Source organism: Hypanus sabinus, chromosome 16, assembly GCF_030144855.1.
Source record: "Hypanus sabinus isolate sHypSab1 chromosome 16, sHypSab1.hap1, whole genome shotgun sequence".
Taxonomy (NCBI): domain Eukaryota; kingdom Metazoa; phylum Chordata; class Chondrichthyes; order Myliobatiformes; family Dasyatidae; genus Hypanus; species Hypanus sabinus.
This window is the reverse complement of record NC_082721.1, coordinates 3,686,629-3,974,986: the sequence shown is the minus strand read 5'-3', so window position 1 is coordinate 3,974,986 and position 288,358 is coordinate 3,686,629. Positions and strand designations below refer to the sequence as shown.

General features: G+C 39.8%; 2 protein-coding genes across 2 annotated transcripts; both read left to right on the top strand.

Annotated features, from left to right (window-relative positions):
- The first annotated feature begins 45,798 nt into the window (after positions 1-45,798).
- On the top strand, positions 45,799-232,240 carry LOC132406568 (mucin-3B-like). Its single transcript, XM_059992390.1, has 247 exons — positions 45,799-45,955; positions 46,534-46,692; positions 50,852-51,010; positions 51,485-51,649; positions 52,067-52,225; positions 52,700-52,864; positions 53,284-53,442; positions 53,917-54,081; positions 54,499-54,657; positions 55,132-55,296; positions 55,716-55,874; positions 56,349-56,513; positions 56,931-57,089; positions 57,565-57,729; positions 58,149-58,307; positions 58,782-58,946; positions 59,365-59,523; positions 59,998-60,162; positions 60,582-60,740; positions 61,215-61,379; positions 61,797-61,955; positions 62,430-62,594; positions 63,014-63,172; positions 63,647-63,811; positions 64,229-64,387; positions 64,863-65,027; positions 65,447-65,605; positions 66,080-66,244; positions 66,664-66,822; positions 67,298-67,462; positions 67,881-68,039; positions 68,515-68,679; positions 69,099-69,257; positions 69,732-69,896; positions 70,316-70,474; positions 70,949-71,113; positions 71,533-71,691; positions 72,167-72,331; positions 72,750-72,908; positions 73,383-73,547; positions 73,965-74,123; positions 74,599-74,763; positions 75,183-75,341; positions 75,817-75,981; positions 76,400-76,558; positions 77,033-77,197; positions 77,617-77,775; positions 78,249-78,413; positions 78,834-78,992; positions 79,468-79,632; positions 80,051-80,209; positions 80,684-80,848; positions 81,269-81,427; positions 81,902-82,066; positions 82,487-82,645; positions 83,119-83,283; positions 83,704-83,862; positions 84,337-84,501; positions 84,921-85,079; positions 85,555-85,719; positions 86,137-86,295; positions 86,770-86,928; positions 87,354-87,512; positions 87,987-88,151; positions 88,572-88,730; positions 89,205-89,369; positions 89,785-89,943; positions 90,419-90,583; positions 91,003-91,161; positions 91,637-91,801; positions 92,221-92,379; positions 92,854-93,018; positions 93,439-93,597; positions 94,073-94,237; positions 94,658-94,816; positions 95,291-95,455; positions 95,875-96,033; positions 96,508-96,672; positions 97,093-97,251; positions 97,727-97,891; positions 98,311-98,469; positions 98,945-99,109; positions 99,529-99,687; positions 100,163-100,327; positions 100,747-100,905; positions 101,380-101,544; positions 101,964-102,122; positions 102,597-102,761; positions 103,182-103,340; positions 103,815-103,979; positions 104,395-104,553; positions 105,029-105,193; positions 105,613-105,771; positions 106,246-106,410; positions 106,829-106,987; positions 107,462-107,626; positions 108,042-108,200; positions 108,676-108,840; positions 109,260-109,418; positions 109,893-110,057; positions 110,473-110,631; positions 111,107-111,271; positions 111,687-111,845; positions 112,321-112,485; positions 112,905-113,063; positions 113,538-113,702; positions 114,122-114,280; positions 114,755-114,919; positions 115,339-115,497; positions 115,972-116,136; positions 116,555-116,713; positions 117,188-117,352; positions 117,771-117,929; positions 118,404-118,568; positions 118,988-119,146; positions 119,622-119,786; positions 120,205-120,363; positions 120,838-121,002; positions 121,420-121,578; positions 122,052-122,210; positions 122,632-122,790; positions 123,289-123,453; positions 123,867-124,025; positions 124,499-124,657; positions 125,077-125,220; positions 125,865-126,023; positions 126,751-126,909; positions 129,853-129,984; positions 130,672-130,830; positions 131,405-131,533; positions 133,060-133,220; positions 133,307-133,374; positions 136,418-136,587; positions 139,968-140,122; positions 140,208-140,275; positions 140,426-140,595; positions 142,097-142,245; positions 142,331-142,398; positions 142,549-142,718; positions 144,220-144,368; positions 144,454-144,521; positions 144,672-144,841; positions 146,343-146,491; positions 146,577-146,644; positions 146,795-146,964; positions 148,466-148,614; positions 148,700-148,767; positions 148,918-149,087; positions 150,589-150,737; positions 150,823-150,890; positions 151,041-151,210; positions 152,712-152,860; positions 152,946-153,013; positions 153,164-153,333; positions 154,836-154,984; positions 155,070-155,137; positions 155,288-155,457; positions 156,960-157,108; positions 157,194-157,261; positions 157,412-157,581; positions 159,083-159,231; positions 159,317-159,384; positions 159,535-159,704; positions 161,206-161,354; positions 161,440-161,507; positions 161,658-161,827; positions 163,328-163,476; positions 163,562-163,629; positions 163,780-163,949; positions 165,452-165,600; positions 165,686-165,753; positions 165,904-166,073; positions 167,576-167,724; positions 167,810-167,877; positions 168,028-168,197; positions 169,699-169,847; positions 169,933-170,000; positions 170,151-170,320; positions 171,822-171,970; positions 172,056-172,123; positions 172,274-172,443; positions 173,945-174,093; positions 174,179-174,246; positions 174,397-174,566; positions 176,068-176,216; positions 176,302-176,369; positions 176,520-176,689; positions 178,192-178,340; positions 178,426-178,493; positions 178,644-178,813; positions 180,316-180,464; positions 180,550-180,617; positions 180,768-180,937; positions 182,440-182,588; positions 182,674-182,741; positions 182,892-183,061; positions 184,564-184,712; positions 184,798-184,865; positions 185,016-185,185; positions 186,688-186,836; positions 186,922-186,989; positions 187,140-187,309; positions 188,812-188,960; positions 189,046-189,113; positions 189,264-189,433; positions 190,936-191,084; positions 191,170-191,237; positions 191,388-191,557; positions 193,060-193,208; positions 193,294-193,361; positions 193,512-193,681; positions 195,184-195,332; positions 195,418-195,485; positions 195,636-195,805; positions 197,308-197,456; positions 197,542-197,609; positions 197,760-197,929; positions 199,432-199,580; positions 199,666-199,733; positions 199,884-200,053; positions 201,556-201,704; positions 201,790-201,857; positions 202,008-202,177; positions 203,680-203,828; positions 203,914-203,981; positions 204,132-204,301; positions 205,804-205,952; positions 206,038-206,105; positions 206,256-206,425; positions 207,928-208,076; positions 208,162-208,229; positions 208,380-208,549; positions 210,052-210,200; positions 210,286-210,353; positions 210,504-210,673; positions 212,175-212,323; positions 212,409-212,476; positions 212,627-212,796; positions 214,721-214,875; positions 214,961-215,028; positions 215,180-215,349; positions 216,999-217,147; positions 217,230-217,297; positions 217,449-217,618; positions 228,482-228,636; positions 228,723-228,790; positions 232,054-232,240. The coding sequence occupies exons 1-247, from the start codon at positions 45,799-45,801 to the stop codon at positions 232,238-232,240; spliced, it is 36,084 nt and encodes a 12,027-aa protein (XP_059848373.1).
- LOC132405958 (mucin-16-like) lies at positions 228,450-265,855 on the top strand. Its single transcript, XM_059990994.1, has 24 exons — positions 228,450-228,636; positions 228,723-228,790; positions 232,054-232,223; positions 232,366-232,398; positions 234,269-234,405; positions 234,493-234,560; positions 235,117-235,286; positions 235,454-235,480; positions 239,296-239,426; positions 239,514-239,581; positions 240,735-240,904; positions 241,321-241,347; positions 243,149-243,282; positions 243,373-243,440; positions 244,951-245,120; positions 245,220-245,246; positions 248,716-248,876; positions 248,961-249,028; positions 250,444-250,613; positions 251,309-251,484; positions 252,008-252,075; positions 256,728-256,888; positions 260,021-260,133; positions 263,708-265,855. The coding sequence occupies exons 4-24, from the start codon at positions 232,380-232,382 to the stop codon at positions 263,798-263,800; spliced, it is 2,226 nt and encodes a 741-aa protein (XP_059846977.1). The 5' UTR covers positions 228,450-228,636; positions 228,723-228,790; positions 232,054-232,223; positions 232,366-232,379; the 3' UTR covers positions 263,801-265,855.
- Positions 265,856-288,358: the final 22,503 nt, after the last annotated feature.

Here is a 288,358-nt window from a genome sequence, read left to right as displayed (position 1 = left end):
CCCTTCAGCTCATGATGCTGAGCTGAACATGTATTGTATGCCTTCTTAACCACAGAGTCAACCTGCGCAGCTGTTTTGAGTGTCCTATGGACACAGACCACATGATCCCTCTGATCCTCCACACTGCCAAGATTCTTACCATTAATACTATATTCTGCCACTACATTTGACCTGCCAAAATGAACCACCTCACAATTATCTGGGTTAAACTTCATCTGCCACTCTCAGCTCAGTTTTGCATCCTATCAATGTCCCACTGTAACCTCTGACAGCCCTCCACACTATCCACAACACCCCAACCTAAATTTACTAACCCATCCCTCCACTTCCCCATCCAGATCATTTATACAAATCATGAAGAGAAGGGATCCCATAACAGATCCCTGAGGCACACCACTGGTCACCGACCTCCATGCAGAATATGACCTGTCTACTATGCCTTCTGTGGGCAAGCCAGTTCTGGATCCACAAAGCAAGGCCCCCTTGGATCCCATGCCTCCTCACTTTCTCAATAAGCCTTGCATGGGGAACCTTATCAAATGCGTTGCTGAAATCCGTATACACTGCATCTACGGCTCTACCTTCGTCAATGTGTTTAGTCATATCTCAAAAAATTCAGTCAGGTTCAGTTCAACCTGCCTTTGACAAAGCCATGCTGACTATTCCTAATCATATTATGCCTCTGCAAATGTTCATAAACCTTGCCTTTCAGGACCTTCTCCATAAGTTTACCAACCACTGAAGTAAGATTCACTCATTCATATACACAACCCTTTATATTTAATTGGTTGGCAGGGTGGAGATACGTCTCTACCAAAGGCGATCCTTCCCTCTGCTAGCCTGCAGGTCACCCTTGGGAAAGGTGTGGCCCCTGTTTAGCCCCCGATCAGGATCACCTGAACAGTGATCATTCCTTCCAAATCCTCTCCACATCCACCATGCCCAAGTCTGAGATATTGCTCCTTCAACCTGCATTTGACCTCATCATAGCAGGAGAAGAGATTGTGGACAGACAAGGCAGTGTGGGAAAGGGAAGTTGAATTGAAATGTAATGGTCACCTGGAAATCCTGCAGAGGATGGCATAAAGGTGCTTGACAAAGTGGTCCCCCAATCTATGTCAGATTTCACCGATGTAAAGGAGGACATACTGATTTTGGCTTCCTGAGAACAAGCTGTTGGGTGGAAGCACAACCCTCACTAACGTGAGATATTCGTCACACTCCACACCCAGACTTATGCTGTCAAAAGAACGTACTTATGACATTTAGAGATATTTTAAAACACTCACACAAAAGCAATTAGAACATTTGTAAAAAAACAAATACAACTTGATCCTTCAGAAGTGTTCCCCTTCATTACTTCACTGCTGCTCCTACTTCTCTTCCAATACAATAATCATATGAGTTTTTATCCCCTCCAAATCCTAGGCATTCACTCACCATCCATTACCCCATCCCCAATGTTCCATCAGCAACAGGCCCCAGACTCCTGACTTCCCGAAACACAGGTCATGCTCTCTTCTCCCTACTACCATCGGGCAGGAGGTATAGGGGCCTTAGGTCCCACACCACCATGTTCAGAAATAAATATCCCCCTACAATCATTAAGCTCTTGAACTGGCATGTATAACTGTACCCAGCTCAACTCTGAACTTATTCCACAACCTACAGACTCACTTTCAAATTCTCTACAACTCATGCACTCAGTAGAAATGATTTTTTATTATTTGCACAGTTCCTCTTATTTTGTACATTGGTTGTTTGTTAGTCGTCGTTTATGTATAATTTTTTTCATCCATTCAGTTGTATTTCCTTATTTTCCTGCAAATGCCTGCGAGAAAATGAATCTCAAGGTTGGATATGGTGCGTTTACATAGTTCGTTGGTCGTTGATGTAAAGGATGCATGTTGTTATATGTTTTGATGTTTCAATGTGCTTTTGACAAAAAAAGCTGATCTTTACCCTGGTGACTCTATTCTGATGTGAGCTAATGTTCTTAGAGAGATGTGTTTGGCAGATTTGATTTGGTGATCCATAGACATAGTGCATCATAGTTTCATTGATGAGTGCATGGACCATCCACCCATACCTTACAATGGGTTATTTTTATTTGTTAAAATATCTACTGTTAATCAGAGAAACATCAGCATGCCATTGAAAGTATCCTGACTGGTATCATGATCTGGTACAGCAATTTGAAAGTGCAGTCAGAAATGGCAAGTTGTGGACTCTGCCCAATACAACACAGGCACAATCCTCCCCACCTTTAGTAGTATATATCAGAGGTGTTGCCTTAAGAAGGCAACAGCCATCAGTAAAGTTACCCACCATCCAGTCCATGCCACTTTCTCACAGCTGCCATCAGGTTCAAGAACAGCTATTTCCTTTCAACTTGAACCAACCAGCACAACCCTAATCACTACAGTTCAGAAATACTATGACCACTTTGATAATTTTGCATTAAAATGGACATTGTTTTTGTTCTGTTTGTGTTCTTTCCTGTAAAATTTGCTTATGTTTTTCTTCTATGATGCTATGTGCCTGAGAAGCTGCTGCAAGTTTTGCATTGTACTTGTGCACACATGTACAGCACTTGTGCATATGATAATAAACTCGACTTTGACTTTGAAATCAGACTAACATCTTCCAACTACTTCTTACTTAAGCCCATCACCCCTACTGGGGCAGAAGCCGCTGACAGCAGCTTTCCAGGGCCCTCTGTCCTAAGCCAGTCTTTCACATTATCCCCTCATGTAGCCTATCTTCTTGGTGCGTCCTTCCTCTCCCAGGGATGAGGTCTTCGCAGCTTCTGTTGGTGCTTGTATAGCTCTAGGTTTTTACGGGATATGGTTGATTGCTCCATATCCAGCCCTCCTTTCACAGCCAGGCTTGGGACCATCTATGGCGCAGTCATCTTCCATGCTATAGAGTAGAATTATTTTGTTTATCTTCATTCAACAATGCATTTCAGGTTGATTCAGGTAAAGGCACACACTCAACAATTCAGGAGCAGCTCCTTCCCCTCTGCCATTCAATTAATGAACCCATGAGCACTACCTCACTACTTTCCTCTTTCTATTTTTGCACAACATTTAATTTGACTATTTAAAATACAGTATATATGCTTACTGTAATTCACAGTTTATTTTCTATTATTACGCATTGCATTACACTGCTGCTGTAAAGACAACACATTTCATGACATATGCCAGCGATATTAAACCTGATTCTGATTCTGAAAATATATTGGGAACTTGCTGAACTTAAACGTAATCACTGTGCAATACTCAAGAAATTGTGAAGAGTGATTCAAAATTCCAAACCAATGACAATTAAGAAATAAAACTATTGTTCATGACATATGGTGGGGTGGAGCACTTTGACCTATACATGATCTATACCAATTATGTGGTCATATAAATATTTTGCAAGTATGTAGAAAAACATATCATTTTAATGAGCAAAATAAGGCGTGGTCATTGAAAATGTCACACATACCAACATACTTCTTATGTCATAATGTATTTGCTACCTCAGTACGTGAACAGAAAAAGATAAATAAAATCATAAAACATGGTCTAAATCTCTATGTTGTCTTGGTTTCCTTTCAGATACAATGGCATTGATCATGGTTGTATCTACAATAACCCATAAAATAGAGTATTCCAGGACTTGGCAAAGGAATATTGATGAATATTGATAATAAATTCTTTAATATGAATTTTCAAATATTAGCTTTATTTGTCACATGGACATTGAAGCATACAGTGAAATGTGTCATTTGCATCACCATCCAAGGATGTTTTGGGAGCAGCCCACAAGTGTCGCATGCTTCTGACACCAATGTAGCAAACCTACAACTTATAAACCTAACCCATACGTCTTTATTTGGAATGTGGGGAGAAACCCATCTGGTCACAGGGAGAATGTACGAAATCTTTACAGACAACAACAGAACTAAACCCTAATGCTCCAATCGCTGGTGTTATAAAGCATTATGCTAAATGCTGTGTTACCATGCTGTCCATTTCAATAGCTTTTCAAAACATAATATAAAACATTTGCTCTTTATAAATAAGCTATAGCATCATAGTCACAATGTACAGAGAGAGGCCGTTTGGACAACATATCCATGCCAACCAGGGGGTACGGTTCCATGTTAATTCCATCTTCCAGTGCTTAGACCAGAGCCTTCGGTACCTTGGCAATTCAACAAAGGGGAGAGGGGAGGGGAGGGGAGAGGGAGAGAGAGAGTAGGGGGAAAGTCTTATTCCATGCTGTACCTCAATAAATAAATAAATGAATATCCACTCAATCAACTCAGATTTATGTGACAATAATCTAATGATAATTTAGTTAATAACCCTTGCAACGATGACTCTCTTTCTGAAGGGTTATTATTTCATATTCAAGCCCTTTGTGGATTATTCCAGATCAGGAGAACTTTTATAACATTCCCAGCCTGAGGACAAGGCTAACCCCACAGACAGTTCAGATGGTTAGACTGCCTCTTTCTCTGGGAAAGTGTACACCCTAATTATTACCACTTCCAGAGACAGTCGGTATTTAAGTGTAGACGGATGGCAAATTGTCTTCATTAGTATAAGTCTGAGATATCACCACACCTTACAGAAAAGAGGTTTAATAATAGGTCCACAATAACTGGACAATTATGTAAGAGGAAAAGAAGATTTATTGAATCAGTAATGTAATTAGCTGTTAGTGACTACTGGCGACCTCAGTTCTTAGTTCATAAAAGTACAATCATAGAAGCACAATCTCTCACTCTTACAAAATATTAACAAGCAACATAAATCTGCAGAATCGCTGATGTTTTTAGAGTAGCCAGCATTGAGGAAAGCATTGCTCAAAAAGGCAGCATCCATCACTAAAGACCCCCACCATTAAGGACATGCTCTCTTCTCTTTGCTACCATTAGGTAAGAGGTACAGGAGCCTTAAGACACACACTCAACTCTTCTTCCCCATTGCTATTAGATTTCTGAATGAACAATGCACCCATGAACATGCCCTATATATATATTTTTCTTTTTTCCCTCTTTTTTTGCACAATTTATTTAAATATACATATTTCTTATTCAGGCAAAGGAGGTGTAAGACACTCCTTCCCTCTGCTAGCCTGCAGGTCACCCCTTGGGCAAGGTGTGACACCTGCTTTGCACCTTGATCATGGTCACATGAAGCCAAGGGAGCAGGGATGGATGGTCATTTGAACAGCTGATGTACGTCACGTCCTGGTTATGCAACAACTGGCGCCAGGCAATTTCTGAAGAGTATTGGCAATGGGTGGGATCACGCATCTTGCAAAGACACTGCTCAGAAGGCAATGGCAAACCACTTCTGTAGAAAAATTTGCCAAGGACGATCATGGTCTTGGACCTTCATTGCCTATGTCATAATGCACAGCACATAATAATGATGATATATCTTACTGAAAATTTTACAGTACAGTGCAAAACTCTGTCCTAAATGACCTACCCCTTATTCTTAAACCATGCCCTCTGGTACTGGACTCTCCCAGCATCTGGAACATATTTCCTGCCTCTATCTTGTTCAATCCCTTAATAGTCATATATGTTGCAATCAGATCCCCTCTCAATCTCCTTAATTCCAGCGTGTTCAAGCCCAATCTCTCTAACCTCTCTGCGTAAGACAGTCCAGACATCCCAGGAATTAACCTCATGTTAACTTCCCCTGTTCCCAAGTCACCTCTTGCTAAGGACTGAATCTCATTCCTCACCAACAGGGCCACCCCACCCCCTCTTCCCATATTTCTGTCTCTACGATAGCACGTATACCCTGGTACACTCAATCCCATTTTCATCTGAACCTCATTTCCCTGTTTCCCATAACAATTTCTCCCAATTCATTCTTCAAGGGGCCAACATTGTTCTTAACTATCTTCTTTCTCTTCACATAGCTAAAAAAGCTTTTGCTATCCCCTTTTATATTCCTGGCTAGACTGAGCTCATACCTGATTTTTTCTCTCCGTATTGCTTTTTTAGTTAAGATCTGCTGTTCCTTAAAACTTTCCCAATCATCTGTATTCCCACTCATCTTAGCCCTGTCATACTTCTTTTTCTTTAATGCAATACAACCTCTGACTTCCTTTGTCAACCACTGTGGCCCCTTCCCCCTCTTTGAATCCTTCCTTCTCATTGGAATGAACTGCTTTTGCATCTTTTGTATTATGCCCAAGAATATCTGCCACTGCTGATCCACTGTCTTTCCTGCCAGGGCATCCGCCCATTTAACTTTGGCCAGCTCTTCCCTCATGGCTCTGTAGTCTCCTTTATTTAATTGCAACACTGACACCTCTGATCTGCCCTTATCCCTCTCAAATTGTAGATAAAAACTTATCATGTTATGATCACTACTTCCTAATGGCTCCTTTACTTCAAGATCACTTATCAATTCCTGTTCATTACACATCACCAAGTCCAAAATAGCCTCGTTCCTGGTTGGCTCAAGCACAAGCTGTTCCAAAAATACATCCCTTAGACTCTCCACAAACTCCCTATCCTGGAGTCCAGCACCTACCTGATTCTCCCAGTTCACCTGCATGTTGAAATCTCCCATAACGACTGCATTACCTTTAGCACATGCCAATGTTAACTCCCTAATCAACTTGTACCCAATATCCACGCTACTGTTTGGGGGCCTGTACACAACACCCATTAGGGTCTTTTTACCCTTACTGTTCCTCAGCTCAATCCACACAGACTCTACTTCCCCTGTTCCCAAGTCACCTCTTGCTAAGGACTGAATCTCATTCCTCACCAACAGGGCCACCCCATCCCCTCTTCCCATATTTCTGTCTCTACGATAGCACGTATACCCTGGTACACTCAATTCCCAGGCCTGATCCCCTTGCAGCCATGTCTCCGTTATCCCAACAATATCGTAGTTCCCCATTTTCATCTGAGCTTCAAGCTCATCTGTCTTATTTCTGACACTACGCGCATTCAAGTATAGAATTCTTAGCCCATTCCTCCTCTCTTTGCTTAAAACACTGTCTACTGTACCTAACCCAGCTCCTTGAATTTCCAACGGGCTAATTGCACCCTGAATTTTGATGACCTTCTCAAGATCACCCAAACCTTCTTCACATTTAACCCCATGCTCCTTCTGACCAACCCTCTGGATCTGGATCCCTGCCCCCTGCACATCGAGTTTAAACCCCCCCGAGCAGCACTGGCAAACACTCCTGCAAGAATGTTAGTACCCCTCCGGTTCAGATGTAGACCGTCCCTTCGAAACAGATCCCAATGTCCCTGGAACAAAGACCAATTATCCAAAAACCTGAACCCTTCCTTCCTGCACCAGGCTCTCAGCCTCGTATTAATGTGCATAATCATTCTATTTTTCGCCTCACTCGCACGTGGTACAGGTAGCAATCCCGAGATTGTCACCCTGGAGGTCCTGCCTTTCAGCTTCACTCCTAACTCCCTGAACTCTCTAAGCAGGATCCCCTCACTCACCTTACCTACATCGTTGGGTGAAATTGTTATGGGAAACAGAAATGGCAGAAGAATTTAATGCGTACTTTAGATCTGTCTTCACCAGGGAGGACACAAGCAATCTCCCAGATGTATGGATGGGCCAGGGTCATAAGATATCAGAGGAATTGAGACAGATTGACATTAGGAAAGAAACTGTGATGAGTAGACTGGTAGGACTGAAGGCTAATAAATCCCCGGGTCCAGATGGTCTGCATCCAAGGGTTCTAAAAGAGGTGGCTCAGGAAATTGCGGATGCATTGGTAATCATTTTCCAATGTTCCTTAGATTCAGGATCAGTTCCTGAAGATTGGAGAGTGGCTAATGTTATCCCACTTTTCAAGAAGGGAGGGAAGGAGAAAATGGAGAACTATCGCCCTGTTAGCCTAACGTCAGTTGTGGGGAAGATGCTTGAGTCCATTATTAAGGACGAAATAGTGGCACATCTTGATGGCAGAAATAGGATTAGGCCGAGCCAGCATGGATTTACCAAGGGCAAATCATGCTTGACTAATCTGTTGGAGTTTTTTGAGGGTGTAACAAGGATGTTAGATGAGGGTAAGCCAGTGGATGTTGTGTACCTAGATTTTCAGAAGGCATTCGATAAGGTGCCACATAGGAGATTGGTGAGTAAAATCAGAGCTCATAGCATTGGGGGCAGGGTTTCAACATGGATAGAAAACTGGTTGGCAGATAGAAAGCAAAGGGTAGCAGTGAATGGGTGTTTCTCGGACTGGCTGGAGGTGACTAGTGGGGTACCACAGGGCTCTGTATTGGGACCACAGCTCTTTACGATTTATGTCAATGATTTAGATGAGGGCATTGAAAACTATATCAGCAAGTTTGCTGATGATACTAAACTGGGTGGCAGTGTGACATGCGAAGAGGACGTTAGGAGAATACAGGGAGACTTGGATAGGCTGGGTGAGTGGGCAGATACTTGGCAGATGTCATTCAATGTGAATAAATGTGAAGTTATCCACTTTGGAAGCAGGAACAAGAGGGCAGAGTATTGTCTGAACGGTGTAGAGTTAGGTAAGGGAGAAATGCAAAGAGACCTAGGAGTCCTAGTACACCAGTCAATGAAGGTGAATGAGCAAGTGCAACAGGCAGTGAAGAGGGCAAATGGAATGTTGGCCTTTGTTACAAGGGGAATTGAGTACAAGAGCAAGGATGTCCTTTTGCATTTGTACAGGGCCCTGGTGAGACCACACCTGGAATATTGTGTACAGTTTTGGTCTCCAGGGTTAAGGAAGGACATCCTGGCTGTAGAGGAAGTGCAGCGTAGATTCATGAGGTTAATTCCTGGGATGTCTGGACTGTCTTACGCAGAGAGGTTAGAGAGACTGGGCTTGTACACGCTGGAATTGAGGAGATTGAGAGGGGATCTGATTGAAATGTTTAAGATAATTAAAGGATTTGATAGGATTGAGGCAGGAAATATGTTCCAGATGTTGGGAGAGTCCAGTACCAGAGGGCATGGATTGAGAATAAGAGGTCAGTTATTTAAAACAGAACTGAGGAAGAGCTTCTTCTCCCAGAGAGTTGTGGAGGTGTGGAATGCACTGCCTCGGAAGACGGTGGAGGCCAATTCTCTAGATGCTTTCAAGAAGGAGCTAGATAGATATCTGATGGATAGGGGAATCAAGGGATATGGGGACAAGGCAGGGACTGGGTATTGATAGTGAATGATCAGCCATGATCTCAGAATGGCGGTGCAGACTCGAGGGGCCGAATGGTCTTCTTCTGCACCTATTGTCTATTGTCTATTGTCTAATTCATTCTTCAAGGGCCCAACATTGTTCTTAACTATCTTCTTTCTCTTCACATACCTAAAAAAGCTTATGCTATCCTTTATATTCCTGGCTAGCTTGCGTTCGTACCTCATTTTTTCTCCCTGTATTGCCTTTTTAGTTAAGTTCTGTTGTTCCTTAAAAATTTCCCAATCATCTGTCTTCCCACTCACCTTAGCTCTGTCATACTTCTTTTTATTAATGCTATGCAATCTCTGATTTCCTTTGTCAACCACTGTGGCCCCTTTCCCCCCTTTGAATCCTTCCTTCTCCGGAGGATGAACCGATTTTGCACTTTGTGCATTATTCCCAAGAATACCTGCCATTGCTGTTCCACTGTCTTTTCTGCTAGGATATCCATCCATTTAACTTTGGCCAGCTCCTCCCTCATGGCTCCATAGTTTCCCCTGTTCAACTGCAACACTGACACCTCCGATCTGCCCTTATCCTTCGCAAATTGCAGATAAAAACTTATCATATTATGGTCACTACCTCCTAATAGCTCCTTTACTTCAAGATCACTTATCAAATCCTGTTCACTACACAACACTAAATCCAGAATAGCCTTGTCCCTGGTCGGCTCTCGTACAAGCTGTTCCAAGGATGCATCCCGTAGGCACTCTACAAACTCCCTATCCTGGGGTCCAGCACCAACTACCGAGACATTACCCTTGCCACATGCCAATGTTAACTCCCTATTCAACTTGCACCCAATATCCATGCTACTGTTTGGGGACCTGTAGACAACACCCATTAGGGTCTTTTTGCCCTTACTGTTCCTCAGTTCTATCCACACAGACTCTACTTCTCCTGATCCTATGTCCCCCCCTTGCAAAGGACTGAATCTCATTCCTCACCAACAGGGCCACCCCACCCCCTCTGCCCACATTTCTGTCCCTACAATAGCACGTTGTTGATTGGTATATGGGAGTATGAGTAATACACATAAAATGCTGGAGGAACTCTGCAGGCCAGGCAGCATCTATGGTAAAAAGTAAAGTCGACATTTCAGGCCAAAACCTTTCAGTAAGACTCCTAAATATGAAACTGCAAGGTGAGAATTTCAATTTAGTCCAGGCAAAAAGTGTAGTGTCCACTTTTATCAGAAAAGTGAGCCGAGGGGACAGAGAAATTCCAGCATTAGGTGAAACTTGGAGGGAGAGGGATGAAACAAAGAACTTGGATGTTGATTAGATGTTGATTATGCCGATGATACTAAGGTAGGAGGTGTTGTGGATAATGAGGTGGGTTTTCAAAGCTTGCAGGGAGATTTATGCCAGTTAGAAGAATGGGCTGAAAGTTGGCAGATGGAGTTTAATGCTGAGAAGTGTGAGGTTCTACATTTTGGCAGGAATAATCCAAATAGAACATACAGGGTAATTGGTAGGGCATTGGGGAATGCAGTGGAACAGAGAGATCTAGGAATAACAGTGCATAGTTCCCTGAAGGTGGAGTCTCATGTAGATAGGGTGGTGAAGAAGGCTTTTGGAACGCTGGCTTTTATAAATCAGAGCATTGAGTACAGAAGTTGGGATGTAATGTTAAAATTGTACAAGGCATTGGTAAGGCCAAATTTGGAATATGGTGTACAGTTCTGGTCACCAAATTATAGGAAAGATATCAATAAATTAGAGAGAGTGCAGAGACGATTTACTAGGATGCTACCTGGGTTTCAGCACTTAAGTTACAGAGAAAGGTTGAACAAGTTAGGTCTCTATTCATTGGAGCGTAGAAGGTTGAAGGGGGATTTGATCAAGGTATTTAAAATTTTGAGAGGGATAGATAGAGTTGACGTGAACAGGCTGTTTCCATTGAGAGTAGGGGAGATTCAAACGAGAGGACATGATTTGAGAGTTAGGGGGCAAAAGTTTAAGGGAAACACGAGGGGGGGATTTCTTTACTCAGAGAATGATAGCTGTGTGGAATAAGCTTCCTGTAGAAGTAGTAGAGGCCAGTTCAGTTGTGTCATTTAAGGTAAAATTGGATAGGTATATGGACAGGAAAGGAGTGGAGGGTTATGGGCTGAGTGCGGGTAGGTGGGACTAGGTGAGATTAAGAGTTCAGCATGGACTAGGAGGGCTGAGATGGCCCGTTTCCGTGCTGTGATTGTTATATGGTTATATGGTGTTATATGAAAGAGACAGAAGACAACATGAAAGAGGGACAAGGGGATGGAAATGGTGAAGGGGGGTTGGTGGAGGCATTACTGAAAGTTTGAGAAAACGATATTCATGCCATCAGCCTGGAGGCTATCCAAACGGAATATAAGGTGTTGTTCCTCCAACCAAAGTGTGGCTTTATCCCGGCAGTGGAAGAGGCCATGGATGGACATATCGGAATGGGAATAGGAAGTGGAATTAAAATGGGTGGCCCCTGGGAGATCCTGCATGTTCTGGCGGACAGAGTGCAGATGCTCCACGAAGCGATCTCCCAATCTACATCGGATTTCACCGGCATACAAGAAGCCACACTGGGAGCTCTGAACACAGTGCAGTATATGACCCCAACAGACTCACAGGTGAAGTGTCACCTCACCTGGAAGGACTGTTTGGGGCCCTGAATGGTAGTGAGGGAGGAGGTGTAGGGGCAGGTGAAGCATTTATTCTGCTTGCAAGGATCAGTGCCAGGAGGGAGACCAGTGAGGAGTGACAAATGGAAAAGGGAGTCATGTAGGGAGCGATCCCTGCAGAAAGAAGAAAGTCGGGGTAAGGGAACAATGAGTTTGGTGGTGGGATCCAGTTGGAGGAGGTGAAAGTTTCCGAGAATTATGTGCTGGATGCAGAGGCCGGTGGGGTGGTAGGTGAGAACAAAAGGAACCCTATCCCTGGTAGTGTGGCAGGAGGATGGAGTAAGAGCAGACACGAGACAGGCCCAAAATGTCGACTATATTTTTTTCCACAGATACTGCCTGGCCTTCAGCATTCTGTGTGTGTTGCTCCAGCATCTGCAGATGTTCTTGTGTCTGTGATATGGGAGTATGATGCTTCTGTGGCAGTGACATGGCTGTGAGGCAGCTGAGCAATCCAGGATAAAGCATTTCCTAGTGTAACAGCAGCAGATGCAATAGCAGAAATTGTACCGCAGTATTAAATAAGGAATCCACCACTGTGGTAATGGTTTAAGACAAATCAGTCATTGCGGCGAGTGAGATACAGTCATGCAACAAGGCAGCTGCTGTGGAGAAAGAACCAGAGTTAAGAGCAACACACACAAGATATTGGGGGAACTCAGTAAGTTAGGCAGCCTCTGTGAAGAGGAAGAAAAGGACGATGTTTCAGCCAAGACCCTTAATCAGGAGTCATACTGTGATAATGAGGGAGAGTATTCTAGAGGGACCTTTAAATTAGGCTTTGAATATACTGCTTAGATACAAACAGGGGTGATCACTTTAGTGGGAAAATTGTACACCCAAACAGTCAGCTGGAGTTGGTGAGGCAGAAATGCAAACAAAATGCAGAGAGATTTATAAGTAATACAGAAAATGTAGAACAGTACAGCACTGAATAGACCTTCTGCTGCTTTTGTTGCCAATTTGTACTGAACAACCATGACCTCCTTATTCATGAGTCCATTGAAAGGCCTCTTAACCTCCACCGAACTGCCTGTTTCCAATCCTACCCGATAACCTATACCCAGTACCTGCCACCCTCTGCATAAAAACTTGCCCCTTACAATATCTTTAAGTTTCCCCCCCTCCCCGCCCCCTAACCTTAAAAGTATGTCCTCGAGTTTTTGACTTTTCTACCCCTGGAAAGGATTATGACCGCTAACTAGAGGAAACAAGCTTGGACAATTAAATGACGACTCAGCCTGGGAAGCCCACGGTCTTTGAAAGAATATCTTCATCAGGGCCCCTCACCATACAGAACAGGCTCTCTTCTCACTGCTGCCATCAGCAACAAGGTACTGAGGCCTCTGGACTCACACCACTAAGTTCAGGACAGCCTCAGCCTCAGCCTCAGGCTCTTGAACCAAAAGGGATAAGTTCACTCAACTTTGCTTGTTTTCTTTATTATATTTGCACATCTTGTCTATTTTTGCACGTTGGTGTTTTTCTTCTGTGCGGCTTTTTCACTCATTTTATTTTATTTCTTTGTATTTACTGTGAAAACCTACAAGAAATGAATCCCAGGGTTGTATTTGGTGACACACATGTACTTTGAAAATGAATTTACTTTGAACTTGGAGCTGACACTTGTGTGACGGGAAGTTATAGAAAAGAATTCTCAGGGGCAGGATTAACCTGGACTTAGAATTTATCAAAAATTGTCTGTATGACATTGTTATCAGGAGATCCTGGCTGAGTGTTTTCATTGAATGTTTGAAAGACGTAGCAAAATGTATTGTGAGAGTAATATAATTGATGAAGTCCTCATGGACTTCAGTAAAGCCTTTTATAACATTTCACTTAGGAGTCATAGAACTCAGAAATCTACAGCACATTACAGGCCCTTTGGCCCATAATGTTGTGTTGACCCTGTAACCTACTCTAGAAACTGCCTAGAATTTCACTAGTGCATAGCCCTCTATTTTTCTAAACTCCATGTACTTATTTAAGAGTCTCTTAAATAAGCGACTGGGCTTGTATACACTGGAATTTAGAAGGATGAGAGGGGATCTGATTGAAACATATCAAATTATTAAGGGATTGGACACGCTAGAGGCAGGAAACATGTTCCCGATGTTGGGGGAGTCCAAAATCAGAGGTTACAGTTTAAGAATAAGGGGTAGGCCATTTAGAACGGAGTTGAAGAAAAACTTTTTCAACCAGAGAGTTGTGGATTTGTGGAATGCTCTGCCTCAGAAGATGGTGGAGGCCATTTCTCTGGATGTTTTCAAGAAAGAGTTAGATAGTGCTCTTAAAGATAGCAGAATCAAGGGATATGGGGCAGGAACGGGATACTGATTGTGGATCAAAAGCCGTGATCACATTGAATGGCTGTGCTGGCTCGAAGAGCCAATTGGCCTACTCCTGTACCTATTATCTATTAAAAGACCCTATTGAGTCCGCTTCCACAACTACCACCGGCAGTGCATTCTACACGCCCACCATTCTCTGTGTGAAAAACTTAACCCTGATATCCCCTCGATACCTATTTCCAAGCCACTTAAAATTATGCCCCCTCATGTTAGGCATTTCAGCCCAGGGAAATAGCCTCTGACTATCCACAAGATCCATGCCCTTCATCATCTTAAACACCTCTATCAGGAAACCTCTCATCCTCTGTCACTCCAAGTAGAAAAGGCCAAGTTCACTCAAACTATTCTCATAAATGTACACCAATCCAGGCAACATCCTTGTAAATCTCCTCTGCACTCTCTCTATAGTATCCACATCCTTCCTGTAGAGAGGTGACCATAACTGAGCATAATACTGCAAGTGGGGTCTGACCAGGGTCTTATACAGCTGTAACATTACCTCACAGCTGCTGAACTCAGTTCCACAGTTGATGAATGCCAGCACACAATACACCTTCTTAATAACGCTGTCAATCTGTGCAGCAGCTTTGAGCGTCCTATGGACACAGACCCTAAGATCTCTCAGATCCTCCACACTGCCAAGAGTCTTACCATTAATATTATATTCTGTCTTCAGATTTGACCTACCAAAATGAACCATTTCACACTTATTGGAGTTGAAGTCCATTGCCACTTCTCAGCCCAGTTCTGCATCCTATCGATGTCCCGCTGTAACCTCTGACAACCCTCCACACTATCCACAACAGCCCCAACCTTTGTGTCATCAGCAAACTTACGAACCATCCAGGTCATTTATAAAAATCACAAAGAGGAGGGGTCCTAGTACTGATCCCTGTGGAACACCACTGGTCACCGACTTCCATGCAGAATACAAACCATCTGCCAACACCTTTTGCCTTCTGTGGGCAAGCCAGTTCTGGATCCACAAAGCAAGGTTTCCTTGGATCCCATGCGTCCTTACTTTCAGAAGGAGCCTTGCATGGGGAACCTTATCAAATGCCTTTCTGAAATCCATATACACTACATCCACCACTCTACCTTCATAAATGTGTCTTGTAGAGTCATAGAGCAAAACAACACATAAACAGGCTGTTTGCCCTATTGATCTGTTCCTCCTTGCTAGTCTATGTATCTGTCTAAATCCCTTTAAATGCTGCAGTAATGTTCGTCTCAACCACTTCCTCTGGAATTCATTCCAGGCACGCTCTGTGTAATTACCCTCTGTGTAAAGAAGTTACATCTTGGACATCTTTCAAATCTCTCTCCTCTTATCTTGTATCTTCTCAGCAAATCTATATAATTGTTACTGTAGCAGGATCAACGAAAGATCATGCAGAGCATAGAAGACAACAAACTGTGCAAATGCTAATATAAATAAATAGCAATAAATAATAAAAGAAAGAATCCTTGAAGTGAGATCATTGGTTGTCAGAATGACTCAATGGATGTGTGTAGTTATTCCCTTTTGTTCAAGAGTCCTATGGCGAGGGGTAGTAACTATTCTTGAACCTGCTGGTGTGAATCCAGTGGGTCTTGTACCTTCTACCTGATGGCAGCAGTGAGGAAAGTGCATGGCCTGGGTGGTGAAGATCTTTGATGATGGCTGCTGCCTTCCTATGGCACTGTTACATGTAGAATTGCTCAATGGTGATGGAGGTTTTACCCTTGATGTACTGGGTCAAATCCACTACCTTTTGAAGGGTTTTCTGTTCCATGATGCAGACAGAAAATAATACTCTCCACTACTCAATTATAGAAGTTTGTCAACGTTTGTGATGCCATGTTGTATGTCCACAGACTGCTCAGGAAGTAGCGGTGCTGTTATACCTTCTTTGCCGTTATATTTATATGATGGGTCCAGGACTGCTCCTCTAAGATAGTGACACTCAGGAATTTTAAGTTACTGACCCTGTCCAGCTCACATCCTCCGATGAGGACTGGCTCAAGGACCTCTAATTTCCCTCTCCTGAAGGCTACAATCAGTTCCTTGGTCTTGCTGACATTGAGTGTGAGGTTGTTGTTAGAACACGACTCAGCCAAATTTTCAATCACCCTCCTGTATGCTGATGCATCTCCACCTTTGATTTGGCCCACAACAGTGGTGTCATCAGCAAAGTTGAATATGGTTTTGGAGCTATGCTTAGGTGACTTATCCACCTAAAGACTTTTGAGTTTGACTAACATTTTTTCCTATGTAATAACAATGATACTCACTGCTGCTCCCTGACACTCACGAACCTCTGGCACACTGCTAGTGTCTTGCACAGTGACGCCTGATGCAAAGTACCCATTAAGTTCATCTGACATTTCTTTGTTCCCCCAGTACTACCTATCAGCATCTTTTTCCTGTGGTCCAATATCAACTCTCACCTCCCTTTTAGTAGCCTGCTTTATATTATTGGCTAGTTTGCCTCATATATCATCTCTTCCCTTCTTATAGCTTTTTTGGTTGCCTTTTGTTGGATTGTAAAAGCTTCCCATTCGTCCAATTTCCCACTCACTGTTGCTATCTTATATGCCCTTTCCTTGGCTTTTATGCAGTTTTTAACTTCTCATGTCAGCCATACTTGCCTACTACTGCCATTTGAGAACAACAACTGTGGGACATCTCAATCCTGTGCTTTAAGAATTATTCCCAGAAACTTCAGCCACCTCTGCTCTGCCATCATCCTCACCAGTACCTCGTCTCCTACACCTGGTCAAGCTCCTTTCTCATGCCTCTGGAATTCCCTTTATTTCATTGCAATACTGATACAAGTGAGTTATGCTCCTCCATCTCAAACTGCTGAATGAATTGAATCATGTTATGATCACTGTCTCCTATGGGTTCCTCTACATTACATTCCTGATAAGATCTGGTTTATTACACAACAGCCAGTCTAAGATGACCTTTCCCCAAGCAGGTTCAAGGACAAGCTTCTCTAAAAACCCATCTCGTTGGCATTCAACAAATTCCTGCTCTTGCAATCCGACACCAACCTGATTTTCTCAATCCCCTTGCATATTGAAGTGCCCCATTACAATTGTGTCATTACCCTTATTACATGCCTTTTCCAGCTCCCTTTGCGAACTCAACTGGACATCTTGGCTACTACTTGGAGGCCTAAATATGATTCCAGTAATGTTATTTTACCCTTGCAATTTCTTAACTCCACACAGAAAGATTCACCATTCTCTGACCCAATGTCACCTCTTTTGAAAGATGTTATTCCATCTTTTGCCAACAGAGCCACACCACCACCTACGCCTTCCTGTCTGCCTTTTCGATACAAAGTATATCCTTTGATGTTAAGCTCCCAACTATGGTCTTCTTCAACACATTATACCAAACGATCTCTAATTGCACCATGAGTTCATCCACCTTATTCTGAATGTTCCACACACTTAAATACAGTACCTTCAGTTCCACCCTTTTGAATTTTGCCTCTGTGGTATAATTTACCTATTTGCTCTGCTTGCATTTGTACCCAGTCATTGGCTTGTCCTTCCTTATATTCATGTTACACCTATCATTTACTTGTAAACCTGCTGGCTCATCTTCAGTTCTATCATACTGATTCCCATGCCCTGCCATATTAGTTTAGACCACTCCCAGCAGCTCCAGCAAACCATTTCATCACCATAGATGTGATTACAACTGGACGATAGTCGTTGAGGCAGCTCACCCTCTTCTTTTTGGGCATTGATATAATTATTACCCTTTTGAAGCAGTTGGGTGCGAAACTCCCACTGCAGCAGTGAGAGATTAAAGACAAAGGCGTACGGTGCACTGGCCTTCATCAATCGTGGAATTGAATTTAGGAGCCAAGAGGTAATGTTGCATCTATTTAGGACCCTGGTCAGACCCCACTTGGAGTACTGTGCTCAGTTCTGGCCACCTCACTACAAGAAGGATGTGGATACTCTCGAAAGAGTGCAGAGGAGATTTACAAGGATGTTGCCTGGATTGGGGAGCATGCCTTATGAGAGTAGGTTGAGTAAACTCGGCCTTTTCTCCTTAGAGCAATGGAGGATGAAAGGTGACCTGATAGAGGTGTATAAGATGATGAGAGGCATTGATCATGTGGATAGTCAGAGGCTTTTCCCCAGGGCTGAAATGGTTGCCACAGGAGGACACAGGTTTAAGTTGCTAGGGAGTAGGTACAGAGCAGATGTCAGGGGTAAGTTTTCTACTCAGAGAGTGGTGAGTGCGTGGAATGGGCTGCCGGCAATGGCGGTGGAGGCGGATACAATAGGGTCTTTTAAGAGACTTTTAGATAGGTATATGGAGCTTAGTAAAATAGAGGGCTATATGTAAGCCTAGTCATTTCTAAGGTAGGGAAATGCTCGCCACAACTTTGTGGGCCGAAGGGCCTGTATTGTGCAGTAGGTTTCTATGTTTCTATGTCCTTAAACATTCCCACCAGTTGGTTGGCACAGATGAGAGCTCTACTAGGTAAACAATCAGAGCCTGACACCCTGTGAAAGCTGCTCTGGCGTTGGCCTCTGAGACAGATAACAGTGTCACCAGATGTTGTGGGGATTTGCACAAGTGTAATTTAAATGCATGCTTTGAAAGGGAGATAAAAAGTACTTAGCTCAGCTACGAGTGAAGCATAACAGCTGTTCATGATGTTAGGAGATAATAACCGCAAACCCCGCCAGAGCTGTTGTCCATCCAATTCCAACTGTAACTTCAATCAGAATTGTTTTCCCAATCTTAAGGTAGACTTCTGTGGGCTGTACTGGAAGGTGGAGAATCACAGGTGTTCAGCACAGCTTTGTGGGCCAAAGGGCCTGTATTGTGCTGTAGGTTTGCTATGTTTCTATGTTTCTAAATCAATATGCATGATATAAGACTGGAGGCTACCTGGACAGAATATTAAGTGTTGTTGCTCCAACCTAAGAGAGGCTTCATCATGGTAAAAATAGCAGAAGAGGAGGCCATGGGCCAATGGGGATCAGATTTGAAATGGTTGGCTACTGGGAAATCCTGTTTTATTTTTTGTGGATGGAGTTAATTTTAGTTCAAAGAACAGTTGTGACCTGAGACAAAACCTCTCTTTCCACAATGTTGCCTCATCTGCTGAGTGTTTACTGCATTTTCAGTTTTTATTTAGTAGGTTAGAGTGATGACACAGTTTGGTATTGAAACCAAGTATCCTAGGATTGGTTCTGTGGTGGCTCCATTAATCAGGATCAGGACTTGCATATTGAGAGGAATTTGTGAGGGGAGATATGAGAAAGATTCTGCACAGTCAGAGCCCCTGGCCCATCACAGCCATTTCCTTATGGTCTCACCCCTTCTCCTCCTGGACACAACAGCTTAGAGATCCCTGGCTCTCCCCTTCCACCTTAACAACCAACACATTCAACAGATCATCCTCTATGATCTCTACCACCTCCAGCTAGATACCACCACTCAGCACTGGTGGTGGTAGGGACATTTAAGGAACTCTTAGATAGGCACATGGATGAGCGTTATGTAGGAGAGATGAGTTACATTGCTTTAGAGTAGGTTCAAAGGTCAGCACAATATCATGGGCTGAAGGGCCTGTACTATACTGTATTATGTTCTAACACATTATCCCCTCCCTCTTCAGATATCTGCAGGAACCATTCCCTTCCCTACTGCTTAATCCAATCTCCATGTCCGCAAGCCCATGCCCTCATTTCCATGACCACAGCAGGAAATGTGATACCTGTTCTTTTATCTTTTTTTTCCCACCTTACAGGGAACAGAATATTCCTTGCAGGTTGAACAGGAATTCTTCCAACTCAGTGTATAGCTCCATGCTTGTGACATGCTCTTCTCTACATTGCAGAAAAAAACCACATGCACTTTGTGGAGTACAGTAGTTCAGTCCACAGGGGATGCCCATTAGTTTCAAGTTGCTATCACTTTAATTTTCCACTGTGTCCTCCAATTTCTTCTCACAGTCCAAAAGCATAACATTAGGGTCACTAAGTTGTAGGTTTGCAAATGTTGCCATTGTTCCTTAAAGTTGTTATAGCTGGAGGTGGTATTGGGGACAAGCTACCACTACCTATTAAATGCTCCCAATGGTGTGTATCACAAATAGCCTCTGACAACCAAGTGCATCTCCTGGCCTTCACATGTAGCTTAGCTACTAAGCCTGGTGGAACCATTTTTACTGAAAGGAGGAGGGGCCAAGGCAGGATACTGGTGCCTTAAGACCAGTCACTTCGGGCAGATGGGGTTAATCAGCCATGGTTGGCAGCTCACCTGGGAGAAGGAAAACTCTGATCTCAAACCACTGCTGCCTTGCGGCTACACTCACTCATGCAGAAGGCTTCAGGAGCAAACCGTGAGGGAAAATTCCAGAGCTGGAGTCCCTAAGGCAGTCCTACATTGTTGACTGGCAACTCCTGTGATGGTGCTTGTACCAAACTGTATCAGTCTCTGCCGGTCCTTTAGGTTCATCAGATGCCTGGGGAGGAAGGCAGCAGCTTCCTCTCCATATTGTACTACCCAGGCTTGCATATCCGGACAGCTAGGATGCAATACCCATAATCAACCTCACCTCACCTCATGTCTGCACCATGGTGACACTTGTGGGCTTCCCAGCACAGCTCTCACTGATTTGATATTTTGATGTACGTATGACAAATAAGGTTAATCATTATCTTTGACCTTTATCTTTATCCTCCTGCACTGTTCCGGGGTGGACGACAGGGGAACAGCAACTTCAGACTCAATATAGAATTAGGCAATTTCAGGAAGCACACATTTTCTGCTTTAACCAGAACTAGACAATTCAGCTGTAACTTAGACAGATACACAGGGCAGCTATATTAAAAGTTGGAGTCATCCCTGGAGGAGAAATAGAAACCGCGCTTTCTGACTCACAGCTAGACTTTGCAATCCTGATTCACTTGACAGCAATTCAACCCTGCTGCAATAGAGATAAACATTCTTTTGTTGCTTGATACTAAAGATCAATCTGGTTGTTCCTACGTTTCCTCTATCACTGGGTATAATAGTCAAAGGGAGGAGAAAATCTGTTATGCAACATGCAGCTGTGACCTGTGTAATTGTGGTTAGGATAGTAGTTTTGCATTCCTTGTGAGAATCTCATGGACCTTCTTTTTGTGATCAATTACAGATCAATTTGCTGTTTAGAATTCCTGCCATCCAGGTAACTAAGTATGAAAAGTCCAAGTGGGATTGTTCTGTCTTCTTGTTGTTTTTAAAAAATTCTTTTACAGTGTTAATGATGTTCCACAAATAGTCACTACAAATAAATGGGAGGCATTAAATTTTTAACATCATAGACAACAATGTTGAAGGGGTTGCCTGGGGTATGGATTATGATTGTGATCTTTTGACTCTTTTCTTTGGAAGTTCTATTTGGGAAGTCATTGCTGACTTCTTTGGCCAGTATTCCTCAGATCCCTCAGAAGAAGTCTGGAAACCACTTTCTTGAATTTCTGCAGTCCACGTGGAAAAAGTATTTTGACCACATTGTTATAAAGTCATAGAATACTACAGCCCATCTATTCCATGCTGAACTTTTATTCTGCTTAGTTCCGTCAACCCGCACCCAGATAATAGCCCTCCATATCCCCTCTCCCATCAATGTACCTATACAAACTTCTCTTAAATGTTGATATTGAATCTACATCCACCACTTTCACTGGCAGCTTATCCCACACTCGCACCACCCTCTGACTGTAGAAGAACCTCTCTGGTTGCTCTTAAGCATTTCATCTTTCACCCATAACACATGACGTCTAATTCTCTGACCCAACTTCAGTGGAAAAAATCTGCTTGTATTTACCCTTCTAAACCCCTCATCATGTTGAATACCTCTATAAGTCTGCCCTTGTTCTCCTACGCTCCAAGGAATAAAGTCCTAACCTATTCATCCTTTTCCTATAACTCAAGTCCTCAAGTCCCAACAACATTCTTGTAAATTTTCTCTACACTCTTTCAATCCTTTTGATATCTTTCCTGTAGATAGGTGACCAGAACTGCACACAACACTCCAAATTAGGCATTACAAATGTCTTAGACATTAATACCATAAGATATAGGAGCAGAATTAGGCCACCTGGCCCATTGAGTACGCTCTGCCATTTCATCATGGCTGATCCATTTCCCTCTCAGCTCCAGTCTCCTGCCTCCCTTACCCCACGTGCTTCATGCCCTGACCAACAAGAATCGATCACCCTCTACTTTAAGTATACGTAAAACCTGGCCTCCACAGCTGCCTGTGGCAACAAATTCAACAGATCATTAGTCTATAACTAAAGAAATTCCTCCTCATCTCCATTCTAAAAGGATGCCCCTCTATTCTGAGGCGGTATCCTCTGGTCTTAGACTTTCCCACCATTGGAAAAATACACTCCACATCCATTCTATCAAGGCCTTTCACCATTTGATAGGTTTCAATTATGTGCCCCCTCATTCTTCTGAATTCTAGTGAATATAGACCGACAGCCATCAAATGCTCTTCATATGATAAGCCTTTCAATCCTGGAGTCATTTATGTAAACCTCCTCTGAACCCTCTCCAGTTTCAGCACATCCTTTCTGAGATAAGAGGCATAAAACAGCTCATGATACTCCATGTGAGGCCTCTCTGTTGCTTAATAAAGTCTCAACATTACATCCTTGCTTTTATATTCTAGTCTCCTTGAAATGAATGCAAAAATTACATTTACCCTCCTCACCACAAACTCAACCTGCAAATTAGCCTTTAGGGAATCCAGCACAAGGAAGCCCCCCAAGACCTTTTATGCCTCAGATTTTTGAAATTTCTATCCATTTAGAAAATAGTCGACCCTTTCATTTCTTCTATATACAATTCCCAACTCTGTATTCCATCTGCAACTTCTTTGCCCATTCTCTTAATCTAAGTCCTTCTGTAGCCTCTCTATTTCTTCAAAACTACCTGCCCCTACAACTATCTTCATATCATCTGCAAACTTTGCAACAAAACCATCAATTCAATCATCCAAGTCATTGACATATAATGTAAAAAGAATCAGCACCAACACAGTCCCCTGTGGAACTCCACTAGTCACCGGCAGTCAGCCAGAAAAGGCTCCCTTCATTCCCACTCTTTGCCTCCAGATAATCTGCCTCTGTTTTATGCATGCTAGAATCGTTCCTGAAATACCATGGGCTTGTAGCTTGTTAAGCAGCATCATGTGTGGCACCTTGTCAAAGACTTTCTGCAAATGCAAGTACAAAACATCAACTGATTCTCTTTTGTCTATCCTGCTTGTTATTTCCTCAAAGAATTCCAACAAGTTTATCAGGCGAGATTTTCTCTTGAGGAAACCATGCTGACTACGGCCTATTTTATCATGTGTCTCCATGTATGCTGAGACCTAATCCTTAATAATGGACTTCAATATCTTCCTAACCACTGAGATCAGATTAAATAGGCTATTGTTTCCTTTCTTCTGCCTCTTTCCCTTCTTGAAGAGTGGAGTGACATTTGCAATTTTCCATTTTTCTGGAACCATTCCAGAATCTACTGATTCTTGAAATATCATTGATAATACCCTCACAAACTCTTCAGCCATCTTTTGCAGAACTCAGAGGTATACACCATCTAGTGCAGGTGATTTATCTACCTTCAGACATTTTAGTTCCCCAAGAACCTTCTGTCTATTTATGGTAACTTCACACACTTCATGCCCACTGAAACCTGAAACTTCCACCATACTGCTAGTGTCTTCCATTGTGAAGACCGATGCAAAAAACTTATTCAGTTCATCCACCATTTTGTCGTCCCCCATTACCACCTCTCCAGCATCATTTTCAAGCATGTCAATATCCAATCTCACCTCTCTTTTACACTTTATGTATCTGAAGAAACTTTTGGTATCCTCTTTAATATTATTGGCTAGCTTATTTTTGTATCCCATCTTTACTTTCTTCATGACTTTTTAGTTGCCTTATGTTGGTTTTAGAAAGCTTCCCAACCTTCTAACTTCCCATTAATTTTTGCTTTGTTATATGCCCTCTTTTATGTTGGCTTTGACTTCTCTTGTTAGGCACGGTAATGCCATCTTTCCTTTAGAATACTTCTTCCTCTGTAGAAGGGAAATATCCAGTGCCTTCTGAATTTCTTCCAGAAATTCCAGCCATTGCTGCTCCGCCATCATCCCTGCCAGTGTTCTTTTCCAGTTAATTCTGGCCAACTCCTCTCTCATGCCTCTGTAATCCCCGTAACTCCACTGTAATTCTGATATATCTGACTTCAGCTTCTCCTTCTGAAATTTCATTGTGAATTCAATCATATTATGATCACTCATGCTGAAAAGTTCTTTTACTTTAAGGTCTCTTGTCAATTTTGGTTCATTGCACAACACCCAGTCCAGAATAGCTGATCCCCTATTGGGCTCAACCACGAGCTGCTCTAAAAAGTCGTCTAGTAAGCACACCAGAAATTCCCCCTCATAGAATCCAGCACCAACCTGATTTTCCCAATCCACCTGCATATTAAACTCACCCGTGACTATTGTAACATTACCCTTTTGGAAAGCACTTTCTATCTCTTGTTGTACTTTGTCGGTCACACACTTACTATTGTATGAAGGTTGGTATACAACTCCCATCAATGTCTTTTTTTACCCTTGAATTTCCTTAGGTCTATCCACAATGATTCAACACCATCTGACCCTATGTCATCCTTTTCTAATGATATCAGTTTTTTCTTACCAACAGAGCAATGCCACCCCTTCTGCTTTTTTGCCATCCTTTTGATGCAATGTGTATCCTTGGACATTAAGCTTCCAGCTATAGTCTTTCAGCAATATTCAGTTATGCCTGCAACATTATACCTGCCAATCTGCAACTGTACTGTAAGTTCATCTACTTTATTCCGTATACTGCACGAATCCAGATACACCTTCAGTCCTGTACTCACCCTTTTTGATTTTGTCCCATCATGCTCAAGCTTGTGATTCCTATCTTCGTTTGAGCTTTTCCCAACATCCACCTCCACAACCTCTCCACTAACTGTTCTGGCACTCTGGTTCCCTTCCCACTGCAAGTCAGTTTAAAACACACTGTGCAGCATTAACAAACCTACCAAATAGGATATTAGTCCCCTTGAAGTTCAGGTACAAACCATTTCTTCTATACAATGCCCACCTTCCATTCTACATCAACTCCTTAGCCACGTTTTAACTGTTTTATCTTCCTAGTTCTAGTTTCACTAGCTCATGGCATGAGTTGCAGTCCTGAGTTCACAGCACCTAACTCCCTGAACTCCTGCCCTATGCAGTTACTTGTCATTTGTCCTACCCATGTCATTGAGTTTGATCATAATATGATCACTTGCCCCCCAGAGTTTTTTTATCTTAATCTCTGATCAATTCTGGTTCATTGCACAACACCCAATCCAGAATAACTGGTCCCCTAGTGGGATCAACCGTTAACTGCTCTAAAAAGCCACCTCACAGGCATTCCAAATGTTTCCCCTCATGGGATCCAGAACCAATTTGATTTTCTGTTTTTCCCAATCTACCTCCATATTGAAATCCCCCGACTAATGTAATATTGCCCTTTTGTCATGATTTTCTATCTCCCATTTTAATTTGTAGACCAAATGGGGGTCTGTAAATAGCTCCCATCAAGAGTTACCTTTGCAGTTCCTTAACTCTATTCACAATGATTCAACACCTTCCAACCCTATGTTATTGCTTTCTAATGATTTGGTTTAATTTTTTACCAACAGAGCAACTCTGACCCTTCTGTTTTCCTGTCCGTTGAAGGGTCTTGGCTCAAAACGTCGACTATACTCTTTTTCATTGATGCTGCTTGGCCTGCTGAGTTCCTCCAACATTATGTGTGCCTTGCAGCTATAATCTTCTTTCAGCCATGATTCAGTGATGCCTCCAACATCATACATGCCAATCTGTAACTGTGCTAAGAGTTAATCTACCTTATTCCATATACTGTACGCATTCAAATATAACACCTTCGGTTCTGTATTCACCCTTTTGATTTTGTCTGCCCTTTTACTGTTGACAACCTCTCCTTGCTAGGACTCTCACTACACATTGTCTTTGTAAACTAACTACCTCATCCTCAGCACCATCACTCCAGTTCCCACCCCACTGTCAAATTATACCACTTAACTTTAAAATCTCAACTCAGTATTTTCATTTATGAGGGCCCATGTGGCTATTGTTCTCCTTGCAACTATGTACCTGTGATGCCATTTTCTGGATCTGTTTTACCAGTTCCCTCTGTTCTACGGCACTCCTTCACCATATAAGTCCAACACTGGTTTGTCCTGCCAAAATGTTGTCTGCTTTTGTTGATGGATTGTTGAGTAGAGAGAACCAGACTCTTAACCATAATTGACCTTCAGGTCAGAGAAATGTGTGAACATGGGGAGTGGGCAATATTCACACCTTGTCCTTTTCTTTATTCTTCTATGTGATGGAGTTGTGGGTGTGGGAATTACAACAAAAGAAGGGTGGAGCAGTCTCTGTGCGTAGAGTCACCTGGAGCTAACTGGTATTACAGGTTCTTATGATGTCTTAAAGGATTATTGTGAGTAAACCCAGTTAACAACTGCTTAAGTGCTCTTGTACATAGCAACTATCTCTTCTTTTTAAAGTATTACCCAGAATCAGCAACAAAAAATTGCGTTCTTATTCTATTTATATACGATTAGGAGAATGGGCAAAGAAGTGGCAGATGGAATACAGTGCTGGGAAGTGTATGGTCATGCACTTTGGTAGACTAAGCAGAACTATAGACTATTTTCTAAAATGAGAGAAAATTCAAAAATCTGAGGTGCAAAAGGACTTGGAAACCCTCGTGCAGAATTCTCTAAAGGTTAATTTGCAGGTTGAGTTAGTGGTGAGAAAGACAAATGCAATGTTAGCATTCATTTCAAAAGGATTAGAATATAAAAGCAAGGATGTAATTTGAGGCTTTCCAAGGCACTGGCAAGGCCTTACCTGGAGTATTGTGAGCAGCTTTTGGCCCCTTATCTAAGGACGGATGTGCTAACATTGGAGAGGGTTCCAAGGAGGGTCAAAAATGATTCCAAGATTTAAAGGCTTATTATATAAGGAGTGCTTGACAGCTCTCGGTCTGTACTCTTGGGAATTCAGAAGAATGTGTCAGGAGTGATTTCATTGAAACCTCCCGACTGCTGAAAGCCCTCAATAATTGCATGTGGAGAGGACGTTTCCTATGGCGGAGGAGTCTAGGAGCAGAAGGCACAACCTCAGAATAGAAGGATGCCCATTTAGAATGGAAAATTAGGAGGAATTGCTTTAATCAGAGAGTGGTGAATCTGTGGAATTCATTGCCACAAACTGCAATGGAGGCTAAGTCACTGAGTATATTTAAGATAGAGGTTGATAGATTCTTGATTAGTTATGGCATGGTTACAAGGAGAAGGCAGCAGATTGAGCTGAGAGGGAAATAGATAAGACATGACCAAATGGTGGGGCAGACTCGATGGACCAAACAGCCTAGTTCTATTCCTATATCTTATGGTCTATTATGTAATTCATTTTTAGTTCAATATTATTGAATTGTAATTCAATATTAGTTTCAATATAATTATGGAGAAGGATAGGACTGGACCCAGGGTTGAGAATTTTGATTGGAGAAAGGCTAACTTTGAGGAGGTGCGACAGGATTTAGAAGGAGTGGATTGGAACAATGTGTTTTATGGGAAGGATGTAATAGAGAAATGGCGGTCATTTAAAGGTGAAATTTTGAGGGTATAGAATCTTTACGTTCCAGTTAGGTTGAAAGGAAAGGTTAAAAGTTTGAGAGAGTCATGGTTTTTAAGGGATATTGGAAACTTGGTTCGGAAAAAGAGGGAGATCTACTATAAATATAGGCAGCATGGAGTAACTGAGGTGCTCGAGGAATATAAAGAATGTAAACAGAATCTTAAGAAAGAAATTAGAAAAGCTAAAAGAAGATATGAGGTTGCTTTGGCAAGTAAGGTGAAAATAAATCTAAAGGGTCTACTGTTATATTAATAGCAAAAGGATAGTGAGGGATAAAATTGGTCCCTTAGAGAACTGGAGTGGACAGCTATGTGCGGAGCCAAAAGAGATGGGGGAGATTTTGAACAATTTCTTGTCTTCAGTATTCACTAAGGAGAAAGATATTGAATTGCATAAGGGAAACAAGTAGGGTTAGTTATGGAAACTATAATGATTAAAAAAGAGGAAGTACTGGAGCTTTTAAAGAATATAAAAGTGGATAAGAATCCAGGTCCTGACAGGATATTCCCTAGGACTTGAGGGAAGTTAGTGTAGAAATAGCAGGGGCTCTGACAGAAATATTTCAAATGTCATTAGAAACGGGGATGGTGCCGGAGGATTGGTGTATTGCTAATGTGGTTCCATTGTTTAAAAAGGGTTCTAAGAGTAAACCTAGCAATTATAGGCCTGTAAGTTTGACATCAGTGGTGGGTAAATTAATGGAAAGTATTCTTAGGGATTGTATATATAATTATCTGGATAGACAGGGTCTGATTAGGAACAGTCAACATGGAATTGTGCGTGGAAGGTTGATGAGGGTAAAGCAGTGGATGTTGTCTATATGGACTTCAGTAAGGCCTTTGACAAGGTTCCACACAGAAGGTTAGTTAGGAAGGTTCAATTGTTAGGTATTAATATTGAAGTAGTAAAACGGATTCAACAGTGGCTAGATGGGAGATGCCAGAGAGTAGTGGTGGATAACTGTTTGTCAGGTTGGAGACTGGTGACTAGTGGTGTGCCTCAGGGATCTGTACTGGGTCCAATGTTGTTTGTCATATACATTAATGAGCTGGATGATGGGATGGTAAATTGGATCAGTAAGTTTGCAGATGATACTAAGATAGGTAGTGTTGTGGATAATGAAGTAGGTTTTCAAAGCTTGCAGAGAGATTTAGGCCAGTTAGATGAGTGGGCTGAAAGATGGCAGATGGAGTTTAATGCTGATAAGTGTGAGCTGTTAGATTTTGGTAGGACTAATCAAAATAGGACATACATGGTAAATGGTAGGGCATTGATGAATGCAGTAAAACAGAGTGGTCTAGAAATAATGGTCCATAGTTCCCTGAAGGTGGAATCTCATGTGGATAGGGTGGTGAAGTAAGCTTTTGGTCTGCTGGCCTTTATAGATCAGAGCAATGAGTATAGGAGTTGGGATGTAATGTTTAAATTGTCCAAGGCACTGGTAAGGCCAAATTTGGAGTATTGTGTACAGTTCTGGTCACCGAATTATAGGAAAGTTGTCAACAAAATAGAAAGAGTACAGAGAAGATTTACTAGAATGTTACCTGGGTTTCAGCACCTAAGTTACAGAGAAAGGTTGAACAAGTTAGGTCTTTATTCTTAGGAGCGTAGAAGGTTGAGGGGGGACTTGATAGAGGTATTTAAAATTATGAGGGGGATAGATAGGGTTGACGTGGATAGGCTTTTTCCATTGAGAGTAGGGGAGATTCAAACAAGAGGACATGAGTTAAGAGTTAAGGGGTGAAAGTTTAGGGGTAACATGAGGGGAAACTTCTTTACTCAGAGAGTGGTAGCTGTGTGGAATGAGCTTCCAGTAGAAGTGGTAGAGGCAGGTTTGGTTTTGTCATTTTAAAAAAAAATTGGATAGGTATATGGACAGGAAAGGAATGGAGGGTTATGGGCTGAGTGCAGGTAGGTGGGATTAGGTGAGAGTAAGCATTCGGCACAGACTAGAAGGGCCAAGATGGCCTGTTTCCATACTGTAATTGTTATATGGTTATATGGTAATTAATTTTGCATTATGGAAGTATATATCCAAAGTGCAATATTCAGAATCTCATATAATATTAAAAAGGAACATAAGTTGAAGATTGTCACAATGTTATGTAATGATAGAGTTCAGTGATAGTTGGAGCAGTCCCAAGAGGTGTGAGGAGACAGGGTGAGCTTTTTAATTGCTACAGCTTATGTGGGATGTGCACATCAGCAACTCCATTTTTGAAACCATCACCAATCTTAACTTTGCAGGTATTTTTAATCACCTTACATGTAAGCCAGAACACTGGCATTTCCTGACCAAATAACCTTCAAGTAATTAGTATTTCTAAACAAGAAAAATAAAAAAAAAATGAACTCTGCCAGAACATGGAAGAAACCTGGACCCCTTGGCAAAAGTTCTTTTTCTTTTCCTCTAATCCAAATATTTTGTTGAAGCAACATTTACAAAATGCTGGAGGAACTCTGCAGGTCAGGCAGCATCTACAGTTCATTCATCATAGTAGCAGCCTGGCCTGCTGAGTTTCTCCAGCATTTTGTGTGTGTTGCTGCAGAATTTAGCATTTGTATTTTGTTTATTGCTTTTTTTACATACAACATATGGACTTTGACTACCAAGATCCCTCTGTTCCTCTGCACTGCTAAAAATCCTGTCATTAACCCTATACTCTACCTTCATGTTTGATCTACAACCATCAGCCTCTGAGTGTGGGTTAACTTCACTCACCTCAACACTAAACAGAATCCACAACCTATTCACTTCTAAGGAATACAACTCATGCTCTCAGAACTATTTATTTACTCTTATTATTTGCATGATTTGTCATTTTTGCACATTGTTTGTCTATCTTTATTTATGTATAGTTTTCCATTCTATTATTTCTTTATTTTCCTTTAAATGCCTGCAAGAAAATGAATCTCAAGGTAGTATCTGGTGACATATACATACTTTGATAATAAATCAATTTTGTCTTTGACTACAAAATGAATCACTTCACACATTTATCATTTGAACTCCCATCTGCCACTCTCTGTCCAGCTCTTCATCCCATTGTATATCCCACGACAACCTGTGGCAACCCACTACACTATCCAGAACATCACCAACCTTCATGTCATCTGCAAACTTACTAACCCATACAATCACTTACTCATCCAAGCCATTCATTAAAAGTCACAAAGAGCAGGGGTGCCAGAACAGATCCCTGGCAAATGCCACCAATCAGTGATGTAGTGGTGGGCAAACTAAGGAAGAGGATTCTTAGGGACAGGTTATTTTTAATCTTTAGAAACAAAAGCACATTTTGCAAAGATTGAGTAAAGCACAATATAAATTAATATCTAATTTTAATTAGCATTGTCAAATAATTGCTTAACAACATGTTTCATTCCAATTACAATTACCACATTTTCAGAATTTACATTAATTTGTTTGATTAAAATAAAACAGTAATGATTAAAAATTGGGGAAATTTCAAATGGACTTGTAGGCTTGGAGGTCCCCTTACATTATCACATGTGGTTTATGCACTGTGCTTTCAGCAGGAATTCTAAATGCCTTCACTGCTGTGAAACCTCCTCTGCTGCAGTGAGTGAACAAAGCGAACACAAGTGCAGGACACATCCTCAGCATTGAGGATATCTTTAAAAGGCCAAATCTCCTTAAAAATGCGTCATTCATCATTAAGGACTTCCATCACCTTGGATATGCCCACTTCTCATTGCTAAAGGAAACTGAAGACAGACATTCCCCATTTTAGGAACAGCTTCTTCTCCTTGACCATCAGACTTTTAAATGGACAATGAACTCATTATATTACCTCACTAATATTTTCCTTTATTTTTACTTTCTTTGAGCACCACTTATTTAATTTATTTATAATATATATATGTATTTCTTATTGTAATTTACAGTTATTATTATTATGCATTGCAATGTGCTGCTGCTTCAGAACAACGAATCTCATGACATATGTCGGTGATATTAAACCTGACTGATTCTGCTTCTGACAGTAGTCACACAAAATGTTGGAGGAACTCAGCAGGTTAGGCAGCATCTGTGGAGGAATGTTTTGTGTAAAGACACTTCATCACAACTGGAAAGGAAGGGGCAGAAGCCAGAATAAGAAGATGGGGTGGTGAGAAACAAGCAGGTGATTGATGAAGCCAGGTGAGGGTAAAGTGGTGGAGGGGTGGAGAAAGTGGATGAATTAAGAAGTTGGGAGCTGAAGAAGGAAGCTGATGGGAGTGTTACGAATGAGGAGCAACTCTAATGGGCAGAAGGGTACAGAATCGCCAATGCCCCCCCCCCCTTTTGGAGAATCCCAAATCCCTACTATTCCGATGCTGTTATCAAAGGAAATGAGAGAGATAAACAGCTCATAGAAATTTATGAGAGAGGGGCACAGCACAGGTTGGAATGTCTTCTATTGACAAAGAGAGAGATTACTGCTATTGTCTCTTGGAGAAGGAATCGTGTATTGAGTACTGTTCTATTCATTGAAACCCCTCAGGGGGCAACCAGAGTGGTCTGGTTGAGGGATTGCATCATCCCAACCTGATTGACACCTGAGACCCCGTGAGTGGGGATAAAAGTAGGATCTGGGGAACACCCCTCAGACGCACCAGGAGAGACATTACGAGACCGATGGGGGCTTGTGTGTGTGTCCACCCATGCCTGGGTGATGAGTCCTCCACGGAACGGTCTAGCTAAAGGACGGAGACAGATCAAGATCGTAAAAGGAAAGTCAGCAAGTTACTCTCTCTCTCTCCAATAATTGCAACACAGTGAACAACAACTACTGCAGCCTGTATGTACTGAACTGAACTTTATATTTCCATCGGACAATTCATTAACAATAGAGCTTATTTCTTATTGATTATTATTATACCCGCACTTTTAGGTTTAGTATTGATGACGTATATGATCTGTATATTTGCATTGATATTATTTTTGTGTATTTTTACTAATAAATACTAAAAATGGTATCATCAGACTTCAACGGATACTCCTATCTTTGCTGGTAAGACACCCAGTTACGGGGTTCGTAACAGGAGAGAAGAGTGGACAATGGGAAAGAGAAGGAGGAAAAGCACCAGAGGGAGGTGATGGGTAGATGAAGTGAAGGGGTGAGAGGGGAGTCAGAATGGGCACCGGACAAAAAGAGAAGGGAAAGGTGGGAGAAATTACCAGAAGTTAGAGAAATTGATGTTCATGCTGTCTGGTTGGAGCCTATCCAGATGGAAGATGTGGTGTTGCTCCTCCAGCTTTCATCATGGTGATAAAGGAGGCCATGGACTGAAATGTCTGAAAGTTGCTGCCTGAGTTTCAGAAGAGGCAAGGGTCTCAGCTGGAGGAGCAACTTCCCTGACATCACAGAGGACCACTCCTTCCATCTGCATGTGAAAGCAGTTGCCATGTGGAAGTTTGTATGTGTGTACAGAACAGTCAATAATCCCATAGAAGATTAGTGCCAATGTTATAACAGCTGCGTAATTCCATTCTCTGCCCCATCCACTTCCTATTGGCCAGTAGACTTGGGGAGGTGTGGTAGTGTGGCAGTGTTTTCAATGCTTTCACAAGCAAGACAACTTCAACAACAACTTTTTCTTCTTCTTTTTCTTCTCTTTCTTCTCCTTCTCCTCCTTTTCCTTCTCCCCCCTCCCTGTAGGGTGCCAATAGTCATTTGCCAGAGTCCTCAGTCCTAGGCCAGTCTTTCATATTATTCCCAGGTGTAGCCCATTTTCTTGGTGTATCCTTCCTCTCTCGGGGATAAAGTCTTTGGAACTTCTGCTGGTGTTTCTATAGCTCTAGGTGTTTACATTGTGGGGTTGCTGACCTCAATGCCCAACCTTCCTCCTTTCACAGTCGCAACAAAGTGGACTTCTCTGCATTCCACTTGTGAAATATTGGACCCGCTACAGCAGTTCTTCTGTATCCCACATCCGGCACTCACCGTTACTGCCCTTCCCCCTCCCACCCTACCTCCCCACTTCACCATCCATCTCCTAGTCACATCCATAATGGGAAATAGGAACAAGCACACCAAATATTTGATAATCAATACTGAAGCAGAAATGAAAATCACATAAAACACCTCAGCGAATGAAGAGCTTTCAAAGAAACCATCAGCGTCATCAGCCCAAGCATAGGAAAGTGGAGCTGAACTGGTCAGAATAAAAATGTTGCACACAAAATTACTTATGAATCTCTATACAAAGCTAAATTGCATGTCTAACATAATTCAGACAATGAAGACAGTGTCTTGTTTGTTTTCAAGTTCACGTTTATTGTCATTTGACTGTACATATACAGTACAGTATAGTTTAGTCAGCTATTTGATTACTAATTAAATCGGTTCAGCACAACATTGTGGGCCGAAGGGTCTGTTGTTGTGCTTTACTGCTCTATGTTAAGACTAGTTCACCTTGGAAAACGTCAGCCTCTTCAGTCTGTACACACACAGGCCGACTTCCTATTATGTGTTCCTGGGTGTAATGATCAATAAACCAATTGTTTGGAATCAAATGACCTTTACTTTACTTTACTATATTGTCACCAAACAATTGATACTAGAGCATACAATCATCACAGCAATATTTGATTCTGGGCTTCGCGCTCCCTGAAGTACAAATCGAAGTAAATATAATAAGGATTTAAATTATAAATCATAATTAGAAAATAGAAAAGGGAAAGTAAGGTAGTGCAAGTCAGGTCCGGATATTTGGAAGGTACGGCCCAGATCCGGGTCAGGATCCGTTCAGCAGTCTTATCACAGTTGGAAAGAAGCTGTTCCCAAATCTGGCCGTACGAATCTTCAAGCTCCTGAACCTTCTCCTGGAGGGAAAAGGGACAAAAAGTGTGTTGGCTGGGTGGGTCGTGTCCTTGATTATCCTGGCAGCACTGCTCCGACAGCGTGTAGTGTAAAGTGACCTTGCCTGGTGTTTCAGGGCTGGATGTGTTACCACCTGACCCTGGCACTTCTTCTCTGCCACCTGTCCCAAACCACTGTCCTGGCACTACGCCCTCGTCATTCTCAACACCCTTTGCTCCTGCCAGATTTCAGAAAAAGCAAGAAAAAGCTTGTGAACCCTTTGCAATTTCCTGGTTTTTTGCATTAATTACTTATTAAATGTGGTCTGATCGTCATCTAATTTATATTTGTGTGCTGTAGCACTTACTTCTTATTCGCAGTTATTTTGTAAATAACACTATTCTTTGCATTTCTGGTTAGATGCTAACTTCATTTCATTGGCTTTGTACCTGTACTCGGCACAACGACAATAAAGTTGAATCTAATCTAATCTAATCTAAACCACAATAATTGACAAACAAAATCTGTCTAAACTAATAATATACAAACAATTGTATTTCTCATCAATACTAAGTATACCGATTAAACAATCACAGTCCAGCTTTTTGAGAAGAGCAGCTCTGTCAATAACCTGACCTTGTTTGTCAATTATTGTGATTTAGATTAGATTAGATCAATTGGAACTCTTGACTCCAAATAGCTCTGGGGTGTAATGACTTCCAAGAGTCAAGAGTTCCAATTGATGAGATTAAATTAGAGGTGTGGGGTGTAGAGGCAACCAGCCCTATAAAAATGACACACAAGGTCAGGTTATTGACAGAGCTGCTCTTCTCAAAAAGATCTGATTATGTGAAGCATACCTTGATCAAAACAATTTTCAGAGGACTTCAGTAGAAGAATTGTACAGATGAATGAAGTAAAAAAAAGGCTACAAAAACATTTGTAAAGACCTGTGTGTTCATCAGACCACAGTAAGTGAAATTGTCTACACATGGAGGAAACTCGGTACTGTTGCTTCTCTCCCGAGGAGTGGGCATCCTGCAAGGATTACACCAAGAGCACAACATGCAATGCTGAACGAGATGAAAGAGAACTCAAGGCTAACAGCAAGGTACCTGCAGAAATCTTTAGAACTTGCTAAAGTCTCTGTTCATGTGTCCACTTTAAGAAAAACCTGAACAAAAATGGTATTCATGAAAGGGCAGCATAGAGGAAACCACTGCTCTCCAAAAATAAAACATTGCTACATATCTCAAGTTTGGAAAAAGTCACCTGGATGTTCCACAGCACTTCTGGGGCAATGTTCTGTGGACAGATGAGACAAAAGTTGGACTTTCTGGTGGAAAAGCACACTGCTATGTTGAGAGAGAAAAAGGAACTGTACACCAACACCAAAACCTCATCTCAACTGGTGGAAGGAGCATCATGGTTTGGCAGCTGCTCTGCTTCCTCAGGGCCTGGATAGTTTGCATTTGCAGAGGGAACAATGAATTCAAAATTGTATCAAGACATTTTACAAGCAAATGTCAGGGCAGTGGTCCCTCATATGAAGGTTAATTGGATGATGCAACAAGACAATGATCCAAAATTCAAGAGTAAATCAACAACTGAATGGGTTAAAAAAGAAAATTTGTATTTTGGAATGGCCAAGTCAGAGTCCAGACCTTAATCCAATTATAATGCTGTGACATGACCTGAAGAGGGCTGTATGTTGTATGGGTGCTCCATGGTCCAGAGGAACCTTGTTTAGTTTGGTTGCAGACAATACTGTGCAAATGTAGGCACATACAGAATATCACACACAGCACATAAAGGCTAATTAGTGGGTAGTTAGCAGATTGGGAAACTTTTAAAAGCCAACAGACTTCTACAAAGTCATTAAGAAGGAAAAGATAGGATAGCAAAAGTAAGCTAGCCAATAATATTAAATAGTATACCAACAGTTTTTTCAGATACATAAAGTGTAAAAGAGAAGCAAAAGTGGATATTGGACCACTAGAAAACAATGCTGGAGATGTTGTAATGGAGGACAAGGAAATGGTGGATGAAGTGAATAAGTATTTTAAATCAGTCTTCACTGTGGAAGGCATTAGCAGTATGGTAGAAGTTCTAGGTGTCAGGGATCATGAAGTATGAGGTTACCATAACTGGAGAAAAGGTTCTTGGGAAACTGAAAGATTCTAAGGTAGGTAAGTCACCTGGGCCAGATGGTGTACACCTCAGAGTTCTGAAAGGGGCAGCTGAAGAGATTGAGGAGGCATTAATAATGATCTTTCAAGAATCACTAGATTCTGGAATGGTTCCAGAAAACTAGAAAATTGCAAATGTCACCACACCCTTCAATAAGGGAGAGAGGCAGAAGAAAGGAAACTATAGGCAAGTTAGTCAGACCTCAGTAGATGGGAAGATGCTGGAGTCGATTGTTAAGGATGAGGACTCAAGACTGTTTGAAGGCACATGACAAAATTGACCGTAGTCAGCATGGTTTTCTCAAGGGAAAATCTTGCCTAACAAATCTCTTGGAATTCTTTGAAGAAGTAACAAGTAGGATAGACAAAGGAGAATCAGAGAATACTTGGATTTTCAGAAGGTCAGATGATAATGAATACATTCCAAATGAAATCTCTTATATTCAAGTGATTTGAGAGCTGCTGTGTGTATTGTCTTTTGCTGAATGTCTTCATGAGGTAATAACTCAGCTATATGCCCATCCTGCACAGCACTGAGAAATATTCAGTGGGTTGTCAGAAATGGTTACAATAGAAATCAGTCAGGATTTGCTTATTTTCACATTTGGACATACTGTCTGCAGCCTAATCAACCTTACAAAGCTTTCCTCACAAATGTCTGGGCAGTGATGTCCACTCCAGCAGAGGTTAGATTGCCTGATAAATTGTACTTGCATAATCATGCAATGTGTGTGACTCCTTCACCATCACCCATCGGTTCATCATGTCCCACCTGTAGGACAGGCACACCTGAGGGGCCAGGACAGTGGTGTACCGGAGGAATGGAATAGCTCCAGAAGTCCTCGACATTGCTGTCAGACTGCTGACACCATATTAAACACAAACCACCGATCATCCTCACTCAGCTGATAGAATATAGAACACTATGGCACAGTACAGACCCCTCTGCTCATGAGGTCGTGCTGACCTCTCAGCCTGATTTGGGATCAGTCCAAGGGTGGGAATAAACAGTCTATTTATTTCCCCTCATAGACTAATGGTAAAGTCTCTGGAGGGGAATAGATGTAGATGCAACCTGAACTGCCGAGTTCCTCCAGTACTTTGTGTGTTGCTCCATATTTCCAACATCTGCTGAATCTCTTGTGCTCAGGATGTCTCCTATATCCATTACATATACAACCTAACGAAACAACGCTCTTCTGGGCCTTAGTGCACCACAACACATATCACACACAGCACATAGACCAAAATATTATACTATAAATAAGTTAATAAAACACAATTCAAAATGCATGTGGTAAAGTATGCACATTTAAATAGTTAACAGTAAACTGCTCGTTGTCCGAGTGATGAGAGCTCGTTGGTGGCAGGGCATTTATTCGTCTCACAGACTGAAGGAAGAAGCTGTTGCCCAGTTTGTCAGTCCTAGTTCTAATGCTAATGTACCTCTTGCCTGATGGTAGTGGGTCAAAAAGATTGTGGTGGGGATCCTGAGCAATGCATTGGGCCCTTTGTTTGCAATACTCCTGATAAGTGTTATAAATAGGGGGAGGAAGACCCTGGTGAACCTCTCAGCTATTTTTACCATCCTCTTGACGATCTTGCGGACCGATGCCATACCACACAATGATGCAGCCAGACAGGACACTCTCACTGGTACTGCTGTGCATTAATTTACGCTTTTCCTGTGAATGCTGTTTATCTTATGCTGTATACCTGTGATGCTGCAGCAAGTTAAATTTTTCATTGCACTTATTGCACACATGAACATGTGCTATGATCATAAAGCTGACTTTTACTGTGTTGTATGTTCTATGTCTGACTCACTGAGATTTTCCACTATTTTCTGTTTTTATTTCAGAATCTGCAAAGTTTTAGTTTTCTTTTACTGCATCTTTAGAGATATCTCTGTGTTATTTTCCAGGGTTTTTTAAGAGACTCCTGGAGAGGTACATGGACCTGAGAAAATTAGAGGGCTATGGGTAACCCGAGGTAATTTCTGAGGTAAGTACATGTTCGGCACAGCTTTGTGGGCTGAAGGGTCTGTATCGTGCAGTAGGGTTTCTATGTTTCTATACGAAGTGTGAGCCACACATACAATTGTACTCAAAATTATTTGGGTGGGGAAGTTGTTTCATTCGTCATTCCAGTGATTACATACTTATTCTGTGCTTACAAAAGGAAGGTGTGGTACATGGGCGTCAGGTACAGCTAGACATTTGAAACAAGAAAGGTTTAAAATACTCCTGATCATTTTGTCTTGAGACAGCGCAGATCTGATACCTACAACTTTCTGACTTCTGCTTTGAGGAACATGGATCATAAAAAGTTGACATTAATGCTTCTTTTCTGGCATGTAATTATATGCTGCATCAACCCTTCGGGTAAGAATTTATAGGAACAGAATTTCATGATTCTGGCAGAGTGCAGTGTTGTTATTACAGTTCTGTTAAAAAAATTATTTTAAGAAAAAAACACTATAATGTAAATGTAAAAGAAAGAGTAACTATCTTACCTAAACTTTAGTCTTATTACCTTTTACCCTTAAGCTTTATAATTGAAAAGAGGGTGATAGAGATTTTTTTGTTTAAGAAATGTGGGCAATATCTATTTATTTACCTCACTACCTCACTTTTTTTATCATTTTTGTTTTTGCACTATTCTTAATTCAACTATTTAATATACGTACGTATGTTTACTGTAATTACTATATTGTTATGTATTGCATTGTACTGCTGCCACAAAGGTAACAGATTTCACCACATATGCTGGCGATGTTAAACCTGATTCTAATTCTGATTATTTGTCAGGGACACGGTTTTAGACCATCTGGCATTTTTAATGATAGCAGCAAAATCTATTGGAAAACTGACCATGCAATAGAATTATGTCAAAAACATTAGGAGCTCCAAAACAGATGAAACTGCTGAAAATTTAGATCAGTACCTTCATTTGAAGTCTGTACTCAAAAGTTCACTATTTCCATTTTGTATTAATGTTTGGATAGGTACGTGGATGGCAATGAGAGGCCGTCAGTTGATGGAAATAGGCAGTTTAAATGCTTTGGCATGGACCAGATGGGGTGAAAGACCTATTTTAGTGCTGTGCTTTTCTATGGCTCTATAACAGAAAATATTGACTGAATATTATCAGCATTCAGTTTAAACCATTAAACCAGACGTTAACTTTTAAAAACAGAACCTTGTAACAAATTAAGATATAGAAACATAGAAAACCTTCAGCACAATACAGGCCTTTCGGCCCACAAATTTGTGCCGAATATGTCCCTACTTTAGAAATTACTATAATTACCTATAGCCCTCTATTTTACTAAGCTCCATGTACCTATCCAAAAGTCTCTTAAAAAACCCTATCATATCCGCCTCCACCACCATTGCCAGCAGCCCATTGCACACACTCACCACTCTCTGCGTAAAAAAACTTAGCCCTGATATCTCCTCTGTACCTACTCCCAAGCACCTTAAACCTATGCCCTCTTGTGGCAGCCATTTCAGCCCTGGGAAAAAGCCTCTGACTATCCACACAGTAGAAAAGGCTGAGTTCACTCAACCTATTCTCATAAGGCATGTTCCCCAATCCAGGCAACAGCCTTGTGAATCTCCTCTGCACCCTTTCTATGGCTTCCACATCCTTCCTGTAGTAAGGCGACCAGAACTGAGCACAGTACTCCAAGTGGGGTCTGACCAGGGTCCTATATAGCTGCAACATTATCTCTCAGCTCTTAGATTCAGTTCCACGATTGATAAAGGCCAATACACCGTATGCCTTCTTAACCACAGAGTCAACCTGCACAGCAGCTTTGAGTGTCCTATGGATCGGACCCCAAGATCCCTCTGATCCTCCACATTGCCAAGAGTCATATGTGATAGAGAAATAAATAAGCTTGACAGAATGGAGGTGTAACCTGAATGCATTTAATCTATTCCATAGGGATATTGTGTTTAAATGTATAATTTGTCTTTCATTATTTACATCAGTGTGATCAAAAGTACAAAAGCTTAATAAAATCAATTAAACCAGATTTGTTGAGGTAAAGATTTCTTATTTAGTTGGGCGAGTTTGGGGTTAGCTTGAAGGTCAAATTAGTAGCAAGGATAAAGTGAAGATGGGATCCACAGATTATTGTGATACTTCCAGCTGATATGCACCATAATTCGAACTCATACTTGAGCAATTAGTTAGACAGCTGGCAAACATCAATAAATTAGGCTAGATCTTTCCTGTAGTTATGAATACTTATGTTAAACTAGTGGGGGAAGGGGTGTACATCAAAGGAGGTGTAAGGAGCTCCTTCCCTCCGCTAGCCTGCAGGTCACCCTTGGGCAAGGAGTAGCTCCTGCTTAGCCCCCCCCCCCCCCCGATCAGGGTGAAGTGAAACCATTAGAGCAGCTGGTGGATGATCGTATAAGCAGCTGGTGCATATCACTAGTGTTGGTTATGCGGTCACTGACACCAAGCAGTCAATCTCTGAAGAGTATTGATAATGTCTGGGGGGTCACCCGTGTTGTAAGGACACTGCCGAGAGGAAGGCAAAGGCAGACCACTTCTGTAGAAAAATTTGCCAAGAACCATCATGGGTTATGGAAAGACCATGATTGTCCACATCACAGCACATAATGATGATGATGAGTTTAGTCCCGCAATAAAATTAAAGTCATATCAAGATGTATGTTTAGCTTACAAGGTTAACTACAAACAAGTAGAGAGAAATCTGATTGCTTTTGAGGGATGTTCATTCTGTGTCTAAAGTGGTGTATATCAAAATCAGTTATAAATCTGGCTCTTAACAATGGGGCTGTTAAGTTTGCCAAAATAAGAATATTGTTTTAGGAAGCAACAGTTTGTCATCTGTGCAGTTTTCTATTTAAGGACGATGCAAATGAAAATGCAGTACTAATTACTGAAACCTTTCTGGTTCTTCAGGTATTTGTATTCTTGTATATCTGCAGCAGTTTATCATGTAGTGAGTTAACAGGGTTTTTGGGAAGGATCACTTCACTGCATTTGCACAAAAATTTTGCAAGACTATGTTGTAACGCAGGAATATGCAAGTGTTTTTGTACAGCCCAGAGGAGAATTCAGTTTCTATCAAAACTTTTCTGCAGTGACTAGGTTTCAGACCCTTTTGACCTTTTATACAATGCTTATATAACGTGCTTGAGGACTTAACTAAGGGCAACAAAAAACTTTCTTCTCACGCAATGACTAACTCTCTATTTGGAAACCAACCAAAGAAATGACACTGAACGTTGTGAAGCCTAGATTAAAGACTTTCTCTGCCATGGTAAACTAAAGCAAACCTTCTCACATAGGTCATGAGAAAATAAGTCTACTGCTCTGGTTATATCTGCACATGAAATTTAACGTAGATCGTCATGGATTACTGCGCGAGAGATCCTCAAAAGGCAATCCCTCAGAAAGGCAGCATCCATTATTAAAGGCCCCCACCATCCAGGACATGTCCTCTTCTCATTACTACCATCAGGGATGAGGGATACAAGCCTGAAGGAACACATTTAATGTTATAGGAACAGTTTCTTCCACTCTGCCATCAGGTTTCTGAAAAGTTAATGAACCTATGAACACTACCTCATTGTTTTTGCACTACTTATTTAATTGATACATTTTTTTCTTAATACAATGTATAGTATATTTTATGTATTGGACTGTATTGCTGCCACAAAACAGCAAATTTCAAGACATATATCATGATAATAAACCTGATTCTGATTTTGATTCCGAAGAGGTATTGTTACATGCACTGACAGCTACTGGCTCCATGAAATTAAGGCCCTCATCTTTTTTTTAGTAAAACTGGGTAAAATATTCTACAAGATTCAAGAAGTTGTGACTGTGTTCCTATGGATAACAAAGCTGAAGGAAAAATTCAGGAGAAGTGTTCAAAATTGAAAGGAACTTTCAAAGATGGGTGGAGATATTGAACCAACCAGATGTAGTTCAGTAAGCAAAGAAACATGACTCGTGCTCACTCCGAGGAGAATTGATGGAGATAATTTTATATAATAAGTTGTTATCATCTAAATTCACCTATGAGAATGGTGGAGCCAGATCAATTTTCAATCAAAATAGGAATAAGATATTAAATTGAAAGGGAAACTCAGAAAGTCTTGAGGAAACTGGGGAGTGTAGTTGAAATAATTAGATATTTTTTCAGAGATATGCTGCAGAAATGTAGAGTGAATGAGCGTGGATGTGCACTCACTTTCATAAACTTCACCTCTGAATGTTATTGGCTTATTTTTATTGTTTGCACAATTTGTTTTTTGTGCACATTGGGTGTATGACAGCCTTCTTTTTAATGGGTTCGAGTGCATTTCTTTGTTTTGTGGTTGTCCGTAAGGAGACAAATCTCTAGGTTGTGCAGAGAACAATACGTATCATAAATGTCCTTTGAACTTTGAAGCATCTCCTTTTGAATTGACTTGAATTTAATAGCGAGGGATGATTGTTTATTAAATACTGGGGCTAATTTTAATGCCTTTGTCAAAAGTAAAAGTTGCCTTGTCTCTCTGATAAAAACAAAAGCCAACTCAACATAGTTTTAGGAAAAGGAATCAAGAATATTAAGGAGAAAGGATAAATTCAGAAAGAGACCACTTAAAACCCAAAAGATTAAAGGAGATTTACAAGCCTGATGTTTTACACAGAGAGTGGTGCGTGTCTGGATCTTGCTGCCAGGGGGAGTTAGTGGAAGCAGATACAAGAGCAATGTTTAAGAGGCACTTACACAGACACATAAACAGCCAGATAATTAAAGATATAGATCAAATCAGGGTTTCAACATAAAATGTCAGGAATTTCTTTCCTTCATCAGATGCTGCTCAAACCTTTGAAATTTTTAAACAAATTCCAGTATCTGCTGGCCTTTTCTGTCTTCCAGAGGATATAGTCTATGTCAGGGTTCCCAGACCGGTGCCCACGAACCCCTTGGTTAATGGTAGGGGTCCATGCCAGAAAGAAATTGCAAATCCCTGGCACATGTGCAGGCAGATGGGATTAGTTTGGACTGACATCCTGGCTGGTACTGACATGATGGGCCAAAGGGCCTGCTTTTTTGCTCTACTATCTGATGTTCTTTGTCCTGATGGGCAATATTTCCACCGACCGACAATTAACACTATTCCCATGTCAGCAAATTTAGGAACCAACATCAAGTTAACCTAACATCAGTAGTGGACAGGTAATTAAATTTTAATTTAAATAAATAATAGAAACATATCAAGTTCAAAGTAAATTTATTATCAAAGAAAAGTACAGACATGTCACCATACCACCTTGAGATTCATATTCTTGCTGGCATTTATAGGAAAATTTTAAAATACAATAGAATTTATGAAAATCTATAATCAACAGGACTGACAAACAAACATTATGCAAAACAAGAGAAATTGTTGAAATAATAATAAAAATAATTTAAAAATTGAAAATAACTAATACTGAGAATGAGCTGTAGAGTCCTTGAAAATGGGTCTATATTTTTCTTGAACATTATCATTTTATTGACATATAATCTCTCTCTCTCTCTCTATATATATATATATATATACATACATATATATATATGTGAATATATATAAATGTATATATATATATATATATACATATATAAACTATTGCATGTTTTTATATTTGTATCTATTGTTTGTATTTTTGTATTATTATTGTGTTCGTTATCTTTTGTGATTTTTGTGTTGCATCGGAGTTGGAGTATCAATTTTTTTTATACTCCTTACACTTATTTACAGGAAATGACATTAATTTTTACAGAATTATAGAGTTAAGAAATCCTTTGACATATAGGAATGGAAATGAATGTCAAGTGAAGAACAAAGTGCACAAAGTGTTTGAGAAAAGTGATAAAGAACACAGAAATTAGGAGACCAGATACACCAATCTGACAAGCTGAGAACATTGTTAGACAGGGATATTGAGGTGATACAATGAGAGTGCAAAAAACCTCAGGAAGGTGAGCATTTGCAGAATATTAGAAAAACCATTCTGTAACTTTCACATGAAGTAAATGCAACAATAATATGTACAATTCTTTTATAAGCAATAATGAAAAAGAGTTTCAGTCACATTTAATTCTCTGTGCTCTTTAAATGGTCAAGCACTTCTATAGATCAATAACTTCTATAGCTGTACCATCCTGAGAGGCTATACGATTGTCTGGTATGAGGGAACTACTGAACGGGACGAAAGAAGCTGCAGAGGGCTGTAAATTTAGTCGGCTCTATCTTGGGTACTAGCCTACAAAGTACCCAGGACATCTTTAAGGAGTGGTGTTTCAGAAAGGCAACATCCATTATTAAAGACCCCCAGCACCCAGGGCATACCCTTTTCTCACTGTTACCTTCAGGTAGGAGGTAAGGAATCCTGAAGGCACACACTCAGCTATTCAGGAACAGCTTCTTCCCCTCTGCCATCCGATTCCTAAATGGAGTTTGATCCCATGAACACAATCTCACTTTTTTAAATGTATATGATTTCTATTTTTGCATGATTTTTAATCTATTCACTATACATATACTGTAATAGATTTATTTATTTCCACCTCCTCTTCTTCTTCTTCATTATGTTTTGGATTGAACGGCTGCTGCTAAGTTAACAAATTTCATGACACATGCTGGTCATAATAAACCTGATTCTGGTTTATTTTATTGGGCTTTGTACAAATTATGTCGCAGAATCACAACACTGTAGCTGCCGCACCATGCGTTGACTCTTCAATGAAGACACATGTTAACATCAAATCTCCAATCTTTACAAGCCACAGAATCATCCACAAGTGCACAGACGACTATATCAGGAACACCCATATCAACAACAGAAAAGACTACTGGCAGCATGAGTATGTCAACATTTGAAAGTACAACTGGGAGAACCACATCCACTGGTGAGTGTTCGCTGATATACTCAAGCTCAATAATTACTCTAGATTTTGCATCATTTCAAGCCCAAATAGTTCATCAGCAATACAGAAGGAGGTATCAATCAGGTTACCATCGGTGCAATGCACAAAACAATGGGGGAGGAGTTCCGTAGGTTTGTGTGTGTTGCAGCTGTATTGCATCTGATTTCCAGCATTTGAAGATTTCTTGTTTGTGATTAGATTACAAGTGGTAACTGTATTAAAAATGTGTTAACATTATATTTAAGTAGTAATTCTCAGCCAAGCAGAATTCAACAATACAGTTACAGGAAACACATCCTGCAGATTTCTTAACAAATTAAATGGAAATTCTACAACTTTTAATAATATATTGTGGTATCAGTAAGGTATTAATCAGGGACAGGAAGCAAAATATTTCCCACTATCATTGCCTGCATTACTGCAATGGTCAAATATCATTCAAATATATTTATCAAGGTATTTTCTTGCTTCCTAACTCTCACAATGCATTTCCATGCAATGTCTGAATTTACTCTCTCAATGACTCAACATATCTTAAAATAACATTTATCTTCTTCTAGAAACAATGGAATTGTCAACAAGTAGAGTGAATAGCAGTACAACAGCAAGTAGCACATCAGTTCCGGACTCTACAACATCAGAAGCATCCACTGCAACCACAAGTGCATTCACAACTGAAAGTTCATCCAGCACAGCGACAATTCCATCCACAACCATCGGTGAGTCATCTCAGACAGAACATTGGCAAATAAATTCTGCATATTTCACTTCAATAAGAAGGATCGACTTACATGCAATACTATATTAATACTTCAGTACTTTTCCTGAAAAAAACATCCAGACAGTAGACTTTCTAGTGTGCATCAAGAAAAATAAAATTAATAAATAACTATCTCCAGTAAATTAGGATTATTTGAGATGATATAGTATATCAAGTCTTAAGTAGTATTTATTAACACAAAAAATGAAAATGACTTTCAACCATAATGTTTCCTTCTGTTCTTCAAATGGTCATAAGGATTGAATTCAATCTCTGTACAAATTCTTTCCCTGTCTAACAACATTCTCAGCTGGTCAGAATTCTACGATACAAACAGGGGAAATACGTACTTCTATATTTATCATCATATCAATGTGAAATGGTGCACTCTTTTTTTGGAATAATCTGGATTCAAAAGATATGCATCATGAACAGGAAGAAAATATTTTGCACAAACTTAGCACATACAAATGCAATGATCAAAGGGTAATGCAGAGATATATATCAATTTATATTCCCGCTTCAAACTCTCACAATGCAGTTTCATGCAACATCCTCATTTACTCTCACAATGATTTGACTCGTGAAAATAACGGAACTGTTGACAAGTACAGTGACAAGCAGTACAACACCAAGTAGCACGTCAGTTCCAGCCTCAACAACATCAGAAGCATCCACAGCAACCACAAGTGCATTCACAACTGAAACTTCATCGAGCACAGTGCCAATTCCATCCACAACATTTGGTTAGTGCTCTCAGACAGAACAGCTGCAAATAATTTCAGCATATCTCACATCCATAGTATTGATCCATTTACATGCAATTGCATCACAAATTATTAGTACATTTCCTTAAATATGCTTGCAGACGGAATCTGTTCTAGTCTGCATCAAATAAAATTGAAATTTACAAAATAATCACGTCTATCAAATGTGAACACATTTAGAGGGTAAAACATGTTGCCACTACGATTTAATAAAAGACAAAAATAAAATGAGTTACATTCACATTATTTCCCTCAGTTCTTTACAATCTTCACGCGGATATATTTTATCACCCTCAGTACAAATAATATCGATACATTGCAACACTGTTGAAGCTGCATCACACAATTATGCTTCAATGACTGCACATCTCATCATCAAATCTGCATTATTCCAGAAACAACAAAATCTTCCACAACTGTAGAGACAAGCAGTATCATAACGACTACAACAGGAACTCCCCTTTCGACAGCAACAGAAATCACTACAGGCAGCACAAGGTCATCCACATTTGAAAGTACAACTGCGAGCACCACAGCTCCAACCACATCCACTGGTGAGTGTGCCCTGTTACACCCAAGCTCAGTAATTCCTGTAGGTATCATATGACTTGAATCACAAATAATTCATCATCAATAATATCAGGAGCTAAATATTGGGTTCAGTATCTAACTCCATCAAATAGGTGTTAAAATAATATTTGCTACCTTCCAGTAGTAATTCTCAACTTATCAGAATTCTTGGTAACCTTCATGACAAAGGCATCCATCCTGATTGTCATCATAATAAACCAAAAGGACAAACCAGTCTGTTGTGCATTGTAGTGTCCATAGTGTTCCTTCAGATTCAGGAATTAAACTGTCCCCCATTACCACTCTGTGTATAACTGTAATATTCAAAGACTCATGGCATCTCCCATCCAGCCACTGTTGAATCCATTTTACTACTTCAATATTAATACCTAACGACTGAACCTTCCTAACTAACTTTCTGTGCGAAACCTTGTCAAAGTCCACATAGACAACATCCACTGCTTTACCCTCATCAACTTTCCTCGTAACCTCTTCAAAAAATTCAATAAGATTTGTCAAACATGACCTTCCACGCACAAATCCGTGCTGACTGTTCCTAATCAGACACTGTATATCCAGATAATTATATATACCATCTCTAAGAATACTTTCCATTAATTTACCCACCACTGACGTCAAACTGACAGGCCTATAATTGCTAGGTTTACTCTTAGAACCCTTTTTAAACAATGGAATTACATGAGCAATATGCCAATCTTCTGGCACCATCCCTGTTTCTAATGACATTTGAAATATTTCTGCCTGAGCCAGTGCTATTTCTACACTAACCTCCCTCAAGGTCCTAGCGAACATCCTTTCAGGGCCTGGAGATTTATCCACTTTGATATTCCTTAAAAGTGCCAGTACTTCCTCTTCTTTAATTGTTGTAGTTTCCATAACTTCCCTACTTGTTTCCCTTACCTTACGCAATTCAATATCCTTCTCCTTAGTGACTACCGAAGAAAAAAAATTGTTCAAAATCTCCCCCATCTTCTTTTGGCTCCACACATAGTTGTCCACTATGTTTCTCTAAGGGACCAATTTTATCCCTCACATTCTTTTGCTATAAATATAACTGTAGAAACCTTTTGGATTTATTTTCACCTTACTTGCCAAAGCAACCTCGTATCTTCTTTTAGCTTTAGTAATTTCTTTCTTAAGATTATTCTTACATTCTTTATATTTCTCGAGCACCTCATTTACTCCATGCTGCCTATAGTTATTGTAGTTATCTCTCTTTTCCCTAACCAAGTTTCCAATATCCCTTGAAAGCCATGGCTCTCTCAAACTTTTAACCTTTCCTTTCAACCTAACAGGAATATAAAGACTCTGTACCCTCAAAATTTCACCTTTAAATGACTGCCATTTCTCTATTACATCCTTCCCATAAAACAAATTGTCCCAATCCACTCCTTCTAAATCCTTTCACATTGCCTCAAAGTTAGCCTTTCTCCAATCAAAAATCTCAACCCTGGGCCCAGTCCTATCCTTCTCCATAATTATATTGAAACTAAAGGCATTGTGATCAATGGATCCGAAGTGCTCCCCAACACATACCTCCATAACCTGACCTATTTCATTCCCTAACAAAAGATCCAACACTGCCTCTTCTCCAGTTGGTTCCTCTATGTATTGCTGCAAAAAACTATCCTGCACACGTTTTACAAACACCAAACCATCCATCCCTTTTACAGTATGGGCTTTCCAGTTTATGGGTGGAAAATTAAAATCTCCCACAATCACAACCCTGTGCTTACTACAAACATTTGCTATCTCCTTGCAAATTTGCTTCTCCAATTCTCGCTCCCCATTAGGTGGTCTATAATACACCCCTATAAGTGTTACTACACCTTTCCCATTCCTCAATTCCACCCAAAAAGTCTCCCTAGACGAGCCCTCTAATCTATCCTGCCAAAGCACCGCTGTAATATTTTCGCTGACAAGCAATGCAACACCTCCCCCTCTTGGCCCTCAGAATCTATCCCACCTGAAGCAACAAAATCCAGGAATATTTAGTTGCCAATAACACCCCTCCTGCAAACATGTTTCACTAAAAGCTACAACATTGTCTTTCAAGGTATCAATCCATGCTGTAAGCTCATCCACCTTTCTTACAATGCTCCTAGCACTAAAATAAATGCATTTAAGAAATTCTCCACCTATTCCTCTATGTTTATCTCTAACAGTACAAAGAACTTAACGGTCTTCTTACTCTTCCTTCTCCCATACAACTTTTCCTGCACTCTGGATCCCCTCCAACCTCATAACTAGTTAAATTCACAGAAGACTCTCCAGCAAACCTACCTGCAAGAATACTAGTCCCCCTCCAGTTCAAGGGTAAACCGTTCTGCTGGAACAGGTCCCAACTTCAATGGAAAACTGCCATATTATTTATAAATCTGAAGCCCTCCATCCTGCACGATGTCTTCAGCTACGTCTTCATCTGCACTATGTTATTATTTCGAAACCCACCTACATGTGGCACTGGTAGCAATCCTGGGTATGCTAATCTGGAGGTAATGTCCTTTAAATTGGCACTAGCCCCTAAACTCACCTTTCAGGAACTCCTCACTATTCCTACCCACGTCATTGGTCCCAAAATGAACCACACATCCAGCTGTGTTCCTGTGTTATTCCTCTAAGTTCCATAAATCGTCACGTGGATATAAATAATCGCTCTCTGTACACATAATCGCAATGCAACACAACAATGTTGAAACTGCATCACACAATTATCCTTCAATGACTGCACATCTCATCATCAAATCTGCATTCTTTTAGAAACAACAGAATCATCCACATTTGCAGAGACAAGCAGTATCGTAATGACGACTGCAGAAAGTACGCCATCATCAACAACAGAAATCACTACAGGCAGCACGAGTGCATCCACATTTGAAAGTACAACAGAGACCACCACAGCTCCAACCACATCACTTGGTGAGTGTGCTGTGATACACTCAAATTCTGTAATTCCTCTAGTTATCCTTCGAATTGCATCTCAAATAATTCATCATCAATAATTTCAAGAGCTAAGAATTGGGATCCATATGTACCTTCAACAATCGTGTGTTAACTTCACAATTACTACCTTCCAGTTTAAATTTGAAGCTTATCAGAATTCTCTGTTACATTCATGACATAGGCAACCTGTAGTTTTCTCAACACATTATACCAATAGATCAAAACCTTTCTATTATATATTGCGTTGTCGAAAGTTTTCCTTCACATTCTGGAAATAATCTGACACTCATTAGTACTCCGTGTATAACTGCAATATTCAACGACTCATGTCAAATAGGTATCATTTTTATATTCCTGCATCCAAACTCTCACAATGCTGTAGTATACAATGACCAAATCTACTCTGTCAATGGTTCAACTCATTTTCAAATAATCTCATTTCTCTTAAAGAAACAACGGAATTGACGACAAGTGCAGTGGCAAGCAGTACAACACCAAGTAGCACGTCAGTTGCAGCCTCGACAACATCAGAAGCATCCACAGCAACCACAAGTGCATTCACAACTGAAACTTCATCGAGCACAATGCCAATTCCTTCCACAACCATCGGTGAGGGTAATTAAAAAAGAGGAGCTGCAAATTAATTCCACATATGTAACATCATTATCATTGATGCATTTAAATGCAATTCCATCTCAAATATTACATACATTTTCTTAAATATGCATGCAGACAGAAACCCTTCTGGCCTGCTTCGATACAAATTGAAAGTTACAAAAAAATGATATGTCAGGGAAATGATATCAAATTTAGAGGCAAAAGTAAAATCATGTTGATATTACAGATAACAAACTTACAAAACGAAATGGTTTTCATTCACATTATTTCAATCTCTTCTCGATGTCGTCACGCAAATTTTCTTTCTCACTCTCTGTACGAATAATCTCTAAGAATGTCAATACTGTTGAAGCTGCATCACAGAATTATGCTTCAATGACTGCACATCTCATCATCAAATCTGCATTCTTTTAGAAACAACAGAATCAAGCACATTTGCAGAGACAAGCAGTATCGTAATGACGACAGCAGAAAGTACGCCATCATCAACAACAGAAATCACTACAGGCAGCACCAGTGCAACCACATTTGAAAGTACAACAGAGACCACCACAGCTCCAACCACATCACTTGGTGAGTGTGCCCTGATACACTCTAATTATGTAATTCCTCCAGTTATCCTTCGAATTGCATCTCAAGTATTTCATCATCAATAATTTCAAGAGCAAAGAATTGCGCTCCATATGTACCTTCATCAATCATGTCTTAATTTCACAATTACTACCTTCCAGTTTAAATAAGAAGCTTCTCAGAATTCTCTGTTACATTCATGACATAGACATCCTGCTGTTTTCTCAACATATTAGACCAATAGATCAAACCATACAGTTATATATTGCATTGTCAATAGTTTTCCTTCACATTCAGGAAAAAATCTGTCGCCCGTTACCTCTTTGTGTATAACTGTAATATTCAAAGACACATTTCGAAATCTTCATCATTTTTATATTCCTGCATCCAAACTCTCACAATGCTGTAGTATACAATGACCAAATCTACTCTGTCAATGGTTCAACTCATTTTCAAATAATCTCATTTCTCTTAAAGAAACAACGGAATTGACGACAAGTGCAGTGGCAAGCAGTACAACACCAAGTAGCACGTCAGCTGCAGCCTCGACAACATCAGAAGCATCCACCGCAACCACAAGTGCATTCACAACTGAAACTTCATCGAGCACAATGCCAATTCCTTCCACAACCATCGGTGAGGGTAATTAAAAAAGAGGAGCTGCAAATTAATTCCACATATGTAACATCATTATCATTGATGCATTTAAATGCAATTCCATCTCAAATATTACATACATTTTCTTAAATATGCGTGCAGACAGAAAACCTTCTGGCCTTCTTTGAAACAATTTGAAAGTTACAAAAAAAATGATATGTCTGGGAAATGGTATCAAATTTAGAGGCAAAAGTAAAATCATGTTGATATTACAATTAACAAACTTACAAAACGAAATGGTTTTCATTCACATTATTTCAATCTCTTCTCGATGTCGTCACACAAAATTTTCTTTCTCACTCTCTGTACAAATAATCTCTAAGAATTTCAATACTGTTGAAGCTGCATCACAGAATTATGCTTCAATGACTGCACATCTCATCATCAAATCTGCATTCTTTTAGAAACAACAGAATCAAGCACAATTGCAGAGACAAGCAGTATCGTAATGACGACAGCAGAAAGTACGCCATCATCAACAACAGAAATCACTACAGGCAGCACTGGTGCATCCACATTTGAAAGTACAACAGAGACCACCACAGCTCCAACCACATCACTTGGTGAGTGTGCACTGTTACACTCTAATTCTGTAATTCCTCCAGTTATCCTTCGAATTGCATCTCAAGTATTTCATCATCAATAATTTCAGGAGCAAAGAATTGCACTCCATATGTACCTTCATCAATCAAGTCCTAATTTCACAATTACTACCTTCCAGTTTAAATAAGAAGCTTCTCAGAATTCTCTGTTACATTCATGACTTAGACATCTTGCTATTTTTTCAACATATTAGACCAATACATCAAACCATACAGTTATATATTGCATTGTCAATAGTTTTCCTTCACATTCAGGAAAAAATCTGTCGCCCGTTACCTCTTTGTGTATAACTGTAATATTCAAAGACACATTTCGAAATCTTCATCATTTTTATATTCCTGCATCCAAACTCTCACAATGCTGTAGTATACAATGACCAAATCTACTCTGTCAATGGTTCAACTCATTTTCAAATAATCTCATTTCTCTTAAAGAAACAACGGAATTGACGACAAGTGCAGTGGCAAGCAGTACAACACCAAGTAGCACGTCAGTTGCAGCCTCGACAACATCAGAAGCATCCACAGCAACCACAAGTGCATTCACAACTGAAACTTCATCGAGCACAATGCCAATTCCTTCCACAACCATCGGTGAGGGTAATTAAAAAAGAGGAGCTGCAAATTAATTCCACATATGTAACATCATTATCATTGATGCATTTAAATGCAATTCCATCTCAAATATTACATAAATTTTCTTAAATATGCATGCAGACAGAAACCCTTCTGGCCTGCTTCGATACAAATTGAAAGTTACAAAAAAATGATATGTCAGGGAAATGATATCAAATTTAGAGGCAAAAGTAAAATCATGTTGATATTACAGATAACAAACTTACAAAACGAAATGGTTTTCATTCACATTATTTCAATCTCTTCTCGATGTCGTCACGCAAATTTTCTTTCTCACTCTCTGTACGAATAATCTCTAAGAATGTCAATACTGTTGAAGCTGCATCACAGAATTATGCTTCAATGACTGCACATCTCATCATCAAATCTGCATTCTTTTAGAAACAACAGAATCAAGCACATTTGCAGAGACAAGCAGTATCGTAATGACGACAGCAGAAAGTACGCCATCATCAACAACAGAAATCACTACAGGCAGCACCAGTGCAACCACATTTGAAAGTACAACAGAGACCACCACAGCTCCAACCACATCACTTGGTGAGTGTGCCCTGATACACTCTAATTATGTAATTCCTCCAGTTATCCTTTGAATTGCATCTCAAGTATTTCATCATCAATAATTTCAAGAGCAAAGAATTGCGCTCCATATGTACCTTCATCAATCATGTCTTAATTTCACAATTACTACCTTCCAGTTTAAATAAGAAGCTTCTCAGAATTCTCTGTTACATTCATGACATAGACATCCTGCTGTTTTCTCAACATATTAGACCAATAGATCAAACCATACAGTTATATATTGCATTGTCAATAGTTTTCCTTCACATTCAGGAAAAAATCTGTCGCCCGTTACCTCTTTGTGTATAACTGTAATATTCAAAGACACATTTCGAAATCTTCATCATTTTTATATTCCTGCATCCAAACTCTCACAATGCTGTAGTATACAATGACCAAATCTACTCTGTCAATGGTTCAACTCATTTTCAAATAATCTCATTTCTCTTAAAGAAACAACGGAATTGACGACAAGTGCAGTGGCAAGCAGTACAACACCAAGTAGCACGTCAGTTGCAGCCTCGACAACATCAGAAGCATCCACCGCAACCACAAGTGCATTCACAACTGAAACTTCATCGAGCACAATGCCAATTCCTTCCACAACCATCGGTGAGGGTAATTAAAAAAGAGGAGCTGCAAATTAATTCCACATATGTAACATCATTATCATTGATGCATTTAAATGCAATTCCATCTCAAATATTACATACATTTTCTTAAATATGCGTGCAGACAGAAAACCTTCTGGCCTTCTTTGAAACAATTTGAAAGTTACAAAAAAAATGATATGTCTGGGAAATGGTATCAAATTTAGAGGCAAAAGTAAAATCATGTTGATATTACAATTAACAAACTTACAAAACGAAATGGTTTTCATTCACATTATTTCAATCTCTTCTCGATGTCGTCACACAAAATTTTCTTTCTCACTCTCTGTACAAATAATCTCTAAGAATTTCAATACTGTTGAAGCTGCATCACAGAATTATGCTTCAATGACTGCACATCTCATCATCAAATCTGCATTCTTTTAGAAACAACAGAATCAAGCACAATTGCAGAGACAAGCAGTATCGTAATGACGACAGCAGAAAGTACGCCATCATCAACAACAGAAATCACTACAGGCAGCACTGGTGCATCCACATTTGAAAGTACAACAGAGACCACCACAGCTCCAACCACATCACTTGGTGAGTGTGCACTGTTACACTCTAATTCTGTAATTCCTCCAGTTATCCTTCGAATTGCATCTCAAGTATTTCATCATCAATAATTTCAGGAGCAAAGAATTGCACTCCATATGTACCTTCATCAATCAAGTCCTAATTTCACAATTACTACCTTCCAGTTTAAATAAGAAGCTTCTCAGAATTCTCTGTTACATTCATGACTTAGACATCTTGCTATTTTTTCAACATATTAGACCAATACATCAAACCATACAGTTATATATTGCATTGTCAATAGTTTTCCTTCACATTCAGGAAAAAATCTGTCGCCCGTTACCTCTTTGTGTATAACTGTAATATTCAAAGACACATTTCGAAATCTTCATCATTTTTATATTCCTGCATCCAAACTCTCACAATGCTGTAGTATACAATGACCAAATCTACTCTGTCAATGGTTCAACTCATTTTCAAATAATCTCATTTCTCTTAAAGAAACAACGGAATTGACGACAAGTGCAGTGGCAAGCAGTACAACACCAAGTAGCACGTCAGTTGCAGCCTCGACAACATCAGAAGCATCCACAGCAACCACAAGTGCATTCACAACTGAAACTTCATCGAGCACAATGCCAATTCCTTCCACAACCATTGGTGAGGGTAATTAAAAAAGAGGAGCTGCAACTTAATTCCACATATGTAACATCATTATCATTGATGCATTTAAATGCAATTCCATCTCAAATATTACATACATTTTCTTAAATATGCATGCAGACAGAAACCCTTCTGGCCTGCTTCAATACAAATTGAAAGTTACAAAAAAATGATATGTCAGGGAAATGGTATCAAATTTAGAGGCAAAAGTAAAATCATGTTGATATTACAAATAACAAACTTACAAAACGAAATGGTTTTCATTCACATTATTTCAATCTCTTCTCGATGTCGTCACGCAAATTTTCTTTCTCACTCTCTGTACGAATAATCTCTAAGAATGTCAATACTGTTGAAGCTGCATCACAGAATTATGCTTCAATGACTGCACATCTCATCATCAAATCTGCATTCTTTTAGAAACAACAGAATCAAGCACAATTGCAGAGACAAGCAGTATCGTAATGACGACAGCAGAAAGTACGCCATCATCAACAACAGAAATCACTACAGGCAGCACCAGTGAAACCACATTTGAAAGTACAACAGAGACCACCACAGCTCCAACCACATCACTTGGTGAGTGTGCCCTGATACACTCTAATTCTGTAATTCCTCCAGTTATCCTTCGAATTGCATCTCAAGTATTTCATCATCAATAATTTCAGGAGCAAAGAATTGCGCTCCATATGTACCTTCATCAATCATGTCTTAATTTCACAATTACTACCTTCCAGTTTAAATAAGAAGCTTCTCAGAATTCTCTGTTACATTCATGACATAGACATCCTGCTGTTTTCTCAACATATTAGACCAATAGATCAAACCATTCTGTTATATAATGCATTGTCAATAGTTTTCCTTCACATTCAGGAAAAAAATCTGTCGCCCGTTACCTCTTTGTGTATAACTGTAATATTCAAAGACACATTTCGAAATCTTCATCATTTTTATATTCCTGCATCCAAACTCTCACAATGTTGCAGTATACAATGACCAAATCTACTCTGTCAATGGTTCAACTCATTTTCATATAATCTCATTTCTCTTAAAGAAACAACGGAACTGACCACAAGTGCAGTGGCAAGCAGTACAACACCAAGTAGCACGTCAGTTGCAGCCTCGACAACATCAGAAGCATCCACAGCAACCACAAGTGCATTCACAACTGAAGCTTCATCGAGCACAGTGCCAATTCCTTCCACAACCATCGGTGAGGGTACTTAAAAACGAGGAGCTGCAAATTAATTCCACATATGTAACATCTTTATCATTGATACATTTAAATGCAATTCCATCTCAAATATTACATACATTTTCTTAAATATGCATGCAGACAGAAACCCTTCTGGCCTGCTTCGATACAATTTGAAAGTTACCAAAAAAAATGATATGTCTGGGACACGGTATCAAATTTTGAGGCAAAAGTAAAATCATGTTGATATTACAATCAACAAACTTACAAAACGAAATGGTTTTCATTCACATTATTTCATTCTCTTCTCGATATCGTCACGCAAATTTTCTTTCTCACTCTCTGTACCAATAATGTCTAAGAATGTCAATACTGTTGAAGCTGCATCACAGAATTATGCTTCAATGACTGCACATCTCATCATCAAATCTGCATTCTTTTAGAAACAACAGAATCAAGCACATTTGCAGAGACAAGCAGTATCGTAATGACGACAGCAGAAAGTACGCCATCATCAACAACAGAAATCACTACAGGCAGCACCAGTGCATCCACATTTGAAAGTACAACAGAGACCACCACAGCTCCAACCACATCACTTGGTGAGTGTGCCCTGATACACTCTAATTCTGTAATTCCTCCAGTTATCCTTCGAATTGCATCTCAAGTATTTCATCATCAATAATTTCAGGAGCAAAGAATTGCGCTCCATATGTACCTTCATCAATCATGTCTTAATTTCACAATTACTACCTTCCAGTTTAAATAAGAAGCTTCTCAGAATTCTCTGTTACATTCATGACATAGACATCCTGCTGTTTTCTCAACATATTAGACCAATAGATCAAACCATACAGTTATATATTGCATTGTCAATAGTTTTCCTTCACATTCAGGAAAAAATCTGTCGCCCGTTACCTCTTTGTGTATAACTGTAATATTCAAAGACACATTTCGAAATCTTCATCATTTTTATATTCCTGCATCCAAACTCTCACGATACTGTAGTATACAATGACCAAATCTACTCTGTCAATGGTTCAACTCATTTTCATATAATCTCATTTCTCTTAAAGAAACAACGGAACTGACGACAAGTGCAGTGGCAAGCAGTACAACACCAAGTAGCACGTCAGTTGCAGCCTCGACAACATCAGAAGCATCCACAGCAACCACAAGTGCATTCACAACTGAAACTTCATCGAGCACAGTGCCAATTCCTTCCACAACCATCGGTGAGGGTACTTAAAAACGAGGAGCTGCAAATTAATTCCACATATGTAACATCTTTATCATTGATGCATTTAAATGCAATTCCATCTCAAATATTACATACATTTTCTTAAATATGCATGCAGACAGAAACCCTTCTGGCCTGCTTCGATACAAATTGAAAGTTACAAAAAAAATGATATGTCTGGGAAATGGTATCAAATTTAGAGGCAAAAGTAAAATCATGTTGATATTACAAATAACAAACTTACAAAACGAAATTGTTTTCATTCACACTATTTCAATCTCTTCTCGATGTCGTCACGCAAATTTTCTTTCTCACTCTCTGTACGAATAATCTCTAAGAATGTCAATACTGTTGAAGCTGCATCACAGAATTATGCTTCAATGACTGCACATCTCATCATCAAATCTGCATTCTTTTAGAAACAACAGAATCAAGCACATTTGCAGAGACAAGCAGTATCGTAATGACGACAGCAGAAAGTACGCCATCATCAACAACAGAAATCACTACAGGCAGCACCAGTGCAACCACATTTGAAAGTACAACAGAGACCACCACAGCTCCAACCACATCACTTGGTGAGTGTGCCCTGATACACTCTAATTCTGTAATTCCTCCAGTTATCCTTCGAATTGCATCTCAAGTATTTCATCATCAATAATTTCAGGAGCAAAGAATTGCACTCCATATGTACCTTCATCAATCATGTCCTAATTTCACAATTACTACCTTCCAGTTTAAATAAGAAGCTTCTCAGAATTCTCTGTTACATTCATGACTTAGACATCTTGCTGTTTTCTCAACATATTAGACCAATACATCAAACCATACAGTTATATATTGCATTGTCAATAGTTTTCCTTCACATTCAGGAAAAAATCTGTCGCCCGTTACCTCTTTGTGTATAACTGTAATATTCAAAGACACATTTCGAAATCTTCATCATTTTTATATTCCTGCATCCAAACTCTCACAATGCTGTAGTATACAATGACCAAATCTACTCTGTCAATGGTTCAACTCATTTTCAAATAATCTCATTTCTCTTAAAGAAACAACGGAATTGACGACAAGTGCAGTGGCAAGCAGTACAACACCAAGTAGCACGTCAGCTGCAGCCTCGACAACATCAGAAGCATCCACCGCAACCACAAGTGCATTCACAACTGAAACTTCATCGAGCACAATGCCAATTCCTTCCACAACCATCGGTGAGGGTAATTAAAAAAGAGGAGCTGCAAATTAATTCCACATATGTAACATCATTATCATTGATGCATTTAAATGCAATTCCATCTCAAATATTACATACATTTTCTTAAATATGCGTGCAGACAGAAAACCTTCTGGCCTTCTTTGAAACAATTTGAAAGTTACAAAAAAAATGATATGTCTGGGAAATGGTATCAAATTTAGAGGCAAAAGTAAAATCATGTTGATATTACAATTAACAAACTTACAAAACGAAATGGTTTTCATTCACATTATTTCAATCTCTTCTCGATGTCGTCACACAAAATTTTCTTTCTCACTCTCTGTACAAATAATCTCTAAGAATTTCAATACTGTTGAAGCTGCATCACAGAATTATGCTTCAATGACTGCACATCTCATCATCAAATCTGCATTCTTTTAGAAACAACAGAATCAAGCACAATTGCAGAGACAAGCAGTATCGTAATGACGACAGCAGAAAGTACGCCATCATCAACAACAGAAATCACTACAGGCAGCACTGGTGCATCCACATTTGAAAGTACAACAGAGACCACCACAGCTCCAACCACATCACTTGGTGAGTGTGCACTGTTACACTCTAATTCTGTAATTCCTCCAGTTATCCTTCGAATTGCATCTCAAGTATTTCATCATCAATAATTTCAGGAGCAAAGAATTGCACTCCATATGTACCTTCATCAATCAAGTCCTAATTTCACAATTACTACCTTCCAGTTTAAATAAGAAGCTTCTCAGAATTCTCTGTTACATTCATGACTTAGACATCTTGCTATTTTTTCAACATATTAGACCAATACATCAAACCATACAGTTATATATTGCATTGTCAATAGTTTTCCTTCACATTCAGGAAAAAATCTGTCGCCCGTTACCTCTTTGTGTATAACTGTAATATTCAAAGACACATTTCGAAATCTTCATCATTTTTATATTCCTGCATCCAAACTCTCACAATGCTGTAGTATACAATGACCAAATCTACTCTGTCAATGGTTCAACTCATTTTCAAATAATCTCATTTCTCTTAAAGAAACAACGGAATTGACGACAAGTGCAGTGGCAAGCAGTACAACACCAAGTAGCACGTCAGTTGCAGCCTCGACAACATCAGAAGCATCCACAGCAACCACAAGTGCATTCACAACTGAAACTTCATCGAGCACAATGCCAATTCCTTCCACAACCATCGGTGAGGGTAATTAAAAAAGAGGAGCTGCAAATTAATTCCACATATGTAACATCATTATCATTGATGCATTTAAATGCAATTCCATCTCAAATATTACATACATTTTCTTAAATATGCATGCAGACAGAAACCCTTCTGGCCTGCTTCGATACAAATTGAAAGTTACAAAAAAATGATATGTCAGGGAAATGATATCAAATTTAGAGGCAAAAGTAAAATCATGTTGATATTACAGATAACAAACTTACAAAACGAAATGGTTTTCATTCACATTATTTCAATCTCTTCTCGATGTCGTCACGCAAATTTTCTTTCTCACTCTCTGTACGAATAATCTCTAAGAATGTCAATACTGTTGAAGCTGCATCACAGAATTATGCTTCAATGACTGCACATCTCATCATCAAATCTGCATTCTTTTAGAAACAACAGAATCAAGCACATTTGCAGAGACAAGCAGTATCGTAATGACGACAGCAGAAAGTACGCCATCATCAACAACAGAAATCACTACAGGCAGCACCAGTGCAACCACATTTGAAAGTACAACAGAGACCACCACAGCTCCAACCACATCACTTGGTGAGTGTGCCCTGATACACTCTAATTATGTAATTCCTCCAGTTATCCTTCGAATTGCATCTCAAGTATTTCATCATCAATAATTTCAAGAGCAAAGAATTGCGCTCCATATGTACCTTCATCAATCATGTCTTAATTTCACAATTACTACCTTCCAGTTTAAATAAGAAGCTTCTCAGAATTCTCTGTTACATTCATGACATAGACATCCTGCTGTTTTCTCAACATATTAGACCAATAGATCAAACCATACAGTTATATATTGCATTGTCAATAGTTTTCCTTCACATTCAGGAAAAAATCTGTCGCCCGTTACCTCTTTGTGTATAACTGTAATATTCAAAGACACATTTCGAAATCTTCATCATTTTTATATTCCTGCATCCAAACTCTCACAATGCTGTAGTATACAATGACCAAATCTACTCTGTCAATGGTTCAACTCATTTTCAAATAATCTCATTTCTCTTAAAGAAACAACGGAATTGACGACAAGTGCAGTGGCAAGCAGTACAACACCAAGTAGCACGTCAGTTGCAGCCTCGACAACATCAGAAGCATCCACCGCAACCACAAGTGCATTCACAACTGAAACTTCATCGAGCACAATGCCAATTCCTTCCACAACCATCGGTGAGGGTAATTAAAAAAGAGGAGCTGCAAATTAATTCCACATATGTAACATCATTATCATTGATGCATTTAAATGCAATTCCATCTCAAATATTACATACATTTTCTTAAATATGCGTGCAGACAGAAAACCTTCTGGCCTTCTTTGAAACAATTTGAAAGTTACAAAAAAAATGATATGTCTGGGAAATGGTATCAAATTTAGAGGCAAAAGTAAAATCATGTTGATATTACAATTAACAAACTTACAAAACGAAATGGTTTTCATTCACATTATTTCAATCTCTTCTCGATGTCGTCACACAAAATTTTCTTTCTCACTCTCTGTACAAATAATCTCTAAGAATTTCAATACTGTTGAAGCTGCATCACAGAATTATGCTTCAATGACTGCACATCTCATCATCAAATCTGCATTCTTTTAGAAACAACAGAATCAAGCACAATTGCAGAGACAAGCAGTATCGTAATGACGACAGCAGAAAGTACGCCATCATCAACAACAGAAATCACTACAGGCAGCACTGGTGCATCCACATTTGAAAGTACAACAGAGACCACCACAGCTCCAACCACATCACTTGGTGAGTGTGCACTGTTACACTCTAATTCTGTAATTCCTCCAGTTATCCTTCGAATTGCATCTCAAGTATTTCATCATCAATAATTTCAGGAGCAAAGAATTGCACTCCATATGTACCTTCATCAATCAAGTCCTAATTTCACAATTACTACCTTCCAGTTTAAATAAGAAGCTTCTCAGAATTCTCTGTTACATTCATGACTTAGACATCTTGCTATTTTTTCAACATATTAGACCAATACATCAAACCATACAGTTATATATTGCATTGTCAATAGTTTTCCTTCACATTCAGGAAAAAATCTGTCGCCCGTTACCTCTTTGTGTATAACTGTAATATTCAAAGACACATTTCGAAATCTTCATCATTTTTATATTCCTGCATCCAAACTCTCACAATGCTGTAGTATACAATGACCAAATCTACTCTGTCAATGGTTCAACTCATTTTCAAATAATCTCATTTCTCTTAAAGAAACAACGGAATTGACGACAAGTGCAGTGGCAAGCAGTACAACACCAAGTAGCACGTCAGTTGCAGCCTCGACAACATCAGAAGCATCCACAGCAACCACAAGTGCATTCACAACTGAAACTTCATCGAGCACAATGCCAATTCCTTCCACAACCATTGGTGAGGGTAATTAAAAAAGAGGAGCTGCAACTTAATTCCACATATGTAACATCATTATCATTGATGCATTTAAATGCAATTCCATCTCAAATATTACATACATTTTCTTAAATATGCATGCAGACAGAAACCCTTCTGGCCTGCTTCAATACAAATTGAAAGTTACAAAAAAATGATATGTCAGGGAAATGGTATCAAATTTAGAGGCAAAAGTAAAATCATGTTGATATTACAAATAACAAACTTACAAAACGAAATGGTTTTCATTCACATTATTTCAATCTCTTCTCGATGTCGTCACGCAAATTTTCTTTCTCACTCTCTGTACGAATAATCTCTAAGAATGTCAATACTGTTGAAGCTGCATCACAGAATTATGCTTCAATGACTGCACATCTCATCATCAAATCTGCATTCTTTTAGAAACAACAGAATCAAGCACAATTGCAGAGACAAGCAGTATCGTAATGACGACAGCAGAAAGTACGCCATCATCAACAACAGAAATCACTACAGGCAGCACCAGTGAAACCACATTTGAAAGTACAACAGAGACCACCACAGCTCCAACCACATCACTTGGTGAGTGTGCCCTGATACACTCTAATTCTGTAATTCCTCCAGTTATCCTTCGAATTGCATCTCAAGTATTTCATCATCAATAATTTCAGGAGCAAAGAATTGCGCTCCATATGTACCTTCATCAATCATGTCTTAATTTCACAATTACTACCTTCCAGTTTAAATAAGAAGCTTCTCAGAATTCTCTGTTACATTCATGACATAGACATCCTGCTGTTTTCTCAACATATTAGACCAATAGATCAAACCATTCTGTTATATAATGCATTGTCAATAGTTTTCCTTCACATTCAGGAAAAAAATCTGTCGCCCGTTACCTCTTTGTGTATAACTGTAATATTCAAAGACACATTTCGAAATCTTCATCATTTTTATATTCCTGCATCCAAACTCTCACAATGTTGCAGTATACAATGACCAAATCTACTCTGTCAATGGTTCAACTCATTTTCATATAATCTCATTTCTCTTAAAGAAACAACGGAACTGACCACAAGTGCAGTGGCAAGCAGTACAACACCAAGTAGCACGTCAGTTGCAGCCTCGACAACATCAGAAGCATCCACAGCAACCACAAGTGCATTCACAACTGAAGCTTCATCGAGCACAGTGCCAATTCCTTCCACAACCATCGGTGAGGGTACTTAAAAACGAGGAGCTGCAAATTAATTCCACATATGTAACATCTTTATCATTGATACATTTAAATGCAATTCCATCTCAAATATTACATACATTTTCTTAAATATGCATGCAGACAGAAACCCTTCTGGCCTGCTTCGATACAATTTGAAAGTTACCAAAAAAAATGATATGTCTGGGACACGGTATCAAATTTTGAGGCAAAAGTAAAATCATGTTGATATTACAATCAACAAACTTACAAAACGAAATGGTTTTCATTCACATTATTTCATTCTCTTCTCGATATCGTCACGCAAATTTTCTTTCTCACTCTCTGTACCAATAATGTCTAAGAATGTCAATACTGTTGAAGCTGCATCACAGAATTATGCTTCAATGACTGCACATCTCATCATCAAATCTGCATTCTTTTAGAAACAACAGAATCAAGCACATTTGCAGAGACAAGCAGTATCGTAATGACGACAGCAGAAAGTACGCCATCATCAACAACAGAAATCACTACAGGCAGCACCAGTGCATCCACATTTGAAAGTACAACAGAGACCACCACAGCTCCAACCACATCACTTGGTGAGTGTGCCCTGATACACTCTAATTCTGTAATTCCTCCAGTTATCCTTCGAATTGCATCTCAAGTATTTCATCATCAATAATTTCAGGAGCAAAGAATTGCGCTCCATATGTACCTTCATCAATCATGTCTTAATTTCACAATTACTACCTTCCAGTTTAAATAAGAAGCTTCTCAGAATTCTCTGTTACATTCATGACATAGACATCCTGCTGTTTTCTCAACATATTAGACCAATAGATCAAACCATACAGTTATATATTGCATTGTCAATAGTTTTCCTTCACATTCAGGAAAAAATCTGTCGCCCGTTACCTCTTTGTGTATAACTGTAATATTCAAAGACACATTTCGAAATCTTCATCATTTTTATATTCCTGCATCCAAACTCTCACGATACTGTAGTATACAATGACCAAATCTACTCTGTCAATGGTTCAACTCATTTTCATATAATCTCATTTCTCTTAAAGAAACAACGGAACTGACGACAAGTGCAGTGGCAAGCAGTACAACACCAAGTAGCACGTCAGTTGCAGCCTCGACAACATCAGAAGCATCCACAGCAACCACAAGTGCATTCACAACTGAAACTTCATCGAGCACAGTGCCAATTCCTTCCACAACCATCGGTGAGGGTACTTAAAAACGAGGAGCTGCAAATTAATTCCACATATGTAACATCTTTATCATTGATACATTTAAATGCAATTCCATCTCAAATATTACATACATTTTCTTAAATATGCATGCAGACAGAAACCCTTCTGGCCTGCTTCGATACAAATTGAAAGTTACCAAAAAAAATGATATGTCTGGGACACGGTATCAAATTTTGAGGCAAAAGTAAAATCATGTTGATATTACAATCAACAAACTTACAAAACGAAATGGTTTTCATTCACATTATTTCATTCTCTTCTCGATATCGTCACGCAAATTTTCTTTCTCACTCTCTGTACCAATAATCTCTAAGAATGTCAATACTGTTGAAGCTGCATCACAGAATTATGCTTCAATGACTGCACATCTCATCATCAAATCTGCATTCTTTTAGAAACAACAGAATCAAGCACATTTGCAGAGACAAGCAGTATCGTAATGACGACAGCAGAAAGTACGCCATCATCAACAACAGAAATCACTACAGGCAGCACCAGTGCATCCACATTTGAAAGTACAACAGAGACCACCACAGCTCCAACCACATCACTTGGTGAGTGTGCCCTGATACACTCTAATTCTGTAATTCCTCCAGTTATCCTTCGAATTGCATCTCAAGTATTTCATCATCAATAATTTCAGGAGCAAAGAATTGCACTCCATATATACCTTCATCAATCATCTCTGAATTTCACAATTACTACCTTCCAGTTTAAATAAGAAGCTTCTCAGAATTCTCTGTTACATTCATGACTTAGACATCTTGCTGTTTTCTCAACATATTAGACCAATAGATCAAACCATTCTGTTATATAATGCATTGTCAATAGTTTTCCTTCACATTCAGGAAAAAAATCTGTCGCCCGTTACCTCTTTGTGTATAACTGTAATATTCAAAGACACATTTCGAAATCTTCATCATTTTTATATTCCTGCATCCAAACTCTCACAATGCTGCAGTATACAATGACCAAATCTACTCTGTCAATGGTTCAACTCATTTTCATATAATCTCATTTCTCTTAAAGAAACAACGGAACTGACCACAAGTGCAGTGGCAAGCAGTACAACACCAAGCAGCACGTCAGTTGCAGCCTCGACAACATCAGAAGCATCCACAGCAACCACAAGTGCATTCACAACTGAAACTTCATCGAGCACAGTGCCAATTCCTTCCACAACCATCGGTGAGGGTACTTAAAAACGAGGAGCTGCAAATTAATTCCACATATGTAACATCTTTATCATTGATACATTTAAATGCAATTCCATCTCAAATATTACATACATTTTCTTAAATATGCATGCAGACAGAAACCCTTCTGGCCTGCTTCGATACAAATTGAAAGTTACAAAAAAAATGATATGTCTGGGAAATGGTATCAAATTTAGAGGCAAAAGTAAAATCATGTTGATATTACAAATAACAAACTTACAAAACGAAATGGTTTTCATTCACATTATTTCAATCTCTTCTCGATGTCGTCACGCAAATTTTCTTTCTCACTCTCTGTACGAATAATCTCTAAGAATGTCAATACTGTTCAAGCTGCATCACAGAATTATGCTTCAATGACTGCACATCTCATCATCAAATCTGCATTCTTTTAGAAACAACAGAATCAAGCACATTTGCAGAGACAAGCAGTATCGTAATGACGACAGCAGAAAGTACGCCATCATCAACAACAGAAATCACTACAGGCAGCACCAGTGCAACCACATTTGAAAGTACAACAGAGACCACCACAGCTCCAACCACATCACTTGGTGAGTGTGCCCTGATACACTCTAATTCTGTAATTCCTCCAGTTATCCTTCGAATTGCATCTCAAGTATTTCATCATCAATAATTTCAGGAGCAAAGAATTGCGCTCCATATGTACCTTCATCAATCATGTCTTAATTTCACAATTACTACCTTCCAGTTTAAATAAGAAGCTTCTCAGAATTCTCTGTTACATTCATGACATAGACATCCTGCTGTTTTCTCAACATATTAGACCAATAGATCAAACCATTCTGTTATATAATGCATTGTCAATAGTTTTCCTTCACATTCAGGAAAAAAATCTGTCGCCCGTTACCTCTTTGTGTATAACTGTAATATTCAAAGACACATTTCGAAATCTTCATCATTTTTATATTCCTGCATCCAAACTCTCACAATGTTGCAGTATACAATGACCAAATCTACTCTGTCAATGGTTCAACTCATTTTCATATAATCTCATTTCTCTTAAAGAAACAACGGAACTGACCACAAGTGCAGTGGCAAGCAGTACAACACCAAGTAGCACGTCAGTTGCAGCCTCGACAACATCAGAAGCATCCACAGCAACCACAAGTGCATTCACAACTGAAGCTTCATCGAGTACAGTGCCAATTCCTTCCACAACCATCGGTGAGGGTACTTAAAAACGAGGAGCTGCAAATTAATTCCACATATGTAACATCTTTAGCATTGATACATTTAAATGCAATTCCATCTCAAATATTACATACATTTTCTTAAATATGCATGCAGACAGAAACCCTTCTGGCCTGCTTCGATACAAATTGAACGTTACCAAAAAAAATGATATGTCTGGGACACGGTATCAAATTTTGAGGCAAAAGTAAAATCATGTTGATATTACAATTAACAAACTTACAAAACGAAATGGTTTTCATTCACATTATTTCATTCTCTTCTCGATATCGTCACGCAAATTTTCTTTCTCACTCTCTGTACCAATAATGTCTAAGAATGTCAATACTGTTGAAGCTGCATCACAGAATTATGCTTCAATGACTGCACATCTCATCATCAAATCTGCATTCTTTTAGAAACAACAGAATCAAGCACATTTGCAGAGACAAGCAGTATCGTAATGACGACAGCAGAAAGTACGCCATCATCAACAACAGAAATCACTACAGGCAGCACCAGTGCATCCACATTTGAAAGTACAACAGAGACCACCACAGCTCCAACCACATCACTTGGTGAGTGTGCCCTGATACACTCTAATTCTGTAATTCCTCCAGTTATCCTTCGAATTGCATCTCAAGTATTTCATCATCAATAATTTCAGGAGCAAAGAATTGCACTCCATATATACCTTCATCAATCATCTCTGAATTTCACAATTACTACCTTCCAGTTTAAATAAGAAGCTTCTCAGAATTCTCTGTTACATTCATGACATAGACATCCTGCTGTTTTCTCAACATATTAGACCAATAGATCAAACCATACAGTTATATATTGCATTGTCAATAGTTTTCCTTCACATTCAGGAAAAAATCTGTCGCCCGTTACTTCTTTGTGTATAACTGTAATATTCAAAGACACATTTCGAAATCTTCATCATTTTTATATTCCTGCATCCAAACTCTCACAATACTGTAGTATACAATGACCAAATCTACTCTGTCAATGGTTCAACTCATTTTCATATAATCTCATTTCTCTTAAAGAAACAACGGAACTGACGACAAGTGCAGTGGCAAGCAATACAACACCAAGTAGCACGTCAGTTGCAGCCTCGACAACATCAGAAGCATCCACAGCAACCACAAGTTCATTCACAACTGAAACTTCATCGAGCACAGTGCCAATTCCTTCCACAACCATCGGTGAGGGTACTTAAAAAAAGAGGAGCTGCAAATTAATTCCACATATGTAACATCATTATCATTGATGCATTTAAATGCAATTCCATCTCAAATATTACATACATTTTCTTAAATATGCGTCCAGACAGAAACCCTTCTGGCCTTCTTTGAAACAATTTGAAAGTTACAAAAAAAATGATATGTCTGGGAAATGGTATCAAATTTAGAGGCAAAAGTAAAATCATGTTGATATTACAAATAACAAACTTACAAAACGAAATGGTTTTCATTCACACTATTTCAATCTCTTCTCGATGTCGTCACGCAAATATTCTTTCTCACTCTCTGTACGAATAATCTCTAAGAATGTCAATACTGTTGAAGCTGCATCACAGAATTATGCTTCAATGACTGCACATCTCATCATCAAATCTGCATTCTTTTAGAAACAACAGAATCAAGCACATTTGCAGAGACAAGCAGTATCGTAATGACGACAGCAGAAAGTACGCCATCATCAACAACAGAAATCACTACAGGCAGCACCAGTGCAACCACATTTGAAAGTACAACAGAGACCACCACAGCTCCAACCACATCACTTGGTGAGTGTGCCCTGATACACTCTAATTCTGTAATTCCTCCAGTTATCCTTCGAATTGCATCTCAAGTATTTCATCATCAATAATTTCAGGAGCAAAGAATTGCACTCCATATGTACCTTCATCAATCATGTCCTAATTTCACAATTACTACCTTCCAGTTTAAATAAGAAGCTTCTCAGAATTCTCTGTTACATTCATGACTTAGACATCTTGCTGTTTTCTCAACATATTAGACCAATACATCAAACCATACAGTTATATATTGCATTGTCAATAGTTTTCCTTCACATTCAGGAAAAAATCTGTCGCCCGTTACCTCTTTGTGTATAACTGTAATATTCAAAGACACATTTCGAAATCTTCATCATTTTTATATTCCTGCATCCAAACTCTCACAATGCTGTAGTATACAATGACCAAATCTACTCTGTCAATGGTTCAACTCATTTTCAAATAATCTCATTTCTCTTAAAGAAACAACGGAATTGACGACAAGTGCAGTGGCAAGCAGTACAACACCAAGTAGCACGTCAGTTGCAGCCTCGACAACATCAGAAGCATCCACAGCAACCACAAGTGCATTCACAACTGAAGCTTCATCGAGCACAGTGCCAATTCCTTCCACAACCATCGGTGAGGGTACTTAAAAACGAGGAGCTGCAAATTAATTCCACATATGTAACATCTTTATCATTGATACATTTAAATGCAATTCCATCTCAAATATTACATACATTTTCTTAAATATGCATGCAGACAGAAACCCTTCTGGCCTGCTTCGATACAAATTGAAAGTTACCAAAAAAAATGATATGTCTGGGACACGGTATCAAATTTTGAGGCAAAAGTAAAATCATGTTGATATTACAATCAACAAACTTACAAAACGAAATGGTTTTCATTCACATTATTTCATTCTCTTCTCGATATCGTCACGCAAATTTTCTTTCTCACTCTCTGTACCAATAATGTCTAAGAATGTCAATACTGTTGAAGCTGCATCACAGAATTATGCTTCAATGACTGCACATCTCATCATCAAATCTGCATTCTTTTAGAAACAACAGAATCAAGCACATTTGCAGAGACAAGCAGTATCGTAATGACGACAGCAGAAAGTACGCCATCATCAACAACAGAAATCACTACAGGCAGCACCAGTGCAACCACATTTGAAAGTACAACAGAGACCACCACAGCTCCAACCACATCACTTGGTGAGTGTGCCCTGATACACTCTAATTCTGTAATTCCTCCAGTTATCCTTCGAATTGCATCTCAAGTATTTCATCATCAATAATTTCAGGAGAAAAGAATTGCGCTCCATATGTACCTTCATCAATCATGTCTTAATTTCACAATTACTACCTTCCAGTTTAAATAAGAAGCTTCTCAGAATTCTCTGTTACATTCATGACATAGACATCCTGCTGTTTTCTCAACATATTAGACCAATAGATCAAACCATTCTGTTATATAATGCATTGTCAATAGTTTTCCTTCACATTCAGGAAAAAAATCTGTCGCCCGTTACCTCTTTGTGTATAACTGTAATATTCAAAGACACATTTCGAAATCTTCATCATTTTTATATTCCTGCATCCAAACTCTCACAATGCTGCAGTATACAATGACCAAATCTACTCTGTCAATGGTTCAACTCATTTTCATATAATCTCATTTCTCTTAAAGAAACAACGGAACTGACCACAAGTGCAGTGGCAAGCAGTACAACACCAAGTAGCACGTCAGTTGCAGCCTCGACAACATCAGAAGCATCCACAGCAACCACAAGTGCATTCACAACTGAAGCTTCATCGAGCACAGTGCCAATTCCTTCCACAACCATCGGTGAGGGTACTTAAAAACGAGGAGCTGCAAATTAATTCCACATATGTAACATCTTTATCATTGATACATTTAAATGCAATTCCATCTCAAATATTACATACATTTTCTTAAATATGCATGCAGACAGAAACCCTTCTGGCCTGCTTCGATACAAATTGAAAGTTACAAAAAAAATGATATGTCTGGGAAATGGTATCAAATTTAGAGGCAAAAGTAAAATCATGTTGATATTACAAATAACAAACTTACAAAACGAAATGGTTTTCATTCACATTATTTCAATCTCTTCTCGATGTCGTCACGCAAATTTTCTTTCTCACTCTCTGTACGAATAATCTCTAAGAATGTCAATACTGTTCAAGCTGCATCACAGAATTATGCTTCAATGACTGCACATCTCATCATCAAATCTGCATTCTTTTAGAAACAACAGAATCAAGCACATTTGCAGAGACAAGCAGTATCGTAATGACGACAGCAGAAAGTACGCCATCATCAACAACAGAAATCACTACAGGCAGCACCAGTGCAACCACATTTGAAAGTACAACAGAGACCACCACAGCTCCAACCACATCACTTGGTGAGTGTGCCCTGATACACTCTAATTCTGTAATTCCTCCAGTTATCCTTCGAATTGCATCTCAAGTATTTCATCATCAATAATTTCAGGAGAAAAGAATTGTGCTCCATATGTACCTTCATCAATCATGTCTTAATTTCACAATTACTACCTTCCAGTTTAAATAAGAAGCTTCTCAGAATTCTCTGTTACATTCATGACATAGACATCCTGCTGTTTTCTCAACATATTAGACCAATAGATCAAACCATACAGTTATATATTGCATTGTCAATAGTTTTCCTTCACATTCAGGAAAAAATCTGTCGCCCGTTACCTCTTTGTGTATAACTGTAATATTCAAACACACATTTCGAAATCTTCATCATTTTTATATTCCTGCATCCAAACTCTCACAATACTGTAGTATACAATGACCAAATCTACTCTGTCAATGGTTCAACTCATTTTCATATAATCTCATTTCTCTTAAAGAAACAACGGAACTGACGACAAGTGCAGTGGCAAGCAGTACAACACCAAGTAGCACGTCAGTTGCAGCCTCGACAACATCAGAAGCATCCACAGCAACCACAAGTGCATTCACAACTGAAACTTCATCGAGCACAGTGCCAATTCCTTCCACAACCATCGGTGAGGGTACTTAAAAACGAGGAGCTGCAAATTAATTCCACATATGTAACATCTTTATCATTGATGCATTTAAATGCAATTCCATCTCAAATATTACATACATTTTCTTAAATATGCATGCAGACAGAAACCCTTCTGGCCTGCTTCGATACAAATTGAAAGTTACAAAAAAATGATATGTCAGGGAAATGGTATCACATTTAGAGGCAAAAGTAAAATCATGTTGATATTACAAATAACAAACTTACAAAACGAAATGGTTTTCATTCACATTATTTCAATCTCTTCTCGATGTCGTCACGCAAATTTTCTTTCTCACTCTCTGTACGAATAATCTCTAAGAATGTCAATACTGTTCAAGCTGCATCACAGAATTATGCTTCAATGACTGCACATCTCATCATCAAATCTGCATTCTTTTAGAAACAACAGAATCAAGCACATTTGCAGAGACAAGCAGTATCGTAATGACGACAGCAGAAAGTACGCCATCATCAACAACAGAAATCACTACAGGCAGCACCAGTGCAACCACATTTGAAAGTACAACAGAGACCACCACAGCTCCAACCACATCACTTGGTGAGTGTGCCCTGATACACTCTAATTCTGTAATTCCTCCAGTTATCCTTCGAATTGCATCTCAAGTATTTCATCATCAATAATTTCAGGAGCAAAGAATTGCGCTCCATATGTACCTTCATCAATCATGTCTTAATTTCACAATTACTACCTTCCAGTTTAAATAAGAAGCTTCTCAGAATTCTCTGTTACATTCATGACATAGACATCCTGCTGTTTTCTCAACATATTAGACCAATAGATCAAACCATTCTGTTATATAATGCATTGTCAATAGTTTTCCTTCACATTCAGGAAAAAAATCTGTCGCCCGTTACCTCTTTGTGTATAACTGTAATATTCAAAGACACATTTCGAAATCTTCATCATTTTTATATTCCTGCATCCAAACTCTCACAATGTTGCAGTATACAATGACCAAATCTACTCTGTCAATGGTTCAACTCATTTTCATATAATCTCATTTCTCTTAAAGAAACAACGGAACTGACCACAAGTGCAGTGGCAAGCAGTACAACACCAAGTAGCACGTCAGTTGCAGCCTCGACAACATCAGAAGCATCCACAGCAACCACAAGTGCATTCACAACTGAAGCTTCATCGAGTACAGTGCCAATTCCTTCCACAACCATCGGTGAGGGTACTTAAAAACGAGGAGCTGCAAATTAATTCCACATATGTAACATCTTTATCATTGATACATTTAAATGCAATTCCATCTCAAATATTACATACATTTTCTTAAATATGCATGCAGACAGAAACCCTTCTGGCCTGCTTCGATACAAATTGAACGTTACCAAAAAAAATGATATGTCTGGGACACGGTATCAAATTTTGAGGCAAAAGTAAAATCATGTTGATATTACAATTAACAAACTTACAAAACGAAATGGTTTTCATTCACATTATTTCATTCTCTTCTCGATATCGTCACGCAAATTTTCTTTCTCACTCTCTGTACCAATAATGTCTAAGAATGTCAATACTGTTGAAGCTGCATCACAGAATTATGCTTCAATGACTGCACATCTCATCATCAAATCTGCATTCTTTTAGAAACAACAGAATCAAGCACATTTGCAGAGACAAGCAGTATCGTAATGATGACAGCAGAAAGTACGCCATCATCAACAACAGAAATCAGTACAGGCAGCACCAGTGCATCCACATTTGAAAGTACAACAGAGACCACCACAGCTCCAACCACATCACTTGGTGAGTGTGCCCTGATACACTCTAATTCTGTAATTCCTCCAGTTATCCTTCGAATTGCATCTCAAGTATTTCATCATCAATAATTTCAGGAGCAAAGAATTGCGCTCCATATATACCTTCATCAATCATCTCTGAATTTCACAATTACTACCTTCCAGTTTAAATAAGAAGCTTCTCAGAATTCTCTGTTACATTCATGACTTAGACATCTTGCTGTTTTCTCAACATATTAGACCAATAGATCAAACCATTCTGTTATATAATGCATTGTCAATAGTTTTCCTTCACATTCAGGAAAAAAATCTGTCGCCCGTTACCTCTTTGTGTATAACTGTAATATTCAAAGACACATTTCGAAATCTTCATCATTTTTATATTCCTGCATCCAAACTCTCACAATGCTGCAGTATACAATGACCAAATCTACTCTGTCAATGGTTCAACTCATTTTCATATAATCTCATTTCTCTTAAAGAAACAACGGAACTGACCACAAGTGCAGTGGCAAGCAGTACAACACCAAGCAGCACGTCAGTTGCAGCCTCGACAACATCAGAAGCATCCACAGCAACCACAAGTGCATTCACAACTGAAGCTTCATCGAGCACAGTGCCAATTCCTTCCACAACCATCGGTGAGGGTACTTAAAAACGAGGAGCTGCAAATTAATTCCACATATGTAACATCTTTATCATTGATACATTTAAATGCAATTCCATCTCAAATATTACATACATTTTCTTAAATATGCATGCAGACAGAAACCCTTCTGGCCTGCTTCGATACAAATTGAAAGTTACAAAAAAAATGATATGTCTGGGAAATGGTATCAAATTTAGAGGCAAAAGTAAAATCATGTTGATATTACAAATAACAAACTTACAAAACGAAATGGTTTTCATTCACATTATTTCAATCTCTTCTCGATGTCGTCACGCAAATTTTCTTTCTCACTCTCTGTACGAATAATCTCTAAGAATGTCAATACTGTTGAAGCTGCATCACAGAATTATGCTTCAATGACTGCACATCTCATCATCAAATCTGCATTCTTTTAGAAACAACAGAATCAAGCACATTTGCAGAGACAAGCAGTATCGTAATGACGACAGCAGAAAGTACGCCATCATCAACAACAGAAATCACTACAGGCAGCACCAGTGCAACCACATTTGAAAGTACAACAGAGACCACCACAGCTCCAACCACATCACTTGGTGAGTGTGCCCTGATACACTCTAATTCTGTAATTCCTCCAGTTATCCTTCGAATTGCATCTCAAGTATTTCATCATCAATAATTTCAGGAGAAAAGAATTGCGCTCCATATGTACCTTCATCAATCATGTCTTAATTTCACAATTACTACCTTCCAGTTTAAATAAGAAGCTTCTCAGAATTCTCTGTTACATTCATGACATAGACATCCTGCTGTTTTCTCAACATATTAGACCAATAGATCAAACCATACAGTTATATATTGCATTGTCAATAGTTTTCCTTCACATTCAGGAAAAAATCTGTCGCCCGTTACTTCTTTGTGTATAACTGTAATATTCAAAGACACATTTCGAAATCTTCATCATTTTTATATTCCTGCATCCAAACTCTCACAATACTGTAGTATACAATGACCAAATCTACTCTGTCAATGGTTCAACTCATTTTCATATAATCTCATTTCTCTTAAAGAAACAACGGAACTGACGACAAGTGCAGTGGCAAGCAATACAACACCAAGTAGCACGTCAGTTGCAGCCTCGACAACATCAGAAGCATCCACAGCAACCACAAGTTCATTCACAACTGAAACTTCATCGAGCACAGTGCCAATTCCTTCCACAACCATCGGTGAGGGTACTTAAAAAAAGAGGAGCTGCAAATTAATTCCACATATGTAACATCATTATCATTGATGCATTTAAATGCAATTCCATCTCAAATATTACATACATTTTCTTAAATATGCGTCCAGACAGAAACCCTTCTGGCCTTCTTTGAAACAATTTGAAAGTTACAAAAAAAATGATATGTCTGGGAAATGGTATCAAATTTAGAGGCAAAAGTAAAATCACGTTGATATTACAATTAACAAACTTACAAAACGAAATGGTTTTCATTCACATTATTTCAATCTCTTCTCGATGTCGTCACGCAAATTTTCTTTCTCACTCTCTGTACGAATAATCTCTAAGAATGTCAATACTGTTGAAGCTGCATCACAGAATTATGCTTCAATGACTGCACATCTCATCATCAAATCTGCATTCTTTTAGAAACAACAGAATCAAGCACATTTGCAGAGACAAGCAGTATCGTAATGACGACAGCAGAAAGTACGCCATCATCAACAACAGAAATCACTACAGGCAGCACCAGTGCAACCACATTTGAAAGTACAACAGAGACCACCACAGCTCCAACCACATCACTTGGTGAGTGTGCCCTGATACACTCTAATTCTGTAATTCCTCCAGTTATCCTTCGAATTGCATCTCAAGTATTTCATCATCAATAATTTCAGGAGAAAAGAATTGCGCTCCATATGTACCTTCATCAATCATGTCTTAATTTCACAATTACTACCTTCCAGTTTAAATAAGAAGCTTCTCAGAATTCTCTGTTACATTCATGACATAGACATCCTGCTGTTTTCTCAACATATTAGACCAATAGATCAAACCATACAGTTATATATTGCATTGTCAATAGTTTTCCTTCACATTCAGGAAAAAATCTGTCCCCGTTACTTCTTTGTGTATAACTGTAATATTCAAAGACACATTTCGAAATCTTCATCATTTTTATATTCCTGCATCCAAACTCTCACAATACTGTAGTATACAATGACCAAATCTACTCTGTCAATGGTTCAACTCATTTTCATATAATCTCATTTCTCTTAAAGAAACAACGGAACTGACCACAAGTGCAGTGGCAAGCAGTACAACACCAAGTAGCACGTCAGTTGCAGCCTCGACAACATCAGAAGCATCCACAGCAACCACAAGTTCATTCACAACTGAAACTTCATCGAGCACAGTGCCAATTCCTTCCACAACCATCGGTGAGGGTACTTAAAAAAAGAGGAGCTGCAAATTAATTCCACATATGTAACATCATTATCATTGATGCATTTAAATGCAATTCCATCTCAAATATTACATACATTTTCTTAAATATGCGTCCAGACAGAAACCCTTCTGGCCTTCTTTGAAACAATTTGAAAGTTACAAAAAAAATGATATGTCTGGGAAATGGTATCAAATTTAGAGGCAAAAGTAAAATTACGTTGATATTACAATTAACAAACTTACAAAACGAAATGGTTTTCATTCACATTATTTCAATCTCTTCTCGATGTCGTCACACAAAATTTTCTTTCTCACTCTCTGTACAAATAATCTCTAAGAATGTCAATACTGTTGAAGCTGCATCACAGAATTATGCTTCAATGACTGCACATCTCATCATCAAATCTGCATTCTTTTAGAAACAACAGAATCAAGCACATTTGCAGAGACAAGCAGTATCGTAATGACGACAGCAGAAAGTACGCCATCATCAACAACAGAAATCACTACAGGCAGCACCAGTGCAACCACATTTGAAAGTACAACAGAGACCACCACAGCTCCAACCACATCACTTGGTGAGTGTGCCCTGATACACTCTAATTCTGTAATTCCTCCAGTTGTCCTTCGAATTGCATCTCAAGTATTTCATCATCAATAATTTCAGGAGCAAAGAATTGCGCTCCATATGTACCTTCATCAATCAATGTCTTAATTTCACAATTACTACCTTCCAGTTTAAATAAGAAGCTTCTCAGAATTCTCTGTTACATTCATGACATAGACATCCTGCTGTTTTCTCAACATATTAGACCAATAGATCAAACCATACAGTTATATATTGCATTGTCAATAGTTTTCCTTCACATTCAGGAAAAAATCTGTCGCCCGTTACCTCTTTGTGTATAACTGTAATATTCAAAGACACATTTCGAAATCTTCATCATTTTTATATTCCTGCATCCAAACTCTCACAATACTGTAGTATACAATGACCAAATCTACTCTGTCAATGGTTCAACTCATTTTCATATAATCTCATTTCTCTTAAAGAAACAACGGAACTGACGACAAGTGCAGTGGCAAGCAATACAACACCAAGTAGCACGTCAGTTGCAGCCTCGACAACATCAGAAGCATCCACAGCAACCACAAGTGCATTCACAACTGAAACTTCATCGAGCACAGTGCCAATTCCTTCCACAACCATCGGTGAGGGTACTTAAAAACGAGGAGCTGCAAATTAATTCCACATATGTAACATCTTTATCATTGATGCATTTAAATGCAATTCCATCTCAAATATTACATACATTTTCTTAAATATGCATGCAGACAGAAACCCTTCTGGCCTGCTTCGATACAAATTGAAAGTTACAAAAAAAATGATATGTCTGGGAAATGGTATCAAATTTAGAGGCAAAAGTAAAATCATGTTGATATTACAAATAACAAACTTACAAAACGAAATGGTTTTCATTCACATTATTTCAATCTCTTCTCGATGTCGTCACGCAAATTTTCTTTCTCACTCTCTGTACGAATAATCTCTAAGAATGTCAATACTGTTGAAGCTGCATCACAGAATTATGCTTCAATGACTGCACATCTCATCATCAAATCTGCATTCTTTTAGAAACAACAGAATCAAGCACATTTGCAGAGACAAGCAGTATCGTAATGACGACAGCAGAAAGTACGCCATCATCAACAACAGAAATCACTACAGGCAGCACCAGTGCAACCACATTTGAAAGTACAACAGAGACCACCACAGCTCCAACCACATCACTTGGTGAGTGTGCCCTGATACACTCTAATTCTGTAATTCCTCCAGTTATCCTTCGAATTGCATCTCAAGTATTTCATCATCAATAATTTCAGGAGCAAAGAATTGCACTCCATATATACCTTCATCAATCATCTCTGAATTTCACAATTACTACCTTCCAGTTTAAATAAGAAGCTTCTCAGAATTCTCTGTTACATTCATGACTTAGACATCTTGCTGTTTTCTCAACATATTAGACCAATAGATCAAACCATACAGTTATATATTGCATTGTCAATAGTTTTCCTTCACATTCAGGAAAAAATCTGTCGCCCGTTACCTCTTTGTGTAAAACTGTAATATTCAAAGACACATTTCGAAATCTTCATCATTTTTATATTCCTGCATCCAAACTCTCACACTACTGTAGTATACAATGACCAAATCTACTCTGTCAATGGTTCAACTCATTTTCATATAATCTCATTTCTCTTAAAGAAACAACGGAACTGACGACAAGTGCAGTGGCAAGCAGTACAACACCAAGTAGCACGTCAGTTGCAGCCTCGACAACATCAGAAGCATCCACAGCAACCACAAGTGCATTCATAACTGAAACTTCATCGAGCACAGTGCCAATTCCTTCCACAACCATCGGTGAGGGTACTTAAAAAAAGAGGAGCTGCAAATTAATTCCACATATGTAACATCATTATCATTGATGCATTTAAATGCAATTCCATCTCAAATATTACATACATTTTCTTAAATATGCGTGCAGACAGAAACCCTTCTGGCCTTCTTTGAAACAATTTGAAAGTTACAAAAAAAATGATATGTCTGGGAAATGGTATCAAATTTAGAGGCAAAAGTAAAATCACGTTGATATTACAATTAACAAACTTACAAAACGAAATGGTTTTCATTCACATTATTTCAATCTCTTCTCGATGTCGTCACACAAAATTTTCTTTCTCACTCTCTGTACAAATAATCTCTAAGAATGTCAATACTGTTGAAGCTGCATCACAGAATTATGCTTCAATGACTGCACATCTCATCATCAAATCTGCATTCTTTTAGAAACAACAGAATCAAGCACATTTGCAGAGACAAGCAGTATCGTAATGACGACAGCAGAAAGTACGCCATCATCAACAACAGAAATCACTACAGGCAGCACCAGTGCAACCACATTTGAAAGTACAACAGAGACCACCACAGCTCCAACCACATCACTTGGTGAGTGTGCCCTGATACACTCTAATTCTGTAATTCCTCCAGTTATCCTTCGAATTGCATCTCAAGTATTTCATCATCAATAATTTCAGGAGCAAAGAATTGCACTCCATATATACCTTCATCAATCATCTCTGAATTTCACAATTACTACCTTCCAGTTTAAATAAGAAGCTTCTCAGAATTCTCTGTTACATTCATGACTTAGACATCTTGCTGTTTTCTCAACATATTAGACCAATAGATCAAACCATACAGTTATATATTGCATTGTCAATAGTTTTCCTTCACATTCAGGAAAAAATCTGTCGCCCGTTACCTCTTTGTGTAAAACTGTAATATTCAAAGACACATTTCGAAATCTTCATCATTTTTATATTCCTGCATCCAAACTCTCACAATACTGTAGTATACAATGACCAAATCTACTCTGTCAATGGTTCAACTCATTTTCATATAATCTCATTTCTCTTAAAGAAACAACGGAACTGACGACAAGTGCAGTGGCAAGCAGTACAACACCAAGTAGCACGTCAGTTGCAGCCTCGACAACATCAGAAGCATCCACAGCAACCACAAGTGCATTCATAACTGAAACTTCATCGAGCACAGTGCCAATTCCTTCCACAACCATCGGTGAGGGTACTTAAAAAAAGAGGAGCTGCAAATTAATTCCACATATGTAACATCATTATCATTGATGCATTTAAATGCAATTCCATCTCAAATATTACATACATTTTCTTAAATATGCGTGCAGACAGAAACCCTTCTGGCCTTCTTTGAAACAATTTGAAAGTTACAAAAAAAATGATATGTCTGGGAAATGGTATCAAATTTAGAGGCAAAAGTAAAATCACGTTGATATTACAATTAACAAACTTACAAAACGAAATGGTTTTCATTCACATTATTTCAATCTCTTCTCGATGTCGTCACACAAAATTTTCTTTCTCACTCTCTGTACAAATAATCTCTAAGAATGTCAATACTGTTGAAGCTGCATCACAGAATTATGCTTCAATGACTGCACATCTCATCATCAAATCTGCATTCTTTTAGAAACAACAGAATCAAGCACATTTGCAGAGACAAGCAGTATCGTAATGACGACAGCAGAAAGTATGCCATCATCAACAACAGAAATCACTACAGGCAGCACCAGTGCAACCACATTTGAAAGTACAACAGAGACCACCACAGCTCCAACCACATCACTTGGTGAGTGTGCCCTGATACACTCTAATTCTGTAATTCCTCCAGTTATCCTTCGAATTGCATCTCAATATTTCATCATCAATAATTTCAGGAGCAAAGAATTGCGCTCCATATGTACCATCATCAATCATGTCTTAATTTCACAATTACTACCTTCCAGTTTAAATAAGAAGCTTCTCAGAATTCTCTGTTACATTCATGACATAGACATCCTGCTGTTTTCTCAACATATTAGACCAATAGATCAAACCATACAGTTATATATTGCATTGTCAATAGTTTTCCTTCACATTCAGGAAAAAATCTGTCGCCCGTTACCTCTTTGTGTATAACTGTAATATTCAAAGACACATTTCGAAATCTTCATCATTTTTATATTCCTGCATCCAAACTCTCACAATACTGTAGTATACAATGACCAAATCTACTCTGTCAATGGTTCAACTCATTTTCATATAATCTCATTTCTCTTAAAGAAACAACGGAACTGACGACAAGTGCAGTGGCAAGCAGTACAACACCAAGTAGCACGTCAGTTGCAGCCTCGACAACATCAGAAGCATCCACAGCAACCACAAGTGCATTCATAACTGAAACTGCATCGAGCACAGTGCCAATTCCTTCCACAACCATCGGTGAGGGTACTTAAAAAAAGAGGAGCTGCAAATTAATTCCACATATGTAACATCATTATCATTGATGCATTTAAATGCAATTCCATCTCAAATATTACATACATTTTCTTAAATATGCATGCAGACAGAAACCCTTCTGGCCTGCTTCGATATAAATTGAAAGTTACAAAAAAAAATGATATGTCTGGGACACGGTATCAAATTTTGAGGCAAAAGTAAAATCATGTTGATATTACAATTAACAAACTTACAAAACGAAATGGTTTTCATTCACATTATTTCATTCTCTTCTCGATATCGTCACGCAAATTTTCTTTCTCACTCTCTGTACCAATAATGTCTAAGAATGTCAATACTGTTGAAGCTGCATCACAGAATTATGCTTCAATGACTGCACATCTCATCATCAAATCTGCATTCTTTTAGAAACAACAGAATCAAGCACATTTGCAGAGACAAGCAGTATCGTAATGACGACAGCAGAAAGTACGCCATCATCAACAACAGAAATCACTACAGGCAGCACCAGTGCATCCACATTTGAAAGTACAACAGAGACCACCACAGCTCCAACCACATCACTTGGTGAGTGTGCCCTGATACACTCTAATTCTGTAATTCCTCCAGTTATCCTTCGAATTGCATCTCAAGTATTTCATCATCAATAATTTCAGGAGCAAAGAATTGCGCTCCATATGTACCTTCATCAATCATGTCTTAATTTCACAATTACTACCTTCCAGTTTAAATAAGAAGCTTCTCAGAATTCTCTGTTACATTCATGACATAGACATCCTGCTGTTTTCTCAACATATTAGACCAATAGATCAAACCATACAGTTATATATTGCATTGTCAATAGTTTTCCTTCACATTCAGGAAAAAATCTGTCGCCCGTTACCTCTTTGTGTATAACTGTAATATTCAAAGACACATTTCGAAATCTTCATCATTTTTATATTCCTGCATCCAAACTCTCACAATACTGTAGTATATAATGACCAAATCTACTCTGTCAATGGTTCAACTCATTTTCATATAATCTCATTTCTCTTAAAGAAACAACGGAACTGACGACAAGTGCAGTGGCAAGCAGTACAACACCAAGTAGCACGTCAGTTGCAGCCTCGACAACATCAGAAGCATCCACAGCAACCACAAGTGCATTCACAACTGAAACTTCATCGAGCACAGTGCCAATTCCTTCCACAACCATCGGTGAGGGTACTTAAAAACGAGGAGCTGCATATTAATTCCACATATGTAACATCATTATCATTGATGCATTTAAATGCAATTCCATCTCAAATATTACATACATTTTCTTAAATATGCATGCAGACAGAAACCCTTCTGGCCTGCTTCGATATAAATTGAAAGTTACAAAAAAAAATGATATGTCTGGGACACGGTATCAAATTTTGAGGCAAAAGTAAAATCATGTTGATATTACAATTAACAAACTTACAAAACGAAATGGTTTTCATTCACATTATTTCATTCTCTTCTCGATATCGTCACGCAAATTTTCTTTCTCACTCTCTGTACCAATAATGTCTAAGAATGTCAATACTGTTGAAGCTGCATCACAGAATTATGCTTCAATGACTGCACATCTCATCATCAAATCTGCATTCTTTTAGAAACAACAGAATCAAGCACATTTGCAGAGACAAGCAGTATCGTAATGACGACAGCAGAAAGTACGCCATCATCAACAACAGAAATCACTACAGGCAGCACCAGTGCATCCACATTTGAAAGTACAACAGAGACCACCACAGCTCCAACCACATCACTTGGTCAGTGTGCACTGTTACACTCTAATTCTGTAATTCCTCCAGTTATCCTTCGAATTGCATCTCAAATAATTCATCAACAATAATTTCAGGAGCAAAGAATTGCACTCCATATATACCTTCATCAATCATCTCTGAATTTCACAATTACTACCTTCCAGTTTAAATAAGAAGCTTCTCAGAATTCTCTGTTACATTCATGACTTAGACATCTTGCTGTTTTCTCAACATATTAGACCAATAGATCAAACCATTCCGTTATATAATGCATTGTCAATAGTTTTCCTTCACATTCAGGAAAAAAATCTGTCGCCCGTTACCTCTTTGTGTATAACTGTAATATTCAAAGACACATTTCGAAATCTTCATCATTTTTATATTCCTGCATCCAAACTCTCACAATGCTGTAGTATACAATGACCAAATCTACTCTGTCAATGGTTCAACTCATTTTCAAATAATCTCATTTCTCTTAAAGAAACAACGGAATTGACGACAAGTGCAGTGGCAAGCAGTACAACACCAAGTAGCACGTCAGTTGCAGCCTCGACAACATCAGAAGCATCCACAGCAACCACAAGTGCATTCACAACTGAAACTTCATCGAGCACAGTGCCAATTTCTTCCACAACCATCGGTGAGGGTACTTAAAAAAGAGGAGCTGTAAATTAATTCCACATATATAACATCATTATCATTGATGCATTTAAATGCAATTCCATCTCAAATATTACATACATTTTCTTAAATATGCATGCAGACAGAAACCCTTCTGGCCTGCTTCGATACAAATTGAAAGTTACAAAAAAATGATATGTCAGGGAAATGGTATCAAATTTAGAGGCAAAAGTAAAATCATGTTGATATTACAAATAACAAACTTACAAAACGAAATGGTTTTCATTCACATTATTTCAATCTCTTCTCGATGTCGTCACGCAAATTTTCTTTCTCACTCTCTGTACGAATAATCTCTAAGAATGTCAATACTGTTGAAGCTGCATCACAGAATTATGCTTCAATGACTGCACATCTCATCATCAAATCTGCATTCTTTTAGAAACAACAGAATCAAGCACATTTGCAGAGACAAGCAGTATCGTAATGACGACAGCAGAAAGTACGCCATCATCAACAACAGAAATCACTACAGGCAGCACCAGTGCAACCACATTTGAAAGTACAACAGAGACCACCACAGCTCCAACCACATCACTTGGTGAGTGTGCCCTGATACACTCTAATTCTGTAATTCCTCCAGTTATCCTTCGAATTGCATCTCAAATAATTCATCAACAATAATTTCAGGAGCAAAGAATTGCACTCCATATATACCTTCATCAATCATGTCTTAATTTCACAATTACTACCTTCCAGTTTAAATAAGAAGCTTCTCAGAATTCTCTGTTACATTCATGACTTAGACATCCTGCTGTTTTCTCAACATATTAGACCAATAGATCAAACCATACAGTTATATATTGCATTGTCAATAGTTTTCCTTCACATTCAGTAAAAAATCTGTCGCCCGTTACCTCTTTGTGTATAACTGTAATATTCAAAGACACATTTCGAAATCTTCATCATTTTTATATTCCTGCATCCAAACTCTCACAATACTGTAGTATACAATGACCAAATCTACTCTGTCAATGGTTCAACTCATTTTCATATAATCTCATTTCTCTTAAAGAAACAACGGAACTGACGACAAGTGCAGTGGCAAGCAGTACAACACCAAGTAGCACGTCAGTTGCAGCCTCGACAACATCAGAAGCATCCACAGCAACCACAAGTGCATTCACAACTGAAACTTCATCGAGCACACTGCCAATTCCTTCCACAACCATCGGTGAGTATACTTAAAAACGAGGAGCTGCAAATTAATTCCACATATGTAACATCTTTATCATTGATGCATTTAAATGCAATTCCATCTCAAATATTACATACATTTTCTTAAATATGCATGCAGACAGAAACCCTTCTGGCCTGCTTCGATACAAATTGAAAGTTACAAAAAAAATGATATGTCTGGGAAATGGTATCAAATTTAGAGGCAAAAGTAAAATCATGTTGATATTACAATTAACAAACTTACAAAACGAAATGGTTTTCATTCACATTATTTCAATCTCTTCTCGATGTCATCTCACAAAATTTTCTTTCTCACTCTCTGTACAAATAATCTCTAAGAATTTCAATACTGTTGAAGCTGCATCACAGAATTATGCTTCAATGACTGCACATCTCATCATCAAATCTGCATTCTTTTAGAAACAACAGAATCAAGCACAATTGCAGAGACAAGCAGTATCGTAATGACGACAGCAGAAAGTACGCCATCATCAACAACAGAAATCACTACAGGCAGCACCAGTGCAACCACATTTGAAAGTACAACAGAGACCACCACAGCTCCAACCACATCACTTGGTGAGTGTGCCCTGATACACTCTAATTCTGTAATTCCTCCAGTTATCCTTCGAATTGCATCTCAAGTATTTCATCATCAATAATATCAGGAGCAAAGAATTGCGCTCCATATGTACCTTCATCAATCATGTCTTAATTTCACAATTACTACCTTCCAGTTTAAATAAGAAGCTTCTCAGAATTCTCTGTTACATTCATGACATAGACATCCTGCTGTTTTCTCAACATATTAGACCAATAGATCAAACCATACAGTTATATATTGCATTGTCAATAGTTTTCCTTCACATTCAGGAAAAAATCTGTCGCCCGTTACCTCTTTGTGTATAACTGTAATATTCAAAGACACATTTCGAAATCTTCATCATTTTTATATTCCTGCATCCAAACTCTCACAATACTGTAGTATACAATGACCAAATCTACTCTGTCAATGGTTCAACTCATTTACATATAATCTCATTTCTCTTAAAGAAACAACGGAACTGACGACAAGTGCAGTGGCAAGCAGTACAACACCAAGTAGCACGTCAGTTGCAGCCTCGACAACATCAGAAGCATCCACAGTAACCACAAGTGCATTCACAACTGAAACTTCATCGAGCACAGTGCCAATTCCTTCCACAACCATCGGTGAGGGTACTTAAAAACGAGGAGCTGCAAATTAATTCCACATATGTAACATCTTTATCATTGATGCATTTAAATGCAATTCCATCTCAAATATTACATACATTTTCTTAAATATGCATGCAGACAGAAACCCTTCTGGCCTGCTTCGATACAAATTGAAAGTTACAAAAAAAAATGACATGTCTGGGACACGGTATCAAATTTTGAGGCAAAAGTAAAATCATGTTGATATTACAATTAACAAACTTACAAAATGAAATGGTTTTCATTCACATTATTTCAATATCTTCTCGATGTCGTCACACAAAATTTTCTTTCTCACTCTCTGTACAAATAATCTCTAAGAATTTCAATACTGTTGAAGCTGCATCACAGAATTATGCTTCAATGACTGCACATCTCATCATCAAATCTGCATTCTTTTAGAAACAACAGAATCAAGCACAATTGCAGAGACAAGCAGTATCGTAATGACGACAGCAGAAAGTACGCCATCATCAACAACAGAAATCACTACAGGCAGCACCAGTGCATCCACATTAAAAAGTACAACAGAGACCACCACAGCTCCAACCACATCACTTGGTGAGTTTGCCCTGATACACTCTAATTCTGTAATTCCTCCAGTTATCCTTCGAATTGCATCTCAACTATTTCATCATCAATAATTTCAGGAGCAAAGAATTGCACTCCATATGTACCTTCAGCAATCATGTCCTAATTTCACAATTACTACCTTCCAGTTTAAATAAGAAGCTTCTCAGAATTCTCTGTTACATTCATGACTTAGACATCTTGCTGTTTTCTCAACATATTAGACCAATACATCAAACCATACAGTTATATATTGCATTGTCAATAGTTTTCCTTCACATTCAGGAAAAAATCTGTCGCCCGTTACCTCTTTGTGTATAACTGTAATATTCAAAGACACATTTCGAAATCTTCATCATTTTTATATTCCTGCATCCAAACTCTCACAATGCTGTAGTATACAATGACCAAACCTACTCTGTCAATGGTTCAACTCATTTTCAAATAATCTCATTTCTCTTAAAGAAACAACGGAACTGACGACAAGTGCAGTGCCAAGCAGTACAACACCAAGTAGCACGTCAGTTGCAGCCTCGACAACATCAGAAGCATCCACAGCAACCACAAGTGCATTCACAACTGAAACTTCATCGAGCACAATGCCAATTCCTTCCACAACCATCGGTGAGGGTAATTAAAAAAGAGGAGCTGCAAATTAATTCCACATATGTAACATCATTATCATTGATGCATTTAAATGCAATTCCATCTCAAATATTACATACATTTTGTTAAATATGCATGCAGACAGAAACCCTTCTGGCCTGCTTCGATACAAATTGAAAGTTACAAAAAAATGATATGTCAGGGAAATGGTATCAAATTTAGAGGCAAAAGTAAAATCATGTTGATATTACAAATAACAAACTTACAAAACGAAATGGTTTTCATTCACATTATTTCAATCTCTTCTCGATGTCGTCACGCAAATTTTCTTTCTCACTCTGTACGAATAATCTTTAAGAAAGTCAATACTGTTGAAGCTGCATCACAGAATTATGCTTCAATGACTGCACATCTCATCATCAAATCTGCATTCTTTTAGAAACAACAGAATCAAGCACATTTGCAGAGACAAGCAGTATCGTAATGACGACAGCAGAAAGTACGCCATCATCAACAACAGAAATCACTACAGGCAGCACTGGTGCATCCACATTTGAAAGTACAACAGAGACCACCACAGCTCCAACCACATCACTTGGTGAGTGTGCCCTGATACATTCTAATTCTGTAATTCCTCCAGTTATCCTTCGAATTACATCTCAAGTATTTCATCATCAATAATTTCAGGAGCAAAGAATTGCACTCCATATGTACCTTCATCAATCATGTCTGAATTTCACAATTACTACCTTCCAGTTTAAATAAGTAGCTTCTCAGAATTCTCTGTTAAATTCATGACTTAGACATCTTGCAGTTTTCCCAACATATTAGACCAATACATCAAACCATACTGTTATATAATGCATTGTCAATAGTTTTCCTTCACATTCAGGAAAAAAATCTGTCGCCCGTTACCTCTTTGTGTATAACTGTAATATTCAAAGACACATTTCGAAATCTTCATCATTTTTATATTCCTGCATCCAAACTCTCACAATACTGTAGTATACAATGACCAAATCTACTCTGTCAATGGTTCAACTCATTTTCAAATAATCTCATTTCTCTTAAAGAAACAACGGAATTGACGACAAGTGCAGTGGCAAGCAGTACAACACCAAGTAGCACGTCAGTTGCAGCCTCGACAACATCAGAAGCATCCACAGCAACCACAAGTGCATTCACAACTGAAACTTCATCGAGCACAGTGCCAATTTCTTCCACAACCATCGGTGAGGGTACTTAAAAAAGAGGAGCTGCAAATTAATTCCACATATGTAACATCATTATCATTGATGCATTTAAATGCAATTCCATCTCAAATATTACATACATTTTCTTAAATATGCATGCAGACAGAAACCCTTCTGGCCTGCTTCGATACAAATTGAAAGTTACAAAAAAAATGATATGTCTGGGAAATGGTATCAAATTTAGAGGCAAAAGTAAAATCATGTTGATATTACAATTAACAAACTTACAAAACGAAATGGTTTTCATTCACATTATTTCAATCTCTTCTCGATGTCGTCTCACAAAATTTTCTTTCTCACTCTCTGTACAAATAATCTCTAAGAATTTCAATACTGTTGAAGCTGCATCACAGAATTATGCTTCAATGACTGCACATCTCATCATCAAATCTGCATTCTTTTAGAAACAACAGAATCAAGCACATTTGCAGAGACAAGCAGTATCGTAATGACGACAGCAGAAAGTACGCCATCATCAACAACAGAAATCACTACAGGCAGCACCAGTGCATCCACATTTGAAAGTACAACAGAGACCACCACAGCTCCAACCACATCACTTGGTGAGTGTGCCCTGATACACTCTAATTCTGTAATTCCTCCAGTTATCCTTCGATTTGCATCTCAAGTATTTCATCATCAATAATTTCAGGAGCAAAGAATTGCACTCCATATGTACCTTCATCAATCATATCTGAATTTCACAATTACTACCTTCCAGTTTAAATAAGAAGCTTCTCAGAATTCTCTGTTACATTCATGACTTAGACATCTTGCTGTTTTCTCAACATGTTAGACCAATACATCAAACCATACTGTTATATAATGCATTGTCAATACTTTTCCTTCACATTCAGGAAAAAAATCTGTCGCCCGTTACCTCTTTGTGTATAACTGTAATATTCAAAGCCACATTTCAAAATCTTCATCATTTTTATATTCCTGCATCCAAACTCTCACAATGCTGTAGTATACAATGACCAAATCTACTCTGTCAATGATTCAACTCCTTTTCAAATAATCTCATTTCTCTTAAAGAAACAACGGAACTTTCGACAAGTGCAGTGGCAAGCAGTACAACACCAAGTAGCACGTCAGTTGCAGCCTCGACAACATCAGAAGCATCCACAGCAACCACAAGTGCATTCACAACTGAAACTTCATCGAGCACAGTGCCAATTTCTTCCACAACCATCGGTGAGGGTACTTAAAAAAGAGGAGCTGCAAATTAATTACACATATGTAACATCATTATCATTGATGCATTTAAATGCAATTCCATCTCAAATATTACATACATTTTCTTAAATATGCATGCAGACAGAAACCCTTCTGGCCTGCTTCGATACAAATTGAAAGTTACAAAAAAAATGATATGTCTGGGAAATGGTATCAAATTTAGAGGCAAAAGTAAAATCATGTTGATATTACAATTAACAAACTTACAAAACGAAATGGTTTTCATTCACATTATTTCAATCTCTTCTCGATGTCATCTCACAAAATTTTCTTTCTCACTCTCTGTACAAATAATCTCTAAGAATTTCAATACTGTTGAAGATGCATCTCAGAATTATGCTTCAATGACTGCACATCTCATCATCAAATCTGCATTCTTTTAGAAACAACAGAATCAAGCACATTTGCAGAGACAAGCAGTATCGTAATGACGACAGCAGAAAGTACACCATCATCAACAACAGAAATCACTACAGGCAGCACCAGTGCAACCACATTTGAAACTACAACAGAGACCACCACAGCTCCAACCACATCACTTGGTGAGTGTGCCCTGATACACTCTAATTCTGTAATTCCTCCAGTTATCCTTCGAATTGCATCTCAAGTATTTCATCATCAATAATATCAGGAGCAAACAATTGCGCTCCATATGTACCTTCATCAATCATGTCTTAATTTCACAATTACTACCTTCCAGTTTAAATAAGAAGCTTCTCAGAATTCTCTGTTACATTCATGACATAGACATCCTGCTGTTTTCTCAACATATTAGACCAATAGATCAAACCATACAGTTATATATTGCATTGTCAATAGTTTTCCTTCACATTCAGGAAAAAATCTGTCGCCCGTTACCTCTTTGTGTATAACTGTAATATTCAAAGACACATTTCGAAATCTTCATCATTTTTATATTCCTGCATCCAAACTCTCACAATACTGTAGTATACAATGACCAAATCTACTCTGTCAATGGTTCAACTCATTTTCATATAATCTCATTTCTCTTAAAGAAACAACGGAACTGACGACAAGTGCAGTGGCAAGCAGTACAACACCAAGTAGCACGTCAGTTGCAGCCTCGACAACATCAGAAGCATCCACAGTAACCACAAGTGCATTCACAACTGAAACTTCATCGAGCACAGTGCCAATTCCTTCCACAACCATCGGTGAGGGTACTTAAAAACGAGGAGCTGCAAATTAATTCCACATATGTAACATGTTTATCATTGATGCATTTAAATGCAATTCCATCTCAAATATTACATACATTTTCTTAAATATGCATGCAGACAGAAACCCTTCTGGCCTGCTTCGATACAAATTGAAAGTTACAAAAAAAAATGACATGTCTGGGACACGGTATCAAATTTTGAGGCAAAAGTAAAATCATGTTGATATTACAATTAACAAACTTACAAAACGAAATGGTTTTCATTCACATTATTTCAATCTCTTCTCGATGTCGTCACACAAAATTTTCTTTCTCACTCTCTGTACAAATAATCTCTAAGAATTTCAATACTGTTGAAGCTGCATCACAGAATTATGCTTCAATGACTGCACATCTCATCATCAAATCTGCATTCTTTTAGAAACAACAGAATCAAGCACATTTGCAGAGACAAGCAGTATCGTAATGACGACAGCAGAAAGTACGCCATCATCAACAACAGAAATCACTACAGGCAGCACTGGTGCATCCACATTTGAAAGTACAACAGAGACCACCACAGCTCCAACCACATCACTTGGTGAGTGTGCCCTGATACATTCTAATTCTGTAATTCCTCCAGTTATCCTTCGAATTACATCTCAAGTATTTCATCATCAATAATTTCAGGAGCAAAGAATTGCACTCCATATGTACCTTCATCAATCATGTCTGAATTTCACAATTACTACCTTCCAGTTTAAATAAGTAGCTTCTCAGAATTCTCTGTTAAATTCATGACTTAGACATCTTGCAGTTTTCCCAACATATTAGACCAATACATCAAACCATACTGTTATATAATGCATTGTCAATAGTTTTCCTTCACATTCAGGAAAAAAATCTGTCGCCCGTTACCTCTTTGTGTATAACTGTAATATTCAAAGACACATTTCGAAATCTTCATCATTTTTATATTCCTGCATCCAAACTCTCACAATACTGTAGTATACAATGACCAAATCTACTCTGTCAATGGTTCAACTCATTTTCAAATAATCTCATTTCTCTTAAAGAAACAACTGAACTGACGACAAGTGCAGTGGCAAGCAGTACAACACCAAGTAGCACGTCAGTTGCAGCCTCGACAACATCAGAAGCATCCACAGTAACCACAAGTGCATTCACAACTGAAACTTCATCGAGCACAGTGCCAATTCCTTCCACAACCATCGGTGAGGGTACTTAAAAACGAGGAGCTGCAAATTAATTCCACATATGTAACATCTTTATCATTGATGCATTTAAATGCAATTCCATCTCAAATATTACATACATTTTCTTAGATATGCATGCAGACAGAAACCCTTCTGGCCTGCTTCGATACAAATTGAAAGTTACAAAAAAAAATGACATGTCTGGGACACGGTATCAAATTTTGAGGCAAAAGTAAAATCATGTTGATATTACAATTAACAAACTTACAAAACGAAATGGTTTTCATTCACATTATTTCAATCTCTTCTCGATGTCGTCACACAAAATTTTCTTTCTCACTCTCTGTACAAATAATCTCTAAGAATTTCAATACTGTTGAAGCTGCATCACAGAATTATGCTTCAATGACTGCACATCTCATCATCAAATCTGCATTCTTTTAGAAACAACAGAATCAAGCACAATTGCAGAGACAAGCAGTATCGTAATGACGACAGCAGAAAGTACGCCATCATCAACAACAGAAATCACTACAGGCAGCACCAGTGCATCCACATTTGAAAGTACAACAGAGACCACCACAGCTCCAACCACATCACTTGGTGAGTGTGCCCTGATACACTCTAATTATGTAATTCCTCCAGTGATCCTTCGAATTGCATCTCAACTATTTCATCATCAATAATTTCAGGAGCAAAGAATTGCACTCCATATGTACCTTCAGCAATCATGTCCTAATTTCACAATTACTACCTTCCAGTTTAAATAAGAAGCTTCTCAGAATTCTCTGTTACATTCATGACTTAGACATCTTGCTGTTTTCTCAACATATTAGACCAATACATCAAACCATACAGTTATATATTGCATTGTCAATAGTTTTCCTTCACATTCAGGAAAAAATCTGTCGCCCGTTACCTCTTTGTGTATAACTGTAATATTCAAAGACACATTTCGAAATCTTCATCATTTTTATATTCCTGCATCCAAACTCTCACAATGCTGTAGTATACAATGACCAAATCTACTCTGTCAATGGATCAACTCATTTTCAAATAATCTCATTTCTCTTAAAGAAACAACGGAACTGACGACAAGTGCAGTGCCAAGCAGTACAACACCAAGTAGCACGTCAGTTGCAGCCTCGACAACATCAGAAGCATCCACAGCAACCACAAGTGCATTCACAACTGAAACTTCATCGAGCACAATGCCAATTCCTTCCACAACCATCGGTGAGGGTAATTAAAAAAGAGGAGCTGCAAATTAATTCTACATATGTAACATCATTATCATTGATGCATTTAAATGCAATTCCATCTCAAATATTACATACATTTTCTTAAATATGCATGCAGACAGAAACCCTTCTGGCCTGCTTCGATACAAATTGAAAGTTACAAAAAAAATGATATGTCTGGGAAATGGTATCAAATTTAGAGGCAAAAGTAAAATCATGTTGATATTACAATTAACAAACTTACAAAACGAAATGGTTTTCATTCACATTATTTCAATCTCTTCTCGATGTCGTCTCACAAAATTTTCTTTCTCACTCTCTGTACAAATAATCTCTAAGAATTTCAATACTGTTGAAGCTGCATCACAGAATTATGCTTCAATGACTGCACATCTCATCATCAAATCTGCATTCTTTTAGAAACAACAGAATCAAGCACATTTGCAGAGACAAGCAGTATCGTAATGACGACAGCAGAAAGTACGCCATCATCAACAACAGAAATCACTACAGGCAGCACTGGTGCATCCACATTTGAAAGTACAACAGAGACCACCACAGCTCCAACCACATCACTTGGTGAGTGTGCCCTGATACACTCTAATTCTGTAATTCCTCCAGTTATCCTTCGAATTGCATCTCAACTATTTCATCATCAATAATTTCAGGAGCAAAGAATTGCACTCCATATGTACCTTCAGCAATCATGTCCTAATTTCACAATTACTACCTTCCAGTTTAAATAAGAAGCTTCTCAGAATTCTCTGTTACATTCATGACTTAGACATCTTGCTGTTTTCTCAACATATTAGACCAATACATCAAACCATGCAGTTATATATTGCATTGTCAATAGTTTTCCTTCACATTCAGGAAAAAATCTGTCGCCCGTTACCTCTTTGTGTATAACTGTAATATTCAAAGACACATTTCGAAATCTTCATCATTTTTATATTCCTGCATCCAAACTCTCACAATACTGTAGTATACAATGACCAAATCTACTCTGTCAATGGTTCAACTCATTTTCAAATAATCTCATTTCTCTTAAAGAAACAACGGAACTGACGACAAGTGCAGTGCCAAGCAGTACAACACCAAGTAGCACGTCAGTTGCAGCCTCGACAACATCAGAAGCATCCACAGCAACCACAAGTGCATTCACAACTGAAACTTCATCGAGCACAATGCCAATTCCTTCCACAACCATCGGTGAGGGTACTTAAAAAAGAGGAGCTGCAAATTAATTCCACATATGTAACATCATTATCATTGATGCATTTAAATGCAATTCCATCTCAAATATTACATACATTTTCTTAAATATGCATGCAGACAGAAACCCTTCTGGCCTGCTTCGATACAAATTGAAAGTTACAAAAAAAAATGACATGTCTGGGACACGGTATCAAATTTTGAGGCAAAAGTAAAATCATGTTGATATTACAATTAACAAACTTACAAAACGAAATGGTTTTCATTCACATTATTTCAATCTCTTCTCGATGTCGTCTCACAAAATTTTCTTTCTCACTCTCTGTACAAATAATCTCTAAGAATTTCAATACTGTTGAAGCTGCATCACAGAATTATGCTTCAATGACTGCACATCTCATCATCAAATCTGCATTCTTTTAGAAACAACAGAATCAAGCACATTTGAAGAGACAAGCAGTATCGTAATGACGACAGCAGAAAGTACGCCATCATCAACAACAGAAATCACTACAGGCAGCACTGGTGCATCCACATTTGAAAGTACAACAGAGACCACCACAGCTCCAACCACATCACTTGGTGAGTGTGCCCTGATACACTCTAATTCTGTAATTCCTCCAGTAATCCTTCGAATTGCATCTCAAGTATTTCATCATCAATAATTTCAGGAGCAAAGAATTGCACTCCATATGTACCTTCATCAATCATGTCTGAATTTCACAATTACTACCTTCCAGTTTAAATAAGTAGCTTCTCAGAATTCTCTGTTAAATTCATGACTTAGACATCTTGCAGTTTTCCCAACATATTAGACCAATACATCAAACCATACTGTTATATAATGCATTGTCAATAGTTTTCCTTCACATTCAGGAAAAAAATCTGTCGCCCGTTACCTCTTTGTGTATAACTGTAATATTCAAAGACACATTTCGAAATCTTCATCATTTTTATATTCCTGCATCCAAACTCTCACAATACTGTAGTATACAATGACCAAATCTACTCTGTCAATGATTCAACTCCTTTTCAAATGATCTCATTTCTCTTAAAGAAACAACGGAACTGACGACAAGTGCAGTGGCAAGCAGTACAACACCAAGTAGCACGTCAGTTGCAGCCTCGACAACATCAGAAGCATCCACAGCAACCACAAGTGCATTCACAACTGAAACTTCATCGAGCACAGTGCCAATTTCTTCCACAACCATCGGTGAGGGTACTTAAAAAAGAGGAGCTGCAAATTAATTACACATATGTAACATCATTATCATTGATGCATTTCAATGCAATTCCATCTCAAATATTACATACATTTTCTTAATTATGCATGCAGACAGAAACCCTTCTGGCCTGCTTCGATACAAATTGAAAGTTACAAAAAAAATGATATGTCTGGGAAATGGTATCAAATTTAGAGGCAAAAGTAAAATCATGTTGATATGACAATTAACAAACTTACAAAACGAAATGGTTTTCATTCACATTATTTCAATCTCTTCTCGATGTCATCTCACAAAATTTTCTTTCTCACTCTCTGTACAAATAATCTCTAAGAATTTCAATACTGTTGAAGATGCATCTCAGAATTATGCTTCAATGACTGCACATCTCATCATCAAATCTGCATTCTTTTAGAAACAACAGAATCAAGCACATTTGCAGAGACAAGCAGTATCGTAATGACGACAGCAGAAAGTACGCCATCATCAACAACAGAAATCACTACAGGCAGCACCAGTGCAACCACATTTGAAAGTACAACAGAGACCACCACAGCTCCAACCACATCACTTGGTGAGTGTGCCCTGATACACTCTAATTCTGTAATTCCTCCAGTTATCCTTCGAATTGCATCTCAAGTATTTCATCATCAATAATTTCAGGAGCAAAGAATTGCACTCCATATGTACCTTCATCAATCATGTCTGAATTTCACAATTACTACCTTCCAGTTTAAATAAGTAGCTTCTCAGAATTCTCTGTTAAATTCATGACTTAGACATCTTGCAGTTTTCCCAACATATTAGACCAATACATCAAACCATACTGTTATATAATGCATTGTCAATAGTTTTCCTTCACATTCAGGAAAAAAATCTGTCGCCCGTTACCTCTTTGTGTATAACTGTAATATTCAAAGACACATTTCGAAATCTTCATCATTTTTATATTCCTGCATCCAAACTCTCACAATACTGTAGTATACAATGACCAAATCTACTCTGTCAATGGTTCAACTCATTTTCAAATAATCTCATTTCTCTTAAAGAAACAACGGAATTGACGACAAGTGCAGTGGCAAGCAGTACAACACCAAGTAGCACGTCAGTTGCAGCCTCGACAACATCAGAAGCATCGACAGCAACCACAAGTGCATTCACAACTGAAACTTCATCGAGCACAGTGCCAATTTCTTCCACAACCATCGGTGAGGGTACTTAAAAAAGAGGAACTGCAAATTAATTACACATATGTAACATCATTATCATTGATGCATTTAAATGCAATTCCATCTCAAATATTACATACATTTTCTTAAATATGCATGCAGACAGAAACCCTTCTGGCCTGCTTCGATACAAATTGAAAGTTACAAAAAAAATGATATGTCTGGGAAATGGTATCAAATTTAGAGGCAAAAGTAAAATCATGTTGATATTACAATTAACAAACTTACAAAACGAAATGGTTTTCATTCACATTATTTCAATCTCTTCTCGATGTCGTCTCACAAAATTTTCTTTCTCACTCTCTGTACAAATAATCTCTAAGAATTTCAATACTGTTGAAGCTGCATCACAGAATTATGCTTCAATGACTGCACATCTCATCATCAAATCTGCATTCTTTTAGAAACAACAGAATCAAGCACATTTGCAGAGACAAGCAGTATCGTAATGACGACAGCAGAAAGTACGCCATCATCAACAACAGAAATCACTACAGGCAGCACCAGTGCATCCACATTTGAAAGTACAACAGAGACCACCACAGCTCCAACCACATCACTTGGTGAGTGTGCCCTGATACACTCTAATTATGTAATTCCTCCAGTTATCCTTCGAATTGCATCTCAAGTATTTCATCATCAATAATTTCAGGAGCAAAGAATTGCACTCCATATGTACCTTCATCAATCATATCTGAATTTCACAATTACTACCTTCCAGTTTAAATAAGAAGCTTCTCAGAATTCTCTGTTACATTCATGACTTAGACATCTTGCTGTTTTCTCAACATATTAGACCAATACATCAAACCATACTGTTATATAATGCATTGTCAATACTTTTCCTTCACATTCAGGAAAAAAATCTGTCGCCCGTTACCTCTTTGTGTATAACTGTAATATTCAAAGCCACATTTCAAAATCTTCATCATTTTTATATTCCTGCATCCAAACTCTCACAATGCTGTAGTATACAATGACCAAATCTACTCTGTCAATGATTCAACTCCTTTTCAAATAATCTCATTTCTCTTAAAGAAACAACGGAACTGACGACAAGTGCAGTGGCAAGCAGTACAACACCAAGTAGCACGTCAGTTGCAGCCTCGACAACATCAGAAGCATCCACAGCAACCACAGGTGCATTCACAACTGAAACTTCATCGAGCACAGTGCCAATTTCTTCCACAACCATCGGTGAGGGTACTTAAAAAAGAGGAGCTGCAAATTAATTACACATATGTAACATCATTATCATTGATGCATTTAAATGCAATTCCATCTCAAATATTACATACATTTTCTTAAATATGCATGCAGACAGAAACCCTTCTGGCCTGCTTCGATACAAATTGAAAGTTACAAAAAAAATGATATGTCTGGGAAATGGTATCAAATTTAGAGGCAAAAGTAAAATCATGTTGATATTACAATTAACAAACTTACAAAACGAAATGGTTTTCATTCACATTATTTCAATCTCTTCTCGATGTCATCTCACAAAATTTTCTTTCTCACTCTCTGTACAAATAATCTCTAAGAATTTCAATACTGTTGAAGATGCATCTCAGAATTATGCTTCAATGACTGCACATCTCATCATCAAATCTGCATTCTTTTAGAAACAACAGAATCAAGCACATTTGCAGAGACAAGCAGTATCGTAATGACGACAGCAGAAAGTACGCCATCATCAACAACAGAAATCACTACAGGCAGCACCAGTGCAACCACATTTGAAAGTACAACAGAGACCACCACAGCTCCAACCACATCACTTGGTGAGTGTGCCCTGATACACTCTAATTCTGTAATTCCTCCAGTTATCCTTCGAATTGCATCTCAAGTATTTCATCATCAATAATTTCAGGAGCAAAGAATTGCACTCCATATGTACCTTCATCAATCATGTCTGAATTTCACAATTACTACCTTCCAGTTTAAATAAGAAGCTTCTCAGAATTCTCTGTTACATTCATGACATAGACATCCTGCTGTTTTCTCAACATATTACACCAATAGATCAAAGCATACTGTTATATATTGCATTGTCAATACTTTTCCTTCACATTCAGGAAAAAATCTGTCACTCGTTACCTCTTTGTGTATAACTGTAATATTCAAAGACACATTTCGAAATCTTCATCATTTTTATATTCCTGCATCCAAACTCTCACAATGCTGTAGTATACAATGACCAAATCTACTCTGTCAATGATTCAACTCATTTTCAAATAATCTCATTTCTCTTAAAGAAACAACGGAACTGACGACAAGTGCAGTGGCAAGCAGTACAACACCAAGTAGCACGTCAGTTGCAGCCTCGACAACATCAGAAGCATCGACAGCAACCACAAGTGCATTCACAACTGAAACTTCATCGAGCACAGTGCCAATTTCTTCCACAACCATCGGTGAGGGTACTTAAAAAAGAGGAGCTGCAAATTAATTACACATATGTAACATCATTATCATTGATGCATTTAAATGCAATTCCATCTCAAATATTACATACATTTTCTTAAATATGAATGCAGACAGAAACCCTTCTGGCCTGCTTCGATACAAATTGAAAGTTACAAAAAAAATGATATGTCTGGGAAATGGTATCAAATTTAGAGGCAAAAGTAAAATCATGTTGATATTACAATTAACAAACTTACAAAACGAAATGGTTTTCATTCACATTATTTCAATCTCTTCTCGATGTCATCTCACAAAATTTTCTTTCTCACTCTCTGTACAAATAATCTCTAAGAATTTCAATACTGTTGAAGCTGCATCACAGAATTATGCTTCAATGACTGCACATCTCATCATCAAATCTGCATTCTTTTAGAAACAACAGAATCAAGCACAATTGCAGAGACAAGCAGTATCGTAATGACGACAGCAGAAAGTACGCCATCATCAACAACAGAAATCACTACAGGCAGCACTGGTGCATCCACATTTGAAAGTACAACAGAGACCACCACAGCTCCAACCACATCACTTGGTGAGTGTGCCCTGATACACTCTAATTCTGTAATTCCTCCAGTTATCCTTCGAATTGCATCTCAAGTATTTCATCATCAATAATTTCAGGAGCAAAGAATTGCACTCCATATGTACCTTCATCAATCATGTCTTAATTTCACAATTACTACCTTCCAGTTTAAATAAGAAGCTTCTCAGAATTCTCTGTTACATTCATGACATAGACATCCTGCTGTTTTCTCAACATATTAGACCAATAGATCAAACCATACAGTTATATATTGCATTGTCAATAGTTTTCCTTCACATTCAGGAAAAAATCTGTCGCCCGTTACCTCTTTGTGTATAACTGTAATATTCAAAGACACATTTCGAAATCTTCATCATTTTTATATTCCTGCATCCAAACTCTCACAATACTGTAGTATACAATGACCAAATCTACTCTGTCAATGGTTCAACTCATTTTCATATAATCTCATTTCTCTTAAAGAAACAACGGAACTGACGACAAGTGCAGTGGCAAGCAGTACAACACCAAGTAGCACGTCAGTTGCAGCCTCGACAACATCAGAAGCATCCACAGTAACCACAAGTGCATTCACAACTGAAACTTCATCGAGCACAGTGCCAATTCCTTCCACAACCATCGGTGAGGGTACTTAAAAACGAGGAGCTGCAAATTAATTCCACATATGTAACATCTTTATCATTGATGCATTTAAATGCAATTCCATCTCAAATATTACATACATTTTCTTAAATATGCATGCAGACAGAAACCCTTCTGGCCTGCTTCGATACAAATTGAAAGTTACAAAAAAAAATGACATGTCTGGGACACGGTATCAAATTTTGAGGCAAAAGTAAAATCATGTTGATATTACAATTAACAAACTTACAAAACGAAATGGTTTTCATTCACATTATTTCAATCTCTTCTCGATGTCGTCACACAAAATTTTCTTTCTCACTCTCTGTACAAATAATCTCTAAGAATTTCAGTACTGTTGAAGCTGCATCACAGAATTATGCTTCAATGACTGCACATCTCATCATCAAATCTGCATTCTTTTAGAAACAACAGAATCAAGCACAATTGCAGAGACAAGCAGTATCGTAATGACGACAGCAGAAAGTACGCCATCATCAACAACAGAAATCACTACAGGCAGCACCAGTGCATCCACATTTGAAAGTACAACAGAGACCACCACAGCTCCAACCACATCACTTGGTGAGTGTGCCCTGATACACTCTAATTATGTAATTCCTCCAGTTATCCTTCGAATTGCATCTCAACTATTTCATCATCAATAATTTCAGGAGCAAAGAATTGCACTCCATATGTACCTTCAGCAATCATGTCCTAATTTCACAATTACTACCTTCCAGTTTAAATAAGAAGCTTCTCAGAATTCTCTGTTACATTCATGACTTAGACATCTTGCTGTTTTCTCAACATATTAGACCAATACATCAAACCATACAGTTATATATTGCATTGTCAATAGTTTTCCTTCACATTCAGGAAAAAATCTGTCGCCCGTTACCTCTTTGTGTATAACTGTAATATTCAAAGACACATTTCGAAATCTTCATCATTTTTATATTCCTGCATCCAAACTCTCACAATGCTGTCGTATACAATGACCAAACCTACTCTGTCAATGGTTCAACTCATTTTCAAATAATCTCATTTCTCTTAAAGAAACAACGGAACTGACGACAAGTGCAGTGCCAAGCAGTACAACACCAAGTAGCACGTCAGTTGCAGCCTCGACAACATCAGAAGCATCCACAGCAACCACAAGTGCATTCACAACTGAAACTTCATCGAGCACAATGCCAATTCCTTCCACAACCATCGGTGAGGGTAATTAAAAAAGAGGAGCTGCAAATTAATTCCACATATGTAACATCATTATCATTGATGCATTTAAATGCAATTCCATCTCAAATATTACATACATTTTGTTAAATATGCATGCAGACAGAAACCCTTCTGGCCTGCTTCGATACAAATTGAAGGTTACAAAAAAATGATATGTCAGGGAAATGGTATCAAATTTAGAGGCAAAAGTAAAATCATGTTGATATTACAAATAACAAACTTACAAAACGAAATGGTTTTCATTCACATTATTTCAATCTCTTCTCGATGTCGTCACGCAAATTTTCTTTCTCACTCTGTACGAATAATCTTTAAGAAAGTCAATACTGTTGAAGCTGCATCACAGAATTATGCTTCAATGACTGCACATCTCATCATCAAATCTGCATTCTTTTAGAAACAACAGAATCAAGCACATTTGCAGAGACAAGCAGTATCGTAATGACGACAGCAGAAAGTACGCCATCATCAACAACAGAAATCACTACAGGCAGCACTGGTGCATCCACATTTGAAAGTACAACAGAGACCACCACAGCTCCAACCACATCACTTGGTGAGTGTGCCCTGATACATTCTAATTCTGTAATTCCTCCAGTTATCCTTCGAATTACATCTCAAGTATTTCATCATCAATAATTTCAGGAGCAAAGAATTGCACTCCATATGTACCTTCATCAATCATGTCTGAATTTCACAATTACTACCTTCCAGTTTAAATAAGTAGCTTCTCAGAATTCTCTGTTAAATTCATGACTTAGACATCTTGCAGTTTTCCCAACATATTAGACCAATACATCAAACCATACTGTTATATAATGCATTGTCAATAGTTTTCCTTCACATTCAGGAAAAAAATCTGTCGCCCGTTACCTCTTTGTGTATAACTGTAATATTCAAAGACACATTTCGAAATCTTCATCATTTTTATATTCCTGCATCCAAACTCTCACAATACTGTAGTATACAATGACCAAATCTACTCTGTCAATGGTTCAACTCATTTTCAAATAATCTCATTTCTCTTAAAGAAACAACGGAATTGACGACAAGTGCAGTGGCAAGCAGTACAACACCAAGTAGCACGTCAGTTGCAGCCTCGACAACATCAGAAGCATCCACAGCAACCACAAGTGCATTCACAACTGAAACTTCATCGAGCACAGTGCCAATTTCTTCCACAACCATCGGTGAGGGTACTTAAAAAAGAGGAGCTGCAAATTAATTCCACATATGTAACATCATTATCATTGATGCATTTAAATGCAATTCCATCTCAAATATTACATACATTTTCTTAAATATGCATGCAGACAGAAACCCTTCTGGCCTGCTTCGATACAAATTGAAAGTTACAAAAAAAATGATATGTCTGGGAAATGGTATCAAATTTAGAGGCAAAAGTAAAATCATGTTGATATTACAATTAACAAACTTACAAAACGAAATGGTTTTCATTCACATTATTTCAATCTCTTCTCGATGTCGTCTCACAAAATTTTCTTTCTCACTCTCTGTACAAATAATCTCTAAGAATTTCAATACTGTTGAAGCTGCATCACAGAATTATGCTTCAATGACTGCACATCTCATCATCAAATCTGCATTCTTTTAGAAACAACAGAATCAAGCACATTTGCAGAGACAAGCAGTATCGTAATGACGACAGCAGAAAGTACGCCATCATCAACAACAGAAATCACTACAGGCAGCACCAGTGCATCCACATTTGAAAGTACAACAGAGACCACCACAGCTCCAACCACATCACTTGGTGAGTGTGCCCTGATACACTCTAATTATGTAATTCCTCCAGTTATCCTTCGAATTGCATCTCAAGTATTTCATCATCAATAATTTCAGGAGCAAAGAATTGCACTCCATATGTACCTTCATCAATCATGTCTGAATTTCACAATTACTACCTTCCAGTTTAAATAAGAAGCTTCTCAGAATTCTCTGTTACATTCATGACATAGACATCCTGCTGTTTTCTCAACATATTACACCAATAGATCAAAGCATACTGTTATATATTGCATTGTCAATACTTTTCCTTCACATTCAGGAAAAAATCTGTCACTCGTTACCTCTTTGTGTATAACTGTAATATTCAAAGACACATTTCGAAATCTTCATCATTTTTATATTCCTGCATCCAAACTCTCACAATGCTGTAGTATACAATGACCAAATCTACTCTGTCAATGATTCAACTCATTTTCAAATAATCTCATTTCTCTTAAAGAAACAACGGAACTGACGACAAGTGCAGTGGCAAGCAGTACAACACCAAGTAGCACGTCAGTTGCAGCCTCGACAACATCAGAAGCATCCACAGCAACCACAAGTGCATTCACAACTGAAACTTCATCGAGCACAGTGCCAATTCCTTCCACAACCATTGGTGAGGGTACTTAAAAACGAGGAGCTGCAAATTAATTCCACATATGTAACATCTTTATCATTGATGCATTTAAATGCAATTCCATCTCAAATATTACATACATTTTCTTAAATATGCATGCAGACAGAAACCCTTCTGGCCTGCTTCGATACAAATTGAAAGTTACAAAAAAATGATATGTCAGGGAAATGGTATCAAATTTAGAGGCAAAAGTAAAATCATGTTGATATTACAAATAACAAACTTACAAAACGAAATGGTTTTCATTCACATTATTTCAATCTCTTCTCGATGTCGTCACACAAAATTTTCTTTCTCACTCTCTGTACAAATAATCTCTAAGAATTTCAGTACTGTTGAAGCTGCATCACAGAATTATGCTTCAATGACTGCACATCTCATCATCAAATCTGCATTCTTTTAGAAACAACAGAATCAAGCACAATTGCAGAGACAAGCAGTATCGTAATGACGACAGCAGAAAGTACGCCATCATCAACAACAGAAATCACTACAGGCAGCACCAGTGCATCCACATTTGAAAGTACAACAGAGACCACCACAGCTCCAACCACATCACTTGGTGAGTGTGCCCTGATACACTCTAATTATGTAATTCCTCCAGTTATCCTTCGAATTGCATCTCAACTATTTCATCATCAATAATTTCAGGAGCAAAGAATTGCACTCCATATGTACCTTCAGCAATCATGTCCTAATTTCACAATTACTACCTTCCAGTTTAAATAAGAAGCTTCTCAGAATTCTCTGTTACATTCATGACTTAGACATCTTGCTGTTTTCTCAACATATTAGACCAATACATCAAACCATACAGTTATATATTGCATTGTCAATAGTTTTCCTTCACATTCAGGAAAAAATCTGTCGCCCGTTACCTCTTTGTGTATAACTGTAATATTCAAAGACACATTTCGAAATCTTCATCATTTTTATATTCCTGCATCCAAACTCTCACAATGCTGTCGTATACAATGACCAAACCTACTCTGTCAATGGTTCAACTCATTTTCAAATAATCTCATTTCTCTTAAAGAAACAACGGAACTGACGACAAGTGCAGTGCCAAGCAGTACAACACCAAGTAGCACGTCAGTTGCAGCCTCGACAACATCAGAAGCATCCACAGCAACCACAAGTGCATTCACAACTGAAACTTCATCGAGCACAATGCCAATTCCTTCCACAACCATCGGTGAGGGTAATTAAAAAAGAGGAGCTGCAAATTAATTCCACATATGTAACATCATTATCATTGATGCATTTAAATGCAATTCCATCTCAAATATTACATACATTTTGTTAAATATGCATGCAGACAGAAACCCTTCTGGCCTGCTTCGATACAAATTGAAGGTTACAAAAAAATGATATGTCAGGGAAATGGTATCAAATTTAGAGGCAAAAGTAAAATCATGTTGATATTACAAATAACAAACTTACAAAACGAAATGGTTTTCATTCACATTATTTCAATCTCTTCTCGATGTCGTCACGCAAATTTTCTTTCTCACTCTGTACGAATAATCTTTAAGAAAGTCAATACTGTTGAAGCTGCATCACAGAATTATGCTTCAATGACTGCACATCTCATCATCAAATCTGCATTCTTTTAGAAACAACAGAATCAAGCACATTTGCAGAGACAAGCAGTATCGTAATGACGACAGCAGAAAGTACGCCATCATCAACAACAGAAATCACTACAGGCAGCACTGGTGCATCCACATTTGAAAGTACAACAGAGACCACCACAGCTCCAACCACATCACTTGGTGAGTGTGCCCTGATACATTCTAATTCTGTAATTCCTCCAGTTATCCTTCGAATTACATCTCAAGTATTTCATCATCAATAATTTCAGGAGCAAAGAATTGCACTCCATATGTACCTTCATCAATCATGTCTGAATTTCACAATTACTACCTTCCAGTTTAAATAAGTAGCTTCTCAGAATTCTCTGTTAAATTCATGACTTAGACATCTTGCAGTTTTCCCAACATATTAGACCAATACATCAAACCATACTGTTATATAATGCATTGTCAATAGTTTTCCTTCACATTCAGGAAAAAAATCTGTCGCCCGTTACCTCTTTGTGTATAACTGTAATATTCAAAGACACATTTCGAAATCTTCATCATTTTTATATTCCTGCATCCAAACTCTCACAATACTGTAGTATACAATGACCAAATCTACTCTGTCAATGGTTCAACTCATTTTCAAATAATCTCATTTCTCTTAAAGAAACAACGGAATTGACGACAAGTGCAGTGGCAAGCAGTACAACACCAAGTAGCACGTCAGTTGCAGCCTCGACAACATCAGAAGCATCCACAGCAACCACAAGTGCATTCACAACTGAAACTTCATCGAGCACAGTGCCAATTTCTTCCACAACCATCGGTGAGGGTACTTAAAAAAGAGGAGCTGCAAATTAATTCCACATATGTAACATCATTATCATTGATGCATTTAAATGCAATTCCATCTCAAATATTACATACATTTTCTTAAATATGCATGCAGACAGAAACCCTTCTGGCCTGCTTCGATACAAATTGAAAGTTACAAAAAAAATGATATGTCTGGGAAATGGTATCAAATTTAGAGGCAAAAGTAAAATCATGTTGATATTACAATTAACAAACTTACAAAACGAAATGGTTTTCATTCACATTATTTCAATCTCTTCTCGATGTCGTCTCACAAAATTTTCTTTCTCACTCTCTGTACAAATAATCTCTAAGAATTTCAATACTGTTGAAGCTGCATCACAGAATTATGCTTCAATGACTGCACATCTCATCATCAAATCTGCATTCTTTTAGAAACAACAGAATCAAGCACATTTGCAGAGACAAGCAGTATCGTAATGACGACAGCAGAAAGTACGCCATCATCAACAACAGAAATCACTACAGGCAGCACCAGTGCATCCACATTTGAAAGTACAACAGAGACCACCACAGCTCCAACCACATCACTTGGTGAGTGTGCCCTGATACACTCTAATTCTGTAATTCCTCCAGTTATCCTTCGAATTGCATCTCAAGTATTTCATCATCAATAATTTCAGGAGCAAAGAATTGCACTCCATATGTACCTTCATCAATCATGTCTGAATTTCACAATTACTACCTTCCAGTTTAAATAAGAAGCTTCTCAGAATTCTCTGTTACATTCATGACATAGACATCCTGCTGTTTTCTCAACATATTACACCAATAGATCAAAGCATACTGTTATATATTGCATTGTCAATACTTTTCCTTCACATTCAGGAAAAAATCTGTCACTCGTTACCTCTTTGTGTATAACTGTAATATTCAAAGACACATTTCGAAATCTTCATCATTTTTATATTCCTGCATCCAAACTCTCACAATGCTGTAGTATACAATGACCAAATCTACTCTGTCAATGATTCAACTCATTTTCAAATAATCTCATTTCTCTTAAAGAAACAACGGAACTGACGACAAGTGCAGTGGCAAGCAGTACAACACCAAGTAGCACGTCAGTTGCAGCCTCGACAACATCAGAAGCATCCACAGCAACCACAAGTGCATTCACAACTGAAACTTCATCGAGCACAGTGCCAATTCCTTCCACAACCATTGGTGAGGGTACTTAAAAACGAGGAGCTGCAAATTAATTCCACATATGTAACATCTTTATCATTGATGCATTTAAATGCAATTCCATCTCAAATATTACATACATTTTCTTAAATATGCATGCAGACAGAAACCCTTCTGGCCTGCTTCGATACAAATTGAAAGTTACAAAAAAATGATATGTCAGGGAAATGGTATCAAATTTAGAGGCAAAAGTAAAATCATGTTGATATTACAAATAACAAACTTACAAAACGAAATGGTTTTCATTCACATTATTTCAATCTCTTCTCGATGTCGTCACGCAAATTTTCTTTCTCACTCTGTACGAATAATCTTTAAGAAAGTCAATACTGTTGAAGCTGCATCACAGAATTATGCTTCAATGACTGCACATCTCATCATCAAATCTGCATTCTTTTAGAAACAACAGAATCAAGCACATTTGCAGAGACAAGTAGTATCGTAATGACGACAGCAGAAAGTACGCCATCATCAACAACAGAAATCACTACAGGCAGCACCAGTGCATCCACATTTGAAAGTACAACAGAGACCACCACAGCTCCAACCACATCACTTGGTGAGTGTGCCCTGATACACTCTAATTCTGTAATTCCTCCAGTTATCCTTCGAATTGCATCTCAAGTATTTCATCATCAATAATTTCAGGAGCAAAGAATTGCGCTCCATATGTACCTTCATCAATCATGTCTGAATTTCACAATTACTACCTTCCAGTTTAAATAAGTAGCTTCTCAGAATTCTCTGTTAAATTCATGACTTAGACATCTTGCAGTTTTCCCAACATATTAGACCAATACATCAAACCATACTGTTATATAATGCATTGTCAATAGTTTTCCTTCACATTCAGGAAAAAAATCTGTCGCCCGTTACCTCTTTGTGTATAACTGTAATATTCAAAGACACATTTCGAAATCTTCATCATTTTTATATTCCTGCATCCAAACTCTCACAATGCTGTCGTATACAATGACCAAACCTACTCTGTCAATGGTTCAACTCATTTTCAAATAATCTCATTTCTCTTAAAGAAACAACGGAACTGACGACAAGTGCAGTGGCAAGCAGTACAACACCAAGTAGCACGTCAGTTGCAGCCTCGACAACATCAGAAGCATCCACAGCAACCACAAGTGCATTCACAACTGAAACTTCATCGAGCACAATGCCAATTCCTTCCACAACCATCGGTGAGGGTAATTAAAAAAGAGGAGCTGCAAATTAATTCCACATATGTAACATCATTATCATTGATGCATTTAAATGCAATTCCATCTCAAATATTACATACATTTTGTTAAATATGCATGCAGACAGAAACCCTTCTGGCCTGCTTCGATACAAATTGAAAGTTACAAAAAAATGATATGTCAGGGAAATGGTATCAAATTTAGAGGCAAAAGTAAAATTATGTTGATATTACAAATAACAAACTTACAAAACGAAATGGTTTTCATTCACATTATTTCAATCTCTTCTCGATGTCGTCACGCAAATTTTCTTTCTCACTCTGTACGAATAATCTTTAAGAAAGTCAATACTGTTGAAGCTGCATCACAGAATTATGCTTCAATGACTGCACATCTCATCATCAAATCTGCATTCTTTTAGAAACAACAGAATCAAGCACATTTGCAGAGACAAGCAGTATCGTAATGACGACAGCAGAAAGTACGCCATCATCAACAACAGAAATCACTACAGGCAGCACCAGTGCATCCACATTTGAAAGTACAACAGAGACCACCACAGCTCCAACCACATCACTTGGTGAGTGTGCCCTGATACATTCTAATTCTGTAATTCCTCCAGTTATCCTTCGAATTACATCTCAAGTATTTCATCATCAATAATTTCAGGAGCAAAGAATTGCACTCCATATGTACCTTCATCAATCATGTCTGAATTTCACAATTACTACCTTCCAGTTTAAATAAGTAGCTTCTCAGAATTCTCTGTTAAATTCATGACTTAGACATCTTGCAGTTTTCCCAACATATTAGACCAATACATCAAACCATACTGTTATATAATGCATTGTCAATAGTTTTCCTTCACATTCAGGAAAAAAATCTGTCGCCCGTTACCTCTTTGTGTATAACTGTAATATTCAAAGACACATTTCGAAATCTTCATCATTTTTATATTCCTGCATCCAAACTCTCACAATACTGTAGTATACAATGACCAAATCTACTCTGTCAATGGTTCAACTCATTTTCAAATAATCTCATTTCTCTTAAAGAAACAACGGAATTGACGACAAGTGCAGTGGCAAGCAGTACAACACCAAGTAGCACGTCAGTTGCAGCCTCGACAACATCAGAAGCATCCACAGCAACCACAAGTGCATTCACAACTGAAACTTCATCGAGCACAGTGCCAATTTCTTCCACAACCATTGGTGAGGGTACTTAAAAAAGAGGAGCTGCAAATTAATTCCACATATGTAACATCATTATCATTGATGCATTTAAATGCAATTCCATCTCAAATATTACATACATTTTCTTAAATATGCATGCAGACAGAAACCCTTCTGGCCTGCTTCGATACAAATTGAAAGTTACAAAAAAAATGATATGTCTGGGAAATGGTATCAAATTTAGAGGCAAAAGTAAAATCATGTTGATATTACAATTAACAAACTTACAAAACGAAATGGTTTTCATTCACATTATTTCAATCTCTTCTCGATGTCGTCTCACAAAATTTTCTTTCTCACTCTCTGTACAAATAATCTCTAAGAATTTCAATACTGTTGAAGCTGCATCACAGAATTATGCTTCAATGACTGCACATCTCATCATCAAATCTGCATTCTTTTAGAAACAACAGAATCAAGCACATTTGCAGAGACAAGCAGTATCGTAATGACGACAGCAGAAAGTACGCCATCATCAACAACAGAAATCACTACAGGCAGCACCAGTGCATCCACATTTGAAAGTACAACAGAGACCACCACAGCTCCAACCACATCACTTGGTGAGTGTGCCGTGATACACTCTAATTATGTAATTCCTCCAGTTATCCTTCGAATTGCATCTCAAGTATTTCATCATCAATAATTTCAGGAGCAAAGAATTGCACTCCATATGTACCTTCATCAATCATGTCTGAATTTCACAATTACTACCTTCCAGTTTAAATAAGAAGCTTCTCAGAATTCTCTGTTACATTCATGACATAGACATCCTGCTGTTTTCTCAACATATTACACCAATAGATCAAAGCATACTGTTATATATTGCATTGTCAATACTTTTCCTTCACATTCAGCAAAAAATCTGTTGCCCGTTACCTCTTTGTGTATAACTGTAATATTCAAAGCCACATTTCAAAATCTTCATCATTTTTATATTCCTGCATCCAAACTCTCACAATGCTGTAGTATACAATGACCAAATCTACTCTGTCAATGATTCAACTCATTTTCAAATAATCTCATTTCTCTTAAAGAAACAACGGAACTGACGACAAGTGCAGTGGCAAGCAGTACAACACCAAGTAGCACGTCAGTTGCAGCCTCGACAACATCAGAAGCATCCACAGCAACCACAAGTGCATTCACAACTGAAACTTCATCGAGCACAGTGCCAATTTCTTCCACAACCATCGGTGAGGGTACTTAAAAAAGAGGAGCTGCAAATTAATTACACATATGTAACATCATTATCATTGATGCATTTAAATGCAATTCCATCTCAAATATTACATACATTTTCTTAAATATGCATGCAGACAGAAACCCTTCTGGCCTGCTTCGATACAAATTGAAAGTTACAAAAAAAATGATATGTCTGGGAAATGGTATCAAATTTAGAGGCAAAAGTAAAATCATGTTGATATTACAATTAACAAACTTACAAAACGAAATGGTTTTCATTCACATTATTTCAATCTCTTCTCGATGTCGTCTCACAAAATTTTCTTTCTCACTCTCTGTACAAATAATCTCTAAGAATTTCAATACTGTTGAAGCTGCATCACAGAATTATGCTTCAATGACTGCACATCTCATCATCAAATCTGCATTCTTTTAGAAACAACAGAATCAAGCACATTTGCAGAGACAAGCAGTATCGTAATGACGACAGCAGAAAGTACGCCATCATCAACAACAGAAATCACTACAGGCAGCACTGGTGCATCCACATTTGAAAGTACAACAGAGACCACCACAGCTCCAACCACATCACTTGGTGAGTGTGCACTGTTACACTCTAATTCTGTAATTCCTCCAGTTATCCTTCGAATTGCATCTCAAGTATTTCATCATCAATAATTTCAGGAGCAAAGAATTGCACTCCATATGTACCTTCATCAATCATATCTGAATTTCACAATTACTACCTTGCAGTTTAAATAAGAAGCTTCTCAGAATTCTCTGTTACATTCATGACTTAGACATCTTGCTGTTTTCTCAACATATTAGACCAATACATCAAACCATACTGTTATATATTGCATTGTCAATACTTTTCCTTCACATTCAGCAAAAAATCTGTCGCCCGTTACCTCTTTGTGTATAACTGTAATATTCAAAGACACATTTCGAAATCTTCATCATTTTTATATTCCTGCATCCAAACTCTCACAATACTGTAGTATACAATGACCAAATCTACTCTGTCAATGGTTCAACTCATTTTCAAATAATTTCATTTCTCTTAAAGAAACAACGGAACTGACGACAAGTGCAGTGGCAAGCAGTACAACACCAAGTAGCACGTCAGTTGCAGCCTCGACAACATCAGAAGCATCCACAGTAACCACAAGTGCATTCACAACTGAAACTTCATCGAGCACAGTGCCAATTCCTTCCACAACCATCGGTGAGGGTACTTAAAAAAGAGGAGCTGCAAATTAATTCCTCATATGTAACATCATTATCATTGATGCACTTAAATGCAATTCCATCTCAAATATTACATACATTTTCTTAAATATGCATGCAGACAGAAACCCTTCTGGCCTGCTTTGATACAAATTGAAAGTTACAAAAAAAATGATATGTCTGGGAAATGGTATCAAATTTAGAGGCAAAAGTAAAATCATGTTGATATTACAATTAACAAACTTACAAAACGAAATGGTTTTCATTCACATTATTTCAATCTCTTCTCGATGTCGTCACACAAAATTTTCTTTCTCACTCTCTGTACAAATAATCTCTAAGAATTTCAATACTGTTCAAGCTGCATCACAGAATTATTCTTCAATGACTGCACATCTCATCATCAAATCTGCATTCTTTTAGAAACAACAGAATCAAGCACATTTGCAGAGACAAGCAGTATCGTAATGACGACAGCAGAAAGTATGCCATCATCAACAACAGAAATCACTACAGGCAGCACCAGTGCATCCACATTTGAAAGTACAACAGAGACCACCACAGCTCCAACCACATCACTTGGTGAGTGTGCCCTGATACACTCTAATTCTGTAATTCCTCCAGTTATCCTTCGAATTGCATCTCAAGTATTTCATCATCAATAATTTCAGGAGCAAAGAATTGCTCTCCATATGTACCTTCAGCAATCATGTCCTAATTTCACAATTACTACCTTCCAGTTTAAATAAGAAGCTTCTCAGAATTCTCTGTTACATTCATGACATAGACATCCTGCTGTTTTCTCAACATATTAGACCAATAGATCAAACCATACTGTTATATATTGCATTGTCAATAGTTTTCCTTCACATTCAGGAAAAAATCTGTCGCCCGTTACCTCTTTGTGTATAACTGTAATATTCAAAGACACATTTCAAAATCTTCATCATTTTTATATTCCTGCATCCAAACTCTCACAATGCTGTAGTATACAATGACCAAATCTACTCTGTCAGTGGTTCAACTCATTTTCAAATGATCTCATTTCTCTTAAAGAAACAACGGAACTGACGACAAGTACAGTGGCAAGCAGTACAACACCAAGTAGCACGTCAGTTGCAGCCTCGACAACATCAGAAGCATCCACAGCAACCACAAGTGCATTCACAACTGAAACTTCATCGAGCACAGTGCCAATTCCTTCCACAACCATCGGTGAGGGTACTTAAAAAAGAGGAGCTGCAAATAAATTCCACATATATAACATCATTATCATTGATGCATTTAAATCAATTCCATCTCAAATATTACATACGTTTTCTTAAATATGCATGCAGATAGAAACCCTTCTGGCCTGCTTCGATACAAATTGAAAGTTACAAAAAAAATGATATGTCTGGGAAATGGTATCAAATTCAGAGGCAAAAGTAAAATCATGTTGATATTACAATTAACAAACTTACAAAACGAAATGGTTTTCATTCACATTATTTCAATCTCTTCTCGATGTCGTCACACAAAATTTTCTTTCTCACTCTCTGTACAAATAATCTCTAAGAATTTCAATACTGTTCAAGCTGCATCACAGAATTATTCTTCAATGACTGCACATCTCATCATCAAATCTGCATTCTTTTAGAAACAACAGAATCAAGCACATTTGCAGAGACAAGCAGTATCGTAATGACGACAGCAGAAAGTATGCCATCATCAACAACAGAAATCACTACAGGCAGCACCAGTGCATCCACATTTGAAAGTACAACAGAGACCACCACAGCTCCAACCACATCACTTGGTGAGTGTGCCCTGATACACTCTAATTCTGTAATTCCTCCAGTTATCCTTCGAATTGCATCTCAAGTATTTCATCATCAATAATTTCAGGAGCAAAGAATTGCTCTCCATATGTACCTTCAGCAATCATGTCCTAATTTCACAATTACTACCTTCCAGTTTAAATAAGAAGCTTCTCAGAATTCTCTGTTACATTCATGACATAGACATCCTGCTGTTTTCTCAACATATTAGACCAATAGATCAAACCATACTGTTATATATTGCATTGTCAATAGTTTTCCTTCACATTCAGGAAAAAATCTGTCGCCCGTTACCTCTTTGTGTATAACTGTAATATTCAAAGACACATTTCAAAATCTTCATCATTTTTATATTCCTGCATCCAAACTCTCACAATGCTGTAGTATACAATGACCAAATCTACTCTGTCAGTGGTTCAACTCATTTTCAAATGATCTCATTTCTCTTAAAGAAACAACGGAACTGACGACAAGTGCAGTGGCAAGCAGTACAACACCAAGTAGCACGTCAGTTGCAGCCTCGACAACATCAGAAGCATACACAGCAACCACAAGTGCATTCACAACTGAAACTTCATCGAGCACAGTGCCAATTCCTTCCACAACCATCGGTGAGGGTACTTAAAAAAGAGGAGCTGCAAATAAATTCCACATATATAACATCATTATCATTGATGCATTTAAATCAATTCCATCTCAAATATTACATACGTTTTCTTAAATATGCATGCAGATAGAAACCCTTCTGGCCTGCTTCGATACAAATTGAAAGTTACAAAAAAAATGATATGTCTGGGAAATGGTATCAAATTCAGAGGCAAAAGTAAAATCATGTTGATATTTCAATTAACAAACTTACAAAACGAAATGGTTTTCATTCACATTATTTCAATCTCTTCTCGATGTCGTCACACAAAATTTTCTTTCTCACTCTCTGTACAAATAATCTCTAAGAATTTCAATACTGTTGAAGCTGCATCACAGAATTATGCTTCAATGACTGCACATCACATCATCAAATCTGCATTCTTTTAGAAACAACAGAATCAAGCACATTTGCAGAGACAAGTAGTATCGTAGAGACTACAGCAGAAAGTACGCCATCATCAACAACAGAAATCACTACAGGCAGCACCAGTGCATCCACATTTGAAAGTACAACAGAGACCACCACAGCTCCAACCACATCACTTGGTGAATGTGCCCTGTTACACTCTAATTCTGTAATTCCTCCAGTTATCCATCGAATTGCATCTCAAATAATTCATCAACAATAACTTCAGGAGCAAAGAATTGCACTCCATATGTACCTTCATCAATCATGTCCTAATTTCACAATTACTACCTTCCAGTTTAAATAAGAAGCTTCTCAGAATTCTCTGTTACATTCATGACTTAGACATCTTGCTGTTTTCTCAACATATTAGACCAATACATCAAACCATACTGTTATATATTGCATTGTCAATAGTTTTCCTTCACATTCAGGAAAAAATATGTCGCCTGTTACCTCTTTGTGTATAACTGTAATATTCAAAGCCACATTTCAAAATCTTCATCATTTTTATATTCCTGCATCCAAACTCTCACAATGCTGTAGTATTCAATGACCAAATCTACTCTGTCAATGGTTCAACTCATTTTCAAATAATCTCATTTCTCTTAAAGAAACAACGGAACTGACGACAAGTGCAGTGGCAAGCAGTACAACACCAAGTAGCACGTCAGTTGCAGCCTCGACAACATCAGAAGCATCCACAGCAACCACAAGTGCATTCACAACTGAAACTTCATCGAGCACAGTGCCAATTCCTTCCACAACCATCGGTGAGGGTACTTAAAAAAGAGGAGCTGCAAATTAATTCCACATATATAACATCATTATCATTGATGCATTTAAATGCAATTCCATCTCAAATATTACATACATTTTCTTAAATATGCATGCAGACAGAAACCCTTATGGCCTGCTTCGATACAAATTGAAAGTTACAAAAAAAATGTTATGTCTGGGAAATGGTATCAAATTTGGAAGCAAAAGTAAAATCAAGTTGATATTACAATTAACAAACTTACAAAACGAAATGGTTTTCATTCACATTATTTCAATCTCTTCTCGATGTCGTCTCACAAAATTTTCTTTCTCACTCTCTGTACAAATAATCTCTAAGAATTTCAATACTGTTGAAGCTGCATCACAGAATTATGCTTCAATGACTGCACATCTCATCATCAAATCTGCATTCTTTTAGAAACAACAGAAACAAGCACATTTGCAGAGACAAGCAGTATCGTAATGACTACAGCAGAAAGTACGCCATCATCAATAACAGAAATCGCTACAGGCAGCACCAGTGCATCCACATTTGAAAGTACAACAGAGACCACCACAGCTCCAACCACATCACTTGGTGAGTGTGCCCTGATACACTCTAATTCTGTAATTCCTCCAGTTATCCTTCGAATTGCATCTCAAGTATTTCATCATCAATAATTTCAGGAGCAAAGAATTGCGCTCCATATGTACCTTCATCAATCATATCTGAATTTCACAATTACTACCTTCCAGTTTAAATAAGAAGCTTCTCAGAATTCTCTGTTACATTCATGACATAGACATCCTGCTGTTTTCTCAACATATTAGACCAATACATCAAACCATACTGTTATATAATGCATTGTCAATAGTTTTCCTTCACATTCAGGAAAAAAATCTGTCGCCCGTTACCTCTTTGTGTATAACTGTAATATTCAAAGACACATTTCGAAATCTTCATCATTTTTATATTCCTGCATCCAAACTCTCACAATGCTGTAGTATACAATGACCAAATCTACTCTGTCAATGGTTCAACTCATTTTCAAATAATCTCATTTCTCTTAAAGAAACAACGGAACTGACCACAAGTGCAGTGGCAAGCAGTACAACACCAAGTAGCACGTCAGTTGCAGCCTCGACAAAATCAGAAGCATCCACAGCAACCACAAGTGCATTCACAACTGAAACTTCATCGAGCACACTGCCAATTCCTTCCACAACCATCGGTGAGGGTACTTAAAAAAGAGGAGATGCAAATTAATTCCACATATGTAACATCATTATGATTGATGCATTTAAATGCAATTCCATCTCAAATATTACATACATTTTCTTCAATAGGCATGCAGACAGAAATCCTTCTGGCCTGCTTCGATACAAATTGAAAGTTACAAAAATAATGATACGTCTGGGAAATGGTATCAAATTTAGAGGCAACAGTAAAATCAAGTTGATATTACAATTAACAAACTTACAAAACGAAATTATTTTCATTCACATTATTTCAATCTCTTCTCGATGTCGTCTCACAAATTTTCTTTCTCACTCTCTGTACAAATAATCTCTAAGAATCACAATACTGTTGAAGCTGCATCACCGAGTTATGTTTCAATGACTGCACATCTCATCATCAAATCTGCATTCTTTTAGAAACAACAGAATCAAGCACATTTGCAGAGACAAGCAGTATCGTAGTGACTACAGCAGAAAGTACAACATCATCAACAACAGAAATCACTACAGGCAGCACTGGTGCATCCACATTTGAAAGTACAACAGAGACCACCACAGCTCCAACCACATCACTTGGTGAGTGTGCCCTGATACACTCAAATTCTGTAATTCCTCCAGTTATCCTTCGAATTGCATCTCAAATAATTCATCATCAATAATTTCAGGAGCAAAGAATTGTGCTCCATATGTAGCTTCATCAATCATGTCTTAATTTCACAATTACTACCTTCCAGTTTAAATATGAAGCCTCTCAGAATTCCCTGTTACATTCATGACATAGACATCCTGCTGTTTTCTCAACATATTAGACCAATACATCAAACCATACGGTTATATATTGCATTGTCAATAGCTTTCCTTTACATTCAGGAAAAAATCTGTCGCCCGTTACCTCTTTGTGTATAACTGTAATATTCAAAGACACATTTCGAAATCTTCATCTTTTTTATATTCCTGCATCCAAACTCTCACAATGCTGTAGGATACAATGACCAAATCTACTCTGTCAATGGTACAGCTCATTTTCAAATAATCTCATTTCTCTTAAAGAAACAACGGAACTGACGACAAGTGCAGTGGCAAGCAGTACAACACCAAGTAGCACGTCAGTTGCAGCCTCGACAACATCAGAAGCATCCACAGCAACCACAAGTGCATTCACAACTAAAACGTCATCGAGTACAGTGACAATTCCTTCCACAACCATCGGTGAGGGTACTTAAAATAAAGGAGCTGTAAATTCATTCCTCACATGTAACATCATTAACATTGATGCATTTAAATGCAATTCCATCTCAAATATATCATACATTTTCTTAAATATGCATGCGTGCCGAATCCCTTTTTGCCTGCTTCGATATAAATTGAAAGTTACAAAATGAAATGATATGTCTGGGAAACGGTATCAAATTTAGAGGCAACAGTAAATCATGTTGATACTACCATTAACAAACAGACAATACAAAATGGGTTTGATTCACATTATTTCCTCTATTCTCGATATCGTAACGCGCATTTAATTTACCACTCTATGTAGAAATAAACTCTAAGCATCGCAATACTGTTGAAGCTGCATCACACAATTATGCTTCAATGACTGCACATCTCAGCATCAAATCTGCATTCCTTTAGAAACAACAGAATCATCCACATTTGAAGAGACAAGCAGTATCGTAATGACGACAGCAGAAAGTACGCCATCATCAACAACAGAAATCACTACAGGCAGCACCAGTGCATCCACATTTGAAAGTACAACAGAGACCACCACAGCTCCAACCACATCACTTGGTGAGTGTGCTGTGATACACTCAAATTCGGTAATTCCTTTAGTTATCCTACGAATTGCCTCTCAAATAATACATCATCAATAATTTCCGGAGCTACGAATTGGGCTCCATATGTACACTCATCAATTAGGAGTTAAATTCACAATTACTAACTTCCAGTATTAATTCTTAGCTTATCAGAATTCTCTGATACATTCATGACATAGGCATCCTGCAGTTTTCTCAGCATATTAGACCAATAGGTCAAACTTTTCTATTATATATTGCATTGCGATAATGTTCCTTCACATTCAGGAAATAGTCTGTCGCCCGTTACCAGTCTGTGTATAACTTTAATATTCAAATACTCCTTTCGAAATGCTTAGCATTTGCATCTCCCTGCATGCAAACTCTCACAAAGCTCTGGTATTCAATGTCCAGATCTACTCTGTCAATGGTTCAACTCATTTTCAAATAATCTCATTTCTCTTGAAGAAACAACGGAACTGACGACAAGTGAAGTGGCAAGCAGTACAACACCAAGTAGCACAGCAATTGCGGCCTCAACAACATCAGAAGCATCCACTGAAACTACAACTGCATTCACAGCTGAAAGTTCATCGAGCACAGTGCCAATTCCATCCACAACCATCGGTGAGTTAACATAAACTGGACCTGCAAATGAATTCCTCAAATGTAGCAACAATAATATTGATCCGTTTAACATGCAATTCAATGTCAAATATTTCATATATTTTCTTAAATATGCATGCATACAGAAACCCATCTTGACTGCATAATTATGAATTGAAAGTTGCAAAAAAAATGAAACGGCTTGGAAACGGTTTCAAATTTAGAGGCATCATTAAAACATGCTGACAATGCAATTAACAAACAGACAAAACAAAATGCGTTTTATTCACTTTATTTCCCTCCCTTCTCGATATCGTCACGCGAATTTAATTGATCGCTGTCTGTAGAAATAACCTCTAAGAATGTCAATACTGTTGAAGCTGCATCACACAATCATGCTTCAATGACTGCACATCTCATCATCAAATCTGCATTCTTTTAGAAACAACAGAATCAAGCACATTTGCAGAGACAAGCAGTATCGTAATGACGACAGCAGAAAGTATGCCATCATCAACAACAGAAATCACTACAGGCAGCACTAGTGCATCCACATTTGAAAGTACAACAGAGACCACCACAGCTCCAACCACATCACTTGGTGAGTGTGCCCTGATACACTCTAATTCTGTAATTTCTCCAGTTATCCTTCGAATTGTATGTCAAATAATTCATCATCGATAATTTCAGGAGCTAAGAATTGGGCTCCATATGTACCTTCATCAATTAGGTGTTAAAATCACAATTACTACCTTCCAGTATTAATTCTTAGCTTATCAGAATTCTCTGATACATCCATGACATAGGCATCCTGCAGTTTTCTCAGCATATTAGACCAATAGGTCAAACCTTTCTATTATATATTGCATTGCGATAATTTTCCTTCACATTCAGGAAATAGTCTGTCGCCCGTTATCACTCTGTGTATAACTGAGACTCATGTCTTTCTATATTCAAAGTATATTCAAAGACTCATGTCAAAATGTGTATCATTTTCATATTCCCGCATCCAAACTCTCACAACGCTCTAGTATTCAATGTCCTGATCTACTCGGGCAATGGTACAACTCATTTTCAAATAATCTAATTTCTCTTGAAGAAACAACGGAACTGTCGACAAGTGCAGTGGCAAGCAGTACAACACCAAGTAGCACGTCAGTTGCAGCCTCGACAACATCAGAAGCATCCACAGCAACCACAAGTGCATTCACAACTGAAACTTCATCGAGCACAGTGCCAATTCCTTCCACAACCATCGGTGAGGGTACTTAAAAAAAGAGGAGCTGCAAATTAATTCCACATATGTAACATCATTATCATTGATGCATTTAAATGCAATTCCATCTCAAATATTACATACATTTTCTTAAATATGCGTGCAGACAGAAACCCTTCTGGCCTGCTTCGATACAAATTGAAAGTTACAAAAAAATGATATGTCTGGGAAACAGTATCAAATTTACAGGCAACAGTAAATTAGCTACTACCATTAACAAACAGACAAAGCAAAATGGATTTGATTCACATTATTTCCCTCTCTTCTCGATATCATCACGAGAGTTTAATTTACCACTCTCTGTAGAAATAATCTCTAAGCATCGCAATACTGTTGAAGCTGCATCACAGAATCATGCTTCAATGACTGCACATCTCATCATCAAATCTGCATTCTTTTAGAAACAACAGAATCATCCACATTTGCAGAGATAAGCAGTATCGTAATGACGACAGCAGAAAGTACGCCATCATCAACAACAGAAATCACTACAGGCAGCACCAGTGCATCCACATTTGAAAGTACAACAGAGACCACCACAGCTCCAACCACATCACTTGGTGAGTGTGCTGTGATACACTCAAATTCTGTAATTCCTTTAGTTATCTTACGAATTGCTTCTCAAATAATACATCATCAATAATTTCCAGAGCTAACAATTGGGCTCCATATGTACCCTCATCAATCAGGAGTTAAATTCACAATTACTACCTTCCAGTATTAATTCTTAGCTTATCAGAATTCTCTGTTACATCCATGACATAGGCATCCTGCAGTTTTCTCAGCATATTAGACCAATAGGTCAAACCTTTCTATTATATCTTGCATTGCGATAATTTTCCTTCACATTCAGGAAATAGTCTGTCGCCCGTTACCAGTCTGTGTATAACTTTAATATTCAAATACTCCTTTCAAAATGTTTAACATTTTTATATTCCTGCATGCAAACTCTCACAACGCTCTGGTATTCAATGTCCAGATCTACTCTGTCAATGGTTCAACTCATTTTCATATAATCTCATTTCTCTTAAAGAAACAACGGAATTGACGACAAGTGCAGTGGCAAGCAGTACGACACCAAGTAGCACGTCAGTTGCAGCCTCGACAACATCAGAAGCATCCACAGCAACCACAAGTGCATTCACAACTGAAACTTCATCGAGCACAGTGACAATTCCTTCCACCACCATCGGTGAGTGTTCTTGGACAGATGACATTCAGTTTCAAGCATAGCATTTCCTGCTGATCTCAAATGGCCATGAAGATTGAATTCTCTGTACAAATTATGTCCCTGCCTAACAACATTCTCCGCTTGTCAGAATTCTACAGGACAGTCATGGCAATTACTTTGCCCCAGGTTTCTCATCTTAGCAAACAGAAATTATGAACTCTTAATGAGAATATTCTGGAAGAAATGTGGGATCCAGCAGGAACTGGAAGGAAAATTTTTACCACTAGTGTTGCAAGTAAACAATGGTGAAAGAGTCATGCAGTGACATTTATCAGTTTATATTCCTACTTCCCAACTCTCCTAATGCAGGACCACACACTCTCCTGATTTACTCTCTCAAAGATTCCAGTTAGTTCAAAATAGCTTCTGCTTTCTTCTAGAAACAACAGAACTGTCAACAAGTACAGTGACAAGTAGCACATTAGCTCTGGCCTCAACAACATTGGAAACATCCACTGGAAGCAGTAGTGCATTAACAACTGAAAGTACAACCGGCACAGCGACAATTCCATCCACAACCATCGGTGAGTCATCTCGGACAGAACAATGGCAAATAAATTCTGCAAATCGCACATCGGTAATATATATCGAATTACATGCAATAGCACATCAAGCTTTACATATATTTATTTGTTTCAGTACCTGGACAGTATACTTTCTTGGATGCATTGGTAAAATTAGTAATTCATAACAAAAATGACATCTTATCAGTGGGCATCCATTTTGATGCCATAGTACATCAGGTTTGATCTGTAATTTATATGAAGAAAAACTAAATTGAAAATGAGTTTCAATCACAACTATTCCCTTCCTTCCTTACTGGTCATGTGGATTCATACTTTCAACCTCCATTCAAATTATCTCGCTGCATTCTATGTTTCTCAACTGGTCAGATTGCTAATGTAAAGCCATACCAAATATTTCCCTCCAGATTTCACATGATATCATTCCCATATTATGCACCTTCAATTCTGAAATCCATAGAGGGTATATCAGAAACAACTAGAAAAATATTGCGTGCTTCCCTGCCTCGGGCAAAAGGTCATGCAGAGATATTTATCAATTTATATATCTTCTTTCCAACACACACAATGCAGAACCGTTCAATGCCCAGATTTACTCTCTCAATGATTCTACACATCTTGAAGTAACACGTCCTTTCTTCTAGGAACAATGGAACTGTTCACAAGTACAGTGACAAGCGGTACAGCACCAAGCAGCACATCAGTTCTGTCCTCAGCAACATCAGAACTGTCCACAGAAAGTACCAGTGCATTGACACCTGAAAGTACGACGGGGACAGAGGCAATTCCTTCCACAGCCTTCGGTGAGTGATCTCGCACAGAACAACGGAAAAGAAATTCTGTTAATTTCACATCAAAAATATAGATCGAATTACATGCAATACTACCTCAGAGTTTAAATACATTTTCTTATTAAACCATCCAGATGGTAGGCTTTCTACTGTATGTTAATAAAAATGTAATTTATAAAAAATGACAGGCAGTAAATAACAATTAATTTCAATTTAGAATTCAGAATCAGTTTCTTCATTATTTGAGAATCCAGTACTACTTATTAGCACACAACAAAGAAAATGACATTATGCTGTCTTTATTAGAATATTCTGTAACCAGTATGGGATCTATCAGGCACAAGAACGAAACTGTTTCCCACTAACATTGTCTGTATAACTGCAATGCTCAAAGAGTATTTTGGACACTTTTAACTTGCACTGGACACTTATAACTTGTTTTTTAACTGACATGTGGCTGTTGTGTTTTACTATTTATTGTTATGTTTATTATTTAGTGTTGTGTTTGTTATGTCATGATTGCACTGCTCCTGGGAAACACTGTCTCATTCTGCCCTGCAGAGCTGATGTATGGTTAGAGTGACAATAAAGTTTTTGAATCTTTGAGTCATGCAGAGATACTTATTGATTTCTGTTCCCTCTTCACAACTCTCAAAATGCAGTTCCAGGCAATGTCTGGATTTCTTCTCTGAATTTTTCTCTCCCAACTCATGTTAATGTAATATCTCCTTTCTTCTAGAAACAACAGAACTGTCGTTGAGTACAGTGACAATCAATACAGCACCAAGTAGTGCAGCAGCACAGCTGACAACAACATTAGAAATATCTGCAGGAAGCACTGGTACATTGACAACAGAAATTACAACTGGCCCAAGCACAGTTCCATCAACAGACACTGGTGAGTGATCTCCAACAGCACAATGGCAAATAAAATCAGTGAAATATGAATCGTGCTTCCATTAATAACTGTATTGGTAACCTTTTAAAATTTTATTTGCTAACAAATTATCCCTCCTCGGGCTTCCAGCCAGGTACAGGTATTGTTTTCGTCCAATTTTTTAAGTATAATCTCAGACATCTTCATCACGGATGATATGTTTGGTCCAATGGTGCCACTGCTACCGCTGACTTCTCCATGTAACCCAAACGGTTACAATGCCTGTGCTCCTTATTGCAGTTTTCCACCATCTTGCTGATATACTGCACTCAAAGGGAATCACCTTCGTCTAGAGTCGCAGGTGATTTTTGCCTACATATATCGTGATTAGAGCTTCATTATGGTTTGTAATGGTGTTAATCCAGTATTGCTTCAGGATCCTGGCGATCCTTCCAGAAACAATGGAATGTAAGATTAAACTAAGTACTTAATGACCATGCTATCTCCCCTTGTTGGGGCTGTGAGAATCATTTCACGAATTTGACCGACTTTGTGAAAACAACAGCCAACATTCAGCTGATCTTCGGCCTTTTCTCCTTGGAGCGGTAGAGGATGAGAGGTGACCTGATAGAGCTGTAGAACATGATGAGAGGCATTGATCGTGTTGATAGTCAGAGGCTCTTTTCCCAGGACTGAAGTGGCTAACACGAGAGGGCACAGTTTTAAGGTACTTGGAAGTAGGCACAGAGGAGATGTCAGGGGTAAGTTTTTTACACAGAGAGTGGTGAGAGCATGAAATGGGCTGCCAGCAACAATGGAGGAGGCAGATACAATGGGGTCTTTTAAGAGATTTTTGGATAGGTACATGGCACTTAGAAAAATAGAGGGCAATTGGTAACCCTAGGCAATTTAAGTAAGTACATGTTCGGCAGAGTATTGTGGGCCAAAGAGCCTGTATTACACTGTAGGTTTTCTATGTTTCTATGATCACAGAGGACATAATGGTCAGTTTTGATGTGCTGTCCTTGTTCACAAGAGTTTTCATTAAGGACAGCTTGGTCTTCCTGCTGTCAAGGTTTGATAAGGCACCATTGACCTATTTGAACACGCCCTTACATCAACCTACTTCCTCTATAAGGGGAACTGCTAAGAACAAATGGACAGAGTTTGTTGCTAGCTACTGCTAATTTCTACGTGGAGGGCTTTGAGGAGAGGGCTCTGAGTTCCTCGCCCTTGTGCCCCAAACATTTCTTCAGATACATTGATGACAGCTTCATAGTGTGGCCTCATAGACTCCAGGCACTCCAACAGTTCCACGACCATCTGAACAGTATACATTCAAACATTCAGTTTATGATGGAGATGGAGAAGAATGGTTGTCTCCCGTTCCTGGACATTCTAATACGATGGAAACCAGACAGTGGCATTGGACATGGCATCTATCAGAAACCCACTCATATGGACCTATACCTCAACAATAACAGCCACTATCATGCCTCCCAATGTAGAACAGTTCCTTTTATTTTGAGTAACCGTGCAAAAACTATTTCGGAGCTGGAAGTGCCCATGAGGAAATAAGGTGAATGTGCATCCCTACAGTATGGCTGCTAGATTAAGAATATCAATCGAGCCCTTTAAAGGGCTGATGGAAAATTCAGGAAGCCTAACAATGAGGAGGAACCCGTTGCCACCACCTGTCTTCCCTGTATTTCCTCAGCTTCTGGAAGGATCACCAGGATCCTGAAGAAATACCGAACTAATACCACTCATGAACTTGACAGGAGGCTCAATTTATAGCTTATGAGGGTCGAAGGTCAGCTGGTGTTTATAGGATTCCCTATGAATGTGGAGCAGCGTACATCGGCCAGACAGGACTCACGATGGAAACCCGCATCAAGGAGCACTGCAGGTGTATCCATTTGGGCTACCTGGAGAAGTCAGAGGTAGCAGAACATTGCATTCACAATAGCTATACAATGGACTTCAACTGCACAAAACTACTGTGCCATGCCCATGGCTTTCAGGAGCATCTAGTGAAGGAAGCTATTGAAATAAAAAGAGGAAAAGAAATTTTAACAAAGATAAAGGTCTCATAATTGGGATTTGATTATAAACGAGGCGGGACAGTGGATACCTGATTGGATGAGGACTAACCAGTCAGCAGGGACAGACAACATGGGTATAAATACCACCGGACTAGGCACATCCAGGCATTACCCCGATGAAAATGGCAGAGTTTGTTATCGAAACTTCAGTTAAGATCAATACCTGTACCTGGCTGAAAAGCCAAGAAGAGTTTATTCATCGTATATTCTGGGAAAGCACTAGATCCTTTTTCAACATTTGCTAACTTCAAGTAGTAATTCTGAGCTGATCAGAATTTTATGTTACAAGTCTGTAGATTTCTCATTATATTAATTTGAAATCATACATTCTTCAATAATAAAATGTATCAATAAGGATTTTATCAGGACCAGGAAAGAAAATATTTTCCATTCCCATTGTATGCATAATTGTAATGTTCAATGAGTCAGGCTTAGATATTTATATTCCTGTTTCCCAACTCTCACAATGTTGTTCCATGCAATGTCCAGATTTACTCTCTCAATGATTCTGTGGTGAACTACATATACCTGTCTGGACACGCGCCCCCCCCCACCCCCACCCCGCTGACTGCTCCCGTGGCTCCTCCCACAGACCCCGGTATAAAGGCGATTGGAGCCACAGACCCTTCCTCAGTCTCCAGGATGTTGTGTGATGGTCACTTGCTGCTTGTGCTTTCTTCCAGCCAATAAAAGCCTACCTTAACCTACGTCTCAGAGTTATTGATGGTGCATCAGATTAATAGATATTTATTAATTTATATTCCTGTTTCCCAACTCTTACAATGTCGTTCCATGCAATGTCCAGATTTTCTCTCTCAATGATTCGACTCATCTTAAAATAACATCTTCTTTCTTCCAGAAACAACAGTACTGTCGACAATTACAGAACCAAGTAGCACATTAGCTCCAGTCTCAGCAACATCAGAAACATCCGCAGGAAGCACCGGAGCATTGACAACTGGCACAGCGACAATTTCATCCACAACCATCGGTGAGTCATCTTAGACAGAACAATGGCAAATAAATTCTGCAAAGTTCTCGTCAATAAAATGGATCAATTTACATCAAGGTTAAACTACATTTCCTTAATAAAGCATCCAGACTGAATGCTCTTGTGTGTGCATTGATAAAAATTGTAATCGATATATAACAATGACATCCAGTGAATGAGAATCAATTCAGATGCAATAGTATATCAATTGTAACTACAATTTATTAACATGCACAAACGTAAATGAAAATGGGAAATGTATTGTGAATACTTCTCATCTTATTAATCTAAAATTGAACATTCTTTAATCATATATTGTGGTATAAATAGAGGTTCATTGCAAGTAAACAAAGGAAGAGGAAAGAAAATGTTTTCCATTCCAATTGTACGCATAACTGTCATGTAGAACGACTCATGCAAAGATATTTATAAATTTACATTCCTGCTTCCCAGATGTCATAAATCAGATCCATGCAGTGTCTAGTTTTTCACTCCCAATAATTCGACACACCAAAATTAAATGAGTTTCAGTTACATTTATTACCCCTGTTTTTCAAATGGTCATGAGCATATACTTCATCACTCTCTGTACAAACTATGTCACTGCATCGCAACAATATTGATGCTACACTACGCAATGACCTTTCAATGACTGCACATCTCAACGTCAAATCTGCATTATTCTAGAAACGACAGGAACATCCACATCCACAGAGACAAGCAGTATCGTAGCGGCTACGACAGGAGCTCCCCTATCGACCGCAACAGAAATCACTACAGGCAGCACTCGTGCATCAACAATTGAAAATACAACTGTGAGCACCACAGCTCCATCCACATCCACTGGTGAGTATACTCTGATAAACTCAAGCCCAATAATTCCTTTAGGTTTCATATCAATTCAATCTCATAATAGAATCTCATAATAATCATCAATAATAGAAGAAGATATCAATCAGGCTTCCATTGGTAACTGTATTGACAATGCATTAAGTAATCTTCAAGCAGTAATTCTCTGCTATTGGTAATTCTCTCTAAATTTCCCATGGCATAAATGTGAAACAATTCACCTGTAATAATTCATCAAGGAATCTATAATGTTTTCATCAGCAGATGGGGAAGCTTGTGTCCATGATGGAGCTGCCCAAGATTAGCACTTTCTGCAGCTTTTTCTGGTCCTCTCCATACCAGATGGTAACGTGTCCAGTCAGAATCGTCTCCATGATACATCTATAGATCCTGTGGGTTGCCTGCAGTACACCTTTAAGTTGTGTTGATTGTTAATGCAAACAGTGCATTTCACTGTATGTTTCGTTGTTTTGTGATCAATAAATGAATGTGAGAATGTGACAGTACACCTACTGTACAAGATGGGTCATCCTTGATGTAATAATAATGAATGAACTACTTTGTGCTGCAGAATTATCATCCACTTCAACAGCATCAAATGCAGAAATATCTTCCTCATCTACTCAAATCTCCACAAATGTGCCTGGCTCAAGTTCAGCAACAACAGTGACCTCCAAAGAAACAACTGCTCTCGGAACAGGTGAGGGCAGAGTACAGTGGAGCTATAGAGAGAGAGAGAGTCTACTAATTGACTTGGGATTTTTGTCTGCTAGGCACATGTTTTAAATTCAAAGTAATTTATTATCAAAGTACATATATGTGACCATATACAACCCTGAGATTCATTTTCTTGTGGGCATACACAGTAAATCCAAGAAACACAATAGAATCAATGAAAGGTCTCACCCAACAGGATGGACAAACAACCAATGTGCAAAAGATAACAAAATGTGCAAAATGTACAAATGATGACGGATGCTCCTTGTCGATGTGCTCGATAGTGGGGAAGGCTTTACCCATGATGGTCTGGTCTATCACAGTTGTTAGACATTCCATTCAGGGCATTGGTGTTTCCTTACCAATATATTCTCCACCGTATATCTGTAGAAGTTTATCAAAGTTTTAGGTGTCATGCCAAATCTTTGCAAACTTCTCTAACTATGCAGTCATTCAAAATATCTATTTGATTAGAAACAGATTCAGGATTATTATCACTATCATGCCACAAAATTTGTTGTGTTGTGGCAACAGAGCTGTGCAATTCATAAAGTATACTATTAATGACAATAAGAAATATATTTACTTAGTGATACAGTGCAAAGTAGGACCTTCTAGCCCAACGAGCTACACCGCCCAACCACCCACCTATTTGATACTAGCCTAATCACAGGCAAAACCGGTACATCTCTGGATTGTGAGGGGAGTCAGAAGCAGCAAGAGGAAACCAATGCAGTTCATAGGGAGAATGTACAAACTCCTTACAGGCAGTGCCAGAACTGAACTCTGAACTCCAGAGTGCTTCGACCTGTAATAGCATCATTCTAACCGCTAATGTGACACCCAAAACATTTATTTGAAATATCCAATTTTTTTTATGATCAGGACCAACCTGGGCCTGTAGACTTGTAAAGCAACAGCACTAAATGTCATGCATTATAGTGTTAAGTTGGGGAAATACTCTGCACAATAGACAATTATAAATCTGTTGTGACACCTAATCCATTCTAAAGGCTGAGTCCGATTTGCTATCGGGACAGTAGGCTATGAGTGAAGCAGTCTGCCTGTCCAGATCATCACAATAACTTCCAACTTGGCTAGTCTCAGGACACGAAGAAAAAAGTGAGAATCACATCAGTGCATTTTCTGGTTCTGTGGAATCTAAAAGGAATGTATGTCTTATCATGGGATCTAGAGGGTTTAGCACCCTTTGTATTGGTTCAGCAGTTATAGATATACATCTGAATGGAATTAAGAGGGAGTTCTGTACTTTTCCAGTCAGGCCAATACTTAGCTGGAGTTATCGGAAAATCAGTCAGGTTGGACTCCTGGATGGTTAGGGGTCACTGGGAAGGTTCTTCTCTGGGCAAGACTCCAACTTGTTCAATTTTTGATTTTAATTCTGCCTTGTTACATACCCATAAAAATCTCTTTAATAGGTCATTATCCTTATTTGAATAAGGTTAACTTTTTTAAATTAATGCTTCTTTGTATTTCTCTCTGTTGTAGTGGAACCTCCAATTGTACCTGTTACAGACAAACCAAATGAGGGAACTAACGAAAACCGATTTAATGTCACTTTCAATGTGCTGACACTGCCATTTACACCAAATCTACAAAATATGAGTTCCCCATTGTACATAAATGAATCAGAGAACATTCTTAAGGAGGTAAAATACTATTTATGATTATGATAGAAAGTGTTATATTTTGTTATTATTTTCAAGCTAAAATGTAAAATTTTGATTTTCTACAGCTCAATAATTTGTTTGCCAATAGCAAAGTGAATTCAACATTCATAGGATGTCATTCCATAACTTTCAGGTAAGGCATTGGTTATTACTTGGAAGTTTCCAAGTTAGCATGCAAACCTACATTAACCTGAACTCATCTATAAATGTTAAATAATACTGAATAGCAAGTTACATTTAGGAAGTTCTATCTTCTCTGTCATGATCTGATGAGTTAATTTTCTAACTGCATTATCACATTCAAGTTTCACTTTGCATCTTGTTGGCTTGTGCTAAGTTACCTGACTTGAATTGTTGCCACAAGGACATTCAAATAGCATTTACAGTAGATTCGGGTTAATTGAGACATATCAAGATACAATAATGCAGGCCCAATTACAAACGTAAATGGCTGTCCTTATTAGCCAAAGTTTCATGAATATAGTGAAAGAAGTAAAAAAAAAGATGACCTACCATTTAACTGAGTAACAAATTATGTATTTAAATGAAATTCAGAACAAATTAGAACACAATCAATAGTACTCCAGTGCTATAACACTGTGTATTCGTTCCTAATAGTTATCATCAGAGGAATTCATCCTGTACACACTGCCCTGTTTTATTTTTTTATTTAATGTACAAAATCAGTGCAGACGCTTATGTCCACACTAGACCAGACAAATCCGTAACCAAAGCTTTTCATCTTCGTTTTGACCCTCCGTCCACACTGAAGTGGCCTTTTCGTCGCCTGAAAACAGAGATTTTCAGAAACACTCTCCAGAGTGAGTAAATCTGAAAACGCCTAATATCTGACATAGTGTGGACGAGGTAACAGGCTGTTTTTAAAACCCCTGTCATGACGTGCCGGAACAACTGGGGGCGGCAGCGGGGCATTTCATTGTTTTCTTGAACGCAACCTCCAACACCACAACAATATCTGACAAAAGATGTGTAACAGCCTAATGTAATATTGTATGGAAATACAAGATAACACTGATGAAGACATGTTTTATACATTTAACAAGGTGCTTTATTAATGTATTGTTTGTGCAAACATTCAATAGATGCAATTGTCACTATTGCCCAGTAACTCGTTTTATTGCATGTTAAATACAGCAAAATAATACACAAAGACATGTCAAAAGTGAAGGCAAACAAATGAGGTAACAGCAAATCTCACTTTTGCCCAGTAACAAGCCTTATTGCATTTAGTTGTAGCTGTCGTCCCTTTCATCGGTGAAGAGACTATGGCTGCAGGAAACGTTTCTGGACAAACGCGCACCATCTTTCGTCTGGCAATTTCTCTTTAAGTTTTTCTTGTCTATAACTGAACAAGTGTGCATCAAGTACACTGCTTCCTCTTTGCTTGTTTTCTGTGTGTCCTGTGCATGCCCAGTTGGAGGAGATTTGCCCAAATATCCGTTTTATTGTGGACAGAGGTATTTTTAAAAACGCCTAGTGTGGACACCTGTCGTTTTTATGCAAAACCGGCAATTTCAAAATTATCCTGTCTAGTGTGGACGTAGCTCTAGAGTAGATAATGGACTGCTTCATACAATGCTTTGAATGATTGTAAGTTCCAAACCTTCATTTTCATTGTAACATTCAAGATGATTGTTGATACCTTCAAAGTCTTCATAGTTCCTCCCTTACTGAAGTAGTGAAATCATGGGATTTTCACTCTCAGCCTTTACTGGCATCTCCAAACCTGAATACTTGAAACTGCAGAACTGTCTTACTCCTTATTTCTCTCCAACTATCAGTGACAAAGATGGTGCTTTTTGAACCAAACACATGCAACAGATAATATTTAAGAACAGTTTGCTCTAAGCACGATGCAGTGTCTAACGACCACACAAGTGCACCTGACTGACACTAGTTAGAAACTGTTCAGCAATACTTTCCTGTCCCAATTAAACGGCATTGTGTCCCAAATAAATGATGAAATTTTCTTGATTAGTTTTTGTTCTTTTTGTCCCAAATTGATGGCTGCTCCAATTAGCTGATGGTTCAATCAACTGGAATCCACTGTTGTTGGGGATTTCCAGACATACAAGTGTGTGTGTATATGCGCCCTTAACTCCTGGTGGAGTCGTTGGGGCGCTGTCATGACTAGCTTTTTGCACTGATCTTTTTGGTGATTGCTCATCATACAGCGTGTCTTAGGCATCTGAAATCTGGTGGTCCATCCCTCTCCAGGGTTTTCTTTATGAGGTCAAATTGCTAGCTCGACACTCAACCCAGGCACGGATGGAAAGCGTGCAAGGCAGCCGGCTGGATTCGAACTCGAGACCTCTCACCCCGAAGTCCAGCGCTGATGCCACTATGTCACCATGTGGTTTAGACATTACCAGTATAGGTTAACAATGAACTCCACCTCAGACAAATATGGTTCTTCTTAAAACATTTAGATTTAATTTAGTTACTTGCTTAATGTGCTTTTGGCTAACTATTTTCCATTTTTAAAATGTTTTAACAATTTTTACACAAATATTTTTCTTCAATGATCATTATTTTTAAACATCTTGGGATCACAGATACTTAAAATTACTGTTAAAAAAAAAGGGGAGGGCTTTGCCGGTTCAAGAACAGTTATTACCCCGCAGCAATCAGGGTCTTCAACCAGCATGGATACTTAACTCAAGAAAACTCTTGATTGATTCTCCAACCTATGTAGTCACTTTCAAGGACTCTACAACTCATTCTCAGTATTTCTATTTGCATATTTTGACAAATTTTGAAAGATACGTGGTGGAGAATATATTGACTCGTGGGGCTTTCTCAGTGAGTTACAGGAGACCTGATTGTTCAGAATAGGCTGAGAGAGCCCCAGGATTCCTCAAATCGACAAGACCTGGGAAATAAGAAGCCAGGGAAGCAAATTGAAGTGATTCCAGGATAATGGATTGACATGGTCATGGGATTTAATATTTTGGAGAAAAATAATCATTCAGAAAATAGAAAGTACTCAAATGGCATCTATGATGGGAGAAACAAAATCAACATTTCAGGTTAATTTTGGAAATCTATCCTTTAAATGATATATACAGTAATATAACTTTCTAGTATTATTAAGTGTTTAATTATTGAATATTAATTTGAAAACAAATTAACCATCTGTGCTTTGTCCATAACAGACCTGCAAGTGATGGTAACAGTACAGTTGAGGCAATCTGTACTTTTAAATTCCTTACTTCTGGCCAGCAACTCGACAAAGTTCAGATCTACCGTGAATTTCAAAATGAAACAGAGGACATCACCACCTTGGGATTATTTTCGCTAGATAACACCAGTCTGTTTGTGAATGGTATATATTCTCATTAATTAAATATATCTGTTTACTTTGCTAATGCTGTTACCTGTTAGTATTTGAAATTTTCTGTATTCTCTCTCCCAAACATCAAACTTATGCTTGTGATGTTCTACTCAGATCACTCTCATCCATAGCTTGAGGTACTCTGCCCCTCCTCCATCCGCTCCCTACCCCTCCTCCGTCCACTGCCTGCCCCTCCTCCGTCCGCTCCCTGCCCCTCCTCCATCCGCTCTCTGCCCCTCCTCCGTCCGCTCCCTGCCTCTCCTTTATCCCAGTCTTTTAAGGCTGGAAAAAGAGAAATTTTCTGACTTAGGAGTGTTAACAAACCTTTGGTATTTGTTGCCCTGTGATTTTTCATCACAGATGAGATTGCCATTTCTTCTTTAGCACTGGTCCCACAAACTGTGTGTAGGTGACTTTGGTAACATTACCCACATCAAACTCATGTGATTTATTAAAACTCCTTGAAAATCATCTTAACAAGTCATCCTTTACAAGCGTATTTGTTTCTTTTTCAGGCTATCATGAGTCAGCTGTATTAACCAGTAAGTACAATCCTACAACCTCTCTTGAGTTTATGTTGCCTTAAGGCATAAAACTGAATTAGTGACACACAGCAACCCAGTCTTGGACACATCTCACATTCTTTGTGCGGTACAGTACAGTACAGATCTTTTGGTCCACGATGTTGTGCCAACCTTTCAACCTACTCTAAGATCAAGCTAACCCTTTCCTCCCACCATTTTCTATCATCCACATGCCTATCTCAGTCTCATAAATGTCCCTAATAAATCTGCCTCTAACACAACCCCTGGCAACACGTTCCATGCACCCACCACTCTGTGTAAAGAAAAAACTACCTCTGATATACCCCCAATACCTTCCGCCAATCACCATAAAGTAATGCGCCCTTGGGTTAGCCATTGCTGGTTGCTGGCTGTCCGCTCTATCTACGCCTCTTATAGCGGTAAAATTACAAATGCACTCTTTGGAAATTTGCTAGGATTCGCTTATATCTAAGTGTAGAAAGGAAAATCTAGTTGAGATAGATAAATGGAATAATAGATCATTTGGTCAGCTTAATTAATGAACTTTTTGGACTTGGATGCCTTTCTTAACAATAATCTTTGTAACTGCTCAGCATATCAAGTCTCACTCTTTGAAAGGCACATGGATGATAGAAAAATAGAGGGTAAAGCGAGAGGGCAGAATTAGATTGATTTTAGAGTAGGTTAAAAGAGCCACAGCATTGTGGGCCGAAGGGCCTGTAGTGTTCTGTAATGTTCCATATTCTAAAGTTATTCCTTTGCTGAAAGAAAAAACTTCCTTGGAAATATTTGCTTTAACATCTCAACTTAATAATCTGTTTCAAAAAATCTACTTGGATAGATTGAATGGTAAAGGAAATAAAATCTCGTTCTGGTCCTCTGAACAGTAATCCTGAGAGAGTTTTTTCTGATGATGTCCCTGGCTGGTCAGTGGCGTTAGTGAACGGAGAATGCACATGCAATGCCATGTAGGCGGAGCATAAATACAGCTCACACCAGAATATAAAGAGCTGAATGTTTGTGCATTAATATCTCAGTTTATCATTTCAAAAGATTACATTTTAAATAAAATACCAACTTCAGAATTCTGTATAGTTATGCACATATTCTAATAAGATTAGAAATTCCAGGGAAAATTGATTCAAGTACCAATACCGAATCCTTTCTAGGTTTGGACAATAAGAACTTAAAGACGGTGTATTAAAAAGCAGTGAAATGAAGTGCAGTTAATTAACCCTCATGATATTAGGTTAATACACAGTGATGAGGTGCAATATAAATGAACATCCTCTCATTCAACATATCTTTCAGGTAAATTCTGTGGATCCATGTTTCATCCAAATTCCATAAGACTGTAGTATATAGGAGCAGAATTTTAGAGGCATCGAGTCTGCTTCACCATTTCATCGTGGTTGATCCATTTTTTATCTCAGCCCCAATCTCCTGACTTTTCCCTGTATCCCCTTATGCCCTGAGCAATCAAGAATCGATCATCCCCTGAATTCAATATCAGAATCAGAATCAGACTTTAATCGCCAAGTACCTGTGCACGTACAAGGAATTTACTTCCGGCAGATGTTGTCTCTCTGCTCATAACAATAATAATGATAAATATAAATGAAAATATAGATTATACATACAAGTAGTGCAATCCAAGTAATAGTTAGCTGACAGTTACAAGGACACCACAGCTGCCAGTGGCAAAGAATTCTACAGATTCACCACCATCTGGATAAAGAAATTTCTCCTTATCTCTGGTTTTAGACACCCCTCCCACCCACGGGAAACACCCTCGCCACATTAGGTCTATTGAGGCCTTGCACCATTTGAAAAATTTTAGTGAGGTTACCACATATTCTTCTGAATTGTACTGCATACAGGCCCAGAGCCATCAAAAACTCTTCATATGACAAACCATTCAATCCTGGAATTCCTTGGGTCTATATCACCAAGTACAAGTTTCCTGATAATTCAGGTAATTGAGAGCAAGTGAGAAATATCAAAGGGTTCCCAGGCATCTAGACAGACACTGGGTGAACATGCCAGAACTGTAGGATTGCTAAAATGGGAGCCAGCAAAGAAATAACATGCAGAAGAGTTTCCTTTTGAGTTGTAGTAAGTCAGTAAGAACCAGGAAAATTAACTGGCAACAGTCATACGTAATGCATCCTTCTAATTTTGAAACATTCATTAGCGATGTAATTACAATTCAAGAAAAAGCCCAAGACTGGAAGTGCAAAACAATGATCAGCAACTCCAACTACAAACAGATGAAGTCAAAGTGTCAATGTTACCAGACATAATTCCAGACTTAGTTACACATAAATTACATTTCTCTGTTAAATATGTGACTGAAAATTTATCCAAAGAAAATGCCATTTTACTTCACACCAGGTCCCAATGAAGATCAATAATGGCAATTCTTACAGACTTGGGTCATGTATCAGCAACAAGGGGGATTAAAAAAATCCCAGTAAAGTAGGAAATGTTCTCACGTTAGGTTGGTATGACTTTACTTACAAGCAATAACATCAATAAACAAAACATCTTCAAATTTGTGAAAAGAAACCTCTTCATTTCATGGGCCTTACTCACCAAAGGCAGTTTATGAAGACAAACTAAACTGCAGTTCATTGCTTGGCTGAATGCTTAAATTTCTATCAAGTCTGGTGGAAATAAGCACCAAAACCAGGTGAAAATATTCACTGACAAAACTACATTCCAGCTTAAACTAACTCCTATTAAGGTAATGCAAATTATTCCGCAAGACCAAAATTATTTAATTAATTGCTTAATATACATTATCTTCCTGAATTTTCATAACAGCGGCAGCACCAATACAGATGACATCTCCAACTTTGGAAACAGAACCAATTGATTTTAACGTCACCTTCATTGCAACTAATTTGCGCCCGGCACCCGAACTGCAAGATCCCAATTCTCAAATCTTCAAATCTGCAGCAAGTAATATTACTTCCCAGGTCAGTAGACTAATTAACAATCCATACATGGGTTAATTATTGCTCAGTTACTTTATCTAAATCTCCAATTCCTCCTTCTCCACAGCTCAATAACGTCTTTGGTAGCAGCAATATCAACAAGACATTCATCAGCTGCAGTGTTCTCTCATTCAGGTGAGTAATTAAGTTATAATCACCAGGATTAATATTTCATTTAAGATTGCTTGAAAATATTCTGGGCTAGTATCTGCAAAACCATTGCCGTGTTTTCAGTAACGGTACAAGTCACTGTGTGACTTCAAAGTCTTTCCATCTTTTCCACAGCATGGTCAACGGACAGGACACCAGAGTGTTTGCAAACTGCTCTTTCAGAAATGACTCAGACCCTAAGGAAGTTAACCGTGTCACTGTGTACCATGTGTTCAGAAACCAGACAAATGGCATCACCACCTTACCACCATATTCACTGGACAGTAACAGCCTCTATGTGAACGGTATTTATCACAGACAGCTATATGCTATTCTCTGCTGTTTTATGACATAAATCTGATGAAATATTAAAGCCTTCATGAAAATGTTCAGTTTTATTCATCAACTAATGGCAGCATTTCATCTAATATATCATGCCTTTTCAATTTTTCAGATTACCATGAACGCACACCAACAACCAGTGAGTACTGATTCTGCCTCCTCAACTTTTCCTTTCTTTACAGCGAATAACAGCAATGAATTATTTGTATTAAATACATGCAAAATATTATGCAATGCAGTCTCCGTATCGGTGAAGTAGTGACGGACGGGAATAGTGTGGCCACAAATGGAGCTTACTCAACAGAACGGTTGATGACAACAACAGGCTGTGCTGCCCACATCCTTGTAATACTGGGGATACCCAGAGTAAATCAGAGCAGAGTTTTGCCAGGAGATTCCACTGGACTAGCACTAGAGGTCAGGGGTTAAAGGAAATTGGTGCAATGATGAAGGGCAACATGAGGAGAAGCTCTTCGCTCCGAGTGTTGATTAAGACTCATACAAACGGTCAACGGAAGCAGCAGAAGCCAGTTTCATTTCAGCATTTAAGATAAATATGCTTAGATAGGTGGAAAGGAGGACTATGGACGACATTAATCTGGGTGTAGGGCAATGAAATTTGGCAGGTTATTACTTTGACACCCTGGAGATGGATCAAAGCACCTGTTTCTGGGCAGCACTACTCTACGAATTAATACCTCTGCCTTCTATTGTAATTAAACAGCTAATTAATTTCCCATCGACCCATCGTCTACATCCGCCATTTCCTCTACATTCATGTACCCATCTGAGTGCTTCTTGAAAGTCCCTTGTCACATTCGATACCCACTACCATCTCGATCAGAACCCTCTAGGCAACTAACAATCCCTTTACATCAAATAAAACGCTTGTTCTGTGCATAACAAAGTCTTACCATACACATCTCCTTTACAATTATCCGCTCTCACCTGTAATTAAGGAACTTTTCTACTGGACATTTTGACCTTAACAACACCCTCGGCATCCATGCTTTCATTCCACCGTTAGCCACACAATCCATCATAGCGCTTTGAATTTCTGCAGATTAGAACTGGAAAGGAAATTTGGGGAAATGCACAGGAAATCAGCAGATCTGTAGTTTGTTGCAATGTTGCCACAGCTGTGTCGGCCTCTCGAGTTTGGACTATCATTCACTAATCCTGACGGAATCACATTTATTCTTTCCTCCGACTCTCATCAAATGAACCCAGCTTCTCAAACTCCCGACTCACAGGGGCTGTTCACAGCAGCCACATCACCTATAACCTTTCATTATTGATTCAAGTCGAAAACTCCCTTCCTTCACAAGGTCCAACAGCATCAGCAATGTTCCAATATTTCAAATCTTGGCTAATCTTTCTTTCAGCTATGTGATACTAGTAAGATAACAACACTGTATTTTTCAAGTCACTGACATTTTTTCCAATTTTCCATATCATCTGCAGCACCAACACAGACCACGCCCTCAGCTTTGGAAGGAGTTGCTTTTGATTTTAACGTCACTTTCATTGCAACTAATTTGCACCCGGCGCCCGAATTGCAAGATCCCAATTCTCAAATCTTCAAATCTGCAGCAAGTAATATTACTTCCCAGGTCAGTAGACTAATTAACAATCCATACATGGGTTAATTATTGCTCAGTTACTTTATCTAAATCTCCAATTCCTCCTTCTCCACAGCTCAATAACGTCTTTGGTAGCAGCAATATCAACAAGACATTCATCAGCTGCAGTGTTCTCTCATTCAGGTGAGTAATTAAGTTATAATCACCAGGATTAATATTTCATTTAAGATTGCTTGAAAATATTCCGGGCTAGTATCTGCAAAACCATTGCCGTGTTTTCAGTAACGGTACAAGTCACTGTGTGACTTCAAAGTCTTTCCATCTTTTCCACAGCATGGTCAACGGACAGGACACCAGAGTGTTTGCAAACTGCTCTTTCAGAAATGACTCAGACCCTAAGGAAGTTAACCGTGTCACTGTGTACCATGTGTTCAGAAACCAGACAAATGGCATCACCACCTTACCATCATATTCACTGGACAGTAACAGCCTCTATGTGAACGGTATTTATCACAGACAGCTATATGCTATTCTCTGCTGTTTTATGACATAAATCTGATGAAATATTAAAGCCTTCATGAAAATGTTCAGTTTTATTCATCAACTAATGGCAGCATTTCATCTAATATATCATGCCTTTTCAATTTTTCAGATTACCATGAACGCACACCAACAACCAGTGAGTACTGATTCTGCCTCCTCAACTTTTCCTTTCTTTACAGCGAATAACAGCAATGAATTATTTGTATTAAATACATGCAAAATATTATGCAATGCAGTCTCCGTATCGGTGAAGTAGTGACGGACGGGAATAGTGTGGCCACAAATGGAGCTTACTCAACAGAACGGTTGATGACAACAACAGGCTGTGCTGCCCACATCCTTGTAATACTGGGGATACCCAGAGTAAATCAGAGCAGAGTTTTGCCAGGAGATTCCACTGGACTAGCACTAGAGGTCAGGGGTTAAAGGAAATTGGTGCAATGATGAAGGGCAACATGAGGAGAAGCTCTTCGCTCCGAGTGTTGATTAAGACTCATACAAACGGTCAACGGAAGCAGCAGAAGCCAGTTTCATTTCAGCATTTAAGATAAATATGCTTAGATAGGTGGAAAGGAGGACTATGGACGACATTAATCTGGGTGTAGGGCAATGAAATTTGGCAGGTTATTACTTTGACACCCTGGAGATGGATCAAAGCACCTGTTTCTGGGCAGCACTACTCTACGAATTAATACCTCTGCCTTCTATTGTAATTAAACAGCTAATTAATTTCCCATCGACCCATCGTCTACATCCGCCATTTCCTCTACATTCATGTACCCATCTGAGTGCTTCTTGAAAGTCCCTTGTCACATTCGATACCCACTACCATCTCGATCAGAACCCTCTAGGCAACTAACAATCCCTTTACATCAAATAAAACGCTTGTTCTGTGCATAACAAAGTCTTACCATACACATCTCCTTTACAATTATCCGCTCTCACCTGTAATTAAGGAACTTTTCTACTGGACATTTTGACCTTAACAACACCCTCGGCATCCATGCTTTCATTCCACCGTTAGCCACACAATCCATCATAGCGCTTTGAATTTCTGCAGATTAGAACTGGAAAGGAAATTTGGGGAAATGCACAGGAAATCAGCAGATCTGTAGTTTGTTGCAATGTTGCCACAGCTGTGTCGGCCTCTCGAGTTTGGACTATCATTCACTAATCCTGACGGAATCACATTTATTCTTTCCTCCGACTCTCATCAAATGAACCCAGCTTCTCAAACTCCCGACTCACAGGGGCTGTTCACAGCAGCCACATCACCTATAACCTTTCATTATTGATTCAAGTCGAAAACTCCCTTCCTTCACAAGGTCCAACAGCATCAGCAATGTTCCAATATTTCAAATCTTGGCTAATCTTTCTTTCAGCTATGTGATACTAGTAAGATAACAACACTGTATTTTTCAAGTCACTGACATTTTTTCCAATTTTCCATATCGTCTGCAGCACCAACACAGACCACGCCTTCAGCTTTGGAAGGAGTCGCTTTTGATTTTAACGTCACCTTCATTGCAACTAATTTGCGCCCGGCGCCCGAATTGCAAGATCCCAATTCTCAAATCTTCAAATCTGCAGCAAGTAATATTACTTCCCAGGTCAGTAGACTAATTAACAATCCATACATGGGTTAATTATTGCTCAGTTACTTTATCTAAATCTCCAATTCCTCCTTCTCCACAGCTCAATAACGTCTTTGGTAGCAGCAATATCAACAAGACATTCATCAGCTGCAGTGTTCTCTCATTCAGGTGAGTAATTAAGTTATAATCACCAGGATTAATATTTCATTTAAGATTGCTTGAAAATATTCCGGGCTAGTATCTGCAAAACCATTGCCGTGTTTTCAGTAACGGTACAAGTCACTGTGTGACTTCAAAGTCTTTCCATCTTTTCCACAGCATGGTCAACGGACAGGACACCAGAGTGTTTGCAAACTGCTCTTTCAGAAATGACTCAGACCCTAAGGAAGTTAACCGTGTCACTGTGTACCATGTGTTCAGAAACCAGACAAATGGCATCACCACCTTACCACCATATTCACTGGACAGTAACAGCCTCTATGTGAACGGTATTTATCACAGACAGCTATATGCTATTCTCTGCTGTTTTATGACATAAATCTGATGAAATATTAAAGCCTTCATGAAAATGTTCAGTTTTATTCATCAACTAATGGCAGCATTTCATCTAATATATCATGCCTTTTCAATTTTTCAGATTACCATGAACGCACACCAACAACCAGTGAGTACTGATTCTGCCTCCTCAACTTTTCCTTTCTTTACAGCGAATAACAGCAATGAATTATTTGTATTAAATACATGCAAAATATTATGCAATGCAGTCTCCGTATCGGTGAAGTAGTGACGGACGGGAATAGTGTGGCCACAAATGGAGCTTACTCAACAGAACGGTTGATGACAACAACAGGCTGTGCTGCCCACATCCTTGTAATACTGGGGATACCCAGAGTAAATCAGAGCAGAGTTTTGCCAGGAGATTCCACTGGACTAGCACTAGAGGTCAGGGGTTAAAGGAAATTGGTGCAATGATGAAGGGCAACATGAGGAGAAGCTCTTCGCTCCGAGTGTTGATTAAGACTCATACAAACGGTCAACGGAAGCAGCAGAAGCCAGTTTCATTTCAGCATTTAAGATAAATATGCTTAGATAGGTGGAAAGGAGGACTATGGACGACATTAATCTGGGTGTAGGGCAATGAAATTTGGCAGGTTATTACTTTGACACCCTGGAGATGGATCAAAGCACCTGTTTCTGGGCAGCACTACTCTACGAATTAATACCTCTGCCTTCTATTGTAATTAAACAGCTAATTAATTTCCCATCGACCCATCGTCTACATCCGCCATTTCCTCTACATTCATGTACCCATCTGAGTGCTTCTTGAAAGTCCCTTGTCACATTCGATACCCACTACCATCTCGATCCGAACCCTCTAGGCAACTAACAATCCCTTTACATCAAATAAAACGCTTGTTCTGTGCATAACAAAGTCTTACCATACACATCTCCTTTACAATTATCCGCTCTCACCTGTAATTAAGGAACTTTTCTACTGGACATTTTGACCTTAACAACACCCTCGGCATCCATGCTTTCATTCCACCGTTAGCCACACAATCCATCATAGCGCTTTGAATTTCTGCAGATTAGAACTGGAAAGGAAATTTGGGGAAATGCACAGGAAATCAGCAGATCTGTAGTTTGTTGCAATGTTGCCACAGCTGTGTCGGCCTCTCGAGTTTGGACTATCATTCACTAATCCTGACGGAATCACATTTATTCTTTCCTCCGACTCTCATCAAATGAACCCAGCTTCTCAAACTCCCGACTCACAGGGGCTGTTCACAGCAGCCACATCACCTATAACCTTTCATTATTGATTCAAGTCGAAAACTCCCTTCCTTCACAAGGTCCAACAGCATCAGCAATGTTCCAATATTTCAAATCTTGGCTAATCTTTCTTTCAGCTATGTGATACTAGTAAGATAACAACACTGTATTTTTCAAGTCACTGACATTTTTTCCAATTTTCCATATCATCTGCAGCACCAACACAGACCACGCCCTCAGCTTTGGAAGGAGTTGCTTTTGATTTTAACGTCACTTTCATTGCAACTAATTTGCACCCGGCGCCCGAATTGCAAGATCCCAATTCTCAAATCTTCAAATCTGCAGCAAGTAATATTACTTCCCAGGTCAGTAGACTAATTAACAATCCATACATGGGTTAATTATTGCTCAGTTACTTTATCTAAATCTCCAATTCCTCCTTCTCCACAGCTCAATAACGTCTTTGGTAGCAGCAATATCAACAAGACATTCATCAGCTGCAGTGTTCTCTCATTCAGGTGAGTAATTAAGTTATAATCACCAGGATTAATATTTCATTTAAGATTGCTTGAAAATATTCCGGGCTAGTATCTGCAAAACCATTGCCGTGTTTTCAGTAACGGTACAAGTCACTGTGTGACTTCAAAGTCTTTCCATCTTTTCCACAGCATGGTCAACGGACAGGACACCAGAGTGTTTGCAAACTGCTCTTTCAGAAATGACTCAGACCCTAAGGAAGTTAACCGTGTCACTGTGTACCATGTGTTCAGAAACCAGACAAATGGCATCACCACCTTACCACCATATTCACTGGACAGTAACAGCCTCTATGTGAACGGTATTTATCACAGACAGCTATATGCTATTCTCTGCTGTTTTATGACATAAATCTGATGAAATATTAAAGCCTTCATGAAAATGTTCAGTTTTATTCATCAACTAATGGCAGCATTTCATCTAATATATCATGCCTTTTCAATTTTTCAGATTACCATGAACGCACACCAACAACCAGTGAGTACTGATTCTGCCTCCTCAACTTTTCCTTTCTTTACAGCGAATAACAGCAATGAATTATTTGTATTAAATACATGCAAAATATTATGCAATGCAGTCTCCGTATCGGTGAAGTAGTGACGGACGGGAATAGTGTGGCCACAAATGGAGCTTACTCAACAGAACGGTTGATGACAACAACAGGCTGTGCTGCCCACATCCTTGTAATACTGGGGATACCCAGAGTAAATCAGAGCAGAGTTTTGCCAGGAGATTCCACTGGACTAGCACTAGAGGTCAGGGGTTAAAGGAAATTGGTGCAATGATGAAGGGCAACATGAGGAGAAGCTCTTCGCTCCGAGTGTTGATTAAGACTCATACAAACGGTCAACGGAAGCAGCAGAAGCCAGTTTCATTTCAGCATTTAAGATAAATATGCTTAGATAGGTGGAAAGGAGGACTATGGACGACATTAATCTGGGTGTAGGGCAATGAAATTTGGCAGGTTATTACTTTGACACCCTGGAGATGGATCAAAGCACCTGTTTCTGGGCAGCACTACTCTACGAATTAATACCTCTGCCTTCTATTGTAATTAAACAGCTAATTAATTTCCCATCGACCCATCGTCTACATCCGCCATTTCCTCTACATTCATGTACCCATCTGAGTGCTTCTTGAAAGTCCCTTGTCACATTCGATACCCACTACCATCTCGATCAGAACCCTCTAGGCAACTAACAATCCCTTTACATCAAATAAAACGCTTGTTCTGTGCATAACAAAGTCTTACCATACACATCTCCTTTACAATTATCCGCTCTCACCTGTAATTAAGGAACTTTTCTACTGGACATTTTGACCTTAACAACACCCTCGGCATCCATGCTTTCATTCCACCGTTAGCCACACAATCCATCATAGCGCTTTGAATTTCTGCAGATTAGAACTGGAAAGGAAATTTGGGGAAATGCACAGGAAATCAGCAGATCTGTAGTTTGTTGCAATGTTGCCACAGCTGTGTCGGCCTCTCGAGTTTGGACTATCATTCACTAATCCTGACGGAATCACATTTATTCTTTCCTCCGACTCTCATCAAATGAACCCAGCTTCTCAAACTCCCGACTCACAGGGGCTGTTCACAGCAGCCACATCACCTATAACCTTTCATTATTGATTCAAGTCGAAAACTCCCTTCCTTCACAAGGTCCAACAGCATCAGCAATGTTCCAATATTTCAAATCTTGGCTAATCTTTCTTTCAGCTATGTGATACTAGTAAGATAACAACACTGTATTTTTCAAGTCACTGACATTTTTTCCAATTTTCCATATCGTCTGCAGCACCAACACAGACCACGCCTTCAGCTTTGGAAGGAGTCGCTTTTGATTTTAACGTCACCTTCATTGCAACTAATTTGCGCCCGGCGCCCGAATTGCAAGATCCCAATTCTCAAATCTTCAAATCTGCAGCAAGTAATATTACTTCCCAGGTCAGTAGACTAATTAACAATCCATACATGGGTTAATTATTGCTCAGTTACTTTATCTAAATCTCCAATTCCTCCTTCTCCACAGCTCAATAACGTCTTTGGTAGCAGCAATATCAACAAGACATTCATCAGCTGCAGTGTTCTCTCATTCAGGTGAGTAATTAAGTTATAATCACCAGGATTAATATTTCATTTAAGATTGCTTGAAAATATTCCGGGCTAGTATCTGCAAAACCATTGCCGTGTTTTCAGTAACGGTACAAGTCACTGTGTGACTTCAAAGTCTTTCCATCTTTTCCACAGCATGGTCAACGGACAGGACACCAGAGTGTTTGCAAACTGCTCTTTCAGAAATGACTCAGACCCTAAGGAAGTTAACCGTGTCACTGTGTACCATGTGTTCAGAAACCAGACAAATGGCATCACCACCTTACCACCATATTCACTGGACAGTAACAGCCTCTATGTGAACGGTATTTATCACAGACAGCTATATGCTATTCTCTGCTGTTTTATGACATAAATCTGATGAAATATTAAAGCCTTCATGAAAATGTTCAGTTTTATTCATCAACTAATGGCAGCATTTCATCTAATATATCATGCCTTTTCAATTTTTCAGATTACCATGAACGCACACCAACAACCAGTGAGTACTGATTCTGCCTCCTCAACTTTTCCTTTCTTTACAGCGAATAACAGCAATGAATTATTTGTATTAAATACATGCAAAATATTATGCAATGCAGTCTCCGTATCGGTGAAGTAGTGACGGACGGGAATAGTGTGGCCACAAATGGAGCTTACTCAACAGAACGGTTGATGACAACAACAGGCTGTGCTGCCCACATCCTTGTAATACTGGGGATACCCAGAGTAAATCAGAGCAGAGTTTTGCCATGAGATTCCATTGGACTAGCACTAGAGGTCAGGGGTTAAAGGAAATTGGTGCAATGATGAAGGGCAACATGAGGAGAAGCTCTTCGCTCCGAGTGTTGATTAAGACTCATACAAACGGTCAACGGAAGCAGCAGAAGCCAGTTTCATTTCAGCATTTAAGATAAATATGCTTAGATAGGTGGAAAGGAGGACTATGGACGACATTAATCTGGGTGTAGGGCAATGAAATTTGGCAGGTTATTACTTTGACACCCTGGAGATGGATCAAAGCACCTGTTTCTGGGCAGCACTACTCTACGAATTAATACCTCTGCCTTCTATTGTAATTAAACAGCTAATTAATTTCCCATCGACCCATCGTCTACATCCGCCATTTCCTCTACATTCATGTACCCATCTGAGTGCTTCTTGAAAGTCCCTTGTCACATTCGATACCCACTACCATCTCGATCAGAACCCTCTAGGCAACTAACAATCCCTTTACATCAAATAAAACGCTTGTTCTGTGCATAACAAAGTCTTACCATACACATCTCCTTTACAATTATCCGCTCTCACCTGTAATTAAGGAACTTTTCTACTGGACATTTTGACCTTAACAACACCCTCGGCATCCATGCTTTCATTCCACCGTTAGCCACACAATCCATCATAGCGCTTTGAATTTCTGCAGATTAGAACTGGAAAGGAAATTTGGGGAAATGCACAGGAAATCAGCAGATCTGTAGTTTGTTGCAATGTTGCCACAGCTGTGTCGGCCTCTCGAGTTTGGACTATCATTCACTAATCCTGACGGAATCACATTTATTCTTTCCTACGACTCTCATCAAATGAACCCAGCTTCTCAAACTCCCGACTCACAGGGGCTGTTCACAGCAGCCACATCACCTATAACCTTTCATTATTGATTCAAGTCGAAAACTCCCTTCTTTCACAAGGTCCAACAGCAACAGCAATGTTCCAATATTTCAAATCTTGGCTAATCTTTCTTTCAGCTATGTGATACTAGTAAGATAACAACACTGTATTTTTCAAGTCACTGACATTTTTTCCAATTTTCCATATCATCTGCAGCACCAACACAGACCACGCCTTCAGCTTTGGAAGGAGTCGCTTTTGATTTTAACGTCACCTTCATTGCAACTAATTTGCGCCCGGCGCCCGAATTGCAAGATCCCAATTCTCAAATCTTCAAATCTGCAGCAAGTAATATTACTTCCCAGGTCAGTAGACTAATTAACAATCCATACATGGGTTAATTATTGCTCAGTTACTTTATCTAAATCTCCAATTCCTCCTTCTCCACAGCTCAATAACGTCTTTGGTAGCAGCAATATCAACAAGACATTCATCAGCTGCAGTGTTCTCTCATTCAGGTGAGTAATTAAGTTATAATCACCAGGATTAATATTTCATTTAAGATTGCTTGAAAATATTCCGGGCAAGTATCTGCAAAACCATTGCCGTGTTTTCAGTAACGGTACAAGTCACTGTGTGACTTCAAAGTCTTTCCATCTTTTCCACAGCATGGTCAACGGACAGGACACCAGATTGTTTGCAAACTGCTCTTTCAGAAATGACTCAGAACCTAAGGAAGTTAACCGTGTCACTGTGTACCATGTGTTCAGAAACCAGACAAATGGCATCACCACCTTACCACCATATTCACTGGACAGTAACAGCCTCTATGTGAACGGTATTTATCACAGACAGCTATATGCTATTCTCTGCTGTTTTATGACATAAATCTGATGAAATATTAAAGCCTTCATGAAAATGTTCAGTTTTATTCATCAACTAATGGCAGCATTTCATCTAATATATCATGCCTTTTCAATTTTTCAGATTACCATGAACGCACACCAACAACCAGTGAGTACTGATTCTGCCTCCTCAACTTTTCCTTTCTTTACAGCGAATAACAGCAATGAATTATTTGTATTAAATACATGCAAAATATTATGCAATGCAGTCTCCATATCGGTGAAGTAGTGACGGACGGGAATAGTGTGGCCACAAATGGAGCTTACTCAACAGAACGGTTGATGACAACAACAGGCTGTGCTGCCCACATCCTTGTAATACTGGGGATACCCAGAGTAAATCAGAGCAGAGTTTTGCCATGAGATTCCATTGGACTAGCACTAGAGGTCAGGGGTTAAAGGAAATTGGTGCAATGATGAAGGGCAACATGAGGAGAAGCTCTTCGCTCCGAGTGTTGATTAAGACTGGTACAAACTGTCAACGGAAGCAGCAGAAGCCAGTTTCATTTCAGCATTTAAGATAAATATGCTTAGATAGGTGGAAAGGAGGAATATGGACGACATTAATCTGGGTGTAGGGCAATGAAATTTGGCAGGTTAATACTTTGACACGCTGGAGATGGATCAAAGCACCTGTTTCTGGGCAGCACTACTCTACGAATTAATACCTCTGCCTTCTATTGTAATTAAACAGCTAATTAATTTCCCATCGACCCATCGTCAACATCCGCCATTTCCTCTACATTCATGTACCCATCTGAGTGCTTCTTGAAAGTCCCTTGTCACATTCGATACCCACTACCATCTCGATCAGAACCCTCTAGGCAACTAACAATCCCTTTACATCAAATAAAACGCTTGTTCTGTGCATAACAAAGTCTTACCATACACATCTCCTTTACAATTATCCGCTCTCACCTGTAATTAAGGAACTTTTCTACTGGACATTTTGACCTTAACAACACCCTCGGCATCCATGCTTTCATTCCACCGTTAGCCACACAATCCATCATAGCGCTTTGAATTTCTGCAGATTAGAACTGGAAAGGAAATTTGGGGAAATGCACAGGAAATCAGCAGATCTGTAGTTTGTTGCAATGTTGCCACAGCTGTGTCGGCCTCTCGAGTTTGGACTATCATTCACTAATCCTGACGGAATCACATTTATTCTTTCCTACGACTCTCATCAAATGAACCCAGCTTCTCAAACTCCCGACTCACAGGGGCTGTTCACAGCAGCCACATCACCTATAACCTTTCATTATTGATTCAAGTCGAAAACTCCCTTCCTTCACAAGGTCCAACAGCATCAGCAATGTTCCAATATTTCAAATCTTGGCTAATCTTTCTTTCAGCTATGTGATACTAGTAAGATAACAACACTGTATTTTTCAAGTCACTGACATTTTTTCCAATTTTCCATATCATCTGCAGCACCAACACAGACCACGCCTTCAGCTTTGGAAGGAGTCGCTTTTGATTTTAACGTCACCTTCATTGCAACTAATTTGCGCCCGGCGCCCGAATTGCAAGATCCCAATTCTCAAATCTTCAAATCTGCAGCAAGTAATATTACTTCCCAGGTCAGTAGACTAATTAACAATCCATACATGGGTTAATTATTGCTCAGTTACTTTATCTAAATCTCCAATTCCTCCTTCTCCACAGCTCAATAACGTCTTTGGTAGCAGCAATATCAACAAGACATTCATCAGCTGCAGTGTTCTCTCATTCAGGTGAGTAATTAAGTTATAATCACCAGGATTAATATTTCATTTAAGATTGCTTGAAAATATTCCGGGCTAGTATCTGCAAAACCATTGCCGTGTTTTCAGTAACGGTACAAGTCACTGTGTGACTTCAAAGTCTTTCCATCTTTTCCACAGCATGGTCAACGGACAGGACACCAGAGTGTTTGCAAACTGCTCTTTCAGAAATGACTCAGACCCTAAGGAAGTTAACCGTGTCACTGTGTACCATGTGTTCAGAAACCAGACAAATGGCATCACCACCTTACCACCATATTCACTGGACAGTAACAGCCTCTATGTGAACGGTATTTATCACAGACAACTATATGCTATTCTCTGCTGTTTTATGACATAAATCTGATGAAATATTAAAGCCTTCATGAAAATGTTCAGTTTTATTCATCAACTAATGGCAGCATTTCATCTAATATATCATGCCTTTTCAATTTTTCAGATTACCATGAACGCACACCAACAACCAGTGAGTACTGATTCTGCCTCCTCAACTTTTCCTTTCTTTACAGCGAATAACAGCAATGAATTATTTGTATTAAATACATGCAAAATATTATGCAATGCAGTCTCCGTATCCGTGAAGTAGTGACGGACGGGAATAGTGTGGCCACAAATGGAGCTTACTTAACAGAACGGTTGATGACAACAACAGGCTGTGCTGCCCACATCCTTGTACTACTGGGGATACCCAGAGTAAATCAGAGCAGAGTTTTGCCATGAGATTCCACTGGACTAGCACTAGAGGTCAGGGGTTAAAGGAAATTGGTGCAATGATGAAGGGCAACATGAGGAGAAGCTCTTCGCTCCGAGTGTTGATTAAGACTGGTACAAACGGTCAACGGAAGCAGCAGAAGCCAGTTTCATTTCAGCATTTAAGATAAATATGCTTAGATAGGTGGAAAGGAGGAATATGGACGACATTAATCTGGGTGTAGGGCAATGAAATTTGGCAGGTTAATACTTTGACACGCTGGAGATGGATCAAAGCACCTGTTTCTGGGCAGCACTACTCTACGAATTAATACCTCTGCCTTCTATTGTAATTAAACAGCTAATTAATTTCCCATCGACCCATCGTCAACATCCGCCATTTCATCTACATTCATGTACCCATCTGAGTGCTTCTTGAAAGTCCCTTTTCACATTTGATACCCACTACCATTTCGATCAGAACCCTCTAGGCAACTAACACTCCCTTTACATCAAATAAAACGCTTGTTCTGTGCATAACAAAGTCTTACCATACACATCTCCTTTACAGTTATCCGCTCTCACCTGGAGTTAAGGAACTTTTCTACTGGACATTTTGACCTTAACAACACCCTCGGCATCCATGCTTTCATTGCACAGTTAGCCACACAATCCATCATAGCGCTTTGAATTTCTGCAGATTAGAACTGGAAAGGAAATTTGGGGAAATGCACAGGAAATCAGCAGATCTGTAGCTTGTTGCAATGTTGCCACAGCTGTGTCGGCCTCTCGAGTTTGGACGATCATTCACTAATCCTGACGGAATCACATTTATTTTTTCCTCCGTAATCTCATCAAATGAAACCAGCTTCTCAAACTCCCGACTCACAGGGGCTGTTCACAGCAGCCACATCACCTATACCCTTTCATTATTGATTCAAGTCGAAAACTCCTTTCCTTCACAAGGTCCAACAGCATCAACAATGTTCCAATATTTCAAATCTTGGCTAATCTTTCTTTCAGCTATGTGATACAAGTAAGATAACAACACTGTATTTTTCAAGTCACTGACATTTTTTCCAATTTTCCATATCATCTGCAGCACCAACACAGACCACGCCCTCAGGTTTGGAAGGAGTCGCTTTTGATTTTAACGTCACCTTCATTGCAACTAATTTGCGCCCGGCGCCCGAATTGCAAGATCCCAATTCTCAAATCTTCAAATCTGCAGCAAGCAATATTACTTCCCAGGTCAGTAGACTAATTAACAATCCATACATGGGTTAATTATTGCTCAGTTACTTTATCTAAATCTCCAATTCCTCCTTCTCCACAGCTCAATAACGTCTTTGGTAGCAGCAATATCAACAAGACATTCATCAGCTGCAGTGTTCTCTCATTCAGGTGAGTAATTAAGTTATAATCACCAGGATTAATATTTCATTTAAGATTGCTTGAAAATATTCCGGGCTAGTATCTGCAAAACCATTGCCGTGTTTTCAGTAACGGTACAAGTCACTGTGTGACTTCAAAGTCTTTCCATCTTTTCCACAGCATGGTCAACGGACAGGACACCAGAGTGTTTGCAAACTGCTCTTTCAGAAATGACTCAGACCCTAAGGAAGTTAACCGTGTCACTGTGTACCATGTGTTCAGAAACCAGACAAATGGCATCACCACCTTACCACCATATTCACTGGACAGTAACAGCCTCTATGTGAACGGTATTTATCACAGACAGCTATATGCTATTCTCTGCTGTTTTATGACATAAATCTGATGAAATATTAAAGCCTTCATGAAAATGTTCAGTTTTATTCATCAACTAATGGCAGCATTTCATCTAATATATCATGCCTTTTCAATTTTTCAGATTACCATGAACGCACACCAACAACCAGTGAGTACTGATTCTGCCTCCTCAACTTTTCCTTTCTTTACAGCGAATAACAGCAATGAATTATTTGTATTAAATACATGCAAAATATTATGCAATGCAGTCTCCGTATCGGTGAAGTAGTGACGGACGGGAATAGTGTGGCCACAAATGGAGCTTACTCAACAGAACGGTTGATGACAACAACAGGCTGTGCTGCCCACATCCTTGTACTACTGGGGATACCCAGAGTAAATCAGAGCAGAGTTTTGCCAGGAGATTCCACTGGACTAGCACTAGAGGTCAGGGGTTAAAGGAAATTGGTGCAATGTTGAATGGCAACATGAGGAGAAACTCTTCGCTCCGAGTGTTGATTAAGACTGGTAGAAACGGTCAACGGAAGCAGCAGAAGCCAGTTTCATTTCAGCATTTAAGATAAATATGCTTAGATAGGTGGAAAGGAGGAATATGGACGACATTAATCTGGGTGTAGGGCAATGAAATTTGGCAGGTTAATACTTTGACACGCTGGAGATGGATCAAAGCACCTGTTTCTGGGCAGCACTACTCTACGAATTAATACCTCTGCCTTCTATTGTAATTAAACAGCTAATTAATTTCCCATCGACCCATCGTCAACATCCGCCATTTCCTCTACATTCATGTACCCATCTGAGTGCTTCTTGAAAGTCCCTTGTCACATTCGATACCCACTACCATCTCGATCAGAACCCTCTAGGCAACTAACACTCCCTTTACATCAAATAAAACGCTTGTTCTGTGCATAACATATTCTTACCATACACACCTCCTTTACAGTTATCCGCTCTCACCAGGAATTAAGGAACTTTTCTACTGGATATTTTGACCGTAACAACACCCTCGGCATCCATGCTTTCATTGCACAGTTAGCCACACAATCCATCATAGCGCTTTGAATTTCTGCAGATTAGAACTGGAAAGGAAATTTGGGGAAATGCACAGGAAATCAGCAGATCTGTAGTTTGTTGCAATGTTGCCACAGCTGTGTCGGCCTCTCGAGTTTGGACTATCATTCACTAACCCTGACGGAATCACATTTATTCTTTTCTCCGTAATCTCATCAAATGAACCCAGCTTCTCAAACTCCCGACTCACAGGGGCTGTTCACAGCAGCCACATCACCTATACCCTTTCATTATTGATTCAAGTCGAAAACTCCTTTCCTTCACAAGGTCCAACAGCATCAGGAATGTTCCAATATTTCAAATCTTGGCTAATCTTTCTTTCAGCTATGTGATACAAGTAAGATAACAACACTGTATTTTTCAAGTCACTGACATTTTTTCCAATTTTCCATATCATCTGCAGCACCAACACAGACCACGCCTTCAGCTTTAGAAGGAGTCGCTTTTGATTTTAACGTCACCTTCATTGCAACTAATTTGCGCCCGGCGCCCGAATTGCAAGATCCCAATTCTCAAATCTTCAAATCTGCAGCAAGCAATATTACTTCCCAGGTCAGTAGACTAATTAACAATCCATACATGGGTTAATTATTGCTCAGTTACTTTATCTAAATCTCCAATTCCTCCTTCTCCACAGCTCAATAACGTCTTTGGTAGCAGCAATATCAACAAGACATTCATCAGCTGCAGTGTTCTCTCATTCAGGTGAGTAATTAAGTTATAATCACCAGGATTAATATTTCATTTAAGATTGCTTGAAAATATTCCGGGCTAGTATCTGCAAAACCATTGCCGTGTTTTCAGTAACGGTACAAGTCACTGTGTGACTTCAAAGTCTTTCCATCTTTTCCACAGCATGGTCAACGGACAGGACACCAGAGTGTTTGCAAACTGCTCTTTCAGAAATGACTCAGACCCTAAGGAAGTTAACCGTGTCACTGTGTACCATGTGTTCAGAAACCAGACAAATGGCATCACCACCTTACCACCATATTCACTGGACAGTAACAGCCTCTATGTGAACGGTATTTATCACAGACAACTATATGCTATTCTCTGCTGTTTTATGACATAAATCTGATGAAATATTAAAGCCTTCATGAAAATGTTCAGTTTTATTCATCAACTAATGGCAGCATTTCATCTAATATATCATGCCTTTTCAATTTTTCAGATTACCATGAACGCACACCAACAACCAGTGAGTACTGATTCTGCCTCCTCAACTTTTCCTTTCTTTACAGCGAATAACAGCAATGAATTATTTGTATTAAATACATGCAAAATATTATGCAATGCAGTCTCCGTATCCGTGAAGTAGTGACGGACGGGAATAGTGTGGCCACAAATGGAGCTTACTTAACAGAACGGTTGATGACAACAACAGGCTGTGCTGCCCACATCCTTGTACTACTGGGGATACCCAGAGTAAATCAGAGCAGAGTTTTGCCATGAGATTCCACTGGACTAGCACTAGAGGTCAGGGGTTAAAGGAAATTGGTGCAATGATGAAGGGCAACATGAGGAGAAGCTCTTCGCTCCGAGTGTTGATTAAGACTGGTACAAACGGTCAACGGAAGCAGCAGAAGCCAGTTTCATTTCAGCATTTAAGATAAATATGCTTAGATAGGTGGAAAGGAGGAATATGGACGACATTAATCTGGGTGTAGGGCAATGAAATTTGGCAGGTTAATACTTTGACACGCTGGAGATGGATCAAAGCACCTGTTTCTGGGCAGCACTACTCTACGAATTAATACCTCTGCCTTCCATTGTAATTAAACAGCTAATTAATTTCCCATCGACCCATCGTCAACATCCGCCATTTCATCTACATTCATGTACCCATCTGAGTGCTTCTTGAAAGTCCCTTGTCACATTTGATACCCACTACCATTTCGATCAGAACCCTCTAGGCAACTAACACTCCCTTTACATCAAATAAAACGCTTGTTCTGTGCATAACAAAGTCTTACCATACACACCTCCTTTACAGTTATCCGCTCTCACCTGGAGTTAAGGAACTTTTCTACTGGACATTTTGACCGTAACAACACCCTCGGCATCCATGCTTTCATTGCACAGTTAGCCACACAATCCATCATAGCGCTTTGAATTTCTGCAGATTAGAACTGGAAAGGAAATTTGGTGAAATGCACAGGAAATCAGCAGATCTGTAGTTTGTTGCAATGTTGCCACAGCTGTGTCGGCCTCTCGAGTTTGGACGATCATTCACTAACCCTGACAGAATCACATTTATTCTTTCCTCCGAGTCTCATCAAATGAACCCAGCTTCTCAAACTCCCGACTCACAGGGGCTGTTCACAGCAGCCACATCACCTATACCCTTTCATTATTGATTCAAGTCGAAAACTCCTTTCCTTCACAAGGTCCAACAGCATCAGCAATGTTCCAATATTTCAAATCTTGGCTAATCTGTCTTTCAGCTATGTGATACAAGTAAGATAACAGCACTGTATTTTTCAAGTCACTGACATTTTTTCCAATTTTCCATATCATCTGCAGCACCAACACAGACCACGCCTTCAGCTTTGGAAGGAGTCGCTTTTGATTTTAACGTCACCTTCATTGCAACTAATTTGCGCCCGGCGCCCGAATTGCAAGATCCCAATTCTCAAATCTTCAAATCTGCAGCAAGTAATATTACTTCCCAGGTCAGTAGACTAATTAACAATCCATACATGGGTTAATTATTGCTCAGTTACTTTATCTAAATCTCCAATTCCTCCTTCTCCACAGCTCAATAACGTCTTTGGTAGCAGCAATATCAACAAGACATTCATCAGCTGCAGTGTTCTCTCATTCAGGTGAGTAATTAAGTTATAATCACCAGGATTAATATTTCATTTAAGATTGCTTGAAAATATTCCGGGCTAGTATCTGCAAAACCATTGCCGTGTTTTCAGTAACGGTACAAGTCACTGTGTGACTTCAAAGTCTTTCCATCTTTTCCACAGCATGGTCAACGGACAGGACACCAGAGTGTTTGCAAACTGCTCTTTCAGAAATGACTCAGACCCTAAGGAAGTTAACCGTGTCACTGTGTACCATGTGTTCAGAAACCAGACAAATGGCATCACCACCTTACCACCATATTCACTGGACAGTAACAGCCTCTATGTGAACGGTATTTATCACAGACAACTATATGCTATTCTCTGCTGTTTTATGACATAAATCTGATGAAATATTAAAGCCTTCATGAAAATGTTCAGTTTTATTCATCAACTAATGGCAGCATTTCATCTAATATATCATGCCTTTTCAATTTTTCAGATTACCATGAACGCACACCAACAACCAGTGAGTACTGATTCTGCCTCCTCAACTTTTCCTTTCTTTACAGCGAATAACAGCAATGAATTATTTGTATTAAATACATGCAAAATATTATGCAATGCAGTCTCCGTATCGGTGAAGTAGTGACGGACGGGAATAGTGTGGCCACAAATGGAGCTTACTTAACAGAACGGTTGATGACAACAACAGGCTGTGCTGCCCACATCCTTGTACTACTGGGGATACCCAGAGTAAATCAGAGCAGAGTTTTGCCATGAGATTCCACTGGACTAGCACTAGAGGTCAGGGGTTAAAGGAAATTGGTGCAATGATGAAGGGCAACATGAGGAGAAGCTCTTCGCTCCGAGTGTTGATTAAGACTCATACAAACGGTCAACGGAAGCAGCAGAAGCCAGTTTCATTTCAGCATTTAAGATAAATATGCTTAGATAGGTGGAAAGGAGGACTATGGACGACATTAATCTGGGTGTAGGGCAATGAAATTTGGCAGGTTATTACTTTGACACCCTGGAGATGGATCAAAGCACCTGTTTCTGGGCAGCACTACTCTACGAATTAATACCTCTGCCTTCTATTGTAATTAAACAGCTAATTAATTTCCCATCGACCCATCGTCTACATCCGCCATTTCCTCTACATTCATGTACCCATCTGAGTGCTTCTTGAAAGTCCCTTGTCACATTCGATACCCACTACCATCTCGATCAGAACCCTCTAGGCAACTAACAATCCCTTTACATCAAATAAAACGCTTGTTCTGTGCATAACAAAGTCTTACCATACACATCTCCTTTACAATTATCCGCTCTCACCTGTAATTAAGGAACTTTTCTACTGGACATTTTGACCTTAACAACACCCTCGGCATCCATGCTTTCATTCCACCGTTAGCCACACAATCCATCATAGCGCTTTGAATTTCTGCAGATTAGAACTGGAAAGGAAATTTGGGGAAATGCACAGGAAATCAGCAGATCTGTAGTTTGTTGCAATGTTGCCACAGCTGTGTCGGCCTCTCGAGTTTGGACTATCATTCACTAATCCTGACGGAATCACATTTATTCTTTCCTACGACTCTCATCAAATGAACCCAGCTTCTCAAACTCCCGACTCACAGCGGCTGTTCACAGCAGCCACATCACCTATAACCTTTCATTATTGATTCAAGTCGAAAACTCCCTTCTTTCACAAGGTCCAACAGCATCAGCAATGTTCCAATATTTCAAATCTTGGCTAATCTTTCTTTCAGCTATGTGATACTAGTAAGATAACAACACTGTATTTTTCAAGTCACTGACATTTTTTCCAATTTTCCATATCATCTGCAGCACCAACACAGACCACGCCTTCAGCTTTGGAAGGAGTCGCTTTTGATTTTAACGTCACCTTCATTGCAACTAATTTGCGCCCGGCGCCCGAATTGCAAGATCCCAATTCTCAAATCTTCAAATCTGCAGCAAGTAATATTACTTCCCAGGTCAGTAGACTAATTAACAATCCATACATGGGTTAATTATTGCTCAGTTACTTTATCTAAATCTCCAATTCCTCCTTCTCCACAGCTCAATAACGTCTTTGGTAGCAGCAATATCAACAAGACATTCATCAGCTGCAGTGTTCTCTCATTCAGGTGAGTAATTAAGTTATAATCACCAGGATTAATATTTCATTTAAGATTGCTTGAAAATATTCCGGGCAAGTATCTGCAAAACCATTGCCGTGTTTTCAGTAACGGTACAAGTCACTGTGTGACTTCAAAGTCTTTCCATCTTTTCCACAGCATGGTCAACGGACAGGACACCAGAGTGTTTGCAAACTGCTCTTTCAGAAATGACTCAGAACCTAAGGAAGTTAACCGTGTCACTGTGTACCATGTGTTCAGAAACCAGACAAATGGCATCACCACCTTACCACCATATTCACTGGACAGTAACAGCCTCTATGTGAACGGTATTTATCACAGACAGCTATATGCTATTCTCTGCTGTTTTATGACATAAATCTGATGAAATATTAAAGCCTTCATGAAAATGTTCAGTTTTATTCATCAACTAATGGCAGCATTTCATCTAATATATCATGCCTTTTCAATTTTTCAGATTACCATGAACGCACACCAACAACCAGTGAGTACTGATTCTGCCTCCTCAACTTTTCCTTTTTTACAGCGAATAACAGCAATGAATTATTTGTATTAAATACATGCAAAATATTATGCAATGCAGTCTCCATATCGGTGAAGTAGTGACGGACGGGAATAGTGTGGCCACAAATGGAGCTTACTCAACAGAACGGTTGATGACAACAACAGGCTGTGCTGCCCACATCCTTGTAATACTGGGGATACCCAGAGTAAATCAGAGCAGAGTTTTGCCATGAGATTCCATTGGACTAGCACTAGAGGTCAGGGGTTAAAGGAAATTGGTGCAATGATGAAGGGCAACATGAGGAGAAGCTCTTCGCTCCGAGTGTTGATTAAGACTGGTACAAACTGTCAACGGAAGCAGCAGAAGCCAGTTTCATTTCAGCATTTAAGATAAATATGCTTAGATAGGTGGAAAGGAGGAATATGGACGACATTAATCTGGGTGTAGGGCAATGAAATTTGGCAGGTTAATACTTTGACACGCTGGAGATGGATCAAAGCACCTGTTTCTGGGCAGCACTACTCTACGAATTAATACCTCTGCCTTCTATTGTAATTAAACAGCTAATTAATTTCCCATCGACCCATCGTCAACATCCGCCATTTCCTCTACATTCATGTACCCATCTGAGTGCTTCTTGAAAGTCCCTTGTCACATTCGATACCCACTACCATCTCGATCAGAACCCTCTAGGCAACTAACAATCCCTTTACATCAAATAAAACGCTTGTTCTGTGCATAACAAAGTCTTACCATACACATCTCCTTTACAATTATCCGCTCTCACCTGTAATTAAGGAACTTTTCTACTGGACATTTTGACCTTAACAACACCCTCGGCATCCATGCTTTCATTCCACCGTTAGCCACACAATCCATCATAGCGCTTTGAATTTCTGCAGATTAGAACTGGAAAGGAAATTTGGGGAAATGCACAGGAAATCAGCAGATCTGTAGTTTGTTGCAATGTTGCCACAGCTGTGTCGGCCTCTCGAGTTTGGACTATCATTCACTAATCCTGACGGAATCACATTTATTCTTTCCTACGACTCTCATCAAATGAACCCAGCTTCTCAAACTCCCGACTCACAGGGGCTGTTCACAGCAGCCACATCACCTATAACCTTTCATTATTGATTCAAGTCGAAAACTCCCTTCCTTCACAAGGTCCAACAGCATCAGCAATGTTCCAATATTTCAAATCTTGGCTAATCTTTCTTTCAGCTATGTGATACTAGTAAGATAACAACACTGTATTTTTCAAGTCACTGACATTTTTTCCAATTTTCCATATCATCTGCAGCACCAACACAGACCACGCCTTCAGCTTTGGAAGGAGTCGCTTTTGATTTTAACGTCACCTTCATTGCAACTAATTTGCGCCCGGCGCCCGAATTGCAAGATCCCAATTCTCAAATCTTCAAATCTGCAGCAAGTAATATTACTTCCCAGGTCAGTAGACTAATTAACAATCCATACATGGGTTAATTATTGCTCAGTTACTTTATCTAAATCTCCAATTCCTCCTTCTCCACAGCTCAATAACGTCTTTGGTAGCAGCAATATCAACAAGACATTCATCAGCTGCAGTGTTCTCTCATTCAGGTGAGTAATTAAGTTATAATCACCAGGATTAATATTTCATTTAAGATTGCTTGAAAATATTCCGGGCTAGTATCTGCAAAACCATTGCCGTGTTTTCAGTAACGGTACAAGTCACTGTGTGACTTCAAAGTCTTTCCATCTTATCCACAGCATGGTCAACGGACAGGACACCAGAGTGTTTGCAAACTGCTCTTTCAGAAATGACTCAGACCCTAAGGAAGTTAACCGTCTCACTGTGTACCATGTGTTCAGAAACCAGACAAATGGCATCACCACCTTACCACCATATTCACTGGACAGTAACAGCCTCTATGTGAACGGTATTTATCACAGACAGCTATATGCTATTCTCTGCTGTTTTATGACATAAATCTGATGAAATATTAAAGCCTTCATGAAAATGTTCAGTTTTATTCATCAACTAATGGCAGCATTTCATCTAATATATCATGCCTTTTCAATTTTTCAGATTACCATGAACGCACACCAACAACCAGTGAGTACTGATTCTGCCTCCTCAACTTTTCCTTTCTTTACAGCGAATAACAGCAATGAATTATTTGTATTAAATACATGCAAAATATTATGCAATGCAGTCTCCGTATCGGTGAAGTAGTGACGGACGGGAATAGTGTGGCCACAAATGGAGCTTACTTAACAGAACGGTTGATGACAACAACAGGCTGTGCTGCCCACATCCTTGTACTACTGGGGATACCCAGAGTAAATCAGAGCAGAGTTTTGCCATGAGATTCCACTGGACTAGCACTAGAGGTCAGGGGTTAAAGGAAATTGGTGCACTGATGAAGGGCAACATGAGGAGAAGCTCTTCGCTCCGAGTGTTGATTAAGACTGGTACAAACTGTCAACGGAAGCAGCAGAAGCCAGTTTCATTTCAGCATTTAAGATAAATATGCTTAGATAGGTGGAAAGGAGGAATATGGACGACATTAATCTGGGTGTAGGGCAATGAAATTTGGCAGGTTAATACTTTGACACGCTGGAGATGGATCAAAGCACCTGTTTCTGGGCAGCACTACTCTACGAATTAATACCTCTGCCTTCTATTGTAATTAAACAGCTAATTAATTTCCCATCGACCCATCGTCAACATCCGCCATTTCATCTACATTCATGTACCCATCTGAGTGCTTCTTGAAAGTCCCTTTTCACATTTGATACCCACTACCATTTCGATCAGAACCCTCTAGGCAACTAACACTCCCTTTACATCAAATAAAACGCTTGTTCTGTGCATAACAAAGTCTTACCATACACATCTCCTTTACAGTTATCCGCTCTCACCTGGAGTTAAGGAACTTTTCTACTGGACATTTTGACCTTAACAACACCCTCGGCATCCATGCTTTCATTGCACAGTTAGCCACACAATCCATCATAGCGCTTTGAATTTCTGCAGATTAGAACTGGAAAGGAAATTTGGGGAAATGCACAGGAAATCAGCAGATCTGTAGCTTGTTGCAATGTTGCCACAGCTGTGTCGGCCTCTCGAGTTTGGACGATCATTCACTAATCCTGACGGAATCACATTTATTTTTTCCTCCGTAATCTCATCAAATGAAACCAGCTTCTCAAACTCCCGACTCACAGGGGCTGTTCACAGCAGCCACATCACCTATACCCTTTCATTATTGATTCAAGTCGAAAACTCCTTTCCTTCACAAGGTCCAACAGCATCAACAATGTTCCAATATTTCAAATCTTGGCTAATCTTTCTTTCAGCTATGTGATACAAGTAAGATAACAACACTGTATTTTTCAAGTCACTGACATTTTTTCCAATTTTCCATATCATCTGCAGCACCAACACAGACCACGCCCTCAGGTTTGGAAGGAGTCGCTTTTGATTTTAACGTCACCTTCATTGCAACTAATTTGCGCCCGGCGCCCGAATTGCAAGATCCCAATTCTCAAATCTTCAAATCTGCAGCAAGCAATATTACTTCCCAGGTCAGTAGACTAATTAACAATCCATACATGGGTTAATTATTGCTCAGTTACTTTATCTAAATCTCCAATTCCTCCTTCTCCACAGCTCAATAACGTCTTTGGTAGCAGCAATATCAACAAGACATTCATCAGCTGCAGTGTTCTCTCATTCAGGTGAGTAATTAAGTTATAATCACCAGGATTAATATTTCATTTAAGATTGCTTGAAAATATTCCGGGCTAGTATCTGCAAAACCATTGCCGTGTTTTCAGTAACGGTACAAGTCACTGTGTGACTTCAAAGTCTTTCCATCTTTTCCACAGCATGGTCAACGGACAGGACACCAGAGTGTTTGCAAACTGCTCTTTCAGAAATGACTCAGACCCTAAGGAAGTTAACCGTGTCACTGTGTACCATGTGTTCAGAAACCAGACAAATGGCATCACCACCTTACCACCATATTCACTGGACAGTAACAGCCTCTATGTGAACGGTATTTATCACAGACAGCTATATGCTATTCTCTGCTGTTTTATGACATAAATCTGATGAAATATTAAAGCCTTCATGAAAATGTTCAGTTTTATTCATCAACTAATGGCAGCATTTCATCTAATATATCATGCCTTTTCAATTTTTCAGATTACCATGAACGCACACCAACAACCAGTGAGTACTGATTCTGCCTCCTCAACTTTTCCTTTCTTTACAGCGAATAACAGCAATGAATTATTTGTATTAAATACATGCAAAATATTATGCAATGCAGTCTCCGTATCGGTGAAGTAGTGACGGACGGGAATAGTGTGGCCACAAATGGAGCTTACTCAACAGAACGGTTGATGACAACAACAGGCTGTGCTGCCCACATCCTTGTACTACTGGGGATACCCAGAGTAAATCAGAGCAGAGTTTTGCCAGGAGATTCCACTGGACTAGCACTAGAGGTCAGGGGTTAAAGGAAATTGGTGCAATGTTGAATGGCAACATGAGGAGAAACTCTTCGCTCCGAGTGTTGATTAAGACTGGTAGAAACGGTCAACGGAAGCAGCAGAAGCCAGTTTCATTTCAGCATTTAAGATAAATATGCTTAGATAGGTGGAAAGGAGGAATATGGACGACATTAATCTGGGTGTAGGGCAATGAAATTTGGCAGGTTAATACTTTGACACGCTGGAGATGGATCAAAGCACCTGTTTCTGGGCAGCACTACTCTACGAATTAATACCTCTGCCTTCTATTGTAATTAAACAGCTAATTAATTTCCCATCGACCCATCGTCAACATCCGCCATTTCCTCTACATTCATGTACCCATCTGAGTGCTTCTTGAAAGTCCCTTGTCACATTCGATACCCACTACCATCTCGATCAGAACCATCTAGGCAACTAACACTCCCTTTACATCAAATAAAACGCTTGTTCTGTGCATAACATATTCTTACCATACACACCTCCTTTACAGTTATCCGCTCTCACCAGGAATTAAGGAACTTTTCTACTGGATATTTTGACCGTAACAACACCCTCGGCATCCATGCTTTCATTGCACAGTTAGCCACACAATCCATCATAGCGCTTTGAATTTCTGCAGATTAGAACTGGAAAGGAAATTTGGGGAAATGCACAGGAAATCAGCAGATCTGTAGTTTGTTGCAATGTTGCCACAGCTGTGTCGGCCTCTCGAGTTTGGACTATCATTCACTAACCCTGACGGAATCACATTTATTCTTTTCTCCGTAATCTCATCAAATGAACCCAGCTTCTCAAACTCCCGACTCACAGGGGCTGTTCACAGCAGCCACATCACCTATACCCTTTCATTATTGATTCAAGTCGAAAACTCCTTTCCTTCACAAGGTCCAACAGCATCAGGAATGTTCCAATATTTCAAATCTTGGCTAATCTTTCTTTCAGCTATGTGATACAAGTAAGATAACAACACTGTATTTTTCAAGTCACTGACATTTTTTCCAATTTTCCATATCATCTGCAGCACCAACACAGACCACGCCCTCAGGTTTGGAAGGAGTCGCTTTTGATTTTAACGTCACCTTCATTGCAACTAATTTGCGCCCGGCGCCCGAATTGCAAGATCCCAATTCTCAAATCTTCAAATCTGCAGCAAGCAATATTACTTCCCAGGTCAGTAGACTAATTAACAATCCATACATGGGTTAATTATTGCTCAGTTACTTTATCTAAATCTCCAATTCCTCCTTCTCCACAGCTCAATAACGTCTTTGGTAGCAGCAATATCAACAAGACATTCATCAGCTGCAGTGTTCTCTCATTCAGGTGAGTAATTAAGTTATAATCACCAGGATTAATATTTCATTTAAGATTGCTTGAAAATATTCCGGGCTAGTATCTGCAAAACCATTGCCGTGTTTTCAGTAACGGTACAAGTCACTGTGTGACTTCAAAGTCTTTCCATCTTTTCCACAGCATGGTCAACGGACAGGACACCAGAGTGTTTGCAAACTGCTCTTTCAGAAATGACTCAGACCCTAAGGAAGTTAACCGTGTCACTGTGTACCATGTGTTCAGAAACCAGACAAATGGCATCACCACCTTACCACCATATTCACTGGACAGTAACAGCCTCTATGTGAACGGTATTTATCACAGACAACTATATGCTATTCTCTGCTGTTTTATGACATAAATCTGATGAAATATTAAAGCCTTCATGAAAATGTTCAGTTTTATTCATCAACTAATGGCAGCATTTCATCTAATATATCATGCCTTTTCAATTTTTCAGATTACCATGAACGCACACCAACAACCAGTGAGTACTGATTCTGCCTCCTCAACTTTTCCTTTCTTTACAGCGAATAACAGCAATGAATTATTTGTATTAAATACATGCAAAATATTATGCAATGCAGTCTCCGTATCCGTGAAGTAGTGACGGACGGGAATAGTGTGGCCACAAATGGAGCTTACTTAACAGAACGGTTGATGACAACAACAGGCTGTGCTGCCCACATCCTTGTACTACTGGGGATACCCAGAGTAAATCAGAGCAGAGTTTTGCCATGAGATTCCACTGGACTAGCACTAGAGGTCAGGGGTTAAAGGAAATTGGTGCAATGATGAAGGGCAACATGAGGAGAAGCTCTTCGCTCCGAGTGTTGATTAAGACTGGTACAAACGGTCAACGGAAGCAGCAGAAGCCAGTTTCATTTCAGCATTTAAGATAAATATGCTTAGATAGGTGGAAAGGAGGAATATGGACGACATTAATCTGGGTGTAGGGCAATGAAATTTGGCAGGTTAATACTTTGACACGCTGGAGATGGATCAAAGCACCTGTTTCTGGGCAGCACTACTCTACGAATTAATACCTCTGCCTTCCATTGTAATTAAACAGCTAATTAATTTCCCATCGACCCATCGTCAACATCCGCCATTTCATCTACATTCATGTACCCATCTGAGTGCTTCTTGAAAGTCCCTTGTCACATTTGATACCCACTACCATTTCGATCAGAACCCTCTAGGCAACTAACACTCCCTTTACATCAAATAAAACGCTTGTTCTGTGCATAACAAAGTCTTACCATACACACCTCCTTTACAGTTATCCGCTCTCACCTGGAGTTAAGGAACTTTTCTACTGGACATTTTGACCGTAACAACACCCTCGGCATCCATGCTTTCATTGCACAGTTAGCCACACAATCCATCATAGCGCTTTGAATTTCTGCAGATTAGAACTGGAAAGGAAATTTGGTGAAATGCACAGGAAATCAGCAGATCTGTAGTTTGTTGCAATGTTGCCACAGCTGTGTCGGCCTCTCGAGTTTGGACGATCATTCACTAACCCTGACAGAATCACATTTATTCTTTCCTCCGAGTCTCATCAAATGAACCCAGCTTCTCAAACTCCCGACTCACAGGGGCTGTTCACAGCAGCCACATCACCTATACCCTTTCATTATTGATTCAAGTCGAAAACTCCTTTCCTTCACAAGGTCCAACAGCATCAGCAATGTTCCAATATTTCAAATCTTGGCTAATCTGTCTTTCAGCTATGTGATACAAGTAAGATAACAGCACTGTATTTTTCAAGTCACTGACATTTTTTCCAATTTTCCATATCATCTGCAGCACCAACACAGACCACGCCTTCAGCTTTGGAAGGAGTCGCTTTTGATTTTAACGTCACCTTCATTGCAACTAATTTGCGCCCGGCGCCCGAATTGCAAGATCCCAATTCTCAAATCTTCAAATCTGCAGCAAGTAATATTACTTCCCAGGTCAGTAGACTAATTAACAATCCATACATGGGTTAATTATTGCTCAGTTACTTTATCTAAATCTCCAATTCCTCCTTCTCCACAGCTCAATAACGTCTTTGGTAGCAGCAATATCAACAAGACATTCATCAGCTGCAGTGTTCTCTCATTCAGGTGAGTAATTAAGTTATAATCACCAGGATTAATATTTCATTTAAGATTGCTTGAAAATATTCCGGGCTAGTATCTGCAAAACCATTGCCGTGTTTTCAGTAACGGTACAAGTCACTGTGTGACTTCAAAGTCTTTCCATCTTTTCCACAGCATGGTCAACGGACAGGACACCAGAGTGTTTGCAAACTGCTCTTTCAGAAATGACTCAGACCCTAAGGAAGTTAACCGTGTCACTGTGTACCATGTGTTCAGAAACCAGACAAATGGCATCACCACCTTACCACCATATTCACTGGACAGTAACAGCCTCTATGTGAACGGTATTTATCACAGACAACTATATGCTATTCTCTGCTGTTTTATGACATAAATCTGATGAAATATTAAAGCCTTCATGAAAATGTTCAGTTTTATTCATCAACTAATGGCAGCATTTCATCTAATATATCATGCCTTTTCAATTTTTCAGATTACCATGAACGCACACCAACAACCAGTGAGTACTGATTCTGCCTCCTCAACTTTTCCTTTCTTTACAGCGAATAACAGCAATGAATTATTTGTATTAAATACATGCAAAATATTATGCAATGCAGTCTCCGTATCGGTGAAGTAGTGACGGACGGGAATAGTGTGGCCACAAATGGAGCTTACTTAACAGAACGGTTGATGACAACAACAGGCTGTGCTGCCCACATCCTTGTACTACTGGGGATACCCAGAGTAAATCAGAGCAGAGTTTTGCCATGAGATTCCCCTGGACTAGCACTAGAGGTCAGGGGTTAAAGGAAATTGGTGCAATGATGAAGGGCAACATGAGGAGAAGCTCTTCGCTCCGAGTGTTGATTAAGACTGGTACAAACTGTCAACGGAAGCAGCAGAAGCCAGTTTCATTTCAGCATTTAAGATAAATATGCTTAGATAGGTGGAAAGGAGGAATATGGACGACATTAATCTGGGTGTAGGGCAATGAAATTTGGCAGGTTAATACTTTGACACGCTGGAGATGGATCAAAGCACCTGTTTCTGGGCAGCACTACTCTACGAATTAATACCTCTGCCTTCTATTGTAATTAAACAGCTAATTAATTTCCCATCGACCCATCGTCAACATCCGCCATTTCCTCTACATTCATGTACCCATCTGAGTGCTTCTTGAAAGTCCCTTGTCACATTCGATACCCACTACCATCTCGATCAGAACCCTCTAGGCAACTAACACTCCCTTTACATCAAATAAAACGCTTGTTCTGTGCATAACATATTCTTACCATACACACCTCCTTTACAGTTATCCGCTCTCACCTGGAATTAAGGAACTTTTCTACTGGATATTTTGACCGTAACAACACCCTCGGCATCCATGCTTTCATTCCACAGTTAGCCACAAAATCCATCATAGCGCTTTGAATTTCTGCAGATTAGAACTGGAAAGGAAATTTGGGGAAATGCACAGGAAATCAGCAGATCTGTAGTTTGTTGCAATGTTGCCACAGCTGTGTCGGCCTCTCGAGTTTGGACGATCATTCACTAACCCTGACAGAATCACATTTATTCTTTCCTCCGAGTCTCATCAAATGAACCCAGCTTCTCAAACTCCCGACTCACAGGGGCTGTTCACAGCAGCCACATCACCTATACCCTTTCATTATTGATTCAAGTCGAAAACTCCTTTCCTTCACAAGGTCCAACAGCATCAGCAATGTTCCAATATTTCAAATCTTGGCTAATCTGTCTTTCAGCTATGTGATACAAGTAAGATAACAGCACTGTATTTTTCAAGTCACTGACATTTTTTCCAATTTTCCATATCATCTGCAGCACCAACACAGACCACGCCTTCAGCTTTGGAAGGAGTCGCTTTTGATTTTAACGTCACCTTCATTGCAACTAATTTGCGCCCGGCGCCCGAATTGCAAGATCCCAATTCTCAAATCTTCAAATCTGCAGCAAGTAATATTACTTCCCAGGTCAGTAGACTAATTAACAATCCATACATGGGTTAATTATTGCTCAGTTACTTTATCTAAATCTCCAATTCCTCCTTCTCCACAGCTCAATAACGTCTTTGGTAGCAGCAATATCAACAAGACATTCATCAGCTGCAGTGTTCTCTCATTCAGGTGAGTAATTAAGTTATAATCACCAGGATTAATATTTCATTTAAGATTGCTTGAAAATATTCCGGGCTAGTATCTGCAAAACCATTGCCGTGTTTTCAGTAACGGTACAAGTCACTGTGTGACTTCAAAGTCTTTCCATCTTTTCCACAGCATGGTCAACGGACAGGACACCAGAGTGTTTGCAAACTGCTCTTTCAGAAATGACTCAGACCCTAAGGAAGTTAACCGTGTCACTGTGTACCATGTGTTCAGAAACCAGACAAATGGCATCACCACCTTACCACCATATTCACTGGACAGTAACAGCCTCTATGTGAACGGTATTTATCACAGACAACTATATGCTATTCTCTGCTGTTTTATGACATAAATCTGATGAAATATTAAAGCCTTCATGAAAATGTTCAGTTTTATTCATCAACTAATGGCAGCATTTCATCTAATATATCATGCCTTTTCAATTTTTCAGATTACCATGAACGCACACCAACAACCAGTGAGTACTGATTCTGCCTCCTCAACTTTTCCTTTCTTTACAGCGAATAACAGCAATGAATTATTTGTATTAAATACATGCAAAATATTATGCAATGCAGTCTCCGTATCGGTGAAGTAGTGACGGACGGGAATAGTGTGGCCACAAATGGAGCTTACTTAACAGAACGGTTGATGACAACAACAGGCTGTGCTGCCCACATCCTTGTACTACTGGGGATACCCAGAGTAAATCAGAGCAGAGTTTTGCCATGAGATTCCACTGGACTAGCACTAGAGGTCAGGGGTTAAAGGAAATTGGTGCAATGATGAAGGGCAACATGAGGAGAAGCTCTTCGCTCCGAGTGTTGATTAAGACTGGTACAAACTGTCAACGGAAGCAGCAGAAGCCAGTTTCATTTCAGCATTTAAGATAAATATGCTTAGATAGGTGGAAAGGAGGAATATGGACGACATTAATCTGGGTGTAGGGCAATGAAATTTGGCAGGTTAATACTTTGACACGCTGGAGATGTATCAAAGCACCTGTTTCTGGGCAGCACTACTCTACGAATTAATACCTCTGCCTTCTATTGTAATTAAACAGCTAATTAATTTCCCATCGACCCATCGTCAACATCCGCCATTTCATCTACATTCATGTACCCATCTGAGTGCTTCTTGAAAGTCCCTTGTCACATTTGATACCCACTACCATTTCGATCAGAACCCTCTAGGCAACTAACACTCCCTTTACATCAAATAAAACGCTTGTTCTGTGCATAACAAAGTCTTACCATACACACCTCCTTTACAGTTATCCGCTCTCACCTGGAGTTAAGGAACTTTTCTACTGGACATTTTGACCGTAACAACACCCTCGGCATCCATGCTTTCATTGCACAGTTAGCCACACAATCCATCATAGCGCTTTGAATTTCTGCAGATTAGAACTGGAAAGGAAATTTGGTGAAATGCACAGGAAATCAGCAGATCTGTAGTTTGTTGCAATGTTGCCACAGCTGTGTCGGCCTCTCGAGTTTGGACGATCATTCACTAACCCTGACAGAATCACATTTATTCTTTCCTCCGAGTCTCATCAAATGAACCCAGCTTCTCAAACTCCCGACTCACAGGGGCTGTTCACAGCAACCACATCACCTATACCCTTTCATTATTGATTCAAGTCGAAAACTCCTTTCCTTCACAAGGTCCAACAGCATCAGCAATGTTCCAATATTTCAAATCTTGGCTAATCTGTCTTTCAGCTATGTGATACAAGTAAGATAACAGCACTGTATTTTTCAAGTCACTGACATTTTTTCCAATTTTCCATATCATCTGCAGCACCAACACAGACCACGCCTTCAGCTTTGGAAGGAGTCGCTTTTGATTTTAACGTCACCTTCATTGCAACTAATTTGCGCCCGGCGCCCGAATTGCAAGATCCCAATTCTCAAATCTTCAAATCTGCAGCAAGTAATATTACTTCCCAGGTCAGTAGACTAATTAACAATCCATACATGGGTTAATTATTGCTCAGTTACTTTATCTAAATCTCCAATTCCTCCTTCTCCACAGCTCAATAACGTCTTTGGTAGCAGCAATATCAACAAGACATTCATCAGCTGCAGTGTTCTCTCATTCAGGTGAGTAATTAAGTTATAATCACCAGGATTAATATTTCATTTAAGATTGCTTGAAAATATTCCGGGCTAGTATCTGCAAAACCATTGCCGTGTTTTCAGTAACGGTACAAGTCACTGTGTGACTTCAAAGTCTTTCCATCTTTTCCACAGCATGGTCAACGGACAGGACACCAGAGTGTTTGCAAACTGCTCTTTCAGAAATGACTCAGACCCTAAGGAAGTTAACCGTGTCACTGTGTACCATGTGTTCAGAAACCAGACAAATGGCATCACCACCTTACCACCATATTCACTGGACAGTAACAGCCTCTATGTGAACGGTATTTATCACAGACAACTATATGCTATTCTCTGCTGTTTTATGACATAAATCTGATGAAATATTAAAGCCTTCATGAAAATGTTCAGTTTTATTCATCAACTAATGGCAGCATTTCATCTAATATATCATGCCTTTTCAATTTTTCAGATTACCATGAACGCACACCAACAACCAGTGAGTACTGATTCTGCCTCCTCAACTTTTCCTTTCTTTACAGCGAATAACAGCAATGAATTATTTGTATTAAATACATGCAAAATATTATGCAATGCAGTCTCCGTATCGGTGAAGTAGTGACGGACGGGAATAGTGTGGCCACAAATGGAGCTTACTTAACAGAACGGTTGATGACAACAACAGGCTGTGCTGCCCACATCCTTGTACTACTGGGGATACCCAGAGTAAATCAGAGCAGAGTTTTGCCATGAGATTCCACTGGACTAGCACTAGAGGTCAGGGGTTAAAGGAAATTGGTGCAATGATGAAGGGCAACATGAGGAGAAGCTCTTCGCTCCGAGTGTTGATTAAGACTGGTACAAACTGTCAACGGAAGCAGCAGAAGCCAGTTTCATTTCAGCATTTAAGATAAATATGCTTAGATAGGTGGAAAGGAGGAATATGGACGACATTAATCTGGGTGTAGGGCAATGAAATTTGGCAGGTTAATACTTTGACACGCTGGAGATGGATCAAAGCACCTGTTTCTGGGCAGCACTACTCTACGAATTAATACCTCTGCCTTCTATTGTAATTAAACAGCTAATTAATTTCCCATCGACCCATCGTCAACATCCGCCATTTCCTCTACATTCATGTACCCATCTGAGTGCTTCTTGAAAGTCCCTTGTCACATTCGATACCCACTACCATCTCGATCAGAACCCTCTAGGCAACTAACACTCCCTTTACATCAAATAAAACGCTTGTTCTGTGCATAACATATTCTTACCATACACACCTCCTTTACAGTTATCCGCTCTCACCTGGAATTAAGGAACTTTTCTACTGGATATTTTGACCGTAACAACACCCTCGGCATCCATGCTTTCATTCCACAGTTAGCCACAAAATCCATCATAGCGCTTTGAATTTCTGCAGATTAGAACTGGAAAGGAAATTTGGGGAAATGCACAGGAAATCAGCAGATCTGTAGTTTGTTGCAATGTTGCCACAGCTGTGTCGGCCTCTCGAGTTTGGACGATCATTCACTAACCCTGACAGAATCACATTTATTCTTTCCTCCGAGTCTCATCAAATGAACCCAGCTTCTCAAACTCCCGACTCACAGGGGCTGTTCACAGCAGCCACATCACCTATACCCTTTCATTATTGATTCAAGTCGAAAACTCCTTTCCTTCACAAGGTCCAACAGCATCAGCAATGTTCCAATATTTCAAATCTTGGCTAATCTGTCTTTCAGCTATGTGATACAAGTAAGATAACAGCACTGTATTTTTCAAGTCACTGACATTTTTTCCAATTTTCCATATCATCTGCAGCACCAACACAGACCACGCCTTCAGCTTTGGAAGGAGTCGCTTTTGATTTTAACGTCACCTTCATTGCAACTAATTTGCGCCCGGCGCCCGAATTGCAAGATCCCAATTCTCAAATCTTCAAATCTGCAGCAAGTAATATTACTTCCCAGGTCAGTAGACTAATTAACAATCCATACATGGGTTAATTATTGCTCAGTTACTTTATCTAAATCTCCAATTCCTCCTTCTCCACAGCTCAATAACGTCTTTGGTAGCAGCAATATCAACAAGACATTCATCAGCTGCAGTGTTCTCTCATTCAGGTGAGTAATTAAGTTATAATCACCAGGATTAATATTTCATTTAAGATTGCTTGAAAATATTCCGGGCTAGTATCTGCAAAACCATTGCCGTGTTTTCAGTAACGGTACAAGTCACTGTGTGACTTCAAAGTCTTTCCATCTTTTCCACAGCATGGTCAACGGACAGGACACCAGAGTGTTTGCAAACTGCTCTTTCAGAAATGACTCAGACCCTAAGGAAGTTAACCGTGTCACTGTGTACCATGTGTTCAGAAACCAGACAAATGGCATCACCACCTTACCACCATATTCACTGGACAGTAACAGCCTCTATGTGAACGGTATTTATCACAGACAACTATATGCTATTCTCTGCTGTTTTATGACATAAATCTGATGAAATATTAAAGCCTTCATGAAAATGTTCAGTTTTATTCATCAACTAATGGCAGCATTTCATCTAATATATCATGCCTTTTCAATTTTTCAGATTACCATGAACGCACACCAACAACCAGTGAGTACTGATTCTGCCTCCTCAACTTTTCCTTTCTTTACAGCGAATAACAGCAATGAATTATTTGTATTAAATACATGCAAAATATTATGCAATGCAGTCTCCGTATCGGTGAAGTAGTGACGGACGGGAATAGTGTGGCCACAAATGGAGCTTACTTAACAGAACGGTTGATGACAACAACAGGCTGTGCTGCCCACATCCTTGTACTACTGGGGATACCCAGAGTAAATCAGAGCAGAGTTTTGCCATGAGATTCCACTGGACTAGCACTAGAGGTCAGGGGTTAAAGGAAATTGGTGCAATGATGAAGGGCAACATGAGGAGAAGCTCTTCGCTCCGAGTGTTGATTAAGACTGGTACAAACTGTCAACGGAAGCAGCAGAAGCCAGTTTCATTTCAGCATTTAAGATAAATATGCTTAGATAGGTGGAAAGGAGGAATATGGACGACATTAATCTGGGTGTAGGGCAATGAAATTTGGCAGGTTAATACTTTGACACGCTGGAGATGTATCAAAGCACCTGTTTCTGGGCAGCACTACTCTACGAATTAATACCTCTGCCTTCTATTGTAATTAAACAGCTAATTAATTTCCCATCGACCCATCGTCAACATCCGCCATTTCCTCTACATTCATGTACCCATCTGAGTGCTTCTTGAAAGTCCCTTGTCACATTCGATACCCACTACCATCTCGATCAGAACCCTCTAGGCAACTAACACTCCCTTTACATCAAATAAAACGCTTGTTCTGTGCATAACATATTCTTACCATACACACCTCCTTTACAGTTATCCGCTCTCACCTGGAATTAAGGAACTTTTCTACTGGATATTTTGACCGTAACAACACCCTCGGCATCCATGCTTTCATTCCACAGTTAGCCACAAAATCCATCATAGCGCTTTGAATTTCTGCAGATTAGAACTGGAAAGGAAATTTGGGGAAATGCACAGGAAATCAGCAGATCTGTAGCTTGTTGCAATGTTGCCACAGCTGTGTCGGCCTCTCGAGTTTGGACTATCATTCACTAACCCTGACGGAATCACATTTATTCTTTTCTCCGTAATCTCATCAAATGAACCCAGCTTCTCAAACTCCCGACTCACAGGGGCTGTTCACAGCAGCCACATCACCTATACCCTTTCATTATTGATTCAAGTCGAAAACTCCTTTCCTTCACAAGGTCCAACAGCATCTGCAATGTTCCAATATTTCAAATCTTGGCTAATCTTTCTTTCAGCTATGTGATACAAGTAAGATAACAACACTGTATTTTTCAAGTCACTGACATTTTTTCCAATTTTCCATATCATCTGCAGCACCAACACAGACCACGCCTTCAGCTTTGGAAGGAGTCGCTTTTGATTTTAACGTCACCTTCATTGCAACTAATTTGCGCCCGGCGCCCGAATTGCAAGATCCCAATTCTCAAATCTTCAAATCTGCAGCAAGCAATATTACTTCCCAGGTCAGTAGACTAATTAACAATCCATACATGGGTTAATTATTGCTCAGTTACTTTATCTAAATCTCCAATTCCTCCTTCTCCACAGCTCAATAACGTCTTTGGTAGCAGCAATATCAACAAGACATTCATCAGCTGCAGTGTTCTCTCATTCAGGTGAGTAATTAAGTTATAATCACCAGGATTAATATTTCATTTAAGATTGCTTGAAAATATTCCGGGCTAGTATCTGCAAAACCATTGCCGTGTTTTCAGTAACGGTACAAGTCACTGTGTGACTTCAAAGTCTTTCCATCTTTTCCACAGCATGGTCAACGGACAGGACACCAGAGTGTTTGCAAACTGCTCTTTCAGAAATGACTCAGACCCTAAGGAAGTTAACCGTGTCACTGTGTACCATGTGTTCAGAAACCAGACAAATGGCATCACCACCTTACCACCATATTCACTGGACAGTAACAGCCTCTATGTGAACGGTATTTATCACAGACAGCTATATGCTATTCTCTGCTGTTTTATGACATAAATCTGATGAAATATTAAAGCCTTCATGAAAATGTTCAGTTTTATTCATCAACTAATGGCAGCATTTCATCTAATATATCATGCCTTTTCAATTTTTCAGATTACCATGAACGCACACCAACAACCAGTGAGTACTGATTCTGCCTCCTCAACTTTTCCTTTCTTTACAGCGAATAACAGCAATGAATTATTTGTATTAAATACATGCAAAATATTATGCAATGCAGTCTCCGTATCGGTGAAGTAGTGACGGACGGGAATAGTGTGGCCACAAATGGAGCTTACTTAACAGAACGGTTGATGACAACAACAGGCTGTGCTGCCCACATCCTTGTACTACTGGGGATACCCAGAGTAAATCAGAGCAGAGTTTTGCCATGAGATTCCACTGGACTAGCACTAGAGGTCAGGGGTTAAAGGAAATTGGTGCAATGATGAAGGGCAACATGAGGAGAAGCTCTTCGCTCCGAGTGTTGATTAAGACTGGTACAAACGGTCAACGGAAGCAGCAGAAGCCAGTTTCATTTCAGCATTTAAGATAAATATGCTTAGATAGGTGGAAAGGAGGAATATGGACGACATTAATCTGGGTGTAGGGCAATGAAATTTGGCAGGTTAATACTTTGACACGCTGGAGATGGATCAAAGCACCTGTTTCTGGGCAGCACTACTCTACGAATTAATACCTCTGCCTTCTATTGTAATTAAACAGCTAATTAATTTCCCATCGACCCATCGTCAACATCCGCCATTTCATCTACATTCATGTACCCATCTGAGTGCTTCTTGAAAGTCCCTTTTCACATTTGATACCCACTACCATTTCGATCAGAACCCTCTAGGCAACTAACACTCCCTTTACATCAAATAAAACGCTTGTTCTGTGCATAACAAAGTCTTACCATACACATCTCCTTTACAGTTATCCGCTCTCACCTGGAGTTAAGGAACTTTTCTACTGGACATTTTGACCTTAACAACACCCTCGGCATCCATGCTTTCATTGCACAGTTAGCCACACAATCCATCATAGCGCTTTGAATTTCTGCAGATTAGAACTGGAAAGGAAATTTGGGGAAATGCACAGGAAATCAGCAGATCTGTAGCTTGTTGCAATGTTGCCACAGCTGTGTCGGCCTCTCGAGTTTGGACGATCATTCACTAATCCTGACGGAATCACATTTATTTTTTCCTCCGTAATCTCATCAAATGAAACCAGCTTCTCAAACTCCCGACTCACAGGGGCTGTTCACAGCAGCCACATCACCTATACCCTTTCATTATTGATTCAAGTCGAAAACTCCTTTCCTTCACAAGGTCCAACAGCATCAGCAATGTTCCAATATTTTAAATCTTGGCTAATCTTTCTTTCAGCTATGTGATACAAGTAAGATAACAACACTGTATTTTTCAAGTCACTGACATTTTTTCCAATTTTCCATATCATCTGCAGCACCAACACAGACCACGCCCTCAGGTTTGGAAGGAGTCGCTTTTGATTTTAACGTCACCTTCATTGCAACTAATTTGCGCCCGGCGCCCGAATTGCAAGATCCCAATTCTCAAATCTTCAAATCTGCAGCAAGCAATATTACTTCCCAGGTCAGTAGACTAATTAACAATCCATACATGGGTTAATTATTGCTCAGTTACTTTATCTAAATCTCCAATTCCTCCTTCTCCACAGCTCAATAACGTCTTTGGTAGCAGCAATATCAACAAGACATTCATCAGCTGCAGTGTTCTCTCATTCAGGTGAGTAATTAAGTTATAATCACCAGGATTAATATTTCATTTAAGATTGCTTGAAAATATTCCGGGCTAGTATCTGCAAAACCATTGCCGTGTTTTCAGTAACGGTACAAGTCACTGTGTGACTTCAAAGTCTTTCCATCTTTTCCACAGCATGGTCAACGGACAGGACACCAGAGTGTTTGCAAACTGCTCTTTCAGAAATGACTCAGACCCTAAGGAAGTTAACCGTGTCACTGTGTACCATGTGTTCAGAAACCAGACAAATGGCATCACCACCTTACCACCATATTCACTGGACAGTAACAGCCTCTATGTGAACGGTATTTATCACAGACAGCTATTTGCTATTCTCTGCTGTTTTATGACATAAATCTGATGAAATATTAAAGCCTTCATGAAAATGTTCAGTTTTATTCATCAACTAATGGCAGCATTTCATCTAATATATCATGCCTTTTCAATTTTTCAGATTACCATGAACGCACACCAACAACCAGTGAGTACTGATTCTGCCTCCTCAACTTTTCCTTTCTTTACAGCGAATAACAGCAATGAATTATTTGTATTAAATACATGCAAAATATTATGCAATGCAGTCTCCGTATCGGTGAAGTAGTGACGGACGGGAATAGTGTGGCCACAAATGGAGCTTACTTAACAGAACGGTTGATGACAACAACAGGCTGTGCTGCCCACATCCTTGTACTACTGGGGATACCCAGAGTAAATCAGAGCAGAGTTTTGCCATGAGATTCCACTGGACTAGCACTAGAGGTCAGGGGTTAAAGGAAATTGGTGCAATGATGAAGGGCAACATGAGGAGAAGCTCTTCGCTCCGAGTGTTGATTAAGACTGGTACAAACTGTCAACGGAAGCAGCAGAAGCCAGTTTCATTTCAGCATTTAAGATAAATATGCTTAGATAGGTGGAAAGGAGGAATATGGACGACATTAATCTGGGTGTAGGGCAATGAAATTTGGCAGGTTAATACTTTGACACGCTGGAGATGGATCAAAGCACCTGTTTCTGGGCAGCACTACTCTACGAATTAATACCTCTGCCTTCTATTGTAATTAAACAGCTAATTAATTTCCCATCGACCCATCGTCAACATCCGCCATTTCATCTACATTCATGTACCCATCTGAGTGCTTCTTGAAAGTCCCTTTTCACATTTGATACCCACTACCATTTCGATCAGAACCCTCTAGGCAACTAACACTCCCTTTACATCAAATAAAACGCTTGTTCTGTGCATAACAAAGTCTTACCATACACATCTCCTATACAGTTATCCGCTCTCACCTGGAGTTAAGGAACTTTTCTACTGGACATTTTGACCTTAACAACACCCTCGGCATCCATGCTTTCATTGCACAGTTAGCCACACAATCCATCATAGCGCTTTGAATTTCTGCAGATTAGAACTGGAAAGGAAATTTGGGGAAATGCACAGGAAATCAGCAGATCTGTAGCTTGTTGCAATGTTGCCACAGCTGTGTCGGCCTCTCGAGTTTGGACGATCATTCACTAATCCTGACGGAATCACATTTATTTTTTCCTCCGTAATCTCATCAAATGAAACCAGCTTCTCAAACTCCCGACTCACAGGGGCTGTTCACAGCAGCCACATCACCTATACCCTTTCATTATTGATTCAAGTCGAAAACTCCTTTCCTTCACAAGGTCCAACAGCATCAGCAATGTTCCAATATTTCAAATCTTGGCTAATCTTTCTTTCAGCTATGTGATACAAGTAAGATAACAACACTGTATTTTTCAAGTCACTGACATTTTTTCCAATTTTCCATATCATCTGCAGCACCAACACAGACCACGCCCTCAGGTTTGGAAGGAGTCGCTTTTGATTTTAACGTCACCTTCATTGCAACTAATTTGCGCCCGGCGCCCGAATTGCAAGATCCCAATTCTCAAATCTTCAAATCTGCAGCAAGCAATATTACTTCCCAGGTCAGTAGACTAATTAACAATCCATACATGGGTTAATTATTGCTCAGTTACTTTATCTAAATCTCCAATTCCTCCTTCTCCACAGCTCAATAACGTCTTTGGTAGCAGCAATATCAACAAGACATTCATCAGCTGCAGTGTTCTCTCATTCAGGTGAGTAATTAAGTTATAATCACCAGGATTAATATTTCATTTAAGATTGCTTGAAAATATTCCGGGCTAGTATCTGCAAAACCATTGCCGTGTTTTCAGTAACGGTACAAGTCGCTGTGTGACTTCAAAGTCTTTCCATCTTTTCCACAGCATGGTCAACGGACAGGACACCAGAGTGTTTGCAAACTGCTCTTTCAGAAATGACTCAGACCCTAAGGAAGTTAACCGTGTCACTGTGTACCATGTGTTCAGAAACCAGACAAATGGCATCACCACCTTACCACCATATTCACTGGACAGTAACAGCCTCTATGTGAACGGTATTTATCACAGACAGCTATATGCTATTCTCTGCTGTTTTATGACATAAATCTGATGAAATATTAAAGCCTTCATGAAAATGTTCAGTTTTATTCATCAACTAATGGCAGCATTTCATCTAATATATCATGCCTTTTCAATTTTTCAGATTACCATGAACGCACACCAACAACCAGTGAGTACTGATTCTGCCTCCTCAACTTTTCCTTTCTTTACAGCGAATAACAGCAATGAATTATTTGTATTAAATACATGCAAAATATTATGCAATGCAGTCTCCGTATCGGTGAAGTAGTGACGGACGGGAATAGTGTGGCCACAAATGGAGCTTACTTAACAGAACGGTTGATGACAACAACAGGCTGTGCTGCCCACATCCTTGTACTACTGGGGATACCCAGAGTAAATCAGAGCAGAGTTTTGCCATGAGATTCCACTGGACTAGCACTAGAGGTCAGGGGTTAAAGGAAATTGGTGCACTGATGAAGGGCAACATGAGGAGAAGCTCTTCGCTCCGAGTGTTGATTAAGACTGGTACAAACTGTCAACGGAAGCAGCAGAAGCCAGTTTCATTTCAGCATTTAAGATAAATATGCTTAGATAGGTGGAAAGGAGGAATATGGACGACATTAATCTGGGTGTAGGGCAATGAAATTTGGCAGGTTAATACTTTGACACGCTGGAGATGGATCAAAGCACCTGTTTCTGGGCAGCACTACTCTACGAATTAATACCTCTGCCTTCTATTGTAATTAAACAGCTAATTAATTTCCCATCGACCCATCGTCAACATCCGCCATTTCATCTACATTCATGTACCCATCTGAGTGCTTCTTGAAAGTCCCTTTTCACATTTGATACCCACTACCATTTCGATCAGAACCCTCTAGGCAACTAACACTCCCTTTACATCAAATAAAACGCTTGTTCTGTGCATAACAAAGTCTTACCATACACATCTCCTTTACAGTTATCCGCTCTCACCTGGAGTTAAGGAACTTTTCTACTGGACATTTTGACCTTAACAACACCCTCGGCATCCATGCTTTCATTGCACAGTTAGCCACACAATCCATCATAGCGCTTTGAATTTCTGCAGATTAGAACTGGAAAGGAAATTTGGGGAAATGCACAGGAAATCAGCAGATCTGTAGCTTGTTGCAATGTTGCCACAGCTGTGTCGGCCTCTCGAGTTTGGACGATCATTCACTAATCCTGACGGAATCACATTTATTTTTTCCTCCGTAATCTCATCAAATGAAACCAGCTTCTCAAACTCCCGACTCACAGGGGCTGTTCACAGCAGCCACATCACCTATACCCTTTCATTATTGATTCAAGTCGAAAACTCCTTTCCTTCACAAGGTCCAACAGCATCAGCAATGTTCCAATATTTCAAATCTTGGCTAATCTTTCTTTCAGCTATGTGATACAAGTAAGATAACAACACTGTATTTTTCAAGTCACTGACATTTTTTCCAATTTTCCATATCATCTGCAGCACCAACACAGACCACGCCCTCAGGTTTGGAAGGAGTCGCTTTTGATTTTAACGTCACCTTCATTGCAACTAATTTGCGCCCGGCGCCCGAATTGCAAGATCCCAATTCTCAAATCTTCAAATCTGCAGCAAGCAATATTACTTCCCAGGTCAGTAGACTAATTAACAATCCATACATGGGTTAATTATTGCTCAGTTACTTTATCTAAATCTCCAATTCCTCCTTCTCCACAGCTCAATAACGTCTTTGGTAGCAGCAATATCAACAAGACATTCATCAGCTGCAGTGTTCTCTCATTCAGGTGAGTAATTAAGTTATAATCACCAGGATTAATATTTCATTTAAGATTGCTTGAAAATATTCCGGGCTAGTATCTGCAAAACCATTGCCGTGTTTTCAGTAACGGTACAAGTCGCTGTGTGACTTCAAAGTCTTTCCATCTTTTCCACAGCATGGTCAACGGACAGGACACCAGAGTGTTTGCAAACTGCTCTTTCAGAAATGACTCAGACCCTAAGGAAGTTAACCGTGTCACTGTGTACCATGTGTTCAGAAACCAGACAAATGGCATCACCACCTTACCACCATATTCACTGGACAGTAACAGCCTCTATGTGAACGGTATTTATCACAGACAGCTATATGCTATTCTCTGCTGTTTTATGACATAAATCTGATGAAATATTAAAGCCTTCATGAAAATGTTCAGTTTTATTCATCAACTAATGGCAGCATTTCATCTAATATATCATGCCTTTTCAATTTTTCAGATTACCATGAACGCACACCAACAACCAGTGAGTACTGATTCTGCCTCCTCAACTTTTCCTTTCTTTACAGCGAATAACAGCAATGAATTATTTGTATTAAATACATGCAAAATATTATGCAATGCAGTCTCCGTATCGGTGAAGTAGTGACGGACGGGAATAGTGTGGCCACAAATGGAGCTTACTTAACAGAACGGTTGATGACAACAACAGGCTGTGCTGCCCACATCCTTGTACTACTGGGGATACCCAGAGTAAATCAGAGCAGAGTTTTGCCATGAGATTCCACTGGACTAGCACTAGAGGTCAGGGGTTAAAGGAAATTGGTGCACTGATGAAGGGCAACATGAGGAGAAGCTCTTCGCTCCGAGTGTTGATTAAGACTGGTACAAACTGTCAACGGAAGCAGCAGAAGCCAGTTTCATTTCAGCATTTAAGATAAATATGCTTAGATAGGTGGAAAGGAGGAATATGGACGACATTAATCTGGGTGTAGGGCAATGAAATTTGGCAGGTTAATACTTTGACACGCTGGAGATGGATCAAAGCACCTGTTTCTGGGCAGCACTACTCTACGAATTAATACCTCTGCCTTCTATTGTAATTAAACAGCTAATTAATTTCCCATCGACCCATCGTCAACATCCGCCATTTCATCTACATTCATGTACCCATCTGAGTGCTTCTTGAAAGTCCCTTTTCACATTTGATACCCACTACCATCTCGATCAGAACCCTCTAGGCAACTAACACTCCCTTTGCATCAAATAAAACGCTTGTTCTGTGCATAACAAAGTCTTACCATACACATCTCCTTTACAGTTATCCGCTCTCACCTGGAGTTAAGGAACTTTTCTACTGGACATTTTGACCTTAACAACACCCTCGGCATCCATGCTTTCATTGCACAGTTAGCCACACAATCCATCATAGCGCTTTGAATTTCTGCAGATTAGAACTGGAAAGGAAATTTGGGGAAATGCACAGGAAATCAGCAGATCTGTAGCTTGTTGCAATGTTGCCACAGCTGTGTCGGCCTCTCGAGTTTGGACGATCATTCACTAATCCTGACGGAATCACATTTATTTTTTCCTCCGTAATCTCATCAAATGAAACCAGCTTCTCAAACTCCCGACTCACAGGGGCTGTTCACAGCAGCCACATCACCTATACCCTTTCATTATTGATTCAAGTCGAAAACTCCTTTCCTTCACAAGGTCCAACAGCATCAGCAATGTTCCAATATTTCAAATCTTGGCTAATCTTTCTTTCAGCTATGTGATACAAGTAAGATAACAACACTGTATTTTTCAAGTCACTGACATTTTTTCCAATTTTCCATATCATCTGCAGCACCAACACAGACCACGCCCTCAGGTTTGGAAGGAGTCGCTTTTGATTTTAACGTCACCTTCATTGCAACTAATTTGCGCCCGGCGCCCGAATTGCAAGATCCCAATTCTCAAATCTTCAAATCTGCAGCAAGCAATATTACTTCCCAGGTCAGTAGACTAATTAACAATCCATACATGGGTTAATTATTGCTCAGTTACTTTATCTAAATCTCCAATTCCTCCTTCTCCACAGCTCAATAACGTCTTTGGTAGCAGCAATATCAACAAGACATTCATCAGCTGCAGTGTTCTCTCATTCAGGTGAGTAATTAAGTTATAATCACCAGGATTAATATTTCATTTAAGATTGCTTGAAAATATTCCGGGCTAGTATCTGCAAAACCATTGCCGTGTTTTCAGTAACGGTACAAGTCGCTGTGTGACTTCAAAGTCTTTCCATCTTTTCCACAGCATGGTCAACGGACAGGACACCAGAGTGTTTGCAAACTGCTCTTTCAGAAATGACTCAGACCCTAAGGAAGTTAACCGTGTCACTGTGTACCATGTGTTCAGAAACCAGACAAATGGCATCACCACCTTACCACCATATTCACTGGACAGTAACAGCCTCTATGTGAACGGTATTTATCACAGACAGCTATATGCTATTCTCTGCTGTTTTATGACATAAATCTGATGAAATATTAAAGCCTTCATGAAAATGTTCAGTTTTATTCATCAACTAATGGCAGCATTTCATCTAATATATCATGCCTTTTCAATTTTTCAGATTACCATGAACGCACACCAACAACCAGTGAGTACTGATTCTGCCTCCTCAACTTTTCCTTTCTTTACAGCGAATAACAGCAATGAATTATTTGTATTAAATACATGCAAAATATTATGCAATGCAGTCTCCGTATCGGTGAAGTAGTGACGGACGGGAATAGTGTGGCCACAAATGGAGCTTACTTAACAGAACGGTTGATGACAACAACAGGCTGTGCTGCCCACATCCTTGTACTACTGGGGATACCCAGAGTAAATCAGAGCAGAGTTTTGCCATGAGATTCCACTGGACTAGCACTAGAGGTCAGGGGTTAAAGGAAATTGGTGCACTGATGAAGGGCAACATGAGGAGAAGCTCTTCGCTCCGAGTGTTGATTAAGACTGGTACAAACTGTCAACGGAAGCAGCAGAAGCCAGTTTCATTTCAGCATTTAAGATAAATATGCTTAGATAGGTGGAAAGGAGGAATATGGACGACATTAATCTGGGTGTAGGGCAATGAAATTTGGCAGGTTAATACTTTGACACGCTGGAGATGGATCAAAGCACCTGTTTCTGGGCAGCACTACTCTACGAATTAATACCTCTGCCTTCTATTGTAATTAAACAGCTAATTAATTTCCCATCGACCCATCGTCAACATCCGCCATTTCATCTACATTCATGTACCCATCTGAGTGCTTCTTGAAAGTCCCTTTTCACATTTGATACCCACTACCATTTCGATCAGAACCCTCTAGGCAACTAACACTCCCTTTACATCAAATAAAACGCTTGTTCTGTGCATAACAAAGTCTTACCATACACATCTCCTTTACAGTTATCCGCTCTCACCTGGAGTTAAGGAACTTTTCTACTGGACATTTTGACCTTAACAACACCCTCGGCATCCATGCTTTCATTGCACAGTTAGCCACACAATCCATCATAGCGCTTTGAATTTCTGCAGATTAGAACTGGAAAGGAAATTTGGGGAAATGCACAGGAAATCAGCAGATCTGTAGCTTGTTGCAATGTTGCCACAGCTGTGTCGGCCTCTCGAGTTTGGACGATCATTCACTAATCCTGACGGAATCACATTTATTTTTTCCTCCGTAATCTCATCAAATGAAACCAGCTTCTCAAACTCCCGACTCACAGGGGCTGTTCACAGCAGCCACATCACCTATACCCTTTCATTATTGATTCAAGTCGAAAACTCCTTTCCTTCACAAGGTCCAACAGCATCAGCAATGTTCCAATATTTCAAATCTTGGCTAATCTTTCTTTCAGCTATGTGATACAAGTAAGATAACAACACTGTATTTTTCAAGTCACTGACATTTTTTCCAATTTTCCATATCATCTGCAGCACCAACACAGACCACGCCCTCAGGTTTGGAAGGAGTCGCTTTTGATTTTAACGTCACCTTCATTGCAACTAATTTGCGCCCGGCGCCCGAATTGCAAGATCCCAATTCTCAAATCTTCAAATCTGCAGCAAGCAATATTACTTCCCAGGTCAGTAGACTAATTAACAATCCATACATGGGTTAATTATTGCTCAGTTACTTTATCTAAATCTCCAATTCCTCCTTCTCCACAGCTCAATAACGTCTTTGGTAGCAGCAATATCAACAAGACATTCATCAGCTGCAGTGTTCTCTCATTCAGGTGAGTAATTAAGTTATAATCACCAGGATTAATATTTCATTTAAGATTGCTTGAAAATATTCCGGGCTAGTATCTGCAAAACCATTGCCGTGTTTTCAGTAACGGTACAAGTCGCTGTGTGACTTCAAAGTCTTTCCATCTTTTCCACAGCATGGTCAACGGACAGGACACCAGAGTGTTTGCAAACTGCTCTTTCAGAAATGACTCAGACCCTAAGGAAGTTAACCGTGTCACTGTGTACCATGTGTTCAGAAACCAGACAAATGGCATCACCACCTTACCACCATATTCACTGGACAGTAACAGCCTCTATGTGAACGGTATTTATCACAGACAGCTATATGCTATTCTCTGCTGTTTTATGACATAAATCTGATGAAATATTAAAGCCTTCATGAAAATGTTCAGTTTTATTCATCAACTAATGGCAGCATTTCATCTAATATATCATGCCTTTTCAATTTTTCAGATTACCATGAACGCACACCAACAACCAGTGAGTACTGATTCTGCCTCCTCAACTTTTCCTTTCTTTACAGCGAATAACAGCAATGAATTATTTGTATTAAATACATGCAAAATATTATGCAATGCAGTCTCCGTATCGGTGAAGTAGTGACGGACGGGAATAGTGTGGCCACAAATGGAGCTTACTTAACAGAACGGTTGATGACAACAACAGGCTGTGCTGCCCACATCCTTGTACTACTGGGGATACCCAGAGTAAATCAGAGCAGAGTTTTGCCATGAGATTCCACTGGACTAGCACTAGAGGTCAGGGGTTAAAGGAAATTGGTGCACTGATGAAGGGCAACATGAGGAGAAGCTCTTCGCTCCGAGTGTTGATTAAGACTGGTACAAACTGTCAACGGAAGCAGCAGAAGCCAGTTTCATTTCAGCATTTAAGATAAATATGCTTAGATAGGTGGAAAGGAGGAATATGGACGACATTAATCTGGGTGTAGGGCAATGAAATTTGGCAGGTTAATACTTTGACACGCTGGAGATGGATCAAAGCACCTGTTTCTGGGCAGCACTACTCTACGAATTAATACCTCTGCCTTCTATTGTAATTAAACAGCTAATTAATTTCCCATCGACCCATCGTCAACATCCGCCATTTCATCTACATTCATGTACCCATCTGAGTGCTTCTTGAAAGTCCCTTTTCACATTTGATACCCACTACCATTTCGATCAGAACCCTCTAGGCAACTAACACTCCCTTTACATCAAATAAAACGCTTGTTCTGTGCATAACAAAGTCTTACCATACACATCTCCTTTACAGTTATCCGCTCTCACCTGGAGTTAAGGAACTTTTCTACTGGACATTTTGACCTTAACAACACCCTCGGCATCCATGCTTTCATTGCACAGTTAGCCACACAATCCATCATAGCGCTTTGAATTTCTGCAGATTAGAACTGGAAAGGAAATTTGGGGAAATGCACAGGAAATCAGCAGATCTGTAGCTTGTTGCAATTTTGCCACAGCTGTGTCGGCCTCTCGAGTTTGGACGATCATTCACTAATCCTGACGGAATCACATTTATTTTTTCCTCCGTAATCTCATCAAATGAAACCAGCTTCTCAAACTCCCGACTCACAGGGGCTGTTCACAGCAGCCACATCACCTATACCCTTTCATTATTGATTCAAGTCGAAAACTCCTTTCCTTCACAAGGTCCAACAGCATCAGCAATGTTCCAATATTTCAAATCTTGGCTAATCTTTCTTTCAGCTATGTGATACAAGTAAGATAACAACACTGTATTTTTCAAGTCACTGACATTTTTTCCAATTTTCCATATCATCTGCAGCACCAACACAGACCACGCCCTCAGGTTTGGAAGGAGTCGCTTTTGATTTTAACGTCACCTTCATTGCAACTAATTTGCGCCCGGCGCCCGAATTGCAAGATCCCAATTCTCAAATCTTCAAATCTGCAGCAAGCAATATTACTTCCCAGGTCAGTAGACTAATTAACAATCCATACATGGGTTAATTATTGCTCAGTTACTTTATCTAAATCTCCAATTCCTCCTTCTCCACAGCTCAATAACGTCTTTGGTAGCAGCAATATCAACAAGACATTCATCAGCTGCAGTGTTCTCTCATTCAGGTGAGTAATTAAGTTATAATCACCAGGATTAATATTTCATTTAAGATTGCTTGAAAATATTCCGGGCTAGTATCTGCAAAACCATTGCCGTGTTTTCAGTAACGATACAAGTCACTGTGTGACTTCAAAGTCTTTCCATCTTTTCCACAGCATGGTCAACGGACAGGACACCAGAGTGTTTGCAAACTGCTCTTTCAGAAATGACTCAGACCCTAAGGAAGTTAACCGTGTCACTGTGTACCATGTGTTCAGAAACCAGACAAATGGCATCACCACCTTACCACCATATTCACTGGACAGTAACAGCCTCTATGTGAACGGTATTTATCACAGACAGCTATATGCTATTCTCTGCTGTTTTATGACATAAATCTGATGAAATATTAAAGCCTTCATGAAAATGTTCAGTTTTATTCATCAACTAATGGCAGCATTTCATCTAATATATCATGCCTTTTCAATTTTTCAGATTACCATGAACGCACACCAACAACCAGTGAGTACTGATTCTGCCTCTTCAACTTTTCCTTTCTTTACAGCGAATAACAGCAATGAATTATTTGTATTAAATACATGCAAAATATTATGCAATGCAGTCTCCGTATCGGTGAAGTAGTGACGGACGGGAATAGTGTGGCCACAAATGGAGCTTACTTAACAGAACGGTTGATGACAACAACAGGCTGTGCTGCCCACATCCTTGTACTACTGGGGATACCCAGAGTAAATCAGAGCAGAGTTTTGCCATGAGATTCCACTGGACTAGCACTAGAGGTCAGGGGTTAAAGGAAATTGGTGCACTGATGAAGGGCAACATGAGGAGAAGCTCTTCGCTCCGAGTGTTGATTAAGACTGGTACAAACTGTCAACGGAAGCAGCAGAAGCCAGTTTCATTTCAGCATTTAAGATAAATATGCTTAGATAGGTGGAAAGGAGGAATATGGACGACATTAATCTGGGTGTAGGGCAATGAAATTTGGCAGGTTAATACTTTGACACGCTGGAGATGGATCAAAGCACCTGTTTCTGGGCAGCACTACTCTACGAATTAATACCTCTGCCTTCTATTGTAATTAAACAGCTAATTAATTTCCCATCGACCCATCGTCAACATCCGCCATTTCATCTACATTCATGTACCCATCTGAGTGCTTCTTGAAAGTCCCTTTTCACATTTGATACCCACTACCATTTCGATCAGAACCCTCTAGGCAACTAACACTCCCTTTACATCAAATAAAACGCTTGTTCTGTGCATAACAAAGTCTTACCATACACATCTCCTTTACAGTTATCCGCTCTCACCTGGAGTTAAGGAACTTTTCTACTGGACATTTTGACCTTAACAACACCCTCGGCATCCATGCTTTCATTGCACAGTTAGCCACACAATCCATCATAGCGCTTTGAATTTCTGCAGATTAGAACTGGAAAGGAAATTTGGGGAAATGCACAGGAAATCAGCAGATCTGTAGCTTGTTGCAATGTTGCCACAGCTGTGTCGGCCTCTCGAGTTTGGACGATCATTCACTAATCCTGACGGAATCACATTTATTTTTTCCTCCGTAATCTCATCAAATGAAACCAGCTTCTCAAACTCCCGACTCACAGGGGCTGTTCACAGCAGCCACATCACCTATACCCTTTCATTATTGATTCAAGTCGAAAACTCCTTTCCTTCACAAGGTCCAACAGCATCAGCAATGTTCCAATATTTCAAATCTTGGCTAATCTTTCTTTCAGCTATGTGATACAAGTAAGATAACAACACTGTATTTTTCAAGTCACTGACATTTTTTCCAATTTTCCATATCATCTGCAGCACCAACACAGACCACGCCCTCAGGTTTGGAAGGAGTCGCTTTTGATTTTAACGTCACCTTCATTGCAACTAATTTGCGCCCGGCGCCCGAATTGCAAGATCCCAATTCTCAAATCTTCAAATCTGCAGCAAGCAATATTACTTCCCAGGTCAGTAGACTAATTAACAATCCATACATGGGTTAATTATTGCTCAGTTACTTTATCTAAATCTCCAATTCCTCCTTCTCCACAGCTCAATAACGTCTTTGGTAGCAGCAATATCAACAAGACATTCATCAGCTGCAGTGTTCTCTCATTCAGGTGAGTAATTAAGTTATAATCACCAGGATTAATATTTCATTTAAGATTGCTTGAAAATATTCTGGGCTAGTATCTGCAAAACCATTGCCGTGTTTTCAGTAACGGTACAAGTCGCTGTGTGACTTCAAAGTCTTTCCATCTTTTCCACAGCATGGTCAACGGACAGGACACCAGAGTGTTTGCAAACTGCTCTTTCAGAAATGACTCAGACCCTAAGGAAGTTAACCGTGTCACTGTGTACCATGTGTTCAGAAACCAGACAAATGGCATCACCACCTTACCACCATATTCACTGGACAGTAACAGCCTCTATGTGAACGGTATTTATCACAGACAGCTATATGCTATTCTCTGCTGTTTTATGACATAAATCTGATGAAATATTAAAGCCTTCATGAAAATGTTCAGTTTTATTCATCAACTAATGGCAGCATTTCATCTAATATATCATGCCTTTTCAATTTTTCAGATTACCATGAACGCACACCAACAACCAGTGAGTACTGATTCTGCCTCCTCAACTTTTCCTTTCTTTACAGCGAATAACAGCAATGAATTATTTGTATTAAATACATGCAAAATATTATGCAATGCAGTCTCCGTATCGGTGAAGTAGTGACGGACGGGAATAGTGTGGCCACAAATGGAGCTTACTTAACAGAACGGTTGATGACAACAACAGGCTGTGCTGCCCACATCCTTGTACTACTGGGGATACCCAGAGTAAATCAGAGCAGAGTTTTGCCATGAGATTCCACTGGACTAGCACTAGAGGTCAGGGGTTAAAGGAAATTGGTGCACTGATGAAGGGCAACATGAGGAGAAGCTCTTCGCTCCGAGTGTTGATTAAGACTGGTACAAACTGTCAACGGAAGCAGCAGAAGCCAGTTTCATTTCAGCATTTAAGATAAATATGCTTAGATAGGTGGAAAGGAGGAATATGGACGACATTAATCTGGGTGTAGGGCAATGAAATTTGGCAGGTTAATACTTTGACACGCTGGAGATGGATCAAAGCACCTGTTTCTGGGCAGCACTACTCTACGAATTAATACCTCTGCCTTCTATTGTAATTAAACAGCTAATTAATTTCCCATCGACCCATCGTCAACATCCGCCATTTCATCTACATTCATGTACCCATCTGAGTGCTTCTTGAAAGTCCCTTTTCACATTTGATACCCACTACCATTTCGATCAGAACCCTCTAGGCAACTAACACTCCCTTTACATCAAATAAAACGCTTGTTCTGTGCATAACAAAGTCTTACCATACACATCTCCTTTACAGTTATCCGCTCTCACCTGGAGTTAAGGAACTTTTCTACTGGACATTTTGACCTTAACAACACCCTCGGCATCCATGCTTTCATTGCACAGTTAGCCACACAATCCATCATAGCGCTTTGAATTTCTGCAGATTAGAACTGGAAAGGAAATTTGGGGAAATGCACAGGAAATCAGCAGATCTGTAGCTTGTTGCAATGTTGCCACAGCTGTGTCGGTCTCTCGAGTTTGGACGATCATTCACTAATCCTGACGGAATCACATTTATTTTTTCCTCCGTAATCTCATCAAATGAAACCAGCTTCTCAAACTCCCGACTCACAGGGGCTGTTCACAGCAGCCACATCACCTGTACCCTTTCATTATTGATTCAAGTCGAAAACTCCTTTCCTTCACAAGGTCCAACAGCATCAGCAATGTTCCAATATTTCAAATCTTGGCTAATCTTTCTTTCAGCTATGTGATACAAGTAAGATAACAACACTGTATTTTTCAAGTCACTGACATTTTTTCCAATTTTCCATATCATCTGCAGCACCAACACAGACCACGCCCTCAGGTTTGGAAGGAGTCGCTTTTGATTTTAACGTCACCTTCATTGCAACTAATTTGCGCCCGGCGCCCGAATTGCAAGATCCCAATTCTCAAATCTTCAAATCTGCAGCAAGCAATATTACTTCCCAGGTCAGTAGACTAATTAACAATCCATACATGGGTTAATTATTGCTCAGTTACTTTATCTAAATCTCCAATTCCTCCTTCTCCACAGCTCAATAACGTCTTTGGTAGCAGCAATATCAACAAGACATTCATCAGCTGCAGTGTTCTCTCATTCAGGTGAGTAATTAAGTTATAATCACCAGGATTAATATTTCATTTAAGATTGCTTGAAAATATTCTGGGCTAGTATCTGCAAAACCATTGCCGTGTTTTCAGTAACGGTACAAGTCGCTGTGTGACTTCAAAGTCTTTCCATCTTTTCCACAGCATGGTCAACGGACAGGACACCAGAGTGTTTGCAAACTGCTCTTTCAGAAATGACTCAGACCCTAAGGAAGTTAACCGTGTCACTGTGTACCATGTGTTCAGAAACCAGACAAATGGCATCACCACCTTACCACCATATTCACTGGACAGTAACAGCCTCTATGTGAACGGTATTTATCACAGACAGCTATATGCTATTCTCTGCTGTTTTATGACATAAATCTGATGAAATATTAAAGCCTTCATGAAAATGTTCAGTTTTATTCATCAACTAATGGCAGCATTTCATCTAATATATCATGCCTTTTCAATTTTTCAGATTACCATGAACGCACACCAACAACCAGTGAGTACTGATTCTGCCTCCTCAACTTTTCCTTTCTTTACAGCGAATAACAGCAATGAATTATTTGTATTAAATACATGCAAAATATTATGCAATGCAGTCTCCGTATCGGTGAAGTAGTGACGGACGGGAATAGTGTGGCCACAAATGGAGCTTACTTAACAGAACGGTTGATGACAACAACAGGCTGTGCTGCCCACATCCTTGTACTACTGGGGATACCCAGAGTAAATCAGAGCAGAGTTTTGCCATGAGATTCCACTGGACTAGCACTAGAGGTCAGGGGTTAAAGGAAATTGGTGCACTGATGAAGGGCAACATGAGGAGAAGCTCTTCGCTCCGAGTGTTGATTAAGACTGGTACAAACTGTCAACGGAAGCAGCAGAAGCCAGTTTCATTTCAGCATTTAAGATAAATATGCTTAGATAGGTGGAAAGGAGGAATATGGACGACATTAATCTGGGTGTAGGGCAATGAAATTTGGCAGGTTAATACTTTGACACGCTGGAGATGGATCAAAGCACCTGTTTCTGGGCAGCACTACTCTACGAATTAATACCTCTGCCTTCTATTGTAATTAAACAGCTAATTAATTTCCCATCGACCCATCGTCAACATCCGCCATTTCATCTACATTCATGTACCCATCTGAGTGCTTCTTGAAAGTCCCTTTTCACATTTGATACCCACTACCATTTCGATCAGAACCCTCTAGGCAACTAACACTCCCTTTACATCAAATAAAACGCTTGTTCTGTGCATAACAAAGTCTTACCATACACATCTCCTTTACAGTTATCCGCTCTCACCTGGAGTTAAGGAACTTTTCTACTGGACATTTTGACCTTAACAACACCCTCGGCATCCATGCTTTCATTGCACAGTTAGCCACACAATCCATCATAGCGCTTTGAATTTCTGCAGATTAGAACTGGAAAGGAAATTTGGGGAAATGCACAGGAAATCAGCAGATCTGTAGCTTGTTGCAATGTTGCCACAGCTGTGTCGGTCTCTCGAGTTTGGACGATCATTCACTAATCCTGACGGAATCACATTTATTTTTTCCTCCGTAATCTCATCAAATGAAACCAGCTTCTCAAACTCCCGACTCACAGGGGCTGTTCACAGCAGCCACATCACCTGTACCCTTTCATTATTGATTCAAGTCGAAAACTCCTTTCCTTCACAAGGTCCAACAGCATCAGCAATGTTCCAATATTTCAAATCTTGGCTAATCTTTCTTTCAGCTATGTGATACAAGTAAGATAACAACACTGTATTTTTCAAGTCACTGACATTTTTTCCAATTTTCCATATCATCTGCAGCACCAACACAGACCACGCCCTCAGGTTTGGAAGGAGTCGCTTTTGATTTTAACGTCACCTTCATTGCAACTAATTTGCGCCCGGCGCCCGAATTGCAAGATCCCAATTCTCAAATCTTCAAATCTGCAGCAAGCAATATTACTTCCCAGGTCAGTAGACTAATTAACAATCCATACATGGGTTAATTATTGCTCAGTTACTTTATCTAAATCTCCAATTCCTCCTTCTCCACAGCTCAATAACGTCTTTGGTAGCAGCAATATCAACAAGACATTCATCAGCTGCAGTGTTCTCTCATTCAGGTGAGTAATTAAGTTATAATCACCAGGATTAATATTTCATTTAAGATTGCTTGAAAATATTCCGGGCTAGTATCTGCAAAACCATTGCCGTGTTTTCAGTAACGGTACAAGTCACTGTGTGACTTCAAAGTCTTTCCATCTTTTCCACAGCATGGTCAACGGACAGGACACCAGAGTGTTTGCAAACTGCTCTTTCAGAAATGACTCAGACCCTAAGGAAGTTAACCGTGTCACTGTGTACCATGTGTTCAGAAACCAGACAAATGGCATCACCACCTTACCACCATATTCACTGGACAGTAACAGCCTCTATGTGAACGGTATTTATCACAGACAGCTATATGCTATTCTCTGCTGTTTTATGACATAAATCTGATGAAATATTAAAGCCTTCATGAAAATGTTCAGTTTTATTCATCAACTAATGGCAGCATTTCATCTAATATATCATGCCTTTTCAATTTTTCAGATTACCATGAACGCACACCAACAACCAGTGAGTACTGATTCTGCCTCCTCAACTTTTCCTTTCTTTACAGCGAATAACAGCAATGAATTATTTGTATTAAATACATGCAAAATATTATGCAATGCAGTCTCCGTATCGGTGAAGTAGTGACGGACGGGAATAGTGTGGCCACAAATGGAGCTTACTTAACAGAACGGTTGATGACAACAACAGGCTGTGCTGCCCACATCCTTGTACTACTGGGGATACCCAGAGTAAATCAGAGCAGAGTTTTGCCATGAGATTCCACTGGACTAGCACTAGAGGTCAGGGGTTAAAGGAAATTGGTGCACTGATGAAGGGCAACATGAGGAGAAGCTCTTCGCTCCGAGTGTTGATTAAGACTGGTACAAACTGTCAACGGAAGCAGCAGAAGCCAGTTTCATTTCAGCATTTAAGATAAATATGCTTAGATAGGTGGAAAGGAGGAATATGGACGACATTAATCTGGGTGTAGGGCAATGAAATTTGGCAGGTTAATACTTTGACACGCTGGAGATGGATCAAAGCACCTGTTTCTGGGCAGCACTACTCTACGAATTAATACCTCTGCCTTCTATTGTAATTAAACAGCTAATTAATTTCCCATCGACCCATCGTCAACATCCGCCATTTCATCTACATTCATGTACCCATCTGAGTGCTTCTTGAAAGTCCCTTTTCACATTTGATACCCACTACCATTTCGATCAGAACCCTCTAGGCAACTAACACTCCCTTTACATCAAATAAAACGCTTGTTCTGTGCATAACAAAGTCTTACCATACACATCTCCTTTACAGTTATCCGCTCTCACCTGGAGTTAAGGAACTTTTCTACTGGACATTTTGACCTTAACAACACCCTCGGCATCCATGCTTTCATTGCACAGTTAGCCACACAATCCATCATAGCGCTTTGAATTTCTGCAGATTAGAACTGGAAAGGAAATTTGGGGAAATGCACAGGAAATCAGCAGATCTGTAGCTTGTTGCAATGTTGCCACAGCTGTGTCGGCCTCTCGAGTTTGGACGATCATTCACTAATCCTGACGGAATCACATTTATTTTTTCCTCCGTAATCTCATCAAATGAAACCAGCTTCTCAAACTCCCGACTCACAGGGGCTGTTCACAGCAGCCACATCACCTATACCCTTTCATTATTGATTCAAGTCGAAAACTCCTTTCCTTCACAAGGTCCAACAGCATCAGCAATGTTCCAATATTTCAAATCTTGGCTAATCTTTCTTTCAGCTATGTGATACAAGTAAGATAACAACACTGTATTTTTCAAGTCACTGACATTTTTTCCAATTTTCCATATCATCTGCAGCACCAACACAGACCACGCCCTCAGGTTTGGAAGGAGTCGCTTTTGATTTTAACGTCACCTTCATTGCAACTAATTTGCGCCCGGCGCCCGAATTGCAAGATCCCAATTCTCAAATCTTCAAATCTGCAGCAAGCAATATTACTTCCCAGGTCAGTAGACTAATTAACAATCCATACATGGGTTAATTATTGCTCAGTTACTTTATCTAAATCTCCAATTCCTCCTTCTCCACAGCTCAATAACGTCTTTGGTAGCAGCAATATCAACAAGACATTCATCAGCTGCAGTGTTCTCTCATTCAGGTGAGTAATTAAGTTATAATCACCAGGATTAATATTTCATTTAAGATTGCTTGAAAATATTCTGGGCTAGTATCTGCAAAACCATTGCCGTGTTTTCAGTAACGGTACAAGTCGCTGTGTGACTTCAAAGTCTTTCCATCTTTTCCACAGCATGGTCAACGGACAGGACACCAGAGTGTTTGCAAACTGCTCTTTCAGAAATGACTCAGACCCTAAGGAAGTTAACCGTGTCACTGTGTACCATGTGTTCAGAAACCAGACAAATGGCATCACCACCTTACCACCATATTCACTGGACAGTAACAGCCTCTATGTGAACGGTATTTATCACAGACAGCTATATGCTATTCTCTGCTGTTTTATGACATAAATCTGATGAAATATTAAAGCCTTCATGAAAATGTTCAGTTTTATTCATCAACTAATGGCAGCATTTCATCTAATATATCATGCCTTTTCAATTTTTCAGATTACCATGAACGCACACCAACAACCAGTGAGTACTGATTCTGCCTCCTCAACTTTTCCTTTCTTTACAGCGAATAACAGCAATGAATTATTTGTATTAAATACATGCAAAATATTATGCAATGCAGTCTCCGTATCGGTGAAGTAGTGACGGACGGGAATAGTGTGGCCACAAATGGAGCTTACTTAACAGAACGGTTGATGACAACAACAGGCTGTGCTGCCCACATCCTTGTACTACTGGGGATACCCAGAGTAAATCAGAGCAGAGTTTTGCCATGAGATTCCACTGGACTAGCACTAGAGGTCAGGGGTTAAAGGAAATTGGTGCACTGATGAAGGGCAACATGAGGAGAAGCTCTTCGCTCCGAGTGTTGATTAAGACTGGTACAAACTGTCAACGGAAGCAGCAGAAGCCAGTTTCATTTCAGCATTTAAGATAAATATGCTTAGATAGGTGGAAAGGAGGAATATGGACGACATTAATCTGGGTGTAGGGCAATGAAATTTGGCAGGTTAATACTTTGACACGCTGGAGATGGATCAAAGCACCTGTTTCTGGGCAGCACTACTCTACGAATTAATACCTCTGCCTTCTATTGTAATTAAACAGCTAATTAATTTCCCATCGACCCATCGTCAACATCCGCCATTTCATCTACATTCATGTACCCATCTGAGTGCTTCTTGAAAGTCCCTTTTCACATTTGATACCCACTACCATTTCGATCAGAACCCTCTAGGCAACTAACACTCCCTTTACATCAAATAAAACGCTTGTTCTGTGCATAACAAAGTCTTACCATACACATCTCCTTTACAGTTATCCGCTCTCACCTGGAGTTAAGGAACTTTTCTACTGGACATTTTGACCTTAACAACACCCTCGGCATCCATGCTTTCATTGCACAGTTAGCCACACAATCCATCATAGCGCTTTGAATTTCTGCAGATTAGAACTGGAAAGGAAATTTGGGGAAATGCACAGGAAATCAGCAGATCTGTAGCTTGTTGCAATGTTGCCACAGCTGTGTCGGTCTCTCGAGTTTGGACGATCATTCACTAATCCTGACGGAATCACATTTATTTTTTCCTCCGTAATCTCATCAAATGAAACCAGCTTCTCAAACTCCCGACTCACAGGGGCTGTTCACAGCAGCCACATCACCTGTACCCTTTCATTATTGATTCAAGTCGAAAACTCCTTTCCTTCACAAGGTCCAACAGCATCAGCAATGTTCCAATATTTCAAATCTTGGCTAATCTTTCTTTCAGCTATGTGATACAAGTAAGATAACAACACTGTATTTTTCAAGTCACTGACATTTTTTCCAATTTTCCATATCATCTGCAGCACCAACACAGACCACGCCCTCAGGTTTGGAAGGAGTCGCTTTTGATTTTAACGTCACCTTCATTGCAACTAATTTGCGCCCGGCGCCCGAATTGCAAGATCCCAATTCTCAAATCTTCAAATCTGCAGCAAGCAATATTACTTCCCAGGTCAGTAGACTAATTAACAATCCATACATGGGTTAATTATTGCTCAGTTACTTTATCTAAATCTCCAATTCCTCCTTCTCCACAGCTCAATAACGTCTTTGGTAGCAGCAATATCAACAAGACATTCATCAGCTGCAGTGTTCTCTCATTCAGGTGAGTAATTAAGTTATAATCACCAGGATTAATATTTCATTTAAGATTGCTTGAAAATATTCCGGGCTAGTATCTGCAAAACCATTGCCGTGTTTTCAGTAACGGTACAAGTCACTGTGTGACTTCAAAGTCTTTCCATCTTTTCCACAGCATGGTCAACGGACAGGACACCAGAGTGTTTGCAAACTGCTCTTTCAGAAATGACTCAGACCCTAAGGAAGTTAACCGTGTCACTGTGTACCATGTGTTCAGAAACCAGACAAATGGCATCACCACCTTACCACCATATTCACTGGACAGTAACAGCCTCTATGTGAACGGTATTTATCACAGACAGCTATATGCTATTCTCTGCTGTTTTATGACATAAATCTGATGAAATATTAAAGCCTTCATGAAAATGTTCAGTTTTATTCATCAACTAATGGCAGCATTTCATCTAATATATCATGCCTTTTCAATTTTTCAGATTACCATGAACGCACACCAACAACCAGTGAGTACTGATTCTGCCTCCTCAACTTTTCCTTTCTTTACAGCGAATAACAGCAATGAATTATTTGTATTAAATACATGCAAAATATTATGCAATGCAGTCTCCGTATCGGTGAAGTAGTGACGGACGGGAATAGTGTGGCCACAAATGGAGCTTACTTAACAGAAAGGTTGATGACAACAACAGGCTGTGCTGCCCACATCCTTGTACTACTGGGGATACCCAGAGTAAATCAGAGCAGAGTTTTGCCATGAGATTCCACTGGACTAGCACTAGAGGTCAGGGGTTAAAGGAAATTGGTGCAATGATGAAGGGCAACATGAGGAGAAGCTCTTCGCTCCGAGTGTTGATTAAGACTGGTACAAACTGTCAACGGAAGCAGCAGAAGCCAGTTTCATTTCAGCATTTAAGATAAATATGCTTAGATAGGTGGAAAGGAGGAATATGGACGACATTAATCTGGGTGTAGGGCAATGAAATTTGGCAGGTTAATACTTTGACACGCTGGAGATGGATCAAAGCACCTGTTTCTGGGCAGCACTACTCTACGAATTAATACCTCTGCCTTCTATTGTAATTAAACAGCTAATTAATTTCCCATCGACCCATCGTCAACATCCGCCATTTCCTCTACATTCATGTACCCATCTGAGTGCTTCTTGAAAGTCCCTTGTCACATTCGATACCCACTACCATTTCGATCAGAACCCTCTAGGCAACTAACACTCCCTTTACATCAAATAAAACGCTTGTTCTGTGCATAACAAAGTCTTACCATACACATCTCCTTTACAGTTATCCGCTCTCACCTGGAGTTAAGGAACTTTTCTACTGGACATTTTGACCTTAACAACACCCTCGGCATCCATGCTTTCATTCCACAGTTAGCCACACAATCCATCATAGCGCTTTGAATTTCTGCAGATTAGAACTGGAAAGGAAATTTGGGGAAATGCACAGGAAATCAGCAGATCTGTAGCTTGTTGCAATGTTGCCACAGCTGTGTCGGCCTCTCGAGTTTGGACGATCATTCACTAATCCTGACGGAATCACATTTATTTTTTCCTCCGTAATCTCATCAAATGAAACCAGCTTCTCAAACTCCCGACTCACAGGGGCTGTTCACAGCAGCCACATCACCTATACCCTTTCATTATTGATTCAAGTCGAAAACTCCTTTCCTTCACAAGGTCCAACAGCATCAGCAATGTTCCAATATTTCAAATCTTGGCTAATCTTTCTTTCAGCTATGTGATACAAGTAAGATAACAACACTGTATTTTTCAAGTCACTGACATTTTTTCCAATTTTCCATATCATCTGCAGCACCAACACAGACCACGCCCTCAGGTTTGGAAGGAGTCGCTTTTGATTTTAACGTCACCTTCATTGCAACTAATTTGCGCCCGGCGCCCGAATTGCAAGATCCCAATTCTCAAATCTTCAAATCTGCAGCAAGCAATATTACTTCCCAGGTCAGTAGACTAATTAACAATCCATACATGGGTTAATTATTGCTCAGTTACTTTATCTAAATCTCCAATTCCTCCTTCTCCACAGCTCAATAACGTCTTTGGTAGCAGCAATATCAACAAGACATTCATCAGCTGCAGTGTTCTCTCATTCAGGTGAGTAATTAAGTTATAATCACCAGGATTAATATTTCATTTAAGATTGCTTGAAAATATTCTGGGCTAGTATCTGCAAAACCATTGCCGTGTTTTCAGTAACGGTACAAGTCGCTGTGTGACTTCAAAGTCTTTCCATCTTTTCCACAGCATGGTCAACGGACAGGACACCAGAGTGTTTGCAAACTGCTCTTTCAGAAATGACTCAGACCCTAAGGAAGTTAACCGTGTCACTGTGTACCATGTGTTCAGAAACCAGACAAATGGCATCACCACCTTACCACCATATTCACTGGACAGTAACAGCCTCTATGTGAACGGTATTTATCACAGACAGCTATATGCTATTCTCTGCTGTTTTATGACATAAATCTGATGAAATATTAAAGCCTTCATGAAAATGTTCAGTTTTATTCATCAACTAATGGCAGCATTTCATCTAATATATCATGCCTTTTCAATTTTTCAGATTACCATGAACGCACACCAACAACCAGTGAGTACTGATTCTGCCTCCTCAACTTTTCCTTTCTTTACAGCGAATAACAGCAATGAATTATTTGTATTAAATACATGCAAAATATTATGCAATGCAGTCTCCGTATCGGTGAAGTAGTGACGGACGGGAATAGTGTGGCCACAAATGGAGCTTACTTAACAGAACGGTTGATGACAACAACAGGCTGTGCTGCCCACATCCTTGTACTACTGGGGATACCCAGAGTAAATCAGAGCAGAGTTTTGCCATGAGATTCCACTGGACTAGCACTAGAGGTCAGGGGTTAAAGGAAATTGGTGCACTGATGAAGGGCAACATGAGGAGAAGCTCTTCGCTCCGAGTGTTGATTAAGACTGGTACAAACTGTCAACGGAAGCAGCAGAAGCCAGTTTCATTTCAGCATTTAAGATAAATATGCTTAGATAGGTGGAAAGGAGGAATATGGACGACATTAATCTGGGTGTAGGGCAATGAAATTTGGCAGGTTAATACTTTGACACGCTGGAGATGGATCAAAGCACCTGTTTCTGGGCAGCACTACTCTACGAATTAATACCTCTGCCTTCTATTGTAATTAAACAGCTAATTAATTTCCCATCGACCCATCGTCAACATCCGCCATTTCATCTACATTCATGTACCCATCTGAGTGCTTCTTGAAAGTCCCTTTTCACATTTGATACCCACTACCATTTCGATCAGAACCCTCTAGGCAACTAACACTCCCTTTACATCAAATAAAACGCTTGTTCTGTGCATAACAAAGTCTTACCATACACATCTCCTTTACAGTTATCCGCTCTCACCTGGAGTTAAGGAACTTTTCTACTGGACATTTTGACCTTAACAACACCCTCGGCATCCATGCTTTCATTGCACAGTTAGCCACACAATCCATCATAGCGCTTTGAATTTCTGCAGATTAGAACTGGAAAGGAAATTTGGGGAAATGCACAGGAAATCAGCAGATCTGTAGCTTGTTGCAATGTTGCCACAGCTGTGTCGGTCTCTCGAGTTTGGACGATCATTCACTAATCCTGACGGAATCACATTTATTTTTTCCTCCGTAATCTCATCAAATGAAACCAGCTTCTCAAACTCCCGACTCACAGGGGCTGTTCACAGCAGCCACATCACCTGTACCCTTTCATTATTGATTCAAGTCAAAAACTCCTTTCCTTCACAAGGTCCAACAGCATCAGCAATGTTCCAATATTTCAAATCTTGGCTAATCTTTCTTTCAGCTATGTGATACAAGTAAGATAACAACACTGTATTTTTCAAGTCACTGACATTTTTTCCAATTTTCCATATCATCTGCAGCACCAACACAGACCACGCCCTCAGGTTTGGAAGGAGTCGCTTTTGATTTTAACGTCACCTTCATTGCAACTAATTTGCGCCCGGCGCCCGAATTGCAAGATCCCAATTCTCAAATCTTCAAATCTGCAGCAAGCAATATTACTTCCCAGGTCAGTAGACTAATTAACAATCCATACATGGGTTAATTATTGCTCAGTTACTTTATCTAAATCTCCAATTCCTCCTTCTCCACAGCTCAATAACGTCTTTGGTAGCAGCAATATCAACAAGACATTCATCAGCTGCAGTGTTCTCTCATTCAGGTGAGTAATTAAGTTATAATCACCAGGATTAATATTTCATTTAAGATTGCTTGAAAATATTCCGGGCTAGTATCTGCAAAACCATTGCCGTGTTTTCAGTAACGGTACAAGTCACTGTGTGACTTCAAAGTCTTTCCATCTTTTCCACAGCATGGTCAACGGACAGGACACCAGAGTGTTTGCAAACTGCTCTTTCAGAAATGACTCAGACCCTAAGGAAGTTAACCGTGTCACTGTGTACCATGTGTTCAGAAACCAGACAAATGGCATCACCACCTTACCACCATATTCACTGGACAGTAACAGCCTCTATGTGAACGGTATTTATCACAGACAGCTATATGCTATTCTCTGCTGTTTTATGACATAAATCTGATGAAATATTAAAGCCTTCATGAAAATGTTCAGTTTTATTCATCAACTAATGGCAGCATTTCATCTAATATATCATGCCTTTTCAATTTTTCAGATTACCATGAACGCACACCAACAACCAGTGAGTACTGATTCTGCCTCCTCAACTTTTCCTTTCTTTACAGCGAATAACAGCAATGAATTATTTGTATTAAATACATGCAAAATATTATGCAATGCAGTCTCCGTATCGGTGAAGTAGTGACGGACGGGAATAGTGTGGCCACAAATGGAGCTTACTTAACAGAACGGTTGATGACAACAACAGGCTGTGCTGCCCACATCCTTGTACTACTGGGGATACCCAGAGTAAATCAGAGCAGAGTTTTGCCATGAGATTCCACTGGACTAGCACTAGAGGTCAGGGGTTAAAGGAAATTGGTGCAATGATGAAGGGCAACATGAGGAGAAGCTCTTCGCTCCGAGTGTTGATTAAGACTGGTACAAACTGTCAACGGAAGCAGCAGAAGCCAGTTTCATTTCAGCATTTAAGATAAATATGCTTAGATAGGTGGAAAGGAGGAATATGGACGACATTAATCTGGGTGTAGGGCAATGAAATTTGGCAGGTTAATACTTTGACACGCTGGAGATGGATCAAAGCACCTGTTTCTGGGCAGCACTACTCTACGAATTAATACCTCTGCCTTCTATTGTAATTAAACAGCTAATTAATTTCCCATCGACCCATCGTCAACATCCGCCATTTCCTCTACATTCATGTACCCATCTGAGTGCTTCTTGAAAGTCCCTTGTCACATTCGATACCCACTACCATTTCGATCAGAACCCTCTAGGCAACTAACACTCCCTTTACATCAAATAAAACGCTTGTTCTGTGCATAACAAAGTCTTACCATACACATCTCCTTTACAGTTATCCGCTCTCACCTGGAGTTAAGGAACTTTTCTACTGGACATTTTGACCTTAACAACACCCTCGGCATCCATGCTTTCATTCCACAGTTAGCCACACAATCCATCATAGCGCTTTGAATTTCTGCAGATTAGAACTGGAAAGGAAATTTGGGGAAATGCACAGGAAATCAGCAGATCTGTAGCTTGTTGCAATGTTGCCACAGCTGTGTCGGCCTCTCGAGTTTGGACGATCATTCACTAATCCTGACGGAATCACATTTATTTTTTCCTCCGTAATCTCATCAAATGAAACCAGCTTCTCAAACTCCCGACTCACAGGGGCTGTTCACAGCAGCCACATCACCTATACCCTTTCATTATTGATTCAAGTCGAAAACTCCTTTCCTTCACAAGGTCCAACAGCATCAGCAATGTTCCAATATTTCAAATCTTGGCTAATCTTTCTTTCAGCTATGTGATACAAGTAAGATAACAACACTGTATTTTTCAAGTCACTGACATTTTTTCCAATTTTCCATATCATCTGCAGCACCAACACAGACCACGCCCTCAGGTTTGGAAGGAGTCGCTTTTGATTTTAACGTCACCTTCATTGCAACTAATTTGCGCCCGGCGCCCGAATTGCAAGATCCCAATTCTCAAATCTTCAAATCTGCAGCAAGCAATATTACTTCCCAGGTCAGTAGACTAATTAACAATCCATACATGGGTTAATTATTGCTCAGTTACTTTATCTAAATCTCCAATTCCTCCTTCTCCACAGCTCAATAACGTCTTTGGTAGCAGCAATATCAACAAGACATTCATCAGCTGCAGTGTTCTCTCATTCAGGTGAGTAATTAAGTTATAATCACCAGGATTAATATTTCATTTAAGATTGCTTGAAAATATTCCGGGCTAGTATCTGCAAAACCATTGCCGTGTTTTTAGTAACGGTACAAGTCACTGTGTGACTTCAAAGTCTTTCCATCTTTTCCACAGCATGGTCAACGGACAGGACACCAGAGTGTTTGCAAACTGCTCTTTCAGAAATGACTCAGACCCTAAGGAAGTTAACCGTGTCACTGTGTACCATGTGTTCAGAAACCAGACAAATGGCATCACCACCTTACCACCATATTCACTGGACAGTAACAGCCTCTATGTGAACGGTATTTATCACAGACAGCTATATGCTATTCTCTGCTGTTTTATGACATAAATCTGATGAAATATTAAAGCCTTCATGAAAATGTTCAGTTTTATTCATCAACTAATGGCAGCATTTCATCTAATATATCATGCCTTTTCAATTTTTCAGATTACCATGAACGCACACCAACAACCAGTGAGTACTGATTCTGCCTCCTCAACTTTTCCTTTCTTTACAGCGAATAACAGCAATGAATTATTTGTATTAAATACATGCAAAATATTATGCAATGCAGTCTCCGTATCGGTGAAGTAGTGACGGACGGGAATAGTGTGGCCACAAATGGAGCTTACTCAACAGAACGGTTGATGACAACAACAGACTGTGCTGCCCACATCCTTGTACTACTGGGGATACCCAGAGTAAATCAGAGCAGAGTTTTGCCATGAGATTCCACTGGACTAGCACTAGAGGTCAGGGGTTAAAGGAAATTGGTGCAATGTTGAATGGCAACATGAGGAGAAACTCTTCGCTCCGAGTGTTGATTAAGACTGGTACAAACTGTCAACGGAAGCAGCAGAAGCCAGTTTCATTTCAGCATTTAAGATAAATATGCTTAGATAGGTGGAAAGGAGGAATATGGACGACATTAATCTGGGTGTAGGGCAATGAAATTTGGCAGGTTAATACTTTGACACGCTGGAGATGGATCAAAGCACCTGTTTCTGGGCAGCACTACTCTACGAATTAATACCTCTGCCTTCTATTGTAATTAAACAGCGAATTAATTTCCCATCGACCCATCGTCAACAACCGCCATTTCATCTACATTCATGTACCCATCTGAGTGCTTCTTGAAAGTCCCTTTTCACATTTGATACCCACTACCATTTCGATCAGAACCCTCTAGGCAACTAACACTCCCTTTACATCAAATAAAACGCTTGTTCTGTGCATAACAAAGTCTTACCATACACATCTCCTTTACAGTTATCCGCTCTCACCTGGAGTTAAGGAACTTTTCTACTGGACATTTTGACCTTAACAACACCCTCGGCATCCATGCTTTCATTGCACAGTTAGCCACACAATCCATCATAGCGCTTTGAATTTCTGCAGATTAGAACTGGAAAGGAAATTTGGGGAAATGCACAGGAAATCAGCAGATCTGTAGCTTGTTGCAATGTTGCCACAGCTGTGTCGGCCTCTCGAGTTTGGACGATCATTCACTAATCCTGACGGAATCACATTTATTTTTTCCTCCGTAATCTCATCAAATGAAACCAGCTTCTCAAACTCCCGACTCACAGGGGCTGTTCACAGCAGCCACATCACCTATACCCTTTCATTATTGATTCAAGTCGAAAACTCCTTTCCTTCACAAGGTCCAACAGCATCAGCAATGTTCCAATATTTCAAATCTTGGCTAATCTGTCTTTCAGCTATGTGATACAAGTAAGATAACAGCACTGTATTTTTCAAGTCACTGACATTTTTTCCAATTTTCCATATCATCTGCAGCACCAACACAGACCACGCCCTCAGCTTTGGAAGGAGTCGCTTTTGATTTTAACGTCACCTTCATTGCAACTAATTTGCGCCCGGCGCCCGAATTGCAAGATCCCAATTCTCAAATCTTCATATCTGCAGCAAGCAATATTACTTCCCAGGTCAGTAGACTAATTAACAATCCATACATGGGTTAATTATTGCTCAGTTACTTTATCTAAATCTCCAATTCCTCCTTCTCCACAGCTCAATAACGTCTTTGGTAGCAGCAATATCAACAAGACATTCATCAGCTGCAGTGTTCTCTCATTCAGGTGAGTAATTAAGTTATAATCACCAGGATTAATATTTCATTTAAGATTGCTTGAAAATATTCCGGGCTAGTATCTGCAAAACCATTGCCGTGTTTTCAGTAACGGTACAAGTCACTGTGTGACTTCAAAGTCTTTCCATCTTTTCCACAGCATGGTCAACGGACAGGACACCAGAGTGTTTGCAAACTGCTCTTTCAGAAATGACTCAGACCCTAAGGAAGTTAACCGTGTCACTGTGTACCATGTGTTCAGAAACCAGACAAATGGCATCACCACCTTACCACCATATTCACTGGACAGTAACAGCCTCTATGTGAACGGTATTTATCACAGACAGCTATATGCTATTCTCTGCTGTTTTATGACATAAATCTGATGAAATATTAAAGCCTTCATGAAAATGTTCAGTTTTATTCATCAACTAATGGCAGCATTTCATCTAATATATCATGCCTTTTCAATTTTTCAGATTACCATGAACGCACACCAACAACCAGTGAGTACTGATTCTGCCTCCTCAACTTTTCCTTTCTTTACAGCGAATAACAGCAATGAATTATTTGTATTAAATACATGCAAAATATTATGCAATGCAGTCTCCGTATCGGTGAAGTAGTGACGGACGGGAATAGTGTGGCCACAAATGGAGCTTACTCAACAGAACGGTTGATGACAACAACAGACTGTGCTGCCCACATCCTTGTACTACTGGGGATACCCAGAGTAAATCAGAGCAGAGTTTTGCCATGAGATTCCACTGGACTAGCACTAGAGGTCAGGGGTTAAAGGAAATTGGTGCAAAGTTGAATGGCAACATGAGGAGAAACTCTTCGCTCCGAGTGTTGATTAAGACTGGTACAAACTGTCAACGGAAGCAGCAGAAGCCAGTTTCATTTCAGCATTTAAGATAAATATGCTTAGATAGGTGGAAAGGAGGAATATGGACGACATTAATCTGGGTGTAGGGCAATGAAATTTGGCAGGTTAATACTTTGACACGCTGGAGATGGATCAAAGCACCTGTTTCTGGGCAGCACTACTCTACGAATTAATACCTCTGCCTTCTATTGTAATTAAACAGCTAATTAATTTCCCATCGACCCATCGTCAACATCCGCCATTTCCTCTACATTCATGTACCCATCTGAGTGCTTCTTGAAAGTCCCTTGTCACATTCGATACCCACTACCATCTCGATCAGAACCCTCTAGGCAACTAACACTCCCTTTACATCAAATAAAACGCTTGTTCTGTGCATAACAAAGTCTTACCATACACTCCTCCTTTACAGTTATCCGCTCTCACCTGGAATTAAGGAACTTTTCTACTGGATATTTTGACCGTAACAACACCCTCGGCATCCATGCTTTCATTCCACAGTTAGCCACACAATCCATCATAGCGCTTTGAATTTCTGCAGATTAGAACTGGAAAGGAAATTTGGGGAAATGCACAGGAAATCAGCAGATCTGTAATTTGTTGCAATGTTGCTACAGCTGTGTCGGCCTCTCGAGTTTGGACTATCATTCACTAACCCTGACGGAATCACATTTATTCTTTCCTCCGACTCTCATCAAATGAACCCAGCTTCTCTAACTCCCGACTCACAGGGGCTGTTCACAGCAGCCACATCACCTATACCCTTTCATTATTGATTCAAGTCGAAAACTCCTTTCCTTCACAAGGTCCAACAGCATCAGCAATGTTCCAATATTTCAAATCTTGGCTAATCTTTCTTTCAGCTATGTGATACAAGTAAGATAACAACACTGTATTTTTCAAGTCACTGACATTTTTTCCAATTTTCCATATCATCTGCAGCACCAACACAGACCACGCCCTCAGGTTTGGAAGGAGTCGCTTTTGATTTTAACGTCACCTTCATTGCAACTAATTTGCGCCCGGCGCCCGAATTGCAAGATCCCAATTCTCAAATCTTCAAATCTGCAGCAAGCAATATTACTTCCCAGGTCAGTAGACTAATTAACAATCCATACATGGGTTAATTATTGCTCAGTTACTTTATCTAAATCTCCAATTCCTCCTTCTCCACAGCTCAATAACGTCTTTGGTAGCAGCAATATCAACAAGACATTCATCAGCTGCAGTGTTCTCTCATTCAGGTGAGTAATTAAGTTATAATCACCAGGATTAATATTTCATTTAAGATTGCTTGAAAATATTCCGGGCTAGTATCTGCAAAACCATTGCCGTGTTTTCAGTAACGGTACAAGTCACTGTGTGACTTCAAAGTCTTTCCATCTTTTCCACAGCATGGTCAACGGACAGGACACCAGAGTGTTTGCAAACTGCTCTTTCAGAAATGACTCAGACCCTAAGGAAGTTAACCGTGTCACTGTGTACCATGTGTTCAGAAACCAGACAAATGGCATCACCACCTTACCACCATATTCACTGGACAGTAACAGCCTCTATGTGAACGGTATTTATCACAGACAACTATATGCTATTCTCTGCTATTTTGTTATATAATTCTGATCGAATATAAAAGCCTTTGTAAAACAATTCAGTGTAATTCCTAATATGGTTGCTTCATCTGATACATGATGCCTTTCAAACATTTTCAGGTTACCATGAACCCACACCATCAACCAGTGAGTACTGATTCTATCTCATTAACTTTTCCTTTCTTTACCATAAATAACAGTAATGCTTAATTTGTATTAAATACATGCAAAGAATTATTCTATGCTGTCTCCTTATTAGTGAGGTATTGATGTCAATTGTATGGCAATAAATGGAACTTATTCAACAGAACTGTTGACAATAACAGGATCTTTAGCCCACAATGTTGTGCTGACGAGTATACATAGGGTTAATTTAAGCAGGGTTTTGCAATGAGATTATATGAAACTAGCTCTGGAGGTCATGGGTTAATGACAAAAGGTGAAATGTTTAACGGAAACATGTGGGTGAACCATTTCACACAGAGGGTGGATTCAGAGTGGAGCAAGCTACCAACTGAGGTGTTGGTTGCCAGTCGGATTTCAACATTTAAGATAAATTTGTATAGGTACATGGATGGGAAGGACATGCAGGGCATTAGTCTGGGTGTAATACAATGAAATTTTGACAGGTTAGTAGTTTGACATGCTGGAGATAGACTGGAAGACCAGTTTCTAGGCAGCACTGTTCTATGAATCAATAAATCTGCCTTCTATTGTAAGTGACAGGGAATTAGATCCTTATTGACAGAATGTTGACATCCTGCCATTCTCTCCACATTCATGTGCTTATCTGAGAGCTTCTTGAAAAACTCTGTCATAGTTGTCCCCATCTCCATTCCTGACAGAGCCTTTCAGGCACCAAACACTCTCTGTGTATTCAAATAAAATGTTTTAGAAATTCTTATCCTGCACTTTCCTTTACAGTTATCCTTTCTCACCTGAAATAAAGGAACTTTCTTTTGGACATTTTACAGACAGACCGACAGACGTACATTATTGATCCCGAGGGAAATTGGGTTTCGTTACAGTTGCACCAACCAAGAATAGAGTAGAAATATAGCAAAATAAAACCAGGAATAATTAAATAATAGTAAGTAAATTATGCCAATTGGAAATAAGTCCAGGACCAGCCTATTGGCTCAGAGTGTCTGACACTCCGAGGGAGGAGTTGTAAAATTTGATGGCCACAGGCAGGAATGACTTCCTATGACGCTCAGTGTTGCATCTCGGTGGAATGAGTCTCTGGCTGAATGTACTCCTGTGCCTAACCAGTACATTAAAGAGTAGATTGAAGACATTGTCCAAGATGGCAAGCAACTTGGACAGCATCCTCTATTCCGACACCACCGTCAGAGTGTCCAGTTCCACCCCCACAACATCACTGGCCTTGCGAATGCAGGTTTAACCCCAACAACAGCTTCAGCATCCATGGTTTCAGCTCCACAGTTAGCCACACAATCTATCATGGTGCTCTGAATTACTGCAAATTAGAACTGGAAAAGACATTTCGGGAAATGCACAGGAAGTCATAGACAACAGGACACCTGTAGTTTGATGCAATGTTGCAACAGCTCCTTTGGCATCTCGAGTTTGTGCTATCATTCACCAATCCTGCAGGAATGAAATTTATTCTTTCCTCCATATTTTCAAAATTGAACTCAACTTCTCAAACTCCCGACTCACAGGGGCTGTTCACAGCAGCCACATCACCTATAACCTTTCATTATTGATTCAAGTCGAAAACTTCTTTCCTTCACAGGGTCCAACAGCATCAGAAGTATTCCAATATTGCAATATCTAGAATCTTGGCTAACCTTACGTTCAGCTATGTGATACTAATAAGTTAACAAACTGTATTTTTAAATTCACTGAACTACTTTTTCCCATTTTCCATAACAGCCGCATCACCAACACAGACCACATCTTCAAGTTTGGAAAGAGGTCCTTTTGATTTTAATGTGACCTTCATTGCAACTACTTTGACCTTGGTACCAGAATTGCAAGATCCCAATTCTCAATTGTTCATATCTGCAGCAAGTAATATTGCTTTTCAGGTCAGTAGACTCACTAAAAATTCAAATGTATGTTAATAACTGCTTAGTTAGTTTAGCTAAATTTCCAACTCCTCCTTTTCCACAGCTCAATAATGTGTTTAGCAGCAGCAGTATCAGCAAGACATTCATCAGCTGCAGTGTTCTCTCATTCAGGTATGTAATTAAGTTATAATCACCATGATTAATATTTGTTTCAATATTGACTGAAAATATTACAGACTGGTATTCACAAAAGCATCATGTGTGTCTTCAGTAACAGTACAAGTCACTGTGTGACTTCTAAGTCGTTCCATCTTTTCCACAGCCAGGTCAATGAACAGGACACCAGAGTGTCTGCAAACTGCTCTTTCAGAAATGACTCAGACCCTAAGGAAGTTAACCGTGTCACTGTGTACCATGTGTTCAGAAACCAGACAAGCGGCATCACCACCTTACCACCATATTCACTGGACAGTAACAGCCTCTACGTAAACGGTATTTATCACTGACAGAAATATGCAATTCTCTGCTATTTTATTATATAATTCTGATCAAATATAAAAGCCTTCCTAAAACAATTCAGTGTAATTCCTAATATGGTTGCTTCATCTGATACATGATGCCTTTTCAATTTTTCAGGTTACCATGAACCCACACCATCAACCAGTGAGTACTGATACTATCTCATTAACTTTTCCTTTCTTTACAGTGATTAACAGCAATGAATAATTTGTATTAAATACATGCAAAATATTATCAAATGCAGTCTCCATATCGGTGATGTAGTGACGGACAGCAATTGTGTGTCAAAAAATGGAACAACTTATTCAACGGAACTGTCTATGACAACAACAGGATCTTTAGCCCACAATGTTGTGCTGATGAGCATACGTAGAGTTAATTTAAGCAGGGTTTTGCAATGAGATTATATGAGACTAGCTCTGGAGGTCATGGTTTAAGGGCAAAAGGTGACATGTTTAAGGGGAACATGTGGGTAAAACATTTCACTCAGAGGGTGGATTCAGAGTGGGCAAGCTGCCAGCTTTAGTGGTGGATGCCAGTTGGATTTCAACATTTAAAATAAATTTGTATAGGTACATGGATGGCAGAGACGTGCAGGGCAGTAGTCTGGGTGTAAGACGATGAATCTTGGCAAATTTACTGTATGACATGCAGCAGATGGACTGAAGGGCCTGTTTCTTGGCAGCACTGTTCGATGAATTAATAACTCTGTCATCTATTGCAATTAAACGGGGAATTAAATCCCTTTCCACACAATGTCTACTTCCTGCCATTCTCTCCACATTCATGTGTTTATCTGCATGCTTCTTAAAAATCTCAGTCATATTTGACTCCACCATCATCCCCGGCAGTGCTTGGCAGGCACCTAACTCTCTCTGTGCATAGAAATATAATTTTCTCCTGTGCATAAGAAACCCTTACCCTGCACATCCCATTTACACTTAGCCCTCTCATCTGGAATTAAAGATTTTGACCCTCAGCATCCATGGTTTCAGCTCCACAGTTAGCCACACAATCCATCATGGTGCTCTGAACTACTGCAAATTAAGTAATTTTGGGAAATGCACAGGAAGTCATAGAAGATCTGTGGTTTGATGCAATGTTTTCTACTGGACATTTTGACCGTAACAACACCCTCGGCATCCATGCTTTCAGCTCCACAGTTAGCCACACAATCCATCATTGCGCTTTGAATTTCTGCAAATTAGAACTGGAAAAGAAACTTGGGGAATTGCACAGGAAATCATCGACAGCAGCAGATCTGTAGTTTGATGCAATGTTGCCACAGCTGTGTCGGCCTTGCGAGTTTGTACTACCATTCACTAATCCTGATGGAATCACATTTATTCTTTCCTCCATATTCTCATCAAATGAACCCAGCTTCTCAAACTCCCGACTCACAGGGGCTGTTCACAGCAGCCACTTCGCCTATAACCTTTCATTATTGATTCAAGTCGAAAACTCCTTTCCTTCACAAGGTCCAACAGCATCAGCAATGTTCCAATCTTGCAATATTTCAAATCTTGGCTAATCTTTCTTTCAGCTATGTGATACAAATAAGATAACAACACTGTATTTTTCAAGTCACTGACATTTTTTCCAATTTTCCATATCATCTGCAGCACCAACACAGACCACATCTTCAAATTTGGAAAGAGGTCCTTTTGATTTTAACGTGACCTTCATTGTTACCAGTTTGTCCTCAGTAGCAAATTTACAAGATCCCAATTCACCACTGCACAAATCTGCAGCAATTAATATTGCTTCCCAGGTCAGTAGACTAATTAATAATTGATATACGTGTTAATTACTGGTCAGTTATTTTATGTAAAACTCTAACTCCTTTTCCACAGCTCAATAACGTGTTTGGTAGCAGCAATATCAACAATGCATTCATCAGCTGCAGTGTTCTTTCATTCAGGTAAGTAATTCAGTAATACACACCGCGATTACGATTTGTCTCAACATTGCTTGAAAATATTCTGGACTGGTATTCACAAAAGCATCATGTGTGTCTTCAGTAACAGTACAGGTCACTGTCTGATTTCAAAGTCTTTCCATCTTTTCCACAGCCCAGTCAATCTTCAGGACACCAGAGTGTTTGCAAACTGCTCTTTCAGAAATGACTCAGACCCTAAGGAAGTTAACCGTGTCACTGTGTACCATGTGTTCAGAAACCAGACAAATGGCATCACCACCTTACCACCATATTCACTGGACAGTAACAGCCTCTATGTGAACGGTATTTATCACAGACAGCTATATGCTATTCTCTGCTGTTTTATTACATAAATATGATCAAACATAAAAGACCATGAAAGAATTCAGTTTTATTCTTCATTTAATGTTGACGTGACATCTGATACATGATGCATTTTAAATTTTTCAGGTTACCATGAACGCACACCATCAGCCAGTGAGTACTGATTCTGTCTCATTGATTTTTTCTTTGTTTAGTCAAGTCAAGTCAAGTCATTTTTTATTGTCATTTCGACCATAACTGCTAGTACAGTATGCAGTAAAAACAAGACAAAGTTTTTCAGGACTACGGTGCTACATGAAACAATACAAAAACTACACTGAACCATGTAAAAACAACACAGAAAAAAAACTATACACTACAGACCTACCCAGGACTGCACTAAGAAGACATTAGGCATGATAGAGGGCAGTAAGTTGGTGTCAGTCCAGGCTCTGGGTATTGAGGAGTCTGTTGGCTTAGGGGAAGAAACTGTTACATAGTCTGGTCGTGAGAACCTGACTACTTTGGTGTTTTTTTCCCAGATGGCAGGAGGGAGAAGAGTTTGTACGAGGGGTGCGTAGGGTCCTTCATAATGCTGTTTGCTTTGCGGATGCAGAGTGCAGTGAAAATGTCTGTAATGGCAGGAAGAGAGAACCCGATGATCTTCTCAGCTGACCTCACTATCCACTGCAGGGTCTTGCGATCTGAGATGGTGCAATTTCCAAACCGGCAGTGATGTAGCTGCCCAGGATACTCTCAATACAACCTCTGTAGAATGTGATGAGGATGTGGGGTGGGAGATGGACTTTCCTCAGCATTCGCAGAAAGTAGAGATGCTGCTGGGCTTTCTTTCCTATGGAGCTGGTGTTGAGGGACCAGGTGAGATTCTCCACCAGGTGAACACCAAGAAATTTGGTGCTCTTAACAATCTCTACCGAGGAGCCGTCCATGTTCAGCGGGGAGTGGTCACGCCATGCCCTCCTGAAGTCAACAACCATCTCTTTTGTTTTGTTCACATTAAGGCTGCACCTCCTCTCTGTATCCTGACTCATCGTTCTTGCTGATGAGACCCGCCAGGATCGTGTCATCGGCGAACTTGATTTAAAACAATTTTTTTTAATAAATTTTTTTTATTGACTTTTCAAATAGTTACAAAAGGAAAAAAAATTATCAACCCTTCCTCCCTCCGCTTAACCCCTCCCCCCTAACATATCCCTGTAGAAAGAGAAAAAAAGAGAGAAGAAAAAAGAAAGAAAGAGTGTCTGGATATCGGAAGATCCCCACATGCTCCACGGAGTTCATAATAGCTTTAGTATATATATTTATTTCTTTCCCCAAATAACCAATAATTTTATCTTCGGAGCACCTATATATTTAATCCTATCTTTTGTAAATAAGGGTGCCAAATTTTCAGAAGTATTTCATATTTATCTCTTAAATTATAAGTAATTTTTTCAAGTGGAATGCAGCTGAAAATTTCGTTCTTCCACCGATCTATACTTAAGTATGAATCCGATTTCCAAGTAACTGCAATAGCCTTTTTGGCTACTGCCAATGCCATTTTTATGAATTCTTTCTGATATTTATTCAGTTTGGATTTCAGTTTTATCCCTTCAATATCGCCTAGTAAAAATAATGTTGGATTATGTGGAAGTTGTGTTCCAATAATTTGTTCCAATAAAACTCTTAAATTTGTCCAAAAAGGTTGAATTTTAAAACAAGACCAAGTAGAGTGTAAAAAAGTACCAATTTCTTGATTACATCGGAAACATTGATCAGATAAATTTGGGTTTAATTTATTTATTTTTTGTGGTGTAATATATAATTGATGTAAAAAATTATACTGCACTAATCTTAACCAGACATTTGTTGTATTTGTCATACTGTCAATACGTAGTCTTGACCAACTTTCTTCAATTTTAATATTCAAATCACTTTCCCATTTTTGTCTTGACTTATGAATTCCTTGTTTAATTGCCTGTTTTTGAATCAAACTATACATACAAGAAATAATTTTTTTAATTTTTACTTTTTGAATTAAAGTTTCTATTTCATTAGGTTTCGGCAATAACATTGTTTGACCCAATTTATCTCTTAAATAAGCCCTTAATTGGAAATAACAAAAAAGAGTGTTATAGGCAATAGACAATAGGTGCAGAAATAGATCATTCGACCCTTCGAGCCTGCACCGCCATTTTGAGATCATGGCTGATCATCTACTATCAATGCCCAGTTCCTGCCTTGTCCCCATATCCCTTGATTCCCCTATCCATAAGATACCTATCTAGCTCCTTCTTGAAAGCATCCAGAGAATTGGCCTCCACTACCTTCCGAGGCAGTGCATTCCAGACCCCCACAACTCTCTGGGAGAAGAAGTTTTTCCTTAACTCTGTCCTAAATGGCCTACCCCTTATTCTCAAACCATGCCCTCTGGTATTGGACTCTCCCAGCATCTGGAACATATTTCCTGCCTCTATCTTGTCCAATCCCTTAATGATCTTATATGTTGCAATCAGATCCCCTCTCAATCTCCTTAATTCCAACGTGTAGATGCCTAGTCTCTCTAGCCTCCCTGTGCAAGACAGTCCAGACATCCCAGGAATTAACCTCGTGAATCTACACTGCACTTCCTCTACAGCCAGGATGTCCTTCCTTAACCCTGGAGACCAAAACTGTACACAATACTCCAGATGTGGTCTCACCAGGGCTCTGTACAAATGCAAAAGGATTTCCTTGCTCTTGTACTCAATTCCCTTTGTAATAAAGGCCAACATTCCATTAGCTTTCTTCACTGCCTGCTGCACTTGCTCATTCACCTTCAGTGACTGATGAACAAGGACTCCTAGATCTCTTTGTATTTCTCCCTTACCTAACTCTACACCATTCAGATAATAATCTGCCTTCCTGTTCTTACTCCCAAAGTGGATAACCTCACACTTATTCACATTAAACATCATCTGCCAAGTATCTGCCCACTCACCCAGCCTATCCAAGTCACCCTGAATTCTCCTAACATCCTCATCACATGTCACACTGCCACCCAGCTTAGTATCATCAGCAAATTTGCTGATGTTATTCTCAATGCCTTCATCTAAATCGTTGACGTAAATTGTAAACAGCTGTGGTCCCAATACAGAGCCCTGTGGCACCCCACTAGTCACCACCTGCCATTCCAAGAAACACCCAATCACCACTACCCTTTGCTTTCTATCTGCCAACCAGTTTTCTATCCATGTCAATGTCTTAACCTTATAACAATCACCATATAACAATCACAGCATGGAAACAGGCCATCTCGGCCATCCTAGTCCGTGCCGAACTCTTAATCTCACCTAGTCCCACCTACCCGCACTTAGCCCATAACCCTCCACTCCTTTCCTGTCCGTATACCTATCCAATTTTACCTTAAATGACACAACTGAACTGGCCTCTACTACTTCTACAGGAAGCTCATTCCACACAGCTATCACTCTCTGAGTAAAGAAATACCCCCTTGTGTTTCCCTTAAACTTCTTCCCCCAACTCTCAAATCATGTCCTCTCGTTTGAATCTCCCCTACTCTCAATGGAAACAGCCTATTCACGTCAACTCTATCTATCCCTCTCAAAATTTTAAATACCTCGATCAAATTCCCCCTCAACCTTCTTCGCTCCAATGAATAGAGACCTAACTTGTTCAACCTTTCTCTGTAACCTAAGTGCTGAAACCCAGGTAACATCCTAGTAAATCGTCTCTGCACTCTCTCAAATTTATTGATATCTTTCCTATAATTCGGTGACCAGAACTGTACACAATATTCCAATTTTGGCCTTACCAATGCCTTGTACAATTTTAACATTACATCCCAACTTCTGTACTCAATGCTTTGATTTATAAAGGCCAGCGTTCCAAAAGCCTTCTTCACCACCCTATCTACATGAGACTCCACCTTCAGGGAACCATGCACTGTAATTCCTAGATCTCTCTGTTCCACTGCATTCCTCAATGCCCTACCATTTACTCTGTATGTTCTATTTGGATTATTCCTGCCAAAATGCTTTATAATAATTCTTAAAGTTCACATATCTAAAAAAGCTTTTGCTATCTTCCTTTATATTCCTGGCTAGCTTGCGTTCATACCTCATTTTTTCTCCCCGTGTTGCCTTTTTAGTTAAGTTCTGCTGTTCCTTAAAAACTTCCCAATCATCTGTCCTCCCACTCACCTTAGCTCTGTCATACTTCCTTTTTTTCAATCCTATGCAATCTCTGACTTCCTTTGTCAACCACTGTGGCCCCTTTCCCCCCTGTGAATCCTTCCTTCTCTGGAGGATGAACTGATTTTGCACCTTGTGCATTATTCCCAAGAATACCTGCCATTGCTGTTCCACTGTCTTTTCTGCTAGGATATCCATCCATTTAACTTTGGCCAGCTCCTCCCTCATGGCTCCATAGTTTCCCCTGTTCAACTGCAACACTGACACCTCTGAGCTGCCCTTATCCTTCTCAAATTGCAGATAAAAACTTATCATATTATGATCACTACTTCCTAATGGCTCCTTTACTGCAAGATCGCTTATCAAATCCTGTTCATTACATAACACTAAATCCAGAATAGTCTTGTCCCTGGTCGGCTCTCGTACAAGCTGTTCCAAGAATGCATCCCGTAGGCACTCTACAAACTCCCTATCCTGGGGTCCAGCACCAACCTGATTCTCCCAGTTCACCTGCACGTCGAAATCCCCCATAACTACTGAGACATTACCCTTGCCACATGCCAATGTTAACTCCCTATTCAACTTGCACCCAATATCCATGCTACTGTTTGGTAGCCTGTATACAACACCCATTTGGGTCCTTTTGCCCTTACTGTTCCTCAGTTCTATCCACACAGACTCTACTTCTCCTGACCCTATGTCCCCTCTTGCAAAGGACTGAATCTCATTCCTCACCAACAGGGCCACCCCACCCCCTCTGCCCACATTTCCCTCCCTACGATAGCACATATACCCTGGTACATTCATTTCCCAGGTCTGATCTCCCTGCAGCCATGTCTCTGTTATCCCAACAACATCATAGTTACCTATTCGCACCTGAGCTTCAAGCTCATTCGCCTTATTTCTTTCACTTCGTGCATTCAAATATAGAATTTTTAGCCCATTTCTCCTCTCTCTGTTTGAATCTCTGCCTATTGTGCTTAACCCAGCTCCCCGAACTCCCATCGGGCTATACGCCCCTAGAATTTTGTTGTCCTTCCTAAATTTACTTATTCTTTCAACACATTTAATTTCATGTTCCGTCAGACCATCCCTCTGTGCATGTGTCCTCCTTATCACTTGTTCCGCCTCACCTTTCTCTACTACACACTTAATATTCCGAAACCGCGTAGTCCCCACCTGTTTGATATTTTGTATTTATTCTTTAATTGATCAAATGACGTTAATATACCTCCTTCAAAACAATCTCCTATATATCTAATCCCTTTTTGAAACCAATTGTATAAAAGTTGGTTATCCATTGTAAAAGGAATAAGTTTATTTTGAATTAAAGGTCTCTTTGCTAATAAAGATTTCTTTATCTCATCATCAACATTTATCTTATACCATAAATCAATCAAATGTTTTAATATAGGAGATTATTTCTTTTCCCATATCCATTTAGATTCCCACTTATATATAAAATCTTCTGGTATATTTTCTCCTATTTTATCTAATTCTATTCTAATCCATATCAGTTTATCTTCATCAAAAAAAGATGCAATAAATCTAAGTTGATTTGCTTTATAATAATTCTTAAAGTTTGGAAGTTGTAACCCTCCCAGGTCAAATTTCCATGTCAATTTTTCCAACGATATTCTTGACATCTTGCCTTTCCAAAGGAACTTCCTCACACATTTATTTAACTCTTGAAAAAACTTCTGTGGTGATTGTATTGGTGGTGTTTGGAATAAATATTGTAATCTAGGGAATATATTCATTTTTACAGCATTTACTCTGCCTAATAATGTTATTGGTAATGTAATCCATTTATCAAGATCTTCTTGAAATTTTTTCAATAATGGTAAATAATTTAATTTATATAAATTCTTTATATCATTATCAACTCTTATACCTAAATATTTTATGCCATTTATTGGCCATCTAAATTGAGTTATTAGTTGACGTTGACTATAATCTCCGTTAGTAATAGGTAGAATTTCACTTTTATCCCAATTTATTTTGTAGCCTGATATTTTCCCATATTTTTCCAATCTGGAAGATAATTTACGCAGCGAATACAATGGGTTTGTTAAATAAAGCAAAACATCGTCAGCAAATAAATTAATCTCATATTCCTCCTGCTTAACTCTGAAACCCATAATATCTGGATCCGTTATAATTAATTCAGCTAATGGTTCTATCGCCAACAGAAATAAAGCAGGTGATAATGGACAACCTTGTCTAGTTGACCTTGTTAACTGAAATGATGTTGAAATTTGACCATTTGTCACTACTTTAGCTTTGGGATTAGTATTTAAGGTTTTAATCCATTCTATAAAAGATACCCTTAATCCATATTTTTCCAATACCTTAAATAAAAAATCCCATTCCAATCTACCAAATGCTTTTTCTGCATCTAAGGCAACTGCCACACTCATTTCCTCCCTCTTTTGTGCCAAATGAATTATGCTAAGTAACCAAGTTACATTATCTGCCGATTGTCTATTTTTAATAAATCCTGTTTGATCCATATGTATCAATTTTGGTAAGTATTTAGATAATCTATTAGATAAAATTTTTACTATTATTTTATAGTCGGTATTCAACAAAGAAATAGGTCTATATTTGGCTTTAAAAGATCTCTATCTTTTTTTGGCAATACTATTAAAATAGCTGTTGAAAAAGATTCTGGAAGTTTATGCGTTCTTTCCGCTTGGTATATTAACTCCATAAAAGGAGGAATTAGTAAATCTTTAAACTTTTTATAAAATTTGGGCAGAAAACCACCCTCTCCTGGGGACTTAGTACTCTGAAGTGATCCTAAAGTTTCTTCGACCTCTTTTAATGTAAAAGGCATATCTAATCCCTTCTGTTCTTCCGAATTCAATTTTGGAGGTGTTATTTGTGATAAAAACCTTTCTATCTCGACATTATCATTTTTGATTCTGATTGATACAGTTCAGAATAAAAATTCTTTAAAGTTTCATTAATTTCTAAAGGTTTATAAGTAATTTTATTTACACTTGTTCTAATGGCATTTATCGTTTTGGAAGTCTGGTCTGTTTTTAACTGCCAAGCAAGAATTTTGAGTGATCTTTCACCTAGTTCGTAATATCTCTTTTTACTTCTCATAATCGCTTTTTCTGTTCAGTATGTCTGGAGTGTATTATATTGTAACTTCTTGTTAATAAGTTGTCTTCGTTTTTCTTCTGTCATATATCTTTGAGATTCTTTTTCTAATTTTGTAATCTCTTTTTCCAATTGTTCTATTTCTACCATATATTCCTCCTTAATTTTAGAAGTATAACTTATTATCTCGCCTCTCAAATATGCCTTTATTGCTTCACATACTATAAATTTATCATCAACTGAATGTAAATTTGTATCTAAAAAAAACTGAATCTGCTTTTTCATGAAATCACAAAAATCTTGACGTTTTAATAATATTGAATTAAATCTCCAACTGTAAATCGATTCCTCTTTATCCATCATTATCATTGTCATTGTCAAGGGGGAATGATCTGACAATATTCTTGCTTTATATTCCATATTTTTCACTCTGTCTTGAATATTCGTTGATAATAGGAAAAAATCTATCCTTGAATAAGTTTTATGTCTATTTGAATAAAATGAGTAATCCCTTTCTTTTGGATTAATTCTTCTCCATATATCAATCAAATTTAAATCTTTCATCAATGATAAAGTTAACTTTGCTACTTTTGATTTTGTAACAACCTTTGTTGATCTATCTAAAACTGGGTCTAGACAAAAATTAAAATCTCTACCTATTAATATTTTGTCATGTGCGTCAGCCAAATTCAAAAAGGTCTCTTGTATAAATTTTACATCATTTTCATTTGGTGCATAAATATTCATAAGAGTCCATAGTTCTGAAAAGATTTGACAATGTATAATTATATATCTCCCCGCAGAATCAATTAATACATTTTGTATTTTAATTGGTAAAGTTTTATTAATCAAAATTGCAACTCCCCTCGCCTTTGAATTAAATGAAGCTGCAATAACATTTCCAACCCAATCTCTCTTTAATTTCTGATGTTCTATCTCTGTTAAGTGTGTTTCTTGTAAAAAAGCTATATCTATTTTCGTTTTCTTAATGTATGTTAAAATCTTTTTTCCTTTCACCAGTCCATTAAGCCCATTAACATTAAAACTAAAAATTCAGTAAATTAGTCATTGTTTTTAACAGGGTTAAAGTAATACCTAACTTTTCAACTTTTGTAGTACCTTGGGGAATCTTTTTAAAATTCTCCATGTTGCTATGTGTCTCCCCCCCCCCCAAATGTCCAGGCAAAGAAAGAAAGTTTAAAGAAAAATAGATTATAAAGAAAAAAAATAACAAAATACCCCCCTACTAATGTTGTGAATAAAAAAAACGCAACATTACCCCCCTCCGTTGTACAGGTCATGGCAATCGCCATGATTACACACGTGAATCCCATAGCAATCGATCCAAAGTTCCCCCAGCTCCCCCGCAACATAAAAAAGGATATATAAGAGAAGAAAAAATAATATCACTACTCTCGATTAATATTTCTCAGATTTTTACCTTTCTCCCCTGTATCATATAATTAAGAATATATTTAAATATTCTTCTGTCCTTAAACATCTATCAACTTCATTCACTGTCCCTGTCTTCATCTTTAATCCGTTTCACTTTTAAATCTTTGGCTGTGATTAGCAAATATTTGGGAGTTCTTGTGCAAATTCTTCCGCATCCCAATAATCAGTAAAAAATCTTCTTTTTCCATCATCCAAAAAAATTATCAGGGTTGCTGGGTGGCGCAATATAAATTTATAACGCTTTTCCCATAAAACTTTTTTTGCTGGGTTAAGTTCCTTCTTTCTCTTCAAAAGGTCATAACTTATGTCGGGATATTTTCCCTTCTATCATCAATGGCCCGTTTCTCTTTCTGGCACATTGGGCAGCCGCCTTCAGGATCTTTTCTTTATCTTGATATCTTAAGCATTTTATCAAGATTGATCATGGGTTTTGATCAACTTGAGGTCTTGATCTTAAGGCTCTGTGAGCCCTTTCAATTTCAATTAACTGGGTTCCTTCTTCCATTTCCAAAATTTCCGGAATCCATTTTTGAAAAAAAATTATTGGATCCTCTCCCTCTATACCTTCAAGTCCAACAATCTTAATGTTATTTCATCTGCTAAAATTTTCAAGTACATCCACTTTTTCCAACAACCGTTTTCTTTCTGATGTCCAGGCAGAAATATTATCTTCCATTTTATTCACTCTGTCAATGGTGTCTCCCACTGTTACTTCCAAGTTTTTAATTTTCTTGTCCATTTTGTCCTGTCTTTTCATCATTTTATCAAACATAATCTTTATCTTTTTAATATATTTTTTATTACTTTTAATGCTTTTAATTCATGCTTTATTTGCACCAAAGATTTTTTATGTCTCCAATATCACCTCCAACTTTTTCCTATTGATCTTCTTTATTTGTCTCTTCACCTTCATCTGATTTATCCAGAGAATCTGATTCCTCCTCATATTCACTTTCACTTTCAGTTCCGATTGTAGCTGGGATTTGTAGTTTGTGTTGCTCGTGTTTGCGCATGCCCCTTCCTTCACGCATGTGCAATTCCTGTTGCTCTTTTTTTTTGGAGATGGTTGATGTTGCCGCAATTTCCTGTTCTGTATCGCCGGAGGTAAAATGCACTTGAGCCCGAGGCTCTTTGATGGCAGCCGGCCTTGATTCTTTTCCAACTTGTGTTGTCTTCAAAGTAGTAGTTTTCTTCTGCTTCTGTTTAGGAGACTTATCTTAAGACAATACTGAGTATAAGTAATTTTTAAAAAATATTTACTAACTTTTCTTCACTTAAACATTATTTTATTGGTTTTTATGGGAGAACTGGATTCCCACATCTCGATCCTACGTCATCACGTGACGTCCCCATCGGCGAACTTTATGATGTGGTTCGAGCTGTGTGTTACAGCACAGACATGGGTCAGCAGAGTGCACAGCAAGTGGACTGAGCACACAGCCCTGGGGGGGGCCCTGTGCTCAGTGTGATGGTGTTAGAGTCCGGACTGACTGAGGTCTCCCAGTCAGGAAGTCTAGGATCCAGTTGCAGAGGGAGGTGTTCAGGTCCAGTAGGCTCAGCTTTCCAATCAGTTTCTAAGGAATGATTGTGTTGAATGCTGAACAGTGAATAATAGCACTGAATAATTTGTATTAAATACATGCAAAATATTATTGAACCTCACCTTATTGGTGAGGTTGTGATATTAATTGTGTGACAATAAACGTTAACTTAAAAAACAGAGCTGTATATCACAGCAACAGGCTGTTCAGCCGGCAACATTGTGCTGATGGGAATACATAGATTAAATCCAAGCAGGCTTTTTGCAATAGATTGTGTGAGACTAGAGCTGGAGTTCATGGTTTAAGGGGAACGCAAGGGCAGCATCTTATCTCAGAGCGTGGTGAAAAGATGCATCGAGCTACCAGAGGAAGCAGCAACTCTTTGTTGTAGATTAATGTTGAATTCTCTTTTCCATCACAAGTTCCAACAGGAACACAAGCATTTCAATGTTACAATATCTGGAATTCTGGGTAATCTTTCTTTCAGCTGTGTGATACAAATAAGTTAACAATAAGTTAAATATTTAAACTTACCTACAATTTTTTCTCACTTCTCTTAACAGCCTCATCACCAATACAAACCATATCTCCAAGCTTGCAAACAAATCCCTTTGATTTTAATGTGACCTTCATTGCAACTAACTTGGCCTCATCAGCAAATTTTCTGGATCCCAATTCACCGCTGTACAAATCTGCAGCAATTATTATTGCGTCCCAGGTTAGTTGGCAAATTGATGATTGATGCAATTAATTAATTACTGGTGGTTTATTTTATTTAAAACTTCAACTCTTTCTTTCCTACAGCTGAACAATCTGTTTAGCAAAAGTAATATCAACAGAACGTTCATCAGCTGTAGAGTTCTCTCATTCAGGTAAGGAACATTGGCAATCAACCTGATTTGAGTTTCAACATTATGCGTGACTTCACAAAATGTACATGACATGGCAAAGCATTCACTTGGCATCTAGTGTAACGTTCCACAACACCTGTGATCTGGGTTTATTTCGTGCCACTGCCTATAAGGAATTTGTAACATTCTCCCTGTGACAGTGTGGGTTTCCTCTGGGTGCTCCTGTTTTCTTGCACATTTCAAAAACATACGGGTTAATAGGTTAATTGGCTATGTGGGTCTCATTGAGCAGCGTGGGCCTGTTGGGCCAGAAGTGCTTGTTACTGTGCTGTATCTCTAAATAAAAAAAATAAAATATCCCCATGACTCTGACACTAGAAGGGTTAATATCACATAAGGATTTGCTTTCACTAAAAAAAAGTCCAAAGCAAAATCTTGGATATCAAAGGTCTCCATGGCATCCTTTGTGGTGATTCTACTTCTTCCAAATGCCAGAGGCAACACCATGAGGATGCACACATCAGAACATACCTTTGAGATTTGAGTTTATCTGTAAGGATCATCTGTTGGCAGACAGACATTATATTCTACTCCAGCAGATGTTGATTCTAGCATTTCCCAGAGAGGACCTGTTGAATAGACCCCAGGCCATCAGATGCCATGGTGGGAACGTCAAAGTTCAAAATAAATTTATTATCTAAGTGCGTATATGTCACTATATGCTACCTTGAGATTCATTATCTTATAGGAATTCACAGTAGGGTAAAGAAATACAATAGAGTCAATTAAAAACTGCACACACAGACTAACAAACAAGCAGTGTGTAAAAGAAAATAGATGAATAAATCAATAAATAATACTGAGAACATGAGTTGTAAAATCCTTAGCACAATTCTGCAGATGTTGGAAATCCAGAACAACATACACAACTGCTAGGAGAACTCAGTAGGTCAGGCAGCATCTATGGAAATGAATAAGCAATTGATGTCTTGGGCCAAGACCCTTCAGGACTGGAAAGGAAAGGGGAAGACTCCAGATAAAAAAGGTGGGGAAGGGGAAGGAGGACAAGCTAGAAGATGATAAGTGAAGCCAGATGGGTGCTGGAGAGGTGAGGAAATATGAAACTGGGATGTGATAGGTGGATAAGGTAAAGCGCTGGAGAAGAAGGGGTCTGATAGGAGAGGTGAGTGGTCCATTGGAGAAAGGGAAGGAGGAGGCGCACCAGGGGTAGGTGATAGGCAGCTGAAGAGAAGAGGCCAGAGTGGGGAATAGAAGAAGAGGAAAGGGAAAAGGAAAAGTATTACCTGAAGAAGAAATTGATGTTTATGTCATTAGTGTTGGAGGTGACCTAAATGGAATATGAGGTGTTGCTCCTTCACACTATGAGTGGCCTTACCATGGCAGAAGAGAAGGTCACGGTACAATATATTAAAACAGAATGGGGATAGGAATTCAAATGGTTGGCCACTGGAAGTTCCACTTTTGGCAGATGGAGCAGTGGTGCTCAACAAAGCGGTCCCCCAGTTTACGGTGGGTCTCATCAATATAGAGTTGGTCACATTGAGAACATCGGGTACAGTAGACAACAGATTGACAGGTGAAGTTTTGCCTCACCTGGAAGGACTAAGTGGAGGTGAGGAAGGAGATGAGTATTCAGCTGAAGTATTTCTGTCAGTTGCATGGAAATGTGCCAAGAAGGAGATTAGTGGAGGTAGGGGATGAATGAACAAGGGAATCACGGAGAGAGTGATCCCCATGAAAAGCAAAGAGTGGGTGGGACATACATATGTGTTTTGTGCCACGATCCTGTAGAAGATGGCCGAAATTGCAAAGGATGATTTGTTGGATATGGAGGCTCATAGGGTGCTAGGTCAGGATAAGGAGGAGCTCTATCAATGTTAAGGTGGTAGTAGGATGGAGTGAGTGGATGTACAGGAAGATGCAGGTGAGGGCAGCATCAATAGTGGAGGGAGTGAAACCATGTCCTTTGAAGAAGGCGGACATCTCTGATGCCCTGAAAAGGAAAGCCTCCTCCCAGAAACATACGGTGGAGATTAAGAAATTGAGAAAAGATAATAGTATTTTTACAGGAGGCAAGGTGGGGAGAAGTGTAGTCAAGATAGCCGTGGGAATTAGTAGGTCTATATAATTTATCAGTAGACAGTTTGTCTCAAGAGCTGAAGACAGATAGATTGAGAAAGGGGAGAGAGGTGTCAGAAATGGACCAAGTATATTTAAGGGCAGGGTGAAAGTTGATGAAATTGGCAAGCTTAGCATGGGTGCAGGAAGCAGCATCAATGTAGTGCAGAAAGAGTTGGCAAACATTACTGGGGAAGGCTTGGAACGTGGACTGTTCTATAGTGCCAACAAAAAGGCAGGCATAGCTGCAGCCCATATGGGTGCCCATGGCTACCCCTTGGGTTTGGAGAAGCTCAAAGGAGAAGCGGAAGGAGAAATTGTTGAGAATGAGGACCAGTTTTGCCAGATGGAGAAGGGTGGTGGTGGAGGGGGAACTTGTTGGATCTTTCATTGAAAAAGAAGTGGAGAGCTTTAAGACCTCCATGATGGGATAGATGTGTACAGGCATGGTGAAAATGAGGAGGTATGGGCCAGTCGATTGAAATTTGTTGAGAAGTTCGAGCACATGTGAAGACAAACTCTGGAGACAAACTATCTACCAACATCTTTTATGAACCTGCTACTTACCACAGCTATCTTGACTATACCTCTTCTCACCTTGTCTCCTGTAAATATGCTATTCACTTTTCTCAGTTCCTTCTCTGCCACATGGCCACAGGAGAACCTCTAATATACTCCCCCATTATCATTGTTCTGCCTTTGGACATCCAGCATATTTCTACAAATAAAGCATTGGGACAAGTTAATTTCTCAAAAAACACAACAGTGTCAAATAATGGACAATAGCACCATATATTTTCAAATAATAGTTCAAACTATTTCAGTGTTTTGACCTTGAGTATCTATGTTTAAGACATCTTAGCCCCAACCTTATAAATTATTGTAGAGAAATTGATATTCTATATTTTCCAAATAAGATATCAGATTACTGTTTATTCAGTTATTTATTGCCATTTGACTCTCATTAAAGATAGCTGAGTGCTCTCAAACAACAGCTTTGGAAAGGATTTGGACAAAGTAACAATATTTTTGGGGTTTTCATCTCCAGCACTTTGCTATTGAAGGGAATGTATGGGAAGATGTTGTGGAGAATTTCAAAATAGCAATTCATAATTTATTTAATTCTCTCTCCATCTATTCTACAGCACTATAAATATACAGGACACGAGAGTGCAGGCAATCTGTCATTTTGGGAATGATTCTGACCCTCAGGAAGTTAACAGGGTTTCTGTGTACCATGTGTTCAGAGACGAGACAAGTGACATCTCCTCCTTGGGAATATATTCACTGGACAGGAACAGCCTCTACGTGAATGGTATTTATCACCCATAGTAATATTGTGGTCTATTTTATTGCATAAATGTGATCACACAAAAAAGTTATGAAATAATTCAATTTTAGTCCGTTATTTTATGATTGCTTTCCATCAAATAAATGGTGCTTTTATGATTTTTCAGATTACCATGAATTGATGTTGACACCAACACTGAGTGAGTACATTTGTATTTGATGAAAGAAGATGAAACAGAACATAGAGCAGTACACCACAGGAACATGCTCACGACACCTGAGTAAACTAATCCCTTATGCCTGCAACTAAGTCCATATCCCTCCCATTATGTGCCCACCTAAGCACCTCTTGCACAACCTCTTTACAGCACTAGTGACCTGGGTTCAACTCCCACTGCTATCAGTAAGAAGGTTGTGACCACATGGGTTTCCTCCAGGTGCTCTGGTTTCCTCCTACATTCCAAAAACATACAAGTTAGTAGTGTTACGTATCCCGTAACTGGATAACTTACCAGCAAAGATAGAGAGGTCTATTGAAGTCTGTTGTCACTATTTTCAAACATTTTATTCGTAAAGGGACACAAAAGTAGGGTTAATACATACATTCAGATAGTGCACATTGTCAACACTCAATCTAAAGCGCGGGTATATTAATCATCATCATTAAGAAGTGAGCTCTGCTGATGTCTAGGGGTTAATAGATTGTCCGTTGGAAATATAAAAGTCACTCAGAAGGCTGCCGGCCTCAGCCCTTTGAAAATCGCTGGGTTTCACGTGGGGCAACCAAGAGAGAGAGAGATTGGGGGAGAAGAGAAAGAACTTGCCGTGTCTTGATGAATCTTCCGTGAAATCGGGGGAGCGTTGGTTTCCTCTCCCCGATGTTAGTTAAAAGCGGTTTCCTGTGATTCCAGCCACAGATTCCAATCCCGGAATCTAACGCACGTGGCTTCCTTCAGAATGGCTTCCCGCTGCTGCGGGAACACTCTCGTGTCTTCTTGGTGCGTCTGAGGGGCTGTCCCCCTGAGACTCTCCTTTATACTTCCTCACGGGGTCGCAGGTGTCAATCAGGTTGTGATGATGCAATCTCTCTCTCAACCAGCCCACCTTGCCCAAAGGCTTTTCACGTGGTCTCCATGAGACAATAGTCGCTGTTGTCTTTATTCTGTATCCCTGGTGGTACCTGCAATTTGGCACGTCTCTCTCTCTCTCTCTCTCCGACTGGGTCTACTGACCCCCCCCCCCCCCTTCAACGGGTGCTCTTGCGATTCTCACAAAGGAGGGGGCTGGGATCATAACAGTAGGTTAATTGGATACTTGGGTATAATTGTGTAGTATGGAAGGGGCTGTTATTATGCTGTAGCTCTAAGTTAAAAAAATTAAAAGTTAAATATTCTGCTGTCCTTTCTACATTCCTGGTTAACCTCCCATAATTCTAGAAGACACAAATTATAATAAACCTTTCTGGCCCAAGAAGCCCCTGCCACCCAATTACACAACCCAAACTCACTGCCCAAAAGAAGACAATGGCAAGCCTCTTCAGTGATAAAATTTGCCAAGAACAATCATGGTCAAGGAAATACTATGATCACCCAAGACATACAACCTGGTACATAATGAACAAACATACAAGTGGTTAAGCAACAAGAATTCTTTAAGCTCACTAAGTGTTTTTATCCACATTTTTCTCCACATCAGCTGATCAACACCGCCACTTCACAACACCAACCACTACTACTTACTCATTTCCTGTCAGAGTTACCTAATGTACAGACACTCCTGTCCCTAGTATCACTTGATGGACATAAAATCAATCTATGTATAATATGTATTTATACAGTTCTGTGTATTTTTATTATTATTGTATTCTTTATCTTATTGTGTTTTTTGTGTTACATCAGATCTCTAGTAACAATTACTTCATTCTCTTTTGCACTTGTGTACTGGAAATGACATTAAACAATCCTGAAGCTATGTTTGTGGTTAAGCGTCCATAATTCTAGGGAAAACAAATGATTCAGTAACACGAATTCCTCAAACTCAGTTAATATTTTTCTGCATTTTTCTTCACAGCAGTGGCAACAACCCAGCTCATACATTCCTTTGATTATAATGTGACCTTCACTATAACTAACTTGGCCTCTACGGCAAATTTACTAAATCCCAATTCACCACTGCACAAGTCTGCAGCAAGTATTATTACTTTCCAGGTCAGTTGGAAAATTGAATACCTGATACAATTAATTAATTACTTGTGATCTATTTTATCTAACACTCCACCTATTGCTTTCCTACAGATGAATGAATTGTTTAGCAAAAGCAAGATTAAAGATACATTCTCTAGCTGCAAACTGCTCTCTTTCCGGTAAGGAACGTTGATTTGTTTCAACACTGTGTGAGTGACTTCAGTGGAAGCACAGGCCACTGTAGTTAAAAGCACATTTATCAATCACAAATAAAGTGGATATATCGTAATAGAACATGCACAGTTCCCCTTTCTGACTCTCAGCTCTTCTCCTCACCTGCCTATCAATCCCCTCTGGTGCCCCACCTCCTTCACTTTCTCCCATGGTCTACTCTCCTCTCCTGTCAGATTCTTCCTTCTCCAGCCCTTTTCCACTTATCATGTTCCACCTTCTTACTTCATCCACCACCCCCCCCCCCCCCAACCATATGGCTTTACCTATCACATTCTAGCTTGTCCTCTTTCCCCTCCTCCTACTACCTTATTCTGGCATCTTCTGCCTTCCTTTCTTGTCCTGATGAAGGGTCTGAAACGTTGACTGTTTATTCATTTCCATGGATGCTGCCTGGCCTGCTGAGTTCCTCCAACATTTTGTGTGTGTTGCTCTGGATTTGCAGCACCTGTAGAATCACTTGTTTTAATCATTATAATTGATTTTCTCTCCATCTAATTCCAGCTCAGAAAATGTACAGGACACCAGAGTGTTTGCAAACTGCTCTTTCGGAAGTGATTCCAATCCTCAAGAAGTTAACAGGGTCAATGTGTTCCGTGTGTTCAGAGACCAGACAAAGAGCTTCTCCTCCTTAGCAATGTATTCATTGGACAACAGTAGCCTCTATGTGAATGGTACTTATCATTTATAGGAATATTCTGTTTTGTTCATTTCAGTTAAATCAAAATGATCAAACTGATCACATTGGTTTCATCAAAACAAACACAATCATAAAAACAATTAGAGTATAATCCTCACAATGACTTGCCTTGTTTTAAATTAAGCTTTTCTCTGTTTTCAGATTACCATGAATCTATACTTGCAACCAGTGAGTACTGTTACTGTTTCTATGTTCACCTGACATAGATTTTTATTTGTCTTTGTAAAAATAGTAAATATTATTTATTGAAAGTGTACTAAATGCTGCCAAAAGCAGTCTCCTTAGTATAATGCAGTGTTGAATATCATATAACAACTGAGTCAGAGTGAGATGTGACCAGTCAACAACAGTTTTGGCAATACTCTTAGCCACGTCATTTCACAGCATCAGAGTTCAGTCTATAGTACTTGTCTACTTAAATGCAATATAGCAGTTACGCATGCCACATTTTTTTAGAATCAGGTTTAATATCACTGGCATATGTCATGAAGTTTGTTGTTTTGAAGCAGCAGTACTTTGCAATACATAATGATAAAAAACTATAAATTACAAGTATATATATATAAATTAAACAAGTAGTACAAAAAAGAAAGAAAGAATTAATAAGGTAGTCTACATGGGTTCATTGTCCTTTTAGAAAGCTGATGGCAGAGGAGAAAAAGCTGTCCCTAAAACACTGAGTGTGTGCTTTGATACACACATTGTATCAGGAAGATAGGTTAGTAGGCAAACGGGATGGTGTGCCTCTGTGTATAAGAAGTAATATTAAATCATTGGAAAGGGTTGACATGGGATCAGAAGGTGTAGAGTCTCTATGGGTTGAGTTAAGAAATGGCAAGGATAAAAAGACCCTGATAGTAGTTGTCTACACACCTCCAAACAGCAGCCAGGATGTGGATTACAAATTACAGCAGGAGATAGAAAAGGCGTGTCAGAAAGGCAATGTCATGATAATCATTGGGGATTTTAACATGAAATTAGATTGGGAAAACCAGGTCAGTACTGGACCTCGAGAGAAAGTTTGTAGAATGTCTACAGGATGGTTTTTTAGAACAGCTTGTTATTGAGCCCACCAGGGGATCAGCTGTGCTGGATCGAGTATTGTGCAATGATCCAGAGGTGATAAGAGAGCTTAAGGTTAAGGAACCCTTAGGGAACAGTGATCACAATATGATCGAGTTCACATTGAAATTTGAGAGGAAAAAAATAAAATCCAATGTGTCAGTATTTCAGTGGAATAAAGGAAATTACAATGGCATGAGAGGGGAACTGGCCGAAGTTGACTGAAAAGGGACATTTACAGGAAGGACGGCAGAGCAGCAATGGCTGGAGTTTCTGTGAAAAATGAGGGAAGTGCAAGACAGACACATTCCAAATAAGAAGAAATTTTCAAAGGGAAGAAGGACACCACCATGGCTGACAAGTGAAGTCAGAGCCAAAGTAAACACATAAAAGAGGGTATACAAGGAAGCCAGAGCTAGTGGGAAGGTGGAGGATTGGGGAGCTTTTAAAAACTTGCAGAAGGAAACTAAGAAGGTAATTCAGAAGGAAAAGATCAATTATGAGAGGAAGCTGGTGACTAATATCAAAGAAGATACTAAAAGCTTTTTTAAGTTTTTAAAGGGTAAAAGAGAGTCGAGGGTAGATATAGGGCCAATACAAAATAACGTTGGAGATATTGTAATGAGAGATGCAGAGATGGCAGAGGAACTGAATGCATATTTTGCATCAGTCTTCACAGTGGAAGATGTCTGCAGTATACCAGACATTCAAGAGTGTCAGGGAAGTCAAGTATGTGCAGTGAAACTTACAACTGAGAAAGTGCCCAGGAAGCTAGGGTGGATAAATCTCCTGGACCTGATGGAATGCACCCATGGGTTCTGAAGGAAGAATCTGGAGAGATTGTGGAAGCATTAACGATGATCATCCAAGAATTGATAGGTTCTGGCATTGTACCAGATGAGTGGAAAATTGAAAATGTAACTCTGCTATTTAAGAAGGGTGGGAGGCAGCAGAAAGGAAACTATAGACCTGTTAGCCTGACATCAGTGGTTGGGAAGTTGTTGGAATCGATTTTTAGGGATGAGATTACAGAGTTCCTGGAGGCACAGGCCAAAACAGGCCAAAGCCAGCATGGTTTCCTGAAAGGAAAATCCTGCCTGACAAACCTATTGCAATTCTCTGAGGAAATTACAAGCAGGGTAGACAAAGGAGATGCAGTAAATGTGATGTACTTGGATTTTCAGAAGGCCTTTGACAAGGTGCCGCACATGAGGCTGTTTAGCAAGATAAGAGCCCATGGAATTACAGGGATGTTACTAGCATGGGTGGAGCACTGGCTAGTCAGCAGAAAACAGAGAGTGGGAATGAAAGTTACCAGTGGAGTTCCATAGGGGTCAGTGTTAGGACCACAGCTTTTTATGATGTATGTCAATGATTTGGACTACGGTATTAGTGGAGTTGTGGCTAACTTTGCCGATGACACAAAGATAGGTGGAGGAGCAGGTAGTGTTGAGGAAATAGACAGCCTGCAGAGAGACTTAGATAGTTTAGGGGAAAGGGCAAAGAAGTGGCAAATGAAATACAATGTTGGAAAGTGTATGATCATGCATTTTGGTAGAAGAAATAAACAGGCAGACTATTATCTAGATGGGGAGAAAATTCAAAATTCAGAGATGGAAGGGGACTTGGAGTCCTTGTGCAAGATACCCTAAAGGTTAACTTCTAGGTTGAGTCAGTTGTGAAGAAGGCAAATGCAATGTTGATATTAATTTCTAGAGGCATAGAATATAAGAGCAGGAATGTGATGCTGAGGCTCTATAAGGTGCTCATGAGCCCACACTTGGAGTATTGTGTGCAGTTTTGGGCTTATTTTAGAAAGGATAATCTGACATTGGAGAGGGCTCAGAGAAGATTCACAAGAATGATTCTAGGAATGAAAGGGTTACCGTATGAGGACTGTCTAGCAGCTCTTGGGCTGTATTACCTGGAGTTCAGGAGAATGAGGGGGGATCTCAAAGAAACATTCTGAATGTTAAAAGGCCTGAACAGATTAGATATGGCAAAGTTATTTCCCATGGTAGGGGATTCTAGGACAAGAGGGCATAACTTCAGGATTGAAGGACATCCTTTTAGAACTGAGATGCAGAGGAATTACTTTAGTCAGAGGGTGGTAAATCTGTGGAATTTGTTGCCTCAAGGCAGCTGTGGAGGCCAAGTCATTGGGTGTATTTAAGGCAGAAATAGATAGGTTCTTGATTAGCCAGGGCATCAAAAAGTATGGGATGTAAGCAGGGGAATAGGGATAACTGGAAGCATTGGATCAGCCCATGATTGAATGGTGGAGCATACTTGATGGACTGGATGGCCTACTTCTGCTCCTATATCTTATGGTCTTATGGTCTTATGGTCTTCAAGCCCCTATACTTTCTCCTTGATGGCAGCAATGAAAAGAGAGCAGGTCATGGTGATGGGGGTCCTTAATGATGGCTGATGCCTTTTTGAGGCATCATCTTTTGAAGATGTCCTTGATGCTGGGGAGACTAGAGCCCATGGTGGAGCTGGCTCAGTTTACACCTTCCTGCAACTTTTCTTGATCTGTGCAGTGGCCCCTCCATACCAGATGGTGATGCAACCAGTTAGAATGCTCTCCATGGTACATCTGTAGGAATTGCGAGAGACATAGATAAAGGGGAGTGACCAATAGAATTAGAGTCATAATCCAAGAATCAAGCTCAATGAACAGGATTACGTTCATAAGCATAACACAGCAAAGTGGAAGTTTACTGATGAGGGCAGCTCTGGTCCCAGTGACAGTGGTAATTGACAAAACTGTTTTTGCCAATAATGTTGAATGCACCTTTCTATCAAGGCTGGTCACAGTCTGTCGTTTCTACATTACTGGTCAACCTACTTTCAGTCTGCATGATCCAAATGATTCAATCACAGGAATGCATAACATTTTTTCTTGCTTCTGTTAACAGCTGAGGCACCAGTTCAGAGTCCATTTGATTTTAATGTGACCTTCACAATAACTAACTTGGCTTCAACAGCAAATTTATTAAATCCCAATTCACCACTGCACAGATCTGCAGCAAGTATTATTACTTTCCAGGTCAGTTGGTAAATTAATGATTGAATCAATTAATTAATTACTTGGAGGTTTATTTTACCTATAAATCTAACTTTTGTTTTCCAACAGCTCAACAAACTGTTCACCAACAGCAACATCAACAAGACATTCTCCAGCTGCAATTTTCTCTCATTGAGGTAAGGAGCATCATCCCAATTAGTATTTACTGCTACTCTGTGTGACTTTAGTTATATACATAACATTACCAAAATATTTACATTTTACTTGTGAGAACAATTGCACCACCAGAACCACCTTTTTGGTCAAGAAAGAAGCATCTCCACTTCCTGAAGAGACTGAGGCCAGCGAGGCTTCCCTGCCTAAATTCTAACTATTTGTTAAGGTGCACCATTCAAGTTAACCAGCTGCATCACTGTATGAAACAGTAGAATACTATGGTTTCCAAAATGCTCTCAAACAACTCTTTTGAAAGCAACACACAAAATGCTGGAGGCCAGGCAGAGTAAGCAGTTGACATTTTGGGCTGAGACCATGCATCAGGATGAATTCTTGGCGCAAAATATTGACTGCTTACTCACTTCCATAGATGCTGCCTGGCCTGCTGAGTTTCTCCAGAATCTTATGTATGTTGCTTTGAATTTCCAGCATTTACATATTTTCCTCATGTTTATGATTTAACACTTGTTGAATGCTTTTGATTTTCTGATGGATAACAGTGGGCTAAGCACATTGTTTTGTACTTGTCAAACACTTCACTAACTCTCTTTTGTTTGGCTTTATTCCCAACTAATATAATTGCACTGGGTCAAGTCATTTCACCGATGCAGATGGGTTGCACATGTAGTAATGGTTTGGGTTTGCTCCCACATGGCTATCAGCATTGACAATGATCCCTCCCATTGGTCCAACAATCTCTTTGACCCCTACCATCAAGCTGGAGGTACCATAGCCTTAGGAGAAGAACTGATAGAATGGGAAATGGCTTCTTCCCCCAGGCTATGAAACTACTGAACCCTCCCACCACTCTAAAGTGCTAATTTACTTCTTAATTTGTGTCATAAATGCACATTATTTGTTATTTTACTGGTGGTAATATTACTTCATGTGAATGTGTGTGAGTTATATGCATTGTGTTGTGCACCTTGGTTCCAAGGAATGTTGTTTCTTTTGCTGGTATGTATCCATGTGTAGGATCTAGTGACTGAATTTGAACTTGAAATTTCAACCCCAATGTTTTTAGTTATAGCACAGTGATACATAGGAATATCTCAAGAGGATTTCAAAATAATAATTCTTGATGTAATTGATTTTCTCTCTATTTATTTCTAGCTCAGAAAATGTACAGGACACCAGAGTGTTTGCAAACTGCTCTTTCGGAAATGACTCAGACCCTCAGCAAGTTAACCGTGTCACTGTGTACCATCTGTTCAGAGGCAAGACAAAAGGCCTCTCCTCTTTAACAATGTATTCCCTGGACAACAGTAGCCTCTATGTGAATGGTACTTATCATTTATAGGAATATTCTGCTTTGTTTTCTTTAATTACATTAATATGATTGGGCGCCACAATAGTGTATTGATTAGCATGAAGCTATCATAGCTCAGGGCATCCAAGTTCAATTCCGGTGCCATCTGTAAGGAATTTAAACATTCTTCCTGTGACTGCATGGGTGTCCTCTGGGTGCTCCGGTTTCCTCCCATAATCTAAAGATGTACCAGTTGTATGTTAATTGGTCATTGTAAGTTGTCCTGTGATTGGGCTAGAGTTAAATAGGTGGGTTACTGGCCGGCATAACTCATTGGGCTGAAAATGTCTATTCTACACTGTATCTCTAATAAATAATAAATAAATAGAAATTTTCATATCAACTATTATTGTTAGTGCATATAATCTTATTGCCTATCTGATTTTTCAGATTACCATGAAGAAACACCTACTGTCAGTAAGTACGGTTTCTATTTCCTCCTTCTTCTTACTTTGACATGGGCTGACAAAAGTAGCTCGCCAGAGTCCTCTGTCCTGGGCCAGTCTTTTGAGTTGTCTCCAGGTGTAACCGATCTTCTTGATATCCCTCTTCTCCCAGAGATGAGGTCTTTGAGCTTCTGTTGGAGTTTCTGCTGCTCGGGGCTAGCCCCATGCCCAACCTTCCTCTTTTCGTAGCTGGAGCTTGGAGCATGGGGCAATGTATGGCAGAGTTTTCCACCTTACTAGTATGTCTTTTACTTTTTGGACTTGTCTGGTGAGAGAAGCCAGCAGTCTTCCTTGGTGATTTTTTTTTGGGGATTTGGCTGGTCAAATAAGACCAGCAGTCCGTCAGTTCTGATTGGGCGAGCGCGCACGCACACACACACACACAAACTCGCATATATACAATAGCACTGTCAGCTCTCCTGTCCTTTCCAACTGAGTACTCAACATGTTACATTGAAATTGGTGTATTATCGCCATGTGGAGATACAGTGAAAAGCTTGTCTTGCATATTGTTCATACAAATCAAATCATTACGCTCAGTATTTAGCTATTCTAAAATAAAATGACTGTAATGCAGAATAAAGTGTAAATGTTACCGATAAAATGCAGTGCATGTAAACGACGGTGTGCATAACATAATGAGGTAAATTGTGAGGCCAAGAGTCCATCTTATTAAAGAAGAATCTGTTAACAGTGGAATAAAAGATCTCCTTGAGCCTAGTGGTACATGCTTTCAGGCTTTTGTATCTTTTGCCTGTTGCAAGAGGGAAGAGAGAAAGTCTGGGGTAGGTGAGGTCTTTGACTATGCTAGTTCCTTCTCAAAGGGATAGAGAAATATAGACAGAGGGAATGCTCGTTCCCATGGTATGCTGACCTGTGTCCACAGCTCACTACTGTTTATTGCGGTCAAGTGCAGAGTAGTTGTCATACCAAGCCATTAAGCATCCAGATAGAATGTTTCCTATGGTGCCTCAACAAAAAAATGATGGGTAGATGGGGACATGTCAAATTTCCTTAGCCTCTTCAGGAAGTAGGAACATTTTCCTTTCTAGTCTGTGACATGAATATTGTTGGACCAGGACAAGTTCACAGCAAGGAAATTGAAGATCTCAACCTTCTCTACCCCAACACCATCAATGTAGACAGGAGCATGTGTATCATCCCACTTTTCTGAAGTCAATGACCAGCCCTTTTGTTTTATTGAGAGAAAGATTGTCCTCATGACACCATGTCACTGAGCTCTCAATCTCCATCCCGTACTCCCGTCATTTGAGATACAGTCCTCTAGATTTACAACTAGGGTTATTCTCTTGGAAACTGATAAACTAATTGAAATTTAAATTATATGAAAAACTTCAGAAATTCTACAGTACGTGAGCTACATTATCCTGTCTACCTCATGCCAGGTACCATTAATGGGCTAATTTTACATTTGTGTGTATTGAGAACAAGTGGCAGATACCAGAAGTTAGAGCTGGAACCCAAATTCAGACAAAATATGTGAGACAACAAAGTAGTGACAAGCTGAATGAGATATGGAGAACCACTTACAAGAGGATGCTGTCAACGTGATGCTCTTTGATTTGCCCCAGTTTCATATGGAATTAAATTAGATGTCAACAATGTTGAATGCTCTTTTCTATCACACTGCCCGGGTCTGTGTTTTCTGCCTTCCTCGTTAACTTATCTAAATTCTACAGATTACAAATGAATCATCAACATAAATTATTTTAGCTAAGTTTAATAATTTTTCTCATTTTTCATCACAACAGTGTCACCAGTTGAAACCAGAAATCCCTATGATTTTAACGTGACCTTCTTTATTACCAACTTGGCTTCATCCGCAACCTTACTAAATCCCAATTCAGCATTGTACAAATCTGCAGCGAGTATTATTTCTTCCCAGGTCGGTAGGCAAATGAATGATCAAGGCATTTAATTATTTAATTAATTGTGATTTCTTTTGTCTTAAACTCCAACTCTTGCTTTCCTACAGCTGAACAGAGTATTTAGAAGCAGCAAGATCAAAAACGCATTCACCAGCTGCAAAGTTCTCTCATTCAGGTGAGAAGGATTGATACCCTAACTATGTGACTTTAGTAAAGTGTATGATATTTCAAAACTAACTCAATGTACATTGACACACACAAAGTGCTGGTAGAACACAGCAGGCCAGGCAGCATCTATAGGGAGAAGCGCTGTCGACATTTCGTGCCGAGACCCTTCCATCGACAGCGCTTCTCCCTATAGATGCTGCCTGGCCTGCTGTGTTCTACCAGCATTTTGTGTGTGTTGTTTGAATTTCCAGCATCTGCAGATCTCCTCGTGTTTGCTCAATGTACATTGACTTGTCTAACATCCTGTAATTTCTCCCCCCTTCCTTTTCACCTTTTCCATTCCCCATTTTGGCTATCCTTTTATCCCTTCTCTTCTCCTCACCTGCCTGTCACCTCCTCTGGTTCCCCACCTCCTTCTCTTTCTCCCATGGATGCTCTCCTCCCCTATCAGATTCTTTCTTCTTCAGCCCTTCACCTCTTCCACCTATCACCTCCCAACCTCCATCATTCAACCACATTTCCTTGCCTTCTCCCCATAACCTTTGATGGCCTGACTAATCAAGAACCTATCAATTTCTGCTTTAATGTACATTGAGCTGACCCCCACAGCCATCTGTGGTAATGAATTCCACAGATTCACCAACCTCTAGCTAAAGAGATAATTTATACATGGTATTTAAATATTTATGTCATTTTTAGCCAGAGAGTGGTGAATCTGTGGAATTCACTGCCATGGGCAGCTGTAGAGGTCAAGTCATTGGGTATATTTAAGGCAGAGGCTGATAGATTCTTGATTAGTCAGGGCATGAAGGGAAACAGGGAGAAGGCAGGAGATTGGAACTGAGAGGGAAATGGATCGGACATGATGAAATGGTGGAGATGACTCAATGGGCCAAATGGCATAATTTAGCTCCTATATTTTATGGTCTCATGATCTCAATCCACATTTTAAATTGTATCAAACCTTAAGCCTTCCAAACAAGTAATCTAAATATTCTTTCATGATGCACTTTATCTACTATTCATTTGTTTTGTTTTAGACATACAAATATCAAGGTGATCTCAATCGGCCATTTTAGAAATAATTTTGACCTTCTGGAAAGGCTACAAATAACTGCACATACTGTTTTGTACCAATCAAACACTTGACAAACAGTCTTTTGATTGATTCTGACATAATTGAATTGGTTCCAATCATGGAATGCAGTCATAATTACAGTAATAGTTCATAAGAATCATAATCAGGGTTATTATTACTGACATATGTCATGAAATTTGTTGTTTTGCAACAGCAGTACAATAGATAAAATATACAATAATTATAATATAGTGCAAAAATAGTGAGGTAGTCTTCATGGACTATTCAGATATTTGCTGGCAGAAGAGGAGCAACTGTTCATAAAACATGTGAGTAATTTCAGCCCCAGCATCTTATGTTAATGCAAAAGAATGTATGAAAAGATAGTAAGGATTTGAAAATAACTCCTTATTTAATTGTTCATTCGTCTACTTTGCAGCAAATCAAATATACAGGACAGCAGAGTTTTTGCAAACTGCACTTTCAGAAACAATCCTGACCCTAAAGAAGTTAACCGGGTCACTGTGTACCGTGAATTCCAAGACAGCACCAAGGGCGTCACTGCCTTAGCAGCATATACACTGGGCAATGAAAGCCTCTACGTAAATGGTATTTATGTTTAATGGATTATTCTGTTCTTTTACATTTCTCTGTATTTTATTATATTTTCATTTAAAATGTCTCCTAAATATCATGTTCTCTTTGCAGATTACAATGAAGCGGTTCTTTCAGTCAGTGAGTATAGTTTCTGTGTATCTAAACATTGTTGACTTCTTAACATCTGCTCAATTTTGTGGAGCATGATAGATTGGCACTGCAATGCATGGCCACACTCATGTGTCTCCCTCAGCACATCTTTAGGTTGTGTTGGTTGTTAATGCAAATGATGCATTCCACTGCATATTTCGATGTACATGTCATAAATAAATCTGAATCTGACTGGTTATTTTAATGCTAATACAGAAAATCTTACTGAAATTGTGACAGAATAGGAACTGTAATCTCCACTGGAATCCAAAATTGACTTGGACCTCAAGAGCAAATTTGAAAAGAGGAAACCACTTGAAGTCAGCAACAGTCAGGAGAGCTGCCTACTCACCAGAGCAGACACTTACTTAACCGATGCTGTCCCAAAAACTCAGTCAACACTAATAACCTCTGCAGACTTCTTTTTAACCAAGGGTTATGGATCCTAATGGAGAGAGATAAATAAGCAAATTAATATTGGTTGAATGACTGTGATTTCAATTACAATCTTTAAAAGTGATCTCCTAAAAAACTGAATTGCATTGAGCCCTCTTCTTACGTACCACATAATTCAAGTTAATTGAAAACGTTGGGCACCACGGTTGTGTAGCAGTTAGCACGACACTATTACAACTCAAACTTCAGAGTTCAACTCTAAGGTATCTGTGCATCTCCCCGTTGGAATGTGTGGGTTTCTCTCGGTACTCCCGTCTCCTCCCACAGTCCAAAGATGTACTGATTAGTAGGTTAGTTGGTTATTATAAGTTGTCCTGTGACGGGGCTGGGACTGAATCAGGGGTTGCTGAAAGGTGAGGCTCAAAGGCCCGGAAAAGCCTATTCCTGGGATTTAAAATAGTTTGAGTCTTTTCTCCTGGTTCCCTGTGAATTGGCCAATCCCGGGTACACAGGGCAGTGTCCAAAGGCATACATCACAAGGCTAGACATCGGCTCCACCATCGTCATCTACACTTACAAGGGCAACTACACTTGTGGCACAAGAACAGTCCTTTACAGTACATTTAAGCCTGATTCAGAGTTCCTTAAAGGGAATCTGTCTGAGGAGGTCCCACTCTGGTAATGGGAACCTCTTTAAGTAACTATTTTAACCCAGCTCTTCAAAAGGGTCCCCAATCTTAACACCCACCCAAGATTTTGATCTATACCTGACCCCCTCCACCAACCATTATATCAACCTGAATAAACTGCAGCTACACCCAAGTTTAGCCAGCTATCTATATGCCAGCCCAGCTTGAACCATACCAAGATCCCAAACATGGCCAAACCCCTCTACCCCTGATAATCAACCATCATCTTCCCAATTCCTGACCATCAATGACTGATATTACTTTCTGTCTAGCATTGCCCTAGCTGCTACACTTTCTGAGAAATCCCCGCTGTCTTTCAGTCTGAACCCTCTTTTCCCTAACTCTTTGGCCAACCATCTGCTCAACTCATCTTCACCAATCCCAACACTGTGCCTTTTTAATCCACCTTAATTCTAAACTTCTGCCCCTCTGGGCCCCAGGAAGGTTTGCCTTTTATTTCTTGGGCTTCTTGTGGTTAAGAAAGTGCACAGTGTATTGGTCTTCATCAATCGTGGAATTGAATTTAGGAGCTGAGAGGTAATGTTACAGCTATATAGGACCCTGATCAGACCCCACTTGGAGTATGTGCTCAGTTCTGGTCGCCTCACTACAGGAAGGATGTGGAAGCCATAGAAAGGGTGTACAGGAGATCTACAAGGATGTTGCCTGGATTGGGGAACATGCCTTATAAGAATAGGTTGAGTGAACTCAGCCTTTTCTCCTTGGAGCGACGGAGGATGAGGGGTGACCTGAAAGAGGTGTATAAGATGATGAGATAGTTGGAGGCTTTTTCCCAAGGCTGGAAAGGTTACCACAAGAGGGCACAGGTTTAATGTGCTGGGGAGTAAGTAAAGAGGAGATGTCAGGGGCAAGTTTTTTACTCAGTAAGTGGTGAGTTTGTGGAATGGGCTGCCAGCGACGGTAGTGGAGGCGGATATGATAGGGTCTTTTAAGAGACTTTTAGATAGGTACATGGAACTTAGTAAAATAGTGGGCTATAGGTAAGCCTAGTAATTTCTAAGGTAGGGACATGTTCAGCACAACTTTGTGGGCCAAAGGGCCTGTATTGTGCTGTAGATTTTCTATGTTTCTGTCAGTGGTTTTTCCGGCAGAATTAAATTTCCCATGCATAAAACATTGCTGGCTAACCCTTGCCAATATTTACTGCATATATAGAGGTATCTTTCAAATACTTGGCAATTATACTGTCGTTCTCTATTGATTTACATCAACTGATATATAACAATGCTGAAAGTGCTGGAAAAGGACCAGCAACATCATGAAAGATCCCACCCACCCTGCTCCTGGACTGTTTGTCCCACTCTCATCAGGAAGGGGGCTATGTGGTGTCCACACCAGGACCACCAGACTCAAAAACAGTTACTTTCCCCAAGCAGTAAGGCTGATCAACACCTCAACCCACTAACCCAGCCCTCCACACCCCAACCACCACTACTTTATCATTTCCTGTTAGAGTCACCTTTATGTATAGACACTTCTGTGCCTAGTGTCACTTCATGGAAATATAGTACAATTAATCTATGTATATAAGCTATCTTACGTATCATATTTATTGTGTTTTTTAAATTATTATTCTGTTCCTTATCTTATTGTGTTCTTTTGTGCTGCATCAGATCCAGAGTAATAATTATTTTGTTCTCCTTTACCCTTGTGCATGGGAAATGACATTAAATAATATTGAAATGTGGTGTGCTTTTAAAAGCAGCTTTCATTTTTGTGTGCAGGCGTATGTTCACTATGATCACGGTTAATGTTGTTTCCTACAGAAAGTTAAAATATTTAGTAATTAAACAATCCAGATTTTTTTAAAAAAAAGCAAAATCTACCTTGTAAATTCTCATTAGGACACTTCAGGAATATGCACCAACAAATTCGTTTATTTATTTTAATTTAGAGATACAGCATGGAACAGGCCCTTCCAGCTCAATGCGCCACTCCACCCAGCAACCCCCAATTTAACCCCAGCCCAATTACAGGACGATTTACAATGACCAATTGACCTACCAACCGGTATGTCTTTGGACTGTGGGAGGAAACCAGAGCACCCGGAAGAAACCCATGTGGTCATGAGGAGAACGTACAAACTCCTTACAGACAGTGGTGGGAATTGATACCGGGTCACTGGCATTAAAATAGCATTATGCTAACTGCTACGCTACCATACCGCCCCAGATGGGTTAATTGATATCCAAAAACTGCAAGGTAGAATTCTGCAAGGTAACACTTTGATCCAGAGGATAAACAGACAGTTCCTTCTAGAGTTGCAATTCTTTATTCAAAAAGAAAGGAGTTGGTGAAGCTGCAAAGTGCTTCTCGCATTCCAAGTATAATGCTTTATCCTTTCTCTACAGCTGAAAGTCCCATTGTGGCAGAGACAATACCACCAAATCGAGAATCGAGTCGCCCTAGTTATAACATTACCTTCATTGTAACCAATTTGAGATTCACACCTGATCTACAAAATTTCAATTCTCCTCAGTATAATACTGAATCAAACAAAGCTATCAGTTTGGTAAGTGTCATATGAATTTGATTGACATTGATCAGTGTACTGTTGTGTCCATATGTCTAAAACATGTCCTATTGATTTTGATAGCTCAACAACTTGTACGATAATAGCAAGATAGCAAGAACATTCTCAACCTGTAACAGCATATCTTTCAGGTAAGACATTCCTACAGACCTTCTCTTATGCTACCTAATTTGTTTAAAAGTAAAGTAAAAAGTGCCAACTATTAGGTCCATCAGAATCTCTGCAAAGAGCATTTATTTTTTTTAACTTTTATTCTTTTTTTCTTTTTGTTCTCTTTTTGCACTATTTATTTAATTTAATATATATGTTTCTTAATGTAAATTATAGTTTTTGATAATTATGTATTGCTGCCACAAAACAACAAATTACATGACATATGCTAATGATACTAAACCTGATTCTGTTTCTGTTAATTTAGACTTAATTTTTTGAAAGAGTTGTTTTAAAGTCAGACATTCTTGCTTTCTACAATATATAGATTATTTTTGAAGCCAGTATGTAAAAAGTCAGGTGGAGCTTGTCAGCCTTGGACAGCAGTCCGCCTAGGAGAAGGAAAACTCTGATTTTAAATCTCTGCTGACTTGTGGCCATACGCACCCATGGGAAAGGCTTTGGGAGTAAACCCTGAGGAAGAAATCAGGAGCCAGGTTCCCTAACGCAGTTTGATGTTGTTTACAACTTCACTCTGGCAACCTCTGCGACGACACTGGTGCCAAGCCTGGACTACATCAGTGACTCAGAGAGGGGGAACCTGCTGTATGAGCAACAGCCGGTTCTTCAAATCTTCCCATCCAGGCTTGCACCCTGGAGATCCACCAGAGGCACAAACCCATGATCCCCTGGGGTTGATGACTGCCTACTACTATGAAAAAGCAGAAAATAACAGTAAATACTGCTGATGTGGCTGTCATGAACCTTTCCCACTGTTGAACTGTTCAGCATTGTAACCTTTGCTCGACGATTGGCCATCCCAGTTCAAACTCGTGGTACAGTTATTTGACACTTTATATGATCAACAATATTAAATATCCTTACTACTACTACATCGATTCAGGCCTAGGGAGCCGGCATCGGGCATGATGACGGACTCTCCACTCCTCCCTCTCCCTCATCAGTGTGTTCAGTTCATCTACATTAGCCGCGCCACTATCTTCGAGGAACCTACAATAAAAGACTAATTTTAATACATCAATCCATATCATTGCACAGTGATTATAAGAAAAAGTGATCTATATTAAAAATATATAGTTATGTAAAATAACTAGAAATATTAATAAATACAAGAGATTCTGCAGATGCTGTAAATCCAGAATAACACACACAAAATGTTAGAGAAACTCAGCAAGTCAGGCAGCATCTGTGGAAAGGAATAAAAGAGTTGGCGTTTAGACATGTCAACTCTTCATTCCATTCTACAGATGCTGTCTGGCCTGCTGAGTTCCTCCAGCATTTTGTGTGTGTCATTCCAGAAATATTAACATTTCAGTTTAAATAAATAAGTTTTGTATTTTGACTTTCACTAATTGTATGTTCCTTTTCTTTCCAGTCCTACAGTCACGGAGAGTACTAAAATTGAAGCATTTTGTTCATTTAAAAATGATCCCACTACTGCAATCATTGATAAAGTTGATGTCTACAATGAGTTCAGGGATAACACTGAGAAAATCACTCAATTGGGTTTATATTCATTGAACAAAAATAGCCTCTACGTAAATGGTATGCATAATTTCAAATCATTTAACAGAATGCTTTAAGCAGTCATTACTTAACTTGAAAAGTTAAGTTGGATGCAAATAGCATTCTCCGTTATAGAGTTGTATGAATAATTTAAGATCAAATACCCCCAAAGCAACAACAAAGAAAACACAATGACCCAGTGTTTCCTGCAGCTCCTTTCCAAATATCCACAAAGATTTTTTAAGGTATTTGAGACACAAGTTAAGATTGCTTAATTAAGCTCATCACCCCCACTGGGGCAGAGGCCTCCAACGGCAACTCGCCAGGATCCTCTGTCCTGGGCCAGTCTTTCATGTTGTCCCCAGGTGTAGCCTATCTTCTTAGTGCACCTTTTCTCTCCCAGGGATGAGGTCTTCGGAATTTCTGTTGGCATTTCCGGAGCTCTGGGTTTTTACATGATGGGGTTGCTAACCCCATGTCAAACTCTCCTCCTTTCACAGCTGGGCTTGGGACTGTCTGTGGCGGGGTTCAGGCCGTGGTTAGCTGAAGAAGGATAAGTTCAGGGTGAACTATTCCAAGAACATGAGAAAAAGATTAAGTACTTACTTTCTGTAAAAAAAAAAATATGACTATGAACCTAATTGTAATTTTAAATTTGATGCATTCATATGAGCTGATGTTCATTTATAGTTTCCCTGAAATCACTGATAGCATTTTAATGTTACCCATTTTAGGCTATCAAGAACCACAACAACCTGAAACACAAACAAATGTACCAGCATTTGAAGGCAGAGATGGGGACTTGCCATTTGAACTTAATTTCACAATAATAAATAGAAATTTTACTGAAGAATTTAATGATCCAAGTTCCCCAGAGTACCAAAGCTTGGTTAACGACATTTCTAAAATGGTAAGGACCATCTTCTTGACACAGTTTTAAATTTAAACCTGTACTAAACAGGACCAGATGCATGAAATATTGATGAAGGAACTTCAGCACTAGAGCTGGGCTCTGCATTGGCTAAGCATTGGCACAGCACTGATGACTCACTTTCTGGGATTCTGCTGTTAATGTTATTTGTGTACTTTTTATTGTTCTGTGATTTGTTCTTTTTTTACACGTTGGGTGTTTGATTTATCTTAGAGCGTGGGGTTTTTCTTTAAATGGGTTCTATTGTGTTACTTTGTTTTGTAGATGCCTGCAAGAAGTCAAATCTCACGATTATGTACTGTGTGCATACTTTGATAATGTATTTTGAAATTTTTGAATTATTAGATATATATTGCATTTGGATTTTTAAGTTTCACACAGTTAATTGCCTGCAGAATTTTTGTAAAAATTCTGCTTTATAAAATTCTTTCAACATATTCCACAAAATTAATTTTATATTATGATAAGTTTTCAATCAGTTTAATCTATTATATTATTTCAGCTCACAAGTTTATACAGAAACAGTCAACTTAGAGATAGCTACCGTGTCTGTAAAGTTACAGGACTCAGGTAAGAGGATTTCTTCTTAAGGTTTCAACTCAATAACTGTATCAAAAACTGATTTAACAAAACACAGTACAGGCCCTTTGGCCTGTGGTGTTAATGCTGACCAATATAAACCTCAAACAAGAGAAAATTTGCAGATGCTAGAAAGCCAAGCAACACACACAAAATACTGGAGGAACTCAGCAGGCCAGGCAACATCTATGGAAAAAAGTACAGTCGAAGTTTCTGGCTGAGACCCTTTGGCAGAATCTACTCCGTAATCAATATAACATTTCTCCCCTACACAGCCCATAACTCTCCATATCTCTCACATCCATGTGCCAATCTAGGAGGGTTTAAGTATCTGTATTGTACCAGCCTCTTCACCATCTACAGCAGTGACACAAACAAATGTTATGACATATATAAGACCTTAAGTATTCAAAGCCATTTTGCCCGACTCAGCTCTACTATTTTATCATGAGTGATCCATTTTTCCTCTCAGCCGCAATCTCTTGCCTTCTCCCCTCATCCCTTCATGTCTGGACCAATCAAGAATCTATCAACTTCTGCCTTAAATATCCATAAAGATGTGGCCTCCACAGTAACCTGTGGCAATGAATTGCACAGATTCACCACTGTCTGGCTAAAGAAATTCCTCGTCATCTCCACTCTAAAAGGACGTCCTTCTGTTCTGAGGCTGTGTCCTCTGGTCATAAACACTTCCACCATAGGAAACATCTTCTCATCCACTCTATTAAGATATTTGACCATTTAATAGGTTTCAATTAGGTCATCCCTCGTACTTCTGAATTCGAGTAAACACAGGTCCAGACCATCAAACGCTCTTCATATAACAAGCCTTTGATTCCTGGAATCATTTTTGTGAACTTCTTTTGCACCCCCTCCAGTGTCAGCACATCCTTTCTAAGATAAGGGGCAGAAAACAGCTCACAATACCCCAAGTGAGGCCTCACCAGTGCTTTACGAAACCTCAACATTACATACTTGCTTTTATATTCTAGTCCTCTTGAAATGAATGCTAACATTGTATTTGCCTTCCTCACCACAGACTCAATCTGCAAATTAACCTTTAGGGAATCCTGCACAAGGACTCCCAAGTCCCTTTGCACCTCCGATTTTTGAATTTTCTCTCCATTTAGAAAATAGTCTACCCTTTTTATTACCAAAACGAATGGCCATACAATTTCCAACAGTGTATTCCATTAACCACTTCTTTGTCCATTCTCCTAATCTGTATAAATCCTTCTGTTGACCCTCTGCTTCCTCAAGACTACCTTACCCTCCATCTGTCTTCGTAGCCTCCGCAAACTTTGCAATAAAGCCATCAATTCCATCATTTAAGTAAAAAGAAGCGGTCTTAACCAGTTACCAGCAGCCAAATAGAAAAGGCTCCCTTTAATCTGACTCTTTGCCTCCTGCCAACCAGCCACTGCTTTATCCATGCTAGTATCTTTCCTGTAATACCATGGCCTCTTCTCTTGATAAGCAACCTCATGTGTGGCACCTTATTTATCAAAGGCCTTCCAAAAATCCAAGTACACAATATCAACTAATTCCCCTTTATCTATCCTACTTGTTATTTCTCAAAAGAATTCCAATAGATTAGTCAGGCGATATTTTCGCTTGAGGAAACCATACTGACTACAGCCTATTTTATCATCTGCCTCCAAGTACCTCAAAACCACATCCTTAATAATCGATTCAACATCTTCCCAACCACTGAGGTCAGACTAACTGGCCTATAATTTCCTTTCTTCTGCCTCACTCCCTTCTTAAAGAGTGGAGTGACATTTGCAATTTTCCAGAGTCATTCCAGAATCTAGCAATTCTTCTGAGATCATTAATAATGGTGCCACAATCTTTTCAGCCCCCTTTTTGAGAACCCTTTTTGGGGTGCACATCATCTGGTCTAGGTGTGGTGAACTACATATACCTGTCTGGACAACCCCCCTCCCCCCGCTGACTGCTCCTGTGGCTCCTCCCACAGACCCTGGTATAAAGACAATTGGAGGCACAGCCCCGGCCTTAGTCTCCAGGATGTTGTGTGCTGGTCACTTGCTGCTTGTTCTTTCTTCCAGCCAATAAAAGCCTATATCTCACCTCACGTCTCCGAGAGTTATTGATGGTGCATCACTAGGTGATTTATCTACCTTCAGACCTTTCAGTTGCCCAAGAATTTTCTTTCTAGTAATGGCATCATGACACTCTTGTGATCTCTTCCACCACACTACTAGTATCTTCCACCATAAAGACTAATACTGAATATTTATTCAGTTTGTGTGCCATTTCTTGTCCCCCATTAATATCTCACCAGTATCATTTTCAATTGGTCTGATATCTCTTTTATACTTAATGTATCTGAAGAAACTCTTTAATATTATTGGCTAGCTTACTTTCGTATTCCATCTTTACCTTCTTAACTACTTTTTAGTTGCCTTCGATTGGATTTTAAAAGCTTCCCAATCCTCTAACTTACCAGTAATTTTTGCTCTATTATATGCTCTCTTTGGCTTTTATGTTGGTTTTGGTTTCTCTTGTGAGCCACAGTTATGTCATTTTGCCTTTAGAATACTTCTTTTTTGGGATGTATACATCCTGTGCCTTCTGAATTGCTCCCAGAAAATTCAGCCATTGCTCGTCTACCATCACCCCTGAGTAATCTTTTCAATAGGTACATTTAATTTCAGAGATATGTATACAATATACATCCTGAAATTCTTCTTCTATGCAAACATCCATGAAAACAGAGCAGTGCCCCAAAGAATGAATGACAATTAAATGTTAGAACCCCAAAGCCCTCTCCCAGCAATCATAAGCAGCAGTAAAGCAACAACCACCCTCTACCCACCAGCAAAAACGCATCGGCACCCTCCACTGAGCACTCAAGCATGCAGCAAAGCATCAATAAAAATAGACTTGCAGTGCCCCAAAGACTACTCGTTCACCTGGTAATCAACATACCACAGGCTCTCTTTCTCCATAATAAGGGAAAAAAAGATGTCCCCATTTCACAGCAAGAGGAGAGACATAACAAAGCAGTTTGTTGATCTATGGTGTTAAAAGTCTGTTGTGTCTTCTGAGGTGTGTGCCCAAAGGACTTGGGTCTTTGGGCATATAGCCCGCAGCCAGCTCACTGCTTATGATCTTCCATCTCCTACGACACATCAGGCGGCGGTGGCATCAGCCTTGAATCCATAGCCACGAATATCCGGCACACTGAAGGTGCACTAGTCTTCCAGGCCACATCCTTTCTATATCAAAAAGTGGCCGGTCGAGAGGGCCCGAGAGCTTTTCCAATCAATTCTGTCCAACTCCTCTCTCATGCCTCTGTAATTCCCTTTACTCCACCTTAATACTGATACATCTGACTTTAGTTTTTCCTACTCAAATTTCAAGTTGAATTCAATCATGTTATGATCACTTGTCCTTCAGCTCTTGAATCAATTCCAGTTCATTGCTCAACAGCCAATCCAGAATAGCTGATCCCTTAATGGGCTCCACCACAAGCTGATCTAAAAAGCCATCTCATAGGCATTCTAGAAGTTTCCCCTCTTGGGATCTAGCACCAACCTGATTTTCCCAGTCTACTGGCATATTGAAATTCCCCATGACTATTGTAACATTGCCTTTTTGGCATGCATTTTCTATTTCCCAATGTAATTTGTAGACCACATCCTTACTATCCTTGGATATTAAGCTCCCATGTACATGTAACAAATAAAGTGAATCTTAAAATCTTTAAAACATCTCTTCCATATTTATGTTTCATATTTTTAATAATATACTTAATGAGTTGCTTTGATTAAAATTCAATATTTGCAACAGGTAGTTACAGCTGTTGAGACTAGGTCATTAGTTATATTTAAAGTGGAGGGGGTTAGGTTTTTGATTAGTCAGGGTGTCAAAGGTTATGGAAGGAAGGCAGGAGGATAGGTTTGAAAGTGATAATAAATCATGATGGAATGACAGAGCAAACTCTGTGGGCTGAATGATCTAATTCTGCTCCTGTTTTACTTGATTTTGCACTGGAATTTTATATATATATATGCTTAAGCCTCAGATAGGTCCTTTTCATTTTACAACTCCCTCCTCCCCCTTCCCTCTTCTTAAATTTCCCATCTTATCCTCACCTGCCTATCATGTCCCCTTCTTTCCCTTTCTCCCATGATCCACTCTTCTCTCCTATCAGAATCTTTCTTCTCCAGCCCTTTGGCTTTTCCACCTATTAACTCTCAGTTTCTTACTATCTCACCCCTCCCCACAAACTTGGCTTCACCTATCTCCTTCTAGCTTGCACAAAATACACTACAGATGCTGTGGTCAAATCAACACATACAAGAGCTGGATGAACTCAACAGGTCGGGCAGCGTCATTGACTGCTCATTTCAACGGATGCTGCCCGACCTGCTGAGGTCATCCAGCTTTTGTACATGTTGATCCTTCTAGCTTGTCCTCCATCCACTTCCTTCCCCCCCCCCCCACCTTCTTATTCTGGCATCATCCCCCTTCCTTTCCAATCCTGATGAAGGGTGTTGACCTGAAACCTCGACTGTATATTCCTCTCCATAGATGCTGCCTGGCCTGCTGAGTTCCTCCAGCATTTTGTGTGTGTTGGTCCTTTTACAACTGATGTTATTCTTTTCACCCAATAGATTGGGATCCATTAAATGTACCTGCATGTGTTACTTCAACCCGACTGCTACCAATGGGTCAGTGATAGCTGAAAAAGTCAAAGCAGAATTTGACAGAGGAACGAGTGGAACACACTTGCTTGGAGGCACCTACCTGTTGCGAAAGGACAGCTTGTCAGTGGGTAAAGTATCAACATCCATGTTCATTATTTCTGAATTTTCCATCTTTCCACGTTGATGATTTTGTTAGGTTTTTTAAGTTCAAGTTCAGTACATTGTCATTCAATTGTATACACATATACCACCCAACAAAACAGGGTCTCTCCCCAGCAAGACGCACAGCACAGTACATATAACTTACATGCAACACAAAAAGTAATATTACCACAAGTAAATTCACAAATAATAAGTTGAATTTAAATATAAGTTAAAAAATAAACAGCATAGTGCTCTCACTGCACTATACGTGGTAAGACCTGTGTGGTAGCAGGGAGTTCAGTAGTATTATGGCCTGGGGTAAGAAGCTATTTCCCATCCTGACCGTTCTTATCCAGTTGCTTTGGTACCTCCTGCCTAATGGTAGGGGTCAAAGAGATTGCTGGATGGATGGGAGGGATCGCTGACAATGCTAACGGCCCTGTGTATGCAGCATTCATGATAAATATCTCTAATGGGTGGGAGAGAGGCATCTTCAATTTGAGCTCAGGCAAATTACAATTATGAATTGAAATCAGCTTGTGAATTGTTAAAGCAATAAATAATCGGCTTGTGTAAAGTTATTATAATCAATATTATAATCAACATTGCTTCATCTCAGAATGGGATTATCAAGAAATCCAGCTATTCTGATTTAATACTTCACCATAATAATAAGGCAGAAGTTCTTTAAGGGTATATAGACCACGTGCTAGAGCAGGTGCGATTTCTACAATACGGACTTCCCTTTCATCAGCAAATCTTTATCTCAGCAGAGTTTAGCAGGCAGATACTGATATAACTTGAGTGAGTTTGCCATTTTCTGGCCTAGAAGCTAACCAGTTTGGAACAATGTCTTCAGTAATACAATGTGCAGAATTATTTGGAATTATCATTTCAAATTTTGACTAAATTTCAACAGCACGTTTTAAATGTGAATTTTCTCATGGAATCTCAGACAAATCAGTCTTACCTTTGTGATTTACTATCAGGAAATCTTTTTTTGTTCACTTGTCCATGAGTTGTATATACAATTTCCTGTGCCTTTACAAAAGTGCAAAAGAATGTATTTTGTAACATTTGAAGTGGTTGGACACATTTCCTGTTAAATTCCCACCCTTACCGCTGCCGTTCACCTATTGCTGATGTCATCGCACGCTCATGGTAACAAAACCGATCTGTGTACAGCACGTTTCTGACTTACCAACAGAAACAAATGATTTTGCAGAATCTCAGCAATTAAATGTACGTTTAAGAAAGTGAAAGGTGTATTCATCTTCACTGATCTCAACAATGACTTCAAACTGCTGCGTTCTGCAGACAGGCAAGAATTATAAGGAAAACATGTCAGCTGTATTTCTGAGATGTGACCCCTGGTGAATGAGCTGGGACCACCCAGTCACAGCATAAAACTAACCAGACCACACAAGTAAGACAGTAGAACCACAAATGTCCCCTCTTTCCCTATCCCACTCTGTTTGTCCCCTTTCCCCCATTCCCAATTTCTCACAACTGTGTCGCAGCCTACATGTGGACATAGAGGTCACTTCATCGGCACTGACCCCTGCCCCCACGGCAAGTCACCAATGAGACTGCAGCAGCCACCAGCTGTGAACACATGCTTCACTAGTAAGGTTTTTAAAACAAGAAAAAAATCCACAACAGAGATTTCTTAAAGTTAAGATAATATGGGTTTGTTTTTGTGACACTTTCTCGAGTTAAGGTGAAGCAGAGCAGCTATTTAACATATTCACCTAATAAAGGATGAACCGAAATTTCTAACTATCTATCAATATATAGGGTAAACCTCTGAATCTATGGACCCACTTTGAGAATCAGGATTGATCCATTGTTGCTGCAGTGTTGGTTTCTAATCCTTTTTCACTGCAGTGGTCCCAAAGTAAACACATGTTACAGAAATCCACAACCTAGTTCCATAGCCATTTCCTAATCAGACCAAACACCGCCCATCAATTTAAGTTAGAGTTACAGAGGTATACAACACAGAAAAAGGCCCTTGGACCCACCATGCCATGCTAAGGATTTTGTCTGTCTAATCTCATTTGCCTACATAAGGGCCGCATCCATGTGGTAGCCTCCAAGATGATGGTTGAACATCAATTTCTCCAATTCTGGTAATTTTTCCCCCTCTTTTTCAATTTCCCACTCTGGAATACTTCCTCCCATGGTCCATTCTCCTCTCTAATTAGAATGCTTCTTCTCCAGCCCTTTACCTTTTCCACCCATCACCTCCTAGCTTCTTATTTCATCCCCCCCTCTTCTATCCTCCTGGATTCACCTTTCAGTTTCTAGTTTGTACTCTTTCCCCTCCCCCCCATTCTTATTCTGGCATCCACCCCCTTCTTTTGCAGTCCTGGTGAGGGATCTCTGTCTGAAATATTGAGTTTATTCCTGTCCATAGGTGCTGCCTGATGTGCTGAGTTCTCCAGCATTTTGTGTGAGTTTCTTCTTCTACATCCTGTATATTTAAGCATCTGTCTAAATGCAACTTCAATATAGTCTTTGCTTCTGATTCCCCCACATCCTTTGCCAACAAATTCCAGACAGATTTTGAACAAAATGTAAGAACAAATGTCAGAACAAAACTTACCCTCTGGAATCCTTTGTGACTCTTTCCTCTCGCCTGAAATCAGGGTCCTTGAGAATCAGAATCAGGATAAATATCACTGACATATGTCATGAAATGCACTTGGTAATACATAATTAAAAAAACATCAATCACAATAAATAAATAAAGTAAGTAATGCAAAAAGAGCAAACAGAAATAGTGAGGTAGTGTTCATAGGTTCATCGTCTATTCAGAAATTTGATAGTGGGGGGAGGGAATAGGAGAAGCTGTTCCTGAAACGCTGAGTGTGTGTCCAGTCCTCCTTGATGGTAGCAATGAAAAGAGGACATGCGCTGAGTAATGGGGGTCCTTAATGATGGATGTTGCCTTCTTGAGTCATCGTCTTTTGAAAGTATCCTTCATGCTGAGCACTCTTGCTTTTGGTAGGATATTGAAAAATTGTGCTACCTAATCAGTCTATGCCTCGTATTGAAGAATTTACATTATGTACTTGAGTTTGATGAGCTTGCTTTGTCTTTTCTTCATGCAGAAGCTGAAGCCCCTGTCTCTTCAGACACAACAGAAATACCAGACTGGGGAATTGTACTTATTGTGCTGGGAATTCTGTTCTTTCTATTTCTCATTATCCTCCTTTGCTTACTGGTAAGTTCATCTGATGTTTCAGTATTGTACAGTGTCACTCACTTTAATGCGAAAATCTAGAAATGCACATCATAAATGAGAAAATATCTTTAAGCCATTGAGCATGAGTGGGTGGGGCAACATCTCTCCACCAAAGAAGAACTAACCATCTAGCCAAAAGAGATGCAAAAGATAATGTTCGACGTTTAGTCGGACTCAAATGTATGTCTACTTCATCCAAGGTGCCAAAAAGAGCTATCAGAGGGTTAGGTTCTAAATGGCAATTAAGAATATGGGATAAAGTTTAAAAAAACATCTCTCCAAAATTTCTCCGAACTAGGACAGGCCCAATACATATGAATAAGAGAAGCCTCGCCCACTTTACACTATCACAAAAGGGACTAATATCAGGATAGAACTGCGATAATTTAGTTTTAGACATATGAACCCTTTGTACAACCTTGAACTGCAAAAGGCAGTGGTGAGCACATAAAGAGGTTGAATTAACTGATTTAAGAATTGAATCCCAAACCTCATTGGACAGAGAAATATTTAAATCATGCTCCCAGGCAGTTCTGATTTTATATAAGGGTTATGCCTCAAGGTTGTAAACTTATCCTGAATAGTACATTTTAAACCTTTACCCCATGGGTTTATAGAAAGAGACAAGTCCACAACGTTTTTCTTGGGCATCTCAGGAAAGTCTGATATTAAAGGGTTAATAAAATGTCTAATTTGAAGATATCTAAAGGGATGAGTATTAGGTAGGTTAAACTTTGCAGAGAGTCGTTCAAAAGTTGCAGAACGATTATGAATGAAAAATCTTCAAAGCACCTAATGCCCTGTACCAGTCATGAAATGTTAAGTCTTGCATAGAAGGTCAAAAAAGATGGTTATGTAAAATAGGACTAGAAAGAGAGAAATCATGAAGGCCATTATATCTTCTGAACTGAGCCCATATTTTCAAAGTATGTCTAATAAGAGGATTAACAATTAGTCTAGGCAAATGACAAGGAAGTGCAGAAATGGAAAAATCCTTACTAGAGTTCAACTCCATTGCCACCCATCTTGGGCAATATTATGTCCTGTTTAGACCTTGAAAAGATTCATTATTCACTTCTTAATTCGGACATAAAGTTTCACAGGTGTGGGGACCTTTTCTTGAATATTTTCATAATTCCTCTTTAGATTAATGGTTTATCCATTTATTGTACCACAATCCCTTACTTTCAGCTTTTTTTTCTGATTAAGTTTTACTGTTTTTTTATTGTGAAATACATTATAGTTTAGGTAGTAGGCATTATACTTTTTCTTATATTTACAGCTCTGTGGTGACAAAAGCCCTGATTAACTTTTCTTTACATTGTAATGGTTGGCTTGGAGTTTTGTAGTGGGAGGGTGGGGAGGATACTAACTTTATATGATTTCATTTTTGGGTGCTTTTTCTGTATTGTTATGAATTGTACATTAGACACGTTTGTTTAGCACTCTATAAATTCATTTTGTTGGTGTTTTTTTCTGTTGTAGTGCAGAAACTTAAAAAATTTAATTTAATTTTTTTTAAAGTGAGAAAATAACTCAAACATGAGGCAGGTATGGGTGGAGGAAGAACCTGAGTTATTAAGGCAATAGTCACATTAATGACCTGCTCAGCTTTAACATTAAAAACAAATGAAGACCCCACCATCTCCAGGGTCCAGGTTCTGTGCAAGCATGTAGATGTATAACCTTTTACATACCCTGATTGAACCTGGCATACAGATGGGTCTAGGAGACCGTAGGACATAGGAGCAGAATTAAGCCATTCGGCCCATTGAGTCTGCTTCATCATTCGGTCGTGGCTAATTTATTTTCCCACTCAACCATATTCTCCTGTCTTCTCCCTGTAACCATTGATGCCCTTTCTGCTCAAGAACCTATCAACCTATGCTTTAAATATATCTAATAAACTGGCCTCCACATCCATCTGTGGCAATTAATCCATAGATTTAACATCAGCTGACTAAAGAAATTTCTCCTCATCTGTTCTAAAGTGACATCTTTATATTCTGAGGTTGTGCCCCCTTGGTCCTAGACACCCACTATTGGAGATGGTCTCTCCATGTCCAGTCTATCTCGGCGTTTCAATATTCGATAAGTGTCAATGAGATCCCCCCCCCCCCCATTTTAAACTCCAGTGAGTACAGGTCCAGAGCTGTCAAATGATTGTCATACATTTACACTTTTAATCCCAGGTTCATTCTTCTGAACTTCTTCTAGACCCTCTCCAATGCCAGCAAATCATTTCTTAGATAAGGGGCCTAAAACTGCTCACAATACTCCAAGTGTGGTCTGGCCAATACCTTTTAAAGCCTCAGCTTAATAACAATCTCTCCAGGCTTGAGGAGGTTATCTGGATCAAAATCAAGTTTTGACATTAACTTCACTTGTCACATTCAGTGAATTCCATCATAAAACATACAGTAGAACAGGCTTTTGGCCTACGATATTGTGTAGATTTATATAAGCCTATTCCATGATCAATCTAACCCCTAACACAGCTCTTAACCCTCCATTTTTCTTTATCCATTGAGAGTTATGCATTATGTTGGAGAACCAGCTGGTCAGGCAGCATCTGTAGAGGGAAACTGGCAGTTAACTTTTCCAGCCAAGACCCTCAACGTGAAATGGAAAAAAGCAGGCAAATCCAATGCGCCCATCTCCCAAATACTCAGCTCAATGTTCAGGCTGTGCAGAAGTCAGGAAAACCCCTGGTAGTGAAAGGGGGCTCTGGCATGGGTGCTGGAAGCTGTCATGTATGAACTGCAGCCCAGATCTGTGGTCTAGATCTTTTTATGAAAGATCACTTGGACCAAGATGCATTTGCTCATAATTGCTTAGGTAAAGATGCTGTATGCATTGTTGATCTGTCTCCTGAGCAACCAATGGTGACTCAGGAGAATTGTATAACCTGTGAAACATGCCACAGTAATGAATTATATGTATCCATTCAATTTGATGACTGTCATTAGGACAGAGACTGCAATTTCTGGTTCGACTTCAGCTAAGGAGTACTATGCTTTCAGAGAAAGATAATTTCTTCTTAATATTTCAGCAGCACCTCCCAGAACTTTAAATGATATGAATCAGCATTCACTGATGTCACATTGCAAGAATCTTTCACTTGCAGTGTTTGTTTTTGCAGGTCACATTGCAATTATTCAGTTTCCAACTTCAAATAAACCAAAGTTAAGGGATGGCATTTCACAGTAAATAATCTAGATCCTCAAGTCCAGGCCACAACCATGTTAACTTTCTGGTAGGTAAGGCAACCAGAATTCCACACAATACTCCAAATTTGGCCTCACCAACATCTTGTACAACTTCAACATAACATCCTAATTGCTGTAAATACTCTGACTTATGAAGGACAATGTGACAGAATTGCCCTGTGAATAGGCTAGGGCTAAAGAGGTGGGTTGCTGGGCAATGTGGCTTATTGGGCCAGAAGGGCCAGCTCTGTACTGTATCTTTAAACTTATTTTATAAGTAGAATTTTAAAATAATACAGTATATTAATCTCTACTTAAAGCATGCTAATATTTTAATCTTCCAGTTGGCATTATATTTGAAGAAGAAGAGACAAGGATCATACAATATGATGCAAAGCCCGGCTGGATTGTACTTCCTGCATCAGAAATTCCAATAAAGAATACAAGGAATATTACAGGCAATCATGCAAATCATAGTGGATTTGAAGTAGAATAGCATACATTAGTAACATTAAATTGTGATATTGAACTAAATTAAAACTTGAGTTGCCTTGAAACTGAAATGAATGCACTGTAGTCAAAATAATATTTTCTGGAATCTATGCTCTGATGTGTAAAGAAGTGCTGGTTTGTAAAATCAGAATGCCTTAGGGGGAGAGGCAGGTCCAGATGTGATGGTGACAAGCATGGTGGTATTAGTATGACATGGTTTCCTGCATGATCTGGGCATAGATGATTTGGAAAGGCATCAACATCAGAAGGTCAGATTTCTAAAGGCTGATAACTTTCTTGGAAAGGACACTTTTTGACTTAATGCATTTTCCTCTTTGGAACATTTAAGCATGGCCATTATCACTGTGACAAGCCTCTTGAGACTTGGTCGAAAGGGCAGTGGCTCTCAAACCAGGGTATTACCCTTCTCAGTGACAAAGAGGGCCCAAAGCCGAGCATGCGTGCAATTTGCCATAATGATAATAAATATTGATTTCTTAAATTATTTAATTTCACATTTATTTTAATTTATATTGCAATTGTGATTAATCTACAAAACTTCTGTAACTAATATATATATATATGTAACATAATTTGTCTGAAATTGTCTTATCTTTTTATGCTGCTGATTAACTGCATTTTTAAGCCACCCTAATAACAGAGTATCTGGCTAAATGTTTATTGAATTAAATCCCCTTTCTTCATGAGAAATCTTCAAACACAAAAGATCACAAACTTAAGATGGCCAGAGGGATAATATGCTCCTTTCTGTATTTCATAATTAAATCTATTCAGTGACAAACAATGACTAAAGTTAAATAACATCTGGGAATACATTGGAAACACTTGAAGGTTTGTGAGTTATGTGTTTCTCATATGAATTATATAAATTAAACTTTTATCATCAGTCAGATATCTGGGGATAGGAATGTATTCGATTTAACTTAAAATTAAAATTAATAGGTCTAAAATTCCAAAGTAGTGCGTAACATGTATTCAACACTCTACCTCTGTAACCAGGGACAACTTTCTCCATGTAGTCAAAAAATTGTAATTATCCACATTCTGACAAAACTTTTGATGCACTTTGATAATAACTATTATTGTATAGAAACATAACATATTTTTAAAAGTAACTGTTTAGAAATAATTCAGAAATGTATATTTATAATATATTTTTTCTGGGCCTATTTTAGATATTATATAACAAGAATAAATTAATCATTTATGAATCACTTTTTGTTTTATTTTTTGTTAATGATCTTGTATTTCTAAATATTGACATAGAGTCATAGAGCACTACAGCACAGAAACAGACCCACCACCCATCTGATTTGGGCAGGCTTGGTCTTCTGACTAGTCTCATCTATCTGCACCTACACCAAAGAATGCCAAGCCCCTCCCATCCATGTACCGATCCAAATTTCATACAATTGTATTTGTATCTATCATTTACACAGACATCTCATTCCACACTCACTCTACCTTCTGAGTGAATAATTTTCCCTCAGATTCCCCTTAAATATTTCACCTTTCACCCTTAACCTATGGCGTCTAGTTGTAGTTTCACCCATGCATTCATCCTATCTATATCCCTCTTATGTTGTTTGCTTATATGAAGTCTCCCTTCATTCTCCTACACTCCAGGGAATAAAGTCCTAACATATTCAGCCTTTCCTTCTAACTCAAGTCCTGAATTCCTGGTAATATCTGCATAAATTTTCTCTGCACCCTTTCAAGTTTATTGAGATTATCTTTGTTGGTTAGTTAACCAGAACTGCACAGAATTTTCTAAAACTGGCCTCACCAACATCTTGTACAGCTTTAGCATAACATCCCAACTACCATATTCTATACGCTGATTTATGAAGGCCGGTGTGCCAAAACTCTCCTTACAACTGTATCTAACTGTGATTTCACTTTCAAGGAATTATGGATTCCATTTCCAGGTCCCTTTGATCTACTGCGCACTTCAGAGCCCTGGTATTCACTGTAAATCTAGGTTTGTAATCTGAATTTAAATTGTTCATTTTCTTCAATCAAATTGATGATTATGGTTGAATAAACATGAAAATCATGTTTCAAAGTTCAAAGTACATTTATTATCAAACGTGGCATACTGTAGACAACCTTGAGATTTGTCTTCCTACGGGCAACCACAAAAGAAAGAAACACAATAGAACCCATGAAAAAGATTGCCAAATGCCCAATGTGCAGAAAAAAAGAAAAGCAAGCAAACAACTGAAGTTCACAAAAGTGAGTCCACAGCGTGAAGCCAGTCATAACTGCAATTGATTCACAAGCCTGTTAGTTGCAGGTCACAGCCTCAGTTCAGCACAGAAAAGAGTAAATCATGTGGAACAGTGAGCTAAACCGGCCCTTGTCTCACTTTTCAATCTGACCCAGCGCTTAAATTGTTCAAAGCTTGGGTTATTCCTTGATCTTGGAACCGGGCCCTCCCACTTAACTATACTCTTGAGTCTGGGCCCCACCTCCTCAATTCAGCCCAGTGCATAAATTGCTTAACCCTCAGGTCTCTCCTCCCTATCAGGCCCAGGCCTAGGCTCAACTCAAAGTCCACTCCAGCAGTGGTCAAACAGTGGTGCATTCCCTGCTCTTGGGTCCGGGCCTTGCCACCTTGATTGGGCCTGTACACGTCACGCTGCAACTGTCCTGAATGGTTAAGGTGAAACTCCCAGGTTGTGCAAGCGGATCAAAAGCTCAGCTCCAAAAGGGAAGTTACAGGCTATTGATTCGAGTGATCATTTATCAGAAAAAGTGTGATTCACTCCCTTACATCTAAATGGGACATTGCACAGAAAGATCAAGCAACAATGAAACCCTCCCCCTCACTTACAGTAATACGACCATAGACATTGGAGCAGAATTAGACATTTCAGCCCATTGAGTCTGTTCAACATTCCATCATGGCTCATTTTTTATCCCTCTCAACTCCATTTGTCTGCCTTCTCCCCATAATCTTTGATGCCCTTACTCATCAAGAGCCTATCAACCTTCAGTTTCAGTTTACCCAATCACTTAATCATCAAAGTTGCCTGGAGCAATGATTTCCACAGATTTACCACCTTCTGCTGAAGAAATTCCTCCTCTTCTCTGTTCTAAAGTGACATACTTTTATTCTGAGGCTATGCCCTCTGGTCTTAAGACTCCCCAGCTACTGGAAACATGTTCTCCACATCCACACTATCTAGATGTATCAACATGCAATAGTTTTTGATGAGATGCCCATCTCCCATTCTTCTAAACTCCAGCAAGTACAGACCCAGAGCCTTCAGATGTTTCTCATAACCCTTTCATTCCTGTGATCATCCTTATGAGCCTCTCCAATGCCAGGACATCTTTTTTAGATAAGGGGTCCAAAACTGCCTACAATATTCCCAGTGCAGTTTAACCAATGCCTGAATTAGTATTAATGGGTTCCACTTGAACTCAATGCCATCAACCTTGAATATCTTCTACAGGTTGATTACAAAAGGTACTGATGTAGTCATCATTCATAAATAATGCAAGAACAGGGCAAGCAACACACACACACAAAATGCTGGTGGAATGCAGCAGGCCAGGCAGCATCTATAGGGAGAAGTACAGTTGACGTTTTGGGCCTAGACCCTTCGTCAGGACTAACTGAAAGAAGAGGTAGGAAGAGATTTGAAAGTTGGGGGGTGGAGGGGAAGATCAGAAATGATAGGAGAAGACAGGAGGCGGAGGGATGAAGCTAGGAGCTGGAAAGTTGATTGGCAGAAGGGATACACAGCTGGAGAAGGGGGAAGATCATGGGACAGGAGGCCTAGGGAGAAAGAAAGGGGGAGGGGAGCAGTAGAGGGAGATACAGATTAGGCAGGAGTGATTGTGAGATGGATAAAGAGGATAAAGAGGAAAAAAAGGAAGGGGGGAGGATAATAAATAAATAAATAGATAGATAAGGGGTGGGGTAAGAAGGGGAGGAGGGGCATTAATGGAAGTTAGAGAAATCAATGTTTATGCCATCAGGTTGGAGGCTACCCAGCCAGTATATAAGGTGTTGTTCCTCCAACCTAAGTGTGGCTTCATCTTGACAGTAGAGGAGGCCATGGATTGACATATCAGAATGGGAATTGGACGTGGAATTAAAATGTGTGGCCACTTGGAGATCCTGCTTTCTCTGGCAGACAGAGCGTAGATATTCAGTGAAACTGTCTCCTAGCCTGCGTCAGGTCTCACCAATATATAGAAGGCTGCATCGGGAGCACCGTATGCAATATATCACACTAGCAGACCCACAGGTGAAGTGTCACCTCACCTGGAAGGACCATCTGGGGCCCTGAATGGTGGTGAGGGAGGAAGTGTAAGGGCAGGTGTAGCACTTGTTCAGCTTACAAGGATAAGTGCCAGGAGGGAGATTGGTGGGAAGGGATGAGGGGGACGAGTGGACAAGGGAGTTGCGTAGGGAGCGATCTCTGCGGAAAGCAGAAAGGAGGGGTGGAGGGAAAGATGTGCTTGGTAGTGGGATCCCATTGGGGGTGGTGGAAGTTACGGAGAATTATACGTTGGTCCCAGAGGCTGGTGGTGTGGCAGGTGAGGACAAGGGGAACCCTATCCCTAGTGGGGTGGCGGGAGGATGGGGTGAGAGCAGATGTGTGCAAAACGGGAGAGATGCGTTTAAGGGCAGAGTTGATGGTGGAGGAAGGGAAGCCCATTTCTTTAAAAAAGGAGGACATCTCCTTCATCCTGGAATGAAAAGCCTCATCCTGAGAGCAGATGCGGTGGAGATGGAGGAATTGTAAGAAGGGGATGCCATTTTTACAAGAGACGGTGGGAAGAGGAATAATCCCCTTCTGCAGCTCTGTATCCGTTTTGTCTCTCCATCTCCCTCTGGTGCTCCCCTCCCCCTTTCTTTCTCCCGAGGCCTCCCGTCCCATGATCCTTTCCCTTCTCCAGCTCTGTATCCCTTTTGCCAATCAACTTTTAGATTCATCCCTCCCCCTCCTGTCTTTTCCTATTATTTTGGATCTCCCCCTCCCCCTCCCACTTTCAAATCTCTTATTATCTCTTCTATCAGTCCATCCTGATGAAGGGTTGTGGCCCGAAACATCGACTGTACTTCTTCCTATAGATGCTGCCTGGCCTGCTGCGTTCCACTAGGATTTTGTGTGTGATGCTGAAACTTCCAGCATCTGCAGATTTTCTTGTGTTTGCATGTTTAAGAACAGGGCAAAGCTACCTGTGAGCCCTCTCTCTAACAAAGCATCCCTCCAATAATACATTTATTGTTTCTGAAATGTCCCCCTTTTGAGTGAAATGAAACTTATACACTTTAACAAATAATAACAGCAAATATAAGCTCTGTCACAGAGGAGTTTCTATTTTCTGAATATGTTGCACAAACACAGGTCAGCCCAAGTACTTTAGCCAATGAAGTTCCTCTGAAGTTCAGCTTTCACAGAACTCAGACGGCATGAACAGCTGTTTCATATAGGGCTGGAGAAACTGATTATTTTTTAATGCAATCTCTGATGAACAATAAATGCTAACCCAGACACTGGAAATTTTATCTAACCATAATCATATATACTATTTGTGCTGTGTGCTGTTGGTAATATATTTTGCACCTTGGTCCAAAGGGACAATGTTTCATTAGGCTATATTCATGGTTGAATGATAATTAAACTTGAACTTGGATTGGAACTTGTTTTAAACTAGAGTAATTGCTAAGAACCTTCAAGCTTCAACATCATAGTAGAGCTAAAAATGGAGTTAAGCTAATGAAAGGCTCTGTCAATTAAACATTTCTATGAATGGCAGTGCAAACCTACTCTGTGATAGAAGCCAGATTATTGAACTAATGTAACGTCGTGTGTTAATCAATATTGGAATTGGTTTATTATTGTCACGCATACCAAAATACAGTGAAAAACTTATCTTGGCCTACTGTTCATATAGATCAAATCATTACACAATGCATTTAGGTAAAATAAGACACCAATGTACAACTCTAAGATTCGTTTCCGTGTGGGCATATTCAATAAATCCATTGAATATTAACCAAAACAGAATGAATGAAAGACAACCACACCAACTTGAGCAGTCAACCTGTGTGGAAACAACAACAAACAGCTCAAATGCAAAAAGAAAGAAACAATAATAAAAATAATAAAAAAAATAAGCAATAAATATCAAGAACGTGAGATAATGAGTCCATAAGTAGCAGCCTAATCACAAACAAGAGAAAACCTGCAGATGCTGGAAATCCAAGTAACACACACAAAATTCTGGAGAAACTAAGTAAACCAGGCAGCATCAATAGTAAAGAGTAAAGTCAACATTTCATCAGGGTACCCTCCCCCCACCGTCTTACTCTGACTCCTCATCTTTTTTTCTCCAGTCCTAAGGAAGGGTCTCAGCCTAAAACATCAGTTGCACTCTTTTCCATAGATACTGCCTGGTCAGCTCAGTTCCTCCAGCAGTTGGTGTGTGTTCCATTGGTAGTAGGAGCAGTTCAATGATGTTATCCCCTCTGGTTCAAGGGTTGAGGGGTTGAGGGGTAATAACTGTTCCTGAATCTGGTGATGTGAGTTCTGAGGCTCCTGAACATTCTTCCTGATGGCAGCGGTGAGAAGAGAACATGGCCTGGGTGGCAGGGTCCTTACCGATAGATGATGCTTTCCTGCAACAATGCTCTGTGCAGATGTGCTCAGTGGTGGGCAGAGCTTGGACCGGGACATATCCATTACTTTTTGTAGGAATTTCCGTTCAAGTGCATTAGTGTTTCCATACCAGGCTGTGATGCAGCCAGTCAATTTACTCTCCACCACACATCTATAGAAGTCTCAGAGAAAGTGCAGTGCAGGTAGACAATAAGGTTTAAGATCATAATGAGATAGATTGTGATGTCAAGAGTCCAGCTTATAATTCTGCGGCCATTTAACAGTCTCATAACAGCAGGGTAGAAGCTGCCCGTAAGTCTTATGTACTGTCTGTCCATTCAGGATTTTATATGTACTAATGACCGGGCCAGGGGAGAAGAGAGAATGTCTGGAGTGGGTGGGGACTTTGATTATACAGGCTGTGTTACTGCAGCAGCAAGAAGTAGTAAGAGAAGCTGTGGAGGGAAGACTGGCTTTTGTGATGAGCTGAGCTTTGACCACAGCTCTGCAGTTTCTTGCAGTCACAGGCAGAGCGGTTGCCATAGCAAGCCTTTATGCATCCAGATTGGGTGATTTCTATAATATATCGATAAATATCAAGACATGCCAAATTTCTTTTGCCTCCTCAGGAAGTAGAGGCATTGGTGAGCTTTCATGCCTGTGATATCAGTGTGTTTGGATCAGGAGAGGACAATGCTGACGTTCACTGCTAGGAATTTGAAGATCTCAAATTAAATTTTTGTTTGAAGCCAAACTGACTGGCAGTTTGACTACTTTAAGATGTACTTTCAAGAAAGGCATTCAAAGGTAAGTGACTGTTCACTGGCAGCATCAATAACATGCAGAACTGGTCAGTTATATTTGCACCACATAATAGCTAGACAGTCAGCTAACAACCATTCCGTGACTTTCTGCAAGCTGTCAACACTTAAGGCATTGGCATGACTGGATGTGACATGTTATTGAACTGTTGTATTTATCCTATTGCACCGTACTACAGAAATGATCTTGGTCCACCCCACCCTTCTCTGCACCTTAATACTTGTTTGTTTTCTCATGATAAAAGCTATTGACCTGAAGTATTATCTCATCTTTCATCTCCACTCTGATTGCTAAACACCTCATGCACTTCCTGTTTTTCTATTTCTGACCTCCAGTTTCTGCTTTTTGTTTTTGATTTTCAACTATGGCTCTTTGCACAGGTTAAAAATGTAATAATCAGCAAAGAATGGTTTACTAATTATTTCTACTGTTTACAGAAACAAGATTGCAAGTGGCTCTTAAAATTTCTACCTCTTACACTTTTCTATCCTTGTATCCCATCTCCTGTTTAACAGCCAAGAATTACAAATCTTCCTCACCTGGCTCCTGCCTTCCCTTGCACCTCACCTCTTTATATGGCTCTCTCCCCCCTCAGTCCTGATAGAACATCTCAACTGAAAGGTTGACCTTCCCTCTCCCTCTACAGATGCTGCTCGGTCTGCTGAGTTCTTTCAGCAGGTTATTTTGTTTTGCTTCAAAGTTCAAATTGAATATCTTATCAAAGTACATATACAACGCTGACATTTATTTTCTTGTGAGCATACTCAATAAATCCATACAACAATAACTGTAACAGAATCAGTGAGATTCTGCACCAACTTGGGTGTTCAATTAGTATGCAAAAGTCAACAAACTGCAAATACAAAATAAATAGTAATAAGTAAATAAGCAATAAATATCAAGAACATGACATGAAGACTCATTGAAGGTGGGCCCATAGGTTGTGGGAACATTTCAATGACAGAGCAAGTGAAATTAGTGAAGTTATCCCTTTTGGCTCAAGAACTTGATGGTTGAGGGGTAATAACTGTCTCTGAACCTGGTAGTGTGAGCCCAGATGCTCCTGTACTTCTTTCTGATGCAGCAGCAAGAAGGGAGCATGACTTGGATGGTGGGGCACTCTGATGATGGATGCTGCTTTCCTGTCACAGCATTTTATGTAGATATGGAGAGGGTTTTCCCGTCATGAACTAGGCGATATTCCCTAATTTTTGTGGGATTTTCAGTTCAATGGCAATGGTGTTTCCAGACCAGGCTGTGATTCAGTCAGTCAATATACTCTCCACTACACATCTATAAGAGCTTGTCAAAATTGTAGATTCTGAAATTTGCAGTATCATGTTCTCACTAAGAATGACTTTATAGTCTTATATGGTGTGAGGAGGAAAAGGACAAAGATACATCATTACTTCATTTGACCTCTAAGTTTAACCAGCTCAGAAATCAGCATAGTGTTCATTTTTGAAACTAACTCAGGGACATAATCTTTATGAGCATGACCGACCTGCTAGAGCTAGATCACTTAATTTCTGTTTTAGAAACTTGGATGATGACTTCAGTGGGATAGTCCACAGGTGAAGAGGGACAATTGGTGCATTCGGTGGGCTTGCTAGAAAACCTGCACCCAGGCAGGAAACACAAGAGATTCTGCAGATACTGGAAATCCAGAGTAACACACTCATGTGGGCTGACACAATAGCGTAGTGGTTAGCATAACACTATTACAAATCAAAGTGGAGCTCGCAGTTCAATTCCAGTGTCTTCTGCAAAATAATCTCTACATTCTTCTCATGTGCACGTGGGTTTCTTCCAGGTGTGCCAGTTTCCACCCACATCCCAAAGGCATACTTGTTACCAAGTTACTCGGTCATTGTAAATTGTCCTGTGAATAGGCTAGGGTTAAATCGGTGGGTTGCAGGGCAGTACAGCTCATTGGACTGGAAGGGTCTGTTCCATGCTGCATTTCCAAATAAATAAATAAGTGAATATCTTGTCTTTGAAATTAATAAATATAATTACTAAATAAATTTAGCATGTCAGGCAGCATCTGTAGAAATGAATAAAGAGTTGACATTTCATGCCAAGGCCCTTCATCAGGACTGAAAGGTTGACATTTTATTCCTCTCCATGGATTCTGCCTGATCTGCTGTGTTCCTCCAGCACTTTGTGTGTGTACTCCTGTGAGAAAAATTGGCAAATCCTGACACTGCTCTTCCACAAGCCTCAAAGTATAGTTTTAGGGTAGCAGGAGTGGGCGTCCCTATTAGCAGACTTGTAAAGTTGGCACTAATGCCCCTTGCACCAAAACCCGTTGTGTTCAGAGTGGCAAAATCTCCTGAATCTATCTATAACTAAGCATGTCATGCACCTGGACAGCACAGATCATTGAATATCTAGTCAGGCTAATTTGTCTCAGGACAGCAAACACCTCTGTAATCTGCATAGGGACCATAAAGCTGTTGCCACTTTGTCCCACTTCTATAGACTCTGTCTCCAGATACAAAAACTTTATTTAAGACCTCCCTAATTTCTTTTGGCTCCACACAAGTATTAACATTCTGATCTTCCTTTTGCTCTTAACAAATCTGTAGAATCCCTCAGGATTCTCCTTTGCTTTGTCTATTAGGGCAACTTCATACCTTCTTTTAGCCTTCCTGATTTTCTTTAAGTAACACACACAAAATGCTGGAAGAACTCAGCAGACCAGGCAGCATCTATGGAAAAGAGTAAACAGTCGACGTTTTGGGCTGAGACTTCATCAGGACTGGAATGGAAGAGGAAAATACAAAGTAAGAAGGTGGGTGGAGGGGAGGAAGAAGTACAAGGTGGGAGGCGATAGGTGAAACAGGAGAGGAGGAAGGGTGAAGTAAAGAGCTGGAAGTTGATTGCTGAAAGAGATAAAGGGATGGAGAAGGGGATATCTGATGGGAGAGGACAGAAGACCATGAAAGAAAGGGAAGGGGGAGGAGCAGTAGAGGGAGCTGATGGGCAGGTAAGGAGATAAGGTGAGAGAGAGAAACAGGAATGGGGAATGGTGAAGGACAGGAGGGGGGCAATCAATAGGTTTGAGAAATCAGTATTCATGCCATCGAGTTTGAGGCTACCCAGACAGAATATAAGGTGTTGCTCCTCCAACTTGAGTACAGCTTCATCACGGCAGTAGCCATGGCCTGACATATCAGAACTGGAAGTAGTATTGAAATGGGAGATCTTGTTTTTTGTGCTGGACGGAGCGAAGGTGCTCAGTGAATCAGTCTCTCAGTCCACATCGGGTCTCACTGATATACAAGAAGCCACACTGGGAGCATCAGATACAGTTTCTGACCCCAATAGACTCACAGATGAAGTGTCACCTCAACTGGAAGGAATGTTTGAAGCCCTGGATGGTAGTGAGGGAGGAGGAGTAGTGGCAGGTGTAGAGCTTGTTCCATTTGCAAGGATAAGTGCCGGGGGGGGTAAATGAATGGGCAAGGGAGTCACGTAGGGAGTGATGATTGCAGAAAGCAGAAAGTGCGGGGAAAGGAATGATGTGCTTGATGCTGGAATCCTGTGGGAATTGGTGGAAGTTACAGAGAATTATGTAATTACCTGCTGGACACAGAGGCTAGTGGGGTAGCAGGTGAGGACAAGAGAAACCCTATCCCTAACGTGTGGGCAGGAGGATGGGGTGAGGGCAGATGTGCAAGAAAAGGAAGAGATGTGGGTGAGGTAGCATTAATGGTGGAGTAAGGGAAGCCTCTTTCTTTGAAGGAGGAGGACATCTCAGTAGTTCTGGGATGAAAAGCCTCATCCTGAGAGATGTGTCAGAGACGGAGGAGTTGAGCGATGGGGGTGCCATGTTTACAAGTAACAGGGTGGGAAGAGATATAGTCCAGGTAGTCCAGGTACCTGTGAGAGTTAGTGGGTTTATAATAGATATCATCAGATAGACTCTATCCAAAGATAGAGGCAGAAAGATTGGGGGGGGGGGGGGGGATGGTAGCGTCATAAATTGACCAAGTAAATTTGAGGGCAGGGTGGAAGTTGAAGGCAAAGTTGATGAAATCACAGGAAACAGCACCAAAGCAGTTGTCAATGTAGCACAGGAAGAGTTGGGGATCAATGCCAGTGTAGGCTTGGAACGTACTTCTATTCCACATGTCCAATGAAAAGGCAGGCATAGCTGGGATATAGCTACATCGAGTTCCTCCAGCAAACTTTGTGTGTTGCTTTGGATCTCCAGCTTCTGTAGATTTTCTTGTGTTTGTGGCTCTTTCTTTAGAGTCCTCTTGCATTTCTTATACTCCATAGCACCTCATTTGTTCCTATCTGCTGCGCACCTCCTTTTTTCTCTGAACCAGGGCCTTAATATCTCTTGAAAACCAAGGCTCCCTACACTTATTGACTTAACACTTTACTCTGACAGGCACATACAAGCTTAGTACTCTCAAACTTTCACTTTTGAAGGCCTCCCACTTACCAAGTACATCTTTGCCAGAAAACAGCCTGACCCAATCTACAGTTGCCAGATCATTTCCTATTTGAATGGTTTTACCTTTTTAATATCAGAGAATGTATATAGTTTATAAGCTGAAATATAGTTTATAAGCTACTCTTCTCAGGTATCCACAAAAACAGAAGAGAACCCAAAGAATGAATGACAGAAAAATGATAGAACCCCAAAGCCCCCTCTCCCCTCTCATGCACAAGCAGCAGCAAAGCATCAAGCTTCAGCCCTCCCCCCTCACTCATTCAGCCGAAAGCCTGGAGTCCTGCCCTTCAGCTTAGCACCTAACTCCCTGAACTTTATCGCTCTTCCTACATTTCATTCGGAAATCTCAATCTCACCCACAAAACCTCCTTTCTGTTACCCTAACTAATGAATCCTCTAATACCACAGCTCACCTCTTCTTATCCCCACCCCCAACCCTTCCCTTCAGAATCGCAGAGTCAGGTTCAATGCCAGAGACCTGGCCGCTGTGACTTTCCTCTGCTAGGTCATTGCCCCAAACAGTATCCAAAGTGAGTTACCTGTTGTTGATGGGGATCAGTGGGAGGGACAAATGGATGAGGGAGTCACATAGGGTGGGATGACTGCAGAAAGTGGAAAGTGCAGGAAAAGGAATTCAAGAGACCGGCCGACAGGGGGGTGGGGGGGGGGGGGCGAGATGTTAAACATGACCAGAATACAGTGATACTCAAAGGAGGTTCCTTATGTCCAGTCTATTCTGCAATTTAGTTTACGTGGCTATCAGTACTTGCTTCTGTTCCGCTTGCTCACATTTTTTCCACTCAAAAAACTCAACGGGTTTGTCTTTAAAGGCAGGGTGCTTGGACTCAAGGTACCGAAGAGGTTTTGAGGGCTTCATTGCTTCATTAGACATCCTCCAGGCCCGAGCTCCAGCTTCCTGCCCGCCCATCACCAGACGCCTTGGCCAGGTCCAGTTGGTCATGGGTGGGGTGAGAGGACAAAGTAAGGGCCAGAGGTCCCTGGGCCAGGGCCACAGTGGTCACAGTCTGTAGAGAGCAACCAACCGAGTGAGGAGGAGTGCGACAGGGCACGTGCCCACCCCCCTTGTAGGTAGGTAGGATCTATCGGCTGACAAAAGTTTGGCTCGAGGGATGACTTTCAGTAGATCGCAGCAAGGTAACTGCTCTGCTACTTACGAAACCCTGAGCCCGAATTAGGTCCTCTGAGAATATTTTAGCACCGGGTTCCCCACGAACATTCGGTGTGCTAAACGGGTTTAGAGGCGGCACCCATCTGTCCGCGCTCCAGGCCAGTAGCAACAGCACTTCCCACCAGCCATGTGAGGCAGCCGTTTACCCGAGGCCAACCAGTGATCCCTGGCGCGAGGGTATCACTGCGTTTAGGTGACTGATGACCTCTCATGCATTCAAGTTCAACAGTGGGCATGGTAGGGAATAAGGAAAGGTGCTGCTGACTCATATCGTCAAATCATATCATTTCCTCGCGGCCCGGTAGCACATGCTTTGTGGCCTGGTACATGCGGCACATGCTTTGTGGGTGGTTGAACCTGAAGTTCAAAGTAAATTTATTATCAAACTACATGTAGGTTACCATATACAACCATAATGTTTATTTTGTTGCAGGCATTTACAGGAAAAGTAAAGATATACAATAAAATTTATGAAAAATTGTACATAAATGTAAACTGTACATAAACAAAAGACAAATGGTGTAAATAAAAGCATAAATAGTAGTGAAGGATCCTTGAAACTGAGCCTGTAGGTTGAAGAATTAGCTCAGAGACTACAGCCAGTGCTTTTTTCCAGGGCAGTAATGACTAACATGAGAGGACGTGGAAGGAAGTATAGGGGGATGTGAGAGGTAGACAGAGAGTGGTGGGTGCTTGGAGCACTCTACCAGAGTGGTTATAGAGGCAGATACATTAAGGACATTTAACAGACTCTTAGATAGATACATGCTCATAGAGAAATGGAGGATTATATGGGAGGGAACGTTAAGATTGATCCTGGAGTAGGTTAAAATGTCGGCACCATATCATGAGCCGAAAATCCTGTACTCTGCTGTGGCCTACGATGTTCTAGATCAAGCCCTGTCATGATATTATGTTTCTGTGGTGAACTATGTGCCTGTCGGGACACGCCCCTGCTGACTGCTCCTGTGGCTCCTCCCACAGGCCCCTGTATAAAGGAGACCTGCGGCCTGAAGATCGGCCTCAGTCTCCAGGACCTTGTATGATAGACACTCACTCCTGGTTCCTTCTTCCAGTCAATAAAAGCCGATATCTCGCCTACGTCTCAGTGTGAGTTATTGATGGTGCATCAATTTTATTGACTGGAAGTTTTAAAACATGGAACCCGTTTTGCGTCTGGACCGGTTGGATTTGGACCCTCAAGACCCTGACGCAGCTCTCGCTTTTGAACACTGGCTTGCATGCTTCCAATCGTACTTGGCGGAGCTTCGTGCGACTGAACCCGCCGTTATGCACAGATTCCTACTCTCGAGGGTCTCCTCCAAAGTTTACTCCTTTATCCGGGACCTGCCGACCTACGATGGGGCACTGGACGCCCTCAAACGACAGTACCTGCGGCCGGTGAACACCGTCTACGCAAGACATCGCTTAGCTACCCGGCAACAGCGGCCTGGCGAATCGTGCGCTGAGTTTCTCCGAGCACTACAGACACTCGTCCGACCTTGCGACTGCAAGGCGCTCACGGCAGAACAGCATGCGGAGCTGCTGGTGCGAGACGCCTTTGTGACGGGACTGAGGTCAGTGTACATGCGCCAGCGGCTGCTGGAGAACTCGGATCTTACCTTAAGCTCGGCGATAGAGAAGGCCAACGCTCTAGAAGCTGCGCGGCATAACGCCGACGCTGTCCAGTCGCGCGGTTCCCCGCCGGTTCCGTGGACACCTCAGACCCCGCCACCGCCGGCTCCCGGGAGCGAATTCGCCAACGCCGCCGCCAGTCGCGATTCCACGAGCTCCCCGACCCAGACCACGGCTGTGGCCCGTAAGAAACTCGTGCCTTGTTATTTCTGTGGCCAAAAGAAACATCCTCGACAACGCTGTCCAGCGCGAGAAGCGACCTGCTCCAGCTGCGGAAAGCGGGGCCATTTCGCCAAGGTCTGTAAGTCTCAACCTCGAGCGGAGTGCAGAGCTGCGGGTGAAACGTGGGGGCCGCCATCTTGCATGCCGGGATGTGGGCGGCCATCTTTGTCGACGTCAGCACGCCCCGCCCCCGACCCTCGGATGCTGACCGGGTACCCCGGATGTGAGCGGCCATCTTTGTCGGCGTCAGCATGCCCCGCCCCCGACCCTCCGATGCTGACCGGGTACCCCGGATGTGGGCGGCCATCTTTGTCGACGTCAGCACGCCCCGCCCCCGATCCTCGGATGCTGACCGGGTACCCCGGATGTGAGCGGCCATCTTTGTCGGCGTCAGCATGCCCCGCCCCCGACCCTCCGATGCTGACCGGGTACCCCGACGGCGATCCAACTCTGGCCACTGTGACTCTCGACCAAAGCGCCCCACACCAGCTTGCAAGATCCATGATGGACATCCAGGTGGAGGGGCACTGGACTGGATGCCTGTTTGACACGGGCAGCACTGGGAGTTTTATTCACCCGGACACAGTGCAATGCTGCGGACTTGCAACGCGGCCGGTCAGTCGGAGGTTCCATTTGGCCTCTGGGTCGCAGTCCGCAGACATCCGGGCGGGTTGTGTAGCGACTTTGGTGGTGCAAGGCACAGAATATCGGGACTTTGAACTGCTGGTCATGCCTAATCTGTGTGCACCTGTGCTATTGGGGCTGGACTTCCAGAGCCATCTCGAAAGTGTGACTATGGTATACGACGGGCCCCTCCCACCACTCACTGTCAAGAATCCTCAGTTTTGTGGGACTTCTTCACATACCCCGCTACTGACCACACACACACACGGACACACACATCCCATCCAGAACCAGGCCAACAGCTGCGCTACCGACACTTGCAGCCTCTCCACTCTCAAGATCCCTCCCCCACCGCTGTTCGCCAACCTGACCCCCGACTGTAAACCTGTGGCAACCAAAAGCAGGAGGTACAGCGCGGGGGACCGGGCCTTCATTCAGTCGGAGGTGCAGCGGCTGCTCAGGGAGGGGATCATTGAGCCGAGCACAAGCCCTTGGAGGGCCCAGGTGGTTGTTGTTCGGACTGGGCAGAAAAATAGGATGGTGGTGGACTATAGTCAAACCATCAATAGGTTTACGCAGCTTGACGCATACCCCCTACCCCGCATCGCGGATATGGTCAACCAGATTGCTCAGTATAAGGTGTACTCGACAATAGATCTGAAATCCGCTTATCACCAGCTCCCCATCTGCCCAGAGGACCGCTCCTACACCGCCTTCGAGGTGGGCGGCCGGCTCTATCACTTCCTGCGCGTCCCTTTCGGTGTCACGAATGGTGTCTCTGTCTTCCAGAGGGAAATGGACCAGATGGTGGACCAGTACCAACTGCAGGCCACATTTCCCTATCTGGATAACATCACCATCTGTGGTCATGACAGGCCAGATCATGACGCCAACCTCCAACGGTTTCTCCAAGTGGCCGCAGCTCTGAACCTTACTTATAACAGGGACAAGTGTGTTTTTGGTACCACCCGCCTTGCTATACTTGGGTATGTCGTGGAAAACGGGGTTATTGGGCCTGATCCCGAACGTATGCGCCCCCTGTTAGTGCTCCCTCTTCCCACCACTCTCAAGGCCCTCAGACGGTGCCTGGGGTTTTTTTCCTATTACGCCCAATGGGTCCCCCATTACGCAGACAAGGCTCGCCCCCTGGTCAAGTCTACCTCGTTTCCCCTCTCTGCTGAGGCCTGCGCGGCCTTCAACTGCATTAAAGCGGACATTGCCAAAGCTACGATGCATGCAGTGGACGAGACCGCTCCCTTCCAAGTGGAGTGTGATGCCTCCGATTTCGCTCTGGCTGCTACCCTTAATCAGGAAGGCAGACCAGTAGCATTCTTTTCTCGCACCCTCCAAGGCTCTGAAATTCGGCACTCCGCAGTGGAGAAAGAAGCCCAGGCCATAGTGGAAGCTGTTAGGCACTGGAGGCACTATCTTGCTGGCAAAAGATTCACTGTGCTGACCGACCAGCGCTCGGTTGCGTTCCTGTTCAGCAACCAACAGCGGGGCAAGATCAAAAATGATAAGATTTTGCGGTGGAGGATAGAACTCTCCACCTACACCTATGATATCCTGTACCGGCCTGGCAGACTCAATGAGTCCCCTGATGCCCTATCCCGGGGAACATGTGCTAGCACACAGCTCGACCAGCTGTACGCCCTTCATGCACAACTTTGCCATCCGGGGGTCACCCGATTTTACCATTTTGTGAAAGCTCGGAACCTGCCGTACTCCCTGGAGGACATCAGGACGATGACCAGGGACTGCCAAATTTGTGCCGAGTGCAAACCGCACTTCTACTGTCCTGACACGGCACAACTTGTGAAGGCCACCCGCCCTTTTGAACGCCTGAGTGTTGACTTTAAGGGCCCCCTTCCCTCCACTGACCGCAATGTCTATTTTCTCAGTGTTATTGACGAGTTCTCACGGTTCCCCTTTGCCATCCCCTGCCCCGACACCACTGCCACGTCCGTCATAAAAGCCCTGCGCCAGCTCTTCACTCTGTTCGGGTATCCCTGCTATATCCACAGTGATAGAGGGTCCTCCTTTATGAGTGAGGAGCTGCGCCAGTACTTGCTAGCTAGGGGCATTGCTACCAGTCGGACCACGAGTTATAATCCCCGGGGTAATGGCCAGGTAGAGCGGGAGAATGCCACAGTGTGGAAGGCCACACTTTTAGCCCTTAAGTCCAAAGGGTTGCCGGTCTCTCGATGGCAGGAGGTCCTCCCTGAGGCACTGCACTCTATCCGCTCTCTGTTATGTACGTCCACCAATGCCACCCCTCACGAACGCCTATTCTCTTTTCCCAGGAAGTCTGTCACTGGGACCACCCTACCAGTTTGGCTGACGTCCCCGGGGCCAGTGCTGCTCCGGAAACATGTGAGGAGCAATAAATACTCCCCGCTGGTGGAGAGGGTTCACCTTCTCCATGCGAACCCCCAGTATGCTTACGTGGTCTTACCTGATGGGCGGGAGGACACGGTCTCCATCCGCGACCTGGCACCCGCAGGTGCAGCAGACCACTACCCTGAAGGCTCTCCGGTAACTGTGAACCCTGCACCAGAGGTGACACCGTACTCACCAGGCCCTACACAGACTCCTCACGACACTTGTATACCGGGCGTTTCGTACGCATTTATACCAGGCGCCTCGCACATGCATGAGGGATCACCGCCGCCTAGTGGGCAAGAACACGCGCAACCCCCGTCCCCTGTGCAATCGCCAATGTTGCCGGCACCTATGCGGTCACAGCCGGTGCTACGTAGATCGCAGCGACAGATTCGACCGCCTGATCGGCTTGACTTGTAAGAACCTTCGCTACATGAGGACTTTTTCAAACGAAGGGGGGGTGAATGTGGTGAACTATGTGCCTGTCGGGACACGCCCCTGCTGACTGCTCCTGTGGCTCCTCCCACAGGCCCCTGTATAAAGGAGACCTGCGGCCTGAAGATCGGCCTCAGTCTCCAGGACCTTGTATGATAGACACTCACTCCTGGTTCCTTCTTCCAGTCAATAAAAGCCGATATCTCGTCTACGTCTCAGTGTGAGTTATTGATGGTGCATCAGTTTCAATATGATGCTTCTAAACCCCAAAGAAGATAGACTCAGAAGTGCTTAGCCTCTCTTGACAGGATGACTCACTCATCCCAGGATTGGACTAATGAAAGTCTTTCGGAATCCTTTCTCTGTCACTAAACACTTTATTCTGTAAGGGAACCAAAGTGTAGTGCTCCAGGTGTGGCCTCACCAACACCCTGAGCAATTATAACAAAAATTCCCTAATTCTAAACTCCAACGCCTTTGCCAAAAGCTATTTACCCTCTTAATTACTTGTTAAACTTGCCTACTACATCTTAGTGACTGAGGCACAAGAACATCTAAATGCCTTTGTAACTTTCCTCACTGGAATTCTCTTTGTATTTAAATGATGTTCTGCATGTATTTGACTATGTCATTAGCATAGGATAAGAGAGAATATGAATTTCATTTACTAGTTTGATCACATTCCACAATATGGTGTACCATTTTTCATTACATTCTGAAACCAGCTGTAGGCATGGGAACTAATTATTTTTCATTTCAAAAAGATCAACTATCATGTAGGATTCAATTATCAGAATGTCAAGAGAAGGGAGTGGTTCTCTACAAGTTTGTATGAACCTTAAGATGCAGGGCAAGTAACTCATTGATCCAAGGAAATTCCAGTGACAAGCATTCAATATGCAGGCACATGCTTGTAATGTATGGATCTATTTCTTTTAGAGCAATGACCCCCCCCCCCCCAGCAATGTGTTTCATCAGTTGCACATACACATTACTCTCTCTTTCGATGCAATGTAAATGCACCAGATAAAGCCACCTCTCACATGTGTGCTTTTTCAAAATTGATATGTAGTTGCACAAAGACACAACAAAGTTGTGTCAAGTACAAACGTAAATATCAGAAAATATCATGAACTGCTCTGCCAGTTACAGGACAGAGACAGGGGCAGGGAGGGAGGGAGAGAGAGAGAGGAGGGGACAGAGATATCACCGACACTAACAAAGGGGCGTGAGAGCAGCATAGTACACAGGGAAAGACGCACTGAATTTAAAGTGAAAATAATGTGGCTCTGTCTTCAGTTGGGAAAGTTGATGAATTTGACAGCAGTAATGAAGGCTTGGGGTTGTATATCGAGAGGGTAGAACTGGAACATGAACAAGGTGGAGGAGCAAAAGGAAAGCTTCTTAGCTTAATGGGCTCAAAATCATAGTGTCTCTTACCCAACTTAGTAACCCCCGCAAAATGAGCAAGCAAGATGTTCAATGAAATTTAGTTACAGTTTTGCAAAATCACTTGAGCCCTGAACTGCTGGTAATAGCTGAGAGATTTAGAATTTACAAAAAGAACCATTCAAAACATTAAGGCATTTCTGAATACGTTACAGAACTGCAAGAAACTTCTTCAGAACTATGGCTTTGTGGTGCAAGCTTGTATGTGGCATGTATAGTCAAAGCACTTAAAAAGATGAAAGAGACCTGACCTGAGAATGGCCACTGACCATTGCAATATTGTTAGAGACTGCAACAAAGGATGGAGCATAACTACAGAAAAGGTTAGCATGTGAAATGCGCAAAATATCCTTGAATGCTGCAACAAGCCAAAAATGTTAATGATGTGGCAATCCTCCCATGATGCAAATGACTGTTGGTGCAAAGGAAAAGGTGTCACTTAGAGTGTGCAAGCCAGAGAAAAAGCACAATGGTGTGAAAAGTCTCCAGCACAAAACCAAGCAAATGCATAAAGTTATCGAAGGTAAAACCGAATCAGACAATATAGAGTCTGATAAAGGTGAACTGTTATGCCTCGAACTGCATAGTAGTACTGAAGCTGATCACAAAATCATATGGATTACAATAGATGTATCATGTGTAAAACTAAAATTGGAGCTGGATACAGGGTCCTGCTGAAAGGTTCAGGCCTGAAACATTGACTATACTCTTTTCCACGGATGCTGCCTCCAGCATTTTGTGTGTCGCTTGGATTTCCCGCATCTGCAGATTTTCTCTTGTTTGTGACAGGGACAGCTTTTTCCATAATTCCAGAGGCTGAGTACGACACACTGTTTACTGAGATACCATTTGAGAAGACCTCAGAGGTGCTAAAGACCTACACAGGCAAAAAAGTGTCTCTTGAAGGCAAACCGAAATTAAGTGTGATGTCTGGAGGCCTGGCACGGCAGTTAGAGCTTTATGTATTGAAAAGTGGAAGGCCAGCACTTTTCGGATGTGAATGGTTGAGAAAAATCTGATGTTACGTATCCCGTAACTGGATAACTTACCAGCAAAGATAGAGAGATCTGTTGAAGTCTGTTGTCACTATTTTCAAACGTTTTATTCGTAAAGGGACACAAAGGTAGGGTTAATACATACATTCAGATAAGTCACATTGTCAACACTCAATCTAAAGCGCGGGTATATGAATAATCATCATTCTTAAATGAGCTCTGTTGATGTCTAGGGGTTAATAGATTGTCCGTTGGAAATATAAAAGTCACTCTGAAAGCCTGCCGGCCTCAGTCCGTTGGAAATCGCTGGGTTCTTTCGGGGGGGGGGGGGGGCGCCCGAGAGAGAGATTGGGGGAGAGAAGAGAAAGAACTTGCCGAGTCTCGATGAATCTTCCGTGAAATCGGGAGAGCGTTGGTTTCCTCTCCCCGATGTTAGTTAAAAGCGGTTTCCTGTGATTCCAGCCACAGATTCCAATCCCGGAATCTAACGCACGTGGCTTCCTTCAGAATGGCTTCCCGCTGCTGCGGGATCACTCTCGTGTCTTCTTGGTGCATCTGAGGGGCTGTCCCCCTGAGACTCTCCTTTATACTTCCTCACGGGGTCGCAGGTGTCAATCAGGTTGGGATGATGCAATCTCTCTCTCAACCAGCCCACCTTGCCCGAGGGCTTTTCACGTGGTCTCCATGAGACAATAGTCGCTGGCATCTTATTCTGTATTCCTCGTGGGACGTGCAATTTTTCACGTTTCTCTCTCTCACTTCCTGGGTCTACTGACCCCCCCCCCCCCCCAACGGGTGCTCTTACGATTCTCCGGAAGGAGGGGGCTGCTCCCGCTCCTTCGGCCCCTCAGAGCTGTGGTACCTTCATTACACTGACTACACTGGCACTTAATCGTAACGCCCAGGTTAAGATTTGTAGGGTTGCTAATGTTAAAGGGTATTTCATTTAATGGCTTTCCATAGAAGCAGTGTGTTCTGCTGGTACTGTTTGGGTTACTGCTAAAGATGAGGGGTTGTGATGCTCATGCTTAGGAATGTTGTGTCATCCAATCAGGATGGTAGAATTGGGAGAAGGTTCTAGAGAACACTGCTTAGGGAGGTTTTGTGACAGACACTGAGGTGGGTCAAGGTCTTTTTGGCAGGAGATGGAGAGAGACGAAGCTCAAAAGAACTGGCTGTAGGATTTGATCCAATGGGAGTGCATGATTCAATGGAGCCCAAGAGGATAAATCCGACTGGTGATGGATGAATAGGAGTTGGAAGATTTGAGCTCCAACTTATGCCCATTTGACTGTTTTGACTATGATGAGCCCTTGTGTTTTTATTTTCTTTTTTCTTTCTTCTCTAATAATAATTTGGTTAAGTTAACATTCATAAATATACATTCTTTCTAATTGTTTGCAGTGTACAATCTGTAATTTCTTGCTGACGGGCAATTACAGGGGGGCAGTAGTTAGACAGATTGGGGATCAGGTGGGTGAGACATCCCAGCTTCCCAGTTTTGGTGGAACCCAAGTCATATTGACCCTAGATGCACAGAGTCTGAGAAAGGCAGTTTTTCTCACTGCTGAGTCCGGTGGCTGTTAGTGAGGGGCTAACAATCTGCATCTCTAGAGAAGCCCAGTAAAAAGGTGTTTCTCAAATCTCTCAGTGTGACATCAACAGGCAATGGCAGCCAAAATGGCAGCACTAACCAGAGACTGGCACAGCTGTTTAATGCTAATGAGAAGGTGTTTGAGAAGGGAATTGGTCATCCCAAAGGGGATTGGTAAACTCGAAGGGGATTGGTAAACTCAAAGGCATTGAGGTCAGAATTGCACTGGATGAAGCAGCAACACCACAATTACATAAAGCACATCCAGTGCCTTATGCACTATGTCCTAAAGTGGATGCTGAACTGCAGAGCTTGGAGGCATCTGGAATTGTCTCCAAGGTTGAGTGAAACAATTGGACCATGCCCTTTATCTCAGTGATCAAGAAAGGGAAGGCTGGAGCCAGTCACATATGTGGGGATTTCAAGGTGAGCATCAACCCAGTGCTGCGTACTGTGCAGTGTCCCCTGCAACAATTAGAAGGCATTTTTGCATCTTTGGCGGGTGGGGAGATGTTTTCAAAGATTGACCTGCTAATCTGCAAATGGAGACTGAGGAGTCAAGCAGGAAGTTCATGCAATCAACACTCACAAGGGACTGTTCCAGTATAATTGTCTCACCTTTGGCGTTACATCAGCTCCAGCAATCTGGCAAAGAGCAATGGACCAAGTGCTCCAAGATACCCCAGGAACAGAGTGTTACCTTGATGACATCATGGTAACTGGTGAGAATGATGAATAGCACCTCCAGAGACTTGGTAAGGTGCTTACCAGACTGAGGGAGTATGGTCTGTGTGCAAAGAGAGAGAAATGTGAGTATTTCAAGAATAAAACCTCATATTGTGGACATGTCATTGTCAAGCATAGCTTAGACAAGTCCCAAGAGAAGATTGAAGCTGTGCTACAGGCACCTAAACTAGAAAATGTGTCACAACTCAGGTCATACTTGGGCCTTGTAAACTACTACCACCGGTTTCTCCCAAACATTGCTACAGTGCTGCATCCATTGAATGCACTGTTGCAGACAGAAGCAAAGTGGGAATGGTCAGAAAGATGTGAAAGAGCATTCAAGGAAACAAAGAGACTAATAACATCAGATGAATTGCTCACCATTATGGCCCATCCCTGCCCATCAGACTAGCATGCGATGTGTCTTCTTACGGCCTTGAAGCCGTTTTGTCACACATTATGAAAAATGGATCTGAACGCCCAATTGCATTTGCTTCAAGGTCACTGACGAGCGCAGAACACTACTACAAACTAATCAACCAAGAGGCCCTTAGTCTAGTATGGGAATTAAAGAATTCCACCACTACCCCTACAGACAGAAGTTTTCACAAGTGACATACCACTGGCCCCTTGTGTCCATTTTCAATCCCAGGAAGGGAATTCCAGTGATGACTGCTACCCAGTTACAACATTGGCACCCTTCCTAGAAGCCCACTCTTATGACATAGAGTTCAACAACACAACAGTGCTGATGGCTTGTCATGTCTTCCACTATTGGCAAATTAAGTAGAAAAGTCTTCACACCGTGATCCATCAGAAATATTTCACACTACATAGGTAGACCAGTTGCCAGTAACAAATTCTAAATACCAAGGAAATAAGAAATGACCTGACATTGTGAGATGTCTATGTGTTATGAAGGTACCACAGCTCTGAGGGGCCGAAGGAGCGGAAGCAGCCCCCTCCTTCCGGAGAATCGTAAGAGCACCCGTTGAAAGGGTGGGGGGTCAGTAGACCCAGTCGGAGAGAGAGAGAGATACGTGTCAAGTTGCAGGTACCACCAGCGATACAGAGTAAAGACAACAGCGACTATTGTCTCATTGAGACCACGTGTAAAGCCCTCGGGCAAGGTGGGCTGGTTGAGAGAGAGATTGCATCATCCCAACCTGATTGACACCTGCGACCCCGTGAGGAAGTATAAAGGAGAGTCTCAGGGGGACAGCCCCTCAGACGCACCCAGAAGACACGAGAGAGTGGTCCCGCAGCAGCGGGAAGCCATTCGGAAGGAAGCCACGTGCGTTAGATTCCGGGATTG

What these genes read in the sequence shown, in the direction of transcription:
- LOC132406568 (XM_059992390.1), top strand. Translation starts at nt 45,799, where the DNA reads ATGTTAACATCAAATCTCCAATCTTTACAAGCCACAGAATCATCCACA. An exon ending in AGCTCCAACCACATCACTTG is followed by an intron (nt 96,034 to 96,507) that starts GTGAGTGTGCCC and finishes TTTCTCTTAAAG; the next exon opens with AAACAACGGAACTGACGACA. An exon ending in TTCCACAACCATCGGTGAGG is followed by an intron (nt 108,841 to 109,259) that starts GTACTTAAAAAA and finishes GCATTCTTTTAG; the next exon opens with AAACAACAGAATCAAGCACA.
- LOC132405958 (XM_059990994.1), top strand. An exon ending in CAGTAGCCTCTATGTGAATG is followed by an intron (nt 235,287 to 235,453) that starts GTACTTATCATT and finishes CTCTGTTTTCAG; the next exon opens with ATTACCATGAATCTATACTT. An exon ending in TGAAGAAACACCTACTGTCA is followed by an intron (nt 241,348 to 243,148) that starts GTAAGTACGGTT and finishes TCATCACAACAG; the next exon opens with TGTCACCAGTTGAAACCAGA.